This window comes from Myiozetetes cayanensis, unplaced genomic scaffold (assembly GCF_022539395.1).
Source record: "Myiozetetes cayanensis isolate MyiCay16 unplaced genomic scaffold, myiCay2020 scf20-37, whole genome shotgun sequence".
In the NCBI taxonomy this organism is placed as follows: domain Eukaryota; kingdom Metazoa; phylum Chordata; class Aves; order Passeriformes; family Tyrannidae; genus Myiozetetes; species Myiozetetes cayanensis.
In genome coordinates this window covers 13161428-13427961 of record NW_026087412.1, presented here as the reverse complement: position 1 = coordinate 13427961, position 266534 = coordinate 13161428, and the positions used below count along the sequence as shown (strand labels likewise).

General features: G+C 45.3%; 7 protein-coding genes across 21 annotated transcripts; 3 read left to right on the top strand and 4 right to left on the bottom strand.

The window, feature by feature from the left end:
* Positions 1-23330: 23330 nt before the first annotated feature.
* Positions 23331-57899, top strand: RHBDF1 (rhomboid 5 homolog 1). Of its 4 annotated transcripts, none has more exons than XM_050317215.1 (19): positions 23331-23467; positions 37796-37940; positions 39903-40033; positions 42198-42302; positions 45117-45330; positions 46979-47185; positions 47801-47923; positions 48083-48243; positions 50370-50621; positions 51228-51339; positions 52242-52316; positions 52864-53025; positions 53110-53210; positions 53854-53917; positions 54374-54468; positions 55356-55431; positions 55912-56012; positions 56280-56433; positions 57140-57899. In XM_050317215.1, exons 2-19 carry the CDS (start codon positions 37818-37820, stop codon positions 57557-57559), a joined length of 2676 nt encoding a protein of 891 aa, XP_050173172.1. In that variant the 5' UTR covers positions 23331-23467; positions 37796-37817; the 3' UTR covers positions 57560-57899. The 4 variants fall into 4 exon arrangements, with proteins under 4 accessions (XP_050173172.1, XP_050173174.1, XP_050173171.1 ...); XM_050317217.1 differs by lacking the exon at positions 23331-23467 and adding an exon at positions 23988-24114; XM_050317214.1 differs by lacking the exon at positions 23331-23467 and having other exon boundaries at positions 37753-37940; positions 42201-42302.
* Positions 57900-58035: 136 nt separating this feature from the next.
* Positions 58036-61259, bottom strand: SNRNP25 (small nuclear ribonucleoprotein U11/U12 subunit 25). 2 transcript variants are annotated; one of them, XR_007629172.1, is made up of 7 exons: positions 61057-61259; positions 60881-60971; positions 60702-60807; positions 60542-60616; positions 59531-59593; positions 58652-58781; positions 58036-58218 (listed from the first exon to the last, which is right to left on the bottom strand). XR_007629172.1 is itself a non-coding variant. In XM_050317232.1 (6 exons), the coding sequence occupies exons 1-5, from the start codon at positions 61234-61236 to the stop codon at positions 59539-59541; spliced, it is 507 nt and encodes a 168-aa protein (XP_050173189.1). In that variant the 5' UTR covers positions 61237-61258; the 3' UTR covers positions 58036-58218; positions 59531-59538. The 2 variants fall into 2 exon arrangements, 1 of the variants encoding a protein (XP_050173189.1); XM_050317232.1 differs by lacking the exon at positions 58652-58781 and having other exon boundaries at positions 61057-61258.
* Positions 61260-61271: 12 nt separating this feature from the next.
* On the top strand, positions 61272-61780 carry POLR3K (RNA polymerase III subunit K). The gene is made up of 3 exons (XM_050317819.1): positions 61272-61382; positions 61474-61561; positions 61653-61780. Exons 1-3 carry the CDS (start codon positions 61272-61274, stop codon positions 61778-61780), a joined length of 327 nt encoding a protein of 108 aa, XP_050173776.1.
* An 832-nt stretch (positions 61781-62612) lies between these two features.
* GTF3C1 (general transcription factor IIIC subunit 1) lies at positions 62613-99167 on the bottom strand. 5 transcript variants are annotated; one of them, XM_050317204.1, is made up of 37 exons: positions 98929-99167; positions 97966-98175; positions 97618-97794; positions 96428-96571; positions 95794-95890; positions 95183-95306; positions 91906-92064; positions 91179-91294; positions 90112-90436; positions 88261-88475; positions 87636-87772; positions 87409-87562; positions 86404-86507; positions 86123-86304; positions 85482-85757; positions 85104-85249; positions 84596-84693; positions 82935-83031; positions 81991-82168; positions 81489-81621; positions 80362-80497; positions 78512-78593; positions 77668-77853; positions 76957-77114; positions 76692-76834; positions 76434-76515; positions 75120-75232; positions 74144-74206; positions 73548-73641; positions 72434-72606; positions 71613-71897; positions 69168-69421; positions 67485-67771; positions 66317-67001; positions 64788-64827; positions 63884-64076; positions 62613-63007 (listed from the first exon to the last, which is right to left on the bottom strand). In XM_050317204.1, the coding sequence occupies exons 1-37, from the start codon at positions 99147-99149 to the stop codon at positions 62786-62788; spliced, it is 6489 nt and encodes a 2162-aa protein (XP_050173161.1). In that variant the 5' UTR covers positions 99150-99167; the 3' UTR covers positions 62613-62785. The 5 variants fall into 5 exon arrangements, with proteins under 5 accessions (XP_050173161.1, XP_050173163.1, XP_050173162.1 ...); XM_050317206.1 differs by having other exon boundaries at positions 87636-87769; XM_050317205.1 differs by having other exon boundaries at positions 88261-88472.
* A 32-nt stretch (positions 99168-99199) lies between these two features.
* On the top strand, positions 99200-155911 carry KATNIP (katanin interacting protein). Of its 5 annotated transcripts, none has more exons than XM_050317210.1 (26): positions 99200-99288; positions 100503-100578; positions 102214-102383; positions 106836-106915; positions 108618-108752; positions 110736-110997; positions 112254-112403; positions 114192-114346; positions 115409-115518; positions 115896-116052; positions 116421-116627; positions 120427-120567; positions 125323-126214; positions 130554-131288; positions 131846-132054; positions 135754-135817; positions 137738-137915; positions 140070-140235; positions 144147-144304; positions 144636-144700; positions 145030-145140; positions 146945-147084; positions 149916-150017; positions 150694-150854; positions 153058-153146; positions 154406-155911. In XM_050317210.1, the coding sequence occupies exons 2-26, from the start codon at positions 100517-100519 to the stop codon at positions 154459-154461; spliced, it is 4755 nt and encodes a 1584-aa protein (XP_050173167.1). In that variant the 5' UTR covers positions 99200-99288; positions 100503-100516; the 3' UTR covers positions 154462-155911. The 5 variants fall into 5 exon arrangements, with proteins under 5 accessions (XP_050173167.1, XP_050173168.1, XP_050173166.1 ...); XM_050317211.1 differs by having other exon boundaries at positions 106833-106915; positions 115938-116052; XM_050317209.1 differs by having other exon boundaries at positions 106833-106915.
* A 10250-nt stretch (positions 155912-166161) lies between these two features.
* Positions 166162-221632, bottom strand: GSG1L (GSG1 like). 3 transcript variants are annotated; one of them, XM_050317288.1, is made up of 7 exons: positions 220726-221623; positions 203673-203720; positions 189407-189559; positions 185096-185207; positions 180357-180524; positions 167494-168103; positions 166162-166982 (listed from the first exon to the last, which is right to left on the bottom strand). In XM_050317288.1, the coding sequence occupies exons 1-7, from the start codon at positions 221024-221026 to the stop codon at positions 166881-166883; spliced, it is 1494 nt and encodes a 497-aa protein (XP_050173245.1). In that variant the 5' UTR covers positions 221027-221623; the 3' UTR covers positions 166162-166880. The 3 variants fall into 3 exon arrangements, with proteins under 3 accessions (XP_050173245.1, XP_050173244.1, XP_050173246.1); XM_050317287.1 differs by having other exon boundaries at positions 167498-168103; positions 220726-221612; XM_050317289.1 differs by lacking the exons at positions 166162-166982; positions 167494-168103 and adding exons at positions 172895-174576; positions 175139-175206 and having other exon boundaries at positions 220726-221632.
* Positions 221633-232988: 11356 nt separating this feature from the next.
* IL20RB (interleukin 20 receptor subunit beta) lies at positions 232989-243269 on the bottom strand. Its single transcript, XM_050317499.1, has 7 exons — positions 243212-243269; positions 238553-238679; positions 237661-237851; positions 234886-235010; positions 234118-234268; positions 233659-233804; positions 232989-233114 (listed from the first exon to the last, which is right to left on the bottom strand). The coding sequence occupies exons 1-7, from the start codon at positions 243267-243269 to the stop codon at positions 232989-232991; spliced, it is 924 nt and encodes a 307-aa protein (XP_050173456.1).
* Between the last annotated feature and the right edge of the window lie 23265 nt (positions 243270-266534).

Here is a 266534-nt window from a genome sequence, read left to right as displayed (position 1 = left end):
CTCCAAGAGAGCTGGAGAGGGACTTTGGGCAAGAGTCTGGAGTGACGGGACCAGGGGGAATGGCTTCCCACTGCCAGAGTGCAGGGTTAGGTGGGATATTGGGAAGAAATCCTTCTCTGTGTGGGGCCCTGGCACAAGGAGCTGTGGCTGCCCCATCCCTGGAAGTGTCCAAGGCCAGGCTGGACGGGGCTTGGAGCAACCTGGGCTGGTGGAAGATGCCCCTGCCTATGACAAGGGGTGGAATGAGATGATCTTTAAGGTCCCTTCCAACCCAAACCATTCTGTGGTTCTCCCCAGAAAACTAAAGGGGTGAATACACAATCTGATGAACGTGCATGGTCACAAGCTGGCTTTGTAAGGAGCTGCATTAATTATTCTCTTAGTTCCCTGAATAACAAGAATCTGGCCTGCAGAAAAAAATTCTTGGCTTCAGCTTTTATCCAGATGGACCATATGGTCAAAATGGGGTAAAAAAAATGTTTTTTCCTCACAGCATTCTGGGGACAGGCAGCAAAAGGTATGAGGGAAAGTCTGATGGATCAGAATGGATTTACTCCCGTTTTCTGTAATTAAATGCTTCAGGACAGCTCCAGCTAGGAATTGGCAATGCAGAGAATGAGCCCTTACTGTCTACCCCTTTTGTGAATTTGGAAAGAAGAAGGATAAGTTACTTTAATGACTATTATTTTAGGAGACACCGACAGCTTTGGAGGTGCAGTCAGGTATATGAGTGGCTAAAGGTGTTGTTATGGAAGCAGAAATGGGGACCAGCAGCCCAGTGATGAGTTCAAATGTGAGTAAGCTGGATAAAAAGTTTTGGCATTCCTATAAACCCTGAACTGAGCCTGGAATTACCAAATTTTACTCTTCCAGTTTAATAGGAAGATGTGAAATAATACCCAAACCAACCATGAATGGAGCAAACATGGAGTCTGTAACACAATATTCCTTTTTTTTGACCATGAAAAGACAGCTGAAGTACTTTGGAGCCCAAAGAAACACACCAAGAATGCACTGAAAAGCCCTTAAATCATCATTGTAAACCACGATAGCGCTGCTACTGTAGTGGTGTTAAAAAGAAAGGGAAGGAAACATGCAGAAATCTTGAAGTTATTGATGCTGGAGACCTCTGTATAATGTTTTAGTTAAAATGAACAAAAATAAGCTCACAAGAGGGAGGATTCCCTGGAGAGACATCACCTGCTGGCAGCACATGTGGCTTTAGCTGCAGTCTGAAAGGAACCGTTTGTGTATCAGCAAAGGCGACATGAGAAGTTTTTAACAATGATTGACAATGTTGACTGAGTGTCTCCAAAAGAGCACTAAGGAATTCCCGATGGTTCACATCCCAGCTTTAATGTGGTATTAATATAAGAGAGGAAGACCAAGAAAGCGCGTGAAAAGGAAGATTAAAAAAAGTAATCAAACATCAAACTGGCCTTTCAGCGAATTATGAAACTTAAAGGAGAAACTGAGCAAGAATAGGAGCTGTGGGAAGGACTTCCTGGGGTCAGACTAGTTCAGCTCTGCAGACTCTCTCCTGTGGGAGTCTGTGGGACAGGCACTCTGGGGAATGCTGGCTTCTTTGACAGCAGATCTGTTTCATGCCCAAAGGAAGTATTTACAGCTTTTAGCACCTGAGGAATGCAAATTGCTCCAAGCTACAGCATATGCCGTGTTCTTCATCTGCCCGATAACTTCACTGGTACAGAATCAGCACCTAAAATAGCCTCCTGTAAAAGCTGATCTGTTTGAGAAGATTAAAGTTCCCCTCCCTGCGGGGCCAAGACTTTTCAGTGTGATAGGAATGATTTGGAATCCGTGGCTGGACAATCTGGCTGGCGCAGACCCCGGGGTCTGTGGCACAGTGGACGCACACAGCGCGCTGAGCTTTTCCTGGAGCCAGAACTGTTTGCAGAGTGGTTCCCTACGGCTCCCAGGCTGTGCAGGCTGCAGAGTTACCATCCTCTCACAGCGAGGACAGCAGATCAGCACGGATAAAGCAGGAGGGGCAGATTTTCAAGTTTTCTCTTTGTAAGGTGCCAACTGGAGCTTCAGCAGTGGCTGCTGAAAGCCTCCTCTGTCCCATTAGGAAGAGACACGGAGTTCCCCACTGACCATGGGCTGGCCACTTCACACAGCCAGCACTGCAAGACAGCTGCAACGCTTTGTGAGCCAACTAGTGAAGAATTCCCATGGATGAAAACGCTCCAAACAGCACGGGGTTTTTATGACATCCCCTCCTGGCCTCTCCTGACATCCAGTCTTGGCTGCCGCTTCCTACTTATCCTCAACTGCCAGTGAGTCTTATTCAGAGCTATTTCCAACCCGTGGCTGTTTGAGGTGCACACAACCCTCAAATTAGTACCAGGACTAACCCATTACTGGAAGGGAGAGGTGCTTGTAGCTACCTCGGTATCTCCCACACCCAAGATGAGCCACAGACCAAATGTCCAGTTCTGTGAATCAAGCCCATTCAATTTGTTGTATAAGCAGATGTGTATGCTTTCTCCTAAATTTGGTGACATCCATCCATGGTGGATTCCAGTCCTCCTGCTTTGCACTCAGAGTGCAAGGAATCCCAGCAAGTGCTCTGCATGTAATTGTTCAAACTGTGAAAGCAACAGACCTTCTGGAAGCCTCATCTCTGGACCAGAGAGGGCAGGCAAGTCCTATTTAGTAATGTATTAATGGATTCTACTAGCCTTTTTTTTTTGTTTGTTTTGTATGAAAAACATTTTTGTTCTCTGACAAGACAGAAATGCTTGGCTTTACAGGATTGCTCGGTGCAGAGGAACAAATAGATTAGATATTAGGAAGAAATCCTTCCATGTGAGGGTGGGCAGGCCCTGGCACAGGTTGCCCAGAGAAGCTGTGGCTGCCCCAGCCCTGGAAATGTCCAAGGCCAGGTTGTACAAGGCTTGGTCTAGTGGAAGGTGTCCTGCCCATGGCAGGGATTTGGAACTAGGTGACCTTAAAGTCCCTTTCAACCCAAAACATTAAATAAATAAATAAAAAAAAGCGCCAAAACCCAAGTGATTTGCGTCATGGGCTCTGCTCCCTACATTTGTAGGGCTGATTGCTTATATGATATCTCCAGTGAGACTGGTTTCGGTGGTGCCATAAGGACAGCTGTGCCTGGGGGCCTCTCCCAGCTGCACAGGAGCAGTGGGAAGCTGGAGACAGAGAAAGAGTATCCATGAGAGTGTGGAGGGATTTGTGGATACATATATAAATATATGTATATATATGTATGTTGAGTCAGAGCATTGCAAACCCAAGAAAGCATCTCCAGCTCTGCCCCTCTGCTGAGAGTGCTCAGACCGTGCTGGATGCAGGAAAAAGCCAATTAAAGAAATTCCTCTGGCTCTTTGCCCCCAGCCACTTATTCTTGCCTCTCTCTTTCAGAACAGTTTCCCCACCGCTGTACCAGTACAATAACTTGTAAAGCTGTTCTTAAAACAGCTCCCTGACCTGGCTGAGGTTAAAATCTCTTCCCTGTGCTGCTGCCACCACATCCATGCCCTCCAGGCTGAACAACAGATCACCTTTGACAGGTGTAGCCTAGAGCAGCAAGAGGAGAAACAGGTACCAATGAGGTGCCTCAGCAAGGCTGGGGGCAGGGTAATACACCAAGAATCACCTTGTTTCTGCTTCCTGTGCAGTGCCAGCAGGCCAGCAGATAGCAGTGGTTCAGATAAGCTCCACCAGTGTCTCATAGCAGACAGAAAACCTGCAAATTAGGATGCAGCTGTTTTTCACAGGAGTGATCCTGTACCCTTTGCAGTACTGAAATGCTGCTGGGAGGGGACTTTCAAAGGTGATCTTTGTGTTGTATGAGTGGAATAAATACTGGTCACCTACTTACTGGCTCTCCTGGGAAAACATCAGAGCATTTTCCAGTGAAGATCAGAAGTTATGTACTGCATGGGAGCCACTCACTGTCTGTCTTAGGGGTTCATTACAAAACTTGGCATGGAGAGAGTGAGCAGAGACTGTGAAAGGGAAAAAAAGTGACCTAGAGAGTGCCAGGATCAAAAAATAAATAAATATATATATAAAGAGAGAGAGAGACAATTCACACATAGACTGAGGAGCTTATTTCCATAGGGTACCATGAGTATTAAAACACTGTTTGGGTTCAAGAACCTATTGAAGAAATACCAGGAGGAAAAGTCTGTCCAGGCTATTACACACAGACACAGCATCTCTGCCTCAGGAAGTCCCCGAGCCACAAACCACTGGGTCTGGTGGAGTATTTAGGAGAAATATGACTCTATACTTGACCTGTTTTCATACTGTCTGTAAGCTTTCACAATTCAGCGCTCTTGGGGATAGATGCCTTCTGCTCCATGGGCCTGTTATCTGACTCATCCAGCTCTTTAAAGGCATTCTGCAGGAGTCACAATTGTTTTGCTTATCCTGCTTAGCCGATATCTCCTCATAAATCTCAGTTCATCCAGGAAAATGCCCAGAAGGTGAAAGAGAATGTTCAGAGAGCAAAAACGCCCCAAATTCTTCTCTGGTGAAACAGGGCTGCCCACCCCAGCCCCTGGTGTTTGCTATCACAGACACCCAAATTTAGGAAACGCATGGGCGTGGGCATATTTGGAGTCACTGACCACAGGCATGACATAGCACTGGTTACTAAAACGGACCTGGAGTTGTTTGCCTTGCAGGATATGGTGAGGAGGCCTGGGTTGAGTATCACTGACTAAGGTCACAAGAGTTAAGCCTGAAATAGCAGAACTTGAGAAGGTTTGGGATGTAAACAGGTGACTGGAGGGAGTTTTCTGCGAGGGGTAATCATTGACCAGAAGTGTTGGCACCCGGGACCTGATCTGAGAAAGGCTTTACTGCCTGTAACTGTGCTGGCAACTCAAAAGATTAGCTCTGCATTCACTGCAAGTTAATTATAGGCCAAGTCATTTGTAACTCCATCCTGTCCTCTCAGATTAATAGAAAAATCATAAATGCTGCACGAGAGAGGCTCATCTTAGGGCTCACGAGCCAGAGCAAGAGACAGAGACCCCTCCTCTTGGGCTCTGCGTTTTCAAGTTTATTGTAAATGCTGCTGCATTTCCCTGTTAAACTTCTTTCTCAGAGTAAGAAAATTTACACATTCACACTGCCTATCTCCTCCCCTTTTGAATCTGCAAGCTGAGTCCCTCTAGATTTTATAAAACCTGGCTTCTGGATAGAGGGAAAAGATCTGGAATCGTGTCCCTCCTTACAAAAGGAAAGGAGAATGTGCTCAGCGATTCCCTGCACTGTCTGAAGTGTTGTGGGGGGTCAGCACAGATGTACTGGCCAGCCAGTGCATGCTGCCTGTGGGACACAGGAGGCAGAGGGGAGCTGTCAGCATCAGCAGGTCCTCAGGATAACAAGAGGAGACAGAGGTTATTGTGGAAAGGAAGGGAAATGGGACACGGGAGCCTCGGAAACTGCACTTTGTTCCGCCGCTCAAAGAGCAACTTAAACATGAAGGATCTCCAGTTTCTGTCTGAGGCCCCCTTTAAACAAAAGGGTTCTTGAACCCTCAAATCTGTCTTCAAACAAATCCCTTAGGTTGGGATGTGATTATTTGCTTCCCAGAAAAACGCAGGCAGCCTGAGCTCTGGGGTAGGAATTTAAGGAACTGGAAAGCAGCGGGGTGCACCCTCTGCATATCAATTTTTCAGTTGGCATCAGACTCAGTGTTCCAGTTCCAAGAGCTGCCACTGAAAACAAACTCCTCCTTTTGAAGAGATGGGAACTCACATATTCCCAGGGAAAAAAAAAGAAATGGTCTGGGGGCATAAATACAATATAGGTAAAGTTGGCTTTTACATGTAAATCACTAATGCTTTCTGCAGTGCTCACTCATTTTTAACATCTCCATCCTTACCCACTGCTGTGGTCAAGACAGGTCTGTGTTCCAGCTTTGCTGTGGCTTTTACTTTAGGAATCTAAAAGAATTAAAAAAAAAAAAATAAATAAAAGAAAGAAAAGAAAGAAAGAAGAAAATCATATCCTGCCCAATAAAACTATGTCAGGAAAACCCCAGTATAAATTTAATTGGTAATGAAAAATGAGTCCCTTTGCTAAGGGATCTTACTTTGTTTGAGGTGGTAATTCCTCCAAACTAACTAGGAACACTTCTTGGCAGTATAAGCCTGATCTCTCTGTAAGTGGTTTTTAGCTGGCTTTGAAGGTAAATCAAATGTTTAAGGAGCACTGCTGAGCAATGGCTCCTGAAATTGGGCAAAGATGGTGATGGGGCTCCAGCTCTTCCAGCACCTCCAAGCCTCTCTGCAACCAACTTTCCAATGACCTTGTCTAGATAACCAAGTTTAAACCAAGACACCTTCTCTGCCAAGCGGTGCTGTGGCTCAGGCAGCCTCTCCTGGAACTCCTGTGCAGTTTGGGGGTGATTGTACTGAAATCAGCAGTTCCCCAGGGCATGTGTGTCCTAACCAAGGTCTGCTGAATCTGCCTCTGCCCCATCTGCTCTCCCTTCCGCTGTCATGGGTGGCCAAGGAGGACACGCAGGCTCTGGCATCAGAAGCAGGTTTTATTCCCATTTTAGAATACATAAATCCCCATAAGGGACTGTAAGCCGTGATCTCTTTCCAAGCAGAAATCCCTTTTGCCCTACTGTAGATTGCTGCCTGTCAGAGGTTGGTTTCCATTTCTAGTCTAGGGTCTGGTTGAGATTGACACCACATCTGGTTGCAATGAGCTATAACTTTCTTGCTTTTCTCCAGGCAGCCCTACCGAAGGCAGATCATGTGTGTCCAACGTGCACATCCCCGTTGCTTTAGCTGGGATATGAATCCCTTTTGGCCTCGTGTTAAAATACATCATCACGTGGTGAGAAACAGAACTTTTGACTGGAAAGACAGGAACACAGAGCCAATACAAATATCCACTGAAAAAATAGGAATTACTTTGGAAATAGCTAAACTCCCAATTTATTTCTTCCTGCTTCCTGAAAAAAATTATCACATTTGCTTAGCTCATGGCTTTTTCCTACTTACCTGTTTTCTCTCTGCTGATGTGCTTCTGAAGTGCAGCAGGAGCTGTGTCTTTTGTGGGCTCCAGTAGTTATTTGAATTAGAACTTGCAATTGCATTTTTCAGTGGGATTGTGGGTTAGTTCTACTCTTAGCAAATTTGTAGTGATAAAGGGTAAGCAAAGATGCTTTGGAGTAAGTCAAAATTCCTGCATTCCTCCTTGTGTAAATAAAATGACCAAAGTTGGGGTTTGGGGTTTTCTTTTTTGGTCTGAGCTGCTGGAGAATTCCTCAGCATGCTTACAGAAAAAAAAAAAAAAAAATTTGAAAACTGCCTTAACTCAGCCAATAGATTTGTTTTCACTTTTCTCTCCACCTTCCTGGACAGTGCAGCAACCAGTATGGGAGAGACAAGGACTTTGTAAGGGCAGGAAGCCACAAGGGAAGCTCCTGTTCCCCTGCACCACACGGGGCCTGGAAAGGTGGTGGGACTTCCATCCTTGGAGATTTTTCAAAACTCAACTGGGCAAGGCCCTGACCAACTTGCTCTGGCTTTGCAGCCAGCCCTGTTTGGAGCAGGAGGTTGGGCTGGAGACCTCCAGAGCTCCTGTTCCACCAAAACCCTTCAGTGTTTTTTGGTGTGACTTAAGGATCAAGTGGCCCATTGGTGCTGTCAGACACCGTCACCACTCTGCCCAGCTCAAAGCACGCAGCTTTGCAGGCCTTCTGCTGCAAGGATCCCAACAGCAATGGTTTCCTTCATGATTCACCACTAAAAAGGTAACTGCTGCTGCAGCAGAAATGGTCATCTTTCACCAGCCTGATGAGTAGAGGTTTCTTACAAAGAACTCATGGAAAATCTGCTCTTTGTGCCCATGGTGGAACTCGAAGAGCGGTTGCCTCTTCCCTGAGGGAGTACTCTAAGCCTTTCTTCGTGAACCTGTCCCTGAAAGGAGGATTTCCTTCCTCAATCCCCATGCTCCCTGCCTGCAGGCTCATCTCTTGAGATGGCTAAGACCCCAAAATACCCTGGAGGAGATACCTCTGATGTACTTGGCAGAAATGGCTACAAAGGATGAAAAGAGAGGAGAGGAGCAGGGTGGCTTTGCAAGGATGTGGGAGTGAGGAGCAGAGAGGGGCACTGGGAGATGCTGACTAACTGGGGGGAGTCAGATTTCAGAGAGTGCCTTTTTCTCAGAAACTGTGGCTGGCCAGATGTCCCATCCCTCCTGGGAGGCCTCTCAGTACAACAAGGTTTCTCGCCTGTTTTTGCACTAGGAAGCCATTGACAGGCACTATATCACTCATTGACTTGCATCTGGACACCCATTAATTTTGTTCTGTCACTACCTTTTCGTTTCCACAGCACATCCCATATTTGGCCTGCTGATGTGCAGCATTTCTACAGCATCACTTCTCCAGATGTCAGCTTCAAACTGGAGGTTGAAGCATCTGGGGAGGAAAAAAGAAAGGCAGGGGGTTGGCCAGCTGGGGTGGTGTGTGTGATGACAGGCTTGTAGGGGAAGCACAATAGCTTGATGTATTTGCTGCAGTGGCTGCAGCCAAACAGGCCAAGGTGTTATTTGCACATGCTCTTTACACACCTCACACCGGCATCAACACCAAACCCATTGCCAGACAGTTCCTATTGGAACTGAGTTTAGGGTTTTTGACTGGGAGGTTTAGAAATTAACTGTTGCATAACACATTTTTGGAGTCAGTGCTGCCTGTCTGGAGCAATTTCTGTGGGTTAGCTGAGCCTCACAAATGCTTTCCACAAGCAGTTTGCAGGGCAGTTAGAGGGACTGCCATACTATTTTCCCAGGCTGACTGGTTGGAGTTTAAAAAAAACCAAACCTATTCTAATCAAAGATAAACCAAGTTATCATGAGAAAGGAAATGCTTCTATGAGTAACTCCTCTGTCCTGCCCTGTCACCCCTGCAGTGTGCTGTTTGCCTGCCCTTTCCCAAGACAAGTCCATGCAAGTGGCTGATCCCACTATTTTGGGACAATGTCTATAGGCAGGATTCAGTGTGATCGGGAGCAAGAGAAGCTGAGCTTCCATGCCATGGTCTCCTTCAAGAAGAACCATCTCCCAGGGCACAGTGAGGTGCTCCCAGTCCACCTTCATCCTATGACTTTCGCATCTGGCTCTCTGCTGCCAGAATCCACAGTGGATTTCAAGCCTGACTGGCCTCTAAAAATGGGAAGAACTTAAACTATTTTTGGGACTGCTGGAAGGAAGGTCAAGAGAGTTTCAGAGCGATGGGAAAGGGGAGGACACCAGCAGAGAGGGGGTGGGACCAGAGATGTGGGATTGCAGCCACAGACCTGGGATATGGAGATGTTCCCCAATGAGGAAGGAGTGAGCCACTGGCACTGGCATAGTGGGCTACAGTGGCCAAAAACCTGGGGGATTAAAGAAACTGTCTGATGAGCAGCATTTTACCCTGCTGGTGTCATTGGATGGGTGTTCCCAAAGCTCAGGACAGGCACCAGAGTGGCACTGCATTTCCAGACCACAGGAAACTCAGCAAAACAAAAAAACTCAAACACCTCCAAAGCTCCAAACTTTGTCTTTAACCATCTCTGTGCTGTCAAAATTGCTTGGTCCTCTTGTGTTCAGGAAAATCCCTTATGCTGGAGGCCCCCTGTGAGCGAGAGGGCCTTGGGGATGGTGTGCAGGATTCAAACCGAGCAGGAGTTCTACAGCTGTCAAAGGGGCTCTGAACTCTGGGTACATTTGGAGCTCAGTTTAACCCCAGTCCTTCCAAACCCATGCCCACACACCTGGAGATGTGCCAGGCTGCAGAGCAAGTGTGATATTTTGGGAACAAGAAGGGATTTTTTTTTTCCCCCAGAGCTTTTGCCAAACCTCAGTTTCTGAGCATGAGGGTGTAGCTTAGGCAGCAAGGTGCTGGTAACAGGGGTTTGCTGCATGGCCTGGGAAAAGCAAACCTGGCTCAGGCCCAGTGGGGTTGGATGTTTGCAGGCCCGTGGCTCTCCTGGGCTCGCTGAGCTGCCCAGCACTGTGGGACTGTGGTCAGGCAGGACTTGGTGCTGCTCCTTCCCGGTCCCAGCGTGAGTTGTGAGGGAGCCCAGGATTCCCAAGCTACTCTGGGCACTAAGCCACTGGCCTCCTTCCCGTTAGCCATAATCACTGGTTTGCTGGAAAATTTATGAGACCTGCTGTAGGGATATCCACGAACACAGAAGCTGTTGTAAATGTAATTTGTTTCTAGGATTTGACAGCGTTTATCTGAGCGACTTCAGCCACCCATCATTCTCAGTGGGTCTGCTGATGAACTCATGGGCTCCTGTCAAGGGTTGCAGACTGATCCCTGCCTCTCCTGGAGTGCAGCTTGTGCCAAGAAGCATGGCAGTTATCCCCCTGGTTCAGAGTTATTGCTGGAAATGTTGTTGTTAGCCATTAAAGTCACTAACCCTATTTTCAGGGTTATTACAGTATTTAACTTGGCTGCTCCAGCGTGGTTTTAAAGTTGTATTTCCAACACATGATATGGGGTAAAAATAGGCAGAGTCTAATTAGAATAATCCCCGGAGAAACTCAGATTCCTCAGTTGCACAATGAGTTGCTCTCCTCACAACATGGCAGGCACGTTTAGCTCATTGACAGTGGGTCAGCCTAGACCCACCCTAGGGGAGAGGCTGCCATCAGAGAGGCCAGGAGGTAGTTCCTGGGAAAAGCCCTGGGAGCATTCCACATCCCTGGAGACAGCAGCTTCTCCAGGCTGGATGCTTAGGTAGGGCTTAGGTGAACACCACCACCAGCTTGTGCATTTGTATTTAGCTTTTCCTTCTCTAAGTTCCTGCGTGGGTGTGTGGGAAAAATCCCGTGCCTCATCCAGTGCTGGAATTTCTGGGAATGGGGCAGACTCCGGCTGCAGTGTTATGGTTTGGGGTTTAGGATGGCAGTGGTGCCAGAAATAGGATTTTGCAGGCAGCAGTGTGGCGGGCAGGCAGATTCCACTGGGCTATCATTATCCCAGGAAACATTCCTGGGCTCTGCAGTGGGGCACAGGGGGTGAGGGCCAGCACTGGCCTTTAGGCTGCCCACCACCCCAGCTCCACCCCAGCTCCACCCCAGCTCCATCCTGCCGAGGGAGATGAGTCAGGCCCTGGCTCCCCCGCTCTGGCAGCTGGAGAACAGTGCAGACCCTCCCACAATTCCAACCAGCAGCCAGGACTGTGCTCTGGGGAGTTCTGGTGCAGGTGATGAAGTCTAAGGGGTCTGGATGAGCTGCTGGCACTGCTGGGCAGGCCCCTGCTCCACAGGTGGCTCCTGAAGTGCTGCTATACCCCCCCTCCATGTCCTGAGGGGCTCTGGGAGCGTCCTGTTGGGGCTGGGCAGGCTGGGGAGCAGTTTAGCTTTGCCTCTCAAAGCCTGCCAGGTCGGGCTTTGCCCAGACACACTGAGCGAGTGCTCTCCAGGGCTCGGGCTTGTGGCATTTTTTTGTACAAGACCGAAAGCAGATATACAAACAAAAATGTGAGGCAGATGCTACCAAGTTACCAGGGAGTTGTTTGGACATCTCCAAGTGCTCCCCAGGGTGCTGGGAAGTGTCCTCAGCTGGCCAGGACCCCCTGTCCTCCAGAGCAGCACCCTGGTGCTCAGAGCCATGCAGGGGACTGTGCTCTGTGTGGGACATGCATTGCCTCCCTCCCCCAAACGCCTGGAAATATTTCTGTTCTCCAAAATTAGTTTCCAAATGTGCTGGAATTTCCTTTCAGTAGGAATTCTTGAAAATCTGGTCTTCATTGTGAAACTGAGTGGCAACTTTTTCCAAGCCCCCTTGTCTGGAATTCCTCACCCACAGCGAACAGGCAGATTTTCAAGCATTTTGTCACAGGGCAGCTCTCAGGCTCACCCTGAGGGTGAGCTGGGTGCTCTGAGGCTGATTGGATTTTCATTCTAACAGCGCTTTAAGTGCTACAGTGACAAAAATAAAGAACCATGGTGCTGGTTTGGAAGATGCTTTTCATCTCCTCCAGCAAGACTGGACTGCATGGGGTGTGTTCACCCCCCTGGATACATGGGGTGCATAAGTCGCTCGTGACATCCTCTGCTTGCAAAGCACTGCAGACCCACGGGTCAGGCACCCCAAACCCACGCTGATACAACGGGACTGCTTTACAGCAAGGCAGGAGTGTCACTAATCCTGTTTGAGAATGACATATCTTATTTTCCGTGTCTTTTTTTTGTACCATCTGGACCTCTGGGGGAAATATCTGGAGCGGCCTGGCAAATTGCCCACCGCACATCTGAAAAGAGGCATTTTCAAAAGGCCACAAAAACAACTGTTTGTGAGGGCTGATTTCAGAGTCTGACTTCACTTGGAGCAGTGGCTCCTCAGCGGTTTGGTTACCAGGGTCATGCCTTTTTTTTAAAGAATTTATGACAAAACTCAGGCTCTAGACACAAAACACAACTGCCTTTCAATATTATGATGGACTCTGTAGCCCTAAACAACAAGGCAGATAATTTTATTTGAAGCCTTGGTTACAGAATGTCTTTGTTTGAAATTCTTCCAGAGCAGCATTATCTCATCCCACTGAACAACCAGCTTCAGTGGGCACCAAGGAAGCATCTATGCCCAGGCCTATTCTGGGACTCTGATCCCAATGGCTCTTTTGCTCAAAAGTAGGTCAGATTTTAGTCCTTTTCCAGAAGGAAAATAAGAGCAACTTCAGAGACAAGATTTCCAGGAAACCAGAAGAAATTGCTGCTTCTATTTCTAGGAGCCCTGCCAGAGACAAGCTCCTTTGTACTCAGGCTAACTCCTCTCCTAACTTTACCATATGATTGATGACTCAAATTATGAGGTTTCATTTCCCATTTCTACCTGAGATTTCCTGTTTGGGCTCTTCCCAGATGCAATGAGAAAGGTTACCACAAAGATATTTCTGGACCTAGAACTGTAGCTGCTAAATTTGTAATTGCCCAGCCCCAGGGCGGAACACGCTTTCAGCTGAATCAGTCGCTGCAAGAATACAGCACATACCGTGAAAAACTGGCCTCACTTGCAACACCACTCACCTACTGTGCTGGCTCCTTTGGGGTGATGATGTGCAGCAAAATGATATTAGACTTTGTGATGGCTGAGTCTGAGTCAGCAGCACTGGATGCCGTAGTCTCTCCATCTTCCCTGGTCCCTGATGTGTCTGGAGTGCTTTGCTGGCACCCTCCTGCCCTTCAAACGCTTCTCCTGGAGAGATTTACTTCTCTGGTTTTGATCCTTCTGGGGATTGCTGAGAATTTACATTGCCAAGGGCGTCTTTCCTTGGAAATGTCCGTTTGGAATGAGCAGCTCACACAGGCTGTATGTGAGCCAGGGGGTTATATAAGATCAGTGCTTAAGGTGCTGAAGGCGAATCTCAGCTCAGCAGCAAGGAGAGCTTGTGCTGGAGACATGTCTGGTCAGGGAGCTCTGTCCCAGTGGCCTGGGATCCCTCCTGCATGTCCCAGCCATGCCACTGTTTGAATGCCAGTGGGGCTGATGCCATGAGCCCAAAGGATGGGTACAGACCTGGGACTCGGAGCGTTACCCTGTGGATCCTTCAAGCAAGGTATCAAGTCACCTTTGCTAATCAATTCCAATTGCAGCTGGATCCAAACTCCAACTCAGGGAAGGCACAAAAACATTTGTTCTCTCCATGGCAACTACGTGGAAAGGATGATAGTGGGGATAGGCCCATTTCCAGAAAGGAGGGATCCACACTTTCCAATCTAACAGGGCTGGACTGGCTCCCCTCTGCCGGGGCAGGAGGCCTGATCCAGGAGATGTGAGCACCAACATGCCTGGGCTCCCTTCCTGAGCACCCCTATCCTTGTCTCTGCTGTCTGAGCCGTCAAATCCTTCCACATTCTTGGCTTAATCCACCCTCAGCAGCATTTGCTGCTCCTGCCAGAGGTATTCCTGCCCCTCGTCTCAGGAGCAGTCCCTGGCAGAGCGGGATGCAGCCGTGTGGCCGGGTGTCTGTCCCGCTCCCAGGGCTGGCACAGGGAGCCCCACACAGGCTGCTGCAGCAAGGCAGTGTTTGTGTCCTGCAGCCAGGCTCAGCTGTGAACACTGCTGGCACGCACAAACAATGCTCAAACAGCCTCCATCGGGACAACAAACGCTCAGGGAGCAGGAAGGGTCCCCTTACTGCCAGGAAGCCACATCTGAGCTCATTTACCTGCTGCAAACGAGCCTCTGTGCAGTCAGGAGGCAGCTTTGGTGGTCACCTTATCAGCACATTGCTGATTAAATAGCTCCAGTCTGAGCCTACCACAGGATCACAAAGCAGTTAGTTTGGAAGAGACCTCTGAGATCACTGAGCCCAACCTATGACCAAACACCACCACGTCAACCAGACCACGGCACTCAGTGCCACGTCCAGTCTTTCCTTAAACACCTCCAGGGATGTGACTCCACCACCTCCCTAGGCAGCCTATTCCACTATCTAAGCACCCTTTCTGGAAAGAAATCCCTCCTAATGTCCAGCCTAGACCTCCCCTGGTGCAGCTCAAGACTATGCCCTCTTTCCTATCGCTGGTTACATGGGAGAAGAGGCCAGCTCCCACCTGGCTACCAGTGTGGTGTGTTCATCTGTGAAGGAACGTGGGGCAACAGGAGTGAAATCCTCTCTCACCACCAGCCTGCTGGGAAACCCAGGCTTGCTCAGTTACAACATGTAAGTTGAAGTGATGGTGGCACTGTGGAAGAAATACACCAATATCCAGTAGCACAGGGATCCTTTCCCATAGGTTGTGGCGTGCTCTTGGGATGAGCACTGCCTCCTGTACGAGGCAAGTTGTTTTACTGGAGGTGTCCTGGACGTGAAGGTGTTCTTGGTTCCTCCCCCTGAGCTGAGCAGCAAGTGTGGCTGCAGGGACTGCAGACACTACACGGGCATTTTCCTGCAAAGGAGGCTGAGTAGTCAAACCAAGCTGCTGGCAGTCACACTGAAGCCACAGATAGTGAAAAAACCCACATAACCAAAAGCCAGCCTTGAGAAAACATCCTGATCACCTCCCGCTGCAACCGGGAGCCACCACTGACCCGCTCACAGCATTGTTTTAACGTGAGTTTGCACAGACCCAGGGGTTTCTTCTCCTTGGCAAACCCATGATGTCCCCAGCAGGGACATCCTGCCACCCCAAACCACTCCTGGGAGCTCAGCTCCCAGATGAAAAGCACCTGGACAGTCAAGAATGATGGAGCTGAGAGGATACCAGGAAGGATCTGTGGGTGCCAGTATGGAGGTGGCATTGGGGTGAGCAAGGTTTGTCCATTTTTCCTGATTTCCCTGCTGTAAATGAACGAAAGAGCTGAAGGGCAACTTTGTCCCTGTTCTCCCAATGCCTTCCTGTAGGTTTTTAGACAACACATTGAGCCTCTTGATCCCGGGGAGGGTAATCACTTCCATGGCTGTTGGCAAGCAGAGGAGCTGGCTGCCCTCAGTGCTCAGTAGCTTGAGGCTGAGCATTTGCTCCATCGCCTCGGTGAGAGGAGGAATTATTTACTAGGCAAAAGATCCTCATTACAGCTGGAACGTGTCCCAGGGACCAGTGACCTCAAGAAAAAGCCAGTTTGGTGATGAAACCAAGAGCAGAGGTGAAAAGGCCAGTCTGGTGACGGGGTCTTTGCCCAGGCCGAGCCCGGTCAGCGATGGCTGATCCTCCGCCAGGCTCGGGGAGCGCCGGAGCAGCGGGATCTCAGCATCTCCCTGTGGCACCACGAGTGGTGTCGGGGCTCCTGCCCCTGCCCCAGCCCCCCTGCTCTGCAAACAGGAAGCTGGCGAGGAGCTGCTGAATAAGTCATTTTGGGGAGCCTGTACCAAACTGGCTTTCAGCTCCTGAATGTGTAGGAAGGAAAGAGCCGTGAATACGCCTTTGTGACCGAGTTTGGCACCAGCCGCGCTCCGCAAGAGGGACAAGAATGTGGCCATTTAGAGGGGATTCAGCTGCCCTTTAAGAAATGAAATGATCCCTTCCCTTTCCTGCAAGGCTTTATTCAGGGGAGAATAGGAATGAGACAGTGAGCAGCTTCTTTCTCTTGCTGGCACTGAGGGCTGTGATCCAAAGCGTGGATGGCGGAGCGCAGGAGAGACCCCACTCCAGGGAAGCTGCACAGCCAAGGGGTGACCTGCTGGTCCCTCTGGCTGCAGCCTGTCTGCTGCAGGAGGGATTGGACTGGGGCAGTAAAGCCCCAGACCTGCCCTTTCCTGGGTGATTGTGTGCACCCTGAGGTGATTCCGCTGGGACTCCAGCAAAATATCTGCCCACCTCCTCCACTGGGCTCCGAGGGGTTTTGGAATCAAGCAGTTTGGAAGGTTTTGCCCTTTTCTGAAACAATTCCCCACCCAGTTTTTCAGAAGTTTCTGTATGTTACATTAAAAATGGACCGTGTCCAAACATTTGCGGTTTTTTTTTTTTTGGAAAGGCTTAGATATTTTGTACAGATCTTTCCTTTGTAGACAACTTGAAATCCAGGGGCTCTTTAGTAATCTGGAATGAAGACAGGCTCTGTTTTATCAAACCCTTTGGGATGCTGGCTGCCTGCTTTCTGTGCAGTTGGAGCTTTGACCGTATTCACTGGCACAATTATCACATCCAGTGACAGAGGGAACAGGTCTCTGGGGCAGCTGGTCTGCCTTAGCCGAGGCTCCAAGAGAAAAACTTGGTCACACATACACCCAAAAGTTCTCCAAAGAGTGACTTAGGAGTTTTCTGAATGACTGGCTTTGGGACCTCACAAGTCCTGAAGCAGTAGGAAGCTCCAGATGATTTCAAAATGCTTCACGTGCCAAGAAAGAGGAAAAACAAGCAAGGCAGATATTAGTAGGTTGGCTGGTGCTGAACCATATCGCTCCACTGGGATCATTTGCTCCATGTGTGGACTTTTTGTAAGAAATGCTTGTACTAAAATGTAATACATGCAGGGGGCTTGGGTGGGAGTCAAGATTAACAGTTGCTTTCTCCTGGGGTTTCATTCCTTTCTTGCCTTCCCCTGGTTCGGCATCTTATGACAATCATAAACAGCATGTTGGTTAAGAACTCTGCTGGCAGCTTCCTCTTTCAAGCATGTCCTGCAGAAGGGCTGGGAATGCAGAGACAGCTCTACCAGCACTTCCTCATGTAAGGGCAGCCACAGCTTCTTCAGTTCCTGCACCAAAAGTTCTGCTGCAAAACAGGGAGTCTTTACAGCTCAGTGTTTGACAGATGTTTGTAGGCTCCCTGTTGATGGGGTTAAAGTACAAATACTCCTTCTGTTCCTGTTTGCATAGCACCAGCGTTCCAGTGAACACCACTGCACCCTGTGTGGGATCCTCAGGAGAGGGGACAGGCACAGAAACTGGAGAGCCCAGTGAAGGGCCACTGGGAGAGCTGGGAGAGCAGCTTTGCTCACCCTGAAGGATGAGGTGTAGGGGGTTGAAACCCAACTTGCACTGCCCATGGGGGTGACAGGGACCCTGCAAGGGCAGGAGGCCCCACAGGAGTGACAGGGAAATGGGCTGCTGGCAAAGATGGGACGCACCCCTGGGACAGGACCCACACAGGCGGTGGGACTCCATCCTTGCAGGCCTTCAACATCCAGCGGCAAGGCCACGCTCTAGACAGGCCAGAGACAGAGCTCATAAATCCTTTGGAAGCTGGAAATCCCCTCCTCCTCCTTGGCTCCTGTTTCAACCTGAAAAATCAGGAATAGTGGGGAAGGACCAAACCAGCAAAGCAGTGAGAGACCGGGGAGAGGAGCCACCTCTTCCCACTTACTGGGCAGCACAGGGGGAACTGACAAAGTTTAGATCAGAAGCCATGAAATTATTTGTCTGGAATAGTTTTTACACTAGATGTTATTGTACTTAAATCTTAAATACAGTTTGACATGGTTAAATTAGTGTTTGCTGGCCAGTGGATCTATGTTTCTGAAACAGAGCTGATTTTACTTTGAAATTTCAGCCTCTTACTTTGTCTGTTACTTGCCTATGCCAAAACTATTCTTAAAGATTTTGAAGATTTGTGTAAAGATTTGCTGGAATTACACAAAGCCCTGTTATTTTAGCTGAGTAAGTTCTTTGCAAGCTTGTTGTCAGTAACTGAATTATTTTTTCTCCAATTATCGAGTACATATTTTTACATCAAGATAGCATATCTCTGTCTTCAAAAATGTAGCTTATTGCTGACAGACCAACCAAAATTCTTCAGCTCTTTTATGAACTCCTTCAGTTCATTTATGAGTGACTGAATGGGAAGGCTTTTTTTTTTAATTCAATTCCCTTTGAGTTAATACAGGAGCTCAGGAGATGCTGAACTTCACTGTGGCTAATGCTGTGTTTGAGTCCCTTTCCATGATGCTCTTCTGTCTGAGCTGAACTAGAACACTCCTTACTGCCAGTTCTGAGTGTTCTCCTTCAAGGCTTGTCCCGTGCAGCAGGATGGAAACCACCTGGAGGATGCACTGACTGGCTGCAGGCTGCAAAACCTTGCTGCTACACCTGACATCATTCCCTGCTCTGGGGATCGGCCTCTTTGGCATCTGCAAGCTGATGTGCACGTTCCTACCTCTTGTGCTCCTCTTCTTCATCAACAGCAGTGGCTCTTGGTATTGGGATGACACCAGTGGCTGATACCCAGCCCTGGTGGGGGGGTATCAACAAGCAGGGACCCCAAATACCACCCTGACATTCAGCCACTGGTCACAGAGCTCACACTCCTTGGGGCTCATTCTTTCCTTCTGTATCCACTCCCCGTTAGCAGAAGTTGGATATTTAGATGAAAGTCGCTGTTCCAAACCCAGGCGCCCCAGAATTACAGATCAACAACTACAAGGTAATTTGTGCAATTTGGATTTGGGCTCTTCCAGGCCTGCATTCCAACGGCAAGGGTTTGATCACACCCTTGGCCACTGCACTCTGTATCTGACTGCTTTGTAAGAGTCCTCGTGTGCCTCTTGGAAATAAATCTGCCCAGTTTTGAAATTCTGAAGCAATATTATTTCATCTCTTGCCAAGAGTGGATTGGAAAATGATAAGAGTCTTTCAGGCTACGTAACAGATATTTTGGGAGTTTTGTCTTACTTTTTTCCCCTGACATTTTTATTCCTTCCATATGAAACACACACATATATCTATATATCTGTTATATATATATACACATATGTTAAAAGCTCCTTTTTGTGTTGAAGTAGACTGGGGAGAAAGAAGCTATTTTGTTAAGTGACATTTCCTAAATATTTTGGAAATCATAGCCTTCTTTACACATGCTTTTTTTCTTTTTTTTTTTCCTGACCAATTTCTCCTCTGGGTTGACCAAAATGAGAATTGCCATTTTGATCTGAGTGGATTTTCTGGGTGAAAAAAGTTGAAAATAAACATTTCCATAAGGGCTCCCCATGAAATCCTCGTTGTAGATCATTTCCACTCCTCCACCTCCTCCTGGCACTGCAAACACACACATTCCCAGTGGCTAGAGCTGGGAATGATCAACTGCAATTAATCTGGGCAGAAAATGAAGGGGTTGAGTTTTGATGTGATTTCCTCGTGCTCTGCTGGGCAGCAGCTCCTGTGGCTGGGAGCGGTCTGGGGCACCACCACCATCCCAGATCCTCAGCATTTTGGCTTCTCTCCCTTCCTCCTCTCCTGGTTTTGGTCCTCAGCCCCACATGCACTTGCTGAACGCACCTGTGAAGTGAATTATCTGTCCTGGTTTGGGCTGAATAAGCTGTAGACAAGGATGGTAGGGCTTGGTTTTATTTTTGGACCTCTTCTGTGGGCTTAACCCCCCCCCCCCCAGTCCCTGTGGGCCTGCTGCCAGCTCAGCCCATGGCACATTCCAGCACTTCCCAAGGTGCATGGACCTGCCAGGCCAAGGTCACCTCTGTGTCCCTCCTTGGCCACTGAGTGACCCCACAAATAATGTCTGCACTGTCTGCTGGAGCCTGAGGGTGACAGAGGCTTCAAAAGGCTTTCCACCCAGTGTTAGGTTTTTTTGAACTTCATAGAAATCGAGTGGATTGTAGGAAATTCAAGTTGCAACACAGCTGCTTGTTAGTAGAAAGGATGTTGGGTGGGTTTTTTTTTTTTGAAAGCAAAAGGTATTTCATTTGCACTCCGAAAAATGTCAATATTTTTTTCTGGAGGTCAGCAGCACCATTCCCAGCTTGGCATCCAGTGGAGTGGAGGCATCTGTACTCCAAGCATTTTGTACCAACACTCCCACAGTGTGTGACAAAGGGCACTGCTGGGGCTGGGTGCTCAGGGCAGCCCACACTGCTCTCCCTGGGGTGGAAAACAGCCTTGCCAGTGGCACACCAGGAGCTGCAGGGTACTGAGGAAGAGGAGGAGATATTTCTGAGCAGCTCTGGTGAACAGATCCCACAGTACCAACCCCACTTCTCCTGTCCACAGGATCCTTCCCCCCACAGGGCTGGGGATGAAAACCTGACCAGCTGCTGATACCCAGGAACCTGGTTTGTTCCCTAACAAGGGGATGCAGGTCCACTGATCCACCCTGGAAAGGCATTCCCCGAAGGGAATCCCCATCCTCTCGCTCCTGGCAGTTCCCTCTCTGGCTCCTGGCCAGGCCACCTGCATTTGAAACTCCATGGGACTTTGCTCGGGTTTCTGTGTTATTAATCCTCCCCAGAAGAAATCCCAGGCCTTTCTGGACCTCTTCCCTGTTTGCTAGGACAGCTGCCAGAGCTGTGCCGCTGCTTCATGTCAGCACAGGAGGCACTGCACAGCCCCTGTATTTCCAGAGGGCAAGGAGAGCTCAGCTCTGCCCGCAGAGGCTGCGGTCTGATGCTCTCTGCTGTGCTTGCCGGATACTGGGATGCTTTCTTGGCATAAACACTGAACAAAGCAGGTCAAAATCAAATCATCTGTCTAGGTAACCAGCAATCCAGATAAACACAGGCCTCTGTGCTCCTGGTGTGTCCCAGCCGTGCTCACAGAACGGTTAGGCAAGGATAGGCTGTAAGGAGGTGAAGGAGAAGGGGCTGTGCTGGCTCAGAGCATTGCAGGGCTCCCGGGGGCCACATGTGGCCAGCAGTGGCCGTAAGCACAGGCCATTTCCCTGCTTGGATTAGAATCCATATACAGTGCAGCCCCATTTAACACCTGATGACACGGGATCAGTGCTCCAAGGAGCGCTGCATGCGCATGCAGGAGGGGATGCTGATGGAGACGAGGTGTTGAACGATCCTGTGCAGTGCCCCTGGGCTGTTCTGCACCACTCCTGGCCTGTGCAGAGCCAGCACTGCCTGCCTGTAATGGGCAGGTGTGTGGCTCACCAGGCTTTGAAGCAGTTTTAGCAAGCTGCAGCAGTAAAAGTGCTGCACTTCACATGCTGATGGATATCTATTTCATTGGGTCTCAACCATGTCTCGTGGCAAGATCACAGTTTCTCATGGGTTTCGAGCAGAAGGGAGGAAATTCCAGTTTCCAGCGGAGAAGAACGAAGCAAATTCATGTAGTCACATGTTCACGTTAAACATAACAAACACCAGGAAAGAACTCTCCTTCAGCTGGTCCTCAGAGGCCACATTTCAAACAGAAGTACTCCCTGCAAGCATTCACGAGGGAGAAAGCAAACAGGGCTCTTGGGCTGGATGACCTGCTCCAGACCAGGACTGGTGGGTCCTCAGCAAAAAACTGCTGCCATGCACCATCTCATGCTTGAGCAGTCAGAAGCTGGCCTTAAGTCACCTTATTCCATCTATTTTAGGCTGGGAAGACTCAGTGCACTGAAGGAGAAACACCCTGGCTGGCAGTGGCAGCAAGGTAGGTGTATTCCTTACCGTGAGAGTAAATTTTATCCACCTCAGTGCAGATACCTGCAGTTTGGGTAAAATCCCACCCCACAGACCCTGGGGGCTGGGCAGGGAAGCCCTTGGGGAATGGGAGTTTGTAGGATGGGGTGAGCAGTGCTGTCTGCAAAAGTGCTGCAGACAGGAGCGAGAAGTCACGTTTCAGTGACAGAGCTTTGCTTTCCTTGCAAAATGCACGTACTATTGGCAGGAGGCAAAGAAAGAGCAGGGGTGGGTCAGATTCCCACTCCAGCTCCAGAGTGTTCCTCCTGGGAGATGCTGAAGGGCCCTGTGAGTTCATCTCTGCTCTGTTGCATTTACTGGACGCTTCTTCCCCCTGTTTATGCGGTAGAAACATCTGAAAATAATTTGTGCCTTGTTAAGCTCAGCGGACGGTCAGGGTTCTGCGTGCAATTTGGTCTCCACCTCAGCCAGGACTAGCTGGGGCTGCTCTGTGTTTGCTCATTAGCTGATGAGACGCTCGCTCGTGGTGAGCAGGGCTCTCTGGGGGGCTGCCTCAGACGTGTGGCTGCTGTTTGCCGTGCGTGGGCACACGCAGGGGTGGGTGCGGTGCCGATGAGCTCACCCTGCGCAGGGAGCGCCGGCCCCTGCAACAGCGGCTCTCCCGCTCCTCTGGATCGCGCAGGTCGGCGGGGAAGACGCAGTAGGATGGTAATGAACATCATCCTCCCAGTTATTACTAATATTGAAAGCATCTGGAGCTGTGGGTTGGGGACCTGCTCAAGAAGGATGCTGCAGGCCTCGCTGGAGCTCCAGCAAAGCTCTGCGTGACCGCAAAGCTCTGACCCGTGCTCTGGAGAGGATGGATGGGGAAATCTTCGGCAGCAATCCCAGGACAAAGACGAGGATGGCTGAGCAATCGAGGTGGGAGGATGCCCTCCAGAAAGGGGAAAATGATTAGGCTGGGAGGAAAGGATCAGCTTAGGGAAGGGATGATGCGCTAACCACATGGCTGAAGGAGGAGGTGTGAAGACTTGATGGGAAACACAGGACTAAATGTGGGGGAACGGGGCAAAGAGAAGATAAAGTGAATGAGCAAGAAAGACTGAGGGGACTGGTGGCATCACAACCCAGCGTGTGCGAGGCTCAGTGGGGAAGGTTCCCGCGAGGGGCAGCGGGGCCAGGGCTTGGCAGCTCAGCGGTGCCCAGCCAAGGGGATTCCCGGCGCAGGAATCGCCCGGGCACAGCGCTCCGGGGAAGCAGCGCTCCCACGCAGCCGCGGGCGCAGCCGGCGGGCCCGGGAGCTGAACCCCGCCACCCCAGCCCAGCGGAGGGGCCAAAGGGCGCTGCCCCCCGCGGGCCGCGGGGGAAGGCGGGGGCTCGGGACCGCGGGCGGGCCGGTGGCTTCCGCCCGGCGCGGCGCATTCCTACCCCGTGAGTCAGGGCGGCGCGGCGGGATGCGGCGTCCCGCGGCCCCGGGCGCTGGCAGCTCCCCGCCGGGACTCTCCCCGCCGAGCCGCGCTCGGGTCCCGGCTCCCATTTGCATGCCGAGGCTGTGAATGGCGTGCCCGCCCGGCCGGCCCCTGGCACGGGGGAGGAGTCTGCTCCGCGGGCCGAGCTCGGCGGCGCCGGTGCCTTAAGCCGCGCTGGGGGGGCGGCTCGAACCCGAGCGGCCGCTGCGCTTCGCCCGCCTGCACGGTGAGTGCGGGGCCGGGGGGGGAGATGAGCGGGGGGATGGCCGGGAGGGGCGTCCGACCGGGGCCGGTGCCTGCCCGGCGGAGGTACCGGGACCGCGCCGCCCCAGCCGGGCAGGGAGCGGCCCTGGTCGGCCCGCGGGGTGAGACCGCGGCCGGAGGCAGGTGCCGCCCCCGAGCCCTGTGTTTGGATGTTGGGAGCTCGGTGATCCCGGTGCTTTCGGCTGTAGGTGAAGGTGCGCGTTCCTGGCTTGTTTCAGCTGATCGGGTCCACCCCGTCTCCACGCGTTCCCACCCATCCCTCCCCTGACGCTGGCACCCGCGGTTTGGCAGCCGCTCTGGGAGATGATCTGCTGGAAAACGTACGGCTTTTTACCGTGTAAAGGTTAGTTTTCCTGCTGGATCGAGTCCCTGGACGGAGTTCTCACACTCTGCACTGCTGGCACGGAGCAGGGGATCGCAGCAGCCTGACGCGAGCAAGAGCAAAGCTTTTCAGGATTGCACCCTCAGTGCCAAGTCCTTTTGGGTTCCCCAGCGAGCGACCAGTCCTTCCCCGCATCGTGCCGCACACACACAGTTGGTCCCCGCAGTGCCGTGGTGCCTCTGGGACGTATTTTGCCTTGTGCTTTTCTCCAGTGTAACTCGGGAGAGGTGAGTGGCAGCACAGAGGAGTTTTGTCCGGTGCCTGTCCTTGTGCACGACTCGGTTCTGTGGCTGCTGTTTCTCTTGCAGGTTGGATTCGTGGCGGGGTGCACGGTGTTGGTCAGGGATGTCTCCAGGCCGGGTCTCAGGGCGAGCAGGAAGTTGTTTCCTTTCTTCCTGTTTTTGTCCCTGTGCCTGCTAATTTCCTCTGGGAAGAAAACTGCATTCTGCAGTAAAGGGAAAAAACAGTCACACGTAACGGGAAGGGACAAGGCAGCGAAGCCCAAGGTGCTTCTGAATGAATCATGGGACAAGGAAGGAGCACGGGGTGTTAACTGCAGTAGTGCTGATAGAGCAGCAAGGACTCATTGCTGCCTTTGTGCTCTGACCAAGGGGGTAAAAAGGGCCCGCTTGGGACAAGCTGGGGAGCAGAGCCTTGGAAGGAGAATGGGATTTCCACTCCAGTGGATGGATAGATGTTGCTCTCCAGCTCTTCCATCTCAGTGGCACGGGCTTTGCAGGAGGAGGTGATGACTCGTGTTAGATCGGTTGATACAGTTGGAAGACAGAGATGAACTTTCAGATACTTCCTTCAAGTTTTGATTGTTAAAAGGACTTTCTGAAAGGGCTCGTCTGCCTTTTTTTTCTTTAAGCCTCTGTTGCTGTAATTACAGCTATCAGCCCTCCCTCCTGCCACATCCCTCATGTCCTTAGATCCTCGTGGCTGCCACTGGGCAGCCCAGATCTGCACTGTCCATGTGTGGGGAGCCTGTGCCATTCCTGAGGTGGGACACTGCCAGCCTTCCAGGAGGTGCTGTGGGTTTGGAACAGGTCCCCAGCTCTGTTCTGGTCTCTGTGCCCCTCCCCAGGAAGGCAGCAGTGTGTCCGTGGTGTCCCTGCTTCTGTGCATTCCCATGAAAGGAGGTTAATGCTGTGCAGCGTAAAAGCAACTCCCACAAAACTAGTTCTGCTCTGGGACTTCCCATGACAGGCCTTTTTTTTTTTTTTTTTTTTTAAGCAATCCACTTGCAAGAGATCTGCCTACAAACTGGCTTTTCAGGTTCTGGGGAAAGCCATGGGCTGGTCCTGGTCTCGGGAATGTCTTTCTCTGTGCTGGATAGGCTTCAGCCAGGGGGATGAGCTTTGGATATGGGAGAGCTCTGCTCCCCTGCAGAGCAGAGCAGGCACCTCTTCTCCAGCAAGCTCATCCTTCTCATGGCCTGGTGCTGATGTGTCACCTCAGCCAGGAGTTATGTTCCTCGTCACTGGACTTGGCAGACGGCTCGTTTCACTTTCGTGGCGGGGACTGAACCGAGGCTGCAGCTGAGCGAGGTCGCCAGGCAGGAATAGGAATTCCTTTTGGGGTCATCAGTCCTGTTCCTCTGGAATCCAGCCCCGGAGAGTAGCCAGCAAGTCCCAACATGTTCCCTTGGGAGAGGCAGGGTCTGCCGAGAGTGGCGTGATAGGACAGTTTATTCTGGGCACAGAGCCCTCATGCTCAGATATAATTAGGAAAGGTTTGATTCCGTTCAGTGTGTCGGGTCTCAAGCACAGCCTGGTTAGTGCTGAAGGCCTGAGATGGGCAACATGACCAGGAGTACCAGCTTGTTTTCCTTTTCCATTCAGTGTATCCAGCAAAAGGTTTGGCAGAGCACCCCGTGTGCTGCTGGGGATGTGCCTGCCAAGTGGGACTGGCTGTGAGCTGAAGATCCTGATGTTTCTCTATCTGCAACTCCGGAGCTTTTATCCAGCAGAACAGTCTGTGATAAGATTCTTCCCTTGTGGTTGCTGCCTTTCTTCCTTAGCTGTCTCTGGAGGCTTTGGCATCCCATGGAGACCATGTGCCTTTCTCAGAGGTTCCACAGCATTAATTGTGACCCGACATGACACTTCTATTAATTGATGTTCCTGCAGCCACCAGCCTGTTGCCGGTATATGACCCATTTCAGTAGAAATACTTAAAACTCGAGGGTGGGTTCCTTCCTTAGCATTTTCCCTGATCTCAGACGTGGATTAGTTTCCTTTCTTTTCAGCAGAAGAGGTGCTGGGCTCGAAGTCTAACATTTATCATCATCTAGTTGGTATAAAAGGGACACGAAATGAGCAGGTCTCACTCTGTTACTGTGAGGTTGGCTCCCTGCGCTGGGTATGTATCTGTTGTAGTTTTAAGTAACCCACAGAATGCATGTGTTGCCTGCCTGCTCAGAAAGCTGTATTTTATCCTCTCTGCTGAGTGACAATGTCTCAGTGTGTGCTGTGGGTGCTGCAACTTGAATTTAGTGGGACTTGTGTCTGGCTGGTGGGTAAAACATCCCAGTGCTGCTGGAGGTTCTTCAGAGGAGGGGAAACCCTGGTGTCCACGGTCACACAGGCAGTTGTCTCCCCAGTGGTGGAGTTGTTTTAAGCTTTATGCCTGGTTGTTTCATTCTTTTTTTCCTCTTTTTTTTCCTGTTTATTTTTTGGTTCGTTCAGAACTAGCAGAAGAACCAGTTGAGCTGAATGGACTTCAGGACCTGTTGCTTACTCTGCTAATGTCCAGTAACACCCCTTTGAGAGGAAAAGCATTTCGAAGGGACAGTCCTAGCCCTGCAGCTGTTGGTCCCAGGAGGTTCAGTGGGCAGCAGGCAAGATTTAACCCTGGAAGGAAACGGATGTGTTAGGCAGCAGTTCCCATGGTGGTGCTGGCAGCTCTGTTTTCCATGTCCTTGGAGAACCCCAGACTGATTTGGTGTGTGATGTTTGCTCGTGCCATCCAGGCCGGTTTGCACAGAGTGCTGGAGACCCTCCCTCCAGTGCCCTGTGAGGCGGGCAGGGCTTGCCTGCCAACCTCTGTGTTTCCACAGGCAGGCTTGTCTGTGGCGTTGGGAAGTGAGGTTTCCACAGGGAGAAGTGGAAATTGCGTCTGTGCTGAGGTTGTCTGTTGTCATATCCTTGTTAGTTGAGCTTCAGGGATTTCCGACTCTTTGCTCCTGGTGTTGGTCCTGCTCATCCAGCTGCTGTCCAGGACCAGTTGATGCCCCCTTCAGATCACAGCCCTCATCCTGGTGTCAGTCCATGCTGCTGTAAGAATGAGGAAGTGGGATTTTTTTTTTTTTTTTTACTGTGTGTTGGGACGATGCCACAAGGAGCAAATTAGTAGCCGAGTTTTTGAACAAATCATCCAAACTATGGTCAAATCCTTTTGAATAACAAACAGTGGCTGTTTCCCACTTGGTGAAGGCAGAGAGCTTATTCTTCACATTAACAGCTGTCAGATCTCCTAAAGCTAGAGAGTGTATATTCCATTGCTTGTGGGCTCTGTTTGCTGCAGAGACAGCAAATGTCAGATTGACATAAGGCTTGTTCTTGCTGTAATTTCCTTTGGGTGCACTCTTCAGCTACGTAGATAAACAATTTATTTCTAATATAATTAAAGCTATTTTTTGCCCATCACAGGACTGTGATGATACAGACCTGAGCAGCGGATGTGCTCTCAAATTCTGGGGCCTTCAGCAACAAACAGACCTTGCCTTAGAAATCAGAGCATCTCTAAAGCACAGTGTTTATTAAAGGAAATGTAGTTTCTTCTCAGTGAACTAAGAGGTATCATTGCACAACACTTCCCTGGCACGGCACAGCCTTCCCAAGGGGAGAAGAGATAGCAGGACATGCCTGATCTTGCCTTTTCTGGAAAGCCTACCTTTGCCTCCTCCTCCCCTTCCTGTTTCCACTTCACTGAGAGCCAGCCCCTTGCTCTGCTGGTCAGCAGCAATCCCTGCTTTGAAGGTTTGCTTTCCTTTAAAAAAGGAACAATCCCTATGAGGTCATCCTGAAGCTGCACAGGACGCCGCTCTTACTGTTCTTCAGCTCTGGCACTTGCTTGGCTTTGGCTCAGTGAAAGTTAGAACAGCTTGAATTTTAAAATCTTGAGGGCTCAGACGGCGGGATTGACAAACAGAGCTTCCGAATTTCGGGAGTTACTGCCCTGTAGCAACCAGCACGTGTGAGGTAGGTTTCTCTGTTGCTCAAATTCAAAGGCTTGAAGTGAACTGAAGAAGACAGCAGACTGTGAGTGGTGCCAAAACGTGTAAGTGCTCCTTCTTTTCCTCTGGCTGCTCTGGGACTGTAATTTCAGGGAGGACAGTGAGAAAGAATGCGCCATTCACTCGCACTGAAGAAGTACGGTTCACTTAGATTTTTAATATTGTTGTTTTTTTGCTAAAACCAAGTTAGAATTACGACTATTTCTATTTGAGTCGGTGCACTGGGCACACGTGGATGTACACAGGTGTTCACGCGCCTGCAGAGCAAGACGAGCTCTTCCTGCAGCTGCTTTCCAGTTAGACCCAGTTGGAGATGTGTGTGCCTGGCTGTTGGGCACTAGCCAGGGTAGAAATTAGAGCATCAGAGTGGCAGACAAGCTCTCCTGTGTCCCTGGCTGCTCTATTAGCTAATGCTGAGGAAGAGCATCTCCAGCCAAACCAGCTCTGCTCCGAGCCCTTGGCTATTTAATTGTTCCTTTGAAGGATCTCCTTTGGGCCTCATTACTTATTCCCTCACTGGTACCCAGGTGGACAGAAGTGTGGTGGTGCTGGAGAGAGCAGGTGTGTGGTGGGGGGTGAGGATGCTCTGAGTTTGAAAGGAACATGCAGAGCAAGCTGTTCTGAGTGGCTCTGCAGCTTCCATCCTTCCTGAATGTGAAGTGTGTCTTCTGGTGGCTCCAGCGTTTGTTATTGTTATTTCCTCTAAGATTTTTTTAGGTTGCTATTCAGCGTGGTTTTATGTAACTTTCCATAGGAAATGTTGTCATTTGTGGTAGTTTTGATCTCCTTTGCCATTAAAGCCTTTTTATTTAGCACAACAAACAGTGATTTTTAGCCGTTTTTAGTACCCAGAGTTTTGGCTGTGGAGGATGGGTGGCTTTTGGTCTCATGTAATTTTTGGTTTGGCCTATTGTGATCCTTTCAGGGGAGATTGCTGGTTTTGGCAGTTGCTTTTCCATCAATTGTTTATTGATCTCATATTTTCTATTACAACAATGTTGTAATCACTAAGAGACATTAATTTACTGAAGAAATTGCTCTTGGGGTGGGTGCATGAGCATCAGCTATTCCAAAAACAACCAGAGCCAGTGTTTACTGCTCTCCAGAGCTTCACCCCAGTGATGTTTTCCTGTCTTTCCTTATGTCCTGAGCCCTTACAGTACTTGTGATGAATATGAGAGCTGGTAGAAAAAAACTTCAAAATGCAGTATTTCAGTGAAAAATGGTGCCTTTGTTGCGTTTGTCTTCTGTTTCCTAAGTGGGGTCATGGCTCCACTGACAAAAGCATTTTTGTGACTCTCACCTTGCTGTGTAATTGAGGCAGTGACTGTGCCCGTGGTACTTGTGGGTCAGCCAGTACTTTACAGGGCATCTATTTTACTAGTAATGGAAGTAAGTCTGAAACAGGGTCTTCTGAAGCCCCATTGAATTGTTTAAACGAGTTAAATGTGCACTAAAATAGTTTCTGAGATCACTTTTTCCTGTTTCTTTGTTAGTGAGGAGCTGAAGAATAGAGAGCACTGAGGCAACTGTGCTGGGGCTGCTGGGGACCCCATAGCAGAGGGCTCCACTAACCCAGCAGGCAGCTGTGGTTACCTTTGAGTAGCATTCAGAACAAGATAATCCTTCCTCTGGATGCACTTCCAGTGCTGGCAGTCAGTTGTTTGTAGCTGGAATCGTTAATATTTGAGTTGTTAATGTGACTACGCTTGTTATCCGTTCCGGCTGCGTTCTCTGTGGCACTGGAGCAGTGGTGTCATCCTGGATTCCTGAGATGCATCAGCCATCTGGTAGCTGGTGATGGATGTCTTGGTGGAAACCAGCTCTCTTGCTGGCACTGAGGCTGTTGGATGTGGTGGCAGGCTGGGGCTCTCTGGGCAAAGCTGCAGGATGTGTTCATGGACAAACACAAACGAGGTGAAGACACCAAAGTACTGCAGAAGGTCTTCCACTCCCTCTCTCCTTGCTGGCTATGTTTTACATGCAGGCTGTTCCCCTTGCTGGTTTCCAGGCAGGGTGTAGATGGCTCTGGATTGGCTTTGCTCTGGAAGGTGGAGTCGATGAACGCTCGTCACCCGGGCCCTGTGTGCTTGGCTGGGGCTGTGAACCTGCCTCTGTCACTGGGGCCACACGTGGTTAGGAGATGGAAAAGGCCCCTCTGCCCAGCCTGCTCTGCTTGGCTCCCTTCCACCTAGTTCCTTGTGGGTGCTCCAGGCAGAGAAATTCCTCCTGCTGGGAACCCCTCAGTGGAAGCTGCCCATGCGTGAGGCTTGGCTGTCAGCTCTGGAGAAATCCGTGAATGGTTTGTATGTTTTCCCATGTAATGATCCCACCAAAAAAATTCACTCTGCCTCTGGTGATGCAGGAGTATTTTTATTCCTGCTGCACTCAACAACTGCACTGAGGGCACTGCTCAGAAGATTATTTAAGCATCAAGAGATGCCGACCCTACCGCCTCCCTGAGGTAATTGTTGGCTTCCCACAGCGCTACAAGTGAGAGTTTCTGGCCCTGCTTTTGTGATCACTTCAAACTGTACTGCCTTCAGAAGCAGTCCAGTCATCTGGCTCCAGCTGCTCTGTTTGTTCCTGCTTCTTCCCCTTTCCTTCTGCTGGCACAAGTGTTTGTGGAGCCATGTGGGAAGGAGCTTGGGCTGGAACGGGCCGTTTCCTTTGCTGAGCTCGTGTGGGTTGGTTCCCAGCATGCATCACCCGACAGCTGTCGAGCAGCACCAGGAGAGGGGCAGCACAGAGGGCTGGGGCACTGCTTCTTCTGTTCTCCTGCATCTCAGGAGGCTGTGACATCTTCCTAGCTTGAATTTTGAGTGTTGGTTTCTGTGTTGTTACTATTCTGCCTTTTGTCTGCTGCAACAAAAGGACTTCAAAGGTCAGAGTCTGTTGCCTGTGTGAGTGTTTGCAGGTTGCAGTTGGGGGTCACCTTTTAACCTGTGTTTGAAGAAATTCAACTACACATGTACAGACAAAGGAATCAGAAGAGTTTTTTGAGCTCCCTGGTGTTCCTCCCTCTTCTGTATGAGGGCATCACACCTGGATACCCTTCAGATCCCTGGTGAAGCTGCTTTGAAATCTTTTAATGCTGGCATTCCAACAGGAGCTCACTTATAGTTGATTTCCATCATGGCCTAGCCTCTTTTTCTGAAAATCAAGAGAACCAGTTGCTCAGAGGGATATCAGGTCTGCTTTGCTGGTCATGGGATTGGCTCACGTCCATTCAGACTTCACTGGCACGTGTTTTTATTACCTGTAGTTAAAACCCTCTGGCTCTGTATGCAGCTGAACCTTGTCCATGTTCAGTGGGTCCCAGCTGAAGCTTTGCACTCTCAGTTTGCCTCTTGCACACTGTCACCCTACCAGGCTTTGCATGAAATCCCAACTCTTGGGATTTTTTCTCGTGTATCTTCCCATTCCCCTGTCCAGGGGTCTGCCTGGCCTCTTCCAAACCAGGCAGTTCCTGCTGGTGTTTCTCAACTAATTGGATGGTTCACAGTGTGCCACAGTGACCTGCAGGGAAGCTACTTCTTTTAATAAGAGGTTGGCTGTTCCCCAGTGCTCCTGCCTGGTCCCTCTCCAGAGCAGGGCACTGGGGCTCCATGGATGTAGCAGGGACAAATGCATTTCCCTGAGCACTGACACGTCAGGCTGGAGAGGGACAGTGTCACACAGGCAGGGGACAGTGGCTGGGGCTGTATTTGATGTTTGAGCTGAGCTGCTGCCATGCTGAGCTATCACTGAATGGGCTGGGCCTACCCTTCCGCTCCAGGTTGCAACAGGGCTTATCTGAAATTGTCTGAGCCTCTTCAGGCTGCCAGATCAACAGGAAATAATTTGCTAGGGTTAGTTTTGTGCTGGTGAAACCCCTTGAAGTGGCTCAGTGGAGTAAGGCAAGGCTGCTCTCTGGGCAGCACGTTGCTGGCAGGGTGGTTTGATTGTGAGCAGAACCAGGGCCCCGGGGAGCTGTTGCCTGTGTGATTTGGTGCTGTTGAGGCTGTTGGAGGCAGCATCAGCCTCTACCAGCGCTCAGGCAGAGCCTGTGCATGGCAGGGAGCAGCGAGAGGGACGGTGTGTGGGGCTGGCAGTGCTGCCAGCTCCCTGCTGGGCAGGGCCCAAAGGGCAGTGTGTCTGCATAGCTCTGCCAGCCTTGTGCCCAGAGGTGCCTGGATTGCTCAGACCCAGCCTCTGCTGGGCAGCCTGCGGGTCTGCAAAGCCTCATGGCATCTCCTCCCAGCTCTGCAGTGAGAGTCTGGAGAGCAGGAGAGGGCCCTGGGCAGGGCTGATGGTTTAATTTCTAAGGTGTTTTCTCAGGGTGGTCTCAGCCCAAGCCAGGGTGTTGCTGTGCTCTCAGCAGCTTTCCCCAAGAGTGCAGGGTCACAGGCCTGTTCCACCTTCCCTGTCCCTGCCTGCCCTCAGCCCCTCCATCTGCCTTATTTTACAGGGCTGGCTCAGATATTTGAGATACTGTGCGTAACTCTCTGGGTCTGATCCGTGCTAGATGGTTTTATTGGCAGCCATGAGGCCGAAACCCCACGGCTCCTCTTCTCCTTGGACTTCCTGCCTTTTCCCTGCTGTGCCAGCAGCAATCCTGCTGGAGAGAGGCACAGCCAGGAACCTGCTGTCTCCTCTGGCTAGCTCTGTCTGGAGAGCACACTGAGGATCTCGGTTTCTTTGCTGTCTCCAGATGCCTGCTGGTGTTCCTCAAGCAGAGTACCCTTCAGGTACACAGAGCTTGCCTGGGGCTCTGCAGCAGGCACTGCAAATGCAGTTGTTGCAGTGAGGGAGGTTTGAAATCCGGAGAAAAGCAGCTGGAGCCTGACCATGGAATGGATTGCAGTGGAATAGCCCTGGTGTTCCAGGGCTGTCTGTAGGAACATGTGCATGCTGTGCTGGAGAGGAGCAGTGGTCTTGGAAAAAGCAGATGCTGTTTGTTTGTTTGGGTTGAATGAAGTTGGGGTTTTGTTTTGGTTCTTGTTTGGAATGTTTCTTGGGGGGGAAAAAAAACAAACCCAGCTTTATTTTAAGTGCTGGTAAAATGGAATTTTTGGAAGAAAAGAAGTCAACATGGGAATAACTTCAGTTGTCTGTTTAAATGGAAGGTTGGACTGTCTTTGAAATGACTCTACAAATCCCTGAATGTATTTAGGATGCCTGTCAGTTTTAGGGGAATGCTCAGGCTTCTGGACAAGGCTTTTCCTCCACTGTTTGGGTCAGTGGATTTCACTAAGCAGCTTTTCTTGATCATGTGCCAACTTTGGAATTTAATGTACTCTCCCCCTTTCTTAGTCTGACCCACAGCATAGTGGATTTGCCTTTCATTCTGGTGCTGTGACCTTGCTTTGGCACAGAGCTTTGGAAGATGACTTTCCCAAAGTATCTACAATCTACACTTTTTTTTTTCCTTTTGTTTGTTTATTTTAATTGCAATGGACATTATTAATAATTTTTGTGCTGCTGCCACACACAGCTGATCCATTAGAAGATAGATTTGCAAATGCCCTGCATTCAGCCTGTGTGCTCTGGAAAAGAGTTTGTGTTTCCAGATTCATCAGGTGAGAGGTCTGAAACAGCTCCTGTCCAGGGACTGAGCTGCTGGATGTGGATCCCACTGCAGTCATGGGAAGAGGTGTTGATAGAAACAGCATGGAAGAGATCTGTAGAGTCAGGATTTGCATGGAGAAAGAGGATAGGGAAAAGCTGATCCCTTTTCTAGCCCAAGAACTGCAGGGCAACAAGTGACCCCAGGAAATGGCAGATTTCTCTTCAGAGGAACTGAAGAGGGCTGGTCATGCAGCACGTTTCAGCTTTGTCATGTGCAGTTATGAATACTAAAAGTCTGCTTGGATTAAAGAATAACTTGAATAAATTCTGGATATGGATATGGAGATGGATACAGAACTGTTAAATGTGAAGACATCTCTGTTACAAGAAGCCTCTGAGTTATTCACAGCACGTGCCATGGCTCTGTCCTGGGAGACAGGACTGTCGAGTGATCCTGTTCTCTGCACCCCCTGCCAGGCATCCTGTGTTGGAAATGAGACACTGGCGTTAGATGGACAGTTGGCCTGACCTTGCGTGGCTGTGCTGAGTGTATTCCTATCCTGCTGCTGTTGGTGACCTCTTGGCAGTACTGAGAAATTGGGATTGATGATCTGGGACCGTTCAAACAAGACATGTGTCAGTGCAGTCAGCTCTGAAACAAACCCCACTGGCCTGATCAAATACATGGACACTGGATCCTGAAACAGTAACCCCTAAAAATAACCCAGGGGTCATTGTGAAACTCAGCAAGTGCTTTCAGTGCAGTGCTGAGATAGAAATCAGTGACTGCAGCACTTTGAGTGAGACCCAGGTGTAATAAGGGGTGTTACGTGCCATGCAGACTGTTGGACCATCCATCTGCACATCTGTGTACACAGCTATACGTCCATGTAAGGCTGGGCTGTGCATCTGTGTATACACCTGGATCCACGTTCAGTCTCCCTGTTAACCCCCTGGAGACCTTCCTCCTGTGACCATACCCCAGCCCTTTCTGTGCCCAGGGTCAGAGACAGTTGCCTGGCCTGTGCTGTGGCTGCACAGTGGATCAGGCCCTGCAAATTCTGTCCTAGGTGTGTTTGTGAGGTTTATTTTTGGCCACTCCAAGCGCACACAGGGAGTTGGGGATGCTGAGCAGCTTTGCCTTAACTTCATACTTGTGTTTGGGAAGTGAACATGTTAATAAGTAAAAAAGGGATTTGCTCCTCAATACTCTGCTGTCACCCTTGAAAATCACCTGGCTTTAAAATACTGAATGCACTTAGACAATTATTTTATGTGCATTTTGGTACTTTGCTATTTCAAGAACTCTGTAACTGCTGAAGCTGGGAGAAAGCAGAGCAATCCATTGCTCTGTCAGGATGTGAATTACATCTTCAGATATTCCCTGAGGTATTCTCCTTGCCTAAAGTAAAGTTGAGTCAACTTTGGGGATAATTGTAAGGCCACAGGCTTTCCCCTCTGTGTGTGCATGCCCTGTCCTCCTCTTTGCCATGTGTCCACACTGCTGGGGATCCCATGCTCTGCTCTGAAAGGGTGGCAGTGAAATCAGTGGGGGATACATGGATATTGCCACTGTCTGTGGCAATTTTGGAAAGGAAACTGAAAACAGGTTTAATTGGCAAGTCTTTCACAGGGCGCAGCGTTCTTGCAGCAGCTTTTGGGCAATACAGGTGTGATTCATTCTCTGCCTTCCTGGCTTGGCCTCGCTTTGATAAAGCTGCAGATCTCACATGTTTGTATCCTTTACACCCAGAGCTCCTGCTCACAGAGGCAGCTCTGTAGGTGGACAGGAAGGAAGTTGAGTGATGTTGGCTCAGTGAAGAGATGCTGCAAAAAGAGTTTCTAGTTCAGAGGCTCTGAAATTTGCCCTTGAAGGCACAGAAAGGAGGCTCTTGAGTTGTGTGAAATAGATTGTGTTTGGTCACGCCAGAGCGGTGGCTCTGTCTTTGTCAGCTGGTCTCTGATTAGAGCATCTCTAAGACCTAGTGATCCTCAGGGGTAAATGCTCGAGCTCTCTGCATTGCACCAAGGGAGTGTTTCAGGTATGAGAAATCTGCTTTGCTTTCTGACCTCCCTGTGAAGACAAGTTTGCCCATTTTGTGTGCAAGACCTTTCAGTGTCCTGTAGCAGATTTACCCTCACCAAGTGCAGGCAGGAGTTCCCCCAATACTCTCACTATTCCCATCTTATAGGAAGTCAGAACAGTTGTATTTGGCCACCCCTGTGGCTCAGGGTGGAGGGAAGGAAGGAATTATGTCCCTCTCATGCACAGCACAGCGTTAGTGCACACAGGACCATGGTGCACGTACGAAGGGCATGTCTGTACAGGCTGGGTCATGAATTCCCAGACTTTTGGGGGCCTGTGGTATTTGCTGAAACCCAACCTTCATCCACCTACAGCTGAGCCCTCCCTTTCTGTCGTTCCGGCTCAGCTGAGCAGGGCGCTCCTGGCAGCCGGCCCAGCGAGCCGGCAGCTGGTCTGCAGCTCCTTTTAGATGAGATTCTCCTCTCCCAACCTGATCCAGATCATCCCCCTCTCCCTTTTGTTGACCTATTTCCCCCCTGCCTCCCCCTGCCCCGTTGTGTATCTCTTGCAATGGTGAGCTTGGCTGTTAGTGCAGCTCCCTGCCCGGAGCAGCTGCAAGGAGCTGTGGGAATATCATGGAAATGCCATGCGAGGCAGCGCGTGTTTCGGACAACCAGTGCCTAATTTAGGTTGGGAGGGACCTTTGCAGGTTGTCTGGCTCAGCCACTGTGGCTGGGATAATTCAGGAAGCTCAGGGCCTTGTTTTGTTGAGTGCTGAATGTCTCGAAGGATGGAGGTCCCTTTGCCTCTGGTCCTGGCCTAGGACTTGGCCTCTCTCAGGGTAGAATCCTTGCATGTTAAAGGAAGAGTCCTTGCATGTTAAACTCATTCTGCATTTAAAATAAATGGACTGTGTTAACATTTTTTAGAGCACTGAGTTTTAATTCAGTTTTTCTCCTTTTTAAGTCATGTGTGCCTGCTGAATTAACTGACTGCTCTGTCGATCGTGGTGGGGGAAGAGGTTGGGACACTTGATTTACTTTTTTTGTCCCCTATGGGATCTGTGGCCCAGGACAATGCTGTGAGGGAATGGGATCTGTTGTCCCTGTCAGCACACATGCTTCCCACTGCTAGCTTGCAGTTGTGTGTGTGCTAGGAGAGGAAGAAATATGGGCTTGTAGTATAATTTAGATTGGAAAGTACCTGTGGAGGTATCTGAGTATCCGAGCTGATCTTCCTCCAATGAAATCTATTTTCTCAATTGTTTCTCTGATCATACACAGTGAAGTAGGTGCTCTGCCAGTCTGAAAGAGTTGTCCCTGTCCTACTGCCTGTGACCTAAACAGGAGGGGAAAACTGCAGGAGAGTGGGCAAGATGACAGCGAGTCACTCTGCTTGCTTTGGCATTTTGGTAACACAGCAGTTTTTATTTAAATACCATATCATTATTATTTATGTATGAAAACCACTCTTAGTTCAGGGTTGCTACCGGTTCTGTAATGTTCATGCTGTACTGGTATTGCTCTGTGCACTGTGTTGTGTTTCTAGAAAATGACTGCGTTTAAAAGAGAGGAGAAGCAGCAGTGAGAAACGGCCACTTGCTAATTTCTAAAGTGGTAGGTAGGTAGGACAGTGTGGTGTTTCAGCTTTGGGTGGGCAAGGAAGGCTGCCTGTGAGTCACGAGCTGGTTTTAGAGGGAGGTCAGTGGCTTTTGGTACTGCAGTCACTTAGCTGGTTGGACTGGATCCAGATCTCATTAAGATTTAATTCATAACTGGTTCTTAAGGAATCTGAATCTCGTAGTACTCTCAGCAAAAATCTTCACGGGAGGCAACTCTCGAACTTGTGCCTGCGGTCTCAGCAGCTGGCTCGAGGTCCTGTGGGCCTGAGGAATGTGCCGTGTCCTCCGAGTGCCGGGTCCCGGCTGACCGGTGCGGTCACGAGCCGTGACACCTGAGCCCTGGTGGGGCACTTTGGGAATCCATCCAGCGTGGGGCCTGGGTCCTCAGTCACAGCCTGGAGCCTCTCTCAGCATGGAGCGTGTCAGGGATGAGCTGGATTCCCTCCTGACTCTGATTTCTCCCCCTCCCAGGCCTGAGGACAAGCGCGGGACGATGTCGGAGGCGCGGCACGACAGCACGAGCAGTTTACAGCGGAAGAAGCCACCATGGCTGAAACTGGACATCCCGGTGCCAGCGCCCGTGTCAGTGCCAGAGGAGCCCCTCCAGCCTGTGCAGGTACAGAGGGTGGGGCAGGAGCTGGGAAGGAGTTGTGTTGGGAGCCTGTCTGTGCCTGGGTTCTCTGACAGTCCTGGCTGAGAGGGAGGGATCGTGTGATGGCAGGTCATGAGGCCACATAAGACAGGGCAGAGCCTTTGAGTGAATTTATGATCAGCAATTATCTCCCCTTGAGGGGGATGTGGGAGGGGTGAGGGTGGGTGGCTGATGTGCTCAGATCAGTAGATGTGAGTGTTTGGATGTGGGCATTGTGAAAACTGTCTTGGCTGGGGATATGGGAGTGAGGTATTCAAACAAGCATTTCTTAAGGGGACTGGGGGAGTGGAGGGCTCCTAGACTAACATGAGGGCCTGGAAGTGCTGCAGCTTGTGTTGAAATGAGCTGGGAATGAATCTGACTTATGAATAGCCAAAATAATGACAGGCTTTCATCAGTAACAGCAGAGAAAGAACAGTTACTGGCAACACGAAGCTGTTACCAGCATGAGGAACATAAGAAAACCATGTGGGATGAGAAATAAATAACATTGAAGAGTGCTGAAGCAGAGATGAGGTGATAGGTTAATAGAAACTGCAAAGCCTGAGAGTAAAGTGTCCTTATTTGTCCTGGGAATAGGAAAAATATCAGGAATTTCTGCTAAGGTATCAAAAAGTGATGTAGGGGCGAGACCTGGGTAAGATGAATGCTGGCTGCTCATGTGGCCTTGCTGCAGGAACAGAGACTTTGTGCCCCGAAGGCAGAGCTGGAGGGCTCTTGCTGCCCATCTCTGTGGGTGGGTGCAGGACTGGGTTCAGTCACTTATGTGGAAGAACAGTTTAGCCATCAGAGAAATGGAGGGTTACACAGCTTCCCTGGAGCAGGGCTGGGGACAGGCTTGGCTTAAGAGGGAACTTATATTGCACTTGGAATAGCAAGAACTGTCCTCTTCACCATTCTGTGATCCAGGGACTAAAGTGAGCTTCGGTTATGTGACAGCTTCTGGCAGATAAACCTGGGTCCTGGTCTCCCCTCGGAAGGAAAAAAATCAGGGGTCAGTTTGCAGGGATTAAAAGGGGAGTACAGGCTGTTAGCAGGGCAGGTTGAAAGCTTCTGAATGAATTATTTAAGGCTTTGATGGATGTTCCCTCATCTGAAATCTCTAAATCCAGTTGGGCAACTTCTGGAGAGACTCTGTACTGGAAGCTGGTGGAAGTGATGTTCTCTGAGGGTCCTGTGTGCACAGCCTAGGATAAGAGTGCATCCCGTGCTCCTTTGCCTTATAACCTGAGTATCTGTGCATGTTTTTACATAAACCAGCAAAATTGTTAACACTGGTGAAGAACATGAGCTTCCTGGGCTAGAGGGGCTGAAGTAGTCTTGAGGCAGAGAGTGTCTGAGCAGAGAAACAGTAGCTCAGAGCTTCGCTTTCCAGAGGGATAGACTGCTCAGCCTGCATTGTACAAATGGGAGATGGTGTCTCTGCCAAGCTGATAAAAAATTTAATCCAGAGCAGCCCTGGGGAGGCAGTGGTATGAGCTGAGAACAGCCTGCTGAGTTGTGTTATATTTGGTAGGTCACATTTAGCCAAGGCATGCCAGGAACTTTCAAACCTGAGTGTGCCCCAGACAATTAGGCTGTAAACAAAGCCAGTGTGCCTTTCCCAGCTTGCTTAGCCTGCAGCAGGCAGCAGCTACAGCACAGACAGACCCACCACAGCTCTCATGGGCTTTTAATGCAGATCCAGAGTCACCAAATAAGTCACCTGAGCAGCAAATCCCACTGACTGTGCTTGTGGACTGTGACCTTGTAGAGCGGCCCACGAGTGCGCGGTGTGGGTTCCCTCTGGCCAGACAAAAGCCAGGAGGGTGGATGCGTTGCAGGAGCTCATGTAATACCTATTGAACTGCTGAGTGTTCCCCAGCCTGGCTGGCCCCGTAGAGCATCCCTGAGATCACTGACTGCCTCCTGCTTCCCCCCCGGCAGCCGACGCGGCGCCAGGCGTTCCTGCGGAGCGTGAGCATGCCGGCCGACAACAGCCGCGTGCCGTCCCTGCCCCACGACGGGAGGAGACCGGTGCTACAACGACAGACCTCAATCACCCAGACCATCAAGAGGTGAGGCACTGCTTCAGGGCATCCTGCCTTCCACTGCCATCCTTCAGCTGCGGATTTACAGTGTTGCTCTTGCCCCCGTTGCCTGGCTCTCGGGTGGCACGGCTGCCACAGTGGGGTGAGGTTGGCTCTCTTGTTATCCATCATGAGCTTGTGGAAGGGTGGGTGCCAGTAGGTAGCCAGTGTGTCAGCCCAGTGGTGCTGTCTAGCCTGTCTTTAGTACGTGAGGAGACAGGTCCTGGGAGGAGGATGGTGGTGACCAGGACAGTGAGTGGTTCTTGCCGCTTACAGGCAGATTTTGGCTGCCTCCTGCCCCAGGGAAGTGGCTGTTCCTGAGTAAGAGGGTGCCTCAGGCCCTGATGTTTAGCTGTGACGGTATAATGTGGTGTGCTGGGCTTGCTTTGGTGCTGTGTCTGAGAGTACATGACTGCTGGGGGAGGCAGAAGCCCATCCTGAGCAGGCCAGGGCTCTCAGCAGCTTGGCTCCTACCAGAGCTCATTGGCAGGTCCTTGACATGGCTCTGAGAGGTGATGGAGAGAAGGCAGAGGTTGCTCTGGTCATCATTTGTCCCCACGACCCAGTGGTCTCCGAACCCAGCCAGAGAGCTGGATGCTCCTTCACTCCCCATGGCAAAGGCTTATCCCAGGTTTTCCAGAGGGAGTGGCTTTCCCAGCTGCTCTCCTGAGATGACTGGTTCGTATCTCTGGCCGTGTGTCAGGCCTGCCCTGGGTCCCAGGAGCATCCCTGGAGCTCCACAGGTCAGGGGTTCTTCCAGCCAGCCAGGCTTCGCCCACTCACAAGGGAGCAGCTTTCCAGCTCTGGGAGAGACTGATCTCCCACGCACTGTTTGCCTTTGCCTCAGATGTTCCCCAGCTGCCTTGATGGGGAAGCTCTCCCCCAGCAGCTCTTCCTGATCCTGCTGCTCGTGAGGTTGGGAGGGCTGAGCTGTGAAGCAGTGTCTGCTCTTTTCAGGGCCGTGGGCAGCTCCTGGGCCTGTCTGAGGCTGTCCTTGCACACCAAGACTGCCTCTTCCCTTGCCTCCCTGCCCTTGTCCTGCTCCCTGCCAGGACAGTTAGGCAAGAGCGTCTCAAGGGTGAGGGGATATCCTGGGAAGGAGCTGTGGAGGCACTGACAAGAAGCAATGGGTGGGAGGACCAGGGTACCCTCCCCTAAAGGTCCTCACAACGTGCAGCTTGTGTGTAGGGAGGGGATTGGGGAACTGTGAGACACCTCGGTGCTGGTGTGACAGATTTGCCCCCAGTGCTACTACACTGTGAGACAAACAAGACACACAGAGCTACAGTGAGAAGGAAGGAGTGCTGGACAGTGGTGGGGAAGCTCCCACACACTGAGGGAGATGCCAGTGGTGAGCAGACACATGTGACTGTTGCACCAGCAGACCCTGTGATGTGTCTTCCTTCCCAGGCTGGAAGTGCTGGGCTCAGGCTGGTGGCTGCCTGTGCCTAATGTATGTATTTTGTACCCTTGGAAGTACACACAGGGTGCCCCAGAAGAGCACAGACAGTTTTGGAAGACCTGGGGGGGTCACCTGTACTGGGGTGGGGTGTTCAGTGCTGTTTTGCAGCGCCCAGTTGTACATGGGAGTGATTCATGTGCCTGGGTGAAGGCATCCAACACCATTTCCAGTCTCCTGGGGTGTCCAAGGTGTCCACACGAGGCAGCAGATGTGGCATAGAAAGGCTTGTGCACCAGGGAAGACCCTGCCAGGGTCAGCCAGAATGGGCCCAGGGGCTGTTCCAGTGGCATCAGGCACCTGTATCTAAGCAGATCTGCTGACACCTCCATGGTTTCATACTCTGGTATCCAAAACCAACCAGTGGGATCTGTAGCTGGGTGTCTGGGCAGAAGAAGGCAGGGGGATTGCAGCATGCCTAGTATCTTCAAGGGCAACAGGAGACATATGTCAAGAGGTGCAGATGCACCAGGAGGATTCAGCAGCCTCCTGGGTTCAAAGATGCTGTTGTGTGGCTTGAGTTTGGTTGTTTCCCTCGGGTCGTGCTCTCAGCTGGAGGGCCCTGCCACGGGCAGTGCGGCACAGCCACTGCCAGTGGGGCTCTGGCAGGAGACAGGGAGGTGCTGGATGCAGGTGGCTGCTCCCCTCCACAGCCCTGCAGGCTCCTTGCCTTCAGCTCTCTTTTCTTTGCAGTAGACAGGTTCGGTTTCAGAGGAGTCAGACCCTGCCCGCTCGCGGGCCCCGGGTGGGCAGGAGTTCCCTGAGAAAGCGGCAGTCCCTGCCCCGATCGTTTTTCAGGTACTGGTGGCACTGAGTGTGAAACCCACCCCTGCATGTGTGTGCAAGGGCTGTTGTGAGCTGCACAGGCTCTGGCTGTTGCTGAGACCATGCTGAGACCGTGTTGGCTTCCCAGGAGGTCTGCGAGCAGGCGGAGTGAGAAAGTTCATGTGTGCTGCTAACAAAAACCAAGTGTCACTCCTACTAAACGTGTAGGCAGCTGTCAATAAGTAGCATGGACTAACAAGCTGTCCACCCGCCAGCCTCACTCCCTCCTGCCTTTCCTAACAAGCTGTCAACCTCCTGGTGTTCACCGAAGCTGGAATATCTCCCCAGGGCAGCCACAGCCTGGCCTGCCTTTGCTGGGCTATCAGTGCAACACGGGGCTGTGCATATGTTGGCCCCAAAGCCTTCTTGGGGCAGCAGGGGAAGGAGAGGAGGCAGCACTGAACAGATGCTGTCATGTTGTTGCAGATGGGGCTCAGAGCTGGTGAATGGAATAGAGTGTGTCCACTCTTACCCTGTTGACATCGTGGCTTTTTCTAGTTCCAAATGTGACTGCCTTCTTTTTGAGGTGGTCTTTGTTTACTTAGCACCAAAGGGATGAGCCATTCCAGGAGTCCAGGGCCCACTGACCACCAGCCTGAGTCTGGAGCTCAGTAAACTTTTAAATCAGACAAGACAATTAAGTAAACTTTTAAATCAGACAGACAATTCTTCATGTGATTTTGTGTGTGGCAGGTACTGGACTTAATGCCCAGGAGTCCATTCCTGTCCCACCTTCCTCACTGCTGCCCTTGGCCAGCTGCCATTGTGGCACTGTGACCACCTTTGGGAGTGTTTGTGTTTGGTCTTGAGCTTTCAGGGCTGGTCAGCTCAGTGCAATAGGACAGTGAGATCTGAGCTCTGATGTCAGTTGTTACAGAGCTCCAGGGAGTCTGTAGGACATGATGGGGCTCCCCAGCTGAACTGAGGCATTCGGCATCTCCCCAGGGTGCTCCAGGTGCCCTGAACTCTGCAGTCAGCTCTCCTGGACTATCTTGGCTATGATCAGAGGGCTCTTTGCCCTGGTCCTGCCCAGTAGTGTTGGTAGTTCAGTCGTGGTCCTCACAGGGCAAACAGCTCCAGTGGTGCTTGTCCTTCCAGGCAAGTGGGAGCGCAGCTTTGGAGGGCTCTGAGGCTGCTGGTGGTGCAATGGGCCATTGCTCATGTGGGCACGAATGACCCTCATGAGGCCCCATGTATGGGCTTGTCCCCCAGCATCACCTTGCTGTTGAAATGCTGGTTACAGCAGTCCATGGGAAGTTGTGTGAGTTGTCAGACTCTTTTGTGGCATGTGCTGTGCCAGTGAAATGCACAGCCAGAGCCTTACCTCTGTGCTGAGGCCTGGGGAGTCTTGTCAGCTGAGGTGCTGGCCCTGGGCCCTTCTGCTCTGAACAGAGACAATGATTGCTCTGATGAGATGTGGGAGCAGAGTGGTGCTCCAGGACATGTATCCCCATCTCTGAGGGCTGGCATTTGGAGATAGTGAGGTCAGGTGAATTCTAGCCACAGTCCACGTGACCTCATGCCTGCTGAAGGGTCTGTTCCGTATCTTTGAGGGAACAGAGAAGGCTGAGGGCAATGTGTGGTGTTTGCACCTGCAGGTTTTAGCTGGAAGGGCTGTGAGTTTCCAACTCACACTGTTTTGCAGGTGGCAGGTTGATGGTATTTTTGCTCACTAGGGTCTAAAACCACAGGACCAGTTTCCAGTCTTCAGTGTAGTGTCTCAGTTCCCCTGTGTGGCCTTAACTGTACATTTGTCCCAGCCTTTACTCCAGTGTGTTTTAATGCTCACTTTGTGATCTGTGAGGTCTTGCTCCTCAGCAGCTGGAAATCCTGCCCCTGAGCAGGGGGGCTGAGGCCAGGGCTTTGGGTTTGTCTTGGAAGGACTTCCAGGTTTCAACACCTGGGCCAGTCAGCTGTAGGCTGAGAGAGCTTGTCATCTCCTGAGGATGAATTAACTGTGGTGGGAAAGGTTTGGCAGGGTGTGATGACCTCCGTAGGTTTACGGTAGCAGTTGTCCTGCAGGATTTGAAGTAGGTTTTTAGTCTGATTTATCCTGATCCTTCTCTGCCTTTCTTGGGATTTTGCTTCTGATCCACTGCTCTTCTGTGACAGCAGCCAGTTGGCAGCAAACCTGCCTCATGGTTGCAAACCTGTGCTCCTGCTTCTGCACCCAGCAGCTTAGAACTGTGTGTGTGTGCCTTAGCAGAGATCAGGACCACAGCAAACATTTGCTGTTGATGTCACCTTTGAGGAGGATAGAAATCCTGCAGCATGAGATGGAGAAGTTAGGGATATCCTGGGAGTGTGTGTGAGTGTGTGGGGAGACTGGGAGAGAAGAGTGAATTCTGGAGAAGCTACAGAGCTATGAAACAGTACAGTCCCACAATGGGGACCTAGAGCTGGCCTGAAGATGGTAAGTGTTTGCAAAACATGGTTTTTAAAGTAAAAAAACCCCAAACCTTTCACCAAGTTATTTTCTGAATTTCTGTTCCATCTCTCTTTTCCTTTATTTTTAGAAAAACTCAGAACAAACTGTCCTTTACCCACAGTGAATCTCTCCTGGCATTTGTCTTCTGTCTTAAGAGACAAAATGCTGTTGATGGTTCTGGCCAGCATCTGTCCAGGTTGCTCAAACCAGCTGAGGACAAGCTGCAAGATGCTCATGGGGAAGAGCCTGTCGTTGAATTGGGGTGGGCTGGAAGTGACCACCAGGGGTTGTGTCTCTTCATGTGCACAGTCCAAGCAAGCATAAATGCTTCTGAGCACTTGTCTGCTGGCATCTTTCAGAGGCACAGCAGACTGGTTTGGGGTGAGCAAAGACAGCGACGCGACTCAGAAGTGGCAGAGGAAGAGCCTGCGGCACTGCAGCCTGCGCTACGGGAAGCTGAAACCTCAGGTCATCCGGGAGATGGACCTGCCCAGCCAGGACAATATTTCTCTAACCAGCACAGAGACTCCCCCTCCCCTCTATGTGGGACCCTGCCAGCTGGGCATGCAAAAGGTGAGTGCCCTGGGACAGAGGCAGGGCCCTGCTGGGTTCCCTGCGCTGCGGGAGCTGTGACCTGTCTGCGGGCTGAGCTCTGCCCAGACATGTCTGGGCTCCTTTCTCAGACGCTTCTCACGTCTCAGGTACGGTTTGGCAGAGTTCCCCCTCCAGCAGCCTCTCTGGTGTCGCTGGCTGAGATCCCTCAGCTGTGCCAGCAGGAGGCTGAGGGCTGTGTTTGTTATGCTGGGACTGTGGTGATTACACGTGTGCAGCGTGTCCAGGAGCTCTCAGCTCGGGCTTTTTGCTGCCATTTTGCTAGGACCAAATTCTGCTGTGCAGAGTGGTCTGTATCCTGGACCCAAATGTTCAGTAACAGGACACTTACCCTGAGCAGAACACAGGCCATAGCACAGCTACTGTCCTCGTAGAAACCTGGTTATGTTTTAGGACTTTAGAAAGTGTCTCTTGCATCAGTGATGCTACAGCTCTGCTCTTGGGTCCTCAGGAATGGTTTTGAGTGCCTGCAAAGGGCACCTGGTAGCCTCCCACTCACTGCCTTTAACTGTGACCCCAGTTGAGCACATCTGAACTAACCCACAGTGTCCCAGCCCTTCCCTTTGCTCCTCTCATCAACACTGATCACTGTGGTTGATGACTGTGCTTTAGTGAGCCCCACTGCAGCCTGGGCTAGTGGGAAGCAATTCCTGCCAAAGCAGGACCTGCAGCATGGCTGCAGCACTGAAACAGAGGAGAATATTATGCATTTTTCAGTCAGGTTTCACCTTTTGTCCTGTTTCCTGGCCAGCTGAAGAGTCTTGCAGTTGGTCTTCGGCCACAGAAATATTGTTGGGCTCTCTGTGGGCTACGTTAAATCAGAACACGGTGTCAGTGCATGTGTAAGCCCATCAAGCTTCCCGTTGAGTGTTCAGCTGTGGATTAAAAAGGCTCGTAAAACCTTAGGATAAAGCGTAGAGGTCATATGGAAACCACAGCTGTGATGATGTAAGGACAGAGGCAAGGTTTGTAGCTGAAGGCAATATTTTCGTTACGTTGATTCGTATGTTTGGAATAAGTGAGAGCTTTGGCCAGAGGAGTCCCAAAGAAGGGCTTGCAGCTCTTGGAAGCTTGCCTGCTCCATCCAGCTGTTAAACCTAATTAATGGAAGCAGATGTAAATATACAGTTAAGCTTCAACAGGATAACAGGATACTGTTTAAGTCCTGAGCTGTCCAGTCTCAGGAAGGAAACTAGCTGGAGAAGGAACCTGGCTGTTTTCAGGGATTTCTCAAACTCCTGTTTAGACAGCACATTCTCTGTCTGTAGAGCTCACTGGCACGGAGAGAGTGAAACCAAGAGCTCAGGAAGGGCTGAAGGAGGTTTGAGGTGTCCTGGATGACCATAGTCAATACCAACAAAAGAGAAAAAAAAAAGGGGAGAGGGAGAGCTTTGGGACTTAGGCTTGAGTCTTACAACTAGGCCTTAGCTTGCAATAGGCTATTCTGTATCTCCCTGTTGTAGAATTGCTTGTTGGTCCATCCAGCCTGGTTCTTGGTCAGTCCCAGGAGCCAGGCCCCTGTCACGGCCTCAAGATGTTTTCCTGGAGGGAGGAGGGCTGGGTAGGGAAGGGTCTGGGGACGAACGGACTGATGGGCTTCTCCCTGCAGATCATAGACCCCCTGGCCCGCGGCCGAGCGTTCCGCATGGCTGAGGACACCGACGGCTGCAGCATCCCCCACACGCCCATCACCCCCGGGGCCACGTCCCTCTGCTCCTTCACCAGCTCCCGCTCCGGCTTCAACCGCCTGCCCCGGCGCCGCAAGCGGGAGTCGGTGGCCAAGATGAGCTTCCGAGCGGCCGCGGCGCTGGTGAAGGTACGGCTGAGGGAAGGAGCTGCTGAGCAGGGAGGGTGGGGAGGGCCGTGGTGGAGGGGAGGAAGCCCGGCCACCTCCTGCTCTGTTGCAGCCACGTGTCCGGGAGGCAGGACTGGCAAGAAGCAGGGATGGTGGCTCGGTTTTTGCTTTCCCCTTTTGCTTTCCCTTTTTTTTGCCTGGGGCCTTTTTTTGCCAGCAGCCTCAGAGCATTCCAGCAGGTTCAGTTCAGTCTGCCTGGACCCTTGGGTGGTTGAACTGCTCCTGGTGAGCAGTCATGGACAAGCAGAAATACCCAAGGCTATTACTATACAAGTCTTTTTATCCTTCCATGTGTCTGCTTTCCTGGGCCCAGTGACCTTTTTGCTGTGCCCAGTACCACCCATCACTGGTTTGGTCAGTCATTGTGCACTGTGTGGTGGAGGAGCCTGGAGATGGGCACCGTGGACTGAGGAGCAGGGTCTCACCCATGAGTCTCACCAGGAAGGTGTCACACCTCAAGTCTGTTGCGCTCCACACACAACCATGAGGCAGCTCAGCGCCTGGGCTCCCTGTGCACTGGCTGGGGTGGCCCTGTGTGTGCCTGGCAGTGACCTGGTGCCCCTGTCTCTGGCTCAGGGCCGCTCCGTGAAGGACAGCACGCTCAGGAGGGCTCAGCGGCGCAGCTTCACCCCGGCCAGTTTCCTCGAGGAGGACACGGTGGATTTTCCGGATGAGCTCGACACTTCTTTCTTCGCTCGGGTGAGGGGCAGGTCTGGCCTGGTGCTGGCCCCAAAGGCAGGGCAAGACTCCAGTCCTGGCAGGACTGTGTGTTGAAGGCAGCAGCACCGCTTTCTGCCAGGGCTGGTGTCACAAATGGGGGTTGGCATCTTCTGATGGGACTTCTGTGTCTCTGCCCAGGAAGGAGTCCTTCATGAGGAGCTCTCTACTTACCCAGATGAAGTGTTTGAGTCGCCATCAGAAGCTGCAATCAAAGATGCTGAGGTGAAACCTCCAGATCAGACGGATCTCACAGGAGGTGCCTTGGACAAAAACGAGCTCGAAAGAAGCCACTTACTACTGTGAGTATCTTCCTGGAAGCTGCCAAAGCCTAATATGGGGTGACCAACCTGTTTGGAGTGGGACCTTCTGTGTAGAGGAGGCCATATGAGTGCTGTGGGTGCTTGTGCAGAGCTCAGAGCACTGCAGGGATGGGTTTTCTTTAAAACCAGCTCCCCAGGCGTGTGAAAGGTGACTCTGAGGCCACCTCTGCAGTCTCTCCAGCAACTTCCAGCCTCACTTAATGTGTTTCAGAGGTTGTATAATGCCTTGAGGAAACAAAAGACACTTTAAATCAGCTGTGAGGGTGCTGGGGGCCCAGCCTTTGGCTATGGAGAGCGTAGCAAAGACAAGAAGGCTGTTGCCATTGCAACAGTCACCAGTAACTGTTGTGTTGATCCAAGGAGCAGTGTGAAGCATTGCTGAGTGTCGAGCTGGGCTACATTCCTCACTTGAAACGAGAGAAAGGTGTGGCACTGATGCCGAGAGCCCTACAAATATGTGGGTGGTGCTGTACTGTATGCCTGGATTTTTTCCACCTGAGTAACTGGTACTGAGTAATTGCTCCGAGTGTCGTTTCCGAGTCAGCTCTGGCTTAGCTGGCAGCTCACCCCAGCACAGAGCTCTGCTGGGTGTGAACATGGAGCAGACAGGGAGGTCCTTGTTGTGGTTCTGCTGCTCACAGCCCATCTTGCTGTGTTGGCGCTTTCCCTTCAAGTGTTTCCAAGAACTTGGCTCAGTCTTAACATAAGGGGAAGCAGAGAATGGTGGGAGTTTGTTGTCACTCCTCTGAGACGGTTCCAGTCTTCTTGGCACCGCTTGGATCTCCTCAAATAGCTCTATTTATTGAGGAAAAGACGTTTCTTTCACACTTCAGAGGGCTGTTATCACAGTCACGGTCGGGTGTCCTTCACGTGGCCAGGTGTTTGTTTTGGCACAGGCTCCCAGCCCAGCACAGGAAATCCTGGGAAACAGCACCTGTGTAACACACAAACCACTTCAGCTCTGGGGGCAAGTGCAATCTGCACCTTCTGTGGGAGAAGGACACCCCAAGGGGAAGTTGGGGTGTTAAAATGCATCTTTCTGCAAGGTGCAATATATTGAAAAGAGCTGAAGTTTCCAGCAGTATTTTGGCTAAAGAGGTTCAGATCCTCCCTCATCCTGTTGCCTGCCCATTCTTCAGAGCTGTCATCCTCCCTCCAAGGTGCTCTGGTGATCTTTCAGCAAAAAGTTTGTTGTCTGGTTTCTCTCACCATTTCTGACAACCCCTGTCTGTGTGCAGAGTGGGACATTTAGGAAGCCAGAGGAGGTAAACTGGACTAGAGCACATGCCAGGGCCGTGCCTACTCCAGTGCCAGGCAGTGAGGATGGTGAAATGGGAGGTACTTGGGTTTTCTGGTCAGGGTTTGACTGCTGCAGACCTGAACCTCCACACTGCAGTTTAAGAGCAAGGAAATACAAAACTGTCTGGATATGATGGAGACTTACAAAGCAGATACTATTCACCAGTAACCTGTGCAACCTTCATCGGATCTGTTTTGGTAACAACATCTCCTTTTAGCTCAGGATGCTTGGGATTTTTATGGTGGTGTTGAAGCCTGGGTTTGTTGTTCTTAAAAACGCACACATTGGTACAAATAAAGGGGGGAATAGACTGTGGGAGGTAACAGCTTACAGCATGTGACAGTGCCACTTTCCTGGTCTGGGAAGCTGCTTGGATTCTCCTCTGCCTGATTTGGTGGGCACAGGAGGTTTTACCTGCCAGTCCAATCCCACTGCAGTGCTTTAAAGGTGGGGATTTCCACTCCAGGCTAAACTCCACTTCCATTTCACAGCAGACAGCAGAGTAAGAGGAATGAAGTAGAGGAGGAAATTGGTGTGACTGAGACTGCAGATGTGCCTGCTACTGAAACACTTTAAAGCCTTGAGAGCTCCTCAGTGGTGGGGCTTAGTTTGGCACAGCTGCCTCGTGCCACCTTCTGCGTGTCGTCCCGCGCTGTCATCTGCTGGCACCGTGCAACCCTTTGACGTTCACCTTCCACTTCAGGGCACCCTGCGTGCCCTCAGCAGTGGCACAGGCAGAGGGTTTGCTGCCACCCAGGAGCAGGGGAGGGCTGGTCCCCCATGGCTGTCCTGCTTTTGGTTGCAGCCCCCTGGAGCGCGGCTGGAGGAAGCAGAAGGACGGGGGCCTGGCGCAGCCCAAGGTGCGCTTGCGGCAGGAGGTGGTGAGCGTGAGCCCCCCGAGGCGCGGGCAGCGCATCGCCGTGCCCGTCAGGAAGCTCTTTGCCAAGGAGAAGAGGCCCTACGGGCTGGGCATGGTGGGCAAGCTGACCAACAGGACGTACCGCAAGCGCATCGACAGCTACGTCAAACGGCAGATCGAGGACATGGACGATCACAGGTGAGGCTGCAGGCAGGGGAGGTGCCCAGCACACCCAGTGAGTGGGTGAGTGCTGCTGCCCTCTGGGGACTCAGGTCACTACCTCGGGGTGCTGCTGAGACCCCCCAGAGTGTATCCCTGGGGTACAGGGCCAGCAGACAGCACCGTGTCGGTGTCACCGTGCACTGAGAGCTCACCTGGCTCCATGTTGCTTTGGGTGTCTGGATCTCTGCTGCCTGGAGGGACTGCAGGTCTCTGCCCCACCAGCACTGTCCTGTGATGAGCAGGAAGGCTCAGGTATCCCTGTCTCTCTGATCATTCCCCTGGGTTCGTTACTTCAGACACACGGCACAGTTTGGCATCAGGCTTCAGTGTTCTCACGGATGTTTTCTTGGGAAAAGGTGGTTGCCTGCTGTAATGGGGGAATCAGAGTAAACAGGGTCTGTCTGCCAGCAAGGCCTTAGATCATTGCCTGCAGTCCTGGGCATCCCTAGGTGATCCTAGCTGTGTACCCCAGGTTTTAGTGAGGTCCCTGGGGAAAAGCAGCAGCTTTTCTCCTGTGTTCTGTGAGTAGGTGCAGTATGGCTGGGTTTCTGCCTCTGATCTTTTCCCTTTCCCTCCACCCAGGCCTTTCTTCACCTACTGGGTCACCTTTGTGCATTCCCTCATCACCATCCTGGCTGTGTGCATCTACGGCATCGCCCCCGTGGGGTTCTCACAACACGAAACTGTTGATTCAGTAAGTGACTCCCCTCACTTGCCTGGAGCGTGATTGTGTCTCAGCTTCCAGCTGCTGGCTCTTATGTCATAGTCTTCAGCATATTGGCTACTTGCCTGAGGGCCTTGATGGCTGAATTCTGGGTGTCCAGCTGTGGGGGGCTGCCTGCAGCGTCTCTGTGAGCCCCCACACCATCATCCCTCCCTCCTGCAGCCACCTTGCTCTTGACAGCAGATTATATTGACACAAAGCATGGAGGGCTCTTCACAGGCTCTGGCTCTGGCTGTGCTGGCAGCACTTCCAAACAACTTGTTCCCCTCCTGGTGGAGACCAGAAGGATGTTCGTGGCAGGGAAATATTTCAAACTTGGGCTAGGTTTTTGCAGCAGTCGCAGGATTTTGCTTCTGCCAGAAGCAAAACTGATCTGTTTGACTTTGAGAGCTGATCCTGAAGCTGTTGGTAGCCTTCCCACACGTTTTTAAAGGTCTCTGGGGTACAGCCGTGCCCCTGTTCCACGCAGGGAATGCCTGGGGAGTTTCTCACCTATGTGTCTGACAGCTTTCAGAGCACTGCCACCAGCACCTGGGCCTGCACTGCCAGCTGGTGCTGCCTGTGCTGCTGAGCTGTGTGAAGCTTCTCGCAGGCTCTCAGGCCACTCCCAGGTCTGCAGGCCTTGGAATTTTTGAAAGCTGAAGTAGCCAGAGGGAGACATTTGAAGAGAAATCTTAAGATGAAGGTGCCCAAATCTTGACAGGGTTTTTTACCTGCAATCCTGCAAAAGAGCTGTTTGAGAAACCATGGGCCCAGTCATTGCCTGTGGGGATTTCTGTTCATCCTGGGCGCTGTTCCCACCAGCCCCTGCTGCTTGCCCTGCTGACCCTGTGGGCAGGAGCTCACAGGGCTCTTGCTTTCTCTCCTTGCAGGTCTTGCGGAACAGAGGGGTTTATGAAAACGTCAAGTACGTTCAGCAGGAAAACTTCTGGATCGGCCCCAGCTCAGTGAGTGCTGTTGGTGGCACTGTTGGTGGGCAGGTGGGGGACTGTGCGCTGCAGTTGTGCCATCCCAGGGACTGGAGCCCTCCCCTGCTTGGAGCTTGGGGATCTGCCATAGCTCTAAGGGAACAGAGGTGCTCCCAGCCCCAGCCACCCACAGAATGGGCTGCCTGGAGGCTGGGATGGACCTGGGCACTCCTGCTTGGCACCCTGTCCCTACAAAGCCAAGCCTGGGGTTAGAGAAAATGCAGGAGTTAGTTGTATTGTTTTCCTGATGCCATTCCACCCGGGAAAGACAAAGATGAAGAAACAACGTCCCAAAGTTTTCTTTCCCAGCCACGGTGCTGTTCTTTCTGGGACCACAGGCAAGGAAATCCCTGAACTTTTGTTCTGGGCTTGTCTTCCAAGCAAATACCAAGAGTGTGCCTGGTGTGTGTTGGGCTTCATCATGCACGACTTGTCCCTGGTCCCCTGAGTCAGGAGAGGGGCACCACGTGCAGTCCCCCCAGCCTGCTCTGCCCCTTGGCTGAGCTGGGTGTTTCCTCTCTGCCAGGAGGCCCTGATCCACCTGGGGGCCAAGTTCTCACCGTGCATGAGGCAGGACCAGCAGGTGCACAGCTTCATCAGCGCCAAGAGGGAGAAGGAGAAGCACTCGGCCTGTTGTGTGCGGAACGACAAGTCGGGCTGCGTGCAGACCTCGGAGGAGGAGTGCTCAGTGAGTGCCTGGGCCCCTTCCCTGCTGCCCCTGGTGCTTCTCCCTCCCTGGGCTTCATGGTGGCACCTCTCCTCTCTCCTGCAGTCCACGCTGGCCGTGTGGGTGAAGTGGCCCCATCACCCCAGCACACCGATGCTGGCAGGGAACAAGAGGCAGTTCGGGTCTGTTTGTCATCAGGACCCCAGGTAGGTCCTGCCTGGCCCAGCTGCCATCCTGAGGGGACAGGGCTGATGATGAGTCAGTCCCAGGACAGTGGATTGCTGGATGGGACAGCAGCTGCTGTGCAGACCAAGGGATATGGACCAGTGATGTCCCTGCCTGTCCTGATGACTGCAGGAGAGGCTGAGGCAGAGTATGATCTTATTTCTGCTCACCCCTGGTCTCCACTGTTGTTGCTGCTCCACCTGCACAGTGGCTGTTGGGAGCTGTGGGTGCCTTCATCATCCCACTTCCCCTCCTCACCTGCTCCCCACGCACACAGGGGTGTAGCAGTTCCCAGCACACCTCTGCCCCAAGCCCTGCCAGCTGCTGGGTGGCACTGCACACGCTCCCTGTGGGCTGATGCAGAGCTGAGAGCAGCTGAATTCCCACCCTCTGGGTGTGTCCACCTGGAAGGGATCCAGCTGGTTGCTGGGCAGCTGCCTGCTCTCCTGCCTTTGTGCTGCAGCCGTGACTGGAAGGAGGCTGTGGCTTTGACGAGCACGGCCTTGGCTGATCTGGGGGACAGAGGAGAGCTGTGGGATGGCAGCCTGGGGACAGGGACAGTGTGGGAATCCTGCCTGGTGCTGGGGAAAGGTATTTCAGGCTGATTGTGCTCTGTTGCTGCAGGGTGTGTGAGCAGCCAGCCTCGATGGAGCCCCACGAGTGGCCAGACGACATCACCAAGTGGCCGGTGAGCATCCCGGGAGGCACAGAGCCTGCAGGGCAGCTGGACCTTGGCACTGGCATCCCCCTGGGCAGAGCCACAGCTCTGCTGCTGGAAGGGCAGGGCCTCTGCTGCAGCTTCTGCTGCTTGTCACAAGCACCAACTCAGGGCAGCCAGGGTCTGCCTCGCCAAGGCTCAGAGCCCTCCAGCAAATTGCCCTGTGCCAACTAAAGCCCTGGGCCCCTGTGCCAACTAAAGCCTTGGGCCCTACCAGGGTAACAGGAGGATGGAAACCAACTCAGCCTCAGGGCTGGAGAGGAGGTGGCAACTGATGCTCGTGCAGATGGAGTAACAGGCACCATCCTGCTGTCAGAGGGAGGCCTCTGTCTGGGAACTGGCTTCTTCCCAGGGGGCTGTTTTGATTTTATCCAGGCAACAAGCAAAGCTGTGGCTGTCTGACTGCAGCCTGTTGTCGTTTTCCAGATCTGCACAAAAAACAGTGCTGGGAATTACACCAACCACCTCCACATGGACTGTGTGATTACAGGCAGGCCCTGCTGCATTGGGACCAAAGGAAGGTAAGGAGTTCTACCTGTGTGGAGGGGCTGGGTGTTGGGGTGAGACACAGGGGGTCTTTTCAGGTTGTAGACACAGCCATTTGTCCTCCTTGTCCTTTCCACACACAGCCCAGAGCCCTGCTGGGAAGGGGAGTTGGACAGAGGGCCAGGACAGGTCTCCCAGACAGAGCAGGACTCTGGGATGAGCAGGAGATAACAGCCAGCATGAGTCCTTGGTGCAGCAGGGTATCTCACTCAGCTGGTCCTGCAGTTTGGAGGGACTTGGATCATAAGGGATTAAATAATTCTGCTGAGGAGTTCTGCATTTTTCCTTGGGAATGTCCAGCTACATTGGCCCCAACATGGAGTCCACAAGCACTCAAAGGACATGCCAGGCCCTGGGTTTGCAAAAGAGGAGGATGCTGTTCTTCCTCAGTTGCTCCTGAGCTTGAGTAGTTACCCAGTGCTTGGGCCTGGCTTTCCCTACTGGGGAGAATAATCAGTGCTGTCCCAAGGAGTTTCTTTCTCTGTCCCTGAAGGTCATAACCAGGATGCTCCTGGCCAAGGCCCCTTTCCACTCTGGCAGCTGCAGAGGCACAAGACTCCCCCAGCCTGAGACAGCTTCCCCAGGCTGTCAATAGCTGTAAATAGCTCAGCTTTAGCATCTGTTTTGGAGGCTCTGTATGCCGGTGTGTGGAGGTGAGGCAGGGTTCCCTGTGGGAGAGGAGCAGGAGGGGTGTGTGGAGAGTGGCACTGGGCTAAATGGGAATGTATTTGTGCCTCTTTTGAGACACTACAACAGCTGAAGGCATCAGTTCTCACAGATGGGATGAGACAAGGGGTAAGGGCCTGAGAGGACACAGGAGTGATCCATTGTCCCTTCCACGTGTGACTTGTGCCTCCTGCAGGTGTGAAATAACCTCCCGGGAGTATTGTGAATTTATGCGGGGCTATTTCCACGAGGAGGCAACGCTCTGCTCTCAGGTGAGTGTGGAGCTGGGGGGTTGTATGGCTGCTCTTCTCCCTCCAGTTCCCCTTGCCAGCTTGGCAAGGTCTGAGGGGTGGCAGTGCTGCAGTGTGGGTGGCAGTCCTGTGTCCTGTCCCACCCTGAGCCTGCAGGAAGCTGCTGATCCAGACTGGAGTGGCAGAGCTGGCTGCATCTGTCGCTCTTTGGAGGCCAGTTCAGGACTTGGGCTGGCAGCTGTGAAAGCCCAGCACAGGACCAGTGTGTAGGCAGGGGGAGAAGGCACCTGTCCTGCTCCATGAGAGAGCAGATGCCTTGGCTGTGTGTGCTGGGCTGGAGAAGGAGCATAAAGCTGCCACAGGGAAGCACTGGGGTCACATGTAACTTGGTGTTGGGACTTGGTTCAGCAGAGAAGCAGGAGGAGCCCCTCTGCCAGAGGTACCTGCAGGCTCTGCCCTGGCCTTGGTGAAGGGCCCCTCCCATCCCTGCTCCTGCCCTAGGTGCACTGCATGGATGACGTCTGTGGGCTCCTCCCTTTCCTAAATCCAGAAGTCCCCGACCAGTTCTACCGCCTCTGGCTCTCGCTCTTCCTCCACGCTGGGTAAGCAGAGGGGTAAAACTTCCCCTGTCTGGATGGGGGGACCCTCAGCCCTGGGGTTGCTGAGTTGTTCTGGCTGTCCCTTCCCGGGGGACTCAGGGGTGCTGAGCTGTGGTCCCTGCCAAGGTTTACCATCCTGTGTTTGCTGGGAGGGATTAGTGGCGTGGGCAAGGCCAGAGCAGGAGCTCTCAGCAAGGCTGGGGACAGAACACGAGCACAGGGGTGACTTCAGTGGCTGCTGCTTCAGCTCCTGTACTCTGCACTTGGCAGGATCCTGCACTGTCTGGTTTCAATCTGTTTCCAAATGACGATCCTGCGGGACCTAGAGAAGCTGGCAGGATGGCACCGCATCTCTATCATCTACCTTCTCAGTGGCATCACTGGGAACCTTGCCAGTGCAATATTTCTACCCTACAGAGCAGAGGTGGGTCTCCTGCAGACCAGGGTGCTGGTAACTTGCCCTGAACACAACCCTTCTCTCCATGGCTGTGCCTCTGGGGCACGGGCAGAGACACCAGAGCTGGCAGATTGGTAGCTAGAAGATGGCACCACACCATCAGCAGCAACATCTCCCAGAGTACCCTGGGCTTTCCCAGTGCCTGGCCCAGGCTGGCTGCAGGAACAAAGCTGCCTCATAACAAATGGGGAGCTGCCAACCCTGGGGTAGGAGAGGCCTCAGGCAGGCTGGGAATCGAGCGCTGTAGACTGGTGCCAGAGACCCTCCGGTGTCACGAGAGGGGCAAAGGGCAGAGCTCAGCTTTGCCCACAGGAGACTGCATGGCAGGACCATCTTCCAGGTGCTCCCATGAGGAAGAGGGCATGGTGGGTGGCGGGAGCCAGGAGATTGCCTTCAAGGGCTTTCTTCTCTGGCAACTTAAACCAGACCTGCCCACCTTAAATACAAAGTCTGTTCTGGGGATTGCTGGCCTCACACCTTGGTCCTAAATCCCACCAGGCCCCTTTACTCCTTGTACCCCATTACAGGGATGAAGTTGAAGGCTGTGGTGTCTCTTCCCCAAGAAACACCGAACGAGGAGTTGAGTAACAAGTAACTGATGCCTGGGGCTGGCTGCAGAGGCCAGGGAGATGGCATGAGCCCTCACCTTATCTGTAATGCTCTTCTTCTGCAGGTTGGCCCTGCAGGATCCCAGTTTGGGATTCTGGCCTGTCTCTTTGTGGAGCTCTTCCAGAGTTGGCAAATCCTGGCACGCCCATGGAGGGCTTTCTTCAAGCTGCTGGCTGTGGTGCTCTTTCTTTTTGCCTTTGGCCTCCTGCCCTGGATTGATAATTTCGCTCACATTTCAGGATTTATCAGCGGTTTCTTCCTCTCCTTTGCCTTCCTGCCCTACATTAGCTTTGGGAAGTTTGATTTATATAGGAAACGATGCCAAATTATAGTTTTCCAGCTCATCTTCATTGCACTCTTCTCAGGACTCGTGATTCTGTTCTATTTCTACCCCATCAAGTGCGAGTGGTGCGAGTTCCTCACTTGTATACCATTCACAGACAAATTCTGCGAGAAGTACGACCTGGACGCACAGCTCCACTGAAAGGCAAAGGCTGGCTTCTCGAGCAGGCCCTGGAGATGGACTGTCTTTGCATTTGCTGTGCCAGTTCCATGGGGACAAAGCCTCTAATCCAATGACACTTCTAACCCTGCCCGTGGTTAATTTAAACTGTCTCCTTAGCACTTGGCAGGCATGTTTTTTGCCTTATCTCAGAAGACTCTGAAAACAGAACGTTTGTGCCTTGTTCAATTGTATTGAACCTTTTCTGCTGCCATTATTTTTATTACACTAGTTTCAATACTACATTTTTAACCAGAGTTGTTTACTACTGCTAAGGTGGTGATTAAACAGTGAGGTAGCGTTTTAGCTACTGTTAATTGTTCTGCATAGTCTGTGCCTACGTTTGTTACTTAACCTCACTTACACTGTTCCCTGTCCCAGGAGAATCAATCCCCTTTGAGCACCAAAACCAGCCAGATGCAGATCTGCAGCTGGAAATAAGGGCCTGAAAAGCCTCAGAAAACTAGAAGGTCTCTTTAATCCCTGCAAGTGCATTCCACATACAAAGAGCAACCACAAAAAACATGTGAGAATGTCCAGTCAGTGGAGTTTGCTCCTCTTCAGAGTCTTCAACCTTCTCCTCCGGGGAAGTGCTGAATCCACAGTCTGGTCCTGGTAGGGCTGGTTTGTCTGCTCTCTCTCTGTTAAGGAAAGAAAATACTTGGCAGTGACAACGGTTACTGCATGCTGGGCTCTCACCACCACACTGCCCTGACTGTCCAGGAAGGATCAGCCGGTGCCACGGGTGGTCACAGGCACCCTGGAGCAGGTGGCTGCTCGGAGGGCACACATGTGGATGTTGCAAATGTTGAAAGAAGAAGAAAAGGTTACTGTGGTCATAAAGCAACAGTTTCTAACCCAGCTACCCCAGCAGCAAAACAAAAACCCAAGGGTTTGCACGAGCTGCTCTTCCCACTGTTCTTTCAGCCTTGTGAGCGTGTTTTTAGAGACACAGTTTTAAACTTAGTAAGCTTGAGAGTCTTGGCCACATCTTGTGTTTGCATGCACAACTTTCTAAAAATAGCAGTATAATACCAGAATTATTTCTGCATGAGTTACAAACAGGTAAATTACCTGTGGCTACCAGTGCTTCCTGTGCTGGAAGTGTTCTTAAAGGCATCAGCTGCACAAAGTATTATGACCAAAAGTTGCCCAGTGATGTGTCCTGTCTCCTGAGAACAGTGAATCAGCTGAACTCGAGTTTCTATAAACCAGAAAATGGACAGACTGGGAGTCAAAAACTACAGGCTGTGTAAGCTGAGGTCCCTTTCCTAATTCCTCATAGCTTGCAGTAATTGAGAAGGATGGCTCAGTACACATGCACTGTGGCACAGCAGAGAACACGCTGTGTGTGCTCCTTGCATTTCCCTGGGAGCACCAGAGGGACATTTCTGTTGGCTGCAGGTGCTCAGAGTGGCACAGGAGTGGGAGGAGCAGGCACTCAGGGATTACAGTCTGAGGCTCACACAAGCACCAGAGTGACCTGGTGATGACCATCATCTGTCATACAGGCACCCTCCTCCTCCCAGGGGTTCATCAGCACCCAGCCACGCTCCTGACAGCGATTCCCAGACATTTAAGAAGCCTAAAAGAAAGCAATGTCCTAGAAGCAATCCCAGCAAAGGAACACCATGTTTAATGAGTCTCAGGACACTGTGGGAGCAGGTTCAGAGTCTAAACATGAAGTAGAGTTAGACACACACCACTGCCAGCACTAAGGTTTCCCTGCTGCTGCTCCCAGTGTGTGTTACTTGAAGCAGCTGAATTATCACTCCCTACCCTGAGAAGAGCACAACCACCAGCACCAGGATATGGAAACAGGCCACAGCCTCATGCAGAAATGCTCTGCCATACAGTGGAGAGCAGCAACAGCAGCTGCTCTGAGCCTGAACACCACGGCCCAGAGGAAGAAGACGAAGAACTGGGAGCTCTTAATGCACATTGAGGACTTACCCAACAGGTCACTTGCGAAGCTTCTTTATGAAGCAGACCTCGTCCCTGTTCCTGATGCCGTACCTGAACAGAGAGTTATGCTGTTATGTGCCAGTTTCCCAGGAAAAACAACCTTTGAAATCCTATAGTGTCCTCTTTCTCAGGGGCAGATGGACTCGTACGATCATGGGACACATTAAAATTCTCACATGCTGCCAGCCCTGAAGGATCTGATCATCTGCCTTTACCTCCAACCACCCCTTAAATGCAACATCTGTCACCCACTGCTCAGTCTTCCAAGGTCAGCTTTGCTGTCTTGCTAAATTTGTAATACTTCAGACCACCTTTTCTCACTGATGTGCACACTGGCTGGCACACTCAGCACTGCTGTATGGAACAGCAGAATGCTTGAAAGTGCTTCATCTCTCCTCATTCCCAGGAATGGGCATGGAAATGTGGGAGTCACCTGTCACTGTTGTTACCAGATTGTCTCTGAGAGGTGCCTGAGCAGATCCAGAGATCGACACACATATCCTCAGTCTGCTCTTTGCTTGGCATTCTCCATGGACGTTAAGGGGTTGGAATGGACTTTAGAGATCATCCAGTCCCAACCCCCCTGGGCCACGTGCAGGGACACCTCCCACTACACCAGGTTCCTCAAGGCCTTGTCCAACGTCCCTGGACAAGCTGTGCCAGTTCTTGTTCCCTCCTCCTCTGTTCTACATCAGCAGCTCTGCAAGGCTCAGTATAATCTGTTCTGCAGCAGTTTGGGACAGGTGACCAAGGGCTGCATGTCCCAGTGCCTTGGGATGGTCTGAACTGGATAAGCACAGCACAGGATGGTGATGGCTGAGGAACCCCCCCAAGGCCATGCTGTCCTGCAGAGAGCCTCTCAGTCTGCCTGCCCCACCTTCCAGCCAGTTCCCAGCGCAGGACCCACCTGAGCCAGGGCACAGCCTTAGCCCTGCCTGTGGGGATGTGCAGGGCACCCACGGCGCCTCTCAGCCCCCCGGAGCACACCCAGTTACTCACTCTCGCAGCTTCTTTCTGTCATCCGCCAGCTTCTCTCCAGCGTAGGTCAAGTGGTACGTCCTCCATATGTACTTCCTGGGGGAAAAGCACTCAGGGGCAGCCACGGGAGAGCGGGACAGGGTTGGGACGCGCTCCAGACCCCGCTCCCGGCCCCGCTCACCAGCTGAGGTGCTGGACACCGCCCTGCCGCGCCTGCCGCAGCTGGAAGTGTCTCCGCAGCGCCTTCTTCAGCTCCAGCACCGAGGCGTTCTGCACCACCACCACGGCTGCGGGGGCACAGCGGGTCAGAGCCCGGGCCGTGCCCATCGCGGCCCGCCCGCCCCGCGGCCCCGCACGCACGCACGGTCTCGCCGTCCGCCTTGCAGACCCGCACGGTCATGGCCTGCCCGTACTCCAGCGCCACCTGCGAGCCGATCTCCTCCGCCGTCACCTGCGGGGGCCCGGCGGCTCCGTGAGCCCGGACCCCGCCCGGCCCGCCTCGCGCCCCCGCCCGGCCCGGCCCGGCCCGGCCCCACCTGCGGCGGGAGGTCACAGAGCAGCGGGTCCTGCACCAGCCGCGCCAGCGCCGCCTGGAACAGCTCCAGCACCTCGGCGTGCGCCAGCTCCTGGGCCAGCTCCTGGGCCAGCTCCTCCTGGGCCAGCTCCTCCTGCGGCTCCTCCGCCGGCCCCTCCGGCAGCTCCTCCATCGCCGCCATCGCCGGAAGGGGCGGGCGGCGCGGCGGAACCCGCGATGCTGCTCTTCTGCCCGGCCTGCGGGAACGTGCTGGTGGCCGAGGAGGGGCCGCGCTGCCACCGCTTCGCCTGCACCACCTGCCCCTACGTGCGCAATGTCACCAGGAAGGTACCGGGGCGCGGGGCTGGGGGGTGACCCGGGCGGGGGGTGAACCGGGGCGGGGGTCCCGGTCCCGCTGAGCCGCTGGCCGTGCCCGCAGGTGACCAGCAGGAAGTACCCGCGGCTGAAGGAGGTGGACGATGTGCTGGGCGGCGCCGCGGCCTGGGAGAACGTGGACTCCACGGCAGGTAGGGCCGGGCCGGGGGGCGGCCGGGCGGGGGTCGGGTCCGCCCTGCCCTGCCCCGCGCTGCCCTCACGGCCGCTCTCCGTGCCCCGCAGAGCCGTGCCCCAAGTGCGAGCACCCCCGCGCCTACTTCATGCAGATCCAGACGCGCTCGGCCGACGAGCCCATGACCACGTTCTACAAGTGCTGCAACCCGCAGTGCGGGCACCGCTGGCGGGACTGAGGGGGCTGCGGGCATGGGGCGCGGGGGTCCCGCTCCTGCAATAAAACCTGGCCCTGGGTGCGAGGAACCCTCTGCTGCGTGTCTCTTTAAACCAGCTCAGAGCCGCCGTGCCCGGCTGGGAACAACAGGCTCCACCTGGGTGTTTTGCCTGCGCGGGGCCCTCAGTTCACACAGTGCAGGGTTCTGCTGAAAGCACACAGCGTGAGACCCGTGCCCTGCACGCCAAGGAACCGGTGTCTGAAATGCAGACAGGCCTGAAGGTGAATCAGCTGAAGGATGGGGATGAAAGCCCAGCACTGAGCCAGCTGTTGTGCCACGGAACAGGCAAAACAAAGGTGAAGCGTTTCCTCTCTGTGCTACAGATTTTTTTACTGATCAGCTGAGAAAAATGGCAGAGGGATTTTGACCTAACAAAGGAAACGTGAAACTTAATACTGTCCGTTGAAATAAAATTCAACACCTGTGAAAGCAGAATTGTCAACGTGTACAAACAGCTTTAGTATTCAGAGCTAGGAGTGTAGCAGCAAAACAAGCTGTTTGCATATTATGTAGGGCAATGAACATTTGTTCTTAGAGACCCCCATTCAACTGCTTTGAACAGAAGGGAATCCTTACTGGAAGGGTTTTAAATATGTTCAAGATGTACTGTCCAGAATTATTAGATGTTCATCTATAACCCAACAATTTCTCTATGTAAAACTGTGCTCTCTGTATTACAGAGAGGAAAAAACCAAAATGGGACCTGTGGAAACACCCCAAGTTAAATCAGGAACTACAAACTATACACCCTGCAGGCAGTGGTTAACGAAAAGATAATACACTTCAAGCAGGATCACGTATTACTTCTGCCTTAGCATCAAGCTTTATTCTCAGTTTAAACACATTCAGAAGTAAAAAGGATAAATAACTTAATAAAAAGTTATGGAGCAAAAATTGCAGCGTTTCATCTGCATCAACGCTCCCTCCTACAGGCTGAGCCAATTTGATGTGACTCAGCTTTACCTCCTATACAGGGATAATCTGCACCCACTTATTCCAGTTCACTTCAGAGGGGAACACTCTCCCCAGCCTGAGGGTACAGTCTATCGTGGGCTCGTAGTAGATCGTTGGGGTTTCACTCAGTTTGGGATTGTTGAGTTGTTCTTCCACAACTGGCTGAGAGAAGAGTGACACCGGGGATGGCTTTTTCAGGTAGAATCGTCTGATGCAACCCAGAGTTTCCAGACCCTGCAGAAAAATTCACATATTTTAGTTTGGGCAGTTGTAGAAAAAAAAACCAAACAAACCACTGAATGCTGCTCTACCTACAATGTTCTCAGAAATGCTGGGCAAGTTATACCAAAAGTGGCTTCCCTGGAGCCCCTGAGGGGAAGTCATGCTTGCAGGAAGGGCTGCAGTATCACTGCTGTGCTTAAGGTTTTGAATTCTTACAGGGAAAAGAAATGTAAATCAAGATTTAATTTCCAAAGTAGCAGTGGTGGCAACCAAAACTTCACGATGGGAAAAAAATGTAAGATAAACTCAACATTTTCTTGCCATGTACTGTTAAGGATGTGGCCCTTCAGGCAGGTGTGTCAGGACAGAAGGTCTCGTTTACACACAGCACAGACACATTTCAGTCTGATTCCTACTTCAAAGACTGCCCATCTAGAAGGTATATAAGGAAAAAAATTAGGAACACTGGGATTATCTATGGTGATTGGGGATTGGAACCAGATGATCTTTAAGGTCCCTTCCAACCCAAACCATTCTGTGGTCCTGTGATTAATGCTGCATTAAACAGCCATTTAGTACTTCACAGTGACAAGCCCCCACTCTTCAGTAACCACCTAAAATTGCAAGTCCCTGTACACCCACTTCAGAAGCAAGCTCAAATTCTGAACTCAGTAACAGGGTGATTCCAAGGATGGGTAAATCAGGCTTCCCTCCTTCCTCACTGTGAGCACTGACTTGCTCTGGCTTTGGTTCATTTACACCAGAGGGAGAAGGTGGTTTTTCACGGTTCATTCACACTCCCGTTTCCCTGGGACTCCCAGCAATGGATCTGCTGGCTCCTGGTGTGGAAGCTGAGCCGGGTTGAAGCTCCCAGAGTGGCTCAGGTACCTGCAGGATCTCCAGCACAGCCACGGGCTGCAGCACCCCACTGTAATGCTGCAGCAGCGCCGCCTGCGTCAGGCCCGGCTTGCTCATGACGTGATAGAGCACAGCTTCCATCATCCCCTTGCACACAGGCTTGTTCAGAGTGCCATCCACGATCCTCCACGGCCTCCCAATGAAGCAGACATCCTCACAGGCCCTGCAGAACACAATTAAAGCTCAGCTCTGTCAGGAGTTCGTCTGCTTAGAGTTCCCATCAGACTTTCTGCGTTACAGAGACTCTCAGTACATCCACTGCAGTGTTTGCTCACAGGTGGAAATCCCTCTGAGCAGGGACTGGTGCTGATTTACCACACAGCTCCAGACCTGCAGGATTTCACTAGGGGTTCACCACTTTTAGCACTATTACACACCCAGCAGTCAATCCTGAGTCTCTGACCAGGAGAGCTTTGTTTGGTATTGGCTGAGATATCCTCCAAAAGTTGTCCAAGACCTGCTTCAATCTGCAACAGCACTCTGATAGGAAAGAAATTCCTCATTTTTAGTAGCATTGTGGAGTCAAAAGACAGACCCTGCATGGAAATTCCCATTTCTCATACTGCAGTTTCTCCAGGCCTTTCCTGGGCACCTGAAAGTTGAGGCTTTCTGGCACTGGACTTATTTGTGAAGTAAAATCATTTTTTTTCCTCTGATATTTGGAGCCAGTTGGTTTGGGGGTAAAAACATATATCAGAGAAATTTTCTCAGCATGCATATCAACATGAACAATGGAGGAAGACCTGGGGTTTCTCCATCATCAGTTCTCACTGCCCATCACAGCATAAAACTAAGGTTTCCAAATCAACTGCTTCCAGTATTATTTTGGGAGTGCCAAGTGTTTAGTTATTCTGCAGACAGCTCTGTTACTCACCGGTCCCTGGCTGCCTGGGAGGCATCTGTCATGGAGCTGCCTGGAAAGAAAAGGACACATATTTTCTAATTAACTCCAGCTCCTTATCTAGTGGAAGAAAGAGTAAAAGGTGGCCAAGCTGTAAAGTGCAACAGCTTGTTAGGAAACCACCTGAGCAAACTGTTCTCAGTTCTGGGGAGCTCTGAGCTGCCCCTGACCTGCCTGCAGCACACTCCTGCCACACCTCCTGCCACAACCACATCTCTCTGCTCAAGCACACCTTCTGTGCTTCCCTTCCCAAATCCCAGCAAGGAGCTTCATTCCTACAGGTCTGATGACATGGCTGGAGCCCAGGTGACTGAGAGAACTGAGTGTCACAGGGAGCTCTGCAGGGTCTCAGCATGAGGGTGTGGGTTACCCCAGACTCCTGGGAATCACATGGAAGTTGAGCAGGAGCCCAAGTAGCTGCAGACATGGGAGTGCAAACTCAGGATTCCAGCAGGGCTCAGTTTCAAAGCAAAGGTTGTCTCTCTGCTGCTCCCATTACATTATGTCATGGGCTTTAATTAGACACTTACTTAACAGAGGTATTCCTACCATACCCAGAGGGGAACAGCTCTGTCTTAAGCACATGTAAACCCTTCACTGGCCAGTAAGAACTCCATGTTTGATAACAGAACTACTGCTTTTTCTCTCCTGTGTTACAAACAAGTGAAGGAAGTTAAAGCCAGAAGAATACTTTGGTAGTTTCATTTAAGAACTGCTGAGGTCTCTGCTGTTTAGACAGTATCTATTTCCTGCAGGAAGGCTCCAGTTAAACAATTCCAAGCTCTAAGATGTCAGGGATCAGCCTGCACTGATTCACAGCTGCCTCTGAACGTGGGTACTGGCAGAGCTTGGCAGGATCCCACACGAGCAGTCAGGCAGTGATTCAGTCTGAAATCAGAGCCCATAGAAACAAAACCAAAATAAAATCCCCCACAAACTACTTAATGTAAAGCTTGGCAAGAACTACTGACTATTAGAAAGCAAAACTGGCAGTAAAGAGGAAATGAAAATGGAGTCCAATTGGGTTACAAACGAGGCTGTTAATCCCCCTGGCGTGTGCTGCTTCCTGGTTTAAGGATTTCAGGACTTTCAGCCATGGACATTCGAGCTGCAGGCACACCAGCAGTGCTGTGCTTTCCAGGCTTAGAGATGTCTGGCCTTTGGACTGAAGCCAGCCATGAGCAACTTCAGTTCCAAATACATTTTTGAAGAAGAGCAAGCCATGGAAACAAGTTTCTGAGGAAAATGTATTTTTGGAGTAGTTGTGAACATTTCAGCAAAAGGAACAGGAAGGAATCTCTGAGGGAATCTCTGATGTATTTGAAACCTCCAAGACCTTCCAGAAACTAGTGTTATGCCAATTTGTCTGGAGGAATGACAACCTCTGCCTGGTGTAGCTTCATAAAGGATCTAGGATTTGCTTATAAAATAGCACCATCCATTTGGGATCAGCTGCTGGTGAGCTGGTCTCTGCATCTTGGATGAAGAGTGCTCCTACATACCTTTGGAGACTCCTGGGTTCTCCTGCAAGTAGGAAAGGTCATCATCCTGCTCACTGGCTGGTTGTTCAGGCTTGGGGATCTCTCTGTTGTGCTCAATGCTGAGCTCATTGTTCTCCACTTCAAACTCTTTGTCCTCAGGACAAGGCTGATCTTGTTCCTTGTGAGTGTCCACATGCACAGCCTCTGGAGCAGGCTCTGGGAGTTCTGGAGCAGGCGCTGGGAGTTCTGGAGCAGGCTCTGGGAGTTCAGCTGGGTGTTCTGCCTGCCCTCCCAGGGAACCTACTTCTTCACCCCCAGTTACAGCTTCCTTTGCCCTAACAGGATCAGCAGCACCTGCTTCAAAGTTACTTGATGCTCTCTCCAGGCCGCCCTGTGAGCCCTGGCAGAGCTGACTGTCCCCCTCAAGGACATCATTTTCAGTCTTACATCTCTTCCTCGGGGGTTCTTCATCACTCACAGGCTGGGTGTCTTTTCCCAGCTGCTCCTCCTCTCCCTTCCCTGGCTCTGCTGGCAGGCACTCCTGGGGCACATCTGGGGGGGCAGTGTCTGCCCCTTGCTGATCAGCATCTTCTGCTCTGTCCTTCAGACACACTGAATGCAACAGCCATGGCTTGGCAAACACTACTGCAACCAGTCTTACAGTGTGGCCTCCTACTTCTAAAATCTGCTGCATTTCAATAAGATCCTGTAGAAAAAAAAAAAAACAAACAAAAAAACCCCCACAACAAATTATCTCAGAAGCTTTCACGGGAAAATGTCACTTTAACCAAGTATTATGGAATTGCCATCTTTGGCAGCAAGGAAGGAGCAAAAAGTTGAAAAGATGTTTTACCCCTTAAACTTTCTTGAAATTACAGCACAAGACATTTTTCTTCAGTTTAAATTAAGTTAAAATTATGACCGGGAAAGAGTATTTTGCTTCCAGAGGTGGATGTTGGCACCTCCAGGTTTCTGAAACAGCTCATTCCTACCTTTGATTAAGTGCTGCTTTAATTTTTGGCCTTCCTAACTTTGAGGCAAGATTGCTATCAGGTATGGGATGTGATCTCCTGCCCAGCATAAACAGCTTTGTTCAATTCATAGTTGCTTCCAACAGCCTGGAAGCTTGTCCTGTGCAAGGGGAATACTAAACACGCTGACAATAATGCACAGAAAGCAGTAAAACCACCTGAATGTACTGCTCCAAGCTCCTGGTTCTTGTGGCTTCCACCTCTTCATAGCTGCAGAAACGTTTGCTCAGCTCAGCTTTGCAAATTCCAAAGTGGGAAGTTGCCTCTATGGCATTCCGGATCTGCACAACGGCCTCTGCATCTCCGGGGCTGTAACCGTGCCCTTCTGTGCACTCCTGGAGGAACTTATCGACCTCATAACGTTCTTCTTGGATTTTTACCAGCCTGCTGAAAGTGTCAGGGAGGCAGGAGATTCCCACAACCATGTTATCCAGCAGAGAAGGAACTGCAGAGCAAACGAAACACGGGGGTATGAGCTGTGAAGCCGTGGTTACTGTGCAATACCCCACAGAAAGACAAACGGATTAGAGATGCTCTGGAGTACCCCAATTAAAAACAGAGCTCTGCTTTACAGCTTCACTGCTCCACAGTTTCCTTTTTTTCTTGCTGCCTTACATATCTGTGTCTGAAAAGGCCTGTAGAAGAAAGAAGATCAAGCGGGTTTACAAAGGTTTATCCTCCTATCAAAGTGAAGGATGGCTGGAAGGCAGTGCAGACTTACTGATATTCTCTCTAACACTGGGTCAGCTTAGCTCTAAGTTAATGAGGGAATCATCTCCTTTTTTCTTGAAGAAGGTCAAGTGCAAAATTCTGGGGGAAAGGAAACGCTATTAATCAAAAAATCTGTGGCAGACCTGCTGGCCAGATGTGGTTTAACTAGCACTTGACAATGCCTTGGCACAATCAGTCTCACGGAGCATCTCCCTGTTTGGTGACAGGTTGGTCCATCACTGCCCTGTACAGAGGATTCAGAAGCTGAACCCACATAACCCCTTCTCCCAGTCCCTGAAGATGAGGGGGCAGCTCTGGCACTGCTCCTCCTGCTCCCCTCCCTTGGATGCGCAGGCTGCTCCACACTGGGCCTTGTGGGACACTCCTTGTGGGACACTCGTGGCAGCTGCACTTCCCTGACAGCCAAGGAGAAATGAGATCAGCTGTAATGAGCAGTCAGCTCAGCAGACCTGGAGGGCACGAGTGGCAGCTGAGAGATGAGAAAGGATTTCTCTTTTACTTCTGCCACAGCAGCAATAGCAATAGGGCAGGGACAGCACCAGACCCTTCAGCTGAAGAGCTCAAGGTTCTGGATGCATTTGCATTACAGCTGAAAGCAAAATGCTCTTTAAGAAGGGGCAGTGCTGATGAACTGCAAACTTTCAAGCTCTAAATATTAAAAAAAATGTTTAAATTACTGAGGCAAGAGGCCAGACATTGGACACCACTATTTCAGGCACTTGCATGAGACAAGTAAATGAGAATTTCCTTCCAAGGAGCTCTGAAAGGTTTTCTCTTTACAGAGGAGAAAGTCTGGGTGTGACATTATATGGTATTTTAAGTTGCAGAAGGGACTGAAGAACTTCCTGGAGAAGGGACAACAGAGTAGAGGACAGACTTCCTCTTTGCATTACAATTTAACACAACATGAAATACAGGCAAGGACTTGTTGCCAACAAGAAGTGCCTTTAAGTCTCCCATCTGTTTAAATCAGGAGAGAAAGCATTACAGACTGCACGTGTGATGAAAACAGAATGTTCCTATGGAAGGGGCTTTGTTTAAATCAGTTCCTCAGCAGGTGAGGAACCCCCAACCCATTTCTGTGCCAGATGGGACAAAGAGGAACTCACCTGGAGAGCTGAGTCTCCCTGGGACAGGGGAACACCTCAGCCTGACCTTCACCTGGCAGGAGTTGACCACGATGTTGTCACTGGGGCTCAGGTTCCTCATGCTCACAATGCCAGGGGCGTAGTAGCCTCTCATTAGCAGGTAATTGGTGTGAGAAGCTTGACGAGCTTTCACTTCTATCCTCCGCTTGCCTCCACCGCTGTCATCCAGCTCATCCTCATCCTCATCCTCATCCTCCAGCCCTTCTTTGCCCAAACTACAGCAAACACGGGGGAATTTTGTTTGTTGTTTTTTTTTTCCGTAATAGTGACTCACTGCACTGAGCAGAGCAAGAACACAGTGATTCTGCACTCCTGTTTTAGTCATGGACAGCATGTCCACAGCAGCCTGATTTAAAGCACTGAGAACGAGCAACTACAGGAAAAAAAACACACTAAAAGTCCCTGGAAGAGGAAACTCTCCCATTTTTTGCAATTATATTGAAATGAACCCAAAATATCTCAGCTTGAAGTGCTGACCCTCTTGATTAAAACAAAGGCAACTTCAGAGTTATAGCAGGTTGTTCAGAGCCTTCAGCTTTAACCATTGTGGCCCTTGTCTTGTTCTGGAAAGAAATGATGCTGGTTTGACTAAATTTATTTCTGGGAAACTTATCCTGGCTGCAACCACTACTTTTCTTTTTTTAACTGGAGGGTGTCTGCAGTTTGGTTCAGCAGAACCTCTTTGGTTCAGCAGACACTTCATTGTGAGGGAACTTCTGTTGGCCACTGAGACCATGAGGATGCTGCAGTGGAGGGCAGACAGTGTTTATTTTTAAGGAGGAAAAGGAGGAGAAAGAATTACAGACCAAAGACTTCAGTTACTTTAAAAAAACCCACAACAACCCTCTACCAAAAACCAAACTGCAGACAGCCTCAGAGTAAAAAAGAATAGTAGTAGCAGCCAGGATAAATTTCCCAGAAATAAACTTAGTCAAACCAACACTGTTTCTTTCCAGGAGAAGACAAGAGCCACAATGGTGAAAGCTGAAGGCTCTGAAAAACCTGATATAACTCTGAAGTTGCCTCTGTTCTAAGCAGGAGACAACCAAAGGTTCCTCACAACCTTTTCTAAGATGAGTCAGACCTTCTTTTAAAACATATTTTAAACCAGTAGGAAACACATCATTTAGGAAAAACAGTGAGTACAGAACTCAAGGTGGCCAAACTCAGCAAAGGGGTCAGTCCAGGGCTCAGTGTATTTTTGCAAATGACCTGGGTGGTCGAAGAGCTTTTTCAGTTTGCAGAGGATCACCCAGCTGGAGACACTGCAAGTCTAGGGGAAGATGGGATTTGCATTCAGAACATCTCCAGCAAACTGGAGAAACAGCCTGGAAAAGAGCAGGGAGCAATTTCCTATGACAAATGCCTGTTATTTATATAATAGTACTGTGCATCTGTGCCTCCACACTAAGAGGAAACAATTAACCAGGTAAAGGAAAAGAAAGCTTGGTAGAGTGACTCACAAGAATCATAAGCTCCCCACTGCACTGGGGAGGTTTGGCTGGGTTTTTTTTGGCAAGTCCATGGCCCTTCAGCATCCTGGGATGCATTAGCAGGAGTTTCACCTATCTGACATGATGAACTTGGCATGGACCTGCCAGCAAGGGCATGGCATTTCTTTTCTGACATCACAGCTCAGTGCAGAAGAAAATAATGAGAAAGACAGAGATCTGGAAAACTTAATAAAAACTTAATTGTGTACTAAAAACACAAGTAAAGGAACTGAGGCTGCTTATTTTAAAGAACAGAATGTTATGGGAAGAAGACTGCAATAACAATCTTCAAATGAGTATTAAGCTGCTCTAAAGAGAACAGAGTATTTTCCATGTATATATACCACAGGAAGCAGCAGGGTAAAGCAAGAGATTTTAGTTGCACTCTTAAGAAAACACATAATGACTGAAAGGATGAAACACATATTGACTGTGAGGGTAAGGGCTCCCAGGATCAGGCTGCCTGGGGAGGGTTCCAGTTTCAGTGGTGTGCCATTACTGCAGGCTTACAGAAAAATTGAATCAAACAGGAGACAATCCACAGAAGCAATATTGGGCTGAGAGGTTTCACTGCTAAAGCTGAAACCTTGTTACTGAGCCTTCTCAGCCTTTGAAATGACAAGGTACAATGTTGACAATGCTCATGCAGCACCCAGTGCTCCCCTTGCCACATCAGCTCTGATGGCACTGAAGTGCTGAGCAATTGAAATGTCACATGTGAAGACAAATGCAATCCAGGGCTGTAATGACAGGCACTAAGTGAAGTGCCATTAAATCTTCAGAATGCTCCCTCAGAAATAACAATCTAAACAGCATCGCAGTAAAACAGGCCCCAGTGCAGTGCAGTGCAGGAAATGCTAATGCCTATCCAATCTCACTCAAGTTATCCCCAAACAGAAATAACAGCATTTACCTCTTTATCACTTCATTTTCCACCATGGTGCTGTCCACCACAATGATCTGCTCCGGGATTCTCACGTTCACAGCCACAAGTCCCAGGGAGAGCAGGGAAAGCATCACCACGCACTGGCCACCGGGCCCGTCCATGGGAAACGTCACCATGCCTTCTGATGGTGTGCTTTCCTGATCTTTAAATGAGAAGCTATCTGGCTGGTCTGATTTTTCAGCATCCCTGAGCTTCTCGAGGAACTGGAAGGACTCTGTGCAAGTGCTGCTGGGGAAGCGCCACGTGAAGACTCTGGACAGAAACACCAAGTCAAAGAAGCACAAGCCTTTCACAAGCTGTTCTTACTGAGCATGAATTTAGCATGAATTTTAGACCCATGGGAGCACAAAGCAGCCACACAGCTGAAGTTCCACGTTAGAGCTGGTGACCAAGTACCTTCTACACCTGCTTTCACAGTCCTTTGACTGGTTCCAGAACATTATTTATGCACCATGTAAAAGTCAGAGGCTACACAGCTAACAGAAAGCAAAGATGTCATCTTCTGCTTCACAGGAGTGCTAAAGAAATCCCACCACCACATCTAGAACTCTGCTGCTGCATCTCATTTCCTCTCCACGTGTCTTTGTAACACTGGGCTCTCCTCCCTCACACCCAGTAAGGACCAACACACCTGACCTTACCCTCGCCTCGCAGCCTCAGCGGGAGGTGTGGGTTTTTGCTCTGGACACTCGATGTGGATTCTGTTCTCCAGGCCCAGCAGAGAACACACCCAGCCTGGCAGAGCCTTTCCCTGCTCAAAGCCCAGCAGTGCCCGCTGTGACACCCACCTGTAGTAGCTCTGGGACAGCTGGTAGGACATGGGCGCGAAGGGCAGGGCCCGGTTCTTCTTGGGCCCCAGCGTGTGGTTCACCCGCCGCCGATTCACCAAACTCCTCTTCTGGTACTCCAGGAAAGCCTTCCCCAGGATGTCATCCTGGTACTCCTGGTACAGTCGGAATGTCTGCAAAAAACCCCCCCTGTTCAGTGTAAGAGGCAGTTTTAGCTCTGTTAGACTCGACCTACTGGAGGTTCACATTAACTAAATGGATATGAAGCCTACAAGCCAGAATGTAAATGATACATATAAATTCACTTAACTGCTGTTCTGTTCCTTTTATGGGCTTCCAGACTTTCCACAGTAAATGCCAATTAAATTAACTAAATACTGTAGAACACTTGATATTCAAAATGGGATCAGGCTCCTGCTAGAATTATAGATGTGAAAAATGCTCCCTCTGCAACACAGTTTGGTAGATTCCTCCCTTCACTTCACCAGGAACACAGGCTTCTGTCAGCTTGGCTTTCTAGGCTCCACTCTTGCCTGCTGATGAGATGTTAAACTCCTTTTGAACTGCTGATCTTATTTAAGACCTTACTGATAGATGATGTATTTTTGTGGTCCCCAACCCTGAGGGACAGGCTCCCCAGCACCGGTGTCAGCTGGGCATTGGGACTGTCTTTGTGATATCTCCTCCAGATCTTTCCAATTGCTCAACTGGGCAGTAAATCATGACACAGTTTAGACCCAACGGAAGGGATGTGGAGTTTATTTCACATGGTTTTTGGGGATTGCTTCAGCCTCACATCTTTAATCTCACCCTCAGAGAGAAACAACATATTGAAAATCTTCCTAGAAGATACAATTTCCTAAAAGCAGACGAGAACACTCCTCACAGAACAGACATAAATCTCAGTTTCTGGTTTCTTTTCTCTCATTTGGAAAAGGAATTTATCAAGGGAGGAGAAACTTTAGGGCTGTATGACCACATGTAGATGTGGCACCTGGGGACACAGTTTAGTGGTGGCCTTGGCAGTGCTGGGTTAATGGTTGGACTTGATAATCTTTTCCAACCTAAACAATTCTATGACTCTGACCAGTGAAGTTTGGTCCAGATACTGTACCTGAAATGACTGACAAGATTCCATCTGTCTGTCTGAAAGTGCCAATGTGCTCTGAATCAGATTCTGCAGCACTAGAAAATGAATATCATACACACTGAAAGAAACAAATGGGAAAGGGAAGAGAAAAAGGTTTAGTCATGGTGATTTTTGAGCATGAGTACCAATAAACTAACAAAAATACACAAACTCAAATCACCTGCTTCTGAAATAGATGCATAAAGGCATCAGATCCTAGAGCTGAGGATCACTCATGTAATCTGTTACAATTTCCCTGACCTTCCACTGAATTTTGGATCAGTCGAAATAATCTGACACAAAACAAAGTTCTCCTTATTAACACCTCCTTCTCTTAAAATACAGCACCCACAAACAGTTGTTCTAATGATAACAGACCACCATTCTGAGGTCATCACTGCTGCCATTTTATCCACCAAATCTATGTCCCCACAGCCTTATGAAAGTATTGTTTTATTAATAAATTTATACAGTACAACAGATGAAAAACTATGAATTAGGAGGCTATTTATAAGACTTTCACAGGTGAGAGTCACGGCCTTGGGAGTCCTAATGGGGAAAATGGTGCTACTGCTCCTCACCTGCTCAGATTATCCTCTTTTGTGCCTTGAGTTGTGTCTTCTCCGATTGCCAGCACCCGAAATCTGGGCAAGGGAAGGGAAAGGAAAACACTGAAACAAGAGCAACATTCTGTGCCTGTGCATCAGCCCTGAAGCCCAGAGGCTGATGAGCACAACTGCTAACGAGGCAAGTGCTGAAACAGCACAGGGACTGTGCTCCAGCAGCCTCAGCACAAGGGTCACACACTTAAGGAATGGTCCAGATCAATCTCCACTGAAATATCTGTTGACAAGAAGATAAAACTCATGGACAGGAGACAGTCCAGCACTGTAAGGATTTTATTGGGGTTTTGAACTTCTAGTACTGTCAGCAGCATTTCTGCTGTAATGTACAGCTCTTCCCAAAATAAGAAAATTTACAAAGGCGCCAAATTTGGTATCATTAAATGGTCTGAGACACAAATTTTCCACGCTGCTCTTCAAGTGTTATTTATCACGAAAAAGTTTAACAATCTGGAGCTGGAGGATGCTGTACAAGCCTGAGTGCCCTTCTTTATCAACAGTTTTAGCAGTGCTGAGGTGATTCAGCTGAGCAACCAGCTACAAATTGTGATATAAACTGGGGCCAGTTAATCTGGAAAATCCTTAAGGGGAAGTCTTCTATTGCATTGAAAAGTTACACCTGAGTAGCACCATCTCTAACAGAAAGTTGAGGATTTGGCAATTTAGAAACATCTGATACTCTGAATTTTATGGTTTAAAGGTCTTCTTCAGCAAACTTGTGCAAATAACTCAAAATCAGTTACTTGTATTCAGGAGGTGTGAGTTTGAAAGCAGCACTGCTTGTTGTATTTAGTAAAACTCCTTTTGATAGTTAGAGTACAAGCACCAGAGGGTGTAAATCCTGCCCTGTGGAGAAGGTGCTCTGCTCTGACTTGCTGTCTCCTCTCACTGCCTCAGCCCATGTGCAGAGGCAAAAGCACCAGAGCTAAAATACCTGGAAAACAGTTCCTGCAGAGTGTCAGGAATCTCAAGTTTGGGATTCCCCAGGGTCGAACAGAATTTCTCTTTCAGCCTTTCCACGAACTCCTTAAACTCCTTTGCACAAACCTTAGAAAAGAAGAGACAGAAATGTTATCAACCTCAATTTATTAGGGTGGGAAAAGACCACCTACTTCTAAAGTGTTCATGGAAAATTGTCACAGAAATGGCTGGGTTTGAATTATCGAGGCAGAGACAGCACAACAGCCAAGAGGCTGCATCAGAAAGCTCCGTGGAGTTCGTGTTTGCTGATTTACTGAACAGTTGCAGGTTCCATCTGTAATGATGCTCAGAGCTACAAGCCAACCACCATGAACATATGTTCTAAACCAATTTACTGAATTTACAGCAAAAAGGCTCTTGCTAGAGCTTTGTTTAAGCTTCTGTTCAAGTCTTTTTTTCTCTTCATACCCTTCAGGCTTTCCCACGTTCTCCATTAAGTCTGTTTTTGCACAGGCTTGGCTCGGAGAACACCTGTTACAGGGGAGGAATGTGCTCTGGAAACAAGTTTTTATTTGCTTCCAAAGACAGGCTTTGGGGATGAGGACACATATATTTCTTTCAGTGATGTCTCATCAGTCAACAGCTTCTCTTTCCTTTAAACAAGCACGAGTTTACCAACAGAACTAATGGGCTTCTGTGACAACAGTATGAACTGTCATTCCTGGATAAAAACACTCTTGCTGTGACACTGTCTCAGTTCTAAAAAAAATTCCAAAAATTCCAAACAGAATTGTTTGCACTTTCAGTGCAAACAACTTCTCAATCTGAAATTGTGGTTCGTTTAAGCCATAAAAAGCTCAAAAAAATGAAATAAAATCTTTTGGCTGATCAAATCAAGTCTTATAAGATTTGCTTGCATTCCTGCACTCATACACAGAAGGCTGTATTTCAACATGCAAATGGGGTAACAAATAAGAAATTACAGAGCAAAAAGGCTTTCTTGCTCAGATAACAATAAGGCTGAGAGGACAAAAAAAAATCAGCAGCTAGAGATGTTTAGTCATGGATGTTTATAAACAAACATAATGAAAAGACAAATTTTTTGCTGTACGGAAAGCTGTTTATGTACCTTTGGAAAACTGCCTGTGTTCACTTTGCTCCCAACCCAGTAATGATGCCACATTTTTACAAATGATGCTATTTTTAAAATGGCTAAGGATTCAAGGGAGGGTTAGAGAGGAAATCACAGTAATTCAAGCAGAGCAAGCACTCAGTAATCCAAACAGAATAAAGTGCACCATGACCTTTTGGAATACTTCCCTCCTACCTGTGGATCTTCATAATTATTTTCCCTGTTCATGAAATCATCGATGAGGGCTTTATCTTGGTAAACCTCAGCAAGGCAAACTCTGCAACAGATACAATTGAAGGTGTTGTCCAGAGTTGAAGCTTTCCCAGTTCAATACAGATTTGATAGTTGAAATTTACAGGTCATATGAAACAAGAGAGAAAACAAAGAAGGCCCATGTCCCTTCACTTAATTTCAGGAGAATTTAGCCCATACCTAGGACATGAAACTTCTTACTTGTAATTAAGGTAAGTCTGTGGATTCCTGACAATGTAACGAGCTCTTCGTCCAACGGAGTGAGAGGTTTTATCCAGGGACTCCTCGAAGCTGGAATGCATGATATCCCGAACCACCTGCCAGGGCACAAAGGGCCCTTTGACCTGTGGGAACAACGAAATGTTTGGGGTTCAGCTCCAGCCCTGACGCACACAGAGGATGGTGAGAAGCAGGATGAACCCCCTGGAGCGTGCTGAGCTCTGGGTGAGGGGGGTGTGTCCCACACCTTGGCGTTGAGCACGTGGCTGGCGATCCTGCACAGCATGAGCAGGCTGTCCTCCTGCACCGTCCAGGTGACACGGAGCTGGGTCATCCTCAGCAGGGCACTCTGGTCGGCCTCGTCGTGGTAACGCAGCCTCTTGCTTTTTTCTACAGAATCCTCTTCTAAAAAAAACAAAACAAAACAAAAAAAGAATTAAAGACAAATATCTCAGCTTCTGGTTAATTCAAACTGCCATCCTGGCACCAGCATGAGTTTTGTAAGAACAAGAGACAAGAGCAGGGAAGGAAGGAGTGGTTCAGAAAGCAAAATGCATTAATGCCTCTCCCAGGAATGAGAAAGCAAGCAGTTTAATTGGCAAACTGGCAACCCAGAGCATCATTCCATGAAGTATCTTTAAGCCAGCTATCAACAGTGGATGATGAATTGTAAGGAGCTGATCTGGCACAGACACCATCAGGGTTTCTCCAGTCAGCACAGCACAGCACTGCAGCCATGGCCCACACACAGCTCATGGGTACAACATGCTGCTGTTTTCCCCCAGAGCTCCTGCACAGCCCCAGGGCACCTGAGCTCCTCCCTGACAGAGGGAACCCGAAGACATGGCCACTAAAGCTCCCCTGTCCCACCTGGAGCCCAGACCATGTGCCAGTCACATCAGCTTTTCCAAAGCAGCCTCCAGCATGGTAAAGAGTGCTGCTTGTTCCTGTTTCTTACCTTTCTTTCTCTTCTTTGTCTTCTTTCCAACCTCCTTCCTAAGCCTCTTCCTCTTTTGGCTTTTTCCGCCTCTCACTCGTTTCGTTCGATCCTGGTTTGGTTCTTTACTTATTTCAAAACATTCCTCTTTCTGGACAAGTAACTCTGATCCTACCTTTGCTTCTCCCAAAATATTAATTTTGTTACCTAAAATGACACACAGTGAGACCAGTGGAGCTTTAGATCAATGACATTCTACAGTATTAAGGTATAAAGAGCAAATGCCCAAGTTTCAATATATTAAAAGACAGATGCCCTCTCAAAATTGCCCTTTTTTAGTCATGTCCTTTCATGCCCCTTCTCAGCACTTACAAAGTAAAATCCCATATTAAATGAGGAATCATCAAGTAATTACTAAGTTTAATGTACAGTGCACAAGCACAAGGGAACAGAGCAGAGGTTTTATATTCAACCTGAAGCTTTTCTTCCTCCTTAACTCAAATGTTAGGCTGTATAACAGTGCTGCAAAACATTGGTCCCTCTAGACTTCCTGCAAACTGCACAACAGAAATTGCAAAGGATAGAAATTATTGTTCTCTAAGAAATTATTTACACATCTATTTTACAGCCCCAGAACTATCCTAGATCATTGTAAGGAGACGGGAACAACCCATGTCATCAATACTGGATAAAAAAAAATTATTGTTCCATATATCCAGAAACAGGGAATGTATTTATTTATCTATTTTACTGCCCCAGAAGCATTTTAGATTACTGTAAGGGGACAAGAATAACCCACATCCTTCATGCTGGGTTTGACAAAGACAGTATAACAGCTACAGCAGAGTTTCAGAGCCCACCTTACCTCCAGTACTGAGTGGCAGGGGGTGTTTTGTTAAGAAGGTTTGGAGTCTTGCTGTCAGTCCATTTTCAGAAACTGTATTTTCCTAAGACAACACAGCTTTAAAAAAGGTGATATGCAAAAGGAGTGCACTAGTTTTAGCAATACTATGCATTATATCCTGAGAGCAGAAATTTTCTGCATAAAGGGAAGGATCCCTGGCTGCAATGAAGAACTCATTTGTCTTATTACTACCACATATTAGAATGGCTCCAGAGCTTTTCTTAAATCAGACTGTAATGACCACTAGATTATGAAGGTTAGAACTTCAGCAAATCTCCTCAAGTTTAACAAGAGTCATTACTGCAAAAGAAATGCTCGACTCTTTCATTGCTCCAGAGGCTGAGGAGAACTTGCTGTAAACCAGTATTTTTTCAAAGCATTTTACATTCCAAAGGAACTCCTAAAAACCACAAAACCAAACTGCAAACACAAAACACTGAGTAAATGCCTCCTACACAGTATTCTGGCCATCTTAAGTCTGAGCCTGAACTGACTGCAGTGTGTTGGGAGTTCTGCCATTCTCTGCAAACCCCACTTCTCTTGTGTGGAGTTCACTGGGGGCTGAAGTTGGTCACAGATGTGGAGAGGAAAGCAGAGACTGAAGAACTGCTGGAGGTCCTGTTAATGCTGACCAACCAGGAGAATGAACAGCAAATGAAATTAGGAGTGAAATGATCCTGCCTGAGGGGAAATAATTAGCAACTCTAATTTTACATACACTGATAGGCTCTGATTTGACCACTGCTTAGGGGAGAGTAATTACAGCCAGTTCTGTGAAAGTCCCTGCTCAGTGCTTGGTAATGGTGAAAAAGCAAAGGAAATGTAAGGAATTCTTAGGGGAGAAAAGCAACACTGTGTAAAAATCCATGGTTGGCCACAGCCTGAAAGCACTGTATGATTGTGTTTGCACCTTAAAAGGATATAGTAGACCTATAGCATGGTAAAAGAAAGGCAAGAATGATTAAAGGCAGGATGGGGTCCATGCTGCGAATAGTAGATGTCAGTCTTGAGAAAAGGAGGCGATAATGGGGAACAGATGTTTAGAAAAATCAAGTGAAACAGAAAGGGTAATAGAGAATTGTATTTCTTCACAGCTTCCCTTAGTATTACAATTATTAGGGAGCTTAAAGCATCAAAAGGAAGGGGGGACACATAATGCACTTTGAAATACTTTGCTACAGGAGGTTGGGGATAGTAAAGATTTACATGTGCTCAAAACACAGGCAAAATAATGCTAGAAAAAACCTAAAACTCTTAACTGCTTTGAAACATCAGCCCCAGATTTAGAATGGCCAAAACTTGCAGACAGCTGGGAGGATATTCTGAGGAAACATCCTTTGCTCTTACAGCCTTCCATCACAGACAGGACACTAGTCAGAGCTGGGATGGCCATTCTCATTTGCATATGTTGGGCTCCCTGTTTTTATTTTTGTTTTTATTTTTGTCCAGATGAATTTCCTTGTTCTGGATGTTTCAGTTTTCATCTGACAAGTTCTACATTCCAGAAAGGCAAGAGGTACCACTGAATAATCTGCACTGCTTGCTCAATAAAGTATTGCTCCATTAGTTGAACGTACTAACAAATTTGCTGTCAAATTCAGTTTTTAGATAAAATTTATGTCCAGTTCTTTCACTCACTTCAGCACCAAGATTTGACAATATTTGGCATTCCTTTCTTTCCAGTGATGCAAAGCCTTACTGAGACACATGACTGAGAAAGCACACTGTAAGATTTTGGTGTCAGTATTTCAACCTTAAGAATATTGAAATTTGGAAAAGTGACTCCAATATGTAAGTTTTAAAACACTCACCTTCCTGGTCTTACTGATGATGTAGCTTGTCCAGATCCAATTGCGTTTTAGATGCCCATAAAAGCTGGAATCCAGACCTGCAGCTCCCAACCCATCTCCAGGGATAGATCCATCATCAACCACCTCTCGGCTGCCTCTGACAGCAAGAGAAACAAAATCCACAGGTCATTATTTGGCACAGAGGGCCTTCCCAGCTGCTCTCAAGGGATGTGTGTGCAACGTGCAGAACTCTTCCCTTGCCCTCACAATTTAGGGGGCAACATTACACCATCAACTGAATCCCAAAACTGTTTCTTGACCTTAAAGATTTTGCAGTGATCTCCAGCCTAACTGCAAGTGAACATCAGGTATCCACTTTAGAAGATTTCTTGCCATACAATAGGGATCCTATGCAGAAGCTGACAAGTGAACACAACAGAATTTTTTCCATCAGCAACGATCAGTGGAACTGGGTCCCCTCAACACCATTTATTTTTTGAAGATCACTTGATGTACTTGTAGAATATTGACAAAGATAAACCACAGTGCACAGCACAACGTAAGGAGTTTAACTGGTGCTCTGTGTGGCTATCACAGCTTGTGATTAGGCAGAAGGTGGAATGCTCCAGAGATCACTTCCAGATCACAGTGTACACCAACACCATATTAGAAATTAATCTGTAAACAATTACAGCCAAGTGCAGCACAGAAGGACAGACTCCAGAATGCAACACTGGGGAGCTACTGAAGCTGCTTGAGATACCATGATATAACACGTGGGAACAGAGAATCTCCAAGTTTACTATCCCTTGCATTAACAGTACTTAGGAAGCTCTCCTTCCCTCTCAACTTTGCTTTCCCCAAGACTCTTGCAACACACATCTGTACTACACTGGAAGGAAATCCAACATCTGCTTCTCCCATTTCTCCAGCATAAAAACCTACTTGGTAAAGTTACTTGTAAACATGAAGCATAACTACATGTCCTTTAACCAGATACTCTCTGAATTACACAGGAACAGCCCTCAATACCCAACTGAGATGCTCGAGTCTGAACTGCTTTTGCTGTTGAGTAACATCCTCAGCACCAGGACAGCTCTTTTTGCCCTCTCCATTCAAGCAGCAAAGCAGGGATGAAGGTGACGTACGTGGTGTATTCCAGCATCGCACACTTTCGCTCCAGATTGTGTTTATTCACTGCTGACTCTTGTTCCATTTCCACATCCAGTGCAGTCTCCTCGCCTTGATTACTTCTCTTGGACCGAGAACAGCGGATAACTCCTGGACAGACAAACAGGTTTGACCATCAGCACGAGAAGTCAGACTTCAACCCACCTTCAATCCACCCTGCTGTGGCAAACTACCGCTCCCAAACAGCACTAAGGTTTTTACCCCTTCTCTACACAACCTGCTGCCTTCTCACAAAAAGGGCTATTAGCAATTTTGTTACTTCTAACTTCAGTTTTGATACTGCTCTGAGAATTTGGAGTGGATCACAACCTCATGGAGAGAGCTTCTAGGGTTGTTTCTGCTGCACAGGGCAACCTGACACGACACTGGAAGTGACAAAACAGAGCCTGCCTGTTTTAGGGGAGGAGGAGCAATTGTGGTGTGCCCAGAAGCAGCAGCACAGGTGCAGTGTTGCCATACCCAGGGGTGTGTTGAGGCAGACACACTGCAGATCAAACCAGAAGTTCTCCACGTCCTGCAGGGTGTTGAGCACGTACAGGCGCCGCTCGAACGGGCGGCTGCTCTGAGCCAGGTTGTAGTGGGGGTCACAGATGGTGGTGTCGACAATCACTGCATTCCTCTTCATGTACACAAACACCTGACAAACACAGCACGTTTCAGGCTGGTAGGTAAAAAAAATCACTGCAATTCCCTAATTCCCAGCACACACAGTCTAGTTTAGGACTGGTGGGCATTTTCTGTCTTTGCTGTTTTGAGAAAGCACTCTCAGAGAAGACACACCCATTCCCACCCTATTGCATTGTATTCCCAAATTTCCCTTGACAGCAATCCAGAAATTTCCTTTCTAGATTTAGAACAGTTTGTTTTCCCTGTTATGCACAGGATATTCCAAGTTTCCACAGAGTGACTATTTCCAACAAGTCCTCATTCAGGATTTGAACAGATGTATTTGGGGGCCTAATCATCTTTCTTATCCTCATGAATTATGTGTTGGATCTGCCTTCTCCTTTGCATGTGCTCTCTATCTATAAAAAGATGCATATGGATGTCATTATTTTACTCTGACCAGTGACTTTATTCTGTGTCAGACACCCAAATCCTGACACTTTGATGGATAAGAAAGTGGAATGCTCATTTTTCATAAGTATTGCCAGTCTGGAACCTCCTGGATCATTATTGTGTGCATTATGCACTTGAGTAGTGTCCTTCCAGAGAAAGGCAAAAATTATCTACACAACTTACAGTGTCACTTGAATTTGGAGGTTTTCACATACACCTGAAACATCAGTATTTCATTTCACTATTTAAGGTAATACAAATCCCAAATCCTGCATTTATTTCACAAGAAAAAAAGTCCATGAAGAATAACTGGCTTTTTTAAAAAATTTTTTTCTTCAAATTACCTGGTCTTTGTCTTGAAACTTCTCAGTTGGGCCAAACTGTAGCAGCCCCATGTAACATAATCTTTGAAGGTTTTCTACCACTGAAAAGATGTACCTCCTGCAGCAATATTAGGAGCATCACAATTAATACTCATGAAAGCAGTAAAAATGATATCAGAAAACACAACATTTTCATGCAGCAACCTGAAATTTCAGGAAACCATTGAGTTGTAGAATTTCTGAAGTGGTATTTTTGCTTCAATTGTCAGCCTATGGAAAACATGTAATAGCCCAAAGGTCCACATTTTCCTTCCTCAAAACACAAACCCAATATTTTAGCCAAATATTAAGTAAAATCTTGCTAGCAAAGATGAAAATTAGCCAGAAATAAGGAGTGTAAAAATGAACCAAAAATGGTCAGAACATCAGCAGATCTGCAGATAATTTGATGTGATGTAAAGCAGACAGGAATAAGAAAACATGACTGCTAAATATAGGCCTTCATGGGTGTGCATATAAAGAACTGGGCAAAGATTCCTGTAGTTCAGGTTGTTTAGAATTACTGCAGCAAGAAACTGCTTTCAGTAGGTTATAGCTTTGGCAGAGCAGAAAATGCAACATTTCCCATCCTGCATATCTACTTCTATGGAAAAACTCTGGAAGCTGCAGGAAACTTCTGCAGGAAAGTTTCTGAGAGTTTGTGACAAATTAGCTTTACCCACATTTAACTTCACTAAGATCTCTAATTAAATGCAGTTAAGTGGGAGCGGTTATTTTGGCAGGAGGTTTCTCTGGAGGTCAGAAAGATCAGGCCTAGAAATACTGAAGCAAATGTGGCTGAGTTAGAAGTTTCAGTGAACAGAGGAGTAAAGAGACAACTTGATTATGTGCCGTGTTGTTTTGCATAAACCCATCAGATGGAACCTGCAGATTTTAAAAAATTAAATAAATAAATCCAGTTTCCTTGCTTCTAAGATTTGGCAACAGGTTAGGAATCGTAAACCTGGGCTGAGCACAAGCCCTGGCAGCTGATACTGCCCAGCCCTGTTCCCTCACCAAGGGCACATTTGCAGGTTTGTAAAATGCCACATCAGCCCATCCAAATCCAAACTGTCAGCAATGACTTTCTGGGAAAACTAACATGGTGCTCTCGATTCCACACATGCACATCACTTTCCTTTAGTGTTGCTTTCCCTTCCTATCTTCGGTCCCATCTCAACTTGTCAATCTCCTGGATGAGGAATGGCAAAGCATGGCAGACACGGCACTGAGAGCACGAGGAGAACCTGAATGGTGTCTGTGAGAGGCAGGAACTGGGAAATGTGGCGCCTTCTGAAAGATTTACGAAGGACAGCAACACTTAGACCCTATTAAATTCTGAATTTAGCAGCAGTCAGGAGTGTGTTTTATACCAGGAGCAACATCCTGCTGATGAGTTATGAAGGACAGAACCTCCCAGCACTCAAACACTGCCTGACAGCATACATGAATATTGTTTATTAGTTTCTTATTACCTTCTATTTGGGAGAGAAAAATACAATTTGGCACACCATTCTTTGAAGATTGATGGTCCTTGTCTTAAGTACCAAAGTTCTCTTTGACACAAACAGGAAATAACTGAGAAAACAATCAGCCACTGCTGTTTCCTCTCTAGAACCACTTACTTTGACTCATCTACTTACCTTTTGTAGAGAAGCCGCTGTCGGACTGACCTTGGAAGAAATCTGATCAGAGTGTGCTTTTTTAGTGGATCATTTAAAAAATCTTCCAGACCTTCCACCTAGAATTATTTTAGAAATTAATCAAAATGCAAAATATAAAGAAGCATATCTAAAATATAACTATGCTCCAAAGTATAAAGCTTTTCTACCAGAACTGTCCACTAAAATATCTTCTAAGCAAATGTTACTGCTTTTGTAAATGCTTAAACATCATTCTTGTTAATCAACAAGGCAGAAGATTCAGCGGGATTATAAAAAGCTCTTGGCAAAATAGTAGTTTAAGAAGTTGCTGTATTACAGAGCTATACATTTTTTTCAGTGTGTTGTCTGTAAAAGCACCTGCTGGTTCTGTAAAAGACAGAAGTGTCTCCTCTCGAGGGTCTAGTTTTGTTAAAACAGATGAAGGGGGGATTTCTTACAGCTGTAGGTACAGCTCACACCACTGAAAGGAAACCAAACAGCACCATACCTTGTAGCTGACTTGCACTATCTGAACAAAGACTGAGAGAGGCAAGCAGAGGAGAATGTCACTGACAAGGGCCCATCCAACGCCGAACTCTCTGTGCACCGGCAGGGGGGGGATGTAGCGCATCCACGACGAGTCATCCACGTACACTGCGAGCACAAAGAGTGGCTCAGACTCAGCCCAAACCCGACAGCTGCACCAGGAGTTTTACTGGGAGGGTTCAGGCAGAACAACACTGGCAGTTCATAGTCTGGAAATCTAAAAGCACCTGAATATTCTCTAACCTGTTGGTTTTCAATCCTTCCTGAAGTAGACTTTTACCTGTTTTTCGATGTTGAACCACAGCAAAATCCAGTAAAGTCAGGACGTGCCACTTCTTACCTTTCTGATTAGACAGCTCTACTTCAGTCTCCTGTGCAGAGGTCTCAGGATTCACCACAGTTGTCACAATTGCTATGGTCTCATCTGGCTGTGCTTCAATTACAGCTGCATTCTCATCCAGCCCTTGATTGCTGCCTTTTTGCTCACCGTCAGTACCTCCTTTTTGCTGCGTTCCATTTAAAGGGCGGCCGTAAATTAAGTACCAGAGGAACATGTGGACCATTCTTAAACGGGGCATTTTGGGAAGGAAGCCAAGAGAGCGCCCAAGGCCTGGAACTGGAAGGGAAGATTAAGTACCAAACAGAAGCAAAAAGAGGATTAGAACAGGAGAAACAGCTACCTGTGCAAAATTCATGTGAAGAAAGCTGGAAGGAAAGATGGGCAGTTGAAAGTAAATATAATTTACAAGTAGTAAAGAAGTAGAAGTGAATACAAATACTCCAGTTCACAATTGTAAAAAAAAAAAAAAAGGCAGTTAAGGAAACATTGGACTGTGAGGTTGCTTTAACGTAAATACAATTTTTCTTCTATAAGAGAAGAAAAAATCCCACTTGTGTCTTAGGAGAGCCAAACATCTGAAAATTATTATTATTAATAAATGGGAAAGTGAAAGATGACAGAAAAGCCCAAGTTGGCTGTACCTGTAACAGGATGATAGTTTTTTAGCTGTGTTATGCCCATTTTATCATCAGATTTTCTTGCCCGACTATTATCAGCTTTAGATGAGCTCTCTTGTGTTTCTCCTGAATCAGGAACTGCCTCTTGCCCCAGGCTTTCTTCCTCACCATGGTCCTGGGATATTGGTGTCTGGGGAACTTTAATCCTGTATTAAAACCACAGAGCACTCTGGTAAGAATTAAGCAGAGTTCAATTCCTCTTCTTTCCTGACTTCAGAACCATCCCCCCCGTCCCTGTGACTTGCCTGTTTGCAGTGGCCGAGTTGGAGATTCGGAACCGCACCTGCTCTATGGCGCTTTTCACCAGGGGATCACTGGGACTCACTGAGGGATGCACAACCAGCTCCACCTGTCCAGAGCAGCAGAACACAGATCAAAGGCATTTATGGAGATGTGGGCTCTTAACCAGCTGCATTTAATGAATCCTGTGAAGGTTTAATAACTCACAGAACGTTAATACCTTTGCATGAAAACTCCCACTGCAAGTTTGTAGTAAGCAAGAGGCCACAGCACGTGGTCTTTGTACCAATAAACAGTTAATAACATACCTACAAGCCTCAGGATTTGGGGGTTTTTAACACCTGAAGTATTCAGGGAACAAACACTTTGACTTGTAAATATTAGGCTGAGAGGGAGAAGTGAAAAGCCAGACCTTGCAAGGCCAAACTAATACATAATGTTGCTGAAAGGCCCCACACAATTCAGATTGGTAGGATTTTGTCTGTGCCCTACAGTAATGGTGCAGCAGGTAATTTTCAAGAGACTCAATTCCCTTATTTCACACTAGAGTGACCGGTCTGAGCTTTACAACCAAACATTTTACTTCCACAAACCTTTTTTAAAAAAAATAGATGACCTTCTACAACTATCACCTCACCCAGGATTTTTCATACACTCTTGACTCTCAAAAGGGGTTTAAATAGAATTATGGTGCAGCCTGACACGGCAGGAGGAGAACCATGAACCACACAACTGATAAGCAGCATAACCTCTCAGAAGGGAGATTCAGAGACTTTGATCTCTGGACTATTCCTTGGTCTCACAATTATCTGCAGCACAATAATTGGAAGCATTGATCTGGTTTTCACAGTAGCTTAGCTTGGGACAGGAAGCTTCTGGGCAGCTTGACTGTGGATTCTGCTGCAAGAAGTGAAGTCATCCATGTATTTCAGTAAAGAGGCCCAGAACACTTGGATAAATCAGAAGGCTGTGAGGAAAGCTGGCTCTGCTGCCAGTGTTTGTGCAGTCACCTTTTTGCTGATGCCATCCTGGATGACTGTGGTGCGATAGAGCCTCAGGAGTCCTTCCCGCGCCAGCCTCTGCACCAGCCGCACGATGGACTTCTTGCAGCACTTAGTGGAGACCCCTTCTTGCTTCTCTTGATCCATGACCATTTTCTGAAGCCTAAAAGATGCAAAAAACACCCTGCATTTTAAGCCAGCCTGCCCCCAGCCCTCCCGCTGCCGGAGGCACTCACGTGAAGAGGCTCTCGATGAGCCGCAGGTTCCTCACGGCCTCCACGATGAGGTTGCGCCGCTTCAGCAGCCGGTAGGTTTCGTGGCACCGCTCCGCTGCCGTGGCTCTGGAACGCTTCTCCTTCTGCCCACACGCCTTCTAGTGCACAGCATGGACAGAACAAACATGTGACACCAACTGGCCAATGCCTTCAGCCTAACGCTGGCTCCTCACACAGTAACAGCTGAGGAATTCAGAGTTTTCATGTGTTTATTTGTAACAAACTAGTCAGATGAAGGTTATCTTTCATCTCCCCTTCCCAGGCAGGGAGACAGAGCAGATGATATGCAACACTCGTGTGCTACATTAAGTAATGACGTGCATTAAGTCAACCCAGGCAATTTGGAGAGCACCAGGGAACTAACCAAGAACTATAATTTAACATCTACCTTCCTATCTCCTGGAATAATTTTCACTTACAACTACAGTGCAGCCAAAAGATGAATGTACTTTAAAATCAAATTTAAAAAACCCAAACAATTCCATAAATAAATACAAAAACTCTTGCCTGAAGTCTTGCTATAAAAGTACATAACTGAGCTCAGACAGCTGTACCAACAAGAAGATATTAAGACAAATGATCATACCTTAGGATCTTCAAGTCTGACTTCCTCCACCACAGCCACATCCCCATCTTCATCAGTGGGATAAGCACAGGTGGGAAGACTGAACTCCTGCTTTAGGGTTTCCAAAGTAGAACTCTCCCCTGAAATGTTGCCTGGGAGCTCATCAGGATCTTCAAGAATTTGAGGGAAAGGCAGCTTCTTTCCCTGAGACTTCACAGCTGTGGGTTTGGAGCCTGCTTTGAGAGCAGAAAGCCTTGTAACTGTTCTGCTCTCCCTGATCAGCTTCTCTCTCTCCAACAGCCATTCCCCATCCACCCAGGCAGCTGCACTTAAAAGCATTCTGCTGCATTTTCCACACATCCCACCCTGCTGGAAGCAGGGGTTTGACCATAAAAACCTGCATCCAGCCTCCTAAGTACAGTTAAAAAAAAAAAAAGTGAACTCCCTGCCATCAAATAATTCTTAACATGCAAAAGCCTTTTCACAGGCAGACTTGGAAAACCATGAAGGGCCAGATTAGCTTATCCACAAATTGCTGTCTGAAGAGAGGAGAGTTTCTGTCCCAAAGACTCTCAAGTTCTGCAAGAAACCTGACTTTTCAGACTCAAAGCACAACAAGAACAAGGATTTAGTATTACTCCAAAGATAATCCACACAAGAAATGAAGCTCAGTTCTCCTCTCTTCCCTTTGAATTTAACAGTACAAATTCAAACAGTTAAAATAAAATTATTAAAATGAACCACCATATATCCTTTTCAAAATATGTCCCCAACAGTCTGGTAAGATGTTCCAAAAAATTTAAACAAAAAGCTGAAGCAAACAGCTTCAGAGTCAAGTCATCCACAGTCAATGGCTACTTGAAAGTAGGAAGTTACTGATCTTGTCTGGTCTCAGCCAACAAGTCAGTATTACTCCACATGTATTCATCCCACTTGAAGGTTTGCATCAGTACATGAACATGTATTTTGCACAGACTCTAAGGCTCAATACCAGACATTTCCAATTGAAAAAAAAACCCCACTGCTAAAAGGGGAAGAATTTTTATATGTTACAATATTGAAATAAAAGTTAATGGGCTGGTCTGTCAGCTCCTGTGCCATTTCCCACACCTAGGCTGACATTTACATATCCAGTGGAATGAAACAATGCTTTCTAATGAGAGGCACAGCCCACATTTTTCCTTAGTGAGGAAGAAATAAAACATTTCACGATAGACAAAGCATGTTCAAATCCCTTCTGAAGTCTTCAAGGACTTTGAAAACTAAAGCTCTACCAAGATGGTGCTCTCTGATGGGCACAGCACGAGTTCTAAGATATCTTAAAAAAGAGTCCATGACAGATTCCTTGTCAGTTCATCCCAGAACACCCAAGGCAGTTTAAAGTGTCACCCAAGGGTGCTGTTAAAGCCAACCTGACTGCTACCTACCACTGTGCTTGTTTTTAGCCCCCCAGTCCTTCCTCCTGCCCTGCAGCTGTTTTGGAATTTGTCTGACCCTCTGCAGGATCATTTCAGCCCTTCAAGCCAACAGAAAAATACCCTGAACACCCAAGGAGCACATTGTATGAGCCCATTTCATTTACAGGGGGGAAGGAGAAGCAGATTATCCCCTTGGTGATCAGTGGTAACCAGAAACACCACTTAGCACACATAGACACCAGAGCACATTTCAGCCCTGAGAATCTCCAGAGATTACCACACTTAGTGTCCCAAACCATAACAGTCTGGGGGGAAAGCAGGGAAATTATCAATAAACAATAAAAAACGTGACCAAAAATTTTAATGGATGCTACTAGCATATTACTTTTTCTTCAATAAAAGGATCCACAAGAAAAATGCAGGGTTCTCTCCGAATTTCAAAGTCATGATCTACCTTTAGATGGTGTTGACTGATGGGCATCATCTTGGCAACTTAATTTCAAGAGAGAACCAGAGTTGGCCTTCTGCCTTTTTCCTCTCTTCTTGCCATCCTTCCCTTCCTCTTCATTGTCAGACTCTGAGACCAAAGTCTCATCTTCTCCAGGAGACCCCTCCTCCACAGGTGGGGATTCCTCAGGCACCAGAGCCAAGGTAACTGTAGCCAACTGCTCACTCCTGGCCTTCTCCCTCTCAAACTGCCTGTTTAAATCACTCTCCTCTGCGAGGACGTGTGAGATGTACTTTGTTGTCCTTTGCCGACCTTCATCCTCCATAAAGCCCTGAGGAAACAGTTGGAATGTTATTTTACCACCTGACTTCTCCATTCTTGAGTGTTCTCCAGCACCAGCAGTGGGAAAATTTTCTACCTGTTCTCCCCTCACATCCAAAAATATCATGCTATTCTTTTTTTATTTTCTGAGTAACGACAATGTCACAAACCTGAACATATAGAAATCAGAAGGTATTTCGTGCCTGAAAACCAAATAAATCTGCATTACCTGCACACTAGAAGGAAACACCCACGGTATGTGGGATGTAGAAAAGTCTAAGGAGGAACAAACTATATGTATTCAGACTAGAAAACAAATTTTTTTAGGGGAAGAAAAAAAAGTCTGTGAAATAACTGCAATGCAGAAGGTACCTGAGTGACTCACTGGTGGAGCTGCTGCTGCCCTGTGCTACAACAGGTGCTCCCAAGGATCTAGAAACTCTAACACTTCACCAATCAATGAGGGAAGATTTCGTCTTCACAGCTGACTAGGGAAAAGTATGTTTAGATATTCTAATGGTTTATAAAATTTGTTTGTTTTTAAATCTACAGATTTTTTTTACCAAATGAATGACAAGATCTTTCTAAAAAAATTCTCTGTTGAGGGAAGATGGCAATGCAGGAATGCTACAGCCTCAAATCACTGCTATTTCCAGTGTTTGAGGTTAACAATGCTATAATATATTCCTGCAGTAACCACAATTGTATCTTCAGCTTCAATAAGTATTTAAATTATTTTAGTTTTGCCTTACCTTGACAACCTTGTACCTGTCCAGAAGTCGACAGAGCATCCTTGCTTCCAGCTTCCCCACATTCATAGCCAAGCGAATTTCTGCCTGAGAAATGCCTTTGGTTCCTCTGCTTTCAACTGTTTCAGAAAGGAAAACCAACAAACAAACACCTCAGGGAAATAATCTGACTGAATTACATGCACATGTATTTGTGCATACATTAATATTTGTTCTGAACAACCATATGTGCCAGAATAGTAAATTTAAGATTCCCCACTAACTAAAGGCATTTGCACAGACGTACAAAATATTCAGCCAAAACACAATTTTACATCGAGCAGTGCCCAGCAGAACGAGGTTTGGAGGCAACAGCTTTGAAACAGAAGCAGGGGTGAATTTTTCCCCTGACAGCTTTCCACAGTTAGATATTAATTTCTCCATTTTGAAAGGAAAAGATGGAAGATTACAGAGCATTGTTTTCTTCATCATTTTTTCTCATCCCACCACACCACCTTGTTTCTGTCATGCTGGTTTTTTTGGGTGGTATTGAATAGTTGATAAGCTCCCAGGAAGGGCTAAACTCCAGTCTAATCTGGATATAAAGCTCATTTTGCTATGAAAAATTGACACTTTCTGATAGAAAAGCAACCAGAACTTAAACCCCCTGCAATATATACATTTCTTTTATACATACAAGGAGCAAGAAGATAATTGGAAAAGTCTTAGGGTGTCTTACTGCAACACCTACTCAGCTCATAAGCCTGGGTGAGCATGTCCCTCTCACAGACAATATCCACAGGCTGAACAGTTTTTGTGATGATCTCTTCTTCATCATCATCATGATAATCTTCCATTTTCTTCCGAAATTCCTTCAGCAGTTTAAGGCAACGGACCATGACATCAGTCCCTGTGAAACATGACTGTCAGAAACAACTCCTAACAAAGTGCAGGGCATGTGCACATGTTTAAACCATTTTATTTCTTTCAGCAGCGTGAAGCAGCAGCAGAGCAGTGGGGAACAAACAACTAAAGACAACTGGGTGTTTCTAGGAAGGGTTTGCAACAGCTTTTCCCTATATATGAATTGTTGAGGTGCTCCAAACCTTCCCATCTGTGTCAATTCTAGGACTGCCTAGTGGAAGAAATTTCAACAGCACAAATAAATCAATGAAGGGATTAAGTGCTGATCCCCAGTATTACATCTGCAGAACACATATTTGACTGTAAGATCACTCACTGGGTATAAAACCACTCCTTTTTACAAGGACAGAACACACTGCTGCCCACAGCCACAACATTCTCAAACGTGATTTAATTCCACATCTTAATATGCTCCTGTCCACTGGCTGTGCTGTAGCAACTCTCCACTCACTACAAGCTCAGAGAAAAGGGTAGAGTGGGGACAGATGGCTCCAGGAGAGCTGGGCAGACCCTGCTCCCTGCCACAAGGATGACCTCCTCTCACCAGTGTCACCAAGTTCCTGCTGGACCATTTCAGAGAGCAGTGGTAAACCAGAACTGGGTTATTGTACAGTGCCAGCTTAGCAATCTGCAGTGATTCAGCAGCTACTGCAGGAGCAGCCAATTCATCCTGCAGCAGTGGGTGGAACATCCACAGCCATCTCTACTCCTCTGGTCCAGCTGTGAAAATGGCAGGTGACAGCTCTAGCTGAAATCACGGAGGTTTCAGCTGATGAATTCTGTTTAATGTGTATATACATGAGCAGTTATCAATGCCCAGCTGACACCAAGTTAACCCACAGTCACTTGACCATGTGACTGAGCTCCAGGCCAGATAATTCCATTATTTTTCCTTGACCTGAATCCTAAGATGCTGCTTAGGATAATAATTGAGTGCTGACATTTTGGTAGGATTGCAGGCACTGTTATTATATCCTTTGTATTTCTACAGCCCATTAAATTTCACTTGAAGCAGTACTTGAAAAAACAAACAAAAAATCCCCCAAGAAAAAACCCCCAAAACAAACCAATTCTTTTTCCTTTAGCTCTTGCTGTCCAATAATGTTCTTCCTATAGCAGATGCTCTGTCTTCATCCTCAGTTGTGTCCCACATATTTCTATCTGCTTTCCTGTATAACTCCAGAGATTAAACTATCTTGATCTCTGATGAAAATCAGCTATTATTAATTCATCCTCCTTTAATACCTAGTGTTTTTAAGGCATTTTCATGGATTTTCAGCTTTTACATCTGTAAGACGGAATTACCATTCAAGTGAAAGATTCATCAAGTGGCATTTTTGATGACAAACTTAAGCAGTAAATGCAGCTGCTGTTCTGCCAGTCTCTGACAGAACATAAAACATCACTGCCTTGGGGGCAGCCACCAAGTTTGTAAGTGCACTTGTATTTTCTTGTCTTCTAAATAAATACCTTGATAGGAAGTTAAATGTTTTTACTACTGACCATAAACTGTCTTTTAGCAGTACTATTTAGTCTTCTGGGGTTTATTTGCAAGTGTTTTCAGCTCATTAGAGCCTCTCTGAAACTAAAGTCAGTAGGAGGAATTATAAACAGATATAACCCGGGTAGTGTAAGAGAGAGCCAAGGATTTGGTCAATGCCAATGCTAAATGGTGTGACTAAAGGGCATGTGAGTCTTTGAAGGTCATATAAGAGGCTGTCACACAACTACTGCATGTTGAGACATTTGCTCAAACCAGAAATACATTAACAAGGCACAATCCATATTTTGTAAACCCTCTGGTGATACTTTCCCCTGTATATTTCACTGGATACTGATCTACTCTAGAATATCGAGGATCTCCACTGCTTTCTTCAGACTGTGAACTTAAATGAGTTTTCCCTCTGATGTGGAAGGAGGGGGATCTGTGCATTTCACGGCAAATCAACTCAGTCACTCCCTTCTTTGTTCAGCACAATGTGGGTGATTTCTCTCTCAGCCAATGTCAGTGCTGTACCTACTTTTGGCCTCTGCTTCTCTTTGTTCATAATGCAGTTTCCTTCTGAAAGAGAATTTCCCTCCCCCGACTCAATAGATTTGAAGGAATTTGTTGTCTTACCAAGAGCCTTAATCCAAATCCACATAACTGGCATTAACTTCTGTTTTGAAGTTCTCATGGTTTTATTGGCTCTTTCCCTTTCTCCTTTAATATCCCTCCTTTTCACAAAGACTGTATAATTTGAAATGCTCAGTTCATATTATATTTATTCCCCCCCAAAAAAAGTTCACTATGTCTCTAAAAACCATACTGTTCACCTCTTAGAACTATTTTATTTTTAACCCTGCAAATCTGCCTCTTAGGATTTTCTGTGATTAAAGATTTGGTTTAGATTTCTTTCAACAATTGCACTAATTCCACTGGTGACAGGGTCCTTCCTCATACTTTCTATTATTATTTCTTGGAGTTTTTTCCCCATGCAAGTTTTATCTGCATCTTTTTCTGAGAGCAGTTGCTTTCTTTTGTTCCCTTTCTTCATGCAGTTCTGCCTTCCTTTGTCTTTCCACTACATGATTGGAAGTTATCAGCAGTTCTTATAACCAATTAAACTTGAATTGAAACCTGGTTATGCATTAAACCATCCCTCAGCAGGATGCCACAACCAACAAAAAGGAAACCAAAGAAAAGGAAACCAAGGAAAAGTCACAACCAAGATGGTCTGTGGTTTTAGCTTATTTCATAAGGGTCTTTCTTTCTATATAACCTTTTTATACATTTTTTTTCAAGTTTTATGACTTGTCATTCAACTCCAAGCTGAAAGGTCAGCAGGCTGCTTTGTTCCTACTCTCTATATTGGCTTGAGTGGTCTTGGGTTCCACCCACTGAAACAGCTTACACTGATATCCAACAAACTTGATTACATCCATTCCTTAAAAACCTGGAACAAATGCTTAATTCAAGTGGGCTGCAGCTTTAGTAACAGATTTATCTACATAATTGCATAGACAGATTTCACTTACACCTCTTCTAATTTAAGATATGAAGCTTACAGATAGAATGACATCATGATCACTCAAGAAGAAAGCACAAATATGGTTCTTGCTACCTTTCTTTGTCTTGTAGGGCCCTCCATTGGGGTTTATGTCCTGCAGTGGCACAGATACGACCTTGGCCAGGCCAGCATTCATCATGTACTGATAGAGACGTTTGAAAGTCCTCTCACAAAGGCCCTGGTGCAAAGAGAAATGGCAAAAGTCACTGTAACCCCAAAGCCTCACCTGCTGCTGATCAAAGCATCAAAGGCATTCCTACCACCTGTTCTTAAAACACAGTGTTCTGGGGAGGGTATCCAAAAAGGAACTTAAAAGCCTGTTAGTGTAGACACTGGGCAGAACATGAGATGTTTCTGGAGTGTGTTGTATTCTTCCAACTCTACCATCCAAACAAACAGCTTGTTTGTTTTCTTACTTGGACAAGTAAGAAATGCAGGATGATATTCATTGACAAAACATTGCTGAAGCTGTGGATGGCACAGAGCTCCTTCCCTAGGACAAACACCAACAGGAACTTGATCTAGTACGTTTTTAAGATCCTTCTTCTGATATCCTCCTCCAGAGCTTTGTGCAACTCTAAAAAGCAGGCAGTAAGAATGAGTGCCTTTGATACTAATTATCTAGACTCTACTGAGTGAGAATTTGAAAGAGGAATGAATCTCACCAATTCTTCCCTCAAGTTTCCTAATGTTTCCATCTGGTTTGAACGAGCACTTAGCATACTTGACAGCTTCTCCATTAGAATATCATATTTGCTCCTCCTAACCAAGAAAAGAAAATTATTTTACATGTAAGTATACACATAACTTCATAAAAATGAGTTGTAGCTTTATAAAATGTCAGTCACTAGAGAAAGTATGCTAAGTGTTCTCAGATTGGTTTAGGAATTAAGTTTTCTTTCCTTCTGTGAAAAGCACATGAGAGAATTTGTCACTGAGAAGAGATCTCAGCCAAGGGAACAGTGACTAAGCCCAAGCTGTTACTTCACTGGCAATCCACAGAAGCACAAGTTCTAATTATAAACAAGATAGGAAAACAAAACAAAAAATCTATTAGAAATGTGTTGGAAGTGAAAACACTCAAAATTAACAAAATGATCAGTGCTACAATAAGGAAAGCTAGGTTTATGTAGGCAGGTGACAGGCACTGGAATATTCTACCGAGCTGTCTGGCATTCGGAAGAGGAGTTAAAGGAATTGAGGAGAGTCAATACCAGGAAACTTTGATGGTTCTGTGACAACAGAGCAATCTCTCATAGTAAAAGGTCACAGTCTGCCCAGCAGACCTTTAAAACATACCTATCAGCATGAAAGCGAGTCAGAAGCAGAAGAATCGAGTGCTGCTGTGCTCCACTTGGCAGGCGTATGACGTGGGATTGCATCGTTATGAGACCATTTCTGTCCAATACTCTTCGGTGATAATGAAGTTTTCCAGCATCCACTCTAAAGAAAAGATGGCAAGATAAAGATGGCAAAATTTAGGCATAGAAACTTCTGCAAATAATTTTAATTATCCAGTACCCCAGAACACTTTACCTAAATTCCTATGAGCTTAGCAATATACGCTCATTTTCAAAGTGAAAAACTCAAAATTAAGAAGTGCCAAAGTTAAGAAAACCTGTGAAATTTATTTTCATAGTTAATCCAATAAGCAGAGAGAAATTCCTCCAATTTTAACCCAGAGTTTAGGCACAGAGTGTCATGAGGATTTGATGAGGGAGTTGAATCAGTATTGTATCCCCATGCCTCCTTTCTCCATCCTCTCTTTTTAACTCCTGGCTGCACCACAATCACCACCCTCCTTGTAAGAACTCTGATATTCATCTCACTCCCTGCTGAGCTGACTTAGGCCACCAAACCCTCTACCTCCGTCACATAAGTTACACAAAAGAGTTTCCTAAATCGTACAAAAAACTGCCAGATGGTTTGCAAGCTACAACCCATTTATGTCCTAAAAGCAGTGAATCCTTACAGCAATGCTAATATTCTGCAGAACTTCAGGAGTTCTCTAAGAGGCTGTGTAACACTCCTTCATCAATAAAATACATGGCCTAGTTTGGGAGCTGGTAACTCAGGCTCCCACTCACTTGGAGGAAGATGTCACACAGGGAAAACGCTGGGGACAAAAGCTGGGCGTTCTAGAATCTCTCCAGAACTTAGGCAGGATAAGATGCTTTCTCAGCAGTTTAGAAAAGGAAATGAAAATCATTGTTCCATCCCAAATCTGAAGAAAAAGTTATGCAGAGAAAGCAAGAACTTCCAAAAATTAGAAATCTGTGTATTGACCCAACAGACAATTTCTGGGACTCTAATGAACTCAAGGGTGAGATCAGTACAGTTTCAGCAACATGGGCTGCAAGAACCAAGTACTCCTGGCAGTAAGGATGAAACACTACCAGGACACACAGGAGTTCACACCAATACACAGGAACACTCAAAAATGACCAGTGGCAACTTGATTTAATTCCTGGAGAAAAATGCAAACTTACTTGAAAGCCCCACAGTGAAGGTCCCTCTGGAGCTCTCCTTGCCACCGAGCACGGCCCAAACGCTCCAGGATGCAGTAGGAGAAGTCGGGCAGTTTTAAGTCAGGGTCCCCCTCCAAGCCTATTAAAGCTCTGTAACGCTGGTCTTGGGAAGCAACAATGACGAGTTTCTCTCCCCATCTAAGAAACAGAAGGAAGAGTAATATATTGTTATCGTTCCATAAAAACAAGGAGGTCAATCCCTTTCTCCCCACGAACACCATTCTTGATATAATCTGTACACACTGGGCAAGGACTGACAAAGAAATTCCTTAAAGGTATTTTAATGCTAGATATAAGGATTTCACTCACTTCTCAACAGCTTCTTTGTAAGTACAACAAGGCTGCAAATCCTTCCTCCTTATCTGATCAGTGATATCTACTCTCTCTTTAAAATACTGGCAGGAACCTTGTATGCCATCTTTGTTATCCAAAATCATGTGGACAGGATAAATATCATCCGAAGTAACAGGGTCTCTTTTGGTTTCCAGTATTCCCGTTTCAAGGTCTATTTCTTCATACCTGGAATAAAAGCAGAGAGCTAACACATGTAACCAAGCAAGGAGAAATGAAAGATTGTCACAAACAATGCTGAAAACTGAAACCTTGTCACAAACGATGCTGGTAACTCCATGGAGCACCTTGGAAAAGTAAAGCTCTTTTGAGATACCAAGACTGGAAAAACACCAAGAGCAGAGCTCTGCTCCTCAAGTACAACCCAACCTCAGCGTGCAGGAGGCAGAAAGAGGGGGATACACTGTTTAATCTTCAAAAACTCAAGGATACTCAGTGTAAATAAAAGAAACACATAGTTCACAGAGAAGGAAAACAACAGGTACACCCGCCCTGATGAACTGGGACATGTAAATTCTGCCATGTAAGTGGCAAGCGGATATTTGAATGGAAATCTAGTCAGGACTCACACAGAGGTCACAGAACCACCAAGGTTGGAAGAGAACTCCCAAGATCATCCAGTCCCAGACACCTACGATAACCCTTGAACCACTAAACCCCATCACCCAATCCCAGCCCCAGACTCCTCTTAAACACCTCCAGCGGTGGTGCTTCCAGCACCTCCAGGGTAACCTATTCCAGTGCCTGACCACCGTAACAGAGACAAATTTTCTCCAATATCCAAACAGCAGCTCCGGAGCCGCGCTCCGCCCTTGCCGCTGCCACCGACCCAGCCGAGCCTGTGCGAGCAGCGCCGAGGGGTCAGCCTGGCACCCCGGCCCGGCTTCCCCCGGCTCGGGGCTCCCGGCCCCAGGCACTCACCCGCAGTGCAGGCGGAGCGGCGGCCGCGGCAGAGGCAGGAGGTAGAAGCGCAGGTCGGGCTGGGCGCTGAGCGCGGCCCAGAGCAGCTGCTGCGTGCCGGGCTCCAGCGGCAGCGGGAAGGGCGGCGAGCGGGCGGCCAGGCGGTGCCAGAGCGCGGCCGGGGTGATGCCGTCCAGCCCCTCCAGGGCCACCTCGTCCAGCAGCGCCCACAGCGCCTCCATCGCCGCCCTCCCCCGCCGCCGCTTCCGGGCCCGGGCGCGCAGGAACTGACGGGCGGCGGCGCGACCGTCACCGGGGAAACCGAGCAACAGGAGCGGCCGAGCCCCGAGCGAGCGGGGCGGGGGCTGGGGCCGCGCCCGGGTCAGTGTCCGTGTCCGTGCGGGGGCTCGTCCGGGGGGCTCTGTCCGTCTGCAGGTTGTGTCAGCCTGGGGGGCTCCGCTCCGGTGCCCGTGTCTGCCCGGGGGGTCCGTGTCCCTTCGGGGACTCCGCCCCGGGTGGTCAGTGCCGGGGGCTCTGTGCAGGGTCAGCGTCCGTCGGGGGGCTCTGCCTGGGGTCAGTGCCCGTCCTGGGGCTGTGCCCGTCCGAGGGCTTTGCTCGGGGGTCAGTGGCCGTTCGGGGGCTGTGTCCCTCCAGGGGCTTTGCTCCGAGGCTCTGCCCCGTGCCCGTGTCCTCCCGGGAGCCCGTGTCTGTCTGGAGACTCTGCCCCGGCTGGTCAGTGTCGGTCTGGAGACTCTGCCCCGGCTGGTCAGTGTCGGTCCCGGGGCTCTGCCCTGGCTGGTCAGTGTCAGTCCTGGAGCTCTGCCCCGGCTGGTCAGTGTCTGTCCCGGGGCTCTGCCCTGGCTGGTCAGTGTCAGTCCCGGGGCTCTGCCCCGGCTGGTCAATGTCCGTCCAGGGTCTCTGCCCGGGGCTGCAGAGCCCAGCGGGGTCAGTCCGAAGCCAGTCGGGGGGTCTCGGCCCCAGATACCCCGCAAGCGGTAAAAGACAAAATACGAGAGCTCCTTTGTTTGGGTACAATGTGTGGGTGGCACATTTTGACTTGTGAGCGTGTGAGAGAGAGAACTCCCCAGCACAGCTCGCGGCAGCGGCTCTGGGGTGCTTGGTGGGGATGGCTGGAAAGGGTCACGTTTCCTGAAAGGGGACGTAAAATCCTTAATTAGACACTTTGAACGTACACAGCCTCTGCAGCGAGTAAGTTGTAGAATTAACTCGCCTCGTGAGCAGTAGCAGTGCAGGGAGATCACCCCGCAGCTGGACACTGAGGACAGCTTCAGTCTGTGCCCCAGGGTTGACTTGCTCATCAGGTCTTGGGTTGTAAACTCGTTATATAGCATATGCCTTCCACTCTTAGTATTTTTGAGTTCTTCAGGAGCTTGTGACGTGAAGGGTTCTGAAAAATAGGTAAAACAACTACAGTTTCCTCTGTTCTTCAGGAGCTTTATTTGCTGCACTGACAGCTTTATGCCCTGCTGAAGGAGGAACATTTTTCAGCTTATACATTCCCATCTATTGAGGGTGCAAAACCACTGGTACTCCATAACAAATCATTCGGCCTGACAATTATATTCTCATTTCAGCTTTATATTAAGACATGGTGACTGACTTTGATGAAAAACATGACGAATACTTAATATCCCTTCAGCAGAGAAACAGGTAAGGCACACATTTGTTACCCCCACTGGGTGTGAAATACGTGTTCTGTTGTATCAGATACCAGCAGTCGTGGTGCAAAGTCTGACTGGCTGGGCTTTAAAGCATTCAGGTGTTTTTCTCTTCTGCCCTTTGTTTGCTAAACACATCAAAGTTCTTTTTTCTAGAGGAGACTACAAAGTTTCTTCAGTATTTAAAAGATAAATATATTCACTAATAAAGTAGCTGTTGTTTCGCTGGCTGACAGGGAAGATTTTTTGTTTATAGAAAAATCTTGTAGATTCAGAGATAAGTGGCAGCTCATGCTGTGTGAGGATATAGTTATGAGGCAAGGCTTTTATGCTGTCAGAAATACAGAAAAGTGGGAGATGAGGACATCCAGTTGCCCTTGCAGACTTCAGTGTCTTTCAGACAAGTTTCAAACATTTCTCTTGCTCTTTGTTCTTATGCACCTTCCTGTCATTGTACCCTGGACCAGATGAACTTCATAGTTAATTCAGAAGGGCCTGCAAAACTTTCTTACTGGATTCCCTCTTTTATCACTGTAATGGGCTAGCTCAGTGAAAAGACAAAAAAACCCCTTAGAAAACCACAACTATGCTAATAAAAAATCAAGTTTTTGTGACCACCGGTTTCTTTTGTGTACAGTATCCCGAATCAGTTTTGGAAAAGAATAAAACCAATTTATTTACTGATTGAAAGAACGTGCATCCTTAGTATCAGAGCTCTAATTCTGGATTATGGTGGAAGCAAATGCCACTGAACTACAGTGCAACAAGCAGGTGGCCACTGGAGGTGTGCTGGGGGCATTTGGTGTTGGACAAATCTGGCAGTTCAGGATAGTGGGGCTGCAGAGCTGCCTGTGTGGGAGCAGCTCAGGCACTGGCTCGTGCTGGATCCAAAACTAACAGAAAAGCCCATCTTGTGCCACAGCCTCACCAGTCAGAGAAGCCTGGGGTGGGTGTAAGAGGGTGGGGATGGGGGGCTGTGCAGGGGCAGGTGCAATTTGTCACCCACAGGACCCCACTCCTGGCCTGCATGTCACCTCACCAGAGGAGTTAGGATGGACTGGGTATAAGCCATGGTGAAAGGAGAGAAGATGAGACTTGGAAGAGGGAGGGTAGGTGTTCCACTGAAATTGAGCCCAGGGTAAGGGCATTTTTTTAATATTATTTTACCCGGCCTTCAATTTTCTGATATCTCTAACTGGACTGTTGACTGGGGGCTTTTTACCTCAAGTTTCAAAGCACAAATAATATTTTTTTTTTTTTTTTTTTTTTTTTTTTTTTTTTTGAAAGACCTCAACCATTTTTTTTTAAGCTTTTTGGGAATTCCAAGTAAAACCCTGAAAAATTCTTAAGACAAAAAGGTTAAATATGCTAAATACTGATTGGAAAAAATAACGTGAAACGAGAAACAACATGGGAAAAATGTCAGAAGGGAGAGGCTTGGTCAAACTTCAGCCATCACAGTGTTACAGAAGGGGAACAGATCCTGGAAGCTGTGTTCTGAAGGTGCTGTTTGAGCTGTGAAGATATTTTCCAGCTCTGTGACGTGGCGTGTTGTTGTATTTATTGCTGATCTGACCATCTGTAATGTGCACTATGTGAGGATAAATTGCTGTCCTTCCTGCTCCAGGTTGCTGGAACGGTTAAGGAGGAAAGACCCCGTGCAAATCAGGCTGGAGCAGCTGGAACAAGGCTTCTCCCTGTACGTGAATGGAGCCAATTCGGAGCTGAGAAATCACCGCCGAAAAGTCAACTCCCACGGCTGCCTTAGAAACGACACAAAGCCCTGCAGGACAAGTGGTGAGTTCCGTGGGAGCCTGGCAGAGAGAGCAGATAGAACTAGTTGAAAACTGCGCTCCCTGGAGCTGGAATTCAGGTGATGAGGTCGCTGGCCAGGCTGTGATAAAGAGGCAGCACCGTCTGAGCTGGGAATGAAATTCCACGGGACTCTTTCACCCGAGTGCTTAAGCTGGTTGTGTGTAAGGAACACTCTGCAACACCCCATCGGTTTTTTGGTTGATCCCTGACTAATTCCAAGGTTTAACTTCCCAGCCTCTTCATTTGTTAAACAGCTCTGACTAAAACTGGAAGATTAGAAGTGTGTAGAAATTGTCAGTGTAAAATAATGGTGTATCTTTGTCTGAGACATAACACCCTTAATAGGATTTAAAATCTGATGGACTTCAGTGTTATCTGAGTCTGGTGTCCTGAGGACAAATGACATTTGATGACATAGACTGCAATCAAATTATAACCAGTAATAGCTGCATTAAGCTCATAAATGGTATTTAAGCTATGATAGTTGTCTTAAAAAGGCAGCTAATCTTTCTTTAAATATTTAAAGTGAAGAAAATCTACCATTTTCTCCCAGTGATTAGTTGGCTTTATCTAAAAATGGGTGTTTTGTTTCTAATTTAAGTCTGTCTGTCATTGAGAGCAGTGTCGTGACAGGAATAATTTTGCATGCATGAAGGTATAAAGTATGAGCTTGCTGGCCTTCTAATCTATTTAGCATAATGAAAAGAAAGTTGATTTCACTAAACCCCTGTGTAAAGCAGTTTACCAGCCTTAGTCAGTTATGTTTACCTGGCTACAACCTGTCTATCTCAGAGTGTGTTTTTCAATCTGTTGCTGTGTGGATGGTCTGCTTAAGCTTTATTTTCACCTAAAAGTGAAGACAAGGAGTTAAAAAAGTTACTTAATTTGATAATTTATTATGATTGAAAGTCTATTAATCTCAACATGGTTATTTTCCTTCAATAACCATGACTCTAACTTCATTTCTCTTGTTTTCCTGCCACATTGGGCACATGTTACTTGTTTCCAAGTTTAAGTGCGTTCAGCTTAGCTGTGAAACTTCGTGTGTAGTGATGGGAAAAGGTTCATGTTCTTGGATATTGGAAAATGAAGGAAATTTTGTGCCTTGTCACTCTGGGATGATACACTTGGGGGGAGCAAAGCAACACCTGTGGCTTTTTCACCCAGAATTTGTGCAGGGATGTTGTGGCAGCAGCTGTAAATTGAACTCTGTGTCAGGAGGAATTTCCTCTCGAAGTTCTGCTGTGCAGTTGTTATCTCTGAGCTTATCCAAAGCTCATTATTTTTATGGTCACTTGATGCCATTTGATTCAGTTAAGGTAGAACACATGTCTTAGGGACCTTCAAAGACTTCAGTCTCTGTTCCTTTCCTCTGCTCCATCAACTTAGAGATTGTAGCATTATCTCTGCAGAAGATAACTCAGTGCTGTTTCTTCCAGTGTTGATGTTTTAAACACCTGAAGCTGCAATGGAAGATGTCAGCTGAATCATCATCCTGTCATTCTCCTTCTTCCATTTCATTTTGCCACTGGAGTCCAGAGGGGGAATTACTGGTGACCTGTAAAAGCTTCTTGCCTGGGAATTCTGCTTTAGCAATTCTGTGGTCTCTTTCATTTCTAGGCATTTTTTCTCAATGATTGAATATGATTTTATTTACAGAAATGATTCCTAGCTGAGATACAGCACAGAGTTTTCTTCCCTTTCTGTCTCCTGTGAGAGTTATTGTATCATTCATTACTTCTAAAACATCCATCTATAGGATTAGTCTTCACTGAAAAATTAGGAATACGTGATACTTAATAATCCAGAACAGGCATAAATCCTTCTTTGTGGTTCCTAAAAGTGTCAACATAAATCTACTTGTCAGGACTATTTTCTTTGTCTGTGTTCCCTGGGAGTAATTAATGATAATAGTGATTGATAAACTTTTATGCTCAGGATTGGTAAATGAATTAAAGTAATTGATGGGCTTGTAGTGAAGCTGGGCTCTGGGTGTCCTGTCATTTCTTTGGGGCTGTAACCCACGCACAGTTTCACAACTATGTTTGTATTTCCAGTGAATGCCTGTGTGATCACAGAGTTGTGGTTTAAGGGTTGTCTTCTGATTATGATTAATGTTTTGATGATGTACTGCTGAGTTCTTGCCTACTGGAATAGCCACTGTCAGCTCAAGTCTCCAAAGGGAATGACACCACTGGACCTATTCCGTGTGCCAGAGCAGGTAGTGGTTGGTACTGAGACCCCATCCCAGCCTGAGAAGGATGTTTTTGTTCTAAAGTAATGTTTGTTGCACAGATGACTTGCTCAGCTCCATCAGCTTCTGCCTGGGGTTTGAATTCCTGTTTTTCTTGGTTTACAGAGACCTGGTCACATGAATCCATCACTAAGAATCACAGAGTCACAGAATGGTTTGGGTTGGAAGGAACTTTAAAGCCCATCCCATTCCACCCCCTGCCATGGGCAGGGACACCTTCCACCAGCCCAGGCTGCTCCAAGCCCCATCCAACCTGGCCTTGGACACTTCCAGGGATCCAGGGGCAGCCACAGCTTCTCTGGGTAACCTGTGCCAGGGCCTCCCCACCCTCACAGGGAACAATTTCTTCCTATTACCTAATCTAACCCTACTCTCAGTTTGAAGCCATTCTCCCATGTCCTGTCATTACATTGCCTTGTCAATGGTTTCTCTAAATACTCAACTCTGAGAGCCAAATGCTCAGCAGTGGTAGAACAAATCCTACCCTGTCCCCTTTTCCTACTTACATTTGTAGGATACATGAGTGCCTTCTGGGCAGAGATTGGAAGAGATGGATTGCTTATGGAGTGAAAGATGCTTCCAGTTCTGTCCCAAAGCAGTGGCTGAATGTGACCACCCCTTTAGCATTGTAACCTCAGGACACTTCACTCTTAGTGCCAGAAGAGCCCTGAAGCAATCAGCACCAATGCTAATTAATAACTTCAGAGTATTTCTGGAGGTACTTAGGAACAGCTTAATGGAGTAGCAGGAGCTCTGGTTCCTTTTCCCCTCTGTTCTTAGTCCTGTTTTGGGCCCATGAGACAAATACCTTGCCCTGAAGCAATAGAACAACATCCTGTTCTTGCTCTGTAATGTTATTTATGATCAATGCAAATTGACATAAGCATTCACTGTTCCCCCCAAGAATGGTCCTACCCTGTTCCTGTTCCCTCATATCTGCTTGTCCCAGCATTTGTGCAATGTCATGATGAACCAGATTGCACAAGAGGCTGTAATTAAAATTAATCTTTTTTGGTTTTTTGCAGTCAAAACTTGCCCACATCAATTCTCTGTTGTCCAACCCTCCCCAAAAGAAAAGTGTGATTGAGAGCTGTAATGAGCAACCTGATCTAATTTTGAAGTAAGCCCTGCTCTGAATGGAAAGCTGGACTAGGTTCTTTCTTTCCAAACTAAATCTTTCTGTGATTCTATGACCTTTGTAGGACAATAGGTTCTTTTATTGGTAGTGCCAGTTGCTGCAGGCTTGGGGTGACCATTAAATTATGGCTCAAAGAAAAAAAGGTTGTGCATCAGCTGTTTTTCTCCACTGAGAAGAAATGGAAGCTGTAAATCTGTCTTGGACATAGGAAATGAGATGCCTTTATTTAGGATGCTACTGAGAGTGTTGGTGATGCCCTTGTTCCATTGAGGATGCTGATGTGACCTGCAAGATGTTTGTCTCTTTGTCTCAATCAAAGCCCTGTTCCACTGTTGGCTGGGGGCATGTCCAGCACAGGAACCCTTAGTTTTCCTTGACCAGACAGAGATTTTTTGCAGAATTTCCAGCACCAACTCTTCCTTGCCTTAGAAATGAAGGGTAATGGTTGTTTGTCCTTCATTTATGGCTTGTGCATGAAGAATTCTTCTCTGCACAGTGTGTTAAATAACTTATACATTCTGTTTAATTTGCCAATACCTCATGTTGCCTTAAATTGAGAGTAAATACACACAGTTCCTTTGTAAACCCAGCATATCACCTGTTGTTCACCAGAACCATGTCTGTCAGAATCTGCTTTTGGTAGTAGGGATTCTAGTGCTCAGTTGCCTTCTTAAGACAGCTTATTGTGTACCCCTGTTCTACAACATATTTCTAGACTTTCTAGACAGAAAAAGTGATGCTCCACCTGCTGTTAAGCTAATGTATCTTTAAAGAGTTTGTTCTCTTGAATACACAGGGTGATGATTGTCACTGAGGAGATTCCAAACTCCTATTCCCAATATACAACTGGCCAGGATGTCAAGTGGAATGACTTCTCTGTTGTTGATACCATTCACATGTCAAACACTTACTCTCCTGTCCTCAGCTGGAAAAAACCCCAACATAAACCCCAAACCAAAATGTGAGCTGAGGTGTATATTGTCACATATTGTATTTCCATTTTCTGTTTTCTAATTCCTGTGCTTGTGTTCTGAAAAAGCAGCCCAGCTAGGGGAGAGGGAGTTGCCAGAGGGCAGCCCACAGACTGCACCCAGCAAGATCCAACGCAGGAATTGGCTCCAGGTAAGAAGCAGTTGGAAGGAATGGGTGCTTGAACTGATTCTTAGTTCCTGAATCATTTCAGGGGAAATTGGTTACAACTTGTAGATAGTTGGGACTCCCATAGAATCTTGGCTTGGTGTGGGTGCTGAGTGACAATGTGAAATAATTCTGTGGCCGGTTTTGTGTCTACTTTGAAGCCTGAAGAGGCAAATCTCATTGAAAGGGTCTGGTTTCAGTGACATCTGTCACAGAAACTTCTGTGGCCTGGGCATGATTGACTCAGTGTGTCCTCCAGCAGCAACAGCTGTTGCTGGACATCTCTGATGACAGCCTAGAGAATTTATCCAGTGCAAAGGATGGAAAAGCTCATTTTTGAGAGACATCCCTGCCTGTCACTGGTGTTCTCCACACTGCAATAGGATTGAGGGACACAAAAGTGTAATTTGCATGGCTTGAGTTGTAATTTGTGACAAATTCCTGTAGATCATAAGAGAGGAAAGTGCACAGAAGATAATAAAAATATCCTATATATAAGAAATTTGGAGCCATTAGTTACATAGTTGTTGGTTCACTGGAGAAGCATCAATGCTCTTTTTTTCTTTTGGCCTAAAGAAGGATCTGAGTTAACCTGTCAAGGAGTGTGGCTTAGTTAACAGAACACTTGGGAATTCAGAACAATGGAGACATGTCACCCAAATAATTACCCTACTTGATTAGCAGTTGGCCTGGCTGCATGTCCAGTGGCTGGGGATCAGGGTCTGTGTCACTGTGGATCAATTGTTGATGCCATGCAGGTTTGTTTCTCTTGCAGCAAATACTGCACATTTGGAGCTTTTAGGCTGCATTACTTTATTTACCACCCTTACTGCTTCAAAGCTGAGTTTAATTAATTTTCTCAGCTCCTATTTCTCCCAGTAGATCACTGCTTACACACTGGCCTGTCAGGACTTGTTTGCTAAATTTGCCAAATGTCATCACCTGTGTCATTCCAGTGAAAAAGGAGGCACATCCTCTGACTGGATTGGAAAGTCAGCCAAACACAGGCAGCTATACTGAAAGCTGGCTACTCTTTGGGACTGGCTTAGGATGATACCTGAAGTCTTTTATCCAGTTGGATGGGAAGGTTGCAGTTATCCTAATGAGCAACTGGAATTGTTTAGCTAAGGAAGTGTGCAACCACTGAGTAAGGTGCAGGTTGTGCTATTCAGCACTTTACTTCCCCAGTGATTTTCTCTGTGGGTTTTTTGGGTATCTGCAGCTCATGTCCAAAACTGCCAAACTCAGGCTGTGCTAAGGTGTGTTCTGAGGAGGGGGACAGGCTCGCTGAAAGAACTCGGTCTGTCGAAAGCCAGGTTGCCTTAGGAAATTCCCTCTGGGACATCTCTGCCCCCTGGCACTTACAGAATTGTAGAGGAGTGTGTGAACAGCAGATAATGAGGTTTAATATCACTGCTCAGGCTTCTTGGTCACGTTGTCTTTAACGAGACCGTCCTCTTGTCATTGTTCACTTATGAGACACTGGGACAGCAGCAGCAGGTCAGGAGTTTGACCAGGGTGGTTAAAACCATGATTCAGAGGCCCAAAGGTGAGCTCAGGGAGGACAGAAACCTTCTCTGGAACAAAGGGGAAAAGCGCAGTGCTTGATACAGACATCATTATGTAAAATGTGATGATTATTTTAGCCCCAAAGACATCTAGTTTCTTTAAATGCTTCTTTTAACAGGAAACTGTGGCAATTAAAACAGAAAAAGGGGGTAAACTCTACGTTAAACCATCTCTTCAGTACTCTGAGGATTTTGAACCTTATGAAAGCTTGACCTTGGAGACAAATGGTGATGATCCTCTCCATTACTCCCAGGTACAATTGGCAGTTGCCTTTTATTATTCGTGGCAGTGTCATTTGAAATGTGAAAGGGCCCAGGGGTCAGTCCTGGCTGGGGTGTGCAAACCCAGATTACAGTGGTTTCTTCATTAGGTGATTTTGCATTGTTGAGATGCGACATAAGGAAGGAAAAAATGGAAAATAAAGCTTCTTTTGAAAATCTGGTCTCAGTCAGCAACACTGCAGAGCACTAAGTCCTATTTTAAAGAGGTAGAATGTTGTCCCTGTGGGATTGAATCAAGGCATTCCCTGCAAGGAGCCTCTTTCACTTCATGGCTGTCCACGTGAACATCACTCTTGGCTGTCAAGTTAGAGAAGGCTGAAACAACAACTTTTTCTGGGTTTAGGTTAGCTTTTGAATAATCATGCTAAAATTATTGCATGTCATTGCTTTTATCTAACAAAAATAAGACTAAAGTTTTAAAAATATTTGAATCACTACAGCTGCTTTCCAGCAAGGGTTGTTTTCGTATGGACTGTGCAGTCTGCTCTTAATTACTAATTGCACTTTGTTCTAGCACACCTCATGAATGTCCTGTCCTTGAAAAAGATGAACAAATGAACAAAAATTTATGGATGTTTTTCTGCTTAACCAATTAATGACATCAGTAAAGCTTTTCTGGGTAGTGGAGTAGCGTCTATCTGTGAAACTGTCTGCAGATCTTATCACCGACATCAGACAAAATTCCCCAGCATATTTTCCTAGCTTGCACCTGTCTCTCTTTCTTATATTTCTCTTGAGTTTATGATTATTTTTTGCTCTACAAACTGCTAGCTTGTTTACAGTGGTGGATATTTATAATCTTTAATAATTTTAACCCAACCCCCCCATTTTTCTTTTTATTCCAGATGGAAATACTTTTTGATTTTCCTGAAGCTATAATGTGTTTCCTTGAATGTCTTGCTACAATGCAGATGCCTGAGGTTTCAAACCAGAAGAAAGCCTGTACAATTCACTGTCAAATACCTAGAAATATTAGTCTAGGCATGCTCCATATCAAGGCTCAGGTTGCTTATAAACCCTCTTTTGAACCTACCTTTGCCTGCTCTTTGTAATGTGCATCTGTCAACATGGATTTCCTAACAAGTGTAATCTGTAGCAGCTTGAAGCTTTCATTGCAAACTGAACACGCACTGTCACAGTTCATTTGTACCTGAAGTGGCTTCAGGTTTTCATCTTATGCAGTTTGCTTGCCCATATTTGTCTCAAAACTCTAATATTAACAAAAGAGGGTGGGGGGAAGCATTTAAGGGGTGTGAGGTTCTTTTCCTTTTGCCTTCATGAAAGCACAAAGCTCCCCAGCATCATCTGTGCTGTTTGTGCCATATAATGAGAGAGGCAAGGCAATTTTTTTTCCACAGCAAATTTCAAAATAGATTAATTTTTGCATTAAATCCTGTTACAGTGTGTCCACTTCAAAAAATCTGTGCAAACTGGGAGCTTAACCCATTTAGACCACAACTCTTTTCTACTGGTTTTTGGAGTACAGGTGTTTACAAGGTAGGGCTATTACAATCTATCCAAGTGCTTATAAAGAATTTGATGTTACATGGTATTGGCAGTCTTGTGAAGGCACTTGGAAATTCTGAATTGCAGCTGCTCTTCAAATAGAAAGAGACTGGACAAATATATGCCCTTGCCCTCTCCATTACTCACCTCCTGTTTGTAACTTATTCCTAAAAATTGGTTTTGCAACATAAAAACTCCTTGGCCTACACAATGTTCCTGCAAGGATACTGATGAGAAGGGACAAAGGAGTTATAGGATGAGTTTTCTTTACAAGCCTCATCAAAGGAGTGAAGACCTGATGGAGGAATGTGAATATTTTTAGCTGCATCATGGCTCTGAGTTCATGAGGACATTTTTTTTTTTCTCCTGGGGAGAACGAGGCAGCCACACTGGTTTATTTTAAAAGACATATTTGAGCTCTTCTGACAGATCTGTTTATGTTGTACCAGGGATTGAGGAGCAGCTTGCAACACAGTGTAGAAGAGGAAGGGATGGAAGAAGACTCTCTTAGTGATGACTGTGACTCTGTTGAAGAGGATGTGTTTTCAGAGCCATCTCCCACTGAGGAGGAAGTTTCAAGCTTTGAAGACCTTCAGTTCCATGGCACTGGGTCACTGCAGAAAGAGGTTTCTGAGCATCAGGATGCTGGGAGATGCCCTGGCCTCGATTGTGGTGCCCTCACTGTGCTGGAGTCCAACCAGGATCAGAGCAGTGAGTCTCTGTGTGCTCCACACTGCTCCAGCACTGCAGTGATGATTCTTTGAGAGCAGAGCTTTTAAGGGAATGGCTGCTGGTTAATCATTGGGGGTTACTCCATACTCTCATTTTAATCTGCAGATTTGGAAGATTTGCATCTTCTTGCTACTTTATTAAGAATTTTTTTTCAAACACAAAGATATAGCCCTAGCTAATGCCCTGCATCACCAGGTCTAGACACTTGAACAAATATTGCCTCAGATTGTCTGTGGCATTTCTCAAGAAATTACTATGTTTTTAATAGGGTTTTGAACTGTTTTTGCAGTAATTCAGGCAGCCAAACCTTCCCAGTCTCAACTTTGTTTCACATCCTGAGTGCTGGATATTTGTTGTCACAGTGTGTGCTATTTATCCCTGATGAATTATATGAGCCACTTCTTTTTGTGTCCTTTGGAGACCTCAATGTCCAAACCCACAACCAGTCACCAGATCTCAAAGATATTTAGCTTGTCAAAGGTGAGGAGTTCAGGCAGAAACCAGACCTAGACCTACATTCAGTATTTCTCAAAATTCCCTCCCACTCATTTCAGGTTCAGTAATTGGTTTGGGTTGTTGGCTTTGTTTATTTTTCTTTTCCTTATTCATAATTAATTGCATAAATTAAGAGGAACAATCTTTGAATAAATTGAGCAGAGGATAGTTCTTATTGTCATCGGTGTGAGTGGAGTGTAAATGGGGAGAGGGGCAGAGGAAGAGATAGGAACAAAGGATGGAGCTGCAGTGAGAACAAGATCTTTGGGAGAATACATGATCTATTGTCTAGAGAGAAGTTTCAAACCTGTAAACAATGGAGGCATTAATAATTCTCAAATAAAAACAGGAAGAAGTACTCCTGGGCAACCCTCTAAATAAGACAAGATTTAGTCAGTATTTAAAATTTATTTTAGTGTAATGTGTTAACAAGTGACGCGGGAGTTCATTTTTATTTTGGCTTTTCTTGACAGTAATGCAGGTAAATATCTGGTAGAGATGAGATCTCTTGGTACATTCTAATAACATTTTTATTTTGTTTCACTAAGTGAAACGTGCTTCTGTGCTTCTGTAACAATAGAACAATATCAGTGAAAGGGAGGGAGATTATCACTTTAACAATGCCCACATAATTAAAGCAACAAAACCTTAGCCGTTAGGACCCAATAATTGTTTTCCCAGGCTGGCTGCTCCTAAATAACTTCCAAGTTGATTATTTCTGTTTCCTTTTCATGTTGCAGAAGTGAAGCCAGTGCGAGTTCTCTCTGCAAAGAGAAAGGACAGTGCTGAATTGTACATTCCTGTCAGACCAGTCCTGGTGAAAAGCAAAGCCACTCGGCCGCTCTCTGCTGAGTTCTTGCACCAGGAAAGACACGAGAAAAGTTCTTCTAGTAAGAAATAAGAATATGTGATGTCAATAAGGAGAGTTTTCATGCTTTTCCCCCCTCTGGCTCAGATGCAATTTCAGCACATATCTGTCATTATGTGATTTTTTTTTAGCTGTCCCTGTCCTGCCTTTTTTTAGTTGTTTTTAACAACTCGAGTGTTTTCAGTAAAACTGTGAGAAGATCCAGAGCCTGCATACTTCAGTCTTCTGCTGGATCTTTACTATCTTCCTTCTCTTTTTGTTTCCACAGCATAAGACTTTTTTCCTCTGCTTTTTCCACTGGAGATCAGTCTCCAGTGCTGGGTAGATATGCCAGTATCGAGGACCATTCTGGAAAATATTTTTCCTGGACTGAAGAACAACATTTTTCGGGCACTGCTGCTTATTCTAAAAATCTGCTGCTAAAGCGTGGTCTTCACCTGGGGAAAAAACCAACAGCACACACCAAACCCCAGATCTAGGCTGAAATCATGACTGCAGCTGTATTTCAGTGCAGTCCTTAACAAGTCTGATGAGTTTTGAGAGGTCTGAGATGAAGTTTTCGGACTTGCCATACTCTGTGGTTCAGATGCTCTTTTCAAAAGAGCAAAATCCACTTGTGTCCCAAGAAAGCAATAAGGCTAATGGTTTTGAGAAGTCCAAATATTAGTTTCTTAATTGGCAGAAAACCAAATGGAGGAAAAGAAGCTAATTCTTTTTGGCTCCAGAATAAATCCCCTTTGTAGCTTCTGAGACCCTCACCCACCATCTGTCTGAGCAGATGCTTGCTTTGACTGCTTCCCAAAGATGTGTGCAGCGTTTCCTCAGGTTATAATAGTGCTTATTGGAACTATTTCTGCCCAACCATCACGTTAGAGCTTTAATTTCATTTCAGGGGGATGATATAGTGCAGAAAAATAAACAGGACTTTATCCTGTCCCTGTTTTTGCAAAGATGGATAATGCTTGTTAAAAGTTTTCATGTTGGAAGGTTCAGTGTGAATGCCTGCAAATCTCAGCTCAGTTTTAATTTCTTGTCTTTTCAGGGTAGACTTCATGTTACTTGCATCCTCTGCACTGTACTCTCCTGCTTACTAAACCTCCCTGCAGCATTGTGAGCACTCTGAAATATCAGCCTGTTCTTCAGTATTTCAATCTAAATGTCTGTACAACTTCAGTCTCTTTTCTTCCCTTGGCTTTTAAAGTCCTCAGCTATAACCACTGTGCTTCTCTTTTAGTCTCTTTAGTCCAATCTCACATCATCTGTTGTTAAATTTTATTTCCTTTCTTTTAAACCTGTTTATAGGCTGTGATGTTTCTATTTCTCCTTGAAGTTTGGGAAGATTGGGATGTGTATGGGCATTGTGATGACTACTCAAGTGATAAGGTGACTTATTCTGCCTTGCAGATAGCAAGTCCTGGCTCCCCTTGTTGTGCTAGAAGACTCTGGGGGTTCCTCCAAAATAGCTGAGCACCCCAGTTACACTGCAAAATCCTGCTGTGCTTAAATTATATATTCTTTTCTTTCAATGGACTATCACAAGGCATTCTCACTAAATACCAGAACAAAGCAATCCAAAAGCATAAAAATTACGTTTCTCATTTGTCAGTTCCCCTCTTGCTACGATGCTGCTTTAACTGTTGTCTCAAGTAGATGTGAACCTTAATATAAAACCAAATGGCAGGAATTCAGCCTGGCTTGGGATGGTTACTGCAAAACCTGGTGTCAGTAACTGAATTGGATGTTTCAGGTGGATGCTGCTGTGATGTTCATGTCCAGACAAATGAATATTTCTTCCCTCCTTTGGTGGCAGGAGCCTCAAGTCGACCGGAGAGGTCCCTGTCGGTAACTCGGAAGGACGTGTGTGAGAAGGACCCTGATCTCTCGGTTTCAGCCGTGGTTCAAGCCATGAAAATTGAGAATGAAGCCTTGCAGAGAGACCTGCAGAGTTCCACAGGCCCTCAAAAGGTGTGGGAAATACCAGAGAGAGCTGTTTGATCAAGCAGCAACCCCCCCCCCCCATGAATTACAATCTCTTACACATCAACGTTGTGTATGAATGGATGGTGATGCCTCTTAAGTGTAATTGAATTTGTATTATTCTTCCATAGGGTTGTTTTCTTTAATCTGCTTCCTCAGGATAGCATCCCACAGCTCTCTCTTGATTACAGGGATCACTGAGCAGCTGATAGACCAGCCATATGATGTGTCTGTACAGTCAAGTGCACAGCTGCAGGCCCAGTTGAGCCATTTTCATCCTGGAAGCTTCTTAAACGAGATAATGTGTGATTTCCATGCCAATAAATCCTACATTCCTGCTGGACTCTTTAATATGGGCACTGCTCCCTGTTAGTACAGTGTCATGTACACTCTTAGATCTGACTGAGGAGGAGCTGGTTTTCTGTGTGTGCATCTCTTATCTCCAACAACCCTGTTTAAAAACAATTAAAAACTCAAAAAACAAAAAAAAATCAATAAAAGCTAGTAAAAAATGTGGAGTACAGGCACAGAAAGAGCACTGTAAAAAATTTAGCACTTTTCCTCTTTTGTCTTTTAGGTAGTCACTGATATTTAATAGTTAGTTCTGTATTTAAATAGTTAGATAGTTCTGTATTTAAAAAAATAAATAATTTTTTTATTCTAATGAAACTTAGGGATTTGGGGATTTGAAAGTCTTTATGATCCATTTTTGGAGAAGGAGAAAGTCAGTAGACCTGTGCCAAAAGTTTGGCCAACCCTGAGTCTTACCAAATGTATAGAATGAGATTTTATATATTTTACATATATATATATTATATATATTTAAAAGTCCTCAGAATATGCTTTTATGTAACTTTTCTTCCATGTAGAAGAGCAAGCTCCAAGCTTTCATTTCAAATCAAGACCAATTCTGTTAAATGTGCTTTAATTCAGTACAGAGTTACAGATGAGCTGGGCCCAAACTCTTATTTATTCCAGAGGTGCAGACTGACACTCATTGGTATGTGGAGAACAATCTGAATAAAACATGTTCATCTTTTTCTTCCTTAGAAAAATTCTTCTGTTTCGTCTCTTGTTTCCTCAATGACTGAACCTCCAGAAAAAAGCCAGGCAAGGAGTGCAGTGACAAAAGCTGAGAGAACCTGTCCTTTTGGAAGCAGGTATATATATATTTGCTTTAGGCTAACTTCCTTTTTTTTTGAAGAGAGATTTTTCAGAATGCCACTACACCTGGTAATCTTCAAATCCCTCAGACACCAGGCAAGTAGTAGCAAATCAGGGATTCAAGCCTTGGGCCAGTGTCTGCAGAGCAGGGATCTGCCAACATCTTCCTTTATTGTATTGATACAACCTGTGCATTGCTTTCTCAGAACCAGCTGGGAACTGGAGCCCAGTTTTTTAACCAAACCCCGTGTTTTTAAGATGGGATGCTGCAACAGTTCTCATTGGGTGTGGGGCTACATGAATTCTTCTGTGGGGTGCATGGGTTCATCCTATCATCTTTTCACACCAACTAAACTGCTTCTTAAAAATGCAGGAATTATGAGGAAGTAGCACATGAAAGGATATGTCGTTTCAGACAAAAGAAGAAACCTCTGAAAGTCTTTCTGGAGCATGAGAACCATTCTGCCGGTGACAATGACAGAGCCCTGGCTGATGACAAAGCTGAAGTAGATTCCATGTTGAGAGAGAAGGTTTGTGCGTATTTGCACCGTAATTGAGGCTTCCCAGAATTATTAAAATAAAAGTACAGTGAATGGTCTGCATTTGATTCTTTCCCATGTCAGCTAATAAACCCATGGCAGAGTTTATCACTTCATCAGAATGACAAAGGAATCAGACAAGGAACAGGGAGCTGTTTTCTCTTTGGGCTTTTTAAGAAGGTTGATGTGTGGCAGAGCTGGTGGAACCCAGAATGAACTGAATGCCACCCACATAGCCTTGACTTTGCAATCTCTTTGCTTCTGACCCATCAGCATTGCAATCTTAACGGTGTTTGTTTTTATCCCACGCTTTGTTGTTTGGTCACTTAAGGTTTTTACCACATTTCCCTTTGGTCCAGGTGACAGCCAGCGTGGAAGTTCGTGATGCCATTTATGTGACTATGGAGCTGCTTTCTAACTGGGGGAATCCAGTGAACGTGGGCCTGAGCCAGGTGGAGTTCTTTGATTTACACAACGAGAAGATCTTTGTGTCTCCCCATGACGTGGACATTCGAAATGCTGACAACCCGGGGGATTTGTGCTGCCTGGTCAAGAAGAACTTAAATGTAAGACAGCCTAGTCCTGGGTGTTAAAATCTCTCATTATAATATAATATTTTTATCACCAGGTTTTTTGTTCAGAAACATGATTGCATTTTGAACCTGACTGCATAACAAGTATGATAATTTCAAAGACTACAAATGTTGCTTATTATTAACAAGTCCAGCTTTCCTGTCCAAGATGTTCGTGTTCAGTTATAACATTGCTTTAGAACAGTCTTTGATTAATTTGCCTGACTTACTTAGCTAAACAATGGGATGGAGGAAGCTTTTAGTCTGCCTCCTTATATATTAACTCTGTGGCATTGTCTTGGGTAAAGGGACACATTCAGTTTTTAAGTTTTGTGCTGTAGAATGAGATGACAAAACTTTAAGAACAGTGAATTTCACCTTTTTAGAGTGTGTGTGTGCTGATAAACTGAAGTAATTACTTGTGATCTGAAGGTACAGAAGCTTCACTGCTAATTTCTTTCAGATGCTTAGTATGAGTTTAATAGCAGAGTAGGAAGTGGACAAATATTCAGTGTTTTGAAATTTAGTTGAAATTCAGGATGGAGCATTATTTCCAGACAAATATTTTTACTTGAGACATCTTTCTTACTGTCTAAACACTATGGTGTGTGTCTAAATATCCATTCTCCTTTACAGGCTTTGTGCCTGGCAGATGACACTCAGTAGTAGTAGTGGTGACTCTCAGGCTCTCCAGCTAATTGTAAATTATGTAGTAATACGTTCATTAAGCCATTATAAACCTGTTATCCTCAGCATTACTCATACATTTATATATCCCATTATTCTTAAGTAATGAGGTTTTACATTTCATTGATTAACATACTCCTTGGATTTGTGACACTGGAATCTCCTCTCTTGAAGCTGGAAGGGTATTGCCTCCAAGATGCAGTCTGGAGAGGGAACAAGTCTTGAGGTTTGAGCATGTGATACCTGAGCTGCAGGTTCCTTCAGCAGTCAGAGCAGCATTTCCAGTCTGTGTGCATTTCAGGAGAGCTTTTGGGTGCATTAGAAAACCCCATAAATTGGTCAATCTCCAAGCAACTAATATTTTCAACAGAATGAAAACCTGACATAAAAACTTATTACGTGGAAAACTCCTTTTGCCATGGTTAAAACACTTCCATCTTCGATCATTTGGGTGTACATTTGTCTTTGAGAATAGACAACAGATTGGTTTACTGGAGATCAGGGATTTTATTTTGTCAGTTTGTTTATTACCCTTGCAGACTTTTAAGAAGAGCACTTAAATTGCCTCCTTCCTTGTGCTTTGTGATATACTCTAAAGGAACAAAATGCCTGGCAGAACATCAGGTGCTCTCAACTAACTCGATTTAGATTAGAGATAAGGGAGAAATAGGGTGAGGGTGGGGAGGGCCTGGCACAGGTTGCTCAGAGAAGCTGTGGCTGCCCCAGCCCTGGAATTATTCCAGGCCAGGTTGGACGGGGCTTGGAGCAACCTGGGCTGGTGGAAGTGTCCCTGCCCATGGCAGGGGGTGGAATGAGATGAGCTTTAAGGTCCCTTCCAACCCAAACCATTCTGGGCTTCTCTGATAATGCTTGATAAGACATAGGTTAGATATTGTATTGAAATGGTTTTCTGTAAACCTTTTTGATTCTTAGACATATATATAGGTCTTTTAAACCTCAGAATAATAAGGACAGGTAACTGTAATTCTAGAAATATCTAAGCAAGGTATTTCTTCCCAGTGGTGAACCCTTAGACCCACATCATTCCCCTTCACAGTACTTGAATCTTCCTTTGCTCTCCATCAGGTGCCCCCACACAAACCAGTGTCCCACAAAATCTAAGAGAAGAGGTTTCCACTCTCCCATTTTTCTGCCTTGATCCAGTTCAAATGTAATTCCAACTTCTTAACATGTATCAGGTTCACCCTGATGGTTCAGAAGAACTTTGGGGCTGGATTTTCCAGCTCTATTTGCAAAGACAGTAACTCCAGACTCAAGTGCATCATGTGAAGGCAAAGACATCACCGTCACTCTTTGTGATAAAACATGAGAGTCCTCCACAGTCTCGAGAGTGTGGATTCTTTGGCACGGTGCCTTCAGTTTGTGGTGTGAGGTCTTTGGCTTGCTGATGGGCACTGTAACACCTGTGAGTCTGTGCAACCCCAGGTCCTAAGCAGTTACTTCCACTGATAAACCAGAGATCTCTTTGCCTCTCACTCACAGCACTGGCCTGGCTCTGATGTACCTCCTGTTGTTTGGAGGGTCACCTGCAGCTTTACAGAGAAACCAGTGAGAAGCATGGAGGATTCTTTCCAGAGCCCATTTTGGTGCTGAATCAGGCACCCTCCTGTGAAGGCACCTCTGGCTCTCAGTACACACCAGAACCTACTGATTTCTGGGGCATCAGGTGCTGGTTTGAGAGGTCTGAAGGTGGATTGCTCATCGGATGTTTCCTGCTGTTGGGAAATTATTTTTTAACCATTCTTGTTCATAGTATGACTTCAAAAACACGGTGCAGCTTTGAAGTTGACCCTGGAGTTGGGTTCACGCTGATTCGAGGGCTATCTTTTGTTTCTTTGATGTTAAGAGGCATCTTTCTGTTCTTCAGTAGAAAGTATTAAACCTGTCTGGCACTCTTATGGCTGTTTATGCCCCAAACTGACATTAAACACAACAAGAGTCTCCCAGAGCTTTTTGAGAGGCTTCTGGGGCAGAGGCGTCGTGACCCGTGGGAGTTTGGAATGTGGAGATGGCCACTGTGACAAGTGGATCTATTCAGGATATCTCTGAACAGGCTGCACAGCTCTGTCCTCACCATCATTAGGCACCCAGCTAAAGTACTCAGGAGGAAAGTTTTGTGGTTACTGCCTTCAGGAAAATGTGAAAGACTCACTTCAGAGTGAAATGTTGTGGAAAAGTACTGACTGTGTACCTACTGTGTCACTGCGTGTACTGTGGATCCTTGAGAACAGAAGGGGGGCTAATTTATCTCCTCATCTCACATCACTGAAGTGTTACCTGCATGTGTATTCACTCTGTGCCCTTCTTCAGCTCTTTTATGATAACATTTGACATCAAGTACATTAATATTCGACATTTCGATTCTGAAACTCTTTCCTCCTTGCTTCTTTCTGAGGTGCCACACATCCTTTTACTCCACTTCTCAGCATGTAGAGATAGCAGTTCTTAACAATTTTCAGAATTGGTACTTTCAAGTCTCTTGATGGCCAATTGTATGTAAAATTCATGTTGGGAGTTTCTGTGATATCTTTGAAAATAGCAAGTGTAGAGTTCTGTGCAGCTCCAAGGAATAGATCTGTAAGTGATGTTGGCTGTCTGCAAAGCCTGATTAAAATAGAGCCAGGCAATAAAGTAAAATTCTATAAGATTCCCCTGTTTAGAGAGCAAACCAGAAGTGTAAGCACAGGAAGAAATCATAGAATGATTGTCCAGCATCCATTGTGCTCAGTGATCCCCTCTAGTACAGGCAAAGCTGATTAATTTGATTAAAATAAACTGGGCTTGCTCTGACCCTGCAGTTCCAAAGCAGGGCAGGCTGCCTGTGGTTTGTGAGTGTGCAGATGCCTCGCTGGGACAGCGAGCAGCTGACCTTTATCTCCTTGTCAGGTTCTTGGGAGCTGCCTTAGAGGCAGGAGAGTCGGATTTGCTGCTGGGAAATGAGGTTGAGGTTCTTGCTCTTACGTAGTGGATCTGATTGAATTTCCTAATCTCTGCATATTGTGCTGTGGGGTGGGCAGTTAATTAAAGTTCAAACCCTTCTTGAGGAGGAAGAGTTGGTGACAGTCTGCTTGTGTTATGTTTTTAGCTCAGGAAGGAAAGCTGCCTCTGGATGTGCCCTTTCCATCCGCCCATCCAACTGTATTTTGTTATCCGCAATCCCACCCGGTCATGTGACTTTGGTATATCCAAGATCAAGATCTGGAATTACAGCACAACAACTCCCAGTGTAAGTAGCCTTTTCTCAACTGCTCTGTGTGTTTGCTCTGCCTTGCCTGGGGAAATTCAGTCTGCTCTTCTTTCTAAAAGCCTGAAATAAAAGTAGATACAATTTTCTCTGATAAAACAGGAGCTATGAGGTGTCCCTGTCTGCTGTGAAATTTGCTTCTGTCTTAATTGTAAGTGGTAACAACGTGGTGATAATGTTTTCATAGGCACAATGAGCATTTTCTTTCAAAGCTATTAAAGATCTCTAAAGACCTAATAAAAGGCTTGCATATTCTGTCACTTAATCCTTTACTGTGGTGAGAAATAAAGATTCAAAGGTAAGTGCATTCAGGACTCTCAGTTGTTCTATCACAGTATAACTATGTGTTTAAATATGTGTTTTCTCCTGTATATAAATGTAAATAGGCTGACTGTTGCTCAAGTTTGGGTTTGTTGCTTTAATTAGAATCATAAATTGGTTTGGGTTGGAAGGAACCTTAAAGATCATCTAGTTCCAGCCCCCCTGCCATGGCCAGGGATAATTAAAAACTCCACCACTGTGTGCTCATAATAAAACAATCTACTGTTAGAAGAGAGACATATCATGGCAGATGGCAGATGGTCTCTTATCTCTGTGTTTGAATGTCACCATGAAAATTATTCTTGTTTGTACACTGCAGTGTTAAGAAAGAAATCCCAGGTACTGGATCAAAGAGGATTTGCTGTCCTGGATTATGAATAAGAGGGTTTATCCCTCTGGTTTTGCTCTCATCCATGTTCTTATATAAGCACATATGGTAATTTATACATATGGAAATGGTCATGGAAGGGGCAGCTTATGCAAATTTGCTATTACATGATTTGTATTTGTTTTCCTGGAATTTTAATTGCTTTTCCCAGTAAAATTGCGGTCTGCAGAATGTTCCATCATCATTAGAGTGTGCTGTTCTTGGAGGTAATGGTAGGATTTGTTACCAAACCTCCTGAATATAATGCAGGAAGTGCAGAGAAATGGATGTCTCTGTGTCATGGCACTGCTTTTTTAATAAACTGCTATGAGGCAATCTGTGAAATCCACTGGGACTGCAATCCCATGGATTTTGGTGGAAGTGTAGCAGTTTATACTTATTAAAGAAATGTCTCATTATCCTTAAGGTGAAAGAATAGCAGGCAGTTCTGTCTAGTTCTGTAATTTGTCATGAGGAAGTTTTGTCTGAGAAGTATAAACCCCAAAAATATAATTAGCTCACAATTTTCTTCCTGCTAATGTAAGTCCAGAGCCAGATTGTGTGGATTTTTGTAATCATTCTTACTGCCTTTTCCCCCTCAAACAGCATCTAAGCCAGAGGTACCCTAGTACTTCTTCCAAAAATAGGCAAAAAACTAAGTCAGGCCAGTACTTTGGTGTGTTTGAGTTTTAGAATATGAGTCTAGAAGGAGAAAAAATGGGTTTGAAGGAAGCTGTAAAAGTCAGATGACATCATTGCCATAGATTCCTCGATTAATTGAATTACAAGGAAGGTGTCAGAGGATGCTTCATCTTGCCTTTATTTACTTCAGGTGAGATCTGTGAAAAAGGAGGTCACTTTTAGTCTGCAAGAAGGGAAGAAGTGTAAGAAAGGGCAGCCAGTTCCTTTCAAAGTTGTCTGCAATAGTCAGACATTTAATATGTACCTGCTGCAATCTTCAAATTGCATCATTACTCGGTGCTGTTGGAACTTTTTTTTTTGCAAGATCCAATATAATGTCTGTGGAGTGTCTTCACAAACCTGTGAATGGAATCAATACTGTAATGCATTAAGGTTTTCTTTGTTCTCCAGTTGAATCATTTTCTTCTTCAAGTGGTTGCCTCCTGTGCATATGCTCATGTCCCTTCTCTTGAGCTGGAGATTTTTCAGTGCTGGGTTACCACTTGATGGTCTGTAAGGCTGCAGCAGCTTTGGTACAGCACAGTTAATTTTATAGAAAAACTTTTTTCGTCTCATTCTTGAATTATTTTCTACTGCTCCTTCTTTCTCACACTTCTGTGAGAAGTGAGGCAGAAGCAATTTCGAGTCCTTTATCCAGGGGTAATTCTCAGAAAAGTGCCTCTGCTTTTATGCTTTGTCCATTTGTGCACAAATATCCCTGAAATGGCCAGAAATTCCATCCTTATTTGTCTCACTGGGAGGCACCATCCCAGCAGGCACTCTGAGGGCTGAAGGTGCAGGCTGGGAAGGAACACCAAGAGAAACTCTAGACTTATTTCCCCAAAATCTGTCCTTTCTGACACTGCTCATACCTCCCTGTTCACTCTGAGACATTGTGCCATTTTAATCACTCTTCCAGGAGGAAAAAAATACCACCTGCCTTTGGATGGGTATTTGTTTACAGGGGGAACTACCCATGTGGAAGGGACTTTTCCAGTCTCCTCATGCTCCAGGAGAGCAGAGCAGTGGTACCAGGGAAGCTAAAAACCACGGTGTCAATCTTTCCCACCAGAACTGATCACTGAAAGCAACTGAAAGCTCCAAAGAGGGGTGGAGGGAATGAAAAAAGAGCAGTTCTTAGTCTTGTGCCTGCGTATGTTTGTTCTTGGAGTCTCTGAGATCTGTTCGTGTAATTTTTCCTCCCCGAGGCTCAGTCTGCTTTAGGATTTTGGGGCAAAAGATTTTCGTTAACTCTTCTCCTGGTTCTTCCCTGAACAGATGGTTTTCCTGAGCTATCAGCTGTTACTGATGCCTGCCCCACTTCAGTCTGTCTCTATGGTCCTACAAATATCTGTACCTTTGCCTGGTTCATCTGGACACACTTCAGACACCTCTTTTGCTTGCTGTAATGCCTATCTCTGGCATTCCAAAGCATCAGAGAACAGGAAGTCTTTTTCCACTGACTGAAATAGTAATTTTGAAGTGACTGGCTCTTTTCTGGGCTTCACTGTCCCTCTTTCAGGGAGAATGACCTCCACCCTCTCATTGTTGTTATATTTTCTGTCCTCCTCTGGTACTGGCTAGCAGAGTGGGATTAATTTCAAAGCAAGTTGCTCTTAAGAGTTGCTGATTTTAATTTAAAAAGATGACTTTGACAAGTGCTTTTCAAATGGACGTGTGTATTTCTGTGGTCCCATGTGGTTTCTATCTGTTTCCAGGTAAAAATGCAGAACTAAGGGCTGAGTGTTCCTAACAGCAGTACAGGCTGGGATATTATGTGGAAGTGTTGCAGTTATCCCAGATTCCTCTGTGAATGTCCAAAACCTCCAGCGTTTAAGGAGGACATTGGCAGTCCAGACATACAGAAATTTAAAAAAAGAACGTTTCTGGGGCATCCTGATCGTCTTTCTCTTCCCCATCCTAATTTCAGGCAAAGCTGTGTAGTTAGTTTTTAAAAGATATAATTATCAAAGTGTTTTGATCCCCAGTTCGAGCAATCCATCAGTGTCCTCATTCAAGGGGAAAAAAAATACCACATTTTATGGCCAAATGCATCAGTACAGGCTTACAGCACTTTATGATACTCGTGGAGTTCCACAGGCAGCCCTGCCATAATGGCCAATTAAACTGGGTTTACAGCTGTTCTTTGAGAAGTTACTGAAGGTTATCTGTCCCTATCAGGAATGTGTCTCACATACCTACACCTGCTTCCCTCCCCCAGCTGTAGCTTTCTTGTTATCCCTGCATCTTCTGCTTTTCCTGTGGGTAGGTCCATATCACATTTTTTTAAGCCTTAAACAAGTGTCTTCAGCAGTGAAGAGCCAAAGGCATTTGTATTTGTAGGGAAAGGAGTTAACTGGTTTAGTTTGGAAGCAGAGGAACATTTCCATCAGTATTCAAGGAGGACTGACATCCAGGAGATGAACAAGAGGGATGAAACTGAAACTTCTTACTTTCATGAAAAGCTTCTTAGTTTTCATGAAAAGAAGGAAAGAACAGAGAGTCTTTTAAAGGCTCCACGAGATGGACACGTTACTGAAAGTTAGAGAACAGAAAGGAGATGGATTTTGTCTCATCTTCTATATTTTCTTTGAAGATAATGGTATTTTTGTCAAGAGGGAGAAAGGGTTAGATCGACATGGTGAAGAGAATAGAAAGAACATTAGTTCCAACTTCAATGGGATGAAAAAATCAGGTATTGGTGGGTGCCACAGAGAAGGAGAACATAGAGATAAAGTTGTGAGTGGCAGAATTGTGTCTGAGATAAAGGCCTTCTATTTAAAAGGCTAGTTAAGTGTTGGAATAGGCTATCAAGGCAGATTAGTTGAAAACTGTTAAAAACAGATTTCTTCTCAATGGTATAGGTTATTTTACATTCTTCAGTGGAAAAAGATGGACTGGATGATTTTTTTTTTTTTGCTGTCCTGTCTGGCTCTGTTATTTCTTTGTAACTCTTTTTAACTCCAGTGGCTTTGATCTGGATGGTTGTTCACTGTGGAACGTGTCGTGAAAGGGGTGAATCTTAAAGATGCCGAAACAAAACGTGCCTCTGAAATTTATATGCTGATCAAATATAATTATATTTAATCTAGGCTTCTTCCCTCAAACTTATCTAAGTAATCAAGCCTTGTCAAACAAAATGGTTCATAGTAGTGCCTAGCAGGGCTTTCAGTCTTTTTAAATCAAATCTTAAATATTCCACAGTTGTTTGAGCTTTAGATTAAAAGGTAGTCAAAAGCATGTAACAGACACAGGGTTTAATTGTTTTCATCTGTCTATTGATTAAATGTTGGAGTGTCAGAGTCCCAGAACAGTGATATCTAATGCTTGAAAGCTTAATTGAAATCTTTATACTTTTATTTTTGTAGGACCTTGGTGTCGGAGCGAAGAAGGTGAAGTTATACGTTGATGAGAACCTCGTATTTGAGGGTGAATTAGAGAGAGCCTCTGGAGATCTCTTTGCTGACCATAACACTACAATTGACCTTACAGATCACAAGCAAGGTATCTCTGCATCTCCCTCAAGTGAAAGGAAAGAAGTAAATGCACCTGCAGGCACAGACAGGAAAGCAGACCTACATTTTAAATGCTCAGAATCAAGCAGTACTTCACTAAACTGGAAATCTCTGCCAGAAGAAAATCTTCTTGAGCATAAAATGAACTCAATCAGCTTCACAAAGAAACATTTGCCTGAGTTAGAGGAGGATCTAAAAGCATTGCCATCTCAAGTTTGTGTAAAGGATGCCAAAGAGACTTCAGCAGTAGCAGCAGTTGCAGAGCACGTTCCGTCTGATGATGAACTCTCTCTGAGCGAACAAATGGAAAAGTTAACAGGGAGAAAATGGTCTGATTCCACAGGTGCACTTCCACCTTGGTTACAGTCATCTTCCCCAGTCACTGAGAACAGCCAAGTTACTCCCAGTAAGCAGAAACCTTCCTGGCTTGCTACAGAACAGAGTTTAGGCTCGAGACTTCAAACACAGTCAGAGGGGATCCTGAAAAACTTTTCAGACCTGACAAATGAGGATGGCAAATCCCAGAGAAATGAGCTGGGAAGACCCAGTAGCAGGAATGCAAATGGAGATGAGAGGTCACTAATGCTGACCAGGAAGGATGGTGATGTGGGCTTGGACATTTTGGAGCCTAACAGGAATTGCTGCAGCTCACAGCACCCTACGAGTGGGAGGAGAAGTGTCAGATGTGGTAAAAAGTTGGGATTAAACACTATAAATCTTGGAGAAGAGGATTCTGCCCTCAAAGGTAAGAGGTCACAGTAGCAATCTCAGTGCAAGTGCTGACATGTTCTCCATTTTGCACAAGCACAAACTCAGTTAAGTGGAAGGCACCTCTTGAGATTCCTGGAGGTGCAGACAGGGGGATTTTAGTTTTGCTATTTGTGGTATTTTCCTCATTCATACTCTGATAATACTCAGACTCTCTCTCCCTGTCCTACATCTGATGTGAAATAGTCTTCTGAAAAATTTACATTCTGATTTAGTGGGTTTTAATTTATTTGGAGCAGATGGAAGACTAAATTTCAGTAAATTGTTTTCCAAGAATTGACAGTTCCTGCAGACAGCAAATGTTTGCTAATATCAATTAAAATCTGCAAAAAAATAAAGAAGAGTGTGTCCTCACGTTAGTGAGTAAATTTACAGAGTTTATTTGTGTAGTGGGTTTGTGTCTTTCTCAGTGAGAATATATTCTGAATATATTTATTCAGAGTGAATGGAAAACTGCCCTTATTTTCCTTTCTCCCCTCGTGACTTTAAAAACTTCACCCTCAGACATCTGGTTTATTTATGAAGAGTTTTCCAGTAAATTCAGCTGTTATCTGCTCCGTGCCTTTTGATTATCCTTGTCATCCTTCTCCAAACCTTTTTTATGTCACCTGGATCCTGTTGGAGGTGAAGGATCCAGATTTGTGTGGTTGTGTTGGCAACTTCTAAAGTTCCTGCTCTCTCTGAACCTTTGACAATCCCTGGCTAAGAAATCTTCTGGGTGTGGGGTAATATTTTCATGTTTAACAACTGTAAACACCAGAATAGAATTTCTTACCCACAGGTTCTGCTTTGTCTGTCTTTTAACCAGCTTCTCAGGATGTATTTTTAGTCTCCCCTGTTCGGTTTCGAGCCATGTCACTCTGATTCTTGGGTTTTTGGCCTCTTCATGCCCTTCTTTGGCATTCTGTTGTTCTTCAGCATTCAGTGTCTTGTCTCCAGTGAAGAGAGTCTGGCAGAACAAGGACAACAGGACCCAGGGAACTGGAATAAGATGTTACAAAACCACAAGTGGAAATTATGGTTGTGATTGAGCATCAAAACAATTTGCATGAAAGTGTAGCTTGCTGGGTATTGAATTTGAGTGCTTACATTAAAGTAATGGTCATTAGGGACGGGAAATATAACTAAATGCAGGAATGCCAGTTCAAATTCTGCAGCAGGTACTGCAGGATTTTTTCAGGCAAAGGTGAGGAAAATGCTCCTTTCTAAACTTAGAATGTCTGGATTTTTTGTTCTCTGACCTTCTGTGAAGAAAACAGCAATTTCATCGGTACCTCTGAAGTTATACCTCAAAGAAGAGAAAAATAGGGAAGTATTTGGAATAACTGCCATCTTCCCTTCACCTACCCACTCACCACAGCCCTTTTGCTGTTTCACACATTTTACACTATCTTTGTCAGGTTAAAACCTTAAGATTATGGAAACTGTAAATGAATCCCACCTTGAGAATTTCTGTTCCGTTCTAAAAATGGAAACAATGTTGGATTTTTAATGTAAAGCATTAGAAGAAGGTTATCCTGGATCTATAATGTCCCCTCATTTTGCTCAGAGCAGGTTATTTCATGTGGTGCTTAAAGCTCCCAACATGTTTTTGTCCCTGGGAAAATTGCAGCCATCCAGCAGCTTTTGTTCTCTCTCTCCTGTGCTGTGCAGGGTAAAACCATCTTCAAAGTGGAGCTGGGTGAGCTTTAACAACAGGGAAAGGGTTTGAAGTGTTTTCCTGAGAGTGGTGGCTTTTAATTGGCCCAGGGCTGAGGGAAGTGCAGCTTCCCAGTGGCAGTGTGTGACAAAGGGCAGGCTGCAGAGCCTCACACCAATGTCACAGCACAGCTCTGGTCACTCAGTGAAGGGTAACAAGAGCAACAGAAATTAGAAATAACACCTACAGGCTTGGCTCGAGTTCATGGTGCCATAAAAACATCAATTTTTCTTTGATAACCAGTTTAATGTGCAGAGGAAATGCTGGGAGTCTGCTGATAAAATTAGCAAATAACATATAATTTGGGGTATTATGAGTTAAGAAGATTGAAGAAACTCACAGAAGGATGAACTTGAGGACTGAAGCAGTGGAATGCAATTCCACAAGCAGTGCTTTGCAGGCTCACTTGGGGACCAATAACCGAAAATGAAGTTGTAAAGCTGAGCAATCATCAATTGCAAATGACCGGGGAAGGGAAGGCTCGTGGCTGAGTAGCTGATGGCAGGTGGAGGGTGGAAGGCTGGTGTGACGCAGGGTGGTTGGAGCAGAGCACTCCCAGGATGGATCAGCACAGGCATTTTGGGAGAGTTAGGGAAATGTTCGTATCTCAGCACAACCACTTGTGAGACGTCAGTCGGGAAAACTGCGGCTCTGATCATCCATTTTCGGGCAAGCTGATTACAAAGTGGAACAGAGACAGAAGAGAGCTTTTAGGATGATTTGGGAAATGAAGCATGTGATTGCAGCATGGAAATATGATTGCTATTTATAACTGCAGGGAGTAGAAAAGAGATTAGCACAACAGAGGGAGAAGAAAGGTGTTTTCTTCAAGGTAGTGTTGGCCCCAAATGTAGTTTAGGAAAGTTTTGAGAGGAGCTGTGTGGTGTGTGTTGCCATCAGAGGCAGGATGAGGGACTTGGTGGTTGAAGACACCTATCCTAAACCCACGGGGAGTTTGGAAGTTTGAGGTGTCATTAATAAATAATGCATTTTAAATTCTTAAAAAAACCCCACCAAAACAACCCAGTAAACCTTCAGACAGTGGGCTCTGCTTTTGGGCTCTCTCTGCTTCCCTTTCAGAGCTTCACTTCTCCTGTTGTCACTCCTTAATGCACCTAACAAACCTGTTCACCTCCCCTTGAACTGCCTCAGAAGTGCTTTACAATTGTAATCTCTGGGCTGTTTGAAGTACTTGACATTTAAAAAAAAATAACAAAAAAGAAAGGGAAAAACTCTCCCAAACAAGACAAGTCAATAGATGTCAAATACTCTTCTCATCCTACTCTGCTCACCTTGAAGTTTTCAAGCTTCGACATTTTAAAGCAATAAATATATATACAGTATCTTCTCCAGGTAGATTGTGAGGCTCTGGGATATACTGTTTGGGATCACCCACCTCTGGAGTATCTGTACTGACGGTGGTTTGAGCAAGAAAGGGACTTATAAGTGACTGATGTCCTCTGAAATACGAAATTTTTCTTCCTATCTGCATTTCCCTTGTGGGGTAAGGAGGAAGGGCCAGGTTGGACTCCAGGCTTTCATTCTGGAAGACAACCCTTTTCCAGGTAGTTTCCCATCTGCTTTGAAATTTCTTATATTTATCTCATGTGTCCCCACTGTAAATGATTATTTGCCATAGATAGATTAGGAACATTGCCTCTTCCCAGCGTTTCCAAAAACACAGTTAAAAGTCAGTGGTGAGCAGTCTTTTGGGAAAACATTATTTTGCATTTTACAGCAATTGGCATTTATTCTTGATAACCATTTGTTTTAGTATCCACCCAAGGACATTGTACAGGAGTAAAATCTGGCCCATGGGCCTGTAATTGTTTAGAACTCCACTTCCTCTTCTTCATTTATTTGAAGACAATAGATAAGTGGCTGCTTTATTGAAAATCTTTGTTATTATCTGTTCTTAATTGTTTTGAGATGGAAATGAAGCAGCTCCCCAGTGCAGCCACCAGGAGAACATCCTTTGCTTCCACTGTTCCCTCTGATTTGTTGTCCTCACTGCATTCCCATTAGATACATTGTCATTATAGCCCTTCTACATCTCACACTTGCTGAAAAGTGAGAAAAATATTTGGACATCACCTGCAGAGAATGGAACACTCACTTCATCCTCCTTGTGCTGAACCTACTTCTTTTCTCACTCCTTTTCTTTATATCCATGGCTGATTTGGAGAGGATGCACCAGCTTTTCTCTGTAATGCTTTCCCATTGACCAGTTCAGCTGTATGAAAGATCTGCAGAAGTGCAGACAGATGATTTAAACTGTTGAGACAACCACACAATAAGTTTCACTGGGCAAAATCCCAATTTCTTTAGGGGTTGAGTCAAGAATTCTCAGCCTAAGAGTTGCAGTTTGCATCATGGCCTGTGCTCTGCTCTGTTAATAGTTAAAAGTGGTTGTTTTCATTATGTCTAAATGGGGAAGGGAAACTGGGACGTGGAGCCTTCATAATAGGGAGGCAGTTTAAAAGTGCTGCTTTTGCAGTAGGAGAATTTCACAGTGAGGGACACGAATATGACCAGCATCATTCTGCAAAGTCCATGTCGTAGCAGTTTGTTCCCAGTCCTGCTTAGACATTAAATGCCTTTGTAATGTTGTTTTCAGAGGAAGACTTTTCCATCAAGGACGTAGCAACCTCGAGAGCGAAGTGGTGCAGTGAACAAGAACACACTCTGCAGGAGTCCTGGAACTCCTTGGTGAAATTTAATTATTCCCATCGTGGCCGGATCTCGAACATGGATTTTCAAGGGGATATCTTTGATGAGTTCCTCCACCAGCAGAAAATCGCCCGCTCCGGAGATCATCAGCAAGCGAGGAAAGAGGGACTGCAAACACTCCCCAAGAGGCAAGAAGAAGAAAATGCAGTGGAGGCACACGATGGAAATGATTTTGAAATTCCTGTTTTACCTTATGGGCAGCACTTGGTGATAGACATTCGAACAACGTGGGGAGACAGACATTATGTGGGTCTTAATGGAATTGAAGTTTTCAGTTCTGAAGGAGATCCCGTTCAGATTGCAAAAATAACAGCTGAACCACCCGATATAAATATTTTACCAGCTTATGGGAATGATCCCAGAATAATAACCAACCTAATTGATGGGGTAAATCGGACGCAGGATGATATGCATCTCTGGCTGGCACCATTTACCCCTGGAAAACCTCACTTTATCTTTATTGACTTTGTGAATCCCTGTCAGGTAGCTATGATTAGGATTTGGAATTACAATAAATCTCGAATCCACTCTTTCAGAGGTGTGAAAGACATTATCATGCTGTTAGATGAACAATGCATCTTTAAGGGAGAAATTGCCAAGGCTTCAGGAACATTGTCTGGAGGTATTCTATCATTTCTTATTTTCTTTGTGGGAACAGCAGTACAGTGCAAACAAATGCACTTCACTTGTTTGTTATCACTTCCCACTTCAAAGCAAGCTGGCACTTTGTCTGGTATTGAATTTAAAAACATAAAGCCCACTAATGCATTCTTCACTGATACTGGGGATTTTAGCAGCACATAGAGCTGATCTCCATTCTTAACCATGCCTTAGCATCAAGTCTGTGTTTCAATAATATCAGATAGTCACGAGAAATTTAAAAGTTTCAGCTTTTTGCTGGTTTTCACATATCTTTTGGAAAAGGTGATAGAAAAGCTTTTTTCCCATTGTCTTTCCTATGTATTCAAAGTTTGACTGAATTCTCTAGTTTTTTACTTGTGTGCAGTGTAAATTTGAGAATGAAATACCGATTATAGCGGTATCAGTATCAATTTACCAGAAATCATTTTTAAACAAATTGTTTGCAAATTAAATGTAAGGAAGGACCAAAAATAATTTTTATCACTCCATATATTCTTTTGTATTACTTCTCCATTTAATTCTGTGTGTTGCCTTCAGCTCCAGAGCACTTTGGGGACACTATATTGTTCACTACTGATGATGACATTCTTGAAGCTATTTACTGCTGTGATGAGACATATGATGGAGAAATGGGAAATGCCAGCTCCTTGAGATATGAGGAAGAGCTAAAGAGGCCAACAACTGCTGACAGGGAGGGAGATGAAAGACCTTTTACACAAGCGGGTTTGAGAACAGAAGATCAACAGGTAGGGCCTTCTCTGTCCACAACTCTCTATAAATGTCTTTCTGAAACATGACATAGAAGTAATAGGCACATTTCCATGGTGAGGTAAAACTCTGCAGAAGAACTAATACAATTATTTTGTATTTTGAAGATTTTATTTTTTTTTAACTATTTTGAAGATTTTTTCCCACCAGCTCAGTAATTTAAGTGATATTTTAAATCCCTAAAGGTCCTCCAAATTTTGGGTTCCCTGACTAATTAATAAGCCTACAAGGAAAGCTATATTAGATTTTTTTTTTCTTTACTTACTTGGACAGAGATTATAGGGAGTTCTTTTTGATTTAGGTACTCCTGAAGGTTTATGCACTGGCAGTGATACATACAGTTATTCATATAATGAGTAGCTGTCCTCCTTGTCACTCCAAACTAAAGATTTTTCTGTATTTTCCACGCAGAATATACTCTTGCTGGTTTCTTCCTCCACAAATTAAATATCTTAAACAGAAATTATCTCTTCCTGTCCTCCCATTTTCCTTCTCTGTATTTTTTTGGTTAGAATCTCCACAGGTTTGTGTGCATTTTGCAGCACAAAAAATGCCTCTTTTCCATGCAGTTGGTATTTTACTCCTTGAAGGGAAGGTGTATTTTCAAGCACTGGGGTCTTGCCTTGTACCATTCCAGCCCAACATTCCAGTGTGTGAGCAAAGGTCCTGCAAGATTTTCTCCTCGTGATGGTGTGGGGCAGACTCTGACCTGATTTCCTTAAATATTCTACCTTCTCAGGATCTTTTGAGCACCTACTGCTGCATCAGTGAGGTTCTCTTTTCCAGGGGTCACACTCTTGTGAGTCTGTGAGGAGACCCAAATTCCAGCTGGTTCAGCTAAACTGCTCCCAGGGCTATGCAGTTCCTAATGAGCCTTGTGTGGTTTTCAAGCATTCCCATTCTGTCTTGTCCTCTTTTTCTTGTGCCTTCAAGACAAAGGGAACTACAATGACATTGGGATTTGATGTCACTGCTAAAATCATGAGTCAGTGTCTCTAACCCTTGGACTTCTTCGGTAATCTTGGTCCCATCTTTGCTTGTGATGTCTTAAACTGTCCAGACACCTTTTGCAGTGCAGGATTTCATGAACACAAATTGAAGTTCATCTCTCTTTTCTTGATCACTTGTTTATTGTGAGCATTCATCGGGACCTCTTCCATGGCAGAAGCCTGGGCCTGGACTGTCTGGCCCTTACTCAGGGTCTCTGCCTTTCATTTTGCTGTGATGCCCTTCATCCCCCTGTTCTGACTCTGAAATGTGCTGCCTCAGCAGTGGAATAACAAATGCTATTGTGACTGAGCCATTGATCTCCCTGTCACTGTGTATTTGCTGATTTTTGTGGAGGGATGCTTATGCTACCAGGATGATACAGATCCACTGGGCAATTTGTCTTCCCCAGCACAACACTGTCAGACCAGTATTGGGTTTGAACACTCTGTGCTGCTGATCGTTCCCTGCTCAGGAGGTGAAATGGTGTTTTACTACAAAACTTTTTAAAAGCTCTTACAGAAGTGTCTTACTTTCATGTCAGTGTTATCCATGGTCATCTGTCTGTCCCATGAGTTCAGTAACCCTTAACGTGCTGACCTTTCTAGCAGATCAGACCTGTTCCAAGTGCACTCGATTCAGCTCTGTGGCCACTACTGGGTGCTTAGGGAGAATGTAAGAACAGCAGAGACAGGCAGTGGTGTTTCTCTAAAACACTCAGCCAGCCCTCAGAAGTGTGTCCCACAAGGACCTTTTCACTTAACCTTTGTGTTCAGTATCCTGCTGCAGATTTTTGTTGCATTAATTCATCTCTTAGCTTTTTGAACCCATGTACACTTTTAGAATTTACAGTGCTCTGTGGCAAGTTTCCCAGCAAAGAACCTCTTTCTGTTTGTCTCTAGGTTCCTTTAATGTCCCCTAGTTTTTTGTGCTGGAAGAAACTAAACAATTATTCCCCATCCCCTTCTTCAAGCCACTCAGGAGATTCATGCCCCTTTGTTACAGTCTCCTAAATCTCTATTTTCTGGAATGGTTAGTCCAACTTTAGTTATTCCTCACAGGGATGGTGCTATACAGTATGGGCAGGTGGAGGACCATGGTAATACTTCCTACTTTTTATTGCTTTTCCAATAACTCCTGTACTGTGGTGCTGTTCTGTTTTAGCCATAAGAATCTGAGAATGCAGGTAGGACAATGCTCACAGGCAGAAGTAGTTGGAATAGCAGAAAATTAGAGCATGTCTGAAAGAAAATATAGGAGGCACCACTGGAATAAGGGATCTGAGGAGACAAGAAAGGGAGAAAAGAGGTGATAATGTGACTGGCACAGATGGTTTATGGTCTATAAGGGAGGGCATTATTTTGCAATCTATAAACCCAGTAACTTTATTATGCCCGTGGGTTTTGATTCTCAGTAAAGTTACAAATTTTAATTCCCAGGCTGGTCTTTTAAAGTTGTTCTAAGGAAGAGGCATCAAAGGCAGAGTCACTGTTTTGCATGAAACCCCCCCAATAGGAAGGGTTTTCCACCTTCTGTAGGTTCCCTCTGTGTGTGTATTTATTTCAGTGCACACTTCTTGTTCAGTTTCACCTGAATTACCTTAATTACCAGAGGGACATTTGCTGCCTCGTGAAGGATATTGCAGGCTGGGAAGAGACGTCTGACATCCAGGATGTCAGTGGTTATACTGCAGGGATCTGATGGAACAGTAGGAGAACAGTGATGACAAGTCTTTTATTTATTTTTAGGCACAATGTGGGTCCATTTGATGTATTCTGGATGACAGGAAGTTTACTTCTAATGATAAATTAAACTATAGAGGAGTCTGGACTTCTAATTTCCTGTTTGGCTTTTTGACTACTAATGAGGATTGAGCTGATGTTTTTATAGAGCTACTCATAAAAATACCAAGATGTCATTCTAATCTGCTTTATTAATTTTGGAGCCCAATACTGGTATATGTAAAGTTAGGATTGTTTTCCTCCAGTGTAGCATTTTTAAATTTACCCACAGTGAACAGAATCAGCCATATTATCACACTCAACTCAATGAAATGAACTTTACCTGCAACCCCTTTGCCATTTTTCTTTGTCTTTACCACCCTGCTTGCCCCAGGGTGATCAGCAAATTCTGCCCTCTGTTTATTCCCTCTCTGGTTTGCTGTGCTGAATGGCACAGGCTCTTTTTCATTAGCACTGTCAGAGAACAAGCACAAGCTTTTGGACAAGTTTGCTTCTTTGTTCTGCCTCGTAGTTCTTGAGAAGGAATTGTGGTGGCACTCTCTGGTCTTGACTTCCTTCCAGACTTCTTGTCTCTACAATGCAACAGATTGCAAGTGCAGCATATTATCATTTTTTAATGGCAATCTGCAGGTAAACAAGAGTGACTTCAGAATTTCAGCCTCTCTGAGAGTAGGTAGCTCACAGTACAGAGTCTCCCATTCGACATTTCTGTATAAATTAACCAAAAAACCTCACCCTAACAGTCTTGATTTTCTAAGGATCCATATGATTTTTTACATTTTGGGGCATGTTTTCCATTATTGGCAGGACAGCCAGGGTGGGCAGGCAAAGGGGAGATGGATATACAAAAGGCTGGATGTAGTAAAAGCCAAAGGAACAGACATAAAAACTCTGTAAACAATGCCTGTAATGTATGTTTAATATTGCACCTGTTGATTTTCTTTTCAGGTTCTAGAGCCAGACCCTTTTTCTGAATGTACACCTAAGGAGGCAGGAATATTTACTGGAAAATGTAAGTTCTTACACTTCTTCCTTAACCCCCCTCCCCAAACATGTTATCAAGGAGGACCTGATTTGTCAGAGCTGCACAGAACTTTGTGACAGATGTCAGGTCTAGAATAAAGAAGAGGAATTGAATATTTAAGGCAGAAGCTTTGTTTACTATGGCATTTACAACATTATATCGTAACAGTTGGCTTTTAATCTCAGAAAAATAACACTAGCCCTTTGCCTCGTCCCTGAATGGGATTTCCAATAGCTGTGTCTCTTACCCAGTAATTCTTTCCCAGTCCTGTGTATTTCTGTAGCCTGAATTTTTCAGATTGGATTGACAGTAGAAACCCTGCAGTAGAGCTGGATCAGAATGTTATATTGATGCTTAAAGTACCTGTTTCCTTTATCCTGTACAAACCCAACTCTCTGTGGGCCTTTAAATGGTTGTCCAGGTAGATGTTCTAGATGGCCCAGATGCCTCAGGATCAGCTCCTGCTCCTTTGATAAGAATTTCCAATGGGTTTTAGGAAATGTTTTTCACCCTGAGGGCACTCAGACACTGGAACAGGGGTTGAGAGAGGATCTGAAATCTGCCAGCCTTGCAGACATGCGAACTTCCCCTGGATAAGCTCCTTAGAGACCTGATCTAATGGACATGCCCTGAGCTTGGAGGTGGATTAGACACCTGCAGAGGTCCTTTTCCCCAGCATCCTCCTCAGATTCTCTGAAGGCATTGCCACGGTGAAGGGAACACTAAAACCTTGTGTGAGTGGCTGCTCCTCCCTGGCTTTTCCATAGGAAAATACACTCTCATTTTTCCTGAGAAGTAGTAAAAAAAAAACTTGCTTGTGAAAGCAAATAAAAAGCCATGCTTGAACCCTGAGCAAGTTTAGCCTTAGCAATGGTCTTGGGAATAGCATCTAATATCAGTGTAGCCAAATTTGTCAGCTAACAGAGCTATTTATTTCTTTGTGTCCTTGCAAATGCTAATGAGATCTCACACCCAGGGGAATTTATGTGTATATCAAGACTTGCTATAGCTATTTAAAGGTGTTTGGGCTGGATGGCTTAATAGGTTTAATGCTTGTTTGTTTTTTCAGGGCACCATGACTGCTGGTGCTTCTTTAGACACTATCCAACCTCTTTAGTTGTGGGTTTCTGTAGTCTGTGAAATGAAGGATATCTTTAATTTACAGTGATGGATTTTTTTGTGGAACCTGATCAGACTGAAACATTACTTGTTATATCTGTATATGCTATTTCTGGTTTGTTTTTTTTTTTCAGTAAGGCATAAAACAGGTGGATCTGAAGATACATGTACAACCTTTTGACTGTCCAGTTTTTCTTTCCTATTTATTTTCCAGAGATGCAGGCTAATCATTAATTAATAATATTAATATTGCTGCTTTTCACTGATGCTGTCCCATTAAAATACTTCCCTGTGTCCAGTTCTGATGTGAAGGTAGTAACTTAAAAACATTAGCAAGGCGAATTTGTGTTTTGCTTTAACTCTGAGTTGGTGTTCTCTAGCAATTTATGGGATTTATGAGAGGCTGGATTTATATGAACATATATAGTCATTTAGCTGGTGAAAGATGATGGATAGACTTCAGACTAATCTGTCTTCTCTGTGTCTGCATAATCACAAAATCTGTCATGTAACTGCTTAAATGTGTCACTGAATTACTGTCAGTCTGCAGTCACGGTAATGAGACACTTGCTAATGTGCTTGATCAGGAGCTGTGGAGTTAAAAGTGAACAAGGTGTTGGCAGCCCACCACAGGGTCTAATGCAGACCAGGAAATACCCAAATCCAGCATAGGAAGTGATTTAATCTGCACAAAATATACGTACTGCTGACCACTGGGGCTTGCATGCATGTTTGTATTGGCTCCTTACTTCAAACGAGATAAATTATGTGTAATATTCTTTTATATAGGCCTGCAGCTGAATTTTACCATGACCTGGGGAGACTCCCATTACCTTGGACTGACAGGACTTGAGGTGATAGGAAAGAATGGCCAGGCACTAAAAATCAGCACAGAACAGATTTCTGCTTCACCCCAAGACTTAAATGATCTTCCAGAGTACACAGGAGATTCCAGAACGCTGGAAAAGTAAGTAAGGAAAGGCTTGGATGCATTTTTACAGCAGATTTTATAAAGTGCCAGAATTATATAAGCTTCTGTTATGATAGCACATGGTAATGCAGAGATGATTTTCATCCCATCACTGCTCATTCCTGGAATTCACAAGCTGCCCAGGAACAGCTTGTTGTAGAAACATGAATGAGATGTTTCCAAAAGTTGGTGTTTGAGTTAGGAGATGGTAACAGGCCTGCTCGGTATTTCTGCCAAGGACTTTCCAGGAAGAAATGTGGGTGTTCTGAAGCATCTGTCTGTGCATATTCAGTGATATTTGTGCAGGATTTCTGGATAACTTCAAGGAAAATTTTCAACTTAGCAAAGAGTGAGGATGTGTTTGGGAACTGCACAAACAGGTGCCATTCTTTTGGCAATTTTTGCAGCTTTTTTTGGTAATTCTAATGAAGTTTTATTCATTCACAAGTATATTTCCTCAAATTAGCTTGTACATCCTAAATGGCAGTATAGAAATCACAGGCTGTAGATCTGGAGAGGACTTGGCATTTGGTTGTTATTGAAGCTGCATCCTGTTGTTTCTGAGTCATATCTCCATTTTACAGGGTATTTTCAGTTGCAATCCTCTGCTCTGGCATGTTTATGGTCTGTGACTGGGCTTATGAATTAGGACTTTTCAAAGTCTCTGTAGAGTCTTCCTTAGAATTTTGTATTTATTTTTACATGTGCATAGCTCTGTTATTTGTAATTTCTGCTAATCTGAATAATGCAGATATCAAACTTACTTGTGCAGAATTGCTTGTTTCTTCTGGCTATTTGTGTGAAAATCTCATCTGTAGGCACCAAGATCTAAGAAATCTTCCCCTGATGTGTTTGAGGAATGTTATTTATGGTGCCTTTTCCTTGCCAGCTTTCCTACTGTTTTTTTGGCCTGTGCACACACATTTAACCTTCCAGAGTTTACAATCCTATCAATTTAGGGGTTTTTTGATCATTAATTTCGTTGAAAGATGGCTTTTAATAAATTTGTTTATCCTGCTACTGAGCCAGGCTGCCTTTGAGTTTGCAAAGTCCTCCCTCTTTCTGATGTCTTCCTTAGGAAGTGAAATACATTTTTCATTCTTTTTTTTTTTTTTTTTTTTTTACATCCTTGATTGTTTTGCTTAAGACTTTCTTTGGGCACAAGAAATAGAGGCTTTTTTTTTGGCTTTTGGTATTTCTGGAAGCATGTTGAATTTGAGTACACTACAGTGCTCTTCAGCTGTGGCATTTGGAATAAGTCCTGTGTGCTCTTCAAGTCAAGAATTATGTTTTCTCTCATGGACTCCCTAATCAGCTCTTCTGTGAAAGAGTCATTATTCAAATCTTTTTCTTTAAGGAACTGCCAAGTCTGGCACTCATTCTTCCATTAAACTTTTAAATAAATATTAAGTATATACTTACTTTTTTGGGCAGTGTACCAAAGTAATTACAGTGGACAATTAATTCATATTCTTTACTCCGTCTTCGTGTGCCGAAGTTTGCATTAGGAGAATATAAAGTCAGGATTCCAAAATGAGGAAATGACAGATTTAACTTTATTTGGCCAGCCTGAAGCCTGTGCTGTTATGAAAAGGCATTGTCCTGCTGGTAGGGAGCTCTCTGAAAAAGCAGGGATGTGACTGACTGTGGGAAGAAGGACGTGAGCAAACTCTGGCTCTTCCCAGGGTTATCCACCTGCCATCAGTGCCTTGCTGGATCCAGCAGAGTTGTGTTGGCATAGTAACACACTGCAGAGTGCCAGACAGACTAGTTGAGGCAGGGAACTAGATGATTAATAAATTACATTGTGGCTGGGCCTTACAGTTTTGCCTCCAGCCACTTTGGTACAAAGGTAGTTGAGTTTTCCTCTGCCCACCCCTGTTCACACAGGGAAAACCTATGGATTTTGCTGGTTTTCCTCAAACAGACCCAGCTAAAGAAAATACTGGCTTTTCTCTCCACACTGCCTTTAATTCAATAATTGTGTGTTATTTTTGATGGTTACTGTGCTTTTTAATTCCTGCACGTGGGCACAAGAAGCCCTGGAAGCCGAAAAGTGGCATCTAGAACAAACACTGAGTAAAGTCACCGCTTTCCATGAGAGAAGCCAGCTTTTCCCTTCCTGCAGCTAATGGATTTTTCTCTTTGTAGGTTAATAGATGGGACTAATATCACAGTAGAGGATGACCATATGTGGCTCATTCCCTTCTCTCTTGGAGAAGATCATCTGCTCACAATCCATTTTGATAAAATTGAAAGTATTGCAGGGCTTCGCTTTTGGAACTATAATAAATCTCCAGAGGATACCTACAGAGGGGTAAGTAAAAGAAAAGGAGCACTGCCAGCAAAAATATACAGCAGTGCATTGGAAAATTGGTACTATGATGAATGAATATAGCTGCCTTAATGGAACACCATAAATCTCTCTAGATTGTCTGAGTCTGAGTTTTGTGGCAGGTGTAATGCATTCCTGTCTCCACAAACAGCACACATTGAAAAAAAAAGCCAGAGATACTTTAAGGAAATCTTCAAAGCTGATTTTTCTAAGAGACACATACAATACCACATATTATTTTCAAGATATATGATCCTCAAGAGGTATCCTCTCAATAGCTAATATTTAGACCTACCATACGATGTTGTGTTTCCTGGAATACAGGGAATGATGTAAGAGGGAAACTTTTCCCATAGAAATTGTGTTTAGTTAAGTTTCAGAAGACCATTCAGTACTGCCTTTTCCAAGAAGCAAGAAAAGTCACTTGAACCCTTAACTGGGAAAGTCGATATCTTTAAACAGTTTGCTAAAATAGTTTAGCTAAAAATGTATAACGTACCTCCTCTCTTCTTTTTCCAAATTTGTTGGGTTTGTATTTGTTTTTTTTCATACTGAATTATTGCAACTGGCTGGCAATTGGCACCTGCTGGAGATAATTTTACACCTTGTTGGCAACCTGAGTTTGGCTGTCCCTCATTTCCCTGCTGTATTTGCACTTGAAATGATAATGAAATGGTAGTTGCTTTTTACTGCATGGAAAGTTTATGAATCCATTTGTTTCCAGACCTCCCCTTTTACACAGAACTGTTGCATTGTTGATGTCCAAATTCAGCCAGTAGATAAGAAGAAAACCGTTGATATGTATTAAACTGAGAGACAGGACAAAAAGGATCAGCAAAGTTCTGGGAAAAAAATCTCCCAGCTGAACTTGGATGCCTGGAACATTCATGGGATTGGGCAAGATAGTGGCAAAGTTACACAACTGTGTCTTTGTGTAAATTCACCTGCCAGGAATTGCTTTAATGTGAACACTGCCTGGCATCTTTTAGCATCAGCATGGGGGCTCTTGGTGCTAAAGACTCCCAGAGGGCCAGAGCACAAGATCTTTCAATTAAAGCACAATTGATCTGGAGATTTTAACATATGGCACCTCATTTTGTGCCACGTTGCATCAACCCAGCATGTTTGACACATGGGAGGGTTCTGGAGCATTTTGAGCTTCCCATCTCAATGTACCCCTGGATTAAATTAAGGTGTTTGGTGACATTTGTGTCCTGATTTCAACTGGGATAGAGTTAATTTTCTTCCTGGAGTTGTGTTTTGGATTTAGGGTGAGAATAATGTGGAGGACACACCGATTTTTAAGTTGTTGCTGAGCAGTGGTTACTAAATCTCCAAAATCTAATGTGGAATTTGGTCTTTGGAGGCCAAACCCAGAAGAAAAAGGAAGAAAGGTGTGTTTTCAGCAGTTTTCCTTGGCTAGGAAGGAAAAAGAAGTGAGTGTGATTCAGGTGTCCATCTGCATGCATAAAGTCCCATAGCAGTTAGTGGGTACAATTAAAAGGAATACAATTTAAAGTGGGTACAATTTAAAAGGATAAAATAAATGCAGCTCTGTAGAAGGATAAAATAAATGGTTTGGAATACTGAAAATGCAAGATACTGGCTGGGTCACAGTAAAGAGGCTTTAGGCTGTAAACCCAGGGCATCATGACATCTCTCTCTTGAAGTATTGCTGTTCCTTCTAAGAAACAGTCCCTGGGCATGAGATATGATGATTTTCTAGGCAGCTGCAGGCTGCTGGATTCTATTCACAGCTTTAGTGTGAGAGGGTAATGGCAGGGAACTGTCAGAATGAAGACTTGGGTGCTATTTCCAGCTCTGTGAAAAATCACCTCGTGAAGGCTTTGTTATGCCATTTGTAAAATGCAATATGTGACGGCTGAGTGCCTTCTCAGAGGATGAGAATTCCTTAGAAATGAGGGCTGGAAAGGGCACATAAATATAAGCAGCTGTGGTGTAATAGGTAAGATTTCATCTCTAAGTCTCCAGGCTTCCCATTCACGACGTGTTTCCATTTAGGAAAGTGTATTTCAGTGGGTTTTTCCCTTCCTCTGCTTATCCTGGCAGGCTTATTCAGCTCAAAAGTAGCACCCAGAACTTCTAATAATAATAATAATAATAATTCTTCTTTGCTCCCAAGTGTATTAAAGATGAAACCAGAAGCAGTTATTTCTCCATACTTAGTAGTCACACAAACATTCCCTCCTAATTAGTCTTCAGGCTGTTTGGAGATGAACTGAGCACCTCCTCTAGTCTAGTACAATACCTGAGGTTTTCAAAGCAAGCAAAAGAAAAAATCACCCTGAAAATTAGTCGCTTTTGGGATATTGCATGTTATTATAATTGAATAAAACATCCTTTGCAAATGGAAAAAATGTGAGAACTGTTACGAGTATCAGGTCACTGATAATATACAGGACTTGCAGAATGCTCAGAATATTTTAAAGTTCTTGGATAGACACCTGAAATGTGAATTTTAACTATAAATATTGCATATTTATTTTTAATAGATCCTAATAATGAAAATTAAATATTTGCATACAAGCCTAAGTTAACCTCAAATTATCTTTTATATGTCAGGAAGCATGAAATCCAAAGATGGGAAAGCTTACTTTTAGACTAAATAAAGCTTTTTGTTAACTAAATGAATCTATTTTGGTGCAGTCCATTAATCAGCAGGCTTTAATTGCAGTGCCAGTTATAAGGCCATATTGTTATATTTTACAGGTGTTATTCCTTCCAAACTGGTACTTCAGTGAAAGGCTCAGGGCAATAAATGCTGCTGATGATTAAGTTACATTTACCATATTTCAGGGCAAGATGCAGTGATTAATTGTTGCTGCATGATTGAATTGTTCTGTGCCTGGGATCGTGGACACAACAGCAGATGGTGCTGATGGGGGAGGGTGAAGGGGCCAGGGCTCCTGCATCATTTGAATAAATGTGACTGAATTATTCAGTTTAATCTTCAGAGCTTGTATAAGACGTGTTTGCATCTCTGATGTGGACACAGCTCAATTCTTTCTGTCTGGTGCAGGTACCTTTTCTTTATTCATATGCCCTTAGGTTACACACAGCACTGCTTGGCAGATGAGTTTGCGTGATCCTGGGGAAGTCTAAGTGCCACCTGCCACAAAGATAAATAGACCTGGTGAAATAGAGGTTTCTGTAAATGCAACAGAGCCACAAAAGGCTGCTCTGGAGAGAGCACCAGACTGTGGGATTTCTGGAAGGGTGGCTCCAGCCAGGGCTGGGCAATCAGACCTGACCCAGCAGTGCATTCAGGTGCATGATGAGTCTGCTGTCTCCTAAGATCACCTTTGGGACATGTGCTGGCTGAAAAGCTGAGACTTTTCATTCTGATCCCCTGTGTAAATATTGCTGCAGGCCCAGGAATCAGAATTGTTTAGGTTGGAAAAGATTAAGATCATTGAGTCCAGCACTGCCAAGGCCACCACTAAACCACGTCCCCAAGTGCTTCATCTTCATGTCTTTTAAATCCTTCCAGGGGTTGGGACTCCCTCACTTCCCTTGGTGTCCTGTTCCAGTGCCTGACCGCCCTTTCTGTGAAGGGAAGCTTCAGTTTGCTGAGATCTAGGGAGATGCAGTAATTGAGGGATTTGTAAATACTTTTTTGTTGGATAGTTTTCCCCCCTAAATCCTCACCTCTTCCATGCCCATCAGTGACACTGAATTGCACACTAAGAGTTGCAACTGGTATCTGCTGGTTTAGGCTTTCCTGTGCCAAAGGATGTCACACAAAACGGGAATGAAATAAAAACAGCAAAGTAACTGCAATTGCTTCAGCCTCTGAAGCGAATGCCATTGTTTGCAATCTATTTTAATTTATGTCATGTCATGTAATCTCATGTTCTGTTGTTTTAAACAAGGCCAAGGTGGTCCATGTGTTGCTGGATGGGCACAGCATCTCCCCACCGGAGGGGTTCCTCATCCGCAAGGGACCGGGAAATTGCCACTTTGACTTTGCCCAAGAAATTCTCTTTCTTGACTATCTGCAGTCCCAGCCAACTAATAAAGTGCACAGGAGGTAAAGTAGGATGTTTCTATCATGTGAACCACATGATTTCTCTTGACTGGTTTCCCAATCTTCCATGTTTATGGAACAATTATCCAGCGATAATTGTACGAGGCACCTGGATGAAAATACAGAACACTTAGAGCAGAGTGTTTAATTGGGTCTTAATTATAAACTGTTACCCAGATTTTATTGAGATCAGAGGACAGTCTAGTCCATAATCACAGGTGGAGGGGCCAGGGGGGCTCTTTGTAGAGGCTTAGTCCTTTGGGTTTATTCTCTTCTTTTCTGCATGAGCCCATGGTACATGAAAAAACTGGTTTGTCTTGGGTTTTTTTGGCAGGACTGGGTCAAAGAGAATGGAACAAGCCAGCATGGACTATGAAGCACCCTTAATGCCATGTGGTTGTATCCTCCTCTGTCATTTTCTAACTTTTAGAATAGAGAATATTTTAAGAGTTATATGCTATGATTGTGAGTCCTGAGCTTTTTGAATCCAACGATTTCTGGTGCTTTAAGAAGTTAACAGGACACCAAGAACAAGAGAAAGGCTTGCATAAAGTATGACTTAGGAATAAATAAATGGAACACTGGCAGCTTTTTCCCCTGAACTGCAAATAAGTGTTGGACATTGAGATGTGGGCTGCACAATACTTTTTCAAACTTGCAAATTAAATAGCCTGTTAGGACAAAGTAACAGTACCAAAACTTTTCCTTAACAGCATTTTGCTTTTCAGTTATTTTCCAGTTTCAGCTCCTGACAAGCTGGGGTGATCCATACTACATCGGCCTGAATGGACTTGAGCTGTTCAATGAACATGGAGACCAAATCTTACTGACTGAGAACAGTATCCTTCCCACACCGAGCACTCCTGTCCCTGGGGATGCACAGTTTGCTCCCTTCAAATTTTCATATGGCATCCCTTGCTCCTTCTTCCATTTCCAACTGATCTTGTGTGATCAGCTCTGCTTCTATTTCTATTTGTGTGCTGAATATTGTTTCTATATGTTTTTATGTATTCTAGGTAGTTTCAGAAAAGTCTGTACTTGGGATGCACCAATAAAGCAGGATAAGGTTAGAGAAGGGAAGGCTTAAGAAGGACATGGTCTTTTTTGCTGTTGACATTTATTTCTTCTGAGGAATGGAAGGCCCAGAAATTTTGCTGAGCTATAAATTCACAAGAAAAGGTTGAGCTCGGTGCCTTTTTTTATGGAAGCTTTCACTGAGCCCCAGGAAAGAAATTTTTCATAACTCTTGTTCTGGAGATTTAGGCTGTTCTAGACACCTGATCCAGTCACAAAGATCAGGGCTGAGGGTTGGAATTTGATTCAGGGTTCCCTGGATAACCAACAGAGGGAATGAAGGGCATGTTTGAGAGACTGGCAGTCATTGAGGTGACACTTCCATGCTCCATCCCAGCATACAATTCACATACAATACCCAGCATACAATTCACATGGTTCACTTACACAGCAGAAACACTTCTTAGGCAACCAGAAAGAAATAAATAGCACAAATGCTACATGAATTGCATGTCTCTAAGGATCCTCATTGCCTAATAAATAGGAGATACAGCGAAAAGGCAATAAAGCCTTTTTCCCAGTTTTTGTTTGTATCTTGTATGGATATGTATGATGATATAGTATGATGGACTTGGAACATTTGCAATGGGCAAGAAGCATTTTGAAATTGAAAAGTGGTAACAAATTGGTCTTAAGAGCAAGGGATCTTTAACTTAGCTGGGATGGCTTTACAGTGCAAACCAGTGCCAGGTAAAGAACCCTCAGCTCGTTTTGAATGATCTCCTGCCTGTACAGTGGTGTTGATGGGATGTATTAGGATCCTAAAAAAGCATATTTGTCTTAGTGCAGTACTTGATGTGATAATTCAGTCCTGAGTCTGGAGCTTTCCTTAAACACTTGAGGCATTGCTGTGCTCTTCCTGAAATTCTTTATAAATACTTAGAGACTCAGGCCTTTTAGAAAACAGGACAAGGGGAAATTATTATCCCTCAAATTGGATTGCTCAGGATTTATAATGCTGAAGACAGTGCCATCCATCCACATTTCTTTGTCTTTAATATACATATGTTTTTAATGTAAATATTCTCTTACAGAGGAAATCTGGTTGCCTGTTCAATGGGAGGTTTAATCTTTCCCTCTCAAAGACCTGATGGAAGGTCTTATTAGACAATTACTGATATTTTCCACAAACCCTGAGAAACCAAAGCAAACCCTAGTCTGATGGCTACCTCCTACAAGGATACTTAACTTGAGATAGGTTTTATATGAGGACTTTTCACAAGCTTATCATAAAAAATGAGGCTTCGTCACCAAAGAGCTGGGACGTGCCTGTTCCTGATAACAGAACTTTATTGATGAAGTCATAAATACGTATTTGAAAATAAAATAAATGCAGCTAGTTAATTTATTCCTGTTTTTAAAATAAATGTGAGTGCCAGAGTCTTTAAGTCTGCTTTTAAAAGTCCTGCTTTTAAAAATGTGCCCCCAAGCTACTTCTGTGAAGCACTTGGAGCGCTGCTGTCGTGGTGAATACTCATCCGTGGAGCTGGGGACAGCAAGCTTGACCCTTTAAATGTGGTGTTCCTGAAATGCTGCTTTCAGTTATTTGCACTTAAAGCTTTTTTTCAGACATTGCTGCTTTTCCAGACAGTGTCAACGTCTTGGAAGATGTATCTGGAGACATCCGAACTCCAGACAAACTCATTGACAGAGTCAATGACACGACTGATGGCAGACACATGTGGCTGGCACCAGTTCTTCCTGGCTTGGTACATTTTTCCCTTCCTGTTCTGTCTTAGTGATGTGTGTGGCTGTAGCTGGAAGCACAAGGGAAAGGAGAAACATATATAATTTGTAGATAAACTTATTATTAGTAACTGATATTAAATCGCTTCTTTTTAGAAGAGGCGCTTTTTATTCCAGCTTCTCTCCACTGCTCAGGCAGCAGCAATAAAGGTTTCCCAGGTTTGCAATTCCTGTCTCCTTGGTGCAACAGCAGAATTTCCAAGGCTGGTAGATGGTTTTTGAGTTATTATGATAAAGATAATGATGAAGCAGCTTAATGTGTGTATTTCGTGCAATAAACACCTTTCAAACGGGAGTGAACCGGGATCTTAAATTCATTTTTACAAAATGCACTGAATGTTGTTCCAGCAGGAAGAGTTATTTTTAATCTCATTTCCTGTGTTGAATTCAAATTCATAGATTAGGGATGGCAGACTTAGTATTTCATGTCCTAAGGCCACAAATGATTCAGCCTTTTTAGTAGTCCCATGTTTAGATAGGGGATATCAAATAATCTAAACAGGAAAAGCAGATAAATTTAGATAAGTTTTGACCTTCTTTTGGGAGAGGACATTTTTTATGGGCCTGTTATGGACATCATTAAGCTGTGTTTGTTTCTTAGAAGGGGATGGATTTGAAAAGAGAAAAAAATGTAAACCTGACGTGATATGTTATAACTGTGTTGGGAAAATCCTTACTCCATTATTAACTGGAATTTTAAAAGCACCGAATTAAGGCAATTTTTATCCTTACATGCTGTAGTGCAGTGTATATAATAAGATAAAGTTTCTAAGTATAGTTGGGAATAGTGACCACTTGCATTTCTTAGGAAAGTGGAAGGTCTGTGTAATGCTTGAGGGTCCTACTGTGTAGATCCCACATTCTGAATCCTGGTAATTTGATGGGATGCTCAGATATCCATCATAACGTGAGGAATGATTGATCTGACAACCATCTGAGTTTGCTCCTGTCCTTATAAAAGCCATGCTTGCAGAGGCTGTTTCACTGGGGCAGAAAGGGAAATAACAGTCCCTGGAGTTCTGGCAGAGATGCAGACACTGCTTTGTGTTGCTCTGTCTGACACCAAAGTACTGCAGAAGAACATAAAATGCCAGTATTAAAGGGTAAATTGGTAATGTGCGAAATGCACGAGGCAGAAGGAATTTAATGGCGCTTTCTGTCCTTGAACTGTAGCAAATTACACCTTTTTAAGATCCACAGAGTCCTTTCCTCTCCTCCATCTTCCCTGGGATGGTTGTTGAGCCGGGAAGTACAACTGGATTAAGCCATCAGGCTGTTGATGCTCAGCCTCTGTAGCTGCTGAACCAAAGCCTGGGTGTCCTCACACCCTCAGTGCTGGGCTGCTCCAAACCACTCTGGCTGCCTGGAAAGCTGCATTAACTCTTTGCTCTATAGGAAGGCTCAAAAGCTTGCAGGAGATTTGTATTATAGCTTTTCTTTTCTTCTTCTAAATGTCTTTTTCCTTTCTGCTTCTGAAAGTGGTTTTGCCTTTTGCAAGTTTGTTACTAATTAAGTAGAATTTGAATTCTTTGTTCCCCTGTTGCTGATTGTCATTTTTATTTATTTGAATGGGTTTTTTAATCAAATTTATCATTTGCTGGGGGACTAACAATTTCTTTTGGAGACTAGTGGAAAATCACAGATACAAGCATTCCTATTGATCCCATTTACCTTTCTTTCTTCAGTAAAAAGAAAAAAGCATAATGATTTAACATATCTGGTGATATCTCCTCTAATACATCAAAGGATTAAAACTTCAGAGGATGCTAAAGATGGAGCTTAAGATATGTTGATCCAAAGTTGATATAGTGGCTCATAAAAGGAATAGCACAGAATTAACTGTAACAGGCAAGATTGGTTTCCTACAGGCTAATCTTTGGTCTTAACATCTTGGCATTAACGTCACTGAAAGTAAAGTGAATAATACATCAAGCAGTAATTGTTTAGGAAGCATCTGGAGAATTATCTCTACATTCCACTTAGTGTAACTCACACAAAAATTGCAAAATTTCTGGAAGAGCTTTCCAAGTCTGGGGATACAGGAGAAATTTTAGTCTTGCAAATAGAAAGGTGGATTCCATTTGTATTTGGTAGAAAGAAATGGAATAGGATAGAATAGAATTGTGGAATAGGTTGGAAGGGATCTTAAAGCCCATCTCATTCCAACCTGTGGGCAGGGACACCTTTCCCTATCCAGGTTGCTCCAAATCCTGTCCAACCTGGCCTTGGACACTTCCAGGGCTGGGGCAGCCACAGCTTCTCTGGGCAACCTGTGCCAGGGCCTCTGCACCCTCACAGAGGGAATTTCTTCCTAATACCTAATCTAACCCTTCTCAGTTCGAAGCCATTCCCTCATGTCACTCCAGGCTGTTGTAAATGGTGTCTCTCCATCTTTCTTATGGGCTCCCTTCAGAATGGAATAGAATAGAACTGAACAGAAGAGGCACCCGTTTGTCTTATCCTGCAGCACGTCTGTGTTTGGTTGATGAAAGAAATATTCATTAAAAGTGTCTCTCTACCGTCCCTCCAATTACCAGGTAGTGCAGGATGACCAGGATGGTCTATATGTCACCTGCTGGCAATTTATACCTCTTTTTGAGAGGGCAGCTGTGGGGTAGAAAGCACATCTGTGAGTTATCAGCGGGGATGATGCTGAGCTTCAGTCCTTGGCATCGGTTACCCCACCTCCAGCTATACCTCTTCAAATACAAACCTCTTTTGATGCAACATGCATGAGAATTTAATTTCTTGGGGGAATCTGTGCTGTTAAATATAAATTAATTCTCTTTTACAGGTGAATAGGGTGTATGTCATTTTTGATGTACCTACTACCGTGTCAATGATCAAGTTATGGAATTATGCCAAAACGCCTCAGAGAGGTGTGAAAGAGTTCGGTGTAAGTAATTTTTCTGTGCATTTTGTATGTTCTGGTGAATCAGCTGCTTGATTTCTGTATGGATTTTCACAGTTTACTGAAGTGTGATTCCATATAATCTCAAAGGATGGGACTCATCTCATTTAACTGTGCATTTAGTATTAAAATGACTAATCTCTGCCAGTCATCTGTCCTCCTTTTTTTTGTCCAGGGAAAGAACACTTTATCTGATTTTTTTCTTAGATAATTGTCTTAAGATAGGATAATGCTTTTCTTTTTCCACTGACTGTAGAGCAGCCCTGCAAGACTAGTTTAAACTACAAACCCAAGTTTTAGACAGCTGAAGTGAGGTGAGATTCATTAATTCCTAGATTTAAGAGTGATTCACTCCAGTGAATAGAATGGCAATTATGTAAAACATGAAATACATTTTTAATTACCTTCTTGAAAGCTGCACTAAAAAACATCACTGATAGCATAAAAACTTGAGGGGGGAGAAAAAAAAAAACCAACCAAACCCCAGCAGCAAATAGAAATGGAAGTTTTTAAGGAACAAAAGCTAAATTAATGACCAGATTTGTGAAACAAATAGGGCAAAATGATTTCTAGTTAATTGCTAGAGACAATAGCTGAAAGCAAGGCTTGATTTCTGGGTGGGTTTTTTTTTTTGTTTGTTTGTTTTGTTAAATATCTGTAGCTTCTGGTGGATGACTTGCTGGTGTACAATGGGATTCTGGATATGGTGAGCCATGTGGTGTCAGGAATCCTCCCAACCTGCGACCCAGTGGTCCCGTATCACACCATCCTCTTCACCGACGATGAGAAGATTTGCCGTCAGGAGAAGAGGAGAGTTATTAGGTGTGTGAGTGGATCTTTCATCTCATTTTTAAACAATGTTTGCATGTGACTGATGTCAGCAATCTGTGCATTGCTATAGAAAATTCCCTCCCAAAGTGCCTCGCTTAATGAGAAATAAAGAGGTTTTTAGATACAAAGACCAAATTACCAGCTTTATGGGCACTTACTGGGACTCATGATTTATATTTACATGTGTTTTCATGAAAGCCTATAAACACAGAAGAAAAAAGTGAGGCTTCCTTTGAGAAGGGATAATAAATCCCAATGATATTACATAGAGGGGGGAAAAAATAGAAAGTTAATGAAAAAGAACCAAGCATCAAAATTAAAGAAAACAAAGTCCTCTGATTTGACACAGATGCTAATTAAGGAACCAGAATTCTACTATTTTATAAACGTTCTAAAATAATGAACTTGCTAAAATGAGAAATGACTTGCATTTGGAGGAATGACACTTTGAAACTACTAAGTTGGCAATCTCACAGAGAATGTGATGAAATGCAGTGAAAAATGCACTTCCATTTAGAAGGTTAGGATTGATAGGGTCTAAAAAACAGTCCCTGGCAAAGGAAAATAAAGATTGAAAGAATAATTTATTTTAAATGGGATTGAAAAGTGAAGAAATGAAAGCTTATAGAAATGAACACTTTCTTGCACGTTGGACAGCTAACAAATAGAATGTCTTGCACCTACACCATGGGGGAAAAAAAAGGCAAGTTTTGCATGGCAAAATGGCACATGATCCATTCAGAATATTCAAATATTTAGGAATTAGCAGGAGGAACATGAGCTGTCCTGATTGAGAACAGTAGTTCACATTGGGGTTTTTTTTCCCTGGGTTTCTCAAAAGCGTTGGCTGTTGGCCACTGGAACCGTCAGATGTTGAATAAATTATTATTGTTTGGGTGTATTGTGTGAGACATGTTTTTGCACAAGTGGCAGTGTTGTCGTGGTGAAATTCGGAGGTGGGCGATTTTTCAAGTGAAAACGTTGCTGAAAGGAAAACGTCTCGAGGAAATCAAAGTTTTGAGAATTTTTTCAGTGGGGTGTAAAAAGGAGTAAGGAGGGGAAATGAACCTTTACTTTCCTCAGCTCCAGGTCTTTCTGTGAGTAAAGCTATTTTATTGGAAATCACAAGGAGCAGCAGATCTTTTTCACATAACTTCCTTTGCACGTGTTATAAGACTTACATCCTTTGATTTACTTTGAAGAGGAGTATCTTTTTGGGGTCACAAAACTGCATGGTCTGTTCTGCAGTTGAGAACATGCTGAGTCTCTTCTCTTCGAGGCTTCTGGGCAGGAGCTTTCTTGGTCTTTGTTCTTTGCCTGCTTTGCAATCTTCTTTCCCCTTTTTTTCACCTCCCAGCCTACTAAAATATAGGGTATTTCAGCAGCAATAGAAGACATGCTGGATAATATCCCTTCATTTTAAAAATGGTCTTGGGCTTTTATGTGTTGTTACTTCTGATTTTGGCCTGTTCTCTTTCACATGTCCCTGTTCAGTATTTTATGAACCCTGAACCTGAGTCTGATATTATCATCAATAGTGTAAGTTCTGATTTCCTTCACTCTGACAGTTTGGGAGACGTTACATTTTTCTCCGAAAATAGAAACCCATTTTGAGCAGTGTTTGTAGAGAAAAGAAAAATACACTTCTTGTGTTCCAAAGGCACAAATGTTTTGTTTTGTCTGTGAAAGGGAGATGTTTTTAGTGATGTTTTCTTCACCTTTCCATTCAGCTCACATTTTCCCCTGTGATACGTTCAGTTTAATTTCACTTGGAAGTTATTACTTCTTTCCCCAAAAGAAATGGTTAAAATTTTGCAGCAGCCTGCAAGTAAAACTTGTCACAGTAAACAAATTTTGTTTAGTTCAGAAAACTTTCAAATAATGCTATTCCAGTGTTACAAAGCAGTGTGAAGTTCCATATAGGGATTTTTATACCCTGTATGGAGAGCTCTGATTTAAAATCTCACTGTGGTTCAAGCTGTGTAGGCAAGGCTTGCAAATTGTAGAATGAATGTGATATTTATATTTGAATGTGTGCCTGAATGAATGGTACTAATTAAAACTGGCAAGGAATCCTTCAGGTGGGTGCAGACAGGAAGTTGTGATTTTTTGGTAACTTTTTTCCATAAAAAACTCTCATAAGTTTTCACAATGCTGATTATTTTGGCTGTTGTACTGATTTGCATCTTTTCAGCAATCATGTGGGAGACCAGGACGTCCGAATGATGAATGAAAATGAGATTGTCACAAACAGCAAAAAGAAGCAAGTTGTGGCTGATCCAGGTAAGTTCTATCTTCCACAGTTTTCTTCTGATCCCTTCCTACAGACAGTGTGGATAATGAACATTTTTAGAGACCTAAACTGGGAAAACTGGGGAGTCTTACACCTCTTACATGTGTTTAGCTCTACTTTTTCTACCATAGGAAGACGAACTATGGATTTCATAATCCAGTGCATTTTTATTCTGTATCTAAATCTGAAAGGGAATGATATAGATCAAAGACATATTTGGTTTATACCAACCCAAATGGGAAAGTCCTCAGGAAAGAAACTGGCTGAAGATAAATTGGAAATTCATGTTAATAGTGCAGGTTCATAGACAGCTTTTGGAATAAGAGGCTCGTTGGATCCCCACTGATCTTCTAAGCAGCTTTTAGAGATGATGCAGATGTGTCTGAGTATCAGCTGCTTGTTGCTCCTTGAGCAAATCCAAAATCATGATAAGTGTAACAAGGGGGAAAACATGTTGACTTTATTCCTCCCACTGTCTTTCTGGTTGGTCTTTTCTCTTTCAAAGTGATAATTAGAAAGACAACCCCTATTTTTTTCCCAAGGAGAAAGAGTAGATTTTATTTATAGTCTGAAGAGTCCCAGTCATTCATTGTAAATTACTCAGAATAGCTCCCTAAATACATTACAAATTCTCAGCCAAGCTGGTATATTCATGATTGGTTTTCTCTCCTGAGCATGACACTTTCTCCAATTAGTTCTCTAGAAAGTGTTGCAGAAATTATTTGATGGCTTTTAATAACAGTTCTGTAGGAGAAGGATTTGAAAGCCCATTGCCTGTACAAAACCAGCCTGAAAGTTATTAGTATATTAGCACAGGCTGTGCCAGAAGTATCCTGGACATGTCTGTGCCTGATGGAATGACATCCTGGGCTGCAGAGCAGACACGGCCAGTAGAACAGCTCTCATTGCCATGGCCATCACAGCTATTGCCCAGTGTGCTGATATCAGCCCAGTGGTTGTTGGTAACAGATTTTTACAATGATTTGGGTTGGAGGAGACCTCAGAGGGAGGGTCCAAACTCCTACTCAGGCCAGTGTCAACATTAAGTTCAGACCAGATTCCACAGGAAAGCAAATCCGTGGGACCGTGAAAAAATTGGCAGCCCTCGCTGTCGGTGTAAGAAACATCACTGAGAAGACTATCTCTGCTTTCCTTCTGGGATGGAAAGAGAAATGGGCACTTTTCTTCCTCATCTTACTCTGAGGCTTCACTGTACAGTCCTAAACCAGCTCTCTGTTTTCCCTCCCAGCTTTGCGTCCAAAAACCTGCATGTGTGAGAAAGGGCTGCAGAGGAGGAAAAGATAACGAGGGAAGTCCTGGGTGCATCCAGCCCTGAATAACTGCAATCCAGATCTCCAAGATGAGCATCATCCAAGTGGAAGATTTGCTATGTCTGCTGCTGCTGAACCACCTCCTGTCTTATGAGGGGCAGTTTTATGTGCCACGGGAAATGTTCTTCAGAATGAAATCTAAAGCATGAATTTATTTTCCTGGGAGTTCTTTGTTGTGATGTGTCTGATTTTTTTTCCCCTCATCTCTTAACTGAAAATCCAGGGAGGAAGGAGCATAGAGGAGAGAGTGAGAACTTTACTGCTGACAACTGTTCCTGCCAAGTACCGAGAACTTGGGGGAAGCAGGATGGTTTGATAACCACAGGTTCTTCAGATTATTTCTCAGAGCTTTTATTCCTAAATCCTAGCTGGATGATCATGAAGGTCCAAACTAGAAGGAAATGTGGCTTTATTTCTGATGCCTGTAAATAGTTCTCTGGGAAATGCACTTATTAGAGGAAATAACTCCTTACCTGTCTGTCTCTGGGCTGCCACTGCGTGTTTTGCTGCCGTGGCTCTCTGTAGGAGCTGACACTGTTTCTGACACCTGGGGAGGTTCCCCTGGGCTTGCAGAAGTGTGATGGATGCTTTTAGGAAAGGGAGATCAGGAAGGTTTATCAAGGTTTAGCAAGCACATTTCAGCTGTCATTTCTTTCATGTTTTGCAGTGAAATAATAATTTCTTTCGTTATTTCACTACCCTGAAAAAAACAAATGAGGTGTTTTGCCTGGAGTGCCATTGACAGGCACTCTACACATTCTTCAGAGTCCTCCTGCTGCAGAGCAATGTGCTTTTCTCCTATTTTGCCTGCTCTTGTTTATATGAACAAGGAGGCCATACTTCTGTGCTGCACTATCCACATCTGTTACCAGCAACATTTTGTCACCTCTGAGAAATGGTAAATGCATTTTAATTAGCAGAAGGTAAGGAGCAGGGTGCATTTTTACACACAAAAAATACCCTGCTATGTAGCCATTGGAACAAAAGCTCTAACCAAATGAATATGCTGCAGGATTTGCTATGCAAATGTACTTTTCACTGAAACTTGGGTGTTTGTGACAACCTGAATAAATTTCTTCCATAGCAGATTCTTCCTTTGTCATTTAGAACTCATTCCAACCCAAGCTGGTTGATGAGTCCATGATTGTTTCCAGAGAGAAATGAACACTGAAGTCAGGATGTGCTTTTAGACATAAAACAGAGTTAGTGTTGCAGCTGTTGCTGTAGAACCAAACTGTGCTGCTTCCCTTTCTGTCCTAAGTCAGGAGTGTAATATTTTGTATATTTGCTTATTAAAACTTCACTGCTGTTGGCTAAGCTGAAAAGACACAAGATAGCAATGCCTTTCCCAAATTTCTGTGTATTGACAGACCAACAAAATGTATTTTGTACTAAATACAAACCACTTTATTTCTAAATGCAAAGTAGTGTGAGTAACTGCACTTTGTTTAAGGGATCTTCCCAATCTGCACTGACAAAAGGACCCTCTTGTTCTGATAATTCTCCCCATGATGTGTTTCCTGGTGTAGCTCTACCAAGAACCAAACTCCAGATCATAGAACAGGCAGCTCCAAAATGAAACAGAGGAGGAGCTGAAAGGAGGGATATTGTGAGAGCTCAGAACAGATATAAATGTCTGTATTTGGAAGAGGAGAGGCTATAGCAAGGTTTTGAAGACTTGAGGCACAACCACAGATTTGTCATGCAGGCAATCTCTGAATGGGATGTCACATTGTTTGTTCTTCTAAGCAAATTGCATTGAATGTGCAGAGAAATGAAATCTGCTGTGTTTCCTGGCACACAACAGCATCCTTATTATTGATCTGAAAAGGTGTGAGGGGGAGAGGACCTCCTGTGCTCATCTGTCTTCTCTGTATCTCTCTGGAGCCTCTCCAGTCCTGTGTCTTGGACTAATGATTTTTCAATCCTAATCCTTTGAGGTAACTCCAGGCTTTGTAAATTATTGCAAAATACTTGGTCAAGCTCAGGTGGGTCACAGCTCTCTCTGACTGTTGTGTGCCTGTCCCCAGCTCTTCCTCAGCAGCCAGCTGGTAACTGCAGCCACTTTTCCCACCTTTTGCCCCTGGAAATCTGTGTGTGGAGCAGCTGCTCTGACATGAAGTTTAACGGCTTCAATCTTCTGCCATCCTCTCCTAACGGCCTTTGTACCCCTTGAGGAGATTCCCCACAACTGCCACGCTGTGGAAAGAGCATGAAAGTCTTTAAAGAACTTCAGAACAGTTGTTAAGTTGTGGAACGTCCTCCCCTGCAGTGTCTGTGTCTGCAGGAAGGCTTTACCAGGCTGTGCTGGGATGACACACACTACCAAGGCAGAGCCTGATGGAGGCCTTGATTCCAGCCAGGCATTTAGGGAAAGGAGCATAACTTTTGGAAAATACTTCATTCATCCCTGTGGGGTAGGAGATGTCGGTGTTTGCCCTCCTAATTGGAGCTGAGATGTAATGACCCTTCATATAACCAAAGGCCCTTGACTCATTTCCTCAGTGAATCAGGGTTAAAGAAAAGGGTTTATTCCATTTTTCACCTTTTTTTAACTAACTACCCACAAGTACATTCATGCCAGACTAGCATTTACAGGAGGGACAAGAGGAAGAGTAAACATGCAATCAAGGAGATCCCCACGGAGCACTTCAGTCAATGCCAGGCACTGTTTCAGCAGGAGTAATTCAGTGAGAATGTGCCCAGTGACATCATTTGACATTGTCAGAAGCATGGCAAATGAATTCTTGCTGAAGGCCTTGATGTAAATTATTAAACTTTCACCCAGTTCCAATTTCTGGGCCACTCAAAAAGGTTTATACCGTAGTTGCTCACCTTTACCTGTTGTGATTTGGTTTAAAGGGCATGGATCGAGATAACAGAAATGAGTTTGTTTGTCCCACAGTGACACTGAGAAGGGCAGGGGATAAAGAAATAATCTGTGAGGAAGTACATGTCAGGCTGCCTATTTTTTGATCTAGGAAAAGATATTTTTATCAGTCTTCACAGCGTAATCTGAAAGCTGGGAAGGCCTGCAACTTTCCAATTTCTGCCTTTTTGTGCTTTAATCCTGGAGCATTTAAACAGCAGGGAGAAGCACCTGTCAGTGGACAAGGGAGCAAGCAGTGGTGCACTGCAAAAGGTAGCATGGAAGACATGGAAGTTTGTGTATTCCTGAGTCAGGAGAGTCATCCATGAACCCATAAGAGCTTCATGAGGAGCTACAGGGAGCAGCTAAATTAAACTGAGCCTTTCTCATGGCTTAGACAGGACTGGGACATGAACTGCCCTACAGAATCCTGCTGAGGTGATGCTGTTTTCTATAAGATTTCCTGGTCCTGCTGGACTTTCACCATGTTCCTGGTGTGTAGGTCATTCCCTGTCGTGATGTCCAGTGCTGCCATTCCAGGGATGAGTGCCAGGCTGGGAACAGCTGCAGGAGCCTGGCAGTGCCCAGGAGTGTTGTGAGATTGGACAGAGCTCTTGTACCCCAGGTAACAAAGACCCTGGAATGGGCAGAGACAGGACTTGCTGCCAGTGGGGGTGTGAGGGGGAGGCCAGTGGGGGAGGGAAGTGTAATGCTGAGTCTTTAAACTTTCTGGAGTTTCCAGAAAAACCTCACTTCCCAGCATAAGTCGGGTAAGAGCAGACATGAAGGGCTGTATTGACATCTGAGTTCTGCCACCTGCAGGGGACAAAGTCTACTTTGCCTTTGATCTGCAGGACAGAAGCTTTTCCCTTTCCCCCCTGCTCTCTGCTCACGCTGTCCTCACTGCTGGATCACCCCTGCTCCAGCCTGGGGGATGCAGTGAGTGATTAGAGTCCAAACCAGCGCATTGAGGAGGGTGCCTTAGGCTGCCCTCCATGTTCTGGGACTGCTGGTCTGGGAGGCTGAGCTCTAACAGGAGCTGCTCTCATGGCAAACGTCACTGAAGGAGCCAAATCTCTTCCAATATTCCTCAGAAAACGCAAAGCCCAGCACAAACCACCTGGCAGTGGCTTCCCCAGTACTGCAGGCTCTGTAACTGGGCACTCTGCAGCACCTGGGGCACCTTCCTGCATTCCCTTTTAGCTTTTTCCCCATCATGTCTGTCTTTCAGCTGCATAATTATGTTAGAAGGTCACTCCATTCGTCCTACAAAGCAGTCCTGAAGGTCCTGTTCAGAATCATTATTGTTTGCCTTGCGGGTGTGACCAGCCTGTTCCACCCTTCAGATGGACGTGCTCAGATGTGTTACAAGATTATTTCATCTCATTTCCCACGTGCAGGGCACTGCTCTCTGATCTGGGGAGTCACCAACCCCTGTGGTCACAGCTCCTGTTTGCTGGGGGGCCCCCATGTCCAGGGATTCCAGTGCTGTGGCTCTGCCTGCTGGATTATTGCCCAAAAATGCTGCAGAGACGACTTCATGGTGGAGGTGTCTCCTCCAAAGAGCAGAGAGGGAGGCAGAGAGGACTGTAACACACTGGGAGGGTGTTTGCCTCCATCTGCCTGCTGAGGTCCTGCTGCCCAGAGCACAAGAAGTGGCTTCCTGGCTCGGTGGCCTCTTTGCCCATTTCTGTGACTATTTGCTTGTTTGCTGAGAAATGACTTACAGCCCATGTGAGACACAAACATCCCTTTATCACCCAGCTTGTATCACCCTAATGGAATTCTGTCAGCTGAGGATAAAATGTGGACTAAGAAAGCAATTATAGAGTGAATCTCCGAGCTGCAGGAAGAGCTGAGAGATGGGGACGGAGTGCCCAGCTGGAGTAATTTCTTGTCCGACCGGCCGCTAAATCTTGCTGGGAAGGGATCAATTTTCCACCCTTGTCTAACAGCATCAGCTCCCATCACCCTGGCTCAGGACCCTGTGAAGTGCTGCAGTGTTGAGATCTGGACATAAAAGGAAACATTTGCAATTGGTGGCTTCTTTCTTACTGACCCAGGAATTATTGGAAAAGGAGAAAATCAGGTTATAGACTTGCTGTCTGAGGGCTCTCTGGTCCCTTTCTGAGCTCCTGGTGAAGGAGAGGACTGACCATCCCAGTGATCAGCAGAGTAGGAGTTTCCCAGCCTGAAATATTGCTTCCATGGTCCTTCACCCACAGCTCACTGCTTTGGCTCTAATTAGGAGAGGAAAACCTGCACCTCATGACCTGTGAGCAGCCTGCCCAGGTACACAGGTTATTTCTGCAGGGTCTCAATTATGCAGTGAGACCACGATGAAATCCTGCCTTTAGCTTTCAACTCGCTCAAGGTCTCTGCTGTGACTAAAATCAACCTGACTCACAAACCCTGAGTGTTGATCTCTGTCCTATTGCTCGTGGGACTTCCAAAAATGTCAGCAGGTACAGATTTTGTGCGGTCTGGGCAGAGAGGATGGGCATTTTGGGGGACCATAAATCTAAGGAAATAGGTCAGACAGATACAATTAATTCCCACTCAGCTCTTCCCTCTTACAGATTCGTGACCTGTTGTTTCAGAGCTCGTTTTCCTCAGCTTATCTGGATCTAACTGGAAAAGGACCTTCACACCGGTTTTTGAAAGAACATCCTGCTGGGCTGAGTGTGTGGAGGTGAATGTCAAAATAGGCTAAAGAAACATAGAAACAGCCAAATCTCCTGCCAGTCTGCTGGCCCTGGGAGAGGCAGGAGGGGAGGGGAAGTGTTAGATCTGGACACTGCACCTCAGAGCCATCCTAAGGGCCAGGAGGAGCCTGCTCCTTGCCTGCTGATCCCTGAGAGTGTGAGCCCAGCTGAGTATTATGGACCGGTGTCCAAACTGTATCCCAGTCCGTGCAGCTCCAGCTGGGATACAGTTTGGACACCGGTCCATAATAAGGGTGAAGGAATACAGAGGGAACTGCTATGGCTGTGAAGGTTTCTCAGGGAAATTGCTCTTCACCCAGCACGAGCATTGTACCTGGGGAAGAGAGGGCTCCTGTGGCAAAGACAATGAACCTGGAGCAGCTTTCATCTCCTTCACTGAGAATTCTCTCCTGCCTGATGGCAGCATGAGGTGGCTGCCAGAACAGAGAGGTTTCTGTGTGTAACAAGCTGGGGAAAAGAGCTTTCATCTTGAGCAAGGGAGAGCTTTTTTATCTCTCATCAGAAAGGGCCGGGGGCACAGCAGCTCTCTGAGTGTGCAGGGCTGGCAGGAGGAGGCTCTGGCCAGCACAGGGAGGGGAGCTGGGACGTGACAGCCCTCCCCGTGCTCACCAGTGGGCTCAGGAAGTGTCTTTTATTATTCCTAGGTCCGTGCTCCCATTCAGCAAAGGTTTTCCTGACTCTTTTCTGCAATTATACACCGCTTTTTTTTTTTTTTTTTCTTTTTTTTAACCTTACAGAAGTCAGATCAGGTTACACAGGGTTTCAACCAGTTTGGAAAACCTCTAGGGATGGAGGCTGCACAACCTCTCTGGGCAATCTGTTTTAATACTTAACTGTCCTAATAGGGGAAAAGTTTTTCCTTTGACACATAATAACCTGTACTTTTCCCCACTGATTAAAGGCCCAGATCAGCGTGGATAAGACTTTTGGCATTGCAAAAAGGTCATCTCTGCTGTTGTCATCGAGCTGTGTAATAATAAATTCCATCTCCCAACTATAATTTCAGATTTGCAGATTAGCAGAAGTCTCATGATCTGCCTCTTTCCTGGTATGCTGGAGACACTGCTAAAAATAGAGTAAGTAGCAAAGCTACCTGAAATGGTCTAAGCTTAAACAGTGGTAAAAACTAATCTACAGTGAATGCTGGCTCTGGCTTGTTTCCAAGGGAATGTTTTGGGATGGCTTGCTGTATACTGGAAATTGTTGGGTGAGGATTAGTTGGTGAACAGATGAATCAAAGTGACATTTCCATTACCAACAGGAGATCTGTCTGTGGTCAGAATTCATGGGGAAGGATGTGGGATGATAGTATGACTTTTCATTATGTTTAATATTGTCAGAGAAATTAAATAGCCACTATTATTCATCTCTCAGGGATAGTAACGTATCTGAATATTAACACAAAATGGGAGATCTGATCAAAACCCACTGACCCAGCAAGACACTGATCTGTGTTTTAATCACTCTCTTTGGACCACTCAGGTAATTTACTCTTCATAATAAATCTGCAAGAAGCTAAGATCTGCATTTCTCAGGACAGTGCTTGGGTAGAGCAGTGCGAGTTCTGTCCTTGTGTATTCTGTCTGAAGCCCTTTGGGATGCCCAAAGTGTCACTCTTTTTCCTGAGGAAGCAGCATTAAGGCCCTCAGGAGATCTGCACCTTGGTCCTCTGCCTGTGGTTTGAGAATAAGGGTCAGGGGATGACTTATGGGGCACTTGTTTGCCTGTCAGACCCCTCAGAGGAGGGAGAGGCCCACGGGGGAGGGCTCCAGCTCATAGTGGAAAATAACCACTTACAGAAATGTATGCATAGAAGAACTGGAAAAGGGTCTCCAGAGGCAGTTTCACCTTGGAAAAGAAGGATTTAATTGTAGATGTACTGTGAAAATTCCTAAAGCCAAGTTGAATTGGAGAGTGCAAGAGGCACTGGGTATATAAATGTGTAGAGAACACAGCCTGAGGAGCAGGAATTCAGGTAGGACAAATGGAGAAGGGATTAATGGTAATTAATGGCACTACCCAAACCCTTGTGACTCCCATGTCAGGACAGATAATGCCAATAAATGATATAAAGATGCAGGTAGTTGCCTAAAACTCATTCTACTGTATTTTAAGTCACGAGGCAGAAGAGCTGGTGGACTTGTTTTGCATAAAACACTCACATTATGCAGGGATATTATTATTATTAACAGTAGGAGGGGGTAACCATGAGGTCATAAAATGTATGGATCAGTGAGTGACTTTGACTGTAGTTATGCATTAGAGATATTAATGAGAAGGCTGACAAATGAATCGGCCATGCATGTAGATCCAAGCACAGTAAAGGGTCCTCCCAACCAGCATCACAGAAAGTTTGCCATTTATCTTCTTTATCCACTGATGCACATGTAAATTAACCTTCTTCCCTTCTTTTTTTTTTTCCTCCTTTGTTAAATGTTTGTTGTGTTGCGATCTGTTAGTTTTTGCAACACAGAGTTTATTATTTTATTTCTTTTACTAGAATGGCGTCTCCTCAGAGGGGTTGGACGAGCTGACCTCCAGAGGCTCTTTCCAGCTGAAATTATCCTGTGACTCCATGACCAGGATGCATCAGGACTCTCTGTTTAACATGACTTATCTGCTGTAGAGAGTCTTCTGCCAACTGGAGCCTATCGAGCCTCAGCATGGGGGATATTAATAGGTTGCTTATTTAATGCAATCAATCAGTACAAACTACAGATTGCCTGAGGCTGCAAAAGTGTTCATGTCCTCACACTTCTGACCAGGCACCTGCTCTGAGAGGTGACACAGGGGAAGGTCCTCAGGATATGTGCAGGGATGAAGGGCTGACAGACACCTTGTTACTTGAATGAGTGGGGTATTAATGACTCTCTGGAGCTGGGTGTGACTGGAGAATAGCAAATATAATGCCTGTAGTTAAGAAAGGAAAGGAGGAATCATTTGGTCCAGTGCTGGGTCTTCAGGCTACCTGTTCAAGGGCAAAAATAGACTAATCCACTTTAACGAAGAATAGAGGGAATGCTGCATGGATTTAAAGGCTAATTTTTCACTGTGTGTCTGATTGCCTGCTCCGCCTGTCTCTATGCAAGTGGAGGTGATAACATTTTGGAGAGAAGGCTTATTTATGCTAAGGAGCCATGGAGGCACAGTGCAAATCAGTGGGAATTGTCCAAGAGGAACAATGGCTGAATCCCTTTGACTGTCTCAATAATGGGGCTGTGTAATTGCCTTTCTCTCGGAGTACCAGGCAGCAAGACCCAGAGCCCTGAGACAGAGCAAGCTTGTTACAGGACACATTCAGGCAAGTACAGGATGCTAAAAATGAACTCCAAAAAAAAAAAAAAAGAAAGAATTGCTTTCAGGCCCATGTATTTAAGACACTGCTGTCTTACTTTGGTTGTGCTGACTCAGTTTTGTACCCTCCCAGGAGAAGGGCTCTTCCTGCGGGTGTGGGCGGCCAGCCCTCGCCCTCCTGTTGTGTGAGGAGTGGGTGACTACAGGAAAAAATAGACTGGACACAGAAAAATCTCTTTGGAATCGTGAGCAGGCAGCTGTGTTTCTCTCCCCAGCAAACCTAGGGAAGCAAAAGCAGCGAGGAAAGCTGAGGCTTGCGAAGGATGAGGGGATTTGGCACCAACAAAGAGAAGCACTCAGGAAAATCAGGAGAAAATCAGTGGATTTTTCTACCTGTATGCAAATCAGGGAAGGTGCCTCAAGTAGTTGGAATGGTCACAAAGGTGCAGATAATGCAGGAACTGAAGGCTGAGACATCTTCACAGAGGCAGAGCTGCCTCCAAGGTACAAATGCAGCAGAGGAAAATGGGGAAGTGAGGAGCCTGTAAAGGACAGATGGAGGGGGTTTGTCCTGCTGCTCTTTTCCCAGTTTCCTCACAGCTGAGCATATGGGCTGCTGTGGCTGGCAAGGCACTGGGGACACACTGTGGGGCTCAGAAGGCACAGATACTGAGTTATAATATGTAGAAGGTCTGACAAGACTGGCCAGCTCTAGTTGCATGCAAATAGCCTGGAAGTTCCACTGGAGTAACTAAAAGCTGGGACTATCAGGATAAAATGCACATCTCTAAAGTGGGTAGAGGTGATTCACATCACAACTGACCCAGAAGAAGGAGACTCTGCAACCTGAAAGGGACCCAGAACTGACACTCTTTGACAGAACCAGCCTTGATGATGTAAGGCTAATAAAAATAATTCATAGACTCATGCTGGATCTGAGGCGTGAGGAGAACAAGGCTAAAAGTGCTAATCTGATCGCACTGTCAGGCCTCAGGAACAGGAGAAGCCACAGAGCCTGTTCTTACAAATGTATTCAGATTTTACAGGCAGAGAGGGCAGGCAATGCAACATATGAAGACTGATACTGCTAATCCCTAAATTGTGGTTTTGTCGGTTCTGTGGAAGTTATGGAAAGCTCTGAAGAGCTCTGAGAGAGTTGGGAGTCTGATCTGCCATGGAAAAATTAGTCTGGAGCAGCAACTGTGTGAGTGCTGTGGGAGGAGGGTCAGCCATCCATGTGAACCAGGGGGACAAGAGCCATGAAGGCTGAACAGGATGCAGGGGGTGCTTGTGTGACACTCAGACATCCCCTCCACGGTGCACAGAGCCTTCAGGATGATTTGTGGCTCTCCACTGTGGTGCTCCCTGGGGTGGGTGATCTGCTCTGAGGGGATGCTGCACCTCCAGTAACTGTGACCATCCTGCACTCTCCTCTGTGCCCGCCTGTGAGGGTGGAAGGCAGGGCAGCCTTTTCCCAGTCCCTCACTTCAGTGCTGTGACCCCCCCGAGGGCACATACTGTGCACAACCCTGTGTGTCCCTCTGGGCACCTTGGAATTTGCCAGCTGTGGCTGCAGGTCTTGGCTGCAGGGGGGCACAGAGAGGCTGTGTGGGCAGTGCCGTGGCTGCGTCTGCACAGCAGCTTGTAAGTAAAATAAATTGCTAATAACAGGGAGCTTAAAACGACACATCTGTAGGCTCAGTAGAGACCATGGTGCTGGAAGGCACCATGTGGGGACTCTCCTACAACAGTCAGTGTCCCTGTGGAGATGTGCCCAGCAGGTTCAGAGCGTGTCCCTTTGACTGTGCAGCCCCCTCCCATTCCCCAAGGTGTCTGGAGCTGTGGTGGCACACAGAGTGATCTGCTTTGGGGCTTTTTTGTAATTTTTTTTTAATTCCTCCTCCCTGTTATTTTTGAAATAAGCTTAAGAAGTGGATTAGAGCAGAGGGGCTGAACTCACAGGTTACCTTTTGCCATCCCTGTGGCCTGGCAGGGAGCAGCAGCCGTGTGCAGGACAGACGTGTCCTGAGTTTTGATGGCTTTGTCACACTGATTCTGGGGAAGTGACTGTTTCCAAAACGTGCCAAGGACTCTGGAAGGGAGTGGGTGAGCCAGTGGGCCATTGGTACTGAGCAGAGTGGCTCAAGGACATCCCTCCACCCCTCCACCCTCACCAGATCTTTACAGAACGGGCTGCGAGGCCATCCCCGTGAGCAGAACCTGGGAAGCAAACTGTGGTTCACCCACTGCACTTTGCTGGTTCCCAGAACGGGAGGAAGGAGCTCTTGGGCCATTTTCCCATGTGTCCTCCATGCACAGCAGCCTCCTTCCCTCAGGGCAGGCTCCACAGCAGCGATCACCTCGTGAGACCCTGGCAAAGGGAGCCTTTCAGCACCAAAGTCGTGGGAAGGCAAAGCACAGCTGTGAACACCTCTGAGCTGGTCTGTCAGCCCAGTCACCACAAACCAGGAGGGCTGGAGGTCACAGACCTTCACCTGCCTCACTGCTGGGTTGCTGTTTTAGGGGCACATCACAGAGTCTTGTGCCCTGGCCCCGTTACCTGAAAGGGGACCTGCTTGGGGTCACCCCAGGTGCTCACTGCCATGCCCTGGGTGCCTGCAGAGGAAGGTGGTTTGCAATGCCCAGATCTCATTCCAGTTATTGGAATTATGATATTATTATATATTATATCATATGCTGTTACATATGTGGAATATTTCCAGATGTTGATTGATTTGGCATACAAAGCACTTTTAGACAAATAAATAAAAAAGAACAGGCACGGTTTTCTAACAAGTAATGTCATTTAATGAATGATACACTCTAGAAAATAGAAACTACCCAGATGCTGGTTGGTTGGTCTGTTTGGGGCTGGGAGAAGGCCCTTGCTCGGACGTACAACGCCTTCTTGGGATTCTTTTGTTGGCATTTGTAGTTGCTGGAAACAAGGAAACGTCCATAGATTGAAAGAGACACTAAAGGAGCAATTGGTTTCTAAAATGTGGGAAGTGTGCAGGATGCCTTCCCACTCTGTCTCATTGGGCAAGTGGCATGAGGGCTCAGAGCTCACCAACATCTTTACAGACGACCCATACCTAGAAGGGACAGACTCAACCAGCGGTACCTACCACAGTTCAGTCCTCAAACCACCAGAGACCTCCCACTCCACACAACCTCTGGGGGCTCTGCTGTTATTGCACGGCTTTCTGCACGCGTTGTGTCTCTTCCCTCAAGGTCTGGCTGCTGATTCCAGGGAATATGCTTTTCAGGATGTCACAGTACACCATGTACAGCTCTGGGTCTATTTTGGGCCTGGGCAGAGCCCGGGAGTTGCAGGGCTGTTCGGAGGGGGGGTGCTGTGGCCTGTAGACATCGCTGAAGAGCGCGGTGAGGATCTTGTGGGCGGCCTTGTAGGGGTCATCCTCGAACTGCACCATGGCCTTGAGCTCCGTCAGGGTGTAGCCGTTGTACCTCTTGCTGTCCTCGGCCAGGGGCTGCACCGTCTCACCAATGTGCCTCACTTTCCACTTCAGGCATTTCAGGTCTTCCTTCACGTCCTCTAGTTCTTTCTCCATGGCTTGGAATTCCTTTGCGGTCACAAATCTCCTGCCAAGGAAAGAAGTGGCAGAGACAGGGTGGAGTTGAGAGGCTCAGAGGGGTGAAACCAGCCCAGCCTGCCTGGGGTCGGAGCAGAGGTGGAGGTTTGGGGGGATGATCCCGGCCATGTCGCTGAGCACCATCCCCAGCTCTGATCTGTCAGGCTCCACAGGGCCAGCAGAGCTTCTCTCTGTTGGTACAAGGGAAAGATGTGCTGTGTCATTTTGGAAGGAGAGGAGGCACCTTAAAACTCTGCCCTGTTGAAGGAGCTGAGGTTGATGACCTGGCCCAGGGATGGTCTGTCATCAGGTCTGGAGAACTATGTGGGTGTATAGAAAAAACAGAGTATTTTGCTTCTTGGATAACAGGGTTTAGTGGGAGCACAGAGCATTTATTGGAGAACAAACACTGGAAACATCTAAATCATAAAATATATTTAACTGTTTTTATGAGGGGCTCTTAATGACACTAAACCCAAGTGGGTCATTTGAGGACTTAGACACTTGTATGGTCTAGATACATACCTTTCATGATCAGGATCTTCCAGATCTGATTCAAACCCCTTTCCTGTATTCTTTAAGTCAGTTTTAGAATAGCCAGGAGCCTGGGAACTCTCTTCAGGAGTCGTTGTTGCTGGAGGCCTTGTGCTTGTCCTGGTTGGGGTCAGTGTGTGATCTGAAGCTGAAGCTTGTTCGTTTTGTGCTGTGTGAGGACAGAAGGTATAGAAGGAAGCTGCATTGATCCCTGGGCTGACTGGAGAGGAGTCAGAGTATTGCTGTGGTGTGGCTGAGCTGGGTGTTAGACTGAGCCTGAGGCTGGCTGGGCAAGACGCTGGAGTAGTCCTTGCTCCGAGAGGGCTGGAACACAATATTGCTAAATTTGTATCTCTTTGCTCGAGTGGCTGAAGGTTTGGGGAGTCTCCTGGGGCCAATCTAGTGATGGAGGTGATGTCCAGCAGGGTTTGATCCTGACCCATGGAGATCTGGCTGGTTGGTTCTGATGAAAGTGAAGAGCTGCTTGATGTGTCGCTGGAAGAGCTTGACGTAGCGAATGGGGGTATTTTCTGAGCATTATGGTCACTCCTGTTCCTCTGCGGGCTAGTGACACTTAGAGCTGGGTGTTGTGAAGCCCTAAAGAAAGACAAACACACACTTTTTCCTCTGGTCTGGGCTAAAGGCTCATAAGACAGTTTTAGGCCTATTTGGGGGCAATTTTAAGCCTGTTTCCCATAACTGCATTTACCCATAGGCTGATTTGCCTCTCAGGTCTGTATAAAACCCTCTGCTTCTCATGACTAAGAGCAAAGTGTTTGAGCATAAGGCACATAAATTCAGGACCAGTTTCTCCCTGGTGCCCACTGAGCCCTTGTCAGCTATCATCAGTGTGATAATCACTGGAACATCCACATTCTGCTTCCCAAAAGTCACACAGCTCCACGAGAACCAAGGATTTGGGGCTGGGGAAGGACAGGAAGGAAAGAAAACTACTGACATATCGACTGGGAGAACACAAAAGGCTAAAACACGGCTTGCAGGCTGCCACAGCACCTGGCCTTGGCCATCCCTGCCTTCCTGCCATGGACCCACAGGCTTTAGTCTCCTGGGAGCTCTGCGTGGTACCCAGTGAATTAATGGATGGATAAACAGGCAAGGGAGAAAGAGGAGGGCAGCACAGAATGGTGTCACTGTTCCTGTGGAGACATAAGACATTTCTTGATGTGTTAAGCAATTTTCTTCCTCCCCACTAAGCTGTCAACTGTGTCCAGGGCTGACCAGCTGGTTTAGGTGGCTGGAAATGACAACTGCGTGGGATGCCAGACCACCCCTCCTGGGTATTGTTCGCTGTACTCTTCTCCTGGCTGCTTCCAGACAGGAGACATCCCAAGGCCTTTTTTTTCTCCTTTATTTCCTCTGGCTACATTTTTCTTAGTTTGTCAGTTTGGATGGCAAGAGAGGAAGATGGACCCCTGTGGCCTGGAACTGTCCTGACAGGTAGAGGATGCAGCCAGAAATGCCTTGACCTTGAAGGGGAGCACAAAGACACCCACTGTGCAGATCATGACCCGGGATTTCCAGCAGCCAAAGGACATGACAAACTTTTGTAGTGATGCCAGTGACCAGCTGAGTCTTCTTGTGCATCTGGTATATTCCTGTTTCTCTTGGGGTGGAAGACAGCAGAAAACCCTGGTCTGGATGGGATAGATGAGATCCAAAGCATGAAGTCCTGTCCTGTCAGCACCTGTGGCCTGAATTAGCTGCACAGTCACTTCTCACCTCCCTGCACCTTTCTCAGGGCTTGATGCAATTAAACACCAAATTTTAAGGTCCTAAAGAGCTTGTTTCACACCTCTGGGCTTCAATAGGGTTAATGGGCTAAGTCACAGCTTAATTATCAGGTTTAAATCAAATTTAGAGCTTTTATAATTGGAAAAGCAGGAAGTAACAGAGCCACTGCATAAAAACAAAGCCAAGAAAGAATCAGAAAATGAGTTCTGTAAAGGGCAGGAGGAAAAACAAGTGCAAGTGTCAGAGGCTGCACCTGTCCCTGGGAGTGCCTTGTCTTTATCAAGTGGCTGAACAGGGCTGGAAGGCCAGGATTGCCAACTGGATATGAGGAAGAGCTTTTTCACCTGCAGTGTGAAACACTGGGACAGAGGCCAAGAGATGTATTGGGATCTCAATGCTTGGAAGTGTTCAAAACTCAACTGGGCAAGGAAAGAAGCAGCCTGATCCAGCCTGGACATGCTGGGAGCACGGGACTGGACTAGAGCCCTTTTGGGGACCCTGCCCTCACTGTGTCAGTCTGTTCTGCCTAACTATGAAAACACAAGATTTCCCCCACAATTTCCCTTCCTTCTTTCACTTTTCTCCCCTCTGAGTCCCATCTCACCATCCTCTTCCACTGGAGCCTCTGGGCTGCCCCATTCCATACTGACTTTATAAGGCCTGTTGCAGGAGCATCTCTTTATAAATAAAAGGATTTTTAAAGGAAAAACGGTGTTATTTGGCTCAGAGGAATTGCTGCCCCTTCCTTGCATAATAAGGGGGAATCAGAAGCTCAGGCTTTGGAAGAGCAGGCAGTGGGACTGAGGGCAGCCTGGAGCTGGACATCTGTGCTGTGTCGCCTTTGGAAACTCAGCTGCTGCTCCTCAGTCCCTCCTGAAAGCAGGGAATGATGGGATTGTGTCGGGTCATGCTGTGTGGTGTTCAGAAAGTTGGGATTTGGCTGCTCTAGGACCAAAGGAGTGGAAAGACTGTTTTCCTGGCAGAAGCAACACAAAATTACTGGTTATTTAAATCAGAGCTGAATCTTGGGCATTCACTACAAAATCCCATATTCAGGAAAACCTATTTTGCTGTAGCAAAGTACAGGAATTTTATTCTGACAAGAGCAAACCCCATTTTAAGGCAACTAAAATAAAAATATATGTTGTAACTTTTTGTTTGTTTGTTTGTTTAAAATACACGTATTTGTCCTCAAACATCTCACAATGCAAAACTACCTGAACATGAACTGAGCAACAATTCCTGGCTGCATTCTGAGGGGGAAATATAATATGCACAGTAAAGAGAAAGGCTATTTGGGTGCATATACAGTCTGAAATACTTCATTGCTCATCTCCAGCAGTGTGGGACAGGTTGACTTTGGGGGGGGGGGGAGCTTGGTTTGGGGAGTTTTTTTGCATAAATCCAGGATTAGCTGTAGGAGATGAAACATTTATTGAAAGATGCAATTCCAAAGAGTGACAGAAAGCACGTTTCATAACTAATCCCACTGAAATTTATATAAGAAACCTTTCCAATTCACCTGTGCACTGGAGGAAACAAAAAAGTATTATAAACTGTCAGCTTATTTTGCTTGCCTTTTCCACCCTTTAATTTTCATGGGCTGCTGTGCTAAACGTGGGACTGAATTTACTTTTTATCAACATGCTTATCTTGGAAAAAGAGGAGCTGGTTGCTTAAGAAGCAATGCTGAAGGAAAACGTCAGTCTGGATGTTGGCAGAGCTAAACGAGGACAGAACTGAGACCTTTAGCTTTGGAATTTCCTGGTGGGCAAGAGTTTGCCTGAAGACAGGAACGAGATTCCCATGGCAGCCAGTGCAGCCAGGCTGGTGGCAGATCCGTAACCACGGTGCTCCATCAGGGGGATTTTTCCCCCACCTGTTTTTTACGAGGCGAATCAAACACGAAGGGAATAAATTACAGGAAGAATTGCAAGTCCTGGGGTTGAAATCAGCGCTGACATCAAAGAGGCAGCGCCTGCAGCTGTCAGGTACCTCCACAAGGAGAAACCTTGGCTCAACTTTGAGCGACACTTCACGCGCGTCAGGCCCTTGTTGTCTGCGCCTCCCAGCCCGGCGCTGCTCAGCATATCAAGCATGTTCCCCGTTGTCACAGTGACCTTGGCTGCCGTCTGTGCCTTGCCCTCTCCAGCTGAGCTTGTGCAACAGACTGAATTTGGAGACATTTGGAACTTGCCTGCACATCCAGCACCACTTTCACCTCCTTCTGTGGCGCTTGCGACCACGGATATAAAAAAAATTAAAAAAAAATCCAACCAGTGGATTTTTATTTTTTTTTTTAATGAATCATTTCCACCATGTTTTAAGTCTGGAGTTCTTCTGGTGAACTTGTCTGAATAGGAAAAAAATTACACTATGCTCCAGAGTGAAGCTCTGAGGGGCTGGTTGCATAAATCTTGCTGTAGACAGTCGGGGTGGGAGGATGGTAGAGGAGCTGTGGGATGGACCCAGGGGAAATGCCTACAGGGTGATGATATGAGAATAAAACTATCTTTTTCAAGGCCTCCTCTTTGTCAGGTGACCCTCCCAAAATGCCCACGCTGCCAAAACAGTGACTATATTATTTTTTTGACACTGAATTAATTCTGAATAATCTTTCACTTTCCTACAAGAGAGGCTGGTGTCCTGAACCCTGGGTTTAACTGCCTCAGATAACACCAAGGCTTTTAGCCACAGACAGGAGGGATATGCTGTTTCCTGCTCAGCTCTTGGCTCCTCTGGGCTCCCTGTCTCTTCTTTGGCTTTGCCACTACACCTATCCCTCCTTGCCCTTTGTGACGTTTCTCCTGCCTCTCTCTTACCTACCCCTTGTTCTACATCCACCATCTGCACCTCTCCTGTCTGCCCTGTGGGTTCCAGGCTCATCCTATTAATGCCTCATGGTGGGACAGCACTGGAGGAGAGGGTGGAAGTGGCATGGACATACAGATGTCTGAAATCAGGTACTACTGCTGTCTGGAGCCTGACAATAGCAAGCAATAAATAACTGTGCAACAACAAAAAAATCCTGATGTGAACTTCCTCCTTCAATCCTTTTTGTGTGGTGACTGCACACAGCTGGAATCATTGAGGTCTCCCAGCCCTGCACATCTGAAGGAAATGGTTGAAACATCAAAATGACAGCAGATAGACTTTAAGAGTGTTTAGGGCTTTGCAGTGGAAATGCTAAATCTGGTGTGAGCAAATCATGACCAAGGATATCAGATGTATAGGGGCCAGTGCCATATGTTTGCACAGGAAGGTGGCTTGGTGAGAGCAGAGGATGCCAAGTTATACCTAGAGCTCCCTGGTGCTGTTCTTATCCCAGCTCAGGCAAGTTTAAACCCTGTTAAAGGCTTTTAAAGGAAATAAAATGGGTTTTTTAACCCTGGTAAAGGAAAATTATAGTTTAGTGGTGGACATTAAATGGCTTAATAAAGAAATATCAAGACTGAATGGTTGTCCTGTTCAAGACTCCCCTGGGATCAAGATTCTGATGACATTTATAATATAAGGTCACTTCTCAAAACAGAAAGCTTTGTCTTGCCAACAGAGGAACCTGATATCCTGCCCTGGCATAAGGCCCTTTATGCTACCTGTGCTCCCACAGTGCTCCTGGGCTGCTCAAAACCTTTAACATTGTCTCTTCCAAAATCAGCTGGCTGTGATGGCATTTGTCTTCTACGGTTGCTCAGTCGTGTTCTCTTCTGTTAAGGTTTTACTCTTTCACTCCTCAGCGACACTCCCCCAAACCCTTGCCTCTCAACAAGGACAGATGCCCTGGTTTGTCTCTGTGGGAGGACAGAAAGAGTCATGATGTCTGAGCACGAGCAAATACTCCTTATCTGCCGTTTGGTTCGAATCAGAGCATCCTCAGGGCACTTCTCAGTGAGGGCAGCTGGCAAGTCCTCCAGGGAATGAAACGCTGGGTGAAGTGAGCAGCAGGAATAACTTCAGGTGGTGCATCCTGGTGTCCTGCTGGCTCGGGATCACCTCTCTGGGAAGTGTTCATGGAGTGCTCAGAGTTATCTGATGGCATTTGCTCTGTTAGTGGCATGTGGGTGGTGATGTGACCAAGCAGTGGTGAGGACTTGGCCTGTTCTGGGTGTCCCCTCCTTCCATCGAAGCAGACCCCAGGCACCCAGGGGAGCCAGTGGAACCTCTGTGGCTGCTCTGCCTTTAGCCAAGTGCTTCTCACATCCTTCTCTTGCTCTTACCAATTCTCTGCTGGCCACGAGCCCGTTGCATGGTTGATGTGACAGAGTGGGAGTGTGCGAAGCCAGAAACAGCATCAAGGAGAATCCTTGGATCAGGTGCAGGATTGATGGACATGTTCAAGGAAGGAGATGTTCTTCTGAGAGTTGTGAGGATTTGTGTCATCCAGAGCAGCAGTAATTAATGTTTTTTTCCTCCCTAATAAGCATGAATAATGAAGATTCTGCAGCTTATATTGGATTCGTAAGTAAACTGTGAACTGAGAGCAGAACTTCACTCCTGTCACTTCATTAATATTGATCTGATTTCATTACAGTGGGTAACAGATGTGAAGCTGAGCCTGATGAAATATTGAAGAATGGCCACTGTTCTTTACCCTGACACTGGGCTTCTCCTTTGCAGTTTGTTTTCCCAGTGCTCTCAGCACTGTGGGGGTAAAACTCTGTGTCCTTTGGAATTGAAGCACTGGGGCAGGGCTGGGTGTAGGACCAACAAGAGCCTTGTTCCTATTCCTTGGAACACCTAATGTCAAGACTTGTTATTTGTTCTTTGAAACAAGGACCTTTGGACAGGCTTCAATAATAAAAAAAGCACATTTGAGCACCTGCCAGTAGCTTGGCAGGTGGGGAATTTTCTCAGGACACATGACCCAGAATCAGTTTTGTACCAATAGACATGTTCAGGCCTGTGGAAATGAGGGATGTGGATTTCCTGCCTGTGGAAAGGTCCATAACTGACATGACATTTTCAAGGAGCAGGAGTTACCAAGTGAGCTGATGACAAACCAAGCTGGAGAGCAGTGCCAGCACTATCATGCCTGTGGGGACACCCCCTGCAGTGACATGGGACTGGAGAGCAGTTCCAGCAGGTCTGGGGAGGGACCAGGACCCTCAGTGATTAGGGTTACAGACACCAAGCTTCCACGAGTACGTGGCTGAGATGTGCATCTCAGCTAGACAGAGGCAGCAAAAAATGCCAGGAGGTTTCCAAATTTTAAGAGCGCAGAGTCAGCAAGTCACTGTCCCAAGTCTCCCTCCTGCTGAATGAAGGATCACTTGCTTTCTTTCCAAGGAAATAGATGCATGAAACTGCACACATCTTTCCTGGAGAGTAAAGAAAAAGTATAGCATTCAGAGCAGGGCAGGAGCCATGCTCCAGTTTTGCTCTGTACATTGAACCACTGATTCCCATAGTTTAAAGCAAGAGCTTTTGCAAAGGCTGAATAAAAGCATAGCAATTTTCTGAGAAAGTGCAAGAAATGGCATTAATTATGCTAAGTTATTGTCTACCAAAGCTGCTTTCAATCATTTTTATATTCAATAGCATGCATCATCATGAATTGGTGATAAATATAGATGAAAAAAGGTAGTGATAATGAAAGTTATACAGGTGTAAATTAGAGCATATTTTTAAACTACTATGAAGTCACAGCTTCTTGAGATAACACAAAATTATAGGATATGTGCACATCCTAAATTGAACGGTGGAGAATTTTGCACTGTTCATATGCTGGTTGATTATCCCTTGGGCAGTGCTGTCTGGGAGAGTAACAAACCTCTGCTTCCACAGCTTCCTACCCCAAACCTCATCCTGAGCCCCGGGGAGCCAGCGTGGGGACAGCACAAGCCATTGTGTATCGGACACACTCGAGCCATGGTCACTTACTATTTGGGGAGCAGCTATGGAGGCACTGTAACCTCAGGTCCCCAGCCTCAGCCCTCTCCTCCTCAGCCCTGGAAAAGAGAATATAGAAGTAGCACCTTTAACAGAAACAAAGGCTGCTCCCAAATATACAGAAATGGAATGGTGAAAAGCAGGCAGAGCACAACACACCTGGGGCTCCTCCATCTATAGCCAGGCTTGTTATGGAGATCCTTCCACTGGCTTTGCCCCTTCTGGGGACAGCTCATGTAAAGAGGCCGTGGGGAATAGAAATGAGGGGCTCAGGGCTATGTGTCTCCCACTCTTTCGCTCCTCAGGATGGGTCTAAGTGTCAGGGACCGACAGCATTGTAGGGTGTCTGTTGGAAAGGGGGGTGTTGCTACTGCTACACCATTTTACTGCCAGTCCCTGTAATTTTCCAGAAGGAACAGCTCTGTGGATAAACCTTGCTGTGTTGCAGAAAAAAGTACAGAATAAATCCAAGGCAGAAGGTTACACTCATCCCCGTGTGCTAATAAAAGGGGAATGGTAAGACTGGAAACTCTGGTGTCTGTGGGAAAAGGTACTGACTCTGTGAATGGCAGGGACACTGGGTCAGTACTGAAAACCCCTTCAGATATCTGGGTGACCAAGGAGGAAATCAGAGCAAAAGGTTGGCATGTCTTTGGAAAGTGTTGGTATGATCTGCACATCTCACATGAGGACAATGGAGTTAGAGGAAGCAAGCTGTGAGTATGATACATTACAGAAATGTACAAAAAGGGACAAAATAGAGTGTGTGAAGGATGGTTTGAAAAGTTCTGGTTCTCATAGTGTTGAGAATAGTCCTGATTTATTATGTCTGCAATAGCTTTGGTCCTGCCACCTGACTCAAACCGCTCCCAGCACTTCAAAACTACATTTTCTGTCCCTGCAGGGACATTTTGTCTGCACTGGTATCAACGGCAGTTTGAACTCAGCTCGCTCCAGAATTTCACCAGCAGCATCTGCCTGATGTTGGGTTGGTTTTGCAGATCAGAGTAAGGGCTCAGTCAGCAAGAAAAATGTTGTGAAATCAGCTGTAATGCCACAATGGGTGTTGATGGACAGCTGCAAGCTGGCAAATGCTGTGCTACGGATGGCTGAGCTGGGGAAGGCTGAATCCTCCAGATTTACTTGCTAAATTTGTGTGTTGGTTTAACAGCACCTAGTCAGTGAGATTTGCTTCACAGGGAGCAAAAAGGCTGGATACCAGACTGGAGACAGGGTTGTGCTGATCTCCAGGGTCCCCTCTCCCACCAGTGCCAGGGTGGGATATCCTCCTTTATCCCTCTCTGCAGTGGCTTCAGTTCCGGTGGGACTCAGCACCCCTGGCCTCCTGGACATGGATGCACATCCAAAAGTTGCTCCTCTCTCCTCTTGTCATCACTAAAAGAGGGCCATGGGTAATCCAACTTGACTCCTATCACTTTGCTAACCTTGTATTCCTTTCTCCAGGCAGTGACTCTCTCCATGAGGAGCTCAGTTGGATTTGATTTCCACCCTTTCAGACCCTTTATCCCTCTCCCTAGGCCTCACGTACCTTCACCCCAAGCCTGGATATTTCCTTGCCCCAGATCTTCCTCCCTGTAGCTACAACTGTCCTTGTTCCAGCAGCTGTAACTCCTGCCTGGGGTCTTCCTCTGCCTCACCTGCACTTTCTGCCCCCAGCACACCAAAGAAGCAGAGAGGGAAGTTTGCATTCTTTACCTGAAATCGAAGTCCACCAGAATTCTGGGAGCAGGGAAAGCCAGAGGTTAGTGGCTGAAAGGGGTTTTTTAATATATGAAGAAAGGAAGGTAAGAAACTGAGGACAAATTTAGGAAAAGACATTCAATGTGAATAACCTGGCTGTGCTGGCCCTTGCCTGAATGGATGTGATTATAGTGTTGGTGTAGCCAGGTGGTCTAAATGAACAAAATTTTTCTGAATGTGTCTTAATTATTACACAGCCATATGGACAAAGCTGCTAGAACAGCTGGGCAGGGGAGGAAGAGAAGGTCTGGCACGTTGACATTCCTTCAGCTGATTGTCACAGATTATCAGTCTGTGCAGGAGAAAATGAAATTTCCTTGTCCCTTTGGCTTATCTGGTGGGATCCTTAGAGCAAAGAAAGCAGAAAGGTGTGTGAGGGTTCCTCCTCTGCCAGCTGGGGTGAACCATAGACAAGGGACTATGATCAAGACCATATGGGAAAAGAGTATTCATGTGAAACAGGGCAGAAAGAGAAACTGAGAGGGAAGGAAGAGAGAAACTTATTAAGAACTGACACCCAATAAACTAAAAAAGCTGAAAAAGATGAGCAAAAGTTTTAGACAAATATTCAGTTCAAAGGAAAGATGACAAAAAAGGACAAGCAATAAAAGGACAAAGACTGAAAGCTGACATGTTGTAGGTAATTCTGATCATTTTATAGAACACTTAATGCATGAATAATCCCTCCAAGTCTGTATAATTGAGCTGTTTAATTTCTTAGAGTTACCCTGAAGGCTATTGTACCTGTTCTATCTGAAGAGCTCTAATATCTTTTGATTTTATGGTGTGAACTACAGAGCCTCTTTTGTCTTGACTTTTTGAAGTATCCCAGGCCTGGGAAGGAAATGATTGTTGCATGTAACACCATGAATCTTTGATTTTTCTGCAGCTGTTTAAACGTTTTCCCAGTGACAGGAACAAGGGGATGCTTGGCTGTGGAGAGACACAGCCTGTGTCCTTGGGGTGCAGGCAGGCAAAGAATTTGGCTGTCTCTGTTTGTGACCCGTAAGCTGCATGCAATTAAAATTAAGTGCAATACAATGAGATTACGTTTGAGAAAGCATTTGCAAGATTAACACTATTTTACTGTCAGTACTTTTCATAAAGCAAATTTCTTCTCTGGGAGCGGGGGCCTGGAGAAGAACATTCCAACCAAAAACTCTGAACAGGCAAAATGGAGCTAACACTTTTCTTCCCTGTCTCCCAGATGATAAATGTAGCTGTTGGGAATGATGATAACTACAATGATAATAATGCTTTAACTTTCCTGTGGCACAGAGTCTGTCCAAAAAGAGAGGTTAGATGTGTGTGTACACGGGGTGCTGGATGGGCACTGAGGCAAAGGAACTTGCAAAAAGGGTAATGATATGCACAAAGTAACTGGAAGGAAGAAAGGCTGGAGGGTTTTATTCATGAGGTATGAAAAGGAACACGGAGGTGGAGGAGTAGGAGGGAATGTGAAGTATCCCTGGGTATATGCACAGGAAGGAAGGAGAACTTATTTTATTTTCTATTTGTGCAAAGGCAGATGGGAGCTCAGGGAAGTTGTGTGGGACTGTGGGCACCCACAGAATGCAGCAACAGGGTGTTGCTAATGGACAGTCCCTGGACCCCCTGTAGTCTCTGAGTATTCCCAGGTCACAGCAGCGAAGCTGATCATGAATAGGATAACTTTAAAAAAAAAAAAAAAAAGAAGGTATATTGCTGCACAGCTTTAAACCTCCAGAATGATCCCATGGTAACACTGACTCTGGGCTTCCTATTATGTATTCAGATACAACAATTAAAATAATGTGATACAAAAAAAGAAAGTCATAATCATGAAGTTTGGGAACACCACATGCTTGAGCTGTGTGTGCCAAGTGTGTGTGGAAGGGCTGGGGGGATGTGACCAAGGAGTGAATTGCTGGGGCGAAATTGTGTCATATGGTGAGGGCAAGAGGAATCAAAATCAAGCCCAGAACACCCATGTGAGAGAAAAAGTTATTGTCCTCTAGGCCACTAATGGTTTTTTTGCTATTTACTGTTCCAGAAGGCTCAGTAGTGGTATTTTATCAAGCTTCCTTAGCATTTCTCAATGTAAGTCAACATAGTGTTCCTTATAATTCTTCCAGGCTCTAATCTGCAATTCTCACTTTAATAATTTGTCTGTTTTCCCTCTCTGGGTGCTGATTTCTCCTGAGGCATATAGTGACCCCTTCTTCTTCACTGTATTTGGGCTTTTTCTTTTCTCACACAGAGAATTTTTTCAGATTTGCTGTCATCTTCAAATGCAAAATTAGGCAAACGGTGCTTGTTTGTATCATTTCTCTCTTCCTTCCAGGCTGTTTGAAAGGTAGAGGGAAATCCTGGAAGTTAGCAGAGGAATAACTGTAACCACGGACTAACAAACAACAGGATAGCCAAGGCAAAATAATAAGCATGGAAGGCCTCTGGTTCTCTCTCAGAAGAGATCCTCACTTTGCTGCTCAAACGCTGATTGTTGCAAACCTTCTGTCCCCTCCCACCACTGAGAAACTGCCACACTGGTCAGACAAACAGGAATAGGTCCTTGTGTCTTCTGTCCCCAAAATATCTTTACGTTACTTCAAGCAATGAACTTCTGGGGAGGGTTTGCTCTACTGATCAGCCTTTCGTTCTGTGAAGGTACAAACCCCTGTGGAGCCCATCACACCTTCCCTGCTGTGTGAGGTCCATGTCTGTGTGTTCTTCACATCCCACAGTTTTAAAACAAGGCCTTAAGTTTCTCACCAAAGAGTGAGGGTGAGAAATGTCCCAGAGCAGCCACATGGGCCAGCTATGAGCGCGTGGGGCAGTGTGTGGTGATGGGCAGAGTGACAGAGCATCTCTGGGGCCCAGACAGGGCTCAGGGTCCCTCTAAACCCCTGGTGGCAGTGTGGGTGGCACTGTGTGGGTGTTTCTGCAGTGCCTTGTAATGTACACCCTGTATTTGTGTGGAGCAGCTGCAGAGCATGGGTCGTGTGGAGGAGTCAGAGATGGGTTGTAGACAAGTGACTATGGAAAATGGCAGCTCCAATGGCCTCGTGGTGGCTGAAAAGCGCCTCAGCAGTTGTTGGGATTCTTGGGAGGTGCCTATTTCATGTGCTGAGAAATGATGGTTGTCACATTCCTTGCATCCCCCACAATTTTACCTTTCCAGAGAGGGAAAATCAGCTTACACTGGCAGTACAACTTCCTGTGAATCCCTATGGATTGGATGCATATGGCAAGGACTTGTCAGTCTTGTGTTTAATGAGCATGTAAGAAAGGGCAGGCACTGGGACATCACAAAAACAGATCAAGGAGAACCTTTTGGGTTTAACACACACCTTCTCCAGGTATCTCAGTGACTCCACCCACATGTGCTGCAGTGGGTGACAGCCTGGATTTTCTGGGACTAGCAGAGCCCATGAAAACCTCCCCTGAGGGAGTGACTGACTGCACTGACCTTTCTCTGAAGTACTTGATGGCTTCCTGGTCTAGGAAGTTCTGCTCTTCTCGAAAGCCCTGCTCGAAGATTTTGCGCTTGTGCCTGAACTCGATGACAGTCTTAGTGTAGGAGTTCAGGGTGGTGACAGAGGCTGCCATGCAGCAGGTGAAAGAGCCCCAGGCCAGACTGTGGAGAGAGAAGCCAGCAGACAGAGCTGGGTTAGCACAGCAGCTCATGTTATATTCCTGATGCCAAGGGACACACACATGCACAGCATGAGACCAGGCAGGGAAGTCAGAGGTGACAAACCCATTCTTCTCACCTCACCTCAAATGACCTGTGGCTCGTGCTCAAGGTGTAGGCAGGAGGTTGGGAGAGGGGCAGGGCACAACCTCCATCCCATGGAGAACCATGGCACAGTGTTAATGTGAGCACTGGGTGCTCTCCGACAGAAGAGCCAAACACCTCCTGATTTCCCTCTGAAAGGTCTTGGAGCCTTGCAGACAAGTGCTAACATCCACATACTCCTGGAGGCAGTAATGCCCCAGGGACCACATCTTTCAGGCCAGTGGAAGTTCTCCAGCATCCATGGGACACTGACTGCATAGGGCTACTGCAGGGATGGTTTGTAATCTGGCTTTTGTGCCTTCACCAGACTACTGTAATTCCCTCTTTCCTGGACATTTCTAGCATTTCTGGTTTATATCTGGTCTCTGAAAGGCTGTCCAGAATAGAAGACAGCACTTGCATTTTGTGGAGATCCCCAACCTGGGGGTTTCCTGATCGACCCTCCCAGTTTGTAGGCCTTGGTCAGCCAGGGGCAGAACACCTGCAAGCACCAACCAAGTGCACGAGGAGACAGAGAGAGAAGGAAAATGGAAGAAAAAAATGACTGGGCCAAGTTAAGCAAGTGTTATCCTGAGGCTCCTGGCAAGGAGAGTTATCTGGGAGCTGCTTTGTTCCCTGCCTGAGGACAGGGAACCCCCCAAGGTTCTTCTGCCCTCCCTGCTCTTCACTGACCTCAAGGTCAGGTGAGGCTGGGGGAACCCATGGCCTCAAGGAGTTAAGATACTTTTGGAGCGTGAAACGGGGCTATAAAAAAAAAGACACTGAATTCCTCCTTTTGTCTGCAGAGCTTCTCTGGAAGCTCTAGCTCCCCTTGACTTTCACATTCAGCCCATCAGCTCCGGTTACACAGAGTTCTCAGTGGCTTCCCAACTAACTCGGATTAACATCATCCTCTGTGACAGTGACACACTTTACCTGCTGCTTTTTTCACCTTTTCTATAATAAATGGACCTGAATTATGCAGAGCAGAAAGAATACAGCCCCAGCAGCATTATCTTATAACTACGCATTGTCAACACAGCTCTCAGCATGAGCTATTTTCCCATTCTGCAAAGGACCTGCAGACAGGAAAGCAGCTTCTCATTTCAAATTAGACAAAACTTGAAAAACAACACATATTCATGAACTGAAAAAAAAAAAAAATCTAGGGGAAAAAATGGCTCAAGTAAACAGAAATGGTTCATTTCAATGATTTCAAAATTCAGCTCCTAACAAGTCCTTCAGGGACTCCCGAGGCGATGAGACGTGTGGAGGCAGCTCCTTCCTCGTCATTTTTGGACCCATTTGCCAGATGCAACCAAATGAGAAGGAAATGTAGTGACCCCTGGGGTGACAAAGTTCCCTCATTTTTCCCGTGGTTGGGTGAAGAAGTGGAAAGGTGCTAGGTGTGATTGCTCAGGCACACTGTCTTCCCGTCCTGGCATGTGTCCTCCTCCTACGTGGAGTGTGTGGAAAAGCTCCAACAGCTGCAGACATTTCCAGCTGGGCTCCTAAACAGTATCCAGGAAGAAGCCAGCAAAAACCACACACTTCTGCCTGGGGAACGACACTGGGAGGAAAATTTTTCTTTTTGAAGTTTCTGATGATTTCTAATCATGCACTCAGAAATGCTGAAAGGTTCAGAGAAGGAAATACAGAGTGAAGGCTCTTAATGCCTGGCGTTTGGTAAATCATAATAATTAGGCAATTATGATGGATCTGTTTTAGTTTTTATGGACTTTGGTTAAATGTTATTTATTTTGAATGTTATTTATTTACCTTTAAGAGCTATACCCTGCCTTAGGTGAAGACCTCTTTAACAGCAGTGCCCCTGTGTGCCAGCTGTGTCCCAGATGTGGTGAGGTACCTCTGGTAGCTGAGCTCAGGGCTGGGCTCTCAAGTTCCTCTGTGGCTCAAACAGTTCAAGTTTTTTACATTTGTTTTCTTTAGAGGGGCTGAACTTGAACATGCACTGATCCTCAGAGCCACTGAACCCCCTGCCTGAAGAATCCCCTGGCCCACTCCCACTCCTGACTTGTGCCAGAGCACAGACCAACCTCCAGGCTTTGCCAATGGCTTGGGAATGGGGCAGGATAACAGGAACTGAGCAGTGCATTTTCAGTTTTGGGACATCTGCCTAGACCACGAGCAGCTCTTCCTCATTTTAAGGAGAGGCATTTTTATCATTCCCTTTCAACAGAGGGGAAACAAAGTCACAGCAAAGTGACTGGCACTTGGGAAAGCGATGGCAGTCTGGATCCTCAAGATCCTTTGGCTCTTGGCCATGGGGACTGGCCATGGCCCCATTTGTCAGTGCTGTCCCAATCCTCTGGGTTCTGACAGGTTCTGTAACCAGGTGCTGCAGAGCGACATTTTACAGCAGGCTGGAAATAGTGCTGGTGGTTGCATTACTGGTTCAGGGGTACTTAAAACTCCTATTTCAGGACATCACCAGAAGCCAGATGGAGCAGAAATTAATTCCTACATGTTTCCAAACTCCACCAGGCTGGGTGGGCATTTCTTATTAACTCTTCTTAAAGGAAGTGTTCAAGTCTGGGTGATGCCAGGGGAGGCTGTAGCTCTCTGGTCTGTACAGCAGTGGTGGCTCAACGTTAGCTGGAAGGGAGGAGCCTCCTTTTTACTGCATCTGACTTCCAGACCTTCCTTTTCCAGGTCTGCTATCCAACACTGGCATGCTGTTAGAGACCCCATGATCTCCCTCAGGCTGCTGAGCACCTCTGCAGGCTGAAAATGCCCCCAGGGCAGCTGTGGCTGAGCTGTGTTTGCCCTACACCCTGCATGGATAAATGCCTTGCCTTGGAAGGTATCAGGGGAGGGGAGGAGACCTCCAAATCCGAGAAGGTGCTTTGTGAGTGCAACAGCAGGAGTGGAGCTCAGCTGTGACCCCACAGTCACTGTGTGGAGGGAAGCTGAGGTCCCACCTGAGGAATATGGGGAGAGAGGAGGTTGCTCTCACATATTTGCCTGCCTGTGGATATCTCCAGTGTCCTGCACAGTGAGACCTAACCCAGGGGCAGTCCTGGTCCTTAAATCTGTGCCCTGGCTGTGGCTGCCTGGGGAGAGTGAGGGAGAGGCTGCAGCAGCTGCTCTGGGACAGGGCTGGGGTCTGGGCAGCAGCCAGATCTTCCAGCTCCGTTCCTGTGGGACACTGGGCTCCCAGCAGCCGGCTCAGAGCGTGGGTGGGATGAGTGGGTCCAGGGAGAGCTCAGAATGCCCCGTGGGACCCACCAGCTCTGAGACATGGGGGTTCTTGGCTTGTACAAGATGAAGGAGAATAATCTAATGAGTGTTTATCACTCCAGACATTTAACAATATTCTGAATTTTGAGTATTGCAGTAAATTGTAAAATAGATTACTGAAGACAAATATGCCTTATTATTTAAATATATTGAAAATTATACAATTATTATGACAGAGTTTTTATAAATATTAATATAAATATTATAAATATATGAATGCGGTGTATTTATAAGGAGTTCATCATCACATGCAATAAATATTCATTATTGAGACACAAAATAAACTGTATTCTAAATATAATGTGATTTATATTTTGTAAGATGTTGCTAAAATGTTGGTAACTCCTCCCATGAAACACAGTATAAAGAGGGGAGAAGGAAAGACTAATAATCCCCTGCAGTGCTGTGCAAAAGTATTTGTATTTATTTATTGGTGTTAGCAAAGGTTGTTGTCTCTGCTTTGAGACGGAAAGAAAATAATGTGCTATATTTAGAAATGAAAAAAAGAAAGTACTTTCCCCATCCATCCAAAGAGGCTGATGCCTCTAGAGGAATGGTGATGTTGTTTGCAGGTATTTTTATTCTCCACAGCCTCCTCTTCTTGTTAAGCTTCTTATAAACTTGCAAGCGATATAACACAGTTGATGCATCTTGGCCAAATTATTTTTATGTGATTTTTAAAAGATAGATGGGAAAGGTAGAAAGAAAGCCATGTCCGTTTTCCCAAGCCATCTCCTCATGATCTGCAGGGAAGCATCGCCGTGCCAGCAGCACTGCACCTTCCTCTGCAGTTGAGTTAAAAGCTGCACCGCAAGGTTCAACTGAGACATTAATTAAAAACCAAAAAAAAAAAAAAAGAGCTAAAAGTCTCTGAAATGCCATGGCAATTATGTACCTAAATTGAACTTTAATGAGAGTGCTCAATCTGTGTTGGTAATTGTGGGTGCTGTTTATTTACAAATGCTCTGTACCTGCTGATAGGCACAGCTGCTGCTGCACAGCCACCGATAACCGTCCTCCACACCTCGAGAACTGCACGGCCCCAGGGGTTTGTGCTCCTGGCACTCCGGGAGCTGGGAATTCACGTGCAAGTTCCTGGCAGCTGGAGGTGACACGTACAACCTCCCAACAGACTGATGGAACAACTCAGAAAAGCAGGTGACACTTACCAGAAGGACCATCCATAGTCCCATGAATGTGGTCGCCAGTCCTCTGGCCCAAGGCTGACTGTCACTTGGAAAACTTGAGTGTACATCATGTGTGCCACCATCCCCAACAGACCTGGGAAGCAGGGATCACAACAGGCATTTTTGTGCTAATGTTTGTTACAATTCTTGACATAGTTACTGCTGGAAGTGCTTTGAGAGCTCCGAAAAAGTCTTTGTTGTACTTCTATGCCTCCTGTTCTACTGTGGAGGAGGGAGCTGCATGGGCAGAGGAAAGATGTGACTGAGAGCTCATTATTTTACATCATACTGAATTCTCAATTAAAAGAGGAGTTAGAGAAAGAAAATCGTTGAAGAAAGTGTTGCACAATTAGCAGCACCACCAACCCTGCTGCTGCACAACAGGGGTGTGCCACCCACCAGTTATCTCACTTAGCCCATCACAGACAGGCCTCAGGTGAGGGAATGAGGAGAGAGGCTTCTATAGGCAATGCAGACCGAATGTGTTAATGCCAAACAACCATATTTTGTCTCATCAGTTGCTAAGATTCATAAATCTGAACACTTATAAAACACTTGGAAGTTACACAAGGAAGTTAAGCAAGCTCAGCACTCCTGATGATGTGTGGAAAGAGGACACCACGGGGATACCTTTGATGGTACAGTGTTGGTGATGCTTTTGTGACACTGTTATAGTTTGCTGAGAGAACTGCAACTGGGTGAAGATTAGACAATGTGTTAGACACTGCAGTGTCTGTGATGTTAAAGAACAGGCCTGCAGTTAAATCACAGGGTGGCCTGAGTTAGCTCTGCCACTGAGCTGGTTCTGCAGCTTAAGCAGAAAAAACTGCCTGAGCTTTATGTTTAGACACCTCTCTGAGGAAAATCAAACCCTACTTTTCAAGCAGTGCTGGCCAGCAGCAGCTCTGATGCTTGGAGGGTTTTCTAGCTACAACAATTTGGGATGTTCCTGCCTTAGTACCTGGGCAGTGCAGAGCGATGCTCCCCACTGAGCTCAGCAAAGTGTGGCTTCAGGGAGTTAGATAAAGAAAGGGGGCAGGGTCATCACATCCCAAATAGTCCTTGGACCTACAGATGTCAAAAAGCTTCTTGTGATGTAGTGACAATTCAAGGCACTTAGAAATACCAATGTTCTGCCACAGTGGGTACGGTGAGGTCCCCCTGTTGCACTTTGCACCTTAACCAAAGTCAGCATTCATATTTATCTCTGACAACCTATTTTTTTCCATGGTTGCCCTTCCTCCACGTGGAAGATCCTGATTTCCCACCCCCCCATACCCAAATTTTGGCTTTTCTTTCCTGCTCACTTTTAGAGTCTAAAGCACTTCATTAGTCTTTCCAGATGTGTGGATGATTCAGGGCAGTTCTGGGGGAGGGAAGTGTGGGGATGTCATGTTTGTGTTGTGGGCAAGTTAAGCAGGTCCTTGAGCAATACAAATGCCATATTTGATACAAACAACTGCAGAGGCTGAAAGAAGACGTTCTGTTACAAGGAGCCGTGGTGATTTGCTCAGCTGCCTCGTGTTGGAGTGACATTGCAAAGATTGGAGGTGGAAAGAGCAATTCACTTCAGGAGAAATGATATTTGGGCAGGGTGGGTGGCCCAATGGGAGCACAGCAAAGTGGTGCACACCTTGCTCGTGTCTGACTATATTTAATTTCCAAAATGCACTGGGACCTTGTTATACTTTTTAAATCAATGGATTTTTCTTCAGCTGGCAGTTATGCCTCGATCTTAAGTTTGGGCTTTGCTGTTTCTGTACAGTGATTTTTCAACCTTAATAAAATATTACAGCCTGCCCTGAGACATGTCATAGTCGTTCAGAGCCAGGGGGAGGTTTGACATGGCAAGGCCAAGCCTCAGCAGGGCTGAGCTGCTCCCTTCTGTCATGCAAAGCCTTAATGGGGTTTCAGCAATGCTCTCACCTGTCCCTGTGTGGGAGGCAGGGTTGACAGTCCACTCATAGAGATGAGTGGGAGGTCATCAGCAAGGCCTGCTGGAACACAGGAACCACAGTGGAATTGTGGTGTTCCTTGCTTTGTCTGGGAAAGGTCAGGGCTTGATCTGCACCTGGTGGCGTTGTTGGTGCCATTTTTCTGTGTACAAACTACAGCAAAACAAGACAGGTCTTTTGTTATGCTGCTTCATGTGCATTTGGGTTTGTTTGGTCTATTTTAGATGTGCCTTGCCAAGTTCTCCGAGGGAATATCCCGTGGTCCTTTTTCTCCACGGGGACACCCCGTGGTCCTTTTTGTTGTACATTTAATGGGTCACATTTTGGCTACAATGAGCTGCCTGTGACATCAATCAACAAATGCTGTATTTACAGGATCATCCTTTCCTCCAGCTGGCTGCTTAAGGCTGGGCAAAGATGCCTGTAATGCCCACCCCCTTGGGGTCCAGGGCATTACAGATTGCAGATGGAAAATCCTGGGAATGTGTCAGACTGGGGTGGATGGGAGTGCAGAAACAGTGATCATTTACAGCTGGCTTGGGATCACGAACCTTGCAGGACCAGAGCTGTTTCTAGATGTCAGTAATGGGAGAAACTAAGGAACTTTGGAAAGTTGGACATTAAGGAAATTGGGAAAAGAGAATATATTTTAAAGCATTTTCAGATACTTTTACTAGAAATACCATTTATAGAATATGCCATATTAATTAAAATGCTTTATCATATTACATGAGAGACAGGTAAATTTTATGATACCAAAATTGGAATGTTGTGGGGTCTTTTTTAATGGCTCCTAAGAATTTAAGGAACAGCAAGAAATGACCACACTACTTAGGAAGTTTTTTTAACTTTTAGATATTGAGCTGTGAAAATATGAAGGTCTTATTGCACTTTTACAAGGGAACTCTAGCATGAATTTAATGAGAGGTGTTATGCTCCAGTGCAAAGTCCTCTTCATTACCTAATTTTGTTAAGCTGTGTCATTATAAATATGCTAGGCTTAAATAAATACAGTTTTCTTCTTTCCTCAGGTATCCCTGTCACGGAAAAAGAACAGCTAGCAGTGTGTTGGGGTTTGGGGTTTTTTTGCTTCTTTTCTATTCTTCTGTCATTTTTCCCTGTAAAATTTTGAAGTTTATATTTGGGCCATCTTGACAATGTGCTTAAAAAGAGGGAAGGCCAAAATAAAAATAGAAAGATGTGTAGGAAAGAAAACTTCATCATTCTTACAAAACTTTAAAACTGCAGTTAATGATGAAGAAAGAGAGAAACAGCATGGAAGTAATTGCTTGAATGCTGAAGAATTCCACAGAGTTTGACTCTGAAAATGAAAATTGAACTGACTTTTTTTTTTTTTTTTTTTTTTTTTAAATCCAAATTACATACAAAGCAGAAAAATATGCTTTGGCAGTTCTTACCAGATTTCTTTTGTCAGCTCAACTCTACTTCTGATCTTTTTTTTTGTGTTATTATTTCACATTATTTCACATTATTATTTTACAGCTACCCCTGAAGATACAAGCTCCTTCCCAAAATGTCCACTGCCTGTTGTAATGTTTTTCAGCTTGAAATGCAGCAGAACAAAATGCACTTTTATTGCAGAAGTTCTTTCTGCTAGAGAGGCCCAAGCAGGAGCACTCTACACGAGCCAGCTGTGGCTGCTTCTATAAATCCTGGAGGGTTTTTAACCAGCAAATCTTCACAGAAGTGAAGGGGCACTTAACTACATGGCTAGATTTCATAACTTCTTTCAGAGAAGTGAATTCCTCAAGTTCATGTGCTGAAGGGCTCCAAGTACAGGCTGAGCATGAAAATAGCCTGAAACAGTTGTTCTGAGAGATGTACATGTCCCCAGATTACTCTTGGGGTTGCTCCTCAGTGTGATTATTAGAACCCTTCTCATTCTCAATTTTGCTAATGAACAAGATGGGCTTCTTTCTTTGGTTTGAAGAATCCAGCTTTCACCTACTCCCAGGATGAGCACAGAGAAAAAAGAATTTTCAACGCTACGTGTTTTTAATTTCCGATTGGAAAATGAGTGTGATGATGCTGCAAATGGAGCTCAGGCTGTAGCTGTTGGTAATGGCTGTGCAGGCTGGGGATGGATAATTACTGCATTGCCGTTGTGAAATCAGGAATAAGGATTTTCGCTTCTCCCCGGCAAGAAGCAAATTTATCACGCTGTCCCTTTTGCCAAAGGAGCAAAAAATTACAGTGAAAAATGGGATACTAAGCGGGGATAAGAAAGTCTTGGAGCCTCGGGTTTTTGTACCTGCAAAGCTATAGGATTTTGCTTTGTGGTGGCTCCTCAGGTAAAAGGGGAAGGGAAGGTTCATACCTGAAAGCACAGTGAAGACAGCAGCAAAGGCATTTAACTTGAGCCCATCTATCACACTGCTTGAATGAAAGAGCTCGAGGCACATAAGGCTGAACCCGACGACTAACAGCATGATGTACAACACCTCAGATACTACTGATAACCACAGGACACCTGCAATGCACAAGAAACAGCAACCAGTTAGCTGGGACATTCTTTCAACAGGGTAAAGTTTGTGAATGTTAATTAGGAAATCAGGAATATCTGGGAGTAACTGTGTATTAGGAAGTGGGGTTTTTTTTGAAAGTTGGTTACAGTTGGTTGGTTTTTAAGGTCACCAATTGTAATTTTTTTAATTTTTTTTTACTGCTTATCACACTAAATGTATATTAGGAAAAGTTTCTTGACTGAAAGAGTGATTAAACACTCAAACAGCCTGCCCAGGGAAGTGGTGGAGTCACCATTCCTGGAAGTGTTCAAAAGACAAGTAGATGTGGCAACTTGCAATATGGTTTAGTGGGCATGGGTGTATTTGGTCAAAGGTTGGACTTAATGGTTCTGTGATTCACAGAGTTTAAACTCAGCAAACAACCACCCAAACTGTGACAAACAGAAAAAGGGGTGGATAAAGATGTGGAGTGGCAGCAGGGTAAGGACACTGCAGAAAGGAAAAGGTGCTGTTTAAGATCCCAGTTTGACTAAAGGACCTCTTTGAGTGTGTCCAGGAACCTCTTGGCTCCTCTGACCCAAAGCACAGCACACAGAATTCTCTTTCCCTCCCTGTGCCATGGCTTGGATGAGCACACAGGGAGATGATGGCACAGAACACCTGACAGTTTGTGCACCAGTGGGAGCTGGACAGGCTTGGATGCCTCCTTTTCACCAGGCTGTTCTAAGAAAAGCTCTTCAGTCCAGGTTTTAAACTGCCTCTCACAGTGTAGTGTTGGGGACTGTTATCAGAAACTCTTCCACAGAACTGGTGTCCTGCAGGATGACTGTTTTGCCCTGGGGTGTTTGGATCCACCGCACAGGGCTGTGCCGCTGGGACTGACATGGAAACTGCCACAATTACAGCAGGGGGGACACAGTTATTTATAACCTGCTCAGCTGAAAAGCTGCAGATACAAAATTCAGACTGCCTTCTGGGGACAACCCTCAGAGGAAGGGCAGAGCTGAGGTGCCCTGTGTGAGCTCTGTGGCACTCTGGGGCTGTGCACGGGCAGTGGGTCTGGCAGCACGTGGCACTGACCAGCAGAGACTGAGCCACCCACAGCAGGTGCCACGTTTGGAAATTTCAGCCCAAAACCTCCAGCAGGATCTGCTGAGTCTTTTAAAGTCACCAAGCCACGGGGTAAATTGGAGAGGATGGGAACAGATGATAATATTGAGTGCCTGCCCAATTTCCAATTGCTGTTTCAGCACGAGAATCCGCTAGAATTCTCCAGTACATTTGCTAACCTGATTGCTGGAGAATTCACCTGGAAACAATGAGCAGTGATGGAAAATTTCAGCCTAAGCAGTTGAAACATGGAAAGTTAAGCATCTGAAGACAATGGCTTATATTAGAAAATGTTAGCTGTAACCATAGAGACTGCTACAGGCTTCACTTATATTAATACCTTCTCTCCTCACTGTAAGAGCACATGTGTGATAATGCCTACAGTCAAGCTTATCAAACCAGATATGCAGTCTCACTTTTATCAAATATTTGAGTGTTCTCTTGGTGACCAGGCTCATATTTTTTCTTCTGGAAACTTGTCTTCATAATTACATCTAATTAATATGAGCTAGTTGTTGTTGCCACCGTATCTGACCTTTTGAGTTCTTAAACCACACTACAGAGATAACAATAAATAAACCTTTTAATTGCTCACAGAGGCTGTATGTGCAATATTGCATCTATCATCAGCAAACAGCTGCTTATCTCACTCCTATTAGTCAATGTGGTATCAGGCAACTGGCACACTCTTCCAAAAAGAAATACAAGGGAGAGAGAGCAATGGTGTTGTTCTGTGATACAGCAGGATTTAGAAGGGATTTTGACTCATTTTCTCACAACCAGCAGTTTCTATGATGAGAGAATGATGAAACGATTTGAGTTTGAAAGAATTAGATTACGAAAACCTGACCCATAAACCAAGGCAGCTGACAGCCCTAATTAATAAATAGTAATTCATTTAGCCCCAACATACCTGCCCAGATGTTTATTGCCCTGTTTCAACTCTGGAGGACACCCACTGGTGGGATCTGCACACCAGGGCAGTGCTGTAACAGGGTCTGCAGCTCAGAGCTGTGGGGTGGCTTTGTCTCTGTTTCCTTGGGGGAATAACTGGCTGCAGGGTTGGGCTCAAAGAGTTGTAGTCAAGGGGTAACATCAGGCTGGTGGTTGTCACTAATGGTGCTCAGTTTTAGGGCCGGTTCAGGAGCTGAGTGAACTCTTAAGGAAGTTTACTGGTGACACTAAATCAGGAGGAGACACTGAGTCCCCTGAGAGTGGAAAGGCCTTAAAGAGGTCTTAGATGTGAGTGCATCACCAACCATATGAGATCTAGCAAGGACAAATCCTGGATTCTACTCCTGGGACAGTGCAGATTGCACCCCTGCAGAAGGCATCTGAGGGGGTTGGTTGATGGCTTGGGGGTGCAGTTGATGTACACAGATTTTGTCCACGTTTTACCTGTTGCCCACCTACGAGGCAGTGCTTGAAGCTGGATGCTGCAGACACAAGTGTCTGAACAGGAGGCTGGAGAGATGCACATCAGTCTGTGTGGGAGGATCTGGGTTAATGTGTCCCCAAAGCAAGTGAGGGCACATTGCTAATGGCAGCCTTGTGCACATTCAAGGGACAGGAGGGCTCTGGGAGGTGAGTTGGGCTAGGGCCTGGCTGCTGTCCTTTGTCAGCCTGGGGCAGGAGAAAGCAACAGGAGGACTGTGGGGAGTGTGTCACAGGGAGTGCTTTGGCTTCCCTTCCCACAAGGCTGGGATAAGAGTGGTTTTGCCATCAGGGGAACCTTGCAAGGAGATGATGAAAAGCTCAAGGAGACATGAGTTTGCTCTCCTGTAAAACCTTCTTCTGATGAGACACAAAGGCTGTGTGAGTTTGCTGTGGAAGGCATAGTCTATTCTTTTTTCTTTCTTCCTGTTCCTATCTGCAAAGGAACTCTATGTCTAATTCTCATGTCTTATTTCATGGTGTACACTGAATACCTGCTCTGAGCCTTCTTTAAATGCATCTAATGTGGGGGAAAGGCAAGTCCCACATGCAGTGTTTGCATAGTTCTGAGTATGTCCTGTTCTGCCTGCTTTGATTTTGAATTTCATCTGAAATAATAACACCCAGAAAACGCAAGCTGTATCTGAATTTTGCATCTTCCTGTGGCTGCCTGAAGCAGAACAGTTGCTTCAGGTTATTAATTCAGGAGGCACTGTCTTTCTGTTGTGTGCTGATGGTGAAGTGATCTCCCACTGCTACTCTCTCAACATGAGATTCATGAGGCAGTCACTTGGCATAACTTCCACTTACAATACCTTACAGTCTCCTTCCTGCAAAGTTGAGAGCTCCTTCTCTTGAGGAGACCTCAGTCATTCCAGGTGACAGGGAAGAGCTCTCCAGAGGATTTTTCTCTTTTCCAATCTTCTCTGCTGTCACCTTTTCTGCCTGCCTTACTTCCCTCCAGCCTGTGTCCTCTGCCCCAGGGATCTGTCTGGCCTAACTCAGCTTTTATGGAAAATCTTTCCTTCACGAGAGTCAGCAGTTGATTCACTTGGAGAGTTCTACCTGGATGGCCTGTATCTTCCATGTATTCTTACAAATCACCAGATTTCTCTCATTTTTTGGTCTTCATTCTGTTTATGCATTTTCCTTGACTGTTAATCAAACCGACTGCTGCGTGTGCAGAGAAGGGGTTTGGGTACAGAGCTCAGCTGGGATGTGCCTCTTGTCCCAAGGACATTCCTTGTTGATGCAGAGGGATTGCAGGCCCTGCCCTGCCTCCTCCTCACCGTGTGCAGCGTTTGCCAGTGAGTGTCACCCCTGCTCACTCTGTGGGAAACAGTGCTGTGACACCACAGCCACAATGTGAGACCTCCTAGGAAAGGAGAGTCTTTGACTCCCAAACAAAACTAAATCAAAGCTGGTTTCACCTGCACTCCTGCACACACATTCTCACAAGGATGGGTGCATGCAAGGAGCACTCAGAGTTACTCTTGTGTGCTGTGGGACACTTTGGATCTTTGCTCCTGCCCCACATTTTCAGGACAAGCTGCTTGTGAAGCAAAAGAACTCGAAGTACAGGACCTGGGCTGAGCTGCTCACCTGGAACCAGAGATGGCAAAACTGGGACTCACCTAAAGGTTTCATACAAGTCAACTTATATCATAGGTCTCCTAAATCAGAAGGAATCATATCACCCTCATATCATGTGATCTCATGGCAGGTTGTACTCTATATGATCACCAGCTTTGCCTAAAATGAAAACACAGCCCTGCTGAAAGCTTGTTTTTCATCTGTGCTTCTGCCATTATCCAGAGATCCTGATTTCACAAGAAGAGTGGTGAGCCAGCTGGGGCATTAGTGAGCTTCTTTGTGTCTCTGAGCTTTTGTTAGTTACTCATCAACGTGCCAAGAGGCTGTCTTTGTGGAGTTCATGGTGAGAAGCATCAGTGCCACCTCCTCATGGACTTATCCACTGCAGCAGCATTTTTACAGTTTAAGGAAATCAGTTTTTCAGCATCCCAAGTGAAGTGAGCATACTCTCATTGTGACTGAAAGGATAACTGTTATCCACAGATTTTAGGCACTCAAGTCCATCATGAACCATCTGAGAAGATCAGCCCTTTGCCTTCCTGACAGCAGCAACATTCTGAAAGATTTACAGATTCTGAGTGCACCTCTGCAAAAGCTGGTGATCATGTTGAGATAATGTGTTAACAAAAGGATGTGACAGACAGTCCTGAATGTTGTTCACAAAACCTGAAATCATTTCAAGTCAGCCCTGATCACCAGGGAAGGCACTCTAGATGAACATGCTGTCATCTCCCACCAAGGAGCACTCTGAGTCAGGGATCTCCAATGCTGAGTTTCCTTTGAAACAGGAATTTTGAAAACAAAAGCATAGGAATTCTACTTAGAAGAACTCAAGGCACTGTACCACCTTTCACTGAATTCCTGAGGAAGGAACCCAAAGAACAGGGTGCTTGATGACTTCCAGGAGTTTTTAGCTAATTTTGACTGCTTGGTACCTGAAGTTCATTCCTTGTTCAAATCCACTGCCATTTCCTGACACAAAAAAGCAAGAATTGCTGACTCCAACTTTTCTGTGAGACAGCTCTGGTTAAACTGAGGAATGCCAAGCCTGACATGTTCTTCCATGAAATGCTCCTTCCCCACAACATGCAAAGATGATTCTTTGTTGTCCTGTGTTGCATTATTAAAACCATTCTCACACTGGTTACCAGTTTGGATTGAAACACCAAGAATTTGGATAACATCTGAATGGGATTACATGCAGCATGATAAAGAAGCATTTGCTGCTGTTTCTGGAACCCCAAAGTTCCATAATTTCAATAACTGTTGAGCTTTTGAGATGAACACAAGCCAACAAGGCAGTTCCAGAGAGCCTAAATCACATCTATACCTCCTACCACCTACAGTCACATGCAGCCATGGAGTTGGATGCATAACTCGCCAGCAAATCAGAAAAGTTGATTTTTGGTGCCAGCTCTCTGTGCCAACGTTTTTTGATGGCAGATTGTGAGGTCCTATCTCCAGATGAAATAACGATATTGAAATCCTCCCCTGGTGCTTCTCCAGGCTGGCCAGGCCATGAAAATGACTGTCAAAGATCCAGTGGTAGTGCATGTTCTCAAGGCAACACTGAAGAGGTGGCCAACAGAGGAATTGCTGGGAGAGTTCAAAGCATTTTTAATCCATAAACATGAGCTATTTGCTCTTAAAGGATTTCTTCAGGGAAAATCTTATTGCTATTCCTGAAGGAGATTGCTGAGTCATGTTAACTGCGTTATATGCAGGGATTGTGTGCATGAAAATGTCAGTCATGCGTTTTGGCTAGTGGCTTGGAAATAATGCCAGCATAAATAAACCCATAAATGAATGTATTACCTGCCACACCACGTGGCACTGCCTGCTGAAAGCCCAGTGTTCCTGAGCAACGCCCAAGAAGAAATGGTCTGGAATCTGTATTGATTTCTGAGGGCTCTTTCAGACAGAAAATTAGCTTCCTAATTGGGGTAAGCTCATATTTAGAATGCCTCAGTGGGATTTCATCCTCCTCAGAAACACCTACTGCCTCAGCCTCTGCTCCCTGAGGATCTGCGGCTGCTTCATCCCAGCCCTTCTAAGAGCAGAAAGAACTGCCCTTCTGGCTGATGGGCTCGAGGGTCTGACCAAGGCAGCCTCATCTGAGCTGTCACACCGTGCCACGCTGTCCCCCAGCAGGTAATCATGCTGGATGATGCTGCAGGCAGCCAAGGACACCTTGCAAAGGTTTAGAGTCGCCCTGTTCCTCGTAACTCAGTGTCACGAGGCTGCTCTGAGGGTCAGTCTGGCTGAGCCACCATGAGGCATCATCTCCAGTCACTCCTCTGCCAGTTCAGCCTTGATCTGTCTGAGAAATACTGATACGAGCAAGGAGAGGCTCGAGGGGGTTTCTACATCACAGTTGACAGAAAAACCTTCTCTCTACTTCTTCTGTCACTTCTGAAGCATTGGAGCTGAGCAGTGTGTGCTCCTAAATAACTGCTGAGATTATTGCCCAGGCTGAGATGAAACCCAGAGCACAGCACTTGAAGGACGAGATGGGTGCTGCACTGTTGAGCAGCTGGAGACATCAGTGTCTAAGCAACGCTGTCCTGGAGAGTGTGCATCCTTCTTGCCTCCTCACTGGCATGCTGCTAACCCAGACTGTTCCTCAGGGAAGAAAGCGCTCCTCTCAGCCTGTGCTTCGCAGTCATTGTCTCCAAGATCCCTAAACTGCCAATCAACATAGAAAAACCACAGAAGACTGTGACAAGTCAAGCAGACAGATGGCATCCAACATCTGGGAGGGAAAAGACTATGTATGAGGGCAAAACCTGGTTTTGGGTGGTGTGAACTTGCATGGAGGAAGCCATGGTGCAGGTGTTGTTTCTTCTTTGTGCAAAAACATTTCACTGTTCTTCTTGGTGTCCATGCATGCTGCAGTAGCTGGTGAGATGGGGGAGTTGTTACCCTTGTTCATGTTACCAACAACAAAGAGTTATCTTTGTGTGCCTCCTGGTTTGTATTTGCTGTCCTTATGTGTCTGCACTCGGGCTGACACTGCTCTGCTTTTCCAGACTTAGTGGCTCTGTTGGAACTGACACCTGGAACTCACTCTAATCTCTCCTCTTCACATTCAGTGCAAGAGAGAAGAGAGGAAAATTAAGGCAAATGGGTACACACTGAGAAGCGTCATGCATGTTGTTTGGGAAAAGCAGCAAGGCAAGCTCTGTGTAAATCCCACTCTTTCTCTTCCAGTGGCATTCTGATGGTTTTAGCAATTTGCTCATCTCTGCTGCTCCAATACCAGGAACTGCAAGGCAGAAGTACTGGAGTGATCAGCAAATGGTGAAAGGAGCAAACAGCGAGCGTGCTGTTGTGTCTGGCGTCAGGGCTCGGCGCTGAGCAGTCAGCCCGTCTGCCGGTTAATGCCGTCACATCGAACCACACCATCTGCCCGCTCCTCTCCTGCTGCCGTGTGAAAGCACTGAGAGGAGAGGAGACAACAGAACTCCGAGAGAAAAAAGGAAGCTTCATGATCCTAAATGCCATCAGAGATACCTAAAGCTCCCTGTTATGGTAAAAACAAACACAGAAAGGGCCGGCAGCCAGACAAGAGACTGTGCTTTGCAAACGCGAGAAACCGGGTGATAAACCCCTGGAACTGCTGAAGGGACAGAGGAAAAACCAGCTGGATTGGTCTGGTTTAGCTTTAGCTCTTTGGTTTCTTTATTTTGAGAGGTGAGGCGGAGCTGGGAATCAGGAAATGATTATTTTCTACATGATGATGTGCTTTCTGTGACTTTTGATGGTTCTGGCATCGAGCAAACTTGATCCTGTGTGTGGTACTGAGCAGACTGGGGAATATCTTCTTACCCATGTTCTCTTTTTTTCCTGGTGTGTAGTAATATAGTGAGTAGAGCAATGGAATGGAAAAAAGGATGAAAAATACTCTAAACTGGGACCATCCTTATGTCCATATGCTTTACTAAATATATTTGGGATCAGTGTTTCCTTTTGAAGACCTACAGTGCAGGGTTGTGGGCTGAGAGATGAATGATGTTCAGACCAGTGTCCTCCATGTCTTTGGCATCACCATCATGACAAGCAAGACTATTGCTTCCTTTTAGGAATTAGGAATTTAGCTTGAATTCTGCTCTTCAACATGGTTTAATCTTTGTATGCCTAATTAGCTTTTTAAAGCTAACTTCAATGATTCATAACAGATGTGTAAGAAAACACAGATAAATTACTAATAACACATTTTTTCCTGCATACCTAATCATAGTACTGTGCACTAAGACAAGTGCACAGGTCTGTGTGGGTATGGATTTACCCTATTGCAGATACATGAAGAATAGTGCAATAGGAAGTATTCAAGAATATAGAGACTGTTTTGGAAAGTGTACAGTTCTTGTGGCAGACCCAGCTACATTTCCTTTTACTGGATGCAGGTCTCTAAGTGGTCCTTTCAGAAAATCGTCCCTCTGTTTTTCCTCTCAGGAACAGCTCCCCAGCACACAAAAAAGGAGGTCTGTGTTTTAACTTGGCTCTTACAAGTCTCGTCTGTCTCTTTTCCAGCCTGGAATCTGTTCTGTGTCGTCCTTCTCATACAAACAAGCATTTCCCTATTTTTGACCATAACTGTCACTCTTCTCTCTCTCTCTTTAAATTTTATCATAACTTTGAGCTGGGGCTGGCAGAGGAGGGATGAGAGGTGCTGCCAGAGAGCTGCAGGTGGGTACATCATGAATACTTGTGGTGGCATGGTGACTTTTTTGTTTTGTTCTTTGTTTCCTATGATGATCCTAATATTTCTTTTCATCTTAATCTCTGCAGAGCAGTGAATTAATGTTTTCATAGAAGTGTCTGTCATCTTTCCAAGAACTCTATCCTGAGGGGAAAAAGCTAATTCAGAACCCATCACTATACATGTAAAGGTAGGATGACTCTCCATGTTCACCACTTCACATTTATCAACACTGAATATTATCTGCCATTTGCTCTCAGTCACAAAGATAGAGGCCTGCAGTATATCCAGTAGCTTTAAAGTTTTCAAGCTTCATTTGTCCTTTTAGCTGAACATTTTAATGTATTTTAATCTGCTCTCGCTTTTCTCGGGTTCCCTTCATGACTTCAAAAAACCCAAAACCTTTTATTCCTTCTGAAGGAGACTGAATGTCTGTTAGTCACCCATACAGGGTATCTTTACTAACATTTTGAATCAAGTTCCTCACTCAGGAGTAAGTCAAGATTAACAAGTTTCCCACTGATTTCTCCACACTCACAAAGTCTGTCCAGATTTCAGTCTCTGCACCATACCTAGCACAGCACTTCTCAGTCTGTACTGGGGTTTTAGAGTCTACTACTGGTTTGTTTTCTCTCCTTACACCTTATCAAGTTTCACCCTGCTATCTGTGAAACTGTCCCAATGGGTGATCACTAATATCATCCTGCATTTTTTATCTGAACGTGGAATCCATCCATAGAGAGATTGTGTTGCTCATTAATGACATTACCTTGTTATTCTGATTCAGCTTTAGTACACGACATCTGCTTTGTCTTTCAGTGTAATCAGCACCAAGACGTTAATGTCCTACTAATTATCTTTCTCCCATCAAATTTCTGGTACACCTATTATGTCAGTATCCATTAAAATCAGGCATCTAGTTTCCCTTCTCATTAACTGCTGTTGAAGTGCTGGTTTAGCAGCACGTCCAGAACTGGCTCGGCTTCCTCTTTTTCTGTGCTGTGTTTAGGTGAGACTTGATTTGTTTACTTGCTGTTTGCCATGTGCTACCTTGGCTTTGCCAGCTACTTTTTCAGAACGTGCAGAATTTTTATTGCCCTGTCTCTCCAGGATGCATCATCATGAGCTGTGCAGAGGACACGCAGAAGGCACCTCCTGCCTCTGCCAGGACAGCCTCTGATTTGAAAAGTCCCCTGTAACATTTTGGACTGTTAAATGCTCACTAGCAACGAGATAAACCTTCTGCAAGGTTTAGCCTTGCCTGTGGTGTCTAAAAAGTCTAGTTAATTTTATGCATGTGGATTTCCCTGTCAATAAGGACAAAGCAGTGCAATCCAGGCAGTTACCGCTGCTTTGCCATTCATTGTGGGAATTATTCCATAGATATCACAGCTGAAGTAAGGGAGGCAGAGCATTAGAGTAACTTAGACCAGGATCTACAATACCTGGAAGGAGTTTGCCCTGTGTTGCTGTGGCCATCTCTAAATTTTAAGCCAACATTGACCTTTGAGCCAGTTCCTAAAGCGACTTCAGAACAGGGCTCCTCAGGCCAGAATACCTCAATTCCATGCATGCTGTGAGCATTCCTGGTGTTTGGGAAGTGCCTGAGTCCCAGCCCCCATAACCACCATCCCAAAAACTCTCAGGGGTACCATATTTCCTGCAAACCCTTGTTCTTCTCCAGCAAAATGCTTCCAGCACAAGTGCTGCTTCCATCTGATTTCTGCTTTTTACATATCCCAGCCTTCACTCACACAAGGAGTTGGACCGGTCAGGACTCCTCATTGTCCTCCTCTCACTGTGGCTGAGAGCTGACAGTGACGTATTACTGAAGGATGGGGGAGTTTGAATCCCCACAGAGCCCTGGGCAGGGGCAGGAACACACCTATGTGTGTATCCAGCATTTATCAGCTCATTTCATGGGATATAGTGCAACCTTTTGCTTTCCCTTCTGGTGCCATGATTTCCAGTTGTAATTTTTGACCTTTTTTTTTCCTTTCGAATGTATCCTCCACGGCCTCTTGGAAGCTTCCTTGGGCACAGAGTTGAAGGAATGGGAAAGAGGATCTGGAAGGTGCACCCACGAGGTGCAGTGGGAGGAGGAGTGTGGTGGTGTGTCCCAGACTCAGTGTTTTGGGCACCACAAGAGGGACATGAATGACCCTCACTAAGTGGGTCACCCTTCTCTTCAGGCAGCAAAATACTCAGCAGGAACAAAACTTTCATTAAGTTTTGAGTAGAAGATCCCAGAAGCAATTCAGAACTGAAATATCAGGTCCAGCCCTACTGTGACAGTTTCCTTCCAACTCCTTCTGGAAATACTTGCTGTTTTACTGCTCACAACTGTAATGAAAATTAGAAATTGTGGGACCCAACATCTGCTCCGTGAGAGCCCACTAAAAATCCTGTAACCAGCTATTGTCCTATCATTTCTTATCAATAGCAAATGCAAACTGTCATAAGAAAATGTGGTTTTTTCCTAGTTATTATCTACCATCACGAAGCTGATTTTGTTAAGCAGATTTGGCACTAAGAACCAGCAACAGCTAATAAATTCAATGTTAGGCTTACGAGGTTCTGACAGATTGCTGGCAGCTGCCTTAAATGCAGGAAAAAGCTCTCCTAGTGTGGGTTGGAAATGCTTATTTATACCATACTGTGGGTCTGTTTGCCCCAAATTTTGCTGCCTCCTTTTAGTAGATGTCATTGGTGAGATATATGCAAAGGGTATAATAGCTGATCAGAGATACACTGCACTGGGGATCAGCACTAATGGATAAAGATGGGAAGCTCAGCCATAAACTATTAGATTTTTACAGTAAGAATAAGACACTTTTTCATTTATGAATGCAAGATCTGTGATAAGGGTGTAACTACACTGGACCATACGTGATTTTATTTACTGTGAGTTTTGATGGTTGGTTTTTCTATGCTAAGACTATTTTAAATACCGTGGAGGAGTTGTATACTATCCTGCTGTTAATTGGCAATGGATTCTGGAAGAGATGAGCTGTACAACCAGGCCAAGTTTGTTCTTAGGCCTTTTTTTTTAGGATGTCTTTAAAGAGGAAGGTGATGTGCCCAGAAGTAGGCACAGGTTTCAACAGCCTGTATTTGGTTTAGAAGTTGGTCAGACAGACAGAGGTGCTCTTTGGATCAGGGAAAACCAACTGAAAAGGAAATTTTGGGAAGCCTGAGTGCTCATTTGCAGTATCAGACTGTGTAATATAGAGATATTTCAGATGATCAAAATCTCGAACAACCAGTTTTTGGTTGTTGAATATATAAAAATATTGGATAGACCAAGAGGAACTGAGTAAGCTGAAGTCTCACTGTGAAGGTAAGTTTAGTCCAAAATTTTCCAGTTGCCCATGTTGTTTGTATAATTGAACTCAAATTTTGCTATTCACTGTATTTTATCCTGTCTTGTTTACTTGGAGAAAGAAGAATCAAGAATCTGTCTTAGGACTTGCTGGAACTGAGTAGTTGATAATCCTCTGACCATTAAAGTCAATGCTGAGTGAGGGGATAAAGAAATTAAAGGAATATGACGTTCTTTCTAACTGGAAAAGAGTAGATTAACTCAAAGAATTACAGAATTCTTCAGTGAAAATAAAGTGGGTGTTATTGATACACAATTTTCTCTTCACATGTGGTGAGAGTTTCTCTGAACACTACAAGACTGATGGTGAAAATTTCAGATTAACTATGTTGCGGTGTCCAACTTGATTTACAGTTGTGGAGTTTACCCTGGCTTTGTTTATGAGTCTGGTGGTCAGCACTTTCCATCTCTGACAAAGCATTGCCCTCTCTCTCTGTCAATATGCCTTACAGTTCCACGGAAAGACTTCAGACACAGACACAATTTTCTTCACAACACTAAACCAAAGGAGCCTTCCTTCCTCAAAAAAGAAAAACAGAATTGTCTAGAAATATGCACTGACATCATGCAGCAACTCTAAAATTCTCCTGGAAAAAAAAAAAAAAATGCTGACAGCATTTCACACAACCAAAAGAAATACTAAAAGTAAAGCACTAAATGCTGTTTTGGAAAGCGTGTGGGTGCTGGAACCAAGCACTATGCACCATAATGAAGTCCTACAGAAAATGGAGAAAGCAGAAAACCACTCCACTGCCTTTGTAGCAGACACCTTGTGCTTGCTCTGTCTCCTGAAGGTGCCATGCTGTGCCCAGCAGTCCCTGGGCTGGGAAACCACTCAGGAATTGGATCTTAACACCCAGGCTGCCTCTTCAGCTCCTCTTACATCCTCATCACTGTCCATTAGATCTCCTCTCCCAGGTCTCTCCTTCAGGCTGCAGGATGGCACTCTTGTCCTTTTACAGAACTCTCCAGAACTTTGCTATCCTTGTTGTTGTTCTGTCAGCTGCACTAAAAAGGACAAAATCCCCCACTGCATTTTACACAAAGGTGAAGCTTTCAGATGTGTGCAGCCCTCATGCTCTCTGCTCTGCTCTCAAGTCCTTTTCTAATGCTTTCTAGCAGACAGTTTGTTTTTTGATTGCTGCTGGGTATTGAGCTGCTGGTTTCATAAGAGCAGTTATGCCCCAAGGTCCCATTTGTGTGTGTGAGATTTAACTCGGAGCCCATTAGCAGCAGTAATCCCAGGCTTGTTCTTCCCTTATGTGCATAATTTATTTGGGTTTGCTTACAATGGATTTCACAGAGGCTCTCTGTGACTGTTCCTCTCACTGCTATACCCTCTGCTTTATTAATGGTAATTGCCTTTCTCTCCGTTTTCCAGCGGATCAGCAATTCAGACAAACTCAGAACAATTGTTCCTTACGCCACTTACTGCTGCTCCACCACACCTGATGAAGGCACCTCGTGCCCAGAAGGTTTTGGGATTGTCTCAAGTGATCTCACAAAACATATTGGGCACCTCTTTCTTGGTCTGTGGGCAGAGTGCTCTGCTCTGTCTGGAGCTGGCAGCAGGACGGGCTCAGCCACCCAGTTTAATGCAATTCTACACTTCTTTTTTTTTCCTTATAGATAATATTTTTAAATATGGGTTAAATTGCTTTTGAGAATTAAATAATTTTCAATAATTAATTAGTTAAACTCTAATAGCAGGGCAAGGAAAAATGTTTGCAGCCTGCCTCCGTGCACTTGAATATATAATTTTTTAAAAGGGTAAAGCAAACAAACAAGCATCTAGATGATTCCCTCTCACAAAGAGACATTTGGTACTGTGTGGCTGCATTCTTCTGACCATAAATATCTTCATGGCCTGAGCAGACAGTTGGCTGTATTGTCTTACCTTTTTCAGAAGCCGGGGCAAGGTCAATAAAACTTCGACACTTCTCACCTTTAAAAGAAAAGGATTGGTTTAGGACACAGAAGTTCACTGGGGTCGCTCTGCCCCCTCTCTGGGCTGCCTTCCTGCCATTTCTCCCATCCCAATCTCTACAGGACCACAGGGCTGTCTCACACTGAGGGCAGACATTCACCTGTGCCTCCATCCTGACCAAACCCACTCAGCTCACAGGGCTGGACCCTCCCTTAGGATTTACAGTCCCTTCAGCAGGACTGTGGGATGCAGGTCGTGAAGAAAAACCTTCTCTGCTGCCTGAGTCCCTGCTGGGTCAGTGATGCTCTCTCCCAAGGCCAGGAGCAGTGCTGCCCTCGGGATGGAGTGACACAGGGAAAGACACCACAGAGGTTTCTCCTGCACTGGGAGGGCAAAGACCTCTTTCACTGACACTTTTGGCCTCCTTCTTCCCATCACTGGGCAATGCCTGTGCCCCACCAGGTGTGAGGCACAGAGGTTTCCAAACACAGATAGCACATGTGACTAGGTCAGACAAAACCTGAAGCACAGAGGAGTTAAGCAATCACATAGCATTTAAAAAAAAAAATTATAAAGCAGGCAAATGCCTTGCTCTGAGCATCACAACCTGTGCCACTCCCCCTGCTTCGTGGCTGCTGCATCCACTTATTACTGCAAATTAAACTCTCTCTGCTTAGGACTCCACCTCTATTTTTGCAGAGAAGCCTTTTGCTTCTGAACATGAAATACATCCTAAGGGTAGATGCTTGGACCTTCTTTTTATTTCTTCAGGCAGTCAAAGCTCATAAAATAATTCCTCTGCCCCAGGTGCATCCATCCACCAAGGGCATGTGTTTCCTTTGATGTGATATATTCCAAGGTGCCAAACAGCTCACCCAATTCGAGGAGTCAGAGCTCAGCAGGTCTGCCAGGGGTCTCAAGGAGAACCCCTTTTGCCCTTTCAGACTTTAATTGAAGCAAAGGCAGCTATAGGACTAGGGGTTTGTTTATTACCTTTACTCATTTTTAATTGCAGAGTCAAAGGACTGAATTAGGAAATGTGAGCCATTAAAAAAGAATAAACAGTGAAATGCCACAGCGATGGCCAGGTCAGTGTGTAATTTTTTCTTAGTTTTAATACAAGTATATGTACAAACCAATGTAAAATGTCACTTTTTCTGTTATCTTTTTTGGTAGGATTGAGATAAACATAACCATTCAAATGATGGCTGTGCTGCCATAACAATCTATTATTATAATGCTATTATTACTGCTTTTAATTTATTTTTGCGGTTTTAAACCTATGCTAAATACACTGAGAAGTGTTGTGCACATAGTCTGTAGTCTATGTACAAGTTGCTGTAAAAGAAAAGGTTCACTTGACATGGAAATGAGCATTTTGGTAACTCCATGGCAGGGCAAGGATTTCTGGTTTGTGAATCCAAACACTGCCCAGGGGACAGTCAAGAAAAGGGAGTTACACTTAACCTACCAAAGCATCATCTATCTCTCTGTCTAAAGAGGTTGGTAGGGCAGGCTCTAACTGAGCAGAAGGAATGTCAGATGGAAAAGTTATGAAGTTTTGGGGCAGACAGACAGAAAGACAACTGATGGATCACAGAAATCACACCAGCCCAGAAGGGCTGTGTTGGCAGGAGCCTGCAGGTCTCCTGTCCAGCCTCCTGTTCCAAGCAGGACTATCACTAACACCTGCTCAGGGTAGCCTGACTTTTCCAGTCAAATCCTGAACTCTTTCCAGGATGGTGATACCCATCATTTAGGGACTCCAAGCATGGAGTTTGTCCCCTGCTCTGGTCCCAGAGTGCACCACCCTCCTGGAGAAGTGGTTCCTTACACCCAATCTGGACTCCTCCGGCTGCTCTGGCACCTTTGTAGTCATTCTTTCTCTATTTTTAGGGATGTGAACAAGCCCAGCTCCTCCCCAGTTTCTTTTCACACGTGCTGTACTTTAGGCCTCTGACCAAGAAATCCACAGAAATAGTTGGATTATAAAAGAGACTGCTGTAAGTAAGAAACATGCTCACCCAGAGCCTCAGAGTTTTAGGGCATGAGGTGTTTCAGGAGTGCATTGACATAAAATCAAGGGAATACAGGGAGAGTGACCTTCAGATTTGGACTTGATACAAGCAGATTAAGCAGGATTTTTCATTCTAGCCATATGGATCTGTGGTTTGGGTCTGGTTTTGTGCTGTGGTTGGGTTTTTTTCTTTTTCTTCTTCTCCATTTTTTCCCCCCTAGATGTAAGCTGTTATTCTTAAGAAAATTTTATTCTAACCCGACTTCAAGCTAACTGGCTAGCATTGATCATCTCTCACCTGTGATTGCAGTGAATCCAAAGTCACATTACTTGAAAATTTTAACAAATACCTGACTGTCCAGCATGTTATCCCAACATAGGCAAAGGAAAATGGCATTTGCTACTACAGGAACTGCACAGGCTGTTCTGAGAGCTGAAATGTTTTGATGTTGCAGACACGAGGCAATTTTCCTGACAAGTACGTGCCACACACTTGGAAGGGCTGGAAGTTCTGGACTTCCCAGTATGTTCTGAGCAACAGAAGGAGAAGAAAGAGCATGGAGGGACGTGGTGCCTTTCAGATACATGGCAAGGGACAGAGCCTTTCTGACATGTGGGTACTGAGCAAGCTGATGGTATGAGAGTGTTTGGCTGCAGGTGCCTTGACTGCAGGACAGGAGGAGAGTGGTCACAGGCTATTGGGAGGAATGTGCATCCTCATCCTCCCTCTAATCAGCTTGTCCAGAACACCATCTCTCCCAGGAGAGATGGCTGTGGTGAGGCCTCTAGTTTAAATAATATGGAGAGAAAATGCTGGAGCATCCAGAAAAAGTCCTTTTGGAGCCATAGCACAAAGACTGAGAATCAACTGGAGACAGGGAAGCTTGGGAGGATGTCACTTCACTTCCAGCAAGTGATGTCTGGATTGTGCCTGTCTTACTGCTGAAGGTCATTGGAAGGAACTGCACAAGCAGCTCCTGACACTTCCCTTTGTTGTTCCTGTTGTTGGAGCACTGGAAACCCCTCCTCCCTATTCAATGGTAACCACTGGTGGTATTTATAGACCACATCCATACTTCCCCATGCAGACATGCATCTTACTGAGAACTGAAGAAGTCAGCAGTGCTTTCACTATTCCTCTTAGGATTTATTCTAAGTTATTTTTGGGTATCTTGTATAACTGATCTCTTAAGCCCTCTTAAGTTTAATTTTAGACTTGGCAGAGTTTATCCTGCTGTGCTGTCCTTTTCCAGATGCATCTTCTCCTCTTACCCAGGCTCCTGGAGAGTCTTCAGAGAATACAGAAAAGGCTGTTTAGAGCAGCAACAAGAAGAGTGTCTCGGATTCATCCCTCTGAGAGTCCTGCCTTCACGGATTTCTGGCTGTGATTCTGAGAGAGAGGAAAGCCAAGGAGTCATCTCTCCTTCACTTCACTCACATATAGAAGAGACATGACCTGGCTTGAATTCTCCACTTCCACGCCGGAGCAGGGGCTGTGAACAGTGCCTGAGAAGCTCTGTGGAGCTCAGTTGCTGGAGGCTGAGGAGAGAGGACTCACCAACCACCTAAAGATCCATAAGCAAAGCACTTGGTACCAGCTTCTTCTGTGTCTTGCAAAGGGTGAGGCAGAAACACCATCTATGCAAGCTCTTGCAAACACACTCCCTCCTATCCAGACTGGCTCTGCATGGGCTCAGCTGTGTCTCTGCTGGCCTTCCTGAGAAGGGCTGATGGGTCACAGGGGTCTGCAGGACTGGGTACTACCAGTCCAAAGTTTACCTGTGGTTTTCTCTATTCAATCCTTAATTAATTAATCTAATCCTGTATGTGTGCATGTCTATGTGTAACTGTAACTTGCCAGGGAAATTCAAACTGAAGCAGCCAGAGGGTGGAAGGAAATACATCTGAAAAGACTGAGCTGGAGGGTGGGTAAGAGCCTTGAGGTCTTGGTATGGCTAACAGAGCCCATGAAAATACCTCAGGGACCATCCATGGGATGTGCCTGTGCATCTCCAGTGGGACAGGGTGTGTGTGTTTCAGCAGTGATCTGCAGACCTGCTCAGGCACAGCAGGAAGAGGAGAGAGTTTGCTGCTGAGGGTGATGATGTTTCTGTGGGTGTTGGTAAAGGCACAGCTGTCTCTGGTGAGTCTGTGTGGTCAGACATGTTAGTGTCATGCCTGCTCGTGTGTGTGTGTGTGTGTGTGTGTGCACCTGCCCCTTGAACACAGTCCTAACCTGAGTGGGGAGGGGTCCAGCAGCAAACAGTCAAGGGAGAAGTTCTCTGGACCTTAAAATTCCTGTGCTCAGCTTCCCAGGAGCACATTCGGTGTTCCCTCAGACAGGCTCATTGGAACTTCTCCCACCTCATGGCCCTGCAGCTGAGGAAGATCCCTCAGCTCTGCAGTGCAAATGCTTTCCAGCTCCACAGAAGTTTCTACTGAAGAAAGCTCAGCTTTGGGCTGCTGTGTGTTCATATGAGACAGCTACAGGAAGATGTGGATTTGATCACTGCATCAGTGCCAGGGACACAGACAGAAAGTTGTGGCAGCACAAGGAGATGATCCTTCTGTATTGCTTTCTGTTGCTCACAACATGCTGGGAAGTCCAGAGCTTCCAGCCCTTCTGAGTGTGTGGCACGTACTTGTCAGGAAAATTGTCTCATGTCTGCAACATCAAAACATTTCAGGAAGGAGTGGAAGGCTGTGTGCAAGGCAGGCACTGCTCTGGCAGAGCTGTGCTCTGGAGCAGGGAAGTGAGTTGGTGAGAGCAGAACTGCTCCAGGGATGGGAGCAGCTGCACAGGGTGGACCTTCCTGAGGTCCTGTCACCTCAGGAAGGTCCCCAGACACCTCCTTTTCTCTCGCTTGTGGAGGTAGTGGGGCTGCTCCAGTGTCACACACACCTTGGACAGCTGGACTCTGCTGAAGGCAAATGCTTGTTCCTCGTGCCTTTCTTGGGCAGAGTCCAGAGACAGCTGTCCCTCCCTGCTCCAAACAGAAATTTGAAAGCAAAACCTAACCAGGAGAATTGGCTTTTCCAAATCCCCCAGGTTCAATCCTGCCAGAAAACTGAGACAAACGGGTCCCACAGAGCCACCAGGTCTCATGGTGTGGTGCATCTCTGGGCTGCCTTCCCTGCTCTGCTCTGCACACCTTGTGGGCACAGCCACACTGCAGATCAGGGGTGCCTGGCTGCAGCTTCCAGCATGGATTGCAGGCTGGCATTCCTCTGTGGGCCTCTGGAAGACACCAGGGAGCACTTGGAGAGCTACACAGGGCAGCTGAAGGGCAGGTCGAGGTGCACAGAGGTTGGGTCTGAGCTCCAGCACACAGATGTACACCCAAGCTCAACGTGCTCACTGGAATCTCTCTGACTTCAAGCCTTTGTGAGACCCATGTGTGTTCCACTCTTTTTTCCACCTAAAATACGTGGTTTGATTGCTCCTAACTTCAGGCCCCCACAGTACCCAAAGGGGGCTGGATTTGGCCAGAGGACACCTCAGGAACCTGGTGGTTTAGACTGGAAATTGGGAAGAGGAAAGAAAAAACCACCTTAAAAAGCTTTGCCTTGAAGACAACATTCTGTTTCTAACGTGGCTGTTGCCATAGCAAGGACCAGCAGTTGATGCCCTGGATCACACTTATTGGTCCTACATTCCTGAGTTCTTTCTTCTCTGAGCCAGGGATAAATGGCTCATTAATAACCAGAGCAGCAAAATAAAAACAACTCTGAGAAATCCTACTTTGTATGTCTTCCGATGACACGGTTTGAAAATATTCTAGTTAAATAATTTGACTTAAAAGAAATCCGGTAGCTCTGACTGAACTCTGTTATAATTCTGCTTTTCATCTCACAAAAAAAAAAAAAAGAAAAAAAAAAAAAAAAAAAAAGAAAAAGCTGTCTGTATTCACTTACTCTGCATAAAATTTTACGAGTTCAAAAGTACATTTCTGATGGAAATTTAAATGATTATGTTTCATTTAAACAACATTTCCTTTTAGTAACACCCTGGCTCACAGCCTGTGACAGACAAGGTCCCCTTTTTTTTCCCAACAGGCCCTAACAAATCTTTATCTCTCCAATTATATCTGGAGTCATGTGTTACTGATGAGATCCCACATCATCTACTGAGAGTAAAATCATTGTATTTGTCTAAAAAAAGCTATAACCCACAAGGGATCCCAGCCTAGACGAGGCTGAGGACTCCAACACAACTCCAGTGAAAAAAAGTACTACATTAGGGAAAATACAGGTTAATGGGCTCACTCAAAGTGAGTTATCAGGTTAATTAACAACTGAAATACTCCAACTTTGATTAAAGTGATCCCAGACAGAGCATTTAACTGAATTGTTTTCTAATGAAAAATCGAGTGTTACTCTGCAAAATCAACATTTTTCCAGTTAACCCTCTTGATTTTGCTGGAGTGATATTTTCCTCTGGAAAATAAACAAGTTCATACAGAGCTGAGCTAAAATATGTCTTGAATGATGCAGACAATTGTTTTCTCTCCCTCTGGCACCTGCCATTCACTGCTACTGCCATCAACATTTCTGCTACTTCTAAATAACATGAGAATTTGTTCCATTTCTCAGGCCGAGTTTACTCACAATCTGTTTTACTTTTGAGTTTGTTTTTAGATCTGAATGCTGTACTGCTGTCCTCTTTCAGCAAACCCAAGCTCTGAAAACTTCCTACCTTTAAAACTGGAAAAGCTTAAAGCTTCCCACTTTTCCGTTTCAGGTGTGCTTTTCCCCTCAAAAAAAAAAAAAAAAAATCACCAGTATTGGTGATGCTTCCATCAGAAAGGTCCCATCCACACAGTGGGGTTCCCCCTTGGTTGGTGGGAGCAGTGCAGAGCTGCTCAGAGCAGTGGGTGTGGGCAGAGCTGGGAATGCCCAGGGGTTGGTGCTGCCTGGCACTATGTGCCATGGCAACAGCATTTTCCACGCTGAAACTCTCCTTGATGTGAAAAATCTTGCACAGTATCTGAAAGCAAACATCTCCACAGGCTGCTCTCAAATCATGTCTAATTGAAACACAGCCAAGTCACAAGATTCAGCTGATTATCTCGGTAAGACCCGGTGGATGTGTACACACATCTATCATTTGGAGAGCTGCAAAATAGTTGAGATTTCTAAATGACTGGAAGAACTGAGGAAACAATAGTGCTGAGAGAGGTTTTCAATGACTCTGGTGTCAAATTAGAGCCGACTTCATAATCTGGAAAGCATCAAAGCAGACAGAACTCTGGGTTGCTTGAAGCATTTCAAGCCATGGAGTGGGAAGGGGAGGGTTTCACCTGTTCCTCTCAGAGGTGACCATCTGCCACACTGTGCTGACTCCGTGGGAATGTAAATATGCCAAAACAAACTAGTTATGGGCAATTCACTGTCCGTGGGACTACAGAGTTGCCCAGAAAACTGTAAAAGACTAAAAATTATGCTCTTCACAGAGGATGCAGCTGATGCAGATCCCTCACTGTGTGAAGTATGACATGCCTTCCACAGTCTCCCGTGGGCTTTAGCTGTTCCATCCGGGCTGGTGACTAACAATGATCAAAGGAGTAAATAACCATAAAACCCTAAAGCCCTGATTGTAGATGAAATGTGGTTCCATAGCTCTCACTCCTTCCAAGTATTAGCTGTGGATCAACGTGGATTCTCTTTTGGCCATGCCAGTGCTATTCTCCAGGTAATGCCCAGCCAGATTATTTGCACTGTATCTCTGCTTTATCTGCAGAGATACACGGGCAGGGCAGGCAGAGGTGAAAGTCTCTGACAGCAAAGAAGGAAACTCCTTTTCACAGGTGGGATTACTGCAGAAAATGAAGATATCACAAGCTGACATGTGCTAAAATGAAGGGAAAGAGGTCCAGGACAGAGCCTTACTCTCATGGCAGGACACAATGCTGTCAACACGAATCCTCAGCCTGCAGCTTGAAAGATGTGCAAGTGACCGTAGCGAAGAGGGGAAGGGATTTCTGGAGGGGAGGGGACCTTGAATGTCAGAGCCTGTACTACATCAACCTGTATTTCTTCTCCTTAGTTAACACCATAACAGTATTTCTCCCTGTTCTGCCCATCTATCTGCTCTCCGTTCCTCTTCCCCATTGCAATTTAGGCTGCCTGTTTCAAAGTGAACTCCAGAAACTTATCCCACCTTTCCCACCCAAGATGCTCAGTTGCTTTTTTGGTTTGAGGTGTCCTGTTTTTCCAGGCAAGTGCTCCTGACCTGGAGTATGGAAACTGAGGTAACTTCAACCTTTGCTCCACGACTTCTAAAGGAAGTGAACAGCAGCACACTGCAAATGAATCCCCAGTTTTTAAAATCAAGTGAAAAAAACTCGTGCTTGTGTTTCCTCTTGTGAACCTTATTTCCAAGCTTCTACCTGATAACTTTGCAACAAATTCTCTTGTAGTGTTTTTTGTCTGCCCAGGTGATGCACAGTGAAATCAGGCTGAATGACAGCGTGACGTGGTTTTTGGTCACTCCAACTCTAGTGAGTTTAAATGTGGTGGAATGATTTGTAAACATGGTCTGAGTCCCTTTTCCCACCAAATGGTGCCAAATGGAAGGTGGAACACATTAAAGTGAATTTGGTTTGCCTGTGACTCTTCTACAAGCCATGTCATTCCATAGTAATAACATCTGCTTCTTATTACTCACTCTCTTCTGTAGTCATTTCTAAGATAGAGCAGCGAAGATTTACAGTCCCATTTTGTTTAGCAACAAGAGCACTTGTACATCAATTTGTGACTAACAGGGGATCCTGGTAGAAGCAGCCCTATTCCCTGGTGTCCTGGTTTTGGTTGGGATAGAGTGAATTTTCTTCCTAGCATTTGGAACAGGGCTGTGTTTTGGATTCAGGATGAAAACAGCTGATGACCCACTGATGCTTTGGTTGTTGCTGAGCAGTGCTTACCCTAATCAAGGACTTTTCAGTGTCTTGTGCTCTGCCAGAGAGGAGGTGAACAAAAAGCCATGAGGGAGCATGGCCAGGACAGCTGATCCAAACTGGCCAATGGGATATTCCACACTATAAAGTGTCATGCTCAGTATATAAATTGGGGAGAGTTTGCTGGGAGCTCCCAAACACTACTTTGGGATGGGATAGGCATTAGTGAGCAACCATACTGTGCATCACTTTTTTCTTGGGTTTTAGTCCTCTCTCTCTTTGCTCTATATTTATTATTTTTTTGTTGTTGTTATATTTTACTTTATTTCAAGTATTAAACTGTTCCTATCTCAACCCACCGGTTTTACCTTTTTCTGTTTCTCCTCCCCATCGCAGTGAGCGAGGGGCTGAGCAGTACTTGATTGCCAGCTGGGGTTAAACCACAACAACCTATACATCCCCATTTTGAGATCTGTCATTAAGCCAGATCTTCCAAATCCATATGAGGAAAGTTTTAAAATCAGGATTGAGTCTGGTGTAATTTAAAAACCATGGGAATACCACGATGATTGATAGTCCACCCTGTATTTATTTCCATAGCTCTGAATGCAACTGTTCATATTTTGCACTGACACTGGGGTAAGGCATCTCAGTTGTCTTTGAAATCTGAAATGTGTTAGTCTTCCAGCACTTTGAAGTTTATTCCATTTACAAGGAACTAACAGAACTCCTCAGATGCTTTTTTTAAGGCTACTGGGTTAAATGGCTGAGCACAGACACATCCAAAGAGAAAACAACACAGTGCTTGCTTGTGAGGTAGAGCAACATATCAAATAAGGAGCAGTTAGCTGCCTGGTCCCTTACTTTGCTCTGTTATGAGGCTCAGCCTGCAGGGACTTTATATCCACAATTTATGTATGATGGATGTTCATACAGCCAGTCTGTCTAGCAGGATCAGGAGGACCTAAAATCCAAAACTCCCAGAGCACCACAGACACAAAATATCCCCAACATCCTATAAAAACCTGAATGTCTACCATAAAGCAATCACCACCACAGAAATCATGTACCACGGGAAGAGAGCAAGAGTCATGGTGAGGAACATGAATAAATCTGTAAATTCCTATGGCCTGGCCTATCTTGTCCTGAAAGCAAAATACCAGGGATTTGTCAGGAGGAGTCCACAAGTGCTTTTCTGAAATGGATCCTTCCCCATGCTGTAAAGGAAGGCAAAATTTTGTTACTCTCCCTGTTATCTAGCCCGAGGGAGAATTCCCTTCTGATCCCAAATTAGATCATCAGTTTAATGTTCAGTGCATGAGCAGCCATACCAATTAGATACTGAAGCTGTAATAATGTCAGCGGCAGCAAAGCAGCCTCCTCACACACTGCCTCCACCTGTAGCCAATTTCTGATGCTTTAGAGGAGGCATAAAACCCTCCAGGAAGTGTGACATGAATCAAGCCAGCAGCTATTTTTCTCCTGGCTCCCACTGGTGACCAGCAGCCACCCTGGAGCAGAACACGGACACGGCGTGAGCCGGGCAGGCCAGGCAAGACTCCTCCTTTCAGACCTCCTTAAGACACCAACAAATCAGCTATGCAGGACTTGCTCCAAGCTCCCTCATGCCAGGAACATTCCTCTTCTCACCTGCAGTTCTTCCTGTGACTTTAGAAGCACCCATTTCAGCCCATGGATTTCCTTTGCTCACACTGCCCTCTGTGGAGGTGAGGTCTAGAGACGCTCTCTAGGAACCCCATCCTTGGATTTTCACCCTTTTTTCCCCCCCATTGAGAAGTTACTTAAGTCATATTATTTTCTCTTTCCATCTATATATAAGGTATCACCACATTCCCTCTAGCTCTTCAATCTGCTATACTGAAGAGGACCAGTTTTCTTTTCTTGAAGGAGATCTTATTTTCCTTAACTACCTCAGAAATCCCTCTCTGCATCTATTTCACCTCTCGCTTTTTCCCACCCTAATGTGGCATTAACAAAAGGCACAGGTGTCACCTGTGCCTTGCACTGTGGTGCTGATTTTTCCCTGGAATAACATCTTCCCTTTATATGGCAGCACTTGGCAGCTCACAGTCACCCCACAGACAAATACTGGCCCCCAACTTGGTACTTGCTGTTCCCTGCAATTAGTAACTACCTGTGACCTCACAGAGCTTTATGCCTTAGCATCTGGTGCTTTTAACCTTCTTTAAAATGTAATACTGTTCTTACAACTCTATCAGACCATTTTCAGTTAGGCAGAAAAAAAAAAAATCTCTGCTCTGTAATGCCAATGTTCCCAGATTTTGTGTCACAGCGTACGTAAGAAACACGTTCAAAGTAGGATTATTCTCTTCAAATTAAGGCTTCTGTGTTAGGAATTGCAAAGTCTTACACAGATTCCTCTTTGGCCAATGAGGAAAACACATAATCCGAGGGCTCAGTTCATCCCATAGGAGGAGCAATGTAATCTCCCCAAGAAGTGCTTACCACTGAGCTCTAATGATGATGTTCATCACTTTAGGCACACATACCTACATTTGCTGATGTCCATGGGATTGCTGTAGGATTCATCTTGCCTTTATTTTTTTTAGGTGACACAAATTGTACCCCTAGTTAATTTTTTCCTAGACTGCAAATCTCAGCAATAACAGAATCAGACCCAACTCCAAATTTCAGGACGACTAGAAATATAGTCCCCCTTTTTGTGTTACTTGCCACAACTTCTTTGGAAGACTGTTCTTTAGTCAATTTACAATCTATTTACCCCCATCATAATAAATAAAATCAAGTCTGCAACACAGATTCAAGCAAAAGGTCTGCTTGCTTCAATGTCTTTGTATCATCTCCAGTGATAGACATTTAGGGAAGAAGAAAGGGGTGGGCATAGGGTGGTTCTGCTCATATATTCCCCTTATCTTACCATACTGCATCAATGGTTTGGGGACTTCCCAGTCATGGGTTGTTCTCAAATCATCATGTTAGTAACAGAAATGGATGTTTCCTCCCTGGGTCTATGCAATCCCCAGTTTTGCCCTTCACAACATTCCCTGGCAGGGAACTCTGCAGGAAGGAGTATTTATTTTTATCTGTTATGCCTTTTTGTTCTTAAATCACGGAAGCATCAACGATATGTCTTGCCTGATCTCTGCCATTCTCACTTGATCCCCTCCAATATCACAATCTCTCTGTACCTGCCAGCCTGAAGTGGCTCAGGCAGTTTAGCACTCCCCGGTGTGGAAGCATCCCTGCACCCATCACCATGTTCTTACCATCCCCTCCACTCTTTGTAGCTCTCCTGTAAAGAATTTTCAGTGGGACATTCCATCAAACGTTTTTTTGCAAATCCACAGAGACTGGGTCTAAGAAGTGATTCATCTTGTTAAAAGATTTACCTTCAATAAAGCCCTACCTTTGATAAAACCCATTTGTTGCCATGCACTAAGTGTTCTACCTGAAAACTGTCCTAAGTTTCCTGGGTCAAGTGGCCTGTATCACTTTTTTTCCAATCTTCTTTAAATACAGTGATGTACAGAATCTTTCGATTAAACCTGCATTTTCATGTACCAATTATTTCAACATCCTCAGATGGAGATTATCCAAGCCCCCTGGGTTCAGTTCCTCCAGTGCTGGAAATTTTATCTTTAATATAGAGCTCTACCTCCTCAATTCCTTTTACCACTCTTTCCTTCCTAACAATTTAGAACCAGCAATTTTTACATTCCAGTCATGCGAATAAACCTGCCAGGTTTCAGTCATGCCAATTATATTGTATTTCTCATAATCCAGCAAGAATTGCCAATTCCTCTTGCTTTTAATTATACACTCACAAGGTGCTTCTCCTGGTCCCTCTCTGGACAGCCACCTGCAGTGAATCACTGTGATATGCTTATTATCACAGGGGGCTGGGGGAGCAGGTGATGCAGAACTCCTCTGGAGCTGCGAAAGGGTATGGCGAGTTCTGGTCTTTATATGTCACAGATTTACTCATTTCTGCAGGATACCCTCTCTCCTTCTCTGCTTCCTTCTCAAGGTGCACTGAATGTCCATAATTATGGCTCATTTTGATGCATCCTTACCTACCATCTAAATTCCATTATCTGCCATTTACTCCTTCAAGAGTGCTAAGGAATATTTGGCATAGAGCATACAAAGAGCTAGAGGCTCCTTTGCCCTCAAAAATCAATCCAAAACCACAAAACAAGCCACACATACCCATTCCTGCTCTCCTGACTGCTATGGAGTATGAGAGCATGATGGAAAGGCTGTTTGTTTAATGATTAATGCTCTTGAAAGGCAACTAGGCAGCTGCTTTCCCCCTTAGTTGTGTGTGTTAATACTGAGATTGTCTGTTCATTGGCAACTAAATAAAGATCTGAGTTCATGTTTTTTTTTCTACAAACACCATAGCAAACACATTATTGAGCAAAACTATCTGACTTGTTATTGCTTCCCAGCTCTCCAAATCCTCTACCTCCTAGGATACCATATACCACCTTACCTACTTCATGAGGTAATTTTTTCATGGCATGTGTGTTCTTGAGTCATGGAATCTACCAACTGGTTCAGCACTGCTGCTGTTGGCACATCACTGGTCTGGGATCCCGTGAGGTGCCCTGCCCTGCCCAAGCACAGCCCCAGACCGCAGGGGTGCAGTGAGATACACACCCAAAGTCACACTCAAAAAGAAATTAAATGATAGTGAGCTTGGCTCTGACACATCTGGCCATGGCCAAGGAATTCACAGCCAGGAGGAGGCCCCAGGTGCAGCGTGTGAGGGCAGAACAGGGCTCATGACCAGCAGAGCTTGTAGGATGTGCTCCGAGCTTAGATGCGTTTCTCCTACAGAAGGTACCTCCATCTGTGTGGCATCCAAAGCACTAAACTCACTCTGAAAGGGGAAGCCTTGTCCTCTTTTCAGTAGACATGGATTCAGCATACTTTGAGTCAGAAATTGTGCTAAATAATTACAGGACTCCCCCACCAATGAAATATGAATGCTCCAGTCCCCTATTCCCAGAGGAGATTCACAATTACATTTCTCAGGTACTAAATGCTTTTTGAATTCTTTAGCTGTCCTAGACATGCTGGGTAAAAATAAGCTCTAGATTCACAAATTATTTCAGAAATAATCACAGCATTCAATCTCTGTTAGAGCTGTCAGTGGAAACTAGAAACTGGTAACAAGAGGAAGGCACGCTCCGCTGGGCTCTGCACAAAGTGGATGACATGCTGTTTGCACCTCAGCCTCTGGAATCTAAATGCACATTGCAGATGATAAACAAGGGGAAGGAGAAGACACTCAAAAATTGGTTTGCTTGCAGCTTAAATGTCATTTTAAGGTGTGACTGAGTCCTAGCCCCTCCAGCCAACTGGAAGCCCTGGAGTCCTGTTCCTGGAGTTCCTGCAGCATCAACCTGCTGGGAACTGCTCCTGTTGTTGTTGGCACTACAAGATCTGCTGTGTTGCAGCTGCGCCAGTGCAGGAAGCAGAAAGTTTTGATGGTGTGACTGGAGGGAGAGAGAAACCAAAAGCCTGGTGGCTGGATGAAGAACGTGGCTCACAGCTGGGAAAGTTTGGAGGCTCTGGATAGTTTTGACAGCATCACCATCACAGGGAGAGTTACTGGCATTCACGTGTGCCTGGTGGGGTTCACGTTGCTCAACTACAGACATGAGTGAGTCAGTGAGGAACCAGGGATAGGATGGGAGCTGTGGGAATGGTGCTGACCATAGACTGTGGCCATATGTTCTGCTGACAGAGGTGTGAGGCTGTGAGTGACTGCTGAAAGGACTTTGCCTGGAGGAAGGCTGCTGGTGCCGTCACTCTCAGTTTGCTTTGGGTAAAGCTCTAAGAAAGATGCTACTGACAGTGTACAGTGCATTCAAGCTGGGGATTTTGGCTAATTAAATACACTACTATTTAATATAAGTAATAGTATTTAATACACACCTGGTGACTGTACAACTTGTGATACCTGCAGCACTGGGGTCAATAAGGGTGCTGTGGATGGTGTGATGAGCCCATGAGATGGACAGATGTATTGAGTGGGGTGCCTCTACATACAAGCATGACCACTGTGCTGTTGGATTGGGGCTGGGTGGTGCCTCAGATAAAATGATCACCAGTCAGGCTGCAAAAGGCCATGACAACATCCTGACAGTCTGGTATTACAAACCTGTAACTCTGAATGAAAACCTGTCAGTTATTTTATGTTGATGCTGTTAGGGACAAATTTAGACTCGTGTCCATTACATTGTTCCTGTTCTTACCAGAAAAATAATGTGGTAAATCTGAATGAGGCAGCTGTCTGTCTAAGGCAATATATCCCTGTGCCTGTCTGGATTATTTGCTAAGGTTTGTCCCTCCTGGGCTTCTAACTCAAGAGTACTTTCCTCCAAGTTAGTGTTTCAAATAAGAGGAGACACACATATGGCTGCTGTGGTGGTGTGGGGAGGGAGAAACAACCCCTTCTCTCCTGCTTTCAACATAACTTTCTAAAGCTGGCTTCCAGCTCTCTCCTGAAATCACCCACTCCAGCACAGCTTTGTTTACCCAGTACAGAATAGATCACTGTATTTCTCTTCTCCCACAGATAACTCACTTTTCTGAGTGGGCTAGAGTCACACAGTTACAACTTATCTCACACATGCATCTTGACTTGGAAAGATTTCAATATCTGCTAGAAGTATGGGCATGCTTGATTGTGCCAATCCCAGCTAAGATGCTCAAAAAGCCAGAGAGTCTTAAGCTGCTCACTCATGCTGCTGTGGCCTAAGTTGATTCCCAAATAAGTAAGATAAATCATCCTTTGCTTGTGTTGTTTGGTTGTTTGGGTTTTTCTAACATCAAGAGGGTTGCTTTGCTGCCCTCATTTCAGCATGGAGCTGTTTGTTTACAGACTCAGGGCTGGAGTTCATGAACTTTCCTTTTCTTATATTAAATTGAGATTTAATGACCAGCTAATTCTTGAAGCACTACCCTCAGAAATACCAGGGAGAATATGTAATACCCAGCCCTGTGGGATGGAGTGGGCTGTGAGCACCTCCCCAAATTTGCCCCACTTTGTAGTATATCCCTACAGAGCAGTTTTACCAGGATCTCATAAACTTCCCATCACCAGAGAGGCTGTGTCCTCTGAGATGTAGGATATTAACTGTTCCCCTCTCCCAGCAGTGGTGAAGGACCAGCTCCCCAGTCTACTCCTTGGGCAATGGCAGGATAGGATGGGGACAGCCCAGCAAGGAACCAGTATCCACAATCCATTGTCTCATACTATGTCCCATTTGTAAACTTTATTTTTCAGTCACATAATCTAGAAAAGAGCTCTTTCTGAAGCAGAGTTTGGATGTTTGCTCTACCAAATGGCTCTGGGTGTAGGGACTGTCAGTTTGCATCTGCTGAGACTTACATGGGTCCCATGCCTGCCATCCACCCTCCAGTGTTTTATTTCTTGGTAAGTGCCAGAGTACAGCAGAGCAAATAAATGCACTGATAAGCTGGAGATATATCTTTTTGAGTGGTTCTCAGTAAGAAAACGGCTGAGCAGGGAACAGAAAGAAGCTTTCTTGTGCCCAGTTGTGCCCTTTAACTGCCATTTCTCTACTTCAATAAACACACCGTCCAGGGAGGGCTTGCGGGTGGTCACCTCCTTCAGGGATACCAGGAAAGAGGCAGTCTAGGCTACAGCGCGATAAAAACTGTGACCTCTGTGCTTTCGCTGCCATTCAGACCACTGTCCTCGGGGCGATTAGATGTCAGAACCCCCTTAAGAACTCCCGGGCGCTGCCTTCTGTGCGCTCCATGGAGCAGCTGGAAGGGAAGCGCTGGCCAGTCCCCGGCTGCAGTGCCCGTGAGGGGAGCACACACAGATGCTCAGGGGCTCAGCGGGCTGGAGGGTACAGACCCTGCACCAGCCAGCAGGTAAACAAGCAAAATCCTTGCTCTCGCTGGAAACAGGTTGCTTTTCAACAAAGAACTGTTAAAATCCTGCCTGTCTCTCTCTCTGCAGGGCGAATCTGCTCTGAGACACAGCACAGAACAGCCTGTGTGTTTATCGCACTGAGGCAAACACAGAGCTACACAAGCTGCAAGGAAGTTGTTTTATACTTACCAGCAGCATTGATATTTTCCTCACAGGAGTACCAGATCCCGGTGTGGAAATACCTGAAAAGGAAGCGGTCATCTCCCGTCTCCCAGCTGTAATGAACCACATTCTGGTTCGTCTCATTTGCAGTCTCATTCCCGCCGTAGTTGAGGCAGTTTGTCTTCTTCTCTTTCCCACAGCTCGGCTTGGGGACCCTCTGTGTGCCCTCACACCAGTGGGTCGTGATAAAAGCTGTTGTAGAGAAGAGGAGAGCCATCAGATTCAGACTCACTGCTAGCAGGGCTCTGCATCTTCGATTTGTCTTCATGGTAAATCCGCCCTCCCTCCCCCTCCTGCTGAGAGAAGAAGTCAAAGGGGTTTGTTTTATTTGGGAGAGGGGGGGGTTTCAAAGCCTCTCACGATTCAGAATCCAGTTGTCCAGGCACCAAAACTCTCAGCTTCTTCCAGTCTGCTGTTGTAGCGGTGAAGGAAACGCTGCAGCCAGACTCCCATTCTTCCCTTCACTTGAAATCCTGCCTTTGTACGTTAAAGGAGCAGCTGCAGGAGCGGGAGCGTGGCCGTCCTCTCGGAGCCGGGGAGCTTCAGAGCGCTGAGGGGATCGCAGAGGGTCTGCCTCGCACAGAGCACCAGGAGCAAGTGAACATCTGCTCGGGTACCACACATGATCCCAAGGGGCTCCGCAGCCTCCTCCGCCGGGAGACACCTGCAGGCTGCGAGACTCGCTGTCCTCCGCTCCCGTAGGATGGGCAGGAGAACTCAGCGGGCGGCAGGGACAGGGACAGCTGCTGGTGCTGCTGCTGCTGCCGCCGCCACCGTCCTCGGCAGACCTCGGCGACCACTGCAGCACACGGGCGGCTCGGCCGGACTGGGGGGAGGCGTCACGGCTCAGTCCCAACAAGAATTATTATGTGGAGCGGTGAAATGCATTTTTCATACACCAGAGGATAGAGATTCGTCCAGGAGGAGGAGGAGGAGGAGGAGGGATCGAGTGGTACTTTAGCATTTCTGCTCTGAGCTAGCGAGTAGTAAATCTGGGGTTTGATTCTGGCATCAGCACACTGGTGTAAATCTCTCTCTTCAGGGGCTTGCTCTGGCACTCAGAAAAGCCCTGGAGGAATTTAGATTTGAGTGTGTGATGAGTGAAACCCACATCTTCCACGATACCAAGTGGAGCCCCTTTCTCAGCCTTTAATTTCCAGACAGAGCACACACAGCTGTTCTGGTTGAAGTGGCTCCATAGGAAATTTTGTTGGTCCTGGTTTGTGCAGATGGAGAGAGATAATGAGAGCAAACCCTGGCCTTTACTCACCAGATGGCAATGCTGTGAGAGCAGGGAGCACTACTTAACATCCCATTTCCAAAGAGAAGCGTATTGCCCTATCGTGATGGTTGTCTGGGTTGTAGAGTTCCTGACCTTTCTCCACCTTGCTCAGAGCTGTCTGGTGAACACCAAGTGCCACGAAGAACAGGGCACCTGATGGTGGTGAAGGGACAATCCCTAAGACCCTGTGTCCAAGCACTGAGGTTGGCACAACACTTGTTACACAGCAATTGTGTGTCCTGGGTAGATGAATGCAATTTTCTGTGGTGAAGAAGCTGCATGTGCCTCCTGGGCTTTGGACTGAGTGGTATTTCCTTCCAGCCTTGTTTGGACTCCCTGCAAGGGCCTTGGGAATGGTTGTGGCCTCTCAGAACAGTCCAGCAAAGCCTGGAAATAACCATGCAGCCACTAACAGAGCGACAGTGCTTCCATCTCACACCCTGCACTCCATTAAGCCATCACATGGACTCCACATCCAAAGCTCCTCCTGTGCTTTGCTGCCTGCACACGTGACATGTTGTGGCACTTTCTCCAGCTCCTTGAAGAAAGTCAGGAAAAATGAGGTGAAATTTCCCCTGAAGCCACTACACAAAGCTTCAGGGACCTGTTCCTTCCTCCCTAATGCCCCTCACAGATGGCCACAGGACTCTGTTATGGCTCTTGTTGGTGCTTGTTCTGGACATCTGGACCCAACTGCTGATGAGATTTTCCACTACTTATACACACTCACTTGTTTGTAATCACTTTGTGTTATAAACAAACTGGAAAGTTGCTAGAAAACTTTCGTGAGAGAACTCACATGGCTCTGTGAGAACAATTGTGATGGCAGCTTTGCAAGGTTAGTGAAATAGCTTTGTGCTGCAGACCCTTCCCTACCTAAGAGCCTTCATTTTGCTGCTCCTGCCTGTGTATGGTGACAGCCACCCCCTCAGTGCCAGGTTTTTTGCAGTGGTTGCACTAGCAGGGTGCCTCTGCACAGTCTTGTCCTGTTGGAATTGCATGTCACCTCTCCCTGTTCCAGTCCTTTCAGCATGACATCCTGCAGCCAGATAATCAGCATTATTTCCTTGGGTTTAATTACATGCAAGAAACACACAGGATAGCTATTTAGAGGAGCAAAGGATTATTACTTCAATTATTTTTATGTTGCAGGACATTCACTCAGTAAATGTATTTGTATGGTCTGTGTTTCTCAGGGTGATCCAGTTGCTTAGAGGAACAAACAAAGCACTTGAAACTTTGACAGAAAGCCTTCACAAGGAAGCCGGTGCTGTTCTTCAGGATTGTCTTTCAAGTGGCTGTCAGCATCTGAATCACACTTCTCTAAGTGTGAATACAGGTCTTTACAGCTCTTTTCTCACAAATTTTCTCTTTCTGTTGCCCCTGTGGATCATGTTTTCTGGCTGCAGCACCAACATCTGCATGCTCTGCTTCTCCCTGTGCCCATCTCCCAGAGGGATGGGCATCCAAGAGTTTTGTTATCTGTGGTAATTTTGTCCTAAATACTTCTTACATTTTGTTTGTACTCCTAATCCTAACAGATATTTCTATTTCTGTTCCTCCTTATCTTCTCCATTTTTCTTTTTCAGGCTGGCAGAGCTGTTGAGAACAGAGATAGTGGCAGCATATTTAAAACAAAAACAGGAAAAAGGCAAAATAAAGAAGAAATTTGGTCTCTGTTGTGATACAGAGCTTTTAGAATATTAAACATTTAGAAATATCGAGTGCAAAGTAAAATATGCTATTTTTTAATATGAATAGTTTTCTGTTTCCTGAAGGAAGTCAAGGTTTTTTTCATTATTAGACTCCTTTGGCCGCATAAGTTGGGATTACTTGAAAAGAAGGAAACTAGTCTGTGCTATACTCATGCTGTAATACTTTAGTGCCTTCTTTTTATATAATCTCTGTTTATCAGATTTGTTGTGTATAAAAATGGAAAGATCATACATATGTTGCAGAAGGCAGTTTGGATGCCTGGATTAAGTTGTATTTATGTGGTATTATCTTTAATAGTACAGTGGAAGGGTTTGAATGCTATAGAGAAGTAGTTTTCATGTTGTGGCTACGAGAATCTTTAAAAACCTTTCTGCAGCTATAGCTTTTCTCTGATGTTGTGAAAAAACCCTGCCTTTACAGGTTATAGCTAAACCCCTTTTCCTTTACTATTTCCTACAGGATCACTGTAAATTGTTATTACTCGGTATTTACTCGCATTCAAAAAGAATTTGACCCAGGGGATTTGAAATAATGATAGCATTTGCAAAGGAATCTTTCAGTCAGGCTGTGTTTTTCACTTGGTGAGAAACAGAAGCACCATTCACTGAAATGAGAGGAAGCCCTACTTTTGGGTCCTCTGCTATGATGGGGGCATGGTGAGCTTAGTCTGGTTGTTTATTTGAAACCAGCAGTGTCAGCTGTGTGGGATTATACCCTGGGTTTAAATCAACATTTTAAAAACCCTATAGCTTTTCTTTAAATTTTCATTTCTTACAGTTCTGCCCTCCTGGGCTTTCTCATATGATTATATTGTCCTTTCCAGATGTCACTGGATTTGGCTTCCCAGCTCCTCCTGCCACCTTGGGCTGGACCCCTCCTGACAGCCCATCTTTGCTTTTCCTCAGCACCACAGAGCCACAGAATCCACTTGCTCAATTCATTTGTCTTGCAAATGCTTCAAAATCTCCTTTTGTAGCCAGAATTTCCTTCCTTGGACATAAAGAGCTGCATAGCTCATCTTCTTCTTGTTCTCTTACCACGGTAAATATGAATTATTGGTGTGCTCCCAGTACACTTCCCCTGTCCCTACTCTGTCCAGCAAAATGTCAAGTTTGACTTTTATTTTCAGAGAAGAGGGATGGGATGGAAATGCTCCATATAATTCCCCCAGCTGTATATTAGTCAACTTTGCATAGTTTGTCTTCTCTCCACTGTGTGCAGGCTCCCTTGTGCCGTTTTCACCTTAGGTTTTAGGTTTTTTTCTCAGAAGTCTGACCCAAAGTAGTCTGTGTTTAGTACTCTGAGCACACAGGCTGAGCTGTATAATCCTGTTCATCTAAGAGGTGCTGCTGAGAGACATTAGTACTGATTTTTTAACAGAAATTAAGCCCTCAGCAAACGGGCAGTCCCACTAGGGTACGTGTGAAGGTGGGCTGAATATTGATACCATATGAAATCCTGGTCTTCAGTTTAATTTATGACTTGAAGTGTGTCTTTCATGTACTTTTGCTTGTGGGCATTTAGTCAAGGACAAGAAGATTGCTCAGGAAATTCTTCCTGTTCCTAAACCAACCAGGCAAAAAATGATTTGTGACAGTACTGTGCCAAAGACCTTTAGCAATCTTGACAGAAAGGAAAGCAGTAAAACAAACTGTTGGTTCTCCTGTATGATTTCCCCACAACAATTCCCTTGGCCCAGTGTTCCTGGTCATCAGACAGGACATCTCTAAGTGCCCACCTCAGACTGTCTGGTGTGGATGTTTTGATCAGTGGTCAGCATTGCTCATCCTTGCCTGGACACCACAGGACGGTGCCACTCCAGCCCTGCTGTAACAACCGGGGTCTTTGCAGCTCTCTGATTTGCAGTCTGTCCCAAACAGCATTAGATTAATCATCCAGCACTGCTCCCTGTGTAAAAACGGGGTGGGACTGGGATGCTAACAGATTTGTACTTATCTGCTATCTGCATTTAATTCTTCCAGCAGCTGGTGGAGAGGAAGGGAGATGAAAAGAAGTGACAGGTCTGAGTCATGTTGTGATTCGTGTCTCAGAGAGCTGACTGGTGAGTTGCCTCCAAAGACAGTCCAAAAGGTCACGGCTGAGCAAGCAAGATATTCCTGAGGCCGTTCCCAATAGGCCATTTATGTGTGTCCACCTCTGCTGGGAGTGAACAAAATGTGGTGTTTATCCTACTTTTAGAATTAGAAATTTTTCTGTCTCGCAGTTACAAGAATAATTTCCTCACAATCGACTGCTGGATTGGATTAAGATGGAAGTTTAATTAATATTTAGCACTTTTTGTTGAGGTTATCCTTGCTCTGATATGTCTAAGTTATTACAAGTAGTTACAGCCCCAGTTAAGAAGAACACAAGAAGCAGAACCCACATTCTTTACTGCTACAGTTAAAGAAGCATTCTTGCACATCAAAGCCCTGTGAGTTATTCAATACTCTTAGGCACCCTGGCCTGGTAAAATCGCAGCTCTAGAGCAAAGGTGGCCACAATAAACAGGGCAATGTTGAGAAATGTCAAAGGGTTCATTACACAAACATACTCTTTTATAACCCAGGCATCTGATTTCCATATTCATATAAAGTTATATATTGTTATATCCCACTGTGCCTTTGGAGGTGTCTAGTCCACTAACTACAGATGAATTCATTTATGCTACTTCCTCGTCAGGGGTTTTTTAAAGGCATTTTTTTCCCTAATATTGTCAATATATTTTTAGGGACGGCAGCTAGAACATTTAAATGTTTGTAGTTTTCAGTTTCTGCCTGGCAAAGGAGTAAACTGTGCACATTTGGTGTCATTTATATGAAGAATAATTTTGCTTATTTGTATGTCCATGTACTTTATTCCCATAATTAGGATTCATCCATATGTCCAGGCATTTTAAGTGGTAGAATATGATGTGCAATGAGATTTTAGTTCAGAAAGGGGTGACCAAGCAGATTTGTTTGAGCAAACTCTGTACCCTGCAGTTCACGTTTCTGTGTATCTGCAGAAATTGTGCCCTGTGCAAAATGCAGGGAGGGTTTTTTGAGGTGCCCAGTATGACTTTCACAGAATGAATGCACATCCTGTCTGGAGGTTTATTCCAAGCCAAGGGATCAAGAGCCTGTGCTCCTGATCTCCAGCAGAGCTCTGGATTAGAGACAGAGGGACACAGGGTAGTGATGCTGAAGGTGAGTGCAAAGTTTGGCTGCCACAGGAAGGCAGGTTGGCTCTAGAAGCTCAGTGCAACAGAACACTGCATTTGGACTGCAGAATCCCAGAATCCCAGAATCCATGGGGTTGGAAAAGGCCTCTGAGATCATCGAGTCCAACCTATGACTGAACACCACCTTGTCACCCAGGCCATGTCACTGATGCCTCATCCAGTCTTTCCTTGAACACCTCCAGGGATGGTGACTCCACCACCTCCCTGGGCAGCCCATTCCAATGCCCAACCACTCTTTCTGTGATGAACTTCTTCTTAATGTCCAACCTCAACGTGCCCTGGTGCAGCTTAAGACTGTGTCCTCTTCTCCTGTTGCTGGTTGCCTGGGAGAAGAGACCAACCCTCACTTGGTTAACAGAAGCTACAGAACACAGCACATTTATCCATGGCAGCAGGTTTTAAACATTTTGGTACCAAGTCTCAGTTTGAGCACAAGTCTCTCCCCCAGGAGCACAGCAGAAGGCAAAGCAACCAAACTAAACATCAAGAGATCGATAGTAAAAGCAAAAAATAGTGGAAAAGGTCTCTGTCCATAGCAAAGCCAGGTAATTGCATAACTGTTCCAAGTGGAAGGGAAAAGGTCAACAGGCAGATGACAGGCTGGTGCTCAGAGAGCTCCTGCCTAGCAGGGGACAGCATTTCACAGTGCATTGGAAGAAAAGTGAATGAGTATGCAAAAGTGACTAAGAAAATGCCAAACTGCGTGAGAAGGGCTGGGTAACACTGTCCCATGATGACACACAGTGTCATGGTGAGAGACATCCTCTAAACTACAGGACATCTGAGGCAGCACCAAACTCAGCAGAGAGTTGGGAACAACGTCAAATTCAACAATGAAGTTGTACCAGATGGCAGAAGAGGGAGTCAAGGCCAGGACTTGGCAGAAAGAGGGAAAATGTTAGCCATCAGCCTGTCTGGATAGCAGCAGGAGGGAGGAGATATATGAGCAACCTGGAGGACGAGCAGGACACTCACCAGAATGAAAGCACAGCAGTGAGAAGAGAGGGATTGTGCAGTGGAAAGCTGGTTTGAAGACCACAATATGCTACAAAGTATAGAGCTGTATCTGGCTTGTATCAGGGACCACTTTCACAGGTCTACATGAATTTTCCGGCCTCAGCAGGAAGGAAATATAAAAGAGAAATTCTTCAAAGGAAAAACGCTAAAAATCTGGGAACTCAAATGGGAATGGAGCTGCAAGAGGAAAAAGGCTCAGCAGTAGCATAAAGACTGCCTGGTAACATTTCCAGGCTCACAGCTGATCATGAATATTTCCTCTTCCCAACCCTTTCCTTGACTGAGTTTTGGCTGGGGAAAAGTCCGATCTGCTCTCAGTATCTTGCAAGGTCTCAGGTAGGGAACACCCCACCTCTCCACTTGAAGTCTAAAGTTGTGTGCATCTTTGGACATCTTCTCTCCTCCATCATGGGCTCTAGTGATAGTCTCCAAATCATTCAGGTTTCACAGACCACTTCTATTCTGTGTAAGTTAATGCAGCACCCACAGCATAGAACAGACTGCATGATTTGACAGATACAGATATAGAGCACTCAGTTAAAATAGTCCTGCCAAACATGAATTGTTTGGCAGGTAGAATGTATTTATTTTAAGCCTCTGCTCTGTCTTTAAATAGGCCTCACGCTCCTGATTCAGATGTCTGATAAAAAAATAAAGGATAATGTAAAAATGAAAAAAACGCCTATCAGATATTGTTAACATCCCAAGGGACAATGAAGATGCAGGTTCTTTGGGTTGCTTGTAGAGCAGGCTGACAGATCCAGCTGGGGTCAGTGGCTGGAGAACCTATGTCCAAGACCAGCTATGAGAAGGTGCACCCATGTCACTGGGGACCAGAGGGTGATGCACAAGAGGACGGTGAAAACTCTCACCAGGACCTCCCCTCTGTTGGGAACTGCCTTTGAGCCCAAGCCTTGGCCCTTGCCATCGCCAGAGCTGTAGCTCTGCTGTGCCTGGCTGTGTTTGATGCCCCATCATGGTGGACCTGTCCAGTGCTTGGGCCTGACCCCCATCACTGCCCCCAGAGCTCCCTGAGGTCAGCCCTTACCGTCATTAAATGCAGCCACCTCAGCACAGCCCTCGCTGGCAGTTCCCTCCTGTCTCTGCCTCATTCCAGCTCTGAAGATCTGTAAATCAAGTGCAAGGTGCTGTCAGCCCAGCTGTGGGACTGAGGGCTGTAGGGTGAGTGGGATATCTGGGGTAGGATCTCTGTCTGCTGGGCTGCACCGTGACAGCACGTCCTTGGCTCTCAGCGAAGGTGAGACTTTGATCCTGAGCAAATCCCGGACATTAAAATCCTCAGATGGAGCCATTTCTGTAGTAATAGCTAAATTATAGCCCAGGCACTGCATGGAACCAAATTAGGGCCCCGTGTGAAGTATTTACTTGGGCAATTTCACTTAACCTTGCCATTTTTTAATTACCTTTATATCTTGATTTAGTAATTTCTGATTTTTTTTTATAGTCCATTTATTGAGAAAGACCACGAGAGACCTGAACTGAGCAATTTTCTCTTTCTGCAGTTTTGTGCTGTAATAACAACAGAATCATCTCTACCCACATTCTTTAAACAGTAAATATCTGTATCTGCAGTGGTTTGGATGTTTATTATCTTTGTAGCAGTTCATTTGCAGGACACAGTACCACCTTTGCAAGAGACTCAATTGACTTGCAGCCAAAGTAGTGATTTTGGTTACTTTTTAATTTTATAAGAAAGCTCTTAAATTTGAAAGAGACAAAACATGCAGAAATGACGTAGTAACCACTTAAAATAGCAATTTATCAAGGTAAATACCTGATTGGACAGTGAAATGCTGGACTGTATATTAATACTGGCCTTTAAAAGTTGTAAACAGCAATAAACTTCTAAGGAAATACACTTCACAGGAAAAATTAGGCTATATTCCAGCCACTTAGTGTCACAGAACAGATACTTGAATTCCTTGCTTTCTTGTCAATGTAGTAATATGTAACTCTTCTCAAATGTTCATGTAACCAACAGTTTTTATGTTGGCCTGCATAATGTTTCCTTTGAAAAATGGTCTTAGTACCATTTCTTCTGTTCTTACAAGGAGAAAGTTGGGGGTTTTTTGAGCCACAACCCACAGGTTACAAACATTCAGCACAGAAACAAAACTCACTAGGAAGACGATGCAGGTTTGTGCTTTATTTCCATACGACACATTTTGAGAAAAGTAAAAAAGAAACGTATTTTGAAAGAAACGGAGCCCCTCAGTGTGACATCCAGGCAAAGAAAGAGAGCACACAGCGCTCTTTGCTGCGGTGACTTCCTGGTCTGGTCCTTCCTTGAAATGTGGCATCATTTGAAATGTGGGAGCAAAATCAGTGATCAAAGGCAGTGGTTGCCATGACTGCTGAGGCACAATTAACTCTTGGAATGCAGGGAAGTGAACCAGGGAGGCACTGATGGCAGCTGCCCACGCCAGTGCCACCGTGCTGCTGGGTGCAGGGTGGGCAGAGGAATTCCTCTCGTTCTATCCACGCTTCACAAAGTGCAGCCCAGCCTCGGTGGAAAATCCAACCCAGGGATTTTCAATCACCACCTCAAATCTGGCTTCAGGTCGCCATAAAATGGAATATCCTGATGTAAATTGAAAATAGTCTCGCTAAGGTGGCAGTGGCACTCAGACAATCCTTCCGTGTCCCTACTGTAGGAATTTTTTTTTCCAGATGTTTCTTTTGTTTAACGTTGTCTGCAGAGTCCTCTACCACAGTTTAGTTGCTTTATTGGCAATGAGGAAGGACATAAAATCTGTTATTGCAAGTGAGAAAGAAACATATGCTCCATGCTTAATGTGCAGCTGGAAATTATGCATTAAAATAAATTTTTTAAAAGCCCTTCACAGTCAAGGGGCCTTTTTTCCCCCCCTTCTTTTCTCTGTATCCCTAAACAATTGCTGGTACTGCCATAATGCAACAGTGTCAGGGGGAAGAGATAGGAGGAATTGCTGAGACTTTTTGGACCTTTAGCCATGGAATGGACAAGCAACAGGATATTTTGCTGTAGGGCACACTGGAAACCAAGACACTAAACTCATCCAATAAAATAAGGATAAATGGGAGGCACAGGAGCTCTCTGAACCCACCCTTACTACCAAGGCCTCTGGGATGGGGAGCTATGGTTTGAAAATTCAAGCACTGGCTAAAGGGGGTGTTTGATAAAGAACCCTTAGCCCTGCAGGGGAGTGAACTTCTGTGCTGACTGTCCTCCAAAAAACCACTGCTGTGCACTGCCTGCTGCTGGAGCCAGCCACTCACTGGATGCCTCCACTGCCACCCCAGCTTGATTTAGGGACCCTCACATCACCCCATGCACGAGCCCTTCTCCTCTTTGCTCCCAAATCTTGTCTAGGCTCAGCATCACAGGGGTGTTTGCAACCAGGCATTTCCCAGTTAATTGGCAACAAACCAATAATCAGCTCTGAGTCTTCAATGCTCAGACCTGCATGGATTTTCTCACCCTGTAATTTGATAGATATTCAGCAGTAACAACCTGATGATTTAACACCGAAGTCCTGCATCCCAGTATTGTCCAGACAGAAGGCAGTGAGACAAGAATAAAACAAACAGCTGAGCTGCAACACGAAAAGGAGGTGCTGACCAGGACCCGGGGCAAAAGCCTGGACAGGAGAATACAGCTATAAATAGTCCTGAGTCACTTCTACTTTTTCACGGTGCTTTGTTGCCACCCGATGGCCTCGTGCAAGATTGCAAGAATGAGATTTAGAAAGGCACATCCCTTAAGAAAGAGATGTCTTGCATTTCATTAGACCCACTGAGAACCTTAAAAAAAGCTTCTCAGACCAATGTCTTTTCATGCCCTGCTAACACAAGTCTCTGCTTCAGAGGTAAGAAATTACTTTTTTTTTCCCCTGAAGTGACAGCCATAATTGCAATATACCCAACAATTATATTTTATTTGTATTTAGAAGGAATTTCTTGTGTCTTTGGCAATTTCTTTCCTTAAGAGGACAGGACATCTGGAGGATAGTGATGTTGTCAGGCCTGGAATCACTACCAACTTCAGCACTACCATACTGTCATACTTGATCCATACATCCTGATATTCCTCCACTAGCCAGTTGCCCTTCAGCCTGGCCCTCCTGACCACAGAAGTACATCTGCCTTGTGTGACACAGTCAGTGTCCTGCTGTTGAAGCCCAGGGGTGCCCAGCAGGCATCCTGGGAAATCCTGACCATGATCTGCACTTCCTTTTGTCCCTTTTTATTTCTTCTCCTATTTCTTGAGCCTACCTTTCTCTGTCTTTTCCCTGTTTTTCTCCACTCCCTCTCATTTAAACAATTAATTCCTAATTATATATTTTTTCTGAAGGTCCTAGTTTTTCCTTCACTCATACACAGCTTTCCTGTTTTTGACTAGGTGATCTTGGACCTGTACACTGTTAGTGATGCTGCTGCTCTTGCAGAGCTCTGCACCCCAAAAGGTTCTCAGCACTCCTTCCAACCATCTCTGAAGTCTGGCTGTTTCTCACATCACTCTCTCCTAAGTACTGGTGAAATCCAGTCATCCCTCATGGCACTGTCTGTAAGTTTTGGTGGCACCATACATTGCTATCTGCCACATGCAGCAGATCAGGATTCACTCACTGCCAACATCCTTTTCAATGACTGTCACCTCAGTTCAGGGCCTGCAGCCCTAAAAACGTTTTTTTCCCTGCTCATCCCAGCTGGTTTTGCAAGTTAAGAAGCTCTTACTGAGGCAAAACACTGAGGCTGAAATGGTTTGGAACGAAGGCACTGGGCTCCAAATGCATTGCTCTGGTGAAATCCTGGTGGCTGAAGGGTCAGCTCTGCCTCGGGACCACCGATGTGGGAAAGGGAACTGAGTTACCTCATGTCTGCTCCTGGGTAAGGATGTGAAGGGGAGGTACAGAACTGGCAGCTGTCACCTTTACTTGCTTTTGGTGCAGATGGATGAAGATGCTAAAAAGAGGCATTTTATGGGGTGCTCTAAAGTGTTTCTTGAATCCACAGTCGGAGAACTTCTTCTGAGGGCATCACAACCACCGTCAGATCACACTGCTCGGCTTCTTCACTGCCACACAGTATCAGCTGGGTGGAGGGCTCTGATACTTTCTGCAGAACAAATGCACTCACTCAAACACCCTCAGGCTGATGAGCTGGCCTGCTTGTCTTCTGCTTTTCCCCACAAACTGTTCCTCTCATCCTTCCTACCCCAGCTGCCCACAGACCCAGTGCTCAGGAACCCTCAGCCATAAAAGCTGCTACCTGCACTGTCACTTGAACTGGGCATTTAAACCTACTCCTGAGGGAGCTTTTGATGTTGGGTTCTCCTCACCAAGGAGCTGAGCAGCTCAGAGGTGGACCCAGGGGACGTGCAGCAGTGTTGCCAATGACACAGCTGTCTGGTTCAGGGAGCAGCTGCTCTGGCAGGGTCAGTCCATGCCTCCCAAGCACCAGGAGCATCTTCCCTGCTCAGAGCTCTGTCACAAAGGCAGTGACAGCAGAGCAGGCAGTTCTGGGCTGCTTGGTCCCTGCAGCTCAGCCCATCACCCTGGGATGGGCAGGGCTTCCTCTGTGTCTGCCTTGCCTGCCTGCCCTATGCTCCTGGGAACACCCAGCACCCTAAAAACCAATAAAGCACAGTAAAAACAGTTACCAGCGTGTCTGGCAGGACAGCAACGGGGCAGCAGGAGTACTGAAAGATTTTACTTGTTTTCCAGGTGAGGAAAGGCAGGGTTAAAGCAGCCACAGCCAAGCCAGCAGAGGAGATGAGGGCAGTAACCAGCCACATGGATGTGTCACCTGGAAATAACAGAAGCAGCAAAACTTCTCAGAGTCACTGTGAGGACAAACACCCACTGCAGTCAGCCTGCACCATGAGTGGCTGCTCTTCCCACCCATCCTGGTGAGATCCCTTGTTTGCACACCCAGGAAAGGATACCTGTGCCAGTGCAGGGGCCTGCACTCACGAGTCTCCCCTTTTTACCTCTCCCAAGGAATAAATGGGCACACTCGCAAACAACACAGGAGATATGGGGTGGAAATGAAGGAGGAGCTGCTGGGTATCCTTGGGCATGACTACACCAGGGGCATAGGAAGCAGGGCTGGCTCTCACCCTGGGCCCTCACACACTGGGTCTGGCTGAAGCTGCTGCTCCTGTTGATGGCCTCGACGTACGACTGAGCCTTCACACAATACTCAGCTCCTGCCTCCATGGTGTCCAGGTGAACCACAGAGCTGACCTCCTTCACCACCTTCTGCTGCATCTGCCACAGAATCAGGAGAGAAGACATCAGAACACAGGGCAAGGAGCTGTTTTGGAACAGGAGCCCTGCCTCGATGCTGCCCAGACTTTACTGGGAGAAAAGGAAGGAGCAGCAGGAGGTGTCAGTGAGGACTGTGTGAGCAAGGGAAGAAAAGGACAGCAAAAAAGGAAGCACAGTGGAGTGCAGAATGAGACCACACACATCTGGAAGGGTAGGAGGGGATGGAAAGAAGAAGAAGCTGTAAACCAACGAGGCATAATGATGATGTTGGGCCACAACACTAGACTGTAACCCGCTCTCCTGGTGTAAGGGCTCAGTGACTGATCCTGCCTGATCTGGGTGTTTTCCAGTGTGATGAATTTCAATAGCTGAGGTACCTGGGTGGATTCCTCTTCCCAGAGAAGGAAATGTGGAAAGAACAGACAAGCTTCTCCATGAGGGTAAGAGCAGCCCAGTGGTATGGGTAGAGTAATATTGCACACACCAGCTCCAGGCAGGCCCTCCAGCCTCCCAGCAGGAGCTTGGACTGGCAAACAGGCCCTGGGCAGTGTCTGTGTGATCTCTCTCTGAGGGACAAAGATCTCTCTTATTACCCAAAACCCAAGAGTAACACTCACCCTCCTCTCCTGGCCCTTCTTCCAGTAGAGAACATGGAACTGAAAGGCAGGCCCCATGTCCTCCAGCTCCACTAGTAAATGATACCCATCTGCTATGACCTTCATCACAGGTGGGGTCAGGGAAGCTGCCAACACAGAGAGAGTACCATTATCACATCAGAGGCGACCCTTAAAAACCCTCCTTCTTTTTCCCAGCCTGGAGAGGAAGAGAAGCTGCCATCACAAGCACAGTAACACTAACCTGGAATAACAGCTGGTTGCTTCAGTGGGGCAGAAACCCCTCTGCTCTACCTCCCAGTATGTCTAGATACAGTAAGAGATTTCCAACAGGAGAAGGACCATGACTGGCATTTCAAACAGGAGTTTGGCAATAGCTGAGTTGCACAGAACTTGGAAGGTTTTGAATTTTCTCCAGCGGAGGAACTGTCTGGCCTGAGGGTCCCACGTGACCGACTGCAGCAGAACCAGCTGGGCAGCCAGAAGCAGAGACACCAGATCAGCCCAGCTCTTCTGCTCCTGGGCATTAGCTCAGCACTAACACACAGCACAGAAGATGAGAAAACATTGCTTTTTCGTGGGAATTTTGGCAGTTATTCAAAGGTGAAGGAAAAAGCATTATGAGCCTCAGGATAACTCTGGCATTTTGCATGAATCCTGATTTTCTTTCAGGATCTACATGGTTTTAGGTAGACTTGGGCTGATGATCTGCTGTGGCTTAAGTTTTTTGTAAATTTATGAAGTCAATCTGTAGGTGATTTGCTTCCTGCTTACTTTGGTATTCAAAGCTTGGTTTTGCCTGAAAGTCTGCTGGGAGGAATATTAGTGAAATAATGAGAATCAGTCAAGTATAGATGAAACTACACACTGCACATTTGTGAACTGGGAATCAAGGCAAGATAGAGATCATCTCTGCACTGCTTATCTATGCCATTATTTAGCACTCTGCTGTAGCTGAAACCAGTATCAACCTCCTTGCTTTCAAGATAGGAAGGAAAGCAATGCATAGTCCCCTACAGAAGAGATGTTCTTAATAGAATTTGCTTTTACATCCAGTAAAAGCAAATTCTTTTTGCCACCAGTACCAAGCAATACGAAAACATAAAAGCCAAGTATGTTCATGATGGATGTGCCACAAATGGGAGGCCTGGAAATCTACTTGTACTTTTAAATTAAAAGCTGAAAATCTGCTGAACACTATGCTTCCAAATTAAAACAGAAAATTGATAACATTATTTGGAAGTTAAAAACAAATATTGAGCAACAAAGGGGCATTGCAAGATGCAACAACTAACCAAACAGGAGCATTTCTATTTAGCTCTGTGCTGGCACACTGGATACCAACTAACTATTTGAATTTTGATAAATGAAGAAGTGAGACTGACTAAATTGTTAGTTTTAGGGAGTTATTTTCCAAGTGTTTTCCATGTGTTATCAGTCTTTATATGATTCTACACCTACGCCTCTGACACTGGAGCTCCTCAGCCTGGAAGCAGCGTGGGCTGTGCTGATGCCCTGACTGTCTGTGAACCCCATACACAACCTGTAGGCTGGGTTTGGATTCCTTGGCTCCTGTCAGACTCAATGCCAGGTTTCCCAAGAGATATGAAAGCAAAGACAAGGGAAAGCAAGCAGTAAAAATGCAGAAGGGCAAGAGCTTAGAGTGACTTTTCCTTCTCTTTTTAACATCTGTCATATTCACATTGCATCCCACTGCAAGCTGCAGCCTCTGAACTTTCACAGCTTAGCCAGAGGACTGCACTGAGGTTCCCTGAGGCACAGGACCAAGCTGTCAAATACTTCACTGAACTGTGAGAAAGCTGCTGCTTTTCTCATGTCAGTCTTGGGACTGTCCTTCCCCTCTCTCTGCCTGACCCTGTGGTCTGTGGCTCAACTCTGCCACCAGAGCTGCTGGAAAAGGGAGGGATTTTTCAGCTAAGGCACTATCTAGAATAATCTTCCACACCAAGTGACACATTCACCAACTTAGGTGACACTTCTGGTGCTGCTTTGCTGAGAGTTCTGTATGGTATGAGTGAGGACTGCTCACTCATAAAGTAGTGGATAACTTCCAAAGACTGATGAAGGTTTAGTATCAGATCAACTCTGGTCTAGGAGTTGATCACAACCCTTTGAAATAAGGGGCAAGAACAACCAGCTTGCCAGAAGAAATGCCTGCAATTATCTTGAAACCCTTTAAATTCGAAGTTCTGGTGTGTTTGGCCCTTCCTGCTGTCCAAGAACACCATGGCTGTCTAAGAGTGAAACATCCCAAGGCAGCATGAGAGGAGCTGAGAAGCAGGATGTGCTCTGGGGATATATGGGCTGTGGGTGGCGTGCACCACACACAGAATCACAGAAACATGGAATCAACGAGGTTGGAAAAGACCTCTGAGATCATCGAGTCCAACCTTTGACCCAACACCACCTTGTCACCCACACCATGGCACCAAATCCAGTGACTCCATCCCCTCCCTAGCAGCCCATTCCAATGTCTGATCATTCTCTCTGTAAAGAACTTCTTCCTAATGTCCAACTTAAACCTCCCCTTGCACAGCTTAAGATCATGCCCTCTTGTCCTACTGCTGGTTGCCTGGTGGAAGAGACCGACCCCCACCTGGCTACACCCTCCTGTCAGGGAGTTGTAGAGAGTGACAGGGTCTCTCCCGAGCCTCCTCCTCTCCAGGCTAAACAACCCCAGCTCCTGAGAGATCCCCCAACACCAGACTCTGAGAAGCTGACGTGAACCACGCAGCTTGAGCCAGTACCGGCACTCACTGGTGTTGCGATTGAAGAAGCCTTTCAGGGTGCCCCACTCTGACCTCCTGGCACCAAGATCTGCCCTCACCCTCAGGTTATAGGCCACGGTGGCTGAGATGTCCTCTGTGATGTTACAGAGCGTGGCTGTGATGAGGGAACACTCAGAGATGGGGATCCAGCTCTCGTTGGCGTACACTCGCTCGTACTCCCTGAGGAGAGGAGAGAGCACACAGTGTGACAGGGGCTAAGGCTGCTTGTCAGTTCTTTCCAGGTAAAACCAGTGCTGGGATGTGCTGGAATACCAGAAGTGTGTGAAAGCAGTATGGGTGTGTTTCAGATCTTATCTAGGGAACATCTCCCAGGCCCAGCCTGCTCATGAGCCAAATGCAGCACGATATTGTAGGAGGTGGGGAGAGCCAACGCAGTGTCGGTGCATCACATCCTGCCCACTCATTTGACTCGACCATTCCTGGTACCCCAGCACTCCAAAGCCATATTGTAATACAAGTCATAGCTCAAGATGTATCAGAAACCTCTTGTGATGTCTGTTGAATGTTTACAAGATTAACACTGAATAAATCTCAAATGCTTCCTCCTTCTACTTCTACATAAACTTTTGCTGATCTTCCTAACTTGTGAATTCTTTGGGTAAAGGCAGATTTCTCATGTGGAATCAATGCACACCTTGGATTACTCAGGTATTGATGAACCTGCAAACAGTCTCAGAATTGGAGTAAAGGAACTCCCCCCCCCCCACTTGTGATTAGCAGTGCTGAAGTATCAAACTTCTCTTAGTCTTGTGAACTGAATAGTGCTCAAAACATAAAAAAGGAAAAGAAAAAAATGTAGGACTTTAAGTCTAGATAAACAGGGATCAAAGAGTAAACAAAAAGACAAAACCAGAAGTTACCCCTGAAACTCAACTGAGTATCTCACAGTTTCTCCCTGGATGATCACAGGACTCCAAGTTAAGATGTGTTTCATGTTGGTAGAAAGAATGGAGATATTCTGAGGTGCCGGTGGCAAAGCTTCTTCACCTAAAATTCCCAGTAAAAGAGAGAAAAAATTTGAATGTACTAGGAAGAAAAAAAACAAACAACTTAGAAGAATAGTACAAAACAGTGTTTTGCATCAGAAATACACTCTCTTCATTTCACTACTGTCACTTCAGTATTTGAAATGATTTTACAAAGAAGAAGAAATGACAACTAAGGAGAAAATGACAGAGCAGTCAGGCTGGCACTGTGTGCAGAAAGGTAAAGGTGCCTTTTCCTTATTCCAGAGGTTTTCATTGTATCAGTGAAACTGTGAGAAAAGGTCAAACCATCCAATTCTGTTTAATGAAGTCAAGTAACAGATACTCTAGTGCACTCTATAAACTGTTCCAATGAATGCCATGGTTCTAAATGTGCTATTTCTTTCTAGGTTGGATTGGACACTGCAGAAGATCCTGGCTCTGCTACAGCTCCCTTCATGTTGCAGGATTCTAATAATGTAAGTGCTTGTAGGCTGCAAAGTACCTCTTAATAGAATAAACTTACTCAATGCTCTATAAATGAAATTATTACATTACTCTGAGATCATCAAAGCATAAGTAAGGGATGGTACCCACAGTGGAGGTAATTTTATCCTGTGGTATCTTGATGTAAAATCCTCAGCAGTGTTTGGAGCAGAGCACAGAGAGCAGGATTCCCCATGGGAAAATCCTGCACTACCTTATGGGAACAGAGTTATCTCTGTTCTGCTGCTTTCCCATCCCAGGACAATTATGTTGTCTCTGCTTACCTGGGAATGGTTCCCAAGGAACCATTGGAAGGAAGGAATGGGTGGAATAGTTTCTATCAGCCCAGTGTAGCAATGGCAAACACTCTCCCCAAAACAAGGTAACTGTTTTATCCCAATATGTTACCTAAAGATTATTCTTTTATTGAATGTATTTCACTTCACAGGTTTATAATCCAATAGTCTTTGCCATTAAAAAGAGCTGTGTTTACAAAGTTAAATCAGTTAATGTCAGTTGTTCTACCCAGGAGCAAAATCAAGTTGACAAGTCCCTGAGCAATGTTTTCATGACAACTGCTCTTTTAAAGCATTGGAACAATATCTGTCTTCTTTCTGCCCTTAGAATATTCCCTTTGTATATATCTTTAAAAACTCAGTGATGATATGGGGAACCTTGTTGCCAACATTTTTATGATTATTTGGCATGTTATACAGATCAGGTGACAAAACTCTTAGCTATGCTTTTACTATGAAGTAAAATCCAGGTATTTCTGGGATGAGAAGCTTTCTCACCATTTAGATACCAGAGGAGTCACCCTCTGCCATATCAGCAGTTCTGTCACTTCTTTGAGGTTGAAGTTGAGGTTGAGGGTCCATATGAGTGTTAAGGCACTTTTTAATCTTTAAAAAAAAATGTCTTTAGTGATTTCAAACTGCAGCTCAACCACCCATTTGGTCTCTTGTGTTCTCCATGCTTCTCAACATTTAGAGTGCTACTTTTCCTTGTACTCTTGATTCTCATGTTAATTTTGGGAGCTGGCATACCCAAGTGTGTGAATTACATAACAATCCTCATTTACATGATCAGACACTGGTTTTCCACATGACTCAGACACACAATGAAGTTCCAGGTCTGAACAGGGGTGAGCTGCACAGGAGTGTTTCCTAATTTTTTAAGCCCTTGACTTTAGGACTTTTTCAGATATATATATTTGTATTCAACAGTACTAAACTCCTGTCTTATTAAACTGCCTAGAAACCTATTTTAAAAGAAGATACTTCTGAGTTGGACTTTGGCTTTTAATGGCCCAAAGGTTATTTCAGAGCTGCTTGAAACCAGTTTTCCTTCCCAGACTATGCTCAGCTTAGTCCACTGTTATCCTGGCAAAGCCAGGGACTCTTCTACTGGCACAGTGAGACCTGTCACCTCATTTCAGCTGAACCACAAAAGTTCACATGCAGAAACTAAGGTTTCTTTTTTCCTTTCACTGGGAAAAACTCCGTGTACCTAATGCCAGTGCATGAGTCTCTATAAAAGAAGCTCACAGGTTTAAGTTCCTGTTTGGCATTATATGCTGATAGTTATAGTTTGGAAGAGAGGTTCATGCTTTTCCAAAATATTTTTGATCTAGACATGATGTATCCTGTGCCATATCCAAACAAATTATATTTGTGGTTTCTCCAACCCATCTGTTGCAACAGCCCACAAAACAATTGTAGCAAATACAACTTTAGCACTGGGAGAAAAGACAGTTCTAGGTTATATAAACAGAGAAAGCACCAAGTAAAAACAGTGAAGCACTAAAATAATCCATTTAGCTCTGGTATGTGCATTTGAAAGGAAAAGGAAACAATCATTGAAAAAGTGCAGGGGACAACTGGGCAGAGAGCACAGGCAGGACTCAGAGGGCTGAGAGCCCAGGGCTGCACATTTCCATCTGATTTTGGATTCCCAAGCAGTATGGAAATAGCCTCACAGGAAAAGCCAAACTGCAGTCTTTCAAGCCATGCTGACTCTTACCCTAATGTCTCCAGTCATGCCAAAGAAAAGACATGCCCAGATTTTCTCTGTAAATAGCATTTTTTCCTCCTACCCTCTCAGCAGTACATTTTTTACACAAAGAATATATTTCCATTTAGAATGGTGATGACACTTTTTGTGTAATATTTTTATCCTCTTTGTGTTAAACATAAAGAATTTACAATAAAAAAAAATCATGACGAAGTCCAGTACATTTGTCTGTCTTACTTTTCAGTTTAAAATGTCGTAAATAAACCCTGACAAAATTCCATTGCTCTGGGATAGAGTTTGATATACTTCTTGCTTTATGAATATAGGACACAATAATGTTTCATCATTACTTCATCACTACTATTACCCCTGCTTACTGTTAAGTGTAAGTGAACACTGCAAAAATATTAATACAATTACCTCTTTATTCATAATATCCTTTCATTTCAGGGGCTCAACAACACAAGAAGAAAGAGTAACTCCAGAATTAGTGTTGCATGGTGTCCAGAATTGTTTTACCTCATCTCCGCTTTTCCTGGCATGTCCCTTAAAATTTTATTTATAGGGCTGAGAAATCCTTCCTCACTGCTGTGCTAATAAGCATTGGCTTATAACTTTCAAGTGTTGTAGGATTTAATCTCCTTTTGCCAATCTGGAGGACAGCAATGACCCCAGCTTCTTGTACCCTGGAGCATGGTCTGCCTCTCCATTTGAGGAAATACCAGTGAAGGGGAATCTGATAAGGGAATTCTGAATATTGGTAACAAGAAAATAATGTCTATAACATCCCAAGAAGATAAAGGAATTTGTTTGTAAGCTAAATGTTGAAAATGAAAGCCAGGCATCCTTAACCCCTAGAAAGACAGGAATTTAGATAAATGATGCTAAACAGCCTCTTTGGCTGGAACTGCAGGCTCTGGGAGTATCCCCTTCCTCATTTGCTGATTACACAAACTGATATCAAAAGGTAAGACCCCAGGACATACCCCCTTGCCTATTCTTCTCCCCAGCACCCAGGAATCAAAGCCTGGATCCTGCCCTAGGCAGGAACACACTGTGTTCTACCCTGGAATGCCCTGCCCGACCACAGGGGCAGATTGAGGCATAAACATTCAAGCAAATAAATGTTCTTTGCTCAGGAAGGAGATTAGGACCCCAATTTTTGTATTTCAGGTCCAGGCCAAGAGAATGGGGATCACAGTGTAAGTTATCCCACCTTTCTCTCCCACTGTCTGTACCAGTGCAAGACATTGGGTGAGTGTGGGGTGACTGAGCGAGGCTGGCAGTCACTGCACACACAGGATGCTGTGTCAGTGGTTGCTGTAAACAGCAATTAAGGACTATAAATTATAAGGAAGATATTAAATTTTTTTCTGAGGCAGAGAAAAAAATGGAGCAAGAAACAACCTGAATGTTGCTGACACAACCTAAAGTGGCACATTTAAGACAGAACCAGACAAAACCCAAGCACACTGGCACGTCACATTGCTTTCTAGGAGACTGATCATCAGCAACACTGAATGGTAGACAGAAAATCTGAGGCCAAACCCCTTCTAGATGTGTTTGGTGTCCAGCATTTACTTGGAGAAGCAGATTACAATTTGCAGAACCTCCTTTCAGGGTAAAGGAGACCCTCAGTGAACCATTTTGAGTTATTCATTAGCACGTTATGTCCTTCCTCTCTGACCCTGCATCCACTCCATAGGCAGGGTATCCCTGTGCTCAAAGTTATCAGCATTAAAAGAAAATTGAGGGTTCAGCTTCTCACAGAACAGCAAAAGAACAGAGACAAACACAGCCTAATTTAAATTCCTTCAGACTGAAATTTCCCTTTAGACTTCAGAATTGACCTGTAGAACATAAAATTTACAGATTGTTTTTTCGTTTGCTCATTCTGATATAAATTTTAGAAAAAATAATTAAAATACAGGGTCACCTGACCCGACACTTTTTGGCTTAGGTACTGCAGAGGCATGCTTAACAAAAAGACAAATGACTTTGTTACTCAGAAACCCTTGGTCTTCTGACTTAACTGTGGATGTTTTAGTCATTTACCTGTGAGACCTGGTGCAATCAGGATGCAGAGGAAGAAGCAGATGAGCTTCAGTGACATTTTGCTCGTGTCTGTCGCCTTTGCCCGCATTCATATCCAGTTACACAGCTCAGAAATTTCCCCTCCTGGGCAGGGAGCCCTGTCCAAGCCAGCCATGGTGGGCACGAGGTGGAGGCTCCAGGGGAGCGTGGCAAACACCTCCTGTCTCACAAACACTGTGAGGGTGTAGTTGCAGGGAGTGCCCAGATAATCTGCTGCCAGCATTTCTTTACAGGTCTGTGCAACTCCCAGCTAGATGGTGCAACTCTTTGTTTAGCAATTATGTGTGTTAAACAAAGGCATTATGAGGAGGAAACAGGACACTTGGGGTATTTCCATAGAGCTGTAAATGCTCCCTTTTCTGCTCAGCCCCAAACTACACAAATCCTGATGCTTCCAAGCACCAGGAAAGTTCCCCCATATAACAAGGGCATGTCTTATGTCCTTGCACAAAGGACTCCGTGCCTGTGGGCTGGCACAAGTGTCTTGTGTGCTCCAATTTATCTTCAAATATTGCTTTTATGATGGTTGTGTTGGGGGTGTGCTGAGGAGGACATATCCCTAGGTTTTTGCATCTTCCAAGGTCCACTGCTCTCCACCTCACCTTGAGTGAAGGCAGGATCTGAGACCTTCTGAGAAACCCAAACCTCCCACAGGCTCCAAGGCTGCAGCAGCAGCTCCCTTTGTGCTTGTGAGGTTGGTTTCTTCAACCTCAAGGCCAGGGGAAAGACAAAGTTTGGGTGGAAGCTTCTTATGTTCTGCAAAAGGTCATGTAAATTAAATGAAATTTGGACTGTACAGAAAATATGAACTAAAAACCAAATCACACCAAGTGGTTTCAGGTCTGATGAAAGTGAGTATTCGAAACCTCACTCCTAAACCACTTCCTCCTCCTTACAGTTTGTCACCTTAGAAAGTGCTTTTTATTTCTTAAAAAAATTATTTCCTTTCTAATACCTTTTAATGGCAAATACACGACTGCTGTTCTCAGTGGTGAACTAAAGGGATCTGTCAAAACATGTTTAATACAAGTTTTCCAAGGAAAGAAGGGATTTTTTTATTATTATTTATGAAAGAATAAAATTAGTATTCAGTTAATCAAAGCTCTCAAGATTTTCAGAAATGCAGGACCAGCACAGTCAACTAAATCCCCAAATCTGGCCCTTCTTTCCATCCTCTCTTCCTTCTTTCACATCTTCCCTCTTTCTTTCTTTTCTTCCTTTCCTTGCTTTCTATGCCCTCTCTCTCCTTTCCTCCTTTCTGTCCTCTTTCCTTCCATCATTCCTTCAGTTCCCTTCTTCCTCCATTCCCACCTCCCTTCCTTCCTGCATCCCTTCCAGCCTTCCTTTCCCTTCTTCTCTCCATCTTGGGGTCACACTGAAAGGCAGATAATTCTCTATATTTCCCAAACATGGGAACGTTTTCCTTTCATGCCAGAAGAACGTTCTCTGAAACACCTTTCAAGTAAACTTTTACCTCTTTGCTCATTATTATCCCAATTTCCTTTCATCAAAGGATAAAAGAAACCCAAAGAGAACCAAAAGGTGGATATTGTGATGGATATTGTGGCGAGTGATTTCATTATTGTTGTGAAATGCAATGTCCAAGAGGGAAGCATGGATATGCTTAACAGTATTAGCAACAAGATACTCTGCTGAGAAGCAAAATAAGTCTTTGCAGAAGAAAGGCAATTAAAGTGAAAAAAATACCTTCTGAGATTTTCCTTATTCTGAAATGCTGTATGAAAATATTTACCTTGAGAGAGATAAAAGAACTCTTTCAATTTTAGTGTTTTGTTTCAGAATTTTATCCGTTTTAGAAGTCATTTTGAATTTGATGAAATAAACATTTTGACAACTTTTCGTTATCAGTTATGGCTCCATTTACTTTTCTGTGAAATATTTTAACGTTATTAAGCATTTCTAAAGATAAAAGTTATTGAACATGTATTTCTAAAGATAAGCATCTGTCTGATTAACTTTGCTTTGTGAGTCTTGCCTTGCATTTCAAGTAATTCAGGCCAGTAAGCCTGGATACTGATTCTGGTGATTTCTCAGCTGCAGATTTGTCAACTTGGGTAAGCAACCTGATTTTTCATCACAAAACAGAGCACTGAACTTAGTTAATAAGGTAAAAATTCACACATGAGTACAAGGGAAGGCAAGGCAAGGGAGGGGGCAGAACTGGAACTGGATCAGTGAGACACTCCAGGCATTTTCCAACAGTTGCCTTCTTTGGAGGCAATCTGGATTATCTTTACACCTAGAAATCAATGCAAAATATTGCAAAACCATTGAAATGGTCAGTTCAGCAGAGTTTACCATTGACATCACAGTCATTGGGCTAAGGAGACAGACAGAAGTGCAGTTCTGTTCTGTTAAATGTCACTAATGCAGTTTGGGTGATACTCAAAATCTACATCCAGGTAAAAAAAGAGGCTGCACTGCCCTTGACGTGCTGCTACACGGCAGCCACCAGCTTAACCTTGCCAGGAAGGAGGGGTAGAAAGAAAACTGGCAGATTATGTAAACAGAGTGGAACTGGTGGTAATTTTAATACAAAAGAAGACTCCTAAAAATAAAAATTGATTTAACACTTGGTCAGACTTGGCTTTGCAAGTGAAGATCAGCAGAAGACAGACACAGACATACTGAGAAACTGTGGAATTTGCCACAGAGTACTGACAATTTTTGTTGCTGCTCATGAGTTAAAAGAGCTACCACTACCAGGAAAATGAAAAAATGACTGCCCTAAGGGGCTGTGAGGGTAGTTCTGTTTCCAGTGTGTGTGTGAGCGAATAGGGGAATTCTAAAATGGGTCATGACATTTGCCAAACATCTTTGCAACAATGATCATTCTGTTTTGAAAACAAAGGAAAGGGCAGTAATGCAATAAGTGAGGAAAACTGTTCAATTATTTGCTACTGTGCTGAAAGAAAAATAAAAATGCTGCTCTAAAGCCAGAAGGATATTTAGAAATATCAAAGCAAAATATGTAAATCTGACTGGTTTGTTTACACCCTCAGTGAATCACAGCAAGTTTAACTGAGTTATTCTTTGCACACAGGTGAGTGGAAAGCATAGAAGAGGTTAAGAAAGCTTGAGAACAACCAAGTGTGCTGGGGAAGAAGTGGTTACCAAGCAGAATGATGCAGGTAGAGACAACACAGATGGGAAATTTGAAAAGGAGTTGAAATATGCACTGTTAGAACTTGAAAGGGAATTACCCATAGCCAAAGAGGAATCTTGCTTGGATTTGCTTATGATAAGAAACATATATAAAGGTGCAGTTGGTATCTTATAGATTCTTTCAGGGGAAAAGCCTTGTAAAGTTGGGCATCAGAAGTCAGACATCCAGGGCTGAAGGGTCCTGCATCCAGGGATTTTTGGGACTGTTTCCACTGTGGTAGACAAGAACAGTGTTCCTCCATAATATATAGAAGGGGTATCTTGTATATAACTTGGGAGCCTCAGGCAAATAATTTCTGTATCAAAATGATGACAGAGATCTCTTCTCTTTGCTTGGCTTATTTGGGTAAGATGTAAGCAGGAAAAAGGCACAGCTGCAAAATGTAAACTGGAGGGCCTTGTTAGAACTTGCCAAATAAAGTAAATTTAAAGGAAGAACTGAAGAATCTGTGCTTCCAAAATGCCTTCTGGCTTTGTTATGCCATGGAACTGAAAGCTCAGTTGCTGCAATGTAAGGAAGCAGAGTGGTCTGGTAAGGAATCTGCTCTGCCTTCAGAGAACAGGTCACAATGCCTGGCCAAAAGCATCACTGATATTGGAGGAAACCAGATTATGAAGCAGCCTCCTCACCATCTACGACTAGAAAAGAAAGCAGAGGTTTGACTGGTGGCTGAGAAATGCTTGAAGAATTGCCACCTTAGTCCTGGAACGTTGATTTAGGTAAAAAATACACAGCTGCACTGGTTCTCCCATGGATTATTCAAAATTATTTGGAATTAACATGGGGCTTGTATCCCTTACTGCAAATAAATAATCCCGGGAATCCATTGCTAATTCAGTGTGGGTTGATCATGTGCAGATATTTGCAAGGAAAATGAACTGAAGGAGCAGAAAAGAGAAGATCCAGGTGGCAATTTGGAAAGAAAGCTTTCACTTATATTTGAGATGGCAACTCAACAGGGTTTTATGTAACTACCTATGATGGTCTCTTTGTTATACTTAGATATTCTGGTGGATGCCAAAACATTTGAATAATTGATTTGTTTGCATATATTTTGTGGTATGATGAAGCTTCCAATCTGTGTTAGAACCTAAAAAAATGTGAATAATTTAGAAAGGTAATTTATCTGAACTTAATACCAGAATGTGGAGGCAACAAGAGAAAAATTAAGGGAACTAATGGTTCTATTTAATTCTTGCATTTGATTTTTTTTTTACAATGCACTGTTTCAGTCTGACTCTCAGAGTAAAATTTCTTTAATCATTAATTGTTTTATCACGATACACAAAAGAGTTGATTTGCGAGGAAGATCCTCAAATGCAATATTTATGTCGTTAAAAGGCTTCTGTTATAGAAAATAACTTTTTACCCTTTTAAAAACGTTACATTACAATATCCAAAGCACGGGGAGGAAGGAAAGGGAGATTGACTGTGAATCACAGAGAGGGTGACAGTGTATGGTAAATGTTCCTGGGGTCAACAAGACAATAAAGGGTCTCTAAGATTTAGGAGTTGCTTCAGTCACCACTAAATGTCACTGTTGCTCCACAGAATGGCTGGAGGCACCTTATTTTGTCGAAGATAACTTCTGAAGACAAAAAGATTTAATACACACTGGTGAATGCATTTCTGGACAAGACCTATCCCCAGCTAATCCAGCTAAGAAAGAATATTAATGTGAGAAAAACAGGCACTTTGTTAGCTCTGTCCATGAGATTAAAAAATAAAGAGCTTTTCCCCTTTTTTTCCTGGAATCATAAATACAGCAAGCCTGCTATATCTGAAAAAGTACTTGGTTATTTCTTTTTTGATGAGTTCCCCCCCCCCCAAAATTCAGCAGAAGTAAGAGGAACAAAATAAAGCAGCTTTAATTGGTGGAATGGATTATGGAAATCTCTAAGAGATACACCCAGCAGTTCAGTGCCTAAAGATAACCTGGGAGTCTTGATTTTGGGAAAAAGCCTAATGTATATTCTAGTGAGGATTAACATTTTCGTGTTTGAAAAAGCACATCTGGGTTGGATGAATGTTTAAATAATTCAAACTGGTCCAAAGCTCCCAAACACAATGAAAAGACACAATGGAGGTACAATTAACAAAGACATCTTCTCCCTATAGGGTGAGATGTTTATGAGAATTTTGCTGTGTATAAAACATTTGCTTTTCATGAATTCTATGTTAGATTTTCCAGAATCAAGGAAATAAGGAAAGAGTGCAAGTTAGAAGAAATGACATCCAGAAGGGTTTTAAGAAAAATGGAGTTAACAGGAAAGCAGTAAGCAGGATCTGAAATATTTATACAGCTGTAGGAGCCAAACTGCAGTATTAGAAGCCTCCTGGAGTTCAGAAAATATGCATAAGCATTCAGCTAAGGGACAATACTTACTATAAATCATGTTTCTTTTCTTACCCATCTCTTTTTTTTTTTTTTTATTTTAATCTGCTTATTTCTCTAGATGCTAACATGGGAACTGTTTGTTTGGTTTTTGAAGTTCATCTCTCCCAATTATTGCCATTTTTTAAATTTTTAATTACATTCTCTGTTTCTTTCTGAATGAAGTGAAATTCAGTGGAGTTGCAGTGGAGTCAGTCTGGGAAAATCTTCTCCCACCTGAGGTTACAGCCTGGGGCTGAAGAAATCACTGTGAGGTCACTAATTCTAATTTTTGATAAACAAGTCTCTCACTGTTTGCAGCTCTAGAGCACTTGAAGACCTTCTGTAACTGCAGGATGTGCTCATAAACAGGGGGTTACTTCTCTGATTTTCAGAAGCTAAACCCAGTATCCATTTTCAGGTTATAAACCACACATGACGTATACTGAGACACCATGGTTGAGAACAGGTGGCTATTTCATGGCACAATTTAAAAAGAAAAGACTCCAAAGCCATGCAAGACCATCCACAGTGAACACTCAGGGCAGGTGCAGGAGTGTGCCTGTGGAATCTGACTCTTCCTGGTGTTTTTGTGTTTATGAGAGACCATCCATTGTTGTCAAAATGCTGTGTTTGGCCTGAAGGTCAGATATTGGCAGATGAGTATGGAAATAAACTCAATAAACACTTCCACTTAGCCTGCCATTGGGACTCTGGATGAGAAGATGGAATTTTTAAAGAAGAGAGTCGTGTTTGTGCTAAAGATGTTTTTGGGAATAAAACTGAAGAGTATGAACTATGTCCGATAGCAGAGCTCTGACCAGTGAGAATAATCCACCTGGTATTCAGGATTGTATTCTAGACTATTTAAAAGATGTACTTAAAAGCAAGCCCACTAATTCTACCAAATCAGCTCAGAATCACATTTCCTATTTCAATCTGTCACACCAGTTCATATACTTCAGTTCTGATCATCACAAGCTGTTTGGATTATGAATTCTTTCCCTTTCCTATTCCATAACAGTCTCCTAGTTTACAAATAGTCCCCTTAGTCTCTAACACCTGTTGCTCAAAAAACTTTGGTTTGAATGTTTTGCTGTTGCTAATTCTTTGCTGACTTCAGCTCCCAATGCTCCACAACTCCTGGAATGCCATTTTGCTACACACCACTGGAGTCTGGGAAGATCAGAAGGACTTTCTGACCTCTGCCTGGCATTCACAGCTGGGAAAAAGCTGCTGTGTGGTAATAAATGAAATTTTGGGTTCCTCTCATTATTAAATAAAGGGGTGGAGAAGTGGAAGTGGAAGGTTAAGAGAGACAAGGTGCCAAACCCAGCACCCTCTGTTGGAACCCAACAATACAGACACACAGCTTGGAAACAGCCAACATTCCATTGGCATAAACTGCAGGATTCTTATTGCTACATGTGAGCAAGAGGAAGGGAGTGAGCACAGGCAATATACACTGAATTATTATGTTCAAGTCAGCGGAACTGACTTCAATAAAACTTAAAATACGGTTCTGTCTCAGGCTTCTGTTCAAGGAGCCTGCTAATTATCTCCACATTTGCACAGAAGAAAAGTTAAGGCAACCTTAACTTCACTTTGAGCAAAGCCTGAATTTCTAAGGGCCAAAGTGTCAGTTTTCATTGATCTGTTCCAAAATAGCCTTCACCACTTTGAATCATTAATGAAAGGATCCCATTTCCTCCTCGGAAGGTACAAGGAACAGTGCTGGCACAGAGAAATGTTTTGACACCCTCTTAATAAATTTAGGCTTGACACAGACTCTAAAGTTTTACAGTTTCTCTGGTTGTCTGGTGCTTAACCTCCCTCAGAAGTTCTGAACTGCTGTCTTTGACTGTGCCACACCTCTTTCCTGAGGCTCAAAGTGGAAGGAGTCAGAGAATGGACCCTTTGGAACCTCCCTCCAGGGGGCTTCAGCTTCTGTCCCAACAGAACATTTTCTATATCCAGCCAGATTCTCATCTCAAATAAGAATTCCATTGCATTCAGTGGTCCAAAAGTGAAATCCCTTCCACTCTGACTGTTCTGACAGTAACTCCAGTGGGGAGATGCAGAACTGAAACCTTCACACTGTTTTATTCCCATCTTAAAATAAGGCAAATAATATGGATTCTTTTAAAATTTGTGATTCTGCTCATTGTGAATAATCATCTATCTACAGTTTATACTGACTTACAAACAGAATTACACTTTTCTTATGAAAGGACTCAGGTGATATCTAAGGGAGCCTGCTAAGAAAAGATATAAATTCAGTGATCTTTAACATAAAGTTCATTGTTTTAAGGATTGGAGAAACTATGGACCTTCAAAATGCTTTCACTTGGAAAATTTCTTTTTACTGGTCTGTATTGACTGGAGTTCTAGAAGTAGCAGCACAAAATGTCTCCTTCCAATGTCTCCCACTGTAATCTATTATTATATATAATCTATTCTTGTTATCCAAGGCCTTCATGCATTCTACATCATCAGAGCAATGCTCTTTGATGACTACTGAGTACTTTTATAAATTATTCATACATCTTTTTATATCACCTACTGTGGCATCAGCTAGGGACAAACAAATAGTACAAACATGGCCCCAATAAAAAGAGAATGTATAATCAGTCTCTAAAAATTCTGTATATTCTGCCAAGTCCTGCACAGCACTGTAGACTATTAACAGCCACTGGATCCCTATAGTTTGAGGGTCCCCTTCTATAAAAAAACCCAGGTTGCTAAATATTATTTGACAAACTGCAGCCCATTTTCTATTTTTGTAGATGTGACTGATTCCTTCTGAACACAGGGTTTCTTTTTTTAGTTTTGTTTGTTTGTTTGTTTGTTTTTCCCCTATTTTAATATTAGATTTTTAAATGTTGGGGGCAGTTTGTTTTGTTAGTGATGAATAATAAAGATTTTGAGGCACAGATGGAACAGCAAAGCACACAAAACCTTGAATGAAGATATGCTGATGCCATTACTACTGCATTTTCAGTAGGGTCAATGACTTAAAGGAAAGCAAAATAGGGATTTGTGGATGTTGTGGAAAAGTGCTCCAGTGTGCTGATATTACTTCATTAGCACAGGTTCCAATCTGTGTTTCTTTCATCAGAAGGATGGGCACTCAAACAGCCTTGGTTCCACACTGTATTGTCATTCTTGGACTACATTTTGTAATCTAAACATCAGAAGAAGGTGCAAGAATTTTTGAAAGCAGATTAGAACTGTCTTACATATTGGAGAAAATGGTCTAAAAATTACAAAACGAAGCAGGTATGAATGAAAAATAAAAAGCACTGTTAGATTAGTCAGCTGCATGGCTAAAAGGTGGAAAAAGCTGATTACTTTGCAAGTCCTCCCTAGGTCTGCACCATCAGCCACCAAAGCTCTAACAAGAATCACTGACCTGGGGCTGCCTCAAAAAAGCAAATTCAGGAATGACATAACTGACAAAGGCCACACACAAACCATTAGGGATCACACACATGTCCTGTCTTGCGGCTACTGAACCACTTTCACGTCCCACTACAATTTCTGCTCACACCTGAAGCCTCTGTGTGTGTTACAAGCACAAATGCACTGATCTGGGTACCAACAATGTGAGGATTTTCCAAACAGGTCAGTGAGGAAGGAAGAGTCAGGGAATGAGAAATGGTACAAGGCAGGAAACAGAGCAGAGTCACCAACGTGTTGTTCAGAAGGGGTTAATGCCCAGATGTCTTTGCTGCAGTTTCTTTTCTACTTCCATCTGAGATAATGAGCACAGTAGATCTGATGACACAGAGCTGACCTTCCTGTGATAAACACTTTTTTAAAAAAAATTCTTCCTTCCTTCTTTTCCTTTTGAAAATGCAGTGTTTCTCTGACTCCAGAGATGGCAGGGAATGCTTCCCATCCAACTCCACAATCCAGCCTGATCTGTTCCTCATTAGGGGTTGAGCAGTAAAGTACAGAGATAAGAGAATGGAGAGCCATTCATTTATTTCTCTGCTGAAGTAACATATATGCTATCACTTGGAGTTCCTACAACCTTCACTTAGCAGAGCAAATCATTTCTTGTGCTTTATCTTCACTCTTTTAATTAGCAGAGCCCAAGGATTCCCCTTGGAATTCATAATCTCGTTCCTATCGCTCCACCTAAGTTAAAACGTTGTTCTCAGTAACCTGGAATGTAAATGATTGATCTTTTCTTTTCTTTTTTTTTTTTCTTTTTCTTTTTTTTTTTTTTTTTTAAGTGAAATGAACTCTGCAGGCCCAAACAGAAAAGAAATGGAAGTTGTGAGGAGAACAGAACTGGAGACAGGAGCAAACAAGACAGCTTTGATCAGCTCTAAAGCTCTTTGGTGATTGCTGCTCCTTTAGGCTCCCTGCACAACTTTTACAAGGGTGTGGGAATGGAACAAAGGTTTGAATGTGTTTGGTGACCAAATTGCAGCAATGGCAAAAGCACTGTTTGTATCAACCAGATTCACCAAAGGTGGATGGATGTTGAGCTCTGCCATGGACAGGTACGACAGAAACTCCTGGGTACCCCCCAAACTTCCAAACTGAGCTGTCAGTGCCCTGCAGACCCTTCATTATGACCCAAAGGAACAGCATTCCATAACATCTCAGTTCATGCAAAAAAAGATTTCTCCCATAGATAATGTTTTCTCTTTTTTCCCTGTTACTGCTTTGCCTCTATGAAACGTTTCAGTCTTGGTTTTCCCTTTGATTCCTGTATGTAATGATGTATAAGCTTGGCTGTTCTTCTTAGCTGTTCTTCATTCAATGAAAATGAAATAAAATGGTGCCAAACCATTAAAGCAATTTGAATTTACAAGGTGAGGCACCCCTCTAAATGATGAATGGCTGAGATTTTGATTTATTACCTTTCTTTTCCACGTAAAATGATGACTCCATGGACAAATGAAAGCTGAAATGCTGCCAGTGTGCTACAATCATAGAATCCCAGGAGTTTTCTGTAGCAAAGGGTTTTGTGTCACCAAAGCAGATGGTTGTTCTTACTAAAACCATAAAAAGCTATAAAAGCCCAAGATAGCAGTAACTGAAAAACAGTGTAGACACAAGTGTTAGGAGTCACCTTTCCATTTACAAACATCAGATTGCAGATGTTTTGGCAGGTCTTGAAAGAAAAACCTGGTGGCTGTGCTGTACTTAACTGAAGTTATAGGCTAAGTCTGCATGGAAATCAGGTCTGGTGGAAGTTACAATGAATAAGTAATCCTAATAATTTTCTTTTTCTTTAAATTAAATTTTTATCTTTCTTTTGTTTCTGTTTAAAGATGGATGTTCTTGGAATCACAAATAACCTGTAATTCCTGCAAATAACCTGTAAAGCCTGTAATTAAGATCTGAGCACCTCTGAGAGGTGGGAAGAAACCATGAGCTCCAAACTTGAAGCCTTAATAATGTCCTGTGCTAACCTGACTGTGGACATCAGGGGCCTCATTGCATTCAGTGTCTGTAAGGACAAGAGGGATGTCAGAAAGCAGAATGGGGGAAAACTGTACAGTGCATAACTGAGATTATTTTCCTTTAATTGCATACAGTTGTAAATATTTCTTCTCTAGAAAAGCAGCAGGCATCACCAAGTGATGAGACTGAGCTGTACATTGTGTTGTCCCTAACATCAGGCATAAATGGGCAAAAAAAAAATGTGTAGTGTTTAATCTCATTAGTGCTCATGTGAAGCAGACACAAATTAATTCCTTTAACACTATATTCAGCTGTGAAATACAACTGTAGGGAATATACTTAAACTGAAATAAAACATATATTAGGAGAGGTTTCTGTTTGCAGCATTGTCTCTTACTAATGAGTGTAAGAAAAGAAGAGCCTAGAAAAGAGGAAAGGAAAGCCAACTCTCCAGCTATTATCTTCTCTGCAGAGTTGACATACACAGGCTCATTATTGCATTATGTTTTATTCAACAAAATCACTTTAATGTTGCAGCTTAAATTGAATTCACTAAAGCATCTCTTGCCTAATGTGTCTCAAGTGCCTGCTTGCTCTTTGAATTTTCTTCAGAATTATGGCAGGGAATCCTTGGAAACAGCAAAATTATATGCAATCCACAAAACAATATGGCTGTAATGGGGTAATTGGCCTTCAGCGTAATTAAAGAAACATTCCCTCATCAAAGTAATTCTGTAAGAGACCTACAGGCTGTATTGTACAAATCATCCACTTAGTAAAATTCTTTATCTGATTTGCATTTAAAACCTAGTTATGCAAATAGACTTGCTCAGTGGATGGCAAGAAATGTAATGTCTTAAAAAAACTCTGGTGGTTAAACAAACCTGCTTCTTCTCCATAAATCATGGTGTGTAATTGCCTTTTATTCACCCAGAAATATTTCAATTAGTCTGTTATGTGAGGTCTTCTGGAAAAGGGAAATCCCTTTGATATGTACACACAGTCACACGTGGCATCCACTCTGGGCATGACAGTTCTGCTTCCCTGAAGCAAAATCATCCCAAAACATGGGAAGAGGCGAATGCCTTTTCTTATCTAATGACTTGTATCAGAGCAGAGGAATTACATCTCCCTTTTTGATCTGAAAGCTCTATTCCCAGTCTAAACTAAAGCAAATGGCAGTGAAAGGTGACATGTCAGTGAGAATTAACAATGCACCATGAAAAAGGCTCATTTTAACAAGGTTCAAGCTCACTTGTAGCAGATGGTAAAGTCTTATTTCTCAGACTATCTTTAGTCTTGAGTATCAACAACAGGTTAAGTCTCTAAAATCAACACGTGGGGTTTGCAAGAATTATTTGGGTTTTGCTACTGATCCATGGCTATTAATGCTCTAGTTCACGTGACCTTGTGTCAAAACACATCTTTTGTTTCTTTTATTGTTCACAGCATCTTTACTCACTACTCCTATTGTACTTTTTAATAACAGGGATGGTCCACTAAATCCCACTAATCTTTCTCTTAAACCCCATTTCAGTACATGAACTAATGCACTTTATACAAATCAGCGCATGAGGCCGAGCAAAGGAGCTCTGTGAATGTCTCCTTCCCTCAACCTGTTTCATTTATACAAAGAAATAATCTGGTCATACCATGTTCTGTTCAGAGTATCTCATGGCTAACAAACTCTGGGACTGGAATTTGGGCCAGGTCTCAAACTACTCGTTTCAGCTGACCCATGACACGGTGTGAGCCGCCTCTTCCTTAGGATTATTCCATTTCTAGCTCTTAGGTGACCTTGGATCCAGGCTCAAACTGGGACCTTGTGTCTTAAGCACGGGGAAATCTGATTTCCTTGAAGTGTGTCACTGCAGACACTGTCTCTGCTGTGTCACTGTGTTTGAACCATTGTGTCCCTTCCCCAGGCCAGGCTTCCCTTGCTGTTCCCTCACACACCTTTGAGATATCTCCACGTAACACTCCCAACACCGAGGGCATTACCTGGGAAATAGAGGCAAGAGGAAAACAGCCACCAGAAAAAGGATTTTCAAAACCTCATTTGGCATATTTCAAACCTTGGTGCTGAGTAAAGAGGTTTTAAAAAGAGATCATTTGGAGTACAGAGCAAGATACCTCTAGATTCCCAATTTATTTAAAGAAACCTTTATGTCTTTGAATAAACCTTTAGCAATGGATGGAGTTTGGTGCACTCCTTACAGTGTATGAAGAAGATGCATCTAACAGTATTAGCAATGGTTAATGTGAATATTATTATGGGTTTTTTTAACTTACACTACCCATGGGAAGTGGAAAATGGCACTATTTTTATTATAATTTCTTTTAAACGGACAAAACTGAAAGGGTGACTCTCCTGTCACTGTCTCTAAGCAGTCACCACTGAGACCAATGACTCCCCTGTGCCAGGATTGCCAGCAGGGGTGAAATCTGTGTAACACTCAGGCTGCTCCTGAGAGAAAATTCCAAATTCTATCATGTTCTTTTTAATTACACTTCTGATTAATCATGGGTTTGTCTGTTTTGGGATCAGTGTTTTTCAGTAGCTCACCCTAATTCTGAGTCCTTTCTTTAGTGAAGCCGATGTATTCCATTTTTTAATGCAGTTACTGAGTGACAAGTAGGTAAATTAATATAATTGGTCTGTAGAGTTGACCCACATCACATGCATTGCTCTGACTGGAACTGAAGTTTGCCATTTCCTGTTTACCACAGTTCCTCTAGAGCAGTCCTGTGGAAAATACTTTTCTTACAGTTCATGCTACAAAGAAAATCCAACAAATCTCTCTAAGCTGATTTTTCTAGTGTATCTCTCCTCTTCAAGCCTTTGTAATTCTCTTATTCTGCCTTCTCAGACCCATGAATTCTTCAGTGATGTGATAGCTGTTTGCACAACATGAAACCCAGTTTCTGGGTTTATTCATCCATTAATTGAATATATTTTGAGGTTTTTTTCACTGGGTTAGTGAGAACTGGCCACCTCTGTCTGCAAAGGCATCATTTGACAGCACTGGAAAATCTACAGTGATACTCTTGAATTCTTCCCTCTTGTCCATATTGTATGTGAATTTATTTGGGTTCTCTTTAATAATTAAAGCCTTTCTTCAAGGGAAAGTAAAATAAATGAGAAATAACTATTGCAAGAACTGTTTTTAGCATTAATTCTTCAGGCCAGTTCAGTGACATGAGCAAATATATATCTTAAGGATGCCACAGGATAATAGCTGCTGGCTTTCTACATTGTTTTATATTCTGTAATCCAGCTTTAATTTCTAGAAATACATTTACCTCAGAACAATTAAATATTCCTCTTTTAAATTCAGAGTTTACATGCTTTGCTTATGTATCTACAAACAAAGGTGCAATGACTTTTTTTCCCTAAAAAATAAATCTACAGATAGGATACATTGTGAGGTGTGCCCATGAAAAAGGGTTTCATACTTCCAGGGAAAGTGCAGAAATTCAAACTATTAAACCCTTTTGGTGGACAAATCTGTCTGCCACTTCCCCCTTGTGTTTACCATGGAAGATCAGTTGAAAGAAACAAACAAACAAAGGCATTTCTGGCATTTCTTTCCCATTCTTTGATGTGAAGTGTGTTGTCTGCTACCTTAAAAATGTTTCCTAAATGCGTTAGAGAAACATATAATTCGAAGGTTAACAACTGTTAGTGAAGTGACAGTGGGGTAAATGCACCACGATATTTAGAGTGTCTGGTTTCCTCTGGAACAACTGATAGCAGTGCTGGCAAAACCAAAAGGAATAAAAATCATACTGTTCCCACCCTTGATTTTGGTTCCCTTTTTTATCTCCAGATTGCAAGAGGTCATGGCAGAGGAGCAGCCAAGTCTGCTTCCACAGTAGCCAAATATCTGCATTCTGTGGGCAAGATGGAGCGTAATGTCTGTGTGCAAGGACATACAAGAGAACCAGAAAAGGCCCTCTGAAAAAGGACAGTGTTTCTTTGAAGGAGTGTCAAAGCTGGGGGAAGAACATCTGTTGGGAATTATTCACAGTACTGCTGGTTTACAGAGGAAAGAAGCCAGACTTGGCTTGAGATATTGTCAGTAGTCAGGAACAGATTGAAAGAGCTTTATGCTACATATGATTCATTATCCTTCACGCAGTTAAAGAGGAAAAGCAAACAGAGAAACCTTCCCCCCAAACAGCCAAACCTCCTCACTTCTCCCCCACCCCCCAAAACAATTCAAGTGCCAAGCAGAGCTGCAGTTTGAAATGGAATATCTTACCAGGGTCTACAAAGCCTTCTGTGAAGAGCAGTGGTGGTCATTGCTGGGCTATAAATAGGGCACATTCCAGATTTGCCTTTACACTTGTCACAATCTAAACACTGGTTTTTCATGATCTGGGCACTGTGCAAATCCAACAGCTCCCTCCTGTCCACAGAGCAGGCTGGACAGGTGAGGAGTCAGGCCAGAAATACCATCTAACTGTGCCATCAGCTCTCCTGGCTTCCACGGGAAACTTGGAGGAGTTTTGGCAGTAGACATAAATTCCACTGATTTGATGCTTTCTTATGAGGAAATCCACTGTTGGAGGCACAATATGAACAGTCCTAGCCTTTGATTTTATTCCTTTATTGTCTTACTGAGGCATTGCCTTTCTTCAGATTGGATTACACACTGCAAGGGAGCAGAGAACAGTGGGATTTGATCTACAAACAGTCCTGAGGCTTAGCTGGGCACGAGAGACCTGATGGAGTAGGTGGCATATGCAAGCCTAACGTGCCTACTGAACTTGCAATTAAATGATATATTTTGAACTGGCTTACATTAGCATAATACAAATAACACACAAATGCCCACATCTGCTAGCTCCAGATTGGTGTGCATAATCATTATTGCCTTTAGCTTTAAAAAATTTAAGATATGGCAACCAAGAAAGTTTCAAAAACATCCTAATAGGCCGAGGCATTCAGCTGGCTGAATTGTCCTTGGATGTCAAATGCAACGTAAAGTTTTTAATTGCATCCTTAGTCTTTCATGTCTTTAAGATCTAAAGAGCAGCTCATGAGTCGCTCTTACAACTCCTTATATTTGCAGTGGGAAGGAATCCCACAGAGCACAGCAGAGCAATTCAGGACTGACCAGTTGTAAAGCCCTGGGTTCAAACCACAAGCTGCCCAGGTGGTTTATTTATATTTAGGACTCTCAAGAGTTTCCACCCGAAACTTTTGCAGTTCTTTGACAACTTGAATTCGCATACAGAGGAAAAAGACACTGTTTTTTTCTCAAGAGACCTTTTTAATTTAGTGAGAAAAATGGGCATTTTGGCAGAAGGTTCGCAGGAGTAACAAACAACCAAGGAGAAGAAGCAGCCACCGAACACCAACACACAAATTAATAGAATACAACCCATTGGTTTTAAGTTACCCACAACAGATTAGGGAAAGAATAAATAAGTAAGTAAATAAAGTTGTGTGTCCTGGCTCTACAACACCGAAATGTTGCTTTGGTTCATGAAGTCCTTGCCATTCCCATGTAGTGTTCTGTAGGAAATCTGGAAATAGGTTGGCACTGAAGATTTTCGATTTTGTGTTGGTTTTATGTGCCTACTTTCTGTTGGCTTGTCAAGCCTTGTACAACTTTGCAGTGCCCTGCTATGGTCTGTCTTGATACACCACAGAATTATCTATTTTTTTAAATTCAGCATTAATAAAGTTTTCTGTGGGTTTTGTTTGTTTTGCTGTTATTGTGGTGGTTTGGTTTTGTTTGCTTTTCGTTGTTTATTTTTTCCCCAAAAACAAAAGGCAGCTTCCTAAAACGTAATAAATAACTTGCTCCCAATTGAACTTGTCTTCTTTCTTCCAGTAGTATTCACATGCCTGGAATGGGGAATATGGAATGCTAGGTATGATCTAATTTAGTATGTAGAAATGGCCACCTCTTTTTAATTAATTATTGATTTAGGGAATTTGTGTGCTGAGTTTAATCAAGTTTGATGAGAGTGGATAACTTCAGCCAGTTTGTTTGAATTTAAGGTATATAAAACTGATGCAGGACATATTAGGAATGGAACTTCCCCACAGGAGCAACCAACATCTTCCCTGGAGCTTGGAATCCAAACTGCAACTCCATTTTACTGGAGTCTCTCAGCTACAAAACTTTATGTGGCAACAAAGATGCTGATCTTAAAAAAAAGATATAAGTTTAGCATTATCATCACTGTAGATAACTGGATATGTCCTGGAAATGATGCAGACACTACTTTTCATTGAGAAATAAAAGGTGATACTGCCAGAGCCAGCTGAAGCCTGAGGTTTAGATTCTGAGTGGGGAGAAGCACAGCTGCCTTTGAAGGTGGGAGTTTCTTTGTTCTCAGAGATGTAATTTCCTGTAGAAGGACTGGGAGAAAAGTCTTCCAGTACTTTCACTTGAAAACCTCACCAATTATTTCAAGTTAATTATTCTAAAATATTTACATAATCCAATAATAGGCTCATAAGTCTATTTAGAAATGGTATCACAAAAAAGTTAAAGGTCTCATTGCTTTTCTCTTCAATCTCACTGTGAGTACTTGGGCTATGTAGTATTAATAAAATGCCTCTTTGCTCTGGTGATACCAATTATTCCATGGTCTACGAGGTTACACTATTAAAGTTTCTGATATTCTGAATTTTAATCCTATTAGCTTAGTCCCTGAAGAGTCATCTCCCTCCTTGGTGTGTTCATCCTCCATGTATTTCAAGAAGGTTATTGTTCCCCTCTGTGATTATTTAGTCAAGGTATTACACATTAAGTCTTTAATTGTTTCTTCTGAAGAAATCCCTTTAGCCCAATTTGTAGCTTAAGTATTTGTGCTTATTGACCAAAGTGCATCTTCAGTACAAATGGATGTACTGTTGCTGCTAACAAGCTTTAAACCCACAGGCCAGCTTTCAAGTGCTTATGCTAAACTTTCTCTTAGTCCTAAGATTGGTTCAGTTCCACACCCACCTGATGGCTTTTCACATTTTTTTTTACTTGTTTCTTAGCCTGGGATGATTAACAGGTACCCTTAACATACCCTTAATTTATGCCTTTCCTCATGTATAAATACCTAGAATAACCTCAGATGGGTTTCAAGAATCCATGTGTTTCTATTCATACAAAAAAAAAGGGTATTGTAAAAGGTAGATGCAAAGAGTACTATGTAAGAAAGTAAAATAAATAAATAAAATTCCAGCAGAAATTAAAAAAAACACCATCCAAATATCTAATTTGGTGGATTTTATTTGTGCAACTGAGATAATAAGAGATGGATTTCTGTTAGGTGAATCACCTGCATAAGGTGTTGAAACCTTTTCCTCTGGTCTTGGCAGATCTGCTGGGCCACATCCTCAACAGCACTGAAGGCAGTGATGTTCCAGTGCCTCCAGACATCTGTCACCTCAGAACAGATCATCTTGGAGGAAAATCATGCAAGGAGGTGCTCTATAGTGAGAATGAGTATGGGGAGATCTGTCTCTTTAAGCACGGGGATATTACAGTTCTATTAAATAATTAAAAAACTCTATTTATTGGTAAAAGCTGAAATGTGGTGCACTCATTCTGCATTAAAAGATTTTGAGTAATAGCTTTCAACTTGATACCTAAACTTAATGGTTTGCTTACGTGGTACAGAAATGATCAATCAAAACATAATAGCTAATGCTGTGCATGTGTTATTCCAACTGCTGTAGAAACTGGCATTATTATTAAATTTAATGGCTTTTCTCCAGCTTCTATGGCATTTAATTACTTCCTTGTGTGGTTTGCACCACACAGGTGCATCTGTTTAAACACTCCTGATAAATAAAGGGTAGACCTTTAAAGCTGGGAGATGCTGAGGCTGTATCTCAATTTTAAACAGATCATTCAGGGCTGATTAAAATGCAATAAATAAAAGTGCTGGTGATGCAGAGCATGGTGGCAGATACCAGAAAAGGATCCTCTTGTGTTGTGAGAGCCAGACACTGGTGTTGGTTCTCAGAGCCCAGCTGTGGGTCCCTGGGGCCAGGCAGGGTTTGGGGGAGAGGCTTTGGGGGGGCTGAGGTGGGTTATACTGATCACTACTCTGGCAGGTGAGCTCACCTGCCCTTTGGGAGCACACAGGTGTTGTGGCTTTGGCCCTCACCACCCAGGTTCATCAGTTTAAAGCCTGATTTGCCAAGTGAGCCCACCTGCAACTCCCCTTCCTCTTCTGGATGGGTGGAGCCCATCTCTCCCCAGTTATCTCCATGCATCCAAAAAGATCCTATCATAGAATCCAAAGCCTGACACCAGCCATAAGGCCAGGCTTTGATGTGCACGATTGCTCCATCTGCATCCCTCTCTGCGACTGGCAACATAAAGGAGAAGGTCCCTGGGGACATTTTCCCCTCCAGCTGCGCTCCCAGGGTTCTGAAGTCCTGCTTGACCCCGCCCAATAAATGCTTTACACCCACAGGTGCCCTTCCCACACCTCAAATTGCTGCCACTCCCCGACAGCCGCTTTATATGCGGTTTCCATGGGGTTGAGCTGGTTCTATGTTCTGCTCCGGGAACCGGGAGCCTCTTCGCCCCGCGGGCTCCTCCTGCTGATGGAACATCGGCTTTCTGCGGTTGAAGAAGCAGCGTAAGTGACAAAACCTACACGTCCAAGGAGTTCCTGAAGGTCGTTAGCTGTTCCCTGTTTTATTGTAATTACTTGGAATCGTGTGGCATTCTTGCCCCTCTGCCCCAGGGCACAGCTCTTTATCGTAGGTGTCCCTGGGGTTAAAGCCGGGAAGTCCCAGTGACTTCACCTGAGCTTTGTAAAGACTGGCATAACTGCGCCTTTTAACATCTGTAACTTCTTGGTCTCTTCTCTCCTGGCAGAATTGTTCTTGTAAGACTCATCTGCCATCCAATAGTTCATCGAACTCCTGGTCATTGATGTAGAGTATACGTAGTGCTTGCTTTACTTGGGGTCTCACTGCAAATGAAATATAAATTAAATATTCCTCCTTTACTGTACCTGGTAGCTCTGCAGAGGTTTAGCAGACTTTTTTCCCCTTTTCACTTTCTAAGAACAACAAAGGTATTCCTTCCCTTGGTCCTGTTTTGTAGAGGATTCTTATTTCCATACAGAAGAGCTTAAGAGATTATAATTCAGTTGCTTTAAAAAAAGAAGGCTAGTGATTACAAAGCATCAATACTCATATGGGAGAGGAAAACAGAGCAAGATGTGAAATGTCTTTAAATGTCTTTGCATTCTAGGTTTGTTGTTTTTCCCCTGGCCTTCCCACCTTCCACTTCAGTGTATCTTTAAAAATATTTATTTCACCCCAGCGACATTCTGAGCATAACACATCAATGAAATAAGCGGTACTAAGAATGAACAATGTGCACTTTAGGGGGTTAAGAGTCTTTTACCTGAAATACTGGACTCATTTTGAGGCTGATCTGAGCAGATCTGCATTACTCTGTTCTGCTGCCTTCAGGCAGGTATAAAAGTATTAACCTGCTTTACATAATAGCAGATAGTCAGGTGTTAGTTGTGGCACTAAAACCTGTATTTTATTCCTTGGATTAGATACTGCCTGATGTACGTTCTTGAAATTTTTGCTCTCTCTGTTTTAAATTGCTTATACAGCACTTGGGCACCTGAGATAATACATGTATAAATGAAAGGAGATAGTAGCCGTGCCCTTGCTGTTTGATGACAGGAACAGGAGGAGACAATTAACCTACCTATGTTTGTTAGACATTGAATGGGTTTCTGTAATTGTGTCGTAAAAGGCTCTGATGGATTGTGACATATCTTTCAATCCCACGTGAAGCTGAACCCCCATCAATCATGAGATACTCTCACAAAAGGCACAGACAGCTTCTTTTTGCTTCGTGACTGAAGGAAATGGGATCTCTTCCTTTCAGGAGTGATGCTTGGAGGAAAATGAACTTGCTGAAAACTGGCTGGGATTGCACATTTTATTTCCTCTGGAGTATCTGTAACAATAACTTACCTCCTGCTCTGAATCTTGGCGGTTTTTTGTGGCTCAGGTGGTATCAGGCACCCGGAGTTGCACTTCATTTTCTTCCTTTGGCTATGATGTGAGGATTATCTCTTGCTGTGGGGGAACACTGTAGCTCAGTTATTTCTACTTCTGCTGCTTCCATGTTGACCTTTTTCTTTGGATTCTACCAACTACTGACTTGATTAAATGGGTTATTTACATATTTAGGTTTGACTGATAGAGCCATTTATTGCTTATGTGGATTCTGGTGGTATTTATTGGCCCTAGTTCTGATCCAGGTTCTGTTGCATTGAGCTTTTTCAAGCCCCCTCCTTCAGAAAGGCAGACAAAGAAAAGGGATGAGATGTCTGAGAAGGTAAGAGCTACAAAGTGTGAGAAGGAAACAAAGCCACTTAAAAGGGGATTTGAATGAGTCTGTGCTGAAGGGAGGGGAAGCAAAGAGGCATTGAAGACAGCAGAGGGTGTGAGATGAAGGTGCTGGGTGGACTGGAAGAATATTCAGGTTACAGTCACCGTGCTGAACGTTAGAGCAGCTCCTTTAGCTCTTCCCCATCTCATTTGTGCCTTTGTCTTCTCCTGCTCCTTCAGCAAGTAGCATTTCCAGTATTATGATGATAATGTTCACTTTTTAGCTGACTATCTCTCTGAAATCACTGATAGCATTTGTCTTGGCTTCACTGATCAAGATCTTATTGTTAACTGGAACAGTCCTGGATAAAGGAACAAAAAAACCCCGGCGAGTTTAGCGAGAGCCAATTGCTGCATTTTTCAAGCTGCTTGTTTTGATTTGTCAGTGACTCCCCTGCAGTCCTGTGCTTTATCACCGTTCACAGACGTGCCAGTGAATTTGGGAGATATGTAAGAGTTGCAAAGTGAATTTTTGCTCGGAGACTGAGGAGAAGAGAGCAAAGGGCAGCTCTCTAAGTCTGAGCTCCTTCACAAACGTGCCTCGGTAATACAAATAACTTTGTTTCAAGGCATCACAGCTGTTGCTGCCAAAACTCTGAAGTCTGTTCCTTGCATGAAATCTAATGATGAATGGAATTAGGGTTTTGGAGCTGCCAGTACCCTATTAGGCCTCAGACACAGATGGTGTGATAGAAAATGCCACAATCCTAATTTCTTAGGCAAAAGAAGCATTTGTGGAAAATAGTTTTGTTGGTGGTACATTGCTTGTTGAAAATTCTGCAAGGATGTTTAAGTGGAAAGAAAGAGCAAATAAAACTACCTTTCAGTACTTTCTTTCTTCATTCCTGGTGTGCACTTGCCTGGTTGGGGTGGGGATCAATTAGCTGCAAGCCAATTTGAAACAAGTGGTAAAAAGTGGTGGTAAAAAGCACTGCTTCATTGGAAATGGCACCTGGATTAAAATACAGCAAGGGTGAAGAGAGCAAAACCTAGTTGTCCTCTTGCCTGAGGCTTAAACCATGTGATAAGGCAAGCAGATATGTAATATTGACAATCCCACTATATTCCACTAGCAGCTTGAGGGGAAGGCATTTATTGATTTTATGACCAGGGATGCTGAAGGAAGAATCTAATAACTTCCTGTGCTGGTTATATTACATTAAAAAAACCTCTGTAAAACACATGTAAATACATCCTTGTTCTTTCTCCCATCCTTATCTGTCGATGTGTTTTGATTGCAGCAGGGCCCTGAGAGCACTAATGGACCTTGATAGCACAGAGTGGCCTCAGCAGGGCTTCTCCCACCTGCTGGGTGCTGAACAGTCCTGGTAATTTGTCAGGATGATATAGAGATCCCAGAAATCTTCCAATCACAAAAGCTTTGTAGTTCCTCACAATGTTTTGAGAGCATTTAGCAACATATTTCACTTTTAAGAGCGGGTATTTGAAGGTAACAAGCTTTCTGAGTGGCACTTCCTATTACTCAGCATTCTTTGCCTGGTTTCTGTACTCCAGAAGATATCCTGGATGATCTGTCCGGGGCTGGGGTATCTTTGTGAGGCTGTTATTATAAGGATTTACACTGCAAAGAGTGTTCAGTTTGTTAGCTGGCATTGAGGGCACTGTGAAAACTGCTGTAGAATTGTTGTGCCAAGCAGCTTTGTGGTGTGACAGTGCCTGGACTCTCTTTACATTTAGTAAAACAGATCTGGTTTCCCTAAGCTGGGTTTGGGTGTTATTTGTAGTGATCTGATTTTCTTAGAAGGAACGACTTGCTGAAGAAAAATATGAATTCAAAATGCAAATTGTATAGGTCTTAAAGTTTGTGAACCAGCCTGAGATGTGCTGAAAATTATTTCTCTGACAGCAGCTGTTATTTCAAATCAATTAAAAGTGTTAA

Bases quoted from the DNA above. Each gene is read 5' to 3' on its own strand.
- SNRNP25 (XM_050317232.1), bottom strand. From the start codon at position 61,236: ATGGCGGCGATGGAGGAGCTGCCGGAGGGGCCGGCGGAGGAGCCGCAG. The intron at 60,972-61,056 runs GTGGGGCCGGGC...GGGCCCCCGCAG, and splicing joins TCTGTGACCTCCCGCCGCAG to GTGACGGCGGAGGAGATCGG. The intron at 60,617-60,701 runs GTGAGCGGGGCC...CTTTTCCCCCAG, and splicing joins GGTGTCCAGCACCTCAGCTG to GAAGTACATATGGAGGACGT.
- POLR3K (XM_050317819.1), top strand. From the start codon at position 61,272: ATGCTGCTCTTCTGCCCGGCCTGCGGGAACGTGCTGGTGGCCGAGGAG. The intron at 61,383-61,473 runs GTACCGGGGCGC...CCGTGCCCGCAG, and splicing joins TGCGCAATGTCACCAGGAAG to GTGACCAGCAGGAAGTACCC. The intron at 61,562-61,652 runs GTAGGGCCGGGC...CGTGCCCCGCAG, and splicing joins GAACGTGGACTCCACGGCAG to AGCCGTGCCCCAAGTGCGAG.
- KATNIP (XM_050317209.1), top strand. From the start codon at position 100,517: ATGGTGACTGACTTTGATGAAAAACATGACGAATACTTAATATCCCTT. The intron at 108,753-110,735 runs GTACAATTGGCA...ATGTTGTACCAG, and splicing joins ATCCTCTCCATTACTCCCAG to GGATTGAGGAGCAGCTTGCA. The intron at 116,628-120,426 runs GTAAGACAGCCT...TTATGTTTTTAG, and splicing joins TGGTCAAGAAGAACTTAAAT to CTCAGGAAGGAAAGCTGCCT.
- IL20RB (XM_050317499.1), bottom strand. From the start codon at position 243,269: ATGTCACTGAAGCTCATCTGCTTCTTCCTCTGCATCCTGATTGCACCA. The intron at 237,852-238,552 runs GTAACTTCTGGT...TCCTCTCCTCAG, and splicing joins TACTCAGTTGAGTTTCAGGG to GGAGTACGAGCGAGTGTACG. The intron at 233,805-234,117 runs GTGAGAGCCAGC...TGTTATTTCCAG, and splicing joins CCAGTGTGTGAGGGCCCAGG to GTGACACATCCATGTGGCTG.
- RHBDF1 (XM_050317215.1), top strand. From the start codon at position 37,818: ATGTCGGAGGCGCGGCACGACAGCACGAGCAGTTTACAGCGGAAGAAG. The intron at 47,186-47,800 runs GTACGGCTGAGG...TCTCTGGCTCAG, and splicing joins CGGCCGCGGCGCTGGTGAAG to GGCCGCTCCGTGAAGGACAG. The intron at 51,340-52,241 runs GTAAGTGACTCC...CTCTCCTTGCAG, and splicing joins AACACGAAACTGTTGATTCA to GTCTTGCGGAACAGAGGGGT.
- GSG1L (XM_050317287.1), bottom strand. From the start codon at position 221,026: ATGAAGACAAATCGAAGATGCAGAGCCCTGCTAGCAGTGAGTCTGAAT. The intron at 185,208-189,406 runs GTATGAACCTTC...CCTGCTTCCCAG, and splicing joins TGTCTTCACTGTGCTTTCAG to GTCTGTTGGGGATGGTGGCA. The intron at 180,525-185,095 runs GTAAGTGTCACC...CTCTCTCCACAG, and splicing joins GACTATGGATGGTCCTTCTG to TCTGGCCTGGGGCTCTTTCA.
- GTF3C1 (XM_050317204.1), bottom strand. From the start codon at position 99,149: ATGGAGGCGCTGTGGGCGCTGCTGGACGAGGTGGCCCTGGAGGGGCTG. The intron at 77,854-78,511 runs GTAAGGTGGGCT...GTGTCATTTTAG, and splicing joins CCTGCCACTCAGTACTGGAG to GTAACAAAATTAATATTTTG. The intron at 64,077-64,787 runs GTGAGTAACAGA...TGTGTTCTGCAG, and splicing joins TCCCAGGCAGCCAGGGACCG to GGCCTGTGAGGATGTCTGCT.